General features: G+C 38.7%; 6 protein-coding genes across 11 annotated transcripts; 3 read left to right on the forward strand and 3 right to left on the reverse strand.

Moving 5' to 3' along the window:
• Positions 1–17,337: 17,337 nt before the first annotated feature.
• Positions 17,338–21,775, reverse strand: FGF20 (fibroblast growth factor 20). The gene is given in 5 exon segments (XM_074821398.1): positions 17,338–17,583; positions 18,897–19,000; positions 21,259–21,694; positions 21,697–21,748; positions 21,750–21,775. Coding segments are annotated over 5 exon segments (864 nt in total).
• Positions 21,776–28,194: 6,419 nt separating this feature from the next.
• Positions 28,195–85,074, forward strand: MICU3 (mitochondrial calcium uptake family member 3). Its single transcript, XM_074822642.1, has 15 exons — positions 28,195–28,476; positions 41,247–41,400; positions 45,324–45,355; positions 46,211–46,289; positions 51,199–51,246; positions 52,588–52,670; positions 57,788–57,859; positions 59,177–59,215; positions 62,477–62,572; positions 67,080–67,180; positions 68,989–69,160; positions 73,384–73,492; positions 74,456–74,613; positions 77,586–77,660; positions 82,683–85,074. The coding sequence occupies exons 1-14, from the start codon at positions 28,195–28,197 to the stop codon at positions 77,652–77,654; spliced, it is 1,494 nt and encodes a 497-aa protein (XP_074678743.1). The 3' UTR covers positions 77,655–77,660; positions 82,683–85,074.
• An 8,613-nt stretch (positions 85,075–93,687) lies between these two features.
• Positions 93,688–131,979, forward strand: ZDHHC2 (zDHHC palmitoyltransferase 2). The gene is made up of 13 exons (XM_074822656.1): positions 93,688–93,951; positions 105,510–105,536; positions 108,701–108,795; positions 111,934–112,054; positions 112,974–113,043; positions 114,616–114,648; positions 119,482–119,602; positions 120,320–120,452; positions 122,866–122,992; positions 123,167–123,259; positions 124,401–124,510; positions 124,964–125,041; positions 128,393–131,979. The coding sequence occupies exons 1-12, from the start codon at positions 93,780–93,782 to the stop codon at positions 125,002–125,004; spliced, it is 1,143 nt and encodes a 380-aa protein (XP_074678757.1). The 5' UTR covers positions 93,688–93,779; the 3' UTR covers positions 125,005–125,041; positions 128,393–131,979.
• Positions 131,980–138,798: 6,819 nt separating this feature from the next.
• On the reverse strand, positions 138,799–159,260 carry CNOT7 (CCR4-NOT transcription complex subunit 7). 3 transcript variants are annotated; one of them, XM_074822662.1, is made up of 8 exons: positions 159,013–159,153; positions 158,401–158,461; positions 157,927–158,133; positions 157,415–157,608; positions 154,175–154,336; positions 147,947–148,091; positions 143,198–143,308; positions 138,799–140,511 (listed from the first exon to the last, which is right to left on the reverse strand). In XM_074822662.1, exons 3-8 carry the CDS (start codon positions 158,041–158,043, stop codon positions 140,383–140,385), a joined length of 858 nt encoding a protein of 285 aa, XP_074678763.1. In that variant the 5' UTR covers positions 158,044–158,133; positions 158,401–158,461; positions 159,013–159,153; the 3' UTR covers positions 138,799–140,382. The 3 variants fall into 3 exon arrangements, with proteins under 3 accessions (XP_074678763.1, XP_074678764.1, XP_074678762.1); XM_074822663.1 differs by lacking the exons at positions 158,401–158,461; positions 159,013–159,153 and adding an exon at positions 159,179–159,260; XM_074822661.1 differs by lacking the exon at positions 158,401–158,461 and having other exon boundaries at positions 159,013–159,161.
• Positions 159,261–159,443: 183 nt separating this feature from the next.
• VPS37A (VPS37A subunit of ESCRT-I) lies at positions 159,444–181,453 on the forward strand. Of its 4 annotated transcripts, XR_012623085.1 has the most exons (13): positions 159,444–159,676; positions 163,738–163,812; positions 164,675–164,789; positions 165,707–165,807; positions 166,296–166,512; positions 167,554–167,624; positions 169,542–169,669; positions 169,756–169,814; positions 169,904–169,972; positions 171,961–172,104; positions 172,837–172,917; positions 173,138–174,828; positions 175,195–177,015. XR_012623085.1 is itself a non-coding variant. In XM_074822645.1 (12 exons), exons 1-11 carry the CDS (start codon positions 159,549–159,551, stop codon positions 172,915–172,917), a joined length of 1,188 nt encoding a protein of 395 aa, XP_074678746.1. In that variant the 5' UTR covers positions 159,444–159,548; the 3' UTR covers positions 181,233–181,453. The 4 variants fall into 4 exon arrangements, 3 of the variants coding, with proteins under 3 accessions (XP_074678746.1, XP_074678745.1, XP_074678747.1); XM_074822645.1 differs by lacking the exons at positions 173,138–174,828; positions 175,195–177,015 and adding an exon at positions 181,233–181,453; XM_074822644.1 differs by having other exon boundaries at positions 173,138–177,015.
• Positions 178,925–228,004, reverse strand: MTMR7 (myotubularin related protein 7). Its single transcript, XM_074822643.1, has 14 exons — positions 227,753–228,004; positions 210,857–210,979; positions 209,657–209,819; positions 207,515–207,672; positions 205,800–205,928; positions 200,872–201,006; positions 195,695–195,827; positions 190,802–190,911; positions 188,599–188,724; positions 187,772–187,821; positions 185,897–186,097; positions 184,572–184,712; positions 182,160–182,286; positions 178,925–181,689 (listed from the first exon to the last, which is right to left on the reverse strand). Exons 1-14 carry the CDS (start codon positions 227,774–227,776, stop codon positions 181,330–181,332), a joined length of 1,980 nt encoding a protein of 659 aa, XP_074678744.1. The 5' UTR covers positions 227,777–228,004; the 3' UTR covers positions 178,925–181,329.
• Positions 228,005–288,358: the final 60,354 nt, after the last annotated feature.

Raw genomic sequence — 288,358 nt, forward strand, 5'->3', positions numbered from 1 at the left:
TGACAGATTTTTAATAATACTGGAATGATTATTTATGACTACAAAATTATGAGAAAAAATTATACAGGCTGTGTGGAACTGTTTTCTGTGCCTACCAAAATGTTTGTGCCATCACATTGTTATATCTGACCAGGCATATGCTGCTAAAAAACGAGTGATCTAATCTTTCTCCCTGCTTTTCAGAGGCTGCAATGATGTGATTAAACGCCATCGAGCCAAAGCTGAGCCCAGGTATCTACTGGGTCTGCTTTTGCAGTCCATATCACTGAGTCTTCATGGTGAAGTGCAGAGGGTTTATGTGTAATGTCACAATCACATGAACAGGGGCCCATGTTGCAGCAGTTCTTACACTCTATCATTCTTCAGTCCTTCAAAAAGAATAATATTTGACAGTTTTTCTTCTTTCATAATTAGTACTAAAAATGAGGGTTACATTATTAGGTCCTCAGTCACTTTTAGCATAATCTACACAGGCTAATTGCCATTGAAGATAAAAGCAGTTTGCCTGTGAAAACTTGTGCAACTGGCAACTAATATGTAATTTTAAGTTGATGTTGCTTTCTACTTCCTTCACCATTCCACATAGAAAATATCTTCTAGTGTCTTCCACTATTGCTTGGAAAGTGCTAAATACATTCAAAACCCATAATTGTATACCGGAATAACATGAGATATTACATATGGGAGATAGTTCTGCTTCTTACAACAGAAAGCAGGGTCAAGGTAGAAAGGGTGGACTCAATTCAGTACAGCTATAGCTGTGCAAACTATGCATTTTCCCCACATCTCACCTATACCAGGATATGATCACACCAATGAAGCAGCAGCAGGAGTTGTGATTTTGTTGGAAAGATTAGCAGAATAGGTGATCCCATCTAATACCAGGAACTCCACTTGGTTTGAATGTGAGGCTTATTTGCATTTTTTTCATCTTTGCCTCCATATGAGGAAAAAAAATCTACATAACTATTCAGCAAGAGCTCTTAAACTTTTATTCATTCATATGACACTTCAGTTAGATGAAGAGCTGGCTATCATTTAAGGTCTTTTTCAAGCCTGAACCCCAGAGGGGAATAAATTAAGCAATGAATAGCCTGACGATCAATTGTCATCACTTGATATGGCTCAGGAAGCAATTCACACAAAGTTTTAAATACAGAGAGTTTCTTAATAGCAATTTGAGAAAGGCTGACTGTTCCAGAAAAGAAGCCATATGAATGAAGGGTAAAGGATGATGGGATTCATTAGGATCTCTAAATAGGACTTTAAGAGTTTTCAAAACTGATAAGGAAACTGCATCTGGACACCCATGTGTTGTTATTGCATAATCTAGATTTGTATATTCTTGTGCTAGTTACAATAAAATGGGGAGGATTTTTAGACACTTTGCAAAATCATTCTTAGCCAACTTCAACCTTGTGCCTCTTCTCCATAAAATCAGAGTGTGCACAATGTTGGGGAATCTGGAAAAGGGTCCCCTTAGGTTATATTACCTAAAGGAGCTACAATACAAGATCTTACTCCTTTGAAAGGGTATCAAAGCAAAATCATCTACTTACTTATAAGACCTGCCAGTGTGGTCAAGGAACTAAACATTCAGAGTTAAAACCCACTCAAGAATAACTCCAGAGCGGAGAGCCTGGCACACTGGGATTCAAAGCAGGAATCCTAGTTAGATTCCCCCCAAAAGGAATGAGTTTACCAGGGCACTAGAAGACAAACTACTATCAAGCAAAACATGGGCAAATGTGGGAGTTTAAGAAATCTGGGGAGACTGCTATTGAGACTGTGAGTTCACCGCTACTTTCTTCCTGAGTGTATTTGGCTTATTTGATAGAAACTCCTGAAATGTTTTCAACAGTGATAAAGCAAAAAGTGTTTATCATGCTCCAAGATCTCAGGGACAAGGACATGTGCAGTTTTAATGTTTATTACCTGACCAAAGATGTTTCATGTTTTGGTATGCTTCAGAAGAATATTCATTTCTCCCTTGGAAAACAAAATCGCATCCAAAAGTTCAACAATATCTGTGTGGAAACAAAGAAAAGGCAAAATAAATTTTCTTTTGACTTGCCACCTCCTTTAGCCCATCCTTTTAACCTCCATTTGAACTTTTGCAGTAGTTAAATTGTAGATTGATGCTTTAAACAGAGCTAAAAAGTGATGACAGTGCTGGAATAAAGGTTTGAACACACTAATAGGTTTTAGTGTCTGAAACTTTTGATAATCTGGCCCTGCGTGTCATGGGTCTTTCTGAGTGGATTCCATCTGTCCCATAAAGTTATGTACTGAAACGTAACACAGCCCTTTGATCTTCCCTGTGTGAAGATCCTTGTGTTCCATAAAATCAACAAGATGCTCTCATTCACTGAAAAGCCAGATCTCTGACTTGGTGATTGGTGAGACTATACTACTTGTTAGTGTATGTGCCTTTTCCCCTTTTGTTCATGTCAAGTTTTGGTTGCAGGATGGCTCCAACAACACTGGTGAAAAAACAAAGTCTTTATTATTACAACATAGCCAACTAGCATTTGGCCATGTTAGCATAATATCAACAGAGACTGTAAAATAAATATAAATCGCTACACTCTCCACTAAAATACACTGTAGTGAATTAATAGACATATCAGCAATGTTGTTTGTTTGTCTTTAGTGAAGTGTTTTAACATCTATAGGTGTTCTTCATGATGGAGTTTGTTACACAAGCATGACAACTAATAGGGTTACTTCAGATTAGCATTGCCATAGTAGGAAGTGGACCGAGAGTAGGGTTTTTTTCACCTGAGTGCATAATTAGAAATAAAACTCAGACTGAAAGCCCATTTGCCACTTGTGTGGTTACACAAAATACCTGTGCTCAGACCTTCAGCTACTCCTGATAGACCTGAAAAGTAGCCCAGAGGCACAGGCTCTCTTCATGCCAAGCACACATCCACAGTAAGTCCACAGCACAGTGCAGAGCAGACTCGTGCACCATCTTTTCTTGCTGAGACACTCAGCCCTACACCCAGAACTGTCACCAAGCTACTTCAGAGCTCTGTAAGACCCCCAGAATCACCAGTACAGGGGAAATCCAAACAGGGCTGAATCCCAGCTGGCCGCCAACAGTCCCAGAAAATGAAGCACTATGAGCCCTCAGGGGATCCCCTCATCCTGCCTCAGCATCCATATAGAAGCACTGCTGTGTCTGAATACTTTTATGCAGACAGATGTAGGGCAGGATTTTCCCTTAGTGACTTATCAAGTTCATTCAAGAACTACACTGCATATCTGTGAACAGAGCCCAGGTGCTTATACTCCCTATACCTTCATTCCCAAAACTCATTTAGGTCCTTATGTGCACTGGTTGGTGAAAACAACTTCTGGCATTGTAAACACTGTGTTTAGGATTGTCTGACGTCCAGAAAAGAAATGTCTTACGATGTGTGAAATGAAAGGTAATTAATTTATTTTTTTCTTCATGTCTTCAGAGAAAACCTTATTCACTGTACTCATTTAGTTCACAGTTCTACTTAAATATGATGTGCAAGATGAGCTTTTTTCCAGCTGCTTGCCATATCACCAGTTAATTATAATTATATTCATTAATAAAGGTCCTATTTTCCCATTATTATAAATGCTTTTAATATTGAAGTTGTATCCTGTATTATACCATCTACTTCCAAAAACAGATGACAAAACCAATAAATGTTTTCATGTAATTTACAGTTATCTCATTAGATGGCACTGTAACATTCAAAACAAATGTTTTATTCTTTTAGGCATAAGTATTTCATATTCACCAGGAAAAGCAGTTGATTTTATGTTAGGTGATAAACTTTTCTAGAGACAAATTTACTTTTACATTTTGGAATGTTCGAATCTAACATCTGGAAGTGTATCTTAAAATTAAATGTTAAGTGTTGATAACTGAATCAAGATATTCTTCTTGCCAAAAAGTTACAACTTTTAATAAATAAGATATTATTTACTGTCACCTTTAACTCCTGGGATCTAGACAAGAAATTTGTGTTGCAGAAATCAATGTGTTGAGAGAAATGATAGTTTTAAACAACCTTTATATCCTTTTGATCCTTAGGCCAGCTGAGAATCAAGTCAGTTCCAGATAAAAGTTTGGAACTACTTTAATATGTTGTCCCCCATAGAAAGAGCTCTTACCATGCCAAGAATCATTAGAGGATTATTCCTTTTGTATCATAGATACCTATGTTGCTCATTTCCTACAGTAAAATCTGATTTGTGATGCTCCATAGTAGAAAGATTTGCTATCTTACTTTTCTGAAAATCTTATTTTTCTAGAACTGAAAGCATATCTGAGGACTTTTTTTCTTTCCTAATTCCTTTATGATCCTTTCCTCCTTTGATATATCTATCGAGGAGGAAGAAGAAATATTAAAATAGAAAAAAGAACTTCTGCATTAAGGGACACCAAATCTAAGGAAGATTACATTAAAGTATTTGGTATGACTGGTAGTAAAGTAAATCAAATATGTTCAAAATATCTAGTTAAGCTGTATAGTCTTCTGTATTTACAATTTTAAGTTTAAAAATGCAGTCAGTCCTGGAATGAGCTTGCAGAACTGTCCAATGGTAACTTGCTGGTTCTGAAGAAGAATCTTGTCTTGAAATTCAATGAATAGATCTTGCACTAATAAAAAGCACAAGACCTCTGCCCTAGACTACCACTTATAATTTATAACTTATTCCCAGCATGCTATGATGCATTCCTTAGACCTTGAAAGCTTCATACATGACAATTCATAGTACTGAAGAAGACCCAAAAAGCCTCTCTTAAACACATTGTTTTATTTTGAATTCGTGAAAAAGGTATTATCCTGATACGATGAAAGCCAGACCTCCATTATAGTCAACTGAGTAACATTGTTTTGTATGGAAAAAAATTATTAAATATAAAACCAATTTGCAAAGAGGTGCAGAAGAGTGGGTTTTTTTACCTAGTGACCAGGTAATTGAAATGACATATGAAATTCAGTCTAAAAATAACACATGGAAAAAACTATCTTACACAGTACTGGACTCTGAACAAGCTATTAAGGCTCAGAAAAAAAGATACTAATGTTAGAATAGATGGCTCTATGAAAATGGATTTCAGCTCAGTTCTCAGGAGCAGTCCAGAAAAAACAGCCAAGGAAAATGATAGGGCCTATTTTACATTAATTCCTTCTTAGCACACAAAACATAAAACACCCCAATACTACTGCATACCCATGATATACATGTATCTTGAATTTAGTAGGCAGTTCCATCATCAATGACAAAAAGAACAAGAAATTAGAAACTGGCAGTAAGGATGTTCAAAGGCATCCATATGAGGTATGAGTCAAATAGAGAGGGAAAAAGAGAGACAAAAGAAGAGAGAAAGAAAGAGAGAAGGGAAGAAAGATTTCCTCACTGAATGGGTAATTACATTGTGGAACTCATTGGCACAGGCAGTTTTAGGTGTTAAAAGTCTACATGAGCTCAGAGAAGTTTAGACAAATTTGTGGGAGACAAAGCATGTAAACACAAACATTTAAACACAAAGGCATTACCTCTGATTCAGGAAATCCCTGAGCTGCAAGGAGTTGCAGGCTGAAAGAATTGTGCTGGGGAAATATCCCTATGTGCTTGTCCTGGTCCTATCTTCTGCCCTTCACACCTGGCATTGGCCTTTAGATAGGACACTGAGATTGACTGACAGACTCTCTGGTCTGACCTGGTACTAACTGTTCACAGGGAAATTAACTAATCAAAATTATTCATGCTATGTATATGCTTCTCTTTGTTCTCAAGTGCCACATGCTCCACATGACATTTGTTTTGTTGGGGTTTTTTTTTCTGGGAATGAATTCTGCCACTGAAACATACAAACCCAATTTCCACCTACAAACTGTTTTCAGCATTTTGAGTCATTCCATCCATGCAGATCTATACTTTTATACTTTTTTATAAATTGATAGGGTTTCAGTCTTGCTGGAGGAAAATTCTAGTAAAGAACTACACTAGTTCTTCTTCAGCATTTCTTTATCATCAGTTGTTCTGATAACAGCAGAACTTTTACTGGGAAAAAATAATTCCCAGTTAAAAAATGGGGTTTACATTTCTCCCTCTTTACAATATACATGCTGCCAACAAGGTTACTGATGGACTGTTCTTTTGATTGTACTTTTCAAGGTTACAGAACTAGTACTGCAGGTGCCTGATAAGAGACAGCACCCTCCTTATTGTTGTCCTGTCCTTCAATGTACAGAAGTCTCAGGCAGTGTGCTAAAATGGACTGGTTTTGTCTCACAATATTCCTTGAGGGATTTCTATTTTTCAAATAATGTCTGATGTGACAAGCCTTTCAAGAATCTCTGGTTCTTTAAAATTCCACCTATTCTTCTGGAAAGGCATGCTATCAAAATGCCATGTCCTTTACTGGTATTTACCCTGAAGGCTAGGAAAGCATTTGTATGAAAGGTGGAGTTCTGAGGGTGTTACAGCGGATGTGTTGCAAAGCCCCACTTTAGGCTAGTTATTATTTTTGCACCCTATCAGAGCTGAACGGATTTTCCCATCTGTGTGAAATTAGCATCTTTTCCTTTTTTTTTTTTAATTCCCAGTGTTGTACACCAGCATAAGTATATCACAGATTTGGCCACAAGTTTGTGTCTCTGATAGAAATGTCTCTTTGGTGCCCTGTCTTGGGTTTTGCTATATTTTAAAGTGCCTGATTATTTGCCCCCTCCTTTTCTTTTCAAAATTCATTAAGAATATAGGATTCTCTTAATTTATTTTTCTGCTTCACTTTTTATCAGCAAGTTACTCAGTTCCAGGAAATTGGAAAGCAGCAAATTGACATTATCATTGGGCCCTTGGGAGCAGGAAGACTACACATAATGTGATGAGATGACATAGGTCTACTAAAAACAGAAGGAAAGAACACAGGCAAAAGAAGAAAATACTTATCTTAGCAATGATAATATATGAGAAAAATATTGTTTTCCAATCTTTTCCTGTTTTTTCCCCATCTACATGGCTAGGAATTGGGGTTTTTTTCCATGATAGCTTTAATCTAGCAAGCAGAAATGTAACTTCTAAACTGAGGTCTTTAAAAATGAAATCCAGGATGATGATGATGATTATAGTAAAAAGATATTTCAGATCACTTTTTATGAGTTTGTTATTATGCATCATAGGTTAAGAGTTCCTAGTGAAGCTGAAGCACTCACTAATGGCTCTGCAGTATATGTCCTATCACACCTTCATGTTTAAATACATTCTGGCAAAATTTGTCTTCTCATTGGACACAATCAGATATTAACTCAGATTTGAAACATAATAGTCTCACATTCATGTTTTCTAATATATCAATGTTTCAAATTTTAAAAATAATTTCTTGGAACATAATCTTTTTTTCAAATACTAGAAAAACATTATTGTGCTACAGAGCCATCAAAGGGATTTAGGAAATTTTAAGTTTGTAGACATGAAAATCTACAGAGGTGAATATGAGCATGTAACTAATAGTACATTTTATCTATAAGTGAATGTGTCAGACCAGGACAAAATAGATAGTTCAAAGCCTTTAGATTTTTGTATCATCAGTCATTGGTGACAAAAAAAATGTTACTATAAAATTATAGTTTGATCAGCATTCCTTATCAAATAAATTAATGCTCCCCATACAGTTTGTGAAGCATGAGAAAAACACTATGTTCGCCAGTAATCACTCTTGTTTGACTATTTAGCTGGCAAATAAAATACAGAATGCTTAGGGATATGAAAACCAGTACCACAAGAAGCCTCAGGTGCCATAGTTCAGAGAAAATAGAAAGTGGTGTGTAATTCTACTGAATGTTTTTAAAAGAAAAAGGCTCATCTGCCTTTTAAGGATAGACAGCCAATGAGATTTGTGTCAGACCAGAGAGTTTCTGATCCTACTTCCCAGCTATATAACCAAGGGCTAAATGCTAGCAAAGCAGTTTGATCTCAGACTGCCGTTGCCTCCCCTCCCTGCACCCACACCTTTGCTGCTACTCACGTCCCTCAGTGCACTGCTGGTACTCAGGCACTCATCTGCACTTCCTAGCCTTGCTCCTTCATCAGTCTCAGCTGCATCTCTTTGCACAGAAACACACCGGTGTTAGTGCTGCAGGCTAAGGTAGCCACGCTGGGTGACGGACTTGGCATGTCTCGGAAGGCAAGGCAATGCTTTCCATGGGAGCAGGGGCAGCTGTTCAAAATCCAGAGTTGCCTCTGACCATAAACACTAAACAATACAAGCATCTATGGCATAGCCTTCATCAGAAAAGTCCAGCTCTCTCCAATGAAATAGGAGATACCAGTTGATCAAGGAGTTCAGGCTGTAGTTTCTAAAAATGTGAGGATAATTAGGAAGATTTCCTCATGAATCTGAATGTGCCTTGCGAAGGGAAAATAGGAGGCTAGGTATATAAAAGAAGAATTGATGACTGACAAACTTTTGGCAGCAATCAACCGCAGGGAGAGCATAGTTTGTGCAAATAGTCAGGGACATGGGACTGGGAATTGATCATAATATGTTAACCCCATCATCCTATTCTCAGTGCTTTGGACTGCTGTCTAATTCTGTCTTAGGAAAAGAGAAGCAGAAATGTTAGCCAGTTATATTCCCATATATATTCAACAGACTTAAAAGAGATTAATTTCCTGCTAAACTGTATATATCTACTTTCTGGTAGCATGAAAAGTAAATGTTATACCTCATAAGACAGTAGCAAAATACATTAATTTTAATATCATTACACAGTTATGAATCTTATATAGAAAATCAGAACACCAGCCAATTTTCTTCTCTTTTTTTCAGCTATGTGAAGGAAAACCTGAACAAAAAAATGAAGTTCAAATAAGCCCAAAGATCAAAAATATATATCTTTTGATTATTTTTCCTTTACTATCAGATCTCTTCTGCTGATTTGAATAGGTTACCTAGGAGAAACAATGTATAAAAGTCTGTCTTCAGATCTCTGATAGGAAATCCCCACTGCAGCAATAAATATTGTATCTATGGCAGGCAATTGGCAAGCTACCTTGATCATGATAGTCCCTGGCTGACAATCACACAAAAGTGAGACCAGAAAGTATATCTTAAATGTTTCAGCACTTGGATTTTCCTAACGACTCCTTTCAAGTTCTTTATGAACAACTTGTATATAGATCAAAACATGCTAATTTCATCATTGCTGGCCAGCATCATAAAAGAATCATATGAAAACCTATGGGCACACTCACCAACTTTTTAAGCAACCAAATCTTTCATGGAACTATTGAAGTTTCTTCATGAGATAAAAGTTTTGCTGTTTTGAAACAATAGTACCTCTTTTTTTAATACGAAAACATATGAGAGAGCTATGTGTCATTTATCATCTGTCACCTTTTCATTTAAACACTGTCAAGGGCCTGCCTAAATATGTAAAAGTAAAAAGGGCTAGTACACTGCACAGCCAAGATAGGCTTGGGTTTTGACCCTGAACACACTGCCTAATTCCCCAAAGCAATAAGAACAAAATATCAAAAGAAAATATACGCAATATCTGGTTATGAGAGGTACCTTATTTTTGCTCTCTCGCAACAGTGCTTGAAGGAGCATTGAAGAGCTGCAAGTGAGCTGCATCCTAAAGAGTGCCCTAAAGAAGGTGAGAGGGGGTAAAAGCATCAAGAAAATACAGACTCACCATATGAAACACTGTCAACAGAGCAGATAGAAAGCAAACTTGGCCAATAACCTAGAATTAGATTAACTGAGCTTTTCAAGGTGTATATGCCATGAAGAAAACCTACAGAAACATACACACATTCTTTACCTCAGTTGTTTGCCGAGCACCATCATCAGAATGGAGAACCCTTTACGTTGTTAAGATTAGCAGACACATTCCTAGATAAAAGAATTTACCTCCTCATTATGGTAAACTTGAGGAGTTATCTGAGGTTATAAGCCACAAAACCACAACCACTACACAAATGCAGGTATCTTGGACCCAATTTTTAGTAATAAATCAAATGCAATGTGGTACTTGCAATGGTACTTGAATACAGCCATGAGACATTTCTAGTCGCATGAGACAATTTCATACTGCACCTTACAGCGTTCAGCAATCACAAAGCACAAAACTCACCTCAGGAGACTTTATGATTTTGGAATAGATAACCATGGCACCATGACCTAAAAGAGAAAGTGTGAGTGACTAGGTACTATGCCACACAAGGTTTAGGGTTTAGTGTTCAGCAATTTCTTGTTTATACATAAAGATAATAGCATAGAATTAAGAGCATTTGGTGACTGTTAAGTACTGGATTGTAGCTCACTAAGGAATGTTTGGACAAAGCAATCTTCTCACAGCAAAAATCTACTGACTGTTTATTCAAAGAAGAATAAGACTGTAGCAAAAATATCCAATTTTTTGGGTTAGCTGGAAAAAGATCAGTAAGAAAAAAACAGGTATCCATATCCCTAACTAAATCATAGAGGGTAGCTAAAGTGTTTTTTGTAAAAAAAAAAAAAAAAAAAAAAAAAAAAAGAAAGCCTCTGATATATCTGTTAAGAACTACGGTTCTGAAAGTTTGACTGGAGGGCCAGCAACACAGCATAGCTTTGTAGAACCATCACAAGGGATTTCCTGAACAGGAAAAGCTACCATCTGACATTTTAAAAATCAAACCCCACTCTAAATCATATCTGGAATATAGTAGGCTACAAGTATGCATTCCTATTTTCATGTTAAAAGTTACCAGAGGTATAGACCATTTTAATAGGCCCATTCTGCAGCAGGTTAAATTTCTTGACAAATTTACACAGTTATATGTTTTATAAGGCTTTTCTGCATTTGTTTAGCTTCATGATTAATTAGAGATATTGTCCCCTTATAGGTAGTGGAATTGAAATAGAAAGACTTTAATAGATAGTCCCAAGGTTGAATAGATAGAGTAAAAGGCAGAACAAAAAACAGAATGCAGCTTTCACTTTCCATGCTGTCATTGGTTTATGCTTCTTTTCAGAAAGAGTAGATGGCCAAGGTGGTGCTAAATCTAAGAGATGAAGACACACTTTTTGCCCAGCTTAAAAGAAAAATAGTTTCTGGCTGGAGTTCAAAACCTGATCAGCAGGCTCTCTAGTGAGGAAGATTTACTAATTGTGAAAATCATCTCGGAGTTTGCAAAACATCCTGAGAATACTCCCCTTCCTATCATTTTACCTCCATCATGTTCATGCCAAGATCCAGCCAGCTGGCTTCCATCCATACCTCTACTAGAAAAGGAAATTATATTTTCTGACTCCAGCAAAATAGGAGACACAGAATTAGCATTATCAGGATATTGATGACTTGGTAGCTAATATAACTTCATGCTCCTACCCAGAAGCTTCAGCACAATAGGGATCAACTGCTAAAAACTCTTAGGTGTAAGCATAGTTGCCTGTCACCACCTCCTATTATCTCAACCACATACAGATGAAACCACCCTAAGGCAAATCTACCCACCTTAAGACCATGTTCATGTCTATGGCACCTTATAGCCACTGGAATTAGAGATGGATGAAAGATCTTGCATGAATAATAGACAAATATGTTCCCTGAAACAGTCATCCACTGAGACTGTTATTGCCAGGAACAAACAAAACACTAGTAACTAATTTGAAAAGCATCTTTCATAAATATATGCTAGTGGAGATATGTATATATAAAAGAACACATTTGGGAGATAAATGTGACTTAACTTGGGCTCTATTCATAAATCAGGTAACACGCATGACTTGAAGATATCCATTAAAGTAATATTATGTGGTTTGTGATACTTTAAGTGTGAACAAAGCATGATTCAATTTTCCTACAATTGGACAAAATTGATAAACCAAGACTTCATCACAGAAAGATTTTTATTAAGCTCACTTTCAAAAGACTGCCTTTGAACACTCTTACTCCTTTCCCTATGAATTGCACTTACTAGAGATTTGCTATAATAAGAGAACAATACCAATAACATTTTGGGTATGTTTGAAATACAGAGAGCTACTGTCACTGCTGCTTTAATTCAGTATTTTCTCTTTTTCCTGACCTTCCAGAATGGTTCTAGTGTCTGATCATGTTGCAGATGAAATAGTTATTTTGGCAAGCTGCCAACCAATTTCTGTTTGAAACTTAATATCTCTCCAACTGGCAATAGAAGTAACTGTTTGACCTCTTCCCTGTTTGTTTTTTTCTCTTCCTATTTGAACACAACTTATTCATAAAGATGTCATGGTTAAGTATGTTCCACCTGAGCAGCTTTTACACCTTTCTGATTTTCTGCCCATGAATCTCTGACTGTTAAGAACCCATACAGCATTGTCAAATGTGCTGCAAAACTTTGTATCAAAATCTTAGTTAAAACTAATGCCATAAACAAAACTTCCCTGATTAACATTTTGATGGTATATAACAACTTCAGAATGTTCTCTTTCTAGCAATATATTTATTACCTTGTACTGAGACAAGCACATACACATACAGATGTACACTGACACCAAGTACACTAACAGCAAGGATTTCATCACAACAGCAGAATATACTACTGCAAAGGAAACTGCTTTAAGAGAAATGTCTGATAGAATGTAGATTGCTGCAGACAGCTGGGAAGTGCAGAATTCCACCATCGTGTTCTTCAATGTTGTGAAATGTTTACTTCACTTTTCTGCCTCATAAAAGGAAATGACTCAGAGGAGAACTGACTTCAGGTCCTAATCCTAGTCAGGGTTCTACATGAATGTCCAGAATATATGCCTATCTTATTCTTACTCTCTTCCCCATGCAGTGGGGATGCGGTACTGTCTGATCTCATGCAGCCATTGTTATGTTCATATAACTTCAGTCTTCAAATGGCTGCACTACTAAAAAACCCCCAAAAATAATTACAGAGAATTTAACAGCAGTGAAGTCATAGTTTTTCTCACACGAAAAGCAAAAGGAGCAAATGCGGAGATTTCCAAAAGGCCTCCTTACTAACAGTATCTCCATGCAGTATAGAGGAGCAAGATGAGCAAAACTTAAGCATCTTACCACAGTGATCTCAGTACTCATGACACAGGTTCAGTCCAGTACATTAAGGCAATAGTGAAGATGCATTTATGGCATATAAAACTGCCTTACCTCTATTTAGTTCTTTGCTGTACAGAAAAAGGAGTAAGGCAAACTTAATGGTTTGTAACGGTATAACTAGAGCCATGGTATGGTGGTACTAGCATGATTACATAAACTGGAAAAAAAAAAAATCACACCCATAGTTTATATAGCTGGTGGTAAAGACCTATGTTTAAGTAAAACTTCACAAAGTTACTGAAGCAAGATTGGATGGCTATGAAAAAAAAAAAAGAAGAGTTAAAAACCCACATCAAGAAATGAAAATAGCTGGAAATTAACGTCATTATGAAAATGTACTTCTTAAATGACTCTCACATGTCAGAAAGTAGATTCTGCACAACCCTGGCATGCTACCAGAGTGCATGGCCATATCAGTGATTTGAACTTTCAGATGGAATCAGTGAAGCTGGATGTCACATCGGAGCATGAAAGATAACATCGATAAGCTTACGACAGAAAACAGGAACATACAGACAGGACCAAACTGCTCCATGCAAACATGAATGGTTCATACCAATGAAAGGACTGTGTGCCTTTTAGACTAGCTGTCCGCTTTTTCTGATTATATCAGCTAATCTAATAAAAAATCCCATTTCCAGAGGCACTTGGGTTGTCCTATATCCTGTAACTATTACAGCTAGAAGACTTCCACAGAAGACTCTTAAAAATTCTACTTCTGCATTCTGACCAAGAGCACAAGGATTAACAAAAGCAACAATTTCACTTCAACTACGCTCAGAAGTCAAGGTTACTCCTGGATTTCAGAAAATCTCCAGTATGGCAAGTATATTATTTCCGACACAACTTGGAAAAGGGAGCAGCAGAAAACAAAATATGTGAAGAAATACAGAACTGGCATGGAGCACTCAAACTTCAGCCAGCTCTGAGATCAAAGGGCCAAGTTTTACAGCTACTAGGAGAACCAGTAGGAAGCAAACAGTGAAGCTGCACCTGCTATACGCACTGCATAACTACCTTGAATCATTCTCCTTCCCTGGAAAAAAGGAAAGGCAGAAATAGGGCAGCCAATCATGCAGGGATTTATTTCAAGATGTTACATTTCCTCCATATTCAGAGATTTCCTCTGAACCTTGAACAATGTCAACTCATTCAGATTACCCTCTTCATTATATTAGTGCAGTCCACAGATTTCAGACTGATAGGGTTATGCAAAATGTAATGAGTGGTAAACTAGATCATTAATTCTTCTGGTTAATCAGAATCAACCTCTCCCTCTCTATCCAGTTGGGCTTTCTGAAGTGGGAGTAAAAACCACACAAAAAGACCAAAACCTGACAACTAAAGTTATCGGTCTAATGACATATGAAAATAGCTGTTCCAAGGTGCTGCTTTTGCATCAGCCATTTTCAAACTAGAAAAACATTAACTGCATCTGAAGATCATACTGAACAGAATGTAACAGAGAGCAAATTAACAAGCAAAGCAAGCAAAATGAAATGGGAAAATGCAGTATCTTTCTTCAACAACAATACATCAGAACTAAACAAGGAGGCTATGACAGCTTTCCAGTGCTCTGGAGGTGTTGTAGTCATTCATCACCACCATACCTGCTCCATTACATTCTGTTCAAGGATTATTGTCATATATCTAAAATGGGAATGGGGCAAGAAAATGACGAGCATATATCACTCTTCTTCTTCATCTATATGTTGGCTAGGCGTTTGGATCCAGAAGTTTCAGCTGATTATTCACAACTTAAAGCTATTCTCAGTTACTGTTCTGGACTGTATTGTATCTGTGAAAAAGGATGCATAACAATAATAACAAGGATTATTACAGCCCTTGCCATCTTCAAAGTTCTTTTGAGTAGTTGGATTAACAGTGAACTGCTAATCCAAAGAGAGATAACCCTTTGAATGGTATGATTTAAACACTGAGCATGGTTGCCAGAACTGCATGTGAATAATGTCCTGAGCAGCAGAAACTGTTTTTTACACAACTTACATGGAATAAATTACTTTTTAACATGCATAAAATTTTTCCTTTTAAAGCATATACTTCTGTCTTCAGTTATTGATCTATTACTAATAGGACTCAGTATCACCCATAAAATCATTATTTTATGCTATGTTAAAGTGCATTGCAACATTATTTTACTAAACTGTATTCAGTGCAGTGTAGATCTTCCACTGCCTGTTTTTCAGAAAAGTTTAATGGAGCCTTTAACCTTAGTAAGTTACATATTGCTAGCCACAAAGTGCTGAAACACCTTTTTGTGTATCTAAATTCAATTCCTATTTGGCAGAAAGTAAAATTATTTTGTCCACAATCCATCAGTAACCTATGCTCATCCACTTCTCATTATAGATTGGAAGAAGTTCTGGTACAGTAATGACTCTAGCAAGTGTGTTATATACTGGAAAATGCTTTTCGCTAATACCTTGATTTGATATAAATGATGCACGTGCGGTACTTGAACCGTATACGCTTCCACAAAACTAAACTCAAATGAGTTATCTTGACCTGGAGCCCACTGGGAGCACTGGCACCTGAAACACGAGACCATCTCTGGTACAGTATACATATTGCTGCCCTCTCCTGGACTGCCTTTCCTGCACTCCTTTTCCTGGACCGACCTTTCCCGTGGAGGTGGCAATCATCTGACAGCAAGATTCAGCAGGTTTAAGTCTAGATCATATAGAGTCTGCCATTAACACTTAGTATTCTTACAGAGGGCAGAGACTTCCACATTAGTCAATATGCAGATGAGTTTGTGCTTCATAACTGACAGTCCTGAATTAAATTAGTGTAAATTAGTGCAATCTACCTATTCTAAAGCTGTAACTAGCATAGAGACAAGGTCATCTTTGTCCTGACAGTCTTCACACAAAAACTTATACTGAGTGTCACGTGTCACAAGTGACTCATCTGAGCAGGACGTGACATTAAAATTGTTCCCTAAAGGAGAAATTTTAAGATAATAAAGTAGTCTCCTTAGGCTCCTCTCTACTCAGTGGAGAAACAACCTTCTCTTGCTGAAGATTTTCATTCAGAGTTGTCAGAAACTTCTTACTCTGGTACTATTTCCCCTTAAACATATTGAATATAATTAAAATATCTTATATAGAGATGAGAATCCTACATGAAAATTTTAAATAATACAGAGAATAGTTATTTGTGTGTTAGCAAAGACAATAGGAACTATTTGACAAAAAAAGCATCAAGCATGCTGTGATTTGAATCAAGATTTCAAGAGCTAATAGTACTTTTTCTTTCAAGGTAACTGCAATATACTCTTCACAATTGTTGCAGGTTTGAAACGTTACACACAGTGTGCTAAGAGGCTCTCAATTTAAAAATGACAGTAAACCAAATAAAGTGAAATTATTTTTAATTCCCTTTTTAAATGTGCATTTGAATTCAATACAGATCTGTAAGGCACTCTCATAGGTAAAAAAAAAAAAATAAACATTCTCTCCAAAATAAGGATAGTTACAAGGCAATGGTATGTGCATAAAATATAACCTTATCTGTAACTGATAAGCAATGAAATATGAATGTTCAGGTTTTGGATGCATTGCAATGTAATGTCATTTCTGTATCATGACACTACTCAGAGTAAATATTGGCACTGGAAATGTTTTCTCATTGGGGTTAGGGGCTTGTATTCTCTTCATATCCCAGTAAAAAATAAACTCTTTAATAAATAAATATATAAAATAAATATATGCTATCTGGAGATGTATAAATAGGTCCATCCTGAAGAAAAGTTCCAGCTCTGACTATGATGCATCGACATCTAAGGTCCATCACTAAAGTGGAGCCACTAAAACTTCATATACAGTTCTCAGGATTTATTACTGTTTTACAGTCCATTTATTTATATTTCTTCTAGCTCTTGTCTCATCCACATGATGTAGGTAGTTCTTTGCTAATTTATGTACCATAGGTAATCCAGACAAAATTGCCAAGAGTTTGTTATTTTTAAAAAAGTCACACTCCAACTTCCCTCTGGTTACTGGCTACCAAACAGTTCAACGAGTTTGAAGGAGGCTGGCCGACTCTCAGCTTTAAGGCTTTGTCTCCTAAATCCAAAGGTTAGAAAACAGAGGCCTGCCTATCACAACGTAGATTCTTCCAATCCAGCATCCTAGACCTCTGCAGGTTCCTCATGCTGGTATTGCTATGAAAGCAGTGGCAACAGCTCCAGTATGGGGCTTTTCCAAAGTCATCTCCTTCCTCAGCTGTATCCTAACACATCTTTGTACAGTTCTGGAACTCTTTCAGGATCCACAGGCCGGGGCAAGAAATGTGTGAATTTCTGATGTCTTTTGGACCTTGCCCCATCTCTGGGAGTACCATCTTTGTTAAGTGCTACGAAGTATCGCCGCCCCGAATCTCCATGTTTGTACACGTTGGATGAGTAAGTGTTGTACCAGTTTTCCTCAAACTGTTCCCTGAAGATGCATTCAGAAGTTAGTTTCTCCTACAGAAAGAAACAGTGAAGAAAAATAAGTCAAGTTGTTGCTATATATCTGAACACACGTGAAAAAAAATATGATAAAAATAAATGAAATGTTTTAGGCTTTGTGCAGGCTTACTGTTCATATAACTGTCAACAAATCAAACCCAGGAAGAGTATGTGGAGCTGACACTGAGTTTGGGAGCCTACTTTAATCTTTATTCTTCTGAAAAATGGACCTGTACATGTACAATTTTGGATTTAAACATGAAATTGATAACTCTCTCTCTAAGAAGGCATTACTTATTTATGATTTAACTAAAATTCACCTGACCTACAGGAACTATATTATATAGATCTCTGTCTTGGGGTATCTACAGTTCCAGAAATGAGATTTAGTGGAGAGACTCAGGTGCAATGTAACACATCAGGAATATATTTTCATGTGTTCTTTGTGGTGTGCATCACTTCTCACATTTTAAACAGGACTAACAATGACCAAAAGAACTGAGGGACAGAATATTTTATCTGAAGATGTCTTAAGATTTGAAAGGAGAAGAGTCTAAGACTGTTATTACCCTGACAGTATTGGAAAAAACAAAGATTCTATTTTTACGGTCATATGCTGAAGTTATTCAATAGATACAAATCAAGTGTAATGAGTACAAGCTTATTTTCATTCTTAAACACAAATATTCCAGTCAGGATCTACAACTACTGCCAGTACTCTTGCACCATTCAGATTTTTCAAGTAACAGTGATACCCATCTGTGACATACGGTATTATCCTTTTTCCCATCATTTAAAAGAATGCTTTTATGTTAAAAAGGTGGTACCTGGAAGTACCACCTGTTGATTTGTAAAGGAGCATTACGCTACACATAAAGTAAGTCAGGGTACTATATTAATTGTTGTTTATTTGTTCCATAACTATCCTTTTAACTTTTTTCCAGTTGCATTCAATGTTTTTGATGATAGAGTACACACTATGATAAATTTGCAGTATTGATAAAAAGAAAATTAGATAGCAGGCAACTTAAATGCTTGAATAGCTGGTTTAATTCAGCTATTTATTTACGATGATTTCAGTTTATAATTTAAGAGGAATATTTCTTTTCTGTTCTCTTCATCTAGGACAGAGAAACTTTTCCCATCAAATCTTTAGTATCCAAGGCTATACTGTATGCTTTACAAATATATTACACATTTCAACAGGAAAAGATGTTAGTGTTTTGAAAGCTAAGATGACATCAGCTAGCTACTCAAGGGGCTTGCATAGTGCTAAGAAGTGAATCAAAACCTCAGCATGTATGAGCTGATATGAAAGTGGTACTTACAGAGCCATAGAGTTCTCCCTTCTCATTCATTCCTAGGTAAAGGCCACTGTCCACGCCTCTAATACTGACCAGTCCCACTGCCACACTGATGAATTCAAGGATACCTGGAAAAAAAGAGATTGCTTTAATTCAACTTGTAAGTATACAATACATAGCATCCACAATGCGGCTGAAAGCAAGTAGAAAATGTACATATTATAATACATGTGGCCTAGTTTCTCTGAAATTCCAAATACTATATGGAAATGTATACCACATTCACAGGAAAGCAGTCTGAGAAGCCTCATCTAGAAAGAAGAATCCTATACCATTTAAGAAACTTTTTTTTAATGTTGAGTATGAAAGGATTTTATTCAGCACTGAGTCTAAAGCCTTCGGTACTCTGCAGTTGGAATCTAGAATGATTATACACTATTTGCTAAACTGCCTACTCAAACATTGGAAGATAGGTTTGAATTATCTGAAAATATACTTTACTTTCTCTGTAGCATTATCTCAAAAAACCACATCCATTATTAGATTATTTGAATGGAAATCAAAGTACAGATGGGAATTTTATATAACAGAATCTACCCATGGGAAAATAGAAAGTATTTGCCAGACATCTTATCTAGCATATGGGCCCACACCTCTTGACACAACTTGCTGACTTCAGTGCTGGCTTTTTATGTGCATGAAATATGCTGCTTATTTGCTAATGTTTGGATTATAGCATTATTTATATTACATTTGCCCCAAAATGTAATATATATTAATAATATAAAGTATTCGGGACATGAGGCACTATTTGAAGCCCGAATTTGGCAAGGGTATGCCAACATGTTTAACCAATTGATATGCACAGATTACAGTACATACAAAACATGAAAGAAAGGGAATGTGTGAACTGGCTTTTTGGAAGTTGTTAACAATGTAAACAAAGCCTCAAAAAGAAGTTGTTCTAGAATGATACATTAAGATTTTGCTGTGCAGCAGCAAAACCACAAAACATTAAAAAACTGAATCTAAGATAAGTGGTTTTAAATAGTGCATTTGATTTTGATTGTGACTTTTTGCCTACTTGCTGTATTTATGATTACTCTTTTTCATTCAGGACCATTTTTCACTCTCAGACAGATGGACTGTCTGGACTATACAATAATTTAAAATGTTTTGAATTTTAATTGAGCTTTGGCAGGTTTCTTATTTATATTACCAAGCAGCAAAGAAAATAAATCCTTCACAAAGAGTGAGCATTAAAAACTCTGTTGCATGTAAATCATCCTAGTTTTCCAGTTCCTAAAGCACAAAGTCCCATAGAAAGAGGTGGAGGTATTTTGTCTTTCTGGTATCATTTTCAAAGCCACCCTTTTTCAAAACTATAATAAGCAGGTGATTCAACCCACAAAGCAACCACATCAGACAAACCTGCCGAGAGTAGTGGTAAAGGCAGAACATTTCTAAAAAGCCCAGTAAATGTTTGATGTGGGGCTAACTTTTTTTTCTTTTAAAGCAAAGATTTATTTCATGTTTACATGCTGTAGGAAATCTTCCTTCTGAGAACTGTCTGACTACTGCTCTTTTACTTCTGAAAGCATCCATGTGTTATAAAAGCAATTAAGAGCCATTCCAGCAGATTGTTTTGGCTATGGGGAGGATGATAGGAAACTCTTTAATCACCTTTTTACAACTGCTAAATCAACGCACACAAAAACTCACATGTAGTTGACAATGGCAGGTTTGTTCAGATGTCCAGTTCCTACAACTACTATTTCGGATTTACTCTTATATCACAGGAAACGTTTACATTTGGGGATTGTCTTCACCTCCTTTTGGTTTATTGACAGAGAAAGTTGACCGGGAAGCATTTTAAGTATTTGAGCAAAGAGGCATTTTAGGCCCCCCCCTGCTTCAACTTTCTGCCCTGCAAAACAAAGCAGCCTAACGCAGCCCACGGGTCAGCCTGCCCGAGTCCGGGAGCTGTACTGTTCTACGAGGACCCGAGAAGTTCCCACACAGTGAAGACAAAAAGGAGCGGTCTGACTTTCGGCCCTTCCCGCGAAGCCTGCGGGCCGGCCCGCAGACCTCCCGCCCAGCTGAGCGAGGCGCACACGCGTGACCTCCCGGCTCCCACCGGCTGCACCGCCCTCGCTCGCTACCTCGCCCCGCAGCGGCCCCCGCGGTTTAACGGCGACGGGTGAGGCCAGGACCGAGCTCACCCGCCTGCCCCAGCAGCACCGGCACCCCACCTCCCTCCCGCCGCCCGGCCGCTCACGGCCCGGTACACACGCTTGCGCCGAGCTACACCCGTGCCCGTTACACGCGCACGCACCCACGCGTGGGAGCGCAGAGCGCGGCCGGGGGCCGTGCCGCAGCCGCCTACCGAAGAGGCTGTGGTCCTGGCGGGTGCCGCGCACGCTGCCGTCGGGCAGGATCTGCAGGTGGAAGCCGGTGCGGCAGTACAGCTGCCGTCGCCGCAGGATGCCCTGCAAGTGCGCCAGGTCCGCCGCTGCCGCCGCCGCTGCCGCCGCCGCGCCGCCGCCGCGGGCCGCCCGCTCCCGGCGGTCCCCGAGCAGCGCCGGGCGCTCCCCGGCGGGCGGCAGCAGGAAGTGGGCGCCCACCGGCTGCCCCAGGCCGTCCAGGCCGCCCAGGAAGCCCCCCACCTCGGCCAGCGGAGCCATGGGGGCGCGGGGCGAGCGGGCTAGGGCGCGGCGGCGGAGAGCGGCTGCCGGCCTCTGCCGGCGGGCATGTGGCGGGGCGCGGCGGGGCCCCAAGCATGGGGAGCCGGCAGGGCCGAGACGTGCTGAGCCGAGCCGAGCCGAGCCGGTGAGAGCCAGGCGGCGGGGTGGTGTTTATACGCCCCGCGTGTGTATATATATATACGGCGGTCCCCCTGACATATGCTAATGAAGCCCTCCGCGGGGAGGCTGCGTTTGAAATTGTAAACCGGCTCCCCCTCTCCTCGCACCTTCCTCTGATCTGAGCTGACGGCGGGGAGGGAGCTCTGGCGCACCTCCCGCGCGCAGACACGCACCCACGGCCGCGCGGGGGGGGCAGCCCCGGAGCGGGCAGCGGGCGGCGGGCGGCGGGCAGCGGGCAGCGGGCAGCGGGGCCGGGCGGGAGCTGCCGGGGCACTAGGTGGACAGGTGCAAGGGGAGGCAGGAGGCAAGAAGGAGAAAGGGCGTTACCTGAGGGTTAGACCTGCCCAGACACACATGAAAGAGAAAAACCAAAGATCTGACAGTTTTACTCCCTGTTTCTAAAACGCTAATAAAATGTACATGCATTACCCTTTCCTTTTATCACTTCAGCTACAAGGAGGGGAATTTCTAAAGAAATTGGCATAGTCAGGGAGGTGTTTTCCCCTCTGCAAATTCTCCCTCACATTTAATTTATCATTAATGTGACATGAAACTGATCTATAGCATTTGGGTATCGACACACCACCTTGAAAACATAAATGGGCAGGCCCGTGGTTTGGGATAAATATTTTCAAAACCTGCAGAGAAGAAGAAAGAAAGATTGAGAGGTGCCTCATCTAATCCATCTTCTTTGGAGTTTTGCATTGGGCCCGTAACCAAAGTCTGTAAGCATCACAAATTAGCAACAATACCATCTACTGAAAGATCTCTCCCATCTTTCTACAGTGTTTTGAATCAATTTAGGACTTCGCTGTCCTGTTCCAGATGAGCATAGGCCTTTTTTTCATGCCCAGAGTAGAATGGTTCATGCATGCAAACGTAGTGGTGGAACACACGTTCATTATTAGTGATGGTAAAACAGCGGTATATTAAAACTAAGAGCTTGGCTTTTGTCTTTTTTGCTGCTTTTTCTGTAACATCTAAAGAATTTTAGGGCTCAAACTACATGACCCATCTTAGAGTTCAAGATACGCAATGCAGTTCCTTGCCGATGTTAAAACACGGTATTAAACGCAAAGATCTTTCATAGTCAGTTCTTTCAAAAGTTCGAGAGAATCGCTTGGTGGTTTAAGGTTTCATTTAAACAAAAAAGTTGCAGAGAATCGTGAAAGATTAGTTCCCCCGTCTTGCTCCGTGGTCTTTTCAGTCACAGTCTAAATCTGAGAGATCAAATGGATTTGACTGCTTAGCTTTATTTGCTATGGAGAGTATAGGGCTAATTAATTGGCAGGTGCTTTAAAGCAGGTAATGCTATACCTTTTCATCATTGCAGTCCTAAGTACTGCCCCTGTATGCACCTGAATTATAAAAAGGCTGCTTTAAAGCAAGTGATTTACTGTGGAGGGATTTAAAACTGAAAAAATTAATGCTAAATACAATGATCAGATAAATCACCTCAGAAGAGAGTACAGGCAGACCTGCTCTGAAGGCAGTTACAGATAGATGTTATATTATTTTACCTTTCAGATAACAGGAGCCTGTCATGTGGTGGGACCCAAAAATCCACCATAATTGAGATTTCAAAGCACATCTGTGTAAACATTATCACATCAGTGTAAAACATCAACCAATGAGCTTTCTCTTTGAACCAAATCTACTTAATTGCAGTGCTAAATCAAAGAAATAGATCAAAGTTGAATAATCTATATGGCACCTATTTCTCAAGTAGCCTGTACACTGATTACTCAAATATACCTAAAACGTTTGAAACACTCATCAAGTATTTTTATTGACATGACTGGCAGGTTAAGATCAAACTGTTCATCACAGCTGCTAAGTTGCAGGGCATGCACTAGGATGGTACAGCTAAATGGAGGAGGCATATTCTTCTAAGTCTAAACATGCTTCAGTACAGATAATGTTGCCAGGCCCAAGCAGTGCTCTCTGAGTCCTACAAACAGCAGAGGCTTCTTCTGGTTAGATGGCACTACTGTCCCCAGTAAGGAAGTCTTTTTTTAAAAAAAAAAATCCTCAGCCATCGCACACTGGAAGACCCTTATGGCTAAATCTTTCCTGGTATATAATGGAAACATTTAAAGTAGAGTGGAATATATAACGTCGATCTTTTCCGAGTGGAGTCTTTAATGTCTGGGCACTAAACCGGTTATGCTGTTTTATAAAGTACCAGAAAAGAAACAAAAAGATAAGAATTTTTTTGGTGTTTGCACTAGTCATGTGACAGGAAAAGATAACACTAAAGTTTTTTTTTTTGCACCTTCTGAGACTATACCATGGGAAGTTAAATAATTCTGAAGAGTGTTTTTACAAGAGTACATAATTCAACTTAAAGTATACAGTATAATCTAATCAACTCGACGTATACTTCCTAGAGACCGCACTTTCGGTGTCATTGAACAAATACATATGTGGTCAAGTTTTTATTTCCATAGCAAGCAGTTAAGGCTTCTATAGACAATATAATTTCTGTATATTTCCTAATAGCACATTGTCATAGGCAAAACCCAGTGACTACCAAGGCAGGAGAGAAAGCAATGGACCGAAATATCTCATAGATAGTCTCTCTCTCTATATAAATATATATATACATACAGAGACGGATCTATCTATCTATCTATCTATCTATCTATCTATCTATCTATCTATCTATCAGGTTGGTTAAAATAAAGCTTTTAGATGTAAAACTTTAGGTCCTGAAATTTATTGCACCTTTACTAATTTTAGAACTCCCTTACAACAGTGCTGTGCCAGCTATAAAATTTTAATGATATAATAAAATATTGGCTAGGAGAATGAAGGGGGGTGTTCATGAATACATGAGAAAGCAAACACAGGGTGGAACAAAAACTACTGAGTAGAACATAAAGGAATATGTCCAGCTGGGGATACCTGTGTATCATAGTCAGTTCCAGATTCTTCCTAGATTTGGACAAGAACACATGGTTGGCTGCTTTCAGCAAGACAAGCAGAACATACAGAAGTTACAGTGACAGCCATTCAGAGCACTGCATGTCTGAGTAAAATACGATGTATTCTTGTGCAGGATTTACTAGGAAGAAGAGAACAGAATCATTTTCAAGGTTGCATGTACAAATCAGATCACAATCTGATGATCTAAAGCCTTTTAAATCCAATACATGCAGACTTTAAAAGCATTCAGAACTTTTTCTTCTGAATTGATACAGGTATGTATGCATGTATATATACATGTATATATAAATATATCTACCTGTTTACAAAAACTCAGATGAGGGAAAAGTAATGCTGAAAAAATTATTTTCCTATGGAAAGGAAGTTCTACGTTTCTTTTATTTCTTTAAATGAAGACAGAAATTCATAGGGCTTTTTAAGATTCATGATTTTATTGTCCATCTTTTTGTGGATACACGTGAATAACTCCTGTATAAACAGAATGAGACAGAGAAGCTAAGTAGTGAGCACACATTCACATCCAGTTACATACAGTGAGAATGGACCTCTTTCACATATATCAACATTCAAATGTCTCATTTGGCAGGTTTTATATTAGTTCTGTAAGTGGATCATTGGATAAAAAACACCTTGATTTACTTAATTATATGGTTTCCAAATCTGCACACACACAATGTGCAGACAGCTTACGGTTTTTGACTTGCTGCACAAATAAATTGCGCTCTTGTTCCTAAGCAAACACCTCATCAGGGAAGTTCTGACTAACATACCCAGGTGTAAGTAGTTACAGGTGTCAATTGGATTTTTTGAAGTAAAAAAAAAGATTAGCCTAAAGGTGTTATTGAAAAGTCATTAAAATGTGGCTAACCAATTTCAGGGAAACAATGTGAACAGGGAGATAACTCATGCTTCATGTCTACAGTATGGGTGACTGATGAGTCATCCAGCAAACAGGTTTACTTTGGGACAGTACATTGACCAAAAGCGGTTTCTTTTCCAATCAAATGGAAAAACTAGACTATTTTAAAAAGGTAATTGTGTTGGTGAATGATGTCTCCTAATGAGGCAGCTGGAACTGAAAAGATCCAAGAGCCATGTTTTACAAAATTTTCCAGACTGGATGCTCAGTCATGTAATGCAGGAGAAATACTTGAGTTTCAGTCATGCTAAGCATCTGACATCTAAATATTGGCCTTTATATTGGCATTTAGTACAGAGGTGTACCTCAGATTTGGAGACAAGACTTTCGCTTGGGAAATGTACATATAACATACTTACACATACTTACATATACATATAGTTACACATAAAGCAGTAGACATCAAAAAAAATGAACAAAAATGACAGTTTTTAACAGATGGGAATAATGAAGTCAAGGGAATTACTTGAAGGATGAATTGGCTTATGGTATTCTAAAATATTGAAAGAAATGCAGTAACTCTATCATTCATTCCAGACACCTGCCTTTCCAGGCATAGCTCTGAGGTAACTCATACACTAGTATGATCTGTCAGATTGATGGTTGATAAACATGGCCACAGTCCTCCCTTGACACAATATCATAACCACTGAAATGTTTCTTAGACATTGAAAATGCATGAGAGTGTCTTAAACCTATTAAAATGAGTTACAGTCTCTGTATTTTCTGAAATCTTGTTTCATAATAATATACAAAGCCATCAAAGATTTAGGAAAAAAAAACCCAAACTGACTGAAAATTGGGAAGAACCTATATACAAAGAAAAAGACTGAGGCTGCACCTGACCATTGCAAAAAATGCCATAAGGTCTGCTGTGACTTGAAACGTTTGTGTGCAGTTTATGAAGTTTCAAGGTAACGTAGGTGGCAACGTGAGTTGTACCATGGAGAATGCCCTAACATGAAATCCCTGACATGGCCTATGCCCCCTCAGCACCAGGTAAGGACAAAAGAACATGTTCATCTTTAGCAACTGGTATTAAACTAGTGCTTGGTTATGCTGAGGAGGCTGCCTGCAGCCAAGAATATTTATCAGAGGAGAGGCTGCTGACATGGCAAGTGTCTGTGGTTTCCTCATGACAAGGCTTCATAACACAAGAGTATAAAAGGGTAAGAGATACTGTAGTCTGGGGTCATTCTGAAAGGAACAGCAAATATGCTTGAAATAGTTCTGGGAACCTGAGGTGTAGAGAGAGGTATTGGAGGGAGAGGTCAGAAGGACCTGGGGAAGGCACAAGTTGCCAGCCTACGGTATTTAGGGAATGAAGTATTTAAACTGGGTCCCAATGCAACAATGCAGTAGGCAACCAAACAGAATGAAGGTTACCTAGATCAGTCTAAGAACAGTAAAGGACAGCATTATTCTCTGTTGGTAAGTTATTTAGCTCCATTTCACATTTCATTTCTAAAAACTCTTCCTCATGGGACTAAGTGCGACCTATGGACACTTTACTGCACAGTTCAAAAAATTATGGAATAGTCCCGCAGGCTGTCAGCTTTCAATAAATTTTAAAATCAAAAATTTAATATGCCAAATGTTAGTATCAGAGACAACACGTTTAATTTCAGTTTATCTGAAACAACCTTCATCAATCTAGTGGAAGGTGTCCCTACCCACGGCAGAGGGGTTGGAACTAGATGATCTTTAAAGTCCTTTCTAACCCAAACCATTCTATGATTCTATGATTTAAGTTTCAGCTGTATATAGGGTATGCGCCAAGAGTTTTCAAGGCTTTGGAAACAGGCTGGGACATTACTAGGCTTGACAGGGTCAATGAAGTCGCAGCAATCTTCATTCTAATAAGGATAACTAGGATCACGTTTAACAAAGCCTTGGCAGTAAAACAGTGAACGCTCTTCATGCTGCAGTCACCTCCAGCCTTCAGGGTTACGAGGCTGGAAGCTCTTCCTTTTCCGAAGCTGGTGCTCCCAGGTTCCGCAGGGATACATGGCTGGGTCGTGCGGGCACACACTCCCTTGGCAGCAAGGCTACCCCCACACCCGGGGTTGGGCTCTGGCGCCCGTTACCGAGCAGACGCGGACACGGGCTGCGCGCCAGCCTGCGGCGAGGCCCAGGCACGGCCTCAGTCCCCAGTCACGGCAGTTCCCGCGCATCGCCCTTCCTAGGCGCTTCGGCGTACGCTGCCGGGATTCAGGTCCGCGCCCGTTCTCTGTCTGTGCTCTAACCACCTCGCATCCCCGCCGACCCGGCTGCTGCCCGCCGCAAGCACAAAACGGCCGCGCTGCCTGCGGCTGCCTGCCCCGAGCGCCGGGCGCGCCGCCTGCCGCAACCACGGCGGCGGCCGGTGCCTCTGGCCTGGCCGGCTGGCTGCGAGGGCCGGCGGAGCGGGGGGGGGGGGCGGCCGGGCGGGGGCTGCAGGAGGCCGGCGGCGGCGGCGCGGCAGGGCAGGTGGCGCGGGGCGGGGACTGGAGGGGGCCTCTCGCTTCCCCACCCCTTCCCCGCTTCTCGCGAGGCTTCTGCCGGCACCCCCGGGGGTCCGTCCGCCTGTCGCCGGGGCGGAGCGGCGGCCATGGCCGCCCTGCGCACCCTCCTCCGGTGGCGCCGCCGCTTGGGCCCCGCGCCCGGCGCGCAGGCGGCGCGGCGGCTGTGGGCCGGCGGCGGGGCCGGGGCGGCGGGGCTGAGGCGGTGGCGGCGGGAGCTGGGCTGGGCGGCGGGGGGGGCTCTCGCCGGGTACGTGGGGTACCGGCTGACCGAGCGGCGGCGGGACCCCTCCCGGGAGCCGGCAGCCGCCGAGCCGGGCGGGGCCCGGGCGCTGCTCCCCATCCCCGTGGCGGCCGCTGCCAAGGAGACGGTAGGTGTGCGCGCGCCGCGCCCCTCCCGCCTAACGGCCCGGCGGCCGCTCGCCTGCTCAGCGCGGCCTCGCTCCGCGCCCGGCCTGGCCCGGCCCGGCTCGCGGGGGCGCCCCGGGGGCTGCCCCGGAGCCGGCCGGAGCCGGCGGCGGGAGAGGAACGTCGCTCCCCGCCCTTTCGCGGTGGAAACGTCTCTGCGAGGCGGCAGCGGAGCCGCTCCCCGGGCTGCGGCGCAGAGGCGGCCCTGCGTGGAGCCGGCCCCTGGCAGGGGTCGAGGCAGCTTGCGCGGGCAGGGCCCGCGGGGGCGAGGGCAGAGGCCGGAGCTTGTCGCCCGTCCTCCGTCGGGGAAGAAGGGCTGTCACTGAAGCATCGTGGCAGACAGCGGGCGCTGACACGACTTCGCTGCACCTCAAAGTGCAAACCGTGCGCGTCCCACTCTGCTTTTCCTCTCTGGAGCTGTCCTAATCAAACCTTGCTTCAATAGAAGATATTATTTTGCAAATGGAACCGCTACTGATGGTGCAAAACCTTTGTGCGTCTTCTTTATATTTAGGACAGTTATCTCTGATACACAATTTTCTGTAGAGTCAAAGGTTTATGCAGAGGGTCATAAGAAGTGATACTTGGTGCAAGTAAGTAACGCTTCAGTTGGACTAATTCTGCGAAAACACTGGTTGACTAGCTATGGGTAACAAAAAACACTTGATGTGAACCTGGAAAATGAAGTTTCCTGTGATGGGGAGAAACTATTGCACTGCCGTATGTAACATAGGGTAACGATAGGGTTTTTTCATTAAGAAATTAGGTATTTTTACAAATGTCAATAGCCGTGACTAGGCGGTTTGTCAGTATGATATCTGTTAAGACTGGAAATCAGTGGTGCAAATGTCCTGCTTTCTGTAGATAAAGTTTATGTTATGTTTGGGAAGAGGTACTACATTTTTGCAATGGAGGCCTTGGGCTTAAGTGTGAGTGTCGTTTGCCCTTTTGCACTGCATTGGTAGCCAAAAGGCAGATTCTGTTGGCAGCATCCTTTATGAAAGGAAGTTGCACCAGGTATTTTTGATTATGCATGTACTTGTTGTCTTTAAGTGTGTTACTATGGTGCAGAGGACCAAAGACAAACTCTTTCAACCTTTCATACTGTTTTGATGTGACAGAACTTTACATTGTTGTACTTAGCCAGTCTTAATTCTGCATCGTCTTTCAAGGGATATATGGCCACTGCACCCTTGAGAAGTCCATAAATTTGGTGTAATGTGTAGTTACAAATTTTCACAGACATCACTATAAAAACATTGAGGTTACAAAGTCAGAATTAAGGTTATATTTGAATCACTGTAAAATAAAAAGATGTATAAAATACATCTTCTATGTAGACACAGACTACTTTTCAAAGACAACCATGCTCCTATGTGCGAAAGAGTTCTAATTAATTTGGTTTTCCATTTGCATAGCAGAAAACTTGAAAGATTAACTTGAAATATGCTCACTCTGTTTGTGTGGCCAGACTAAATGCACAGACAGACATCACAGAATACTAGCTTTACGTTGCAGTTTTTAATTTTTTGAATGAGTGATCTCATTGATTTCAAGTCGCAGATCTGAATGCTCAGCATTCCTGAAAAAATATCCTTTCAACTGAAGCCCCCCCAAAATGAGGATCAAATAGCTGTGGAATTTTTGGTCTGAGGTGGTGGGTTCCTGTGTTTTTTAATATTGACTGTCGTGCTGCAGAAGGGCTTGTATGGCAATGGGGAAAGGCCATAGTCTGATACTGGATCTAGCTAATGAACTACCAGTAGTTTGACCATGATCTCTATCTGCAATCTGTACTCCATTTATGGTTGTCCACTAGACCTGTGATGAGCACTAACTCTTTCATTACAGGTTTCTAAAACACCTCCAGAGGTGTCTTCCAGGGGAAAAAAATGATGCAAATACTGTGTTCAAATTGCAGTGAATGGTATTCATGGTATTCTGCAATGGTAGTGTATTGTAGCATACTTTATTAGAAGGCTGAATTAATGTTGCCTGAGTGACAATAACTTTTTTATTTCCTAATTTTAAGTGCTGAGCTTACAACCTTAAAAGTGTTTAACAAATATAATAACATTTGAAGTAGAAAATTCTGTCATGAAAAGTCATATAAGTGTCAGTGTTATTAAGATCAAGGTTGGAGCTCTTGGATCTACTGCAGAGTGTGTTTAGAGCGGTGGCTGGAGAATGATAACCTGCAGTTTCTGGATAAATGAGTTCGATGGACATGTGATACACGTTTTGCTAGGAGGTTTTTATGATTCTATCATGTACTGACCAACAAAGAATGATGAGGCTCAAGTATCTTGAGATCCTCTTCAGCTGCTTTTGGAAGATCAAGGAGTCAAAGACGTTTCTCCTTTATTCCTGATGCACAAAGTCTGACACCATTTTTGGGGCTTTCTAGGTTTGTTTTTCTACCACTTCCCTATTTCCCTAGCTCCCCATTTCATTTCTGAATTTTTCATTCTTTCTGCTTTTCATTCTACCAAAGCAAATCATCCAGCATCTGTTTTTTCTCCTTCCATCCAAGCCAAACTTTTCTACTTCATGCTAATATTTCCATTTGCATGCTTCTTCCTTAATCTTTCCCCCAGCAGGATGCTTTTCCCAGTTGCTTTTTACTTGGATTATTGGAAGCAAGTAGCAGGTGATGTCTGTGCTCTCAGCATCTTGCTATAGAGGTTGACAGCAGCTGGTAGAAGCAGTTACACTGAATGTTTCTTGCATCACCCCTGGGACTCTGATCTAGAACGGCCATATAACAGGTTGAAATTTTGGGGGACTTAGCGAACCAAAACGAGTATTTTTAGGTGAGAGTTTGCATAGGATCATAACTAACTTACTTCTTAACAGAACAACCACTAAAAAAAACCCAGACCTGACACTAAAGTGACCAGCCCTTGCAAAACCTGAAATCCCTTCCTTTAAAATGTGGAATTGGTGGAGATTATTAAAAAGTTTAAAAATATTCTAATGTGGGCAAAACAAATATCTCCACCCATAGTTTTTGGTTCCATTCAAAAAAATCCTTTCTGAAATATTAATTGATGATGCATGATTTAATTTTTAATGCTTAATATGTAGTAAGTTTATAACTGAAAACAGTATCACAATGTAAAGTATTCGGGTATTTGAAGCGTTCAAGAGTATTCAAGACAGCTATGGCTGTCTCATCCATATTGGGGTTTATGCCTGGCCAGCAGCCACCACACAGCCCCCAGAGCCACTCCCTCACCCCCTAGCAGCGGAATGGAGGAGAGAATTGGAAGGGTAAAAGTGAGAAAACTCATGGGTTGAGATAAAATTAGTTTCACAGGTAAAGCAAAAGCTGCATGAGCAAGCAAAGCAAAACAAGGAATTCATTCACCACTTCCCACTGGCAGGCAGGTGTTCAGCCATCTCCAGGAAAGCAGGGCTCCATCACGTGTAATGGTGACTTGGGAAGACAAATGTCATAACTCCAAATGTCCCCGCTGCCCCCTTCCTCCTTCTTTCCCAAAGCTTTTATTGCTGAACATGGTATCATATGTTATGGGATATCCCTTTGGTCAACTGCAGTCTGATGTCCCACCTGTGTCCCCTCCCAACTTCTTGTACACCCCTGGCCTACTTGCTGGTGCAACAATGTGAGAAACAGAGCAAGCCTTGACACTGCAAGCACTGCTCAGCAATAGCTGAAACATCCCTGTGTCATCAACACTGTTTTGGTCACAAAGCCAAAACTTAGCACCATACCAGCTACTTTGAAGGAAGTTAGCTATCCCAGCCAAAACCAGTGCGCATATCTGTTTGTGAATTCCCACATGTCTGTCTTACTTCTTGAGGTGAATTTTTGTAAAAGTGTAATAAGTGGAATCACCTTCTTGTTTCATGTAGGCAGCTCCAGCAGACGGCAGAATAGGTTTCTGATCCCCCTAAATGCTAAAAAAGAGTGGTTAACCTAGTTTAAGTCTTGACTTTCGAAGAACAGCTTCCTTATTGCAGGTCACCTGCTTCCAGATAATGCTCACTTGTGAAAGTATCTTGAGAGTTGTGCTGGGCCCAGTTATTATCCCTACAGGCTACTTCTCTTCCTATTCTATCACTGAGTCCCAAATAATGGGACTTGTCAGTAGTGATGGAATATTTAAGAATATAAGGTTACCATGTATACCTTGATAATTAGTTGCTTTGTACTGCTGTCATCTAGCATTTACTGATGCTGTAGTATTTGTGGAACCAATAAATTTTAAAAGGACTTTTAGATTCCAGGACTAACACTGATGATTACACAGATACTGATGGGACACTTTCCCATTCCAGTCAGTTCAGAAATGAAGTACATCATTTGAGAGGAACTGAAAAAAACTGTTTGAGTCTCCTAGAGAAACAGAGTGTCAGAATGGTCTGCAGATCTCTCTGTTCTATGAAACTCTTACAGTCTAAAACCTGATGAGCAAAAGATTTGTGAATTTATGTACAAGTGAGTAAGAAGATGCTGTTTGCTAGAAGTCAAGTAAGCTGTGAGATGTGTCATCAACATGGGGTCAGTGGTGTGGCAAACTTTTTGAACAGACAAATCTCATGTGCTCAGTACAAAAAAATTCTTGCTTGACCAAGCATATCGTTGGAGGTGTTCTGGTAGAGAGTAAGATTTGTCACAGAAGCAGCGTGAAGCTAAGCTCCCTACAGGATTCCTTTTTCCCAGGTGCTTTCTGAGAGTAATTCCAGTCCTGAGGACCAGGGGTTTATATGCGATTACCCGGAGCTAAATCTTGGACACTGTAATAAAACAACAGTTTTAATTCCAGGGTTGCTGCCACATAACATTTCAGAACCAAAGTAAAATTCTGCGCTAAGAGCTGCTGGTTTTGTGTCTGAAGGTTTTGGTGAAGACTGGGAGAGCTCTACTAACAGATAGCTCCTTTAGAGTCCAGGAGATATTTACGCAGAGCAAGGAACTCTTCAAAAGAACTGTTATTTTGACACAGATTCTCTGTACTGACAACTGAGAACAGTATTGACCCAAGAAAAGCCCTGATCCAACATACTACTTATGAAGTATTTACCGTGTCAGAAGAGCTGTGTATGATGTTTTTTTCAGAGAAATATAACAATTTTAGAAAAATACAATCCAGTGTCAGAATTCCTCAGGGGAATTAATATTTGGCCTCTAGTTCATTGCTTCCGTGTTCCTTACTTCCAAAATTCTTGTGTCAATTGTAAAGCTTATTAAAATAGTCTTGGAAATACCAATAATGCCTCTTTGCACTCCAAAGAGATCTTTACTGTAATCATGTTGTCATTTTGTAAAGGTAGTGAACTCCAGGTCTCTATTTATGAAATATTCTCTGAGAATCACTTCCTTCAGAGGAGATTTAGGAATTAAAAGGAGGGCAGGGAGAGACAGACATATATGTACTTTATCACATTTCTTGAAGACACACTCATTTCCAGGAGAAGGAAGCTGCATACTTTAGATGTTTCCAGAGCTTTTTTTTCCTAGTGCCTCAGCAGTACTGTCAAACTCTCTCTTTGTGAAAATATTCAGAAGGTCAAGTTTATTTGTAGCAGCACATTTCTAAGTGGATTACTTCATGTATTTCCATCTCTGTGAAATGAAGAACAAGACTTTAACTCCCAAAAGTAAGGCAAATCCTTAGGGAGGAGACTATCCTGCCTTCTCAAAGAGGATGCTATTCCAAAAGATGCGTAAAGCATAATTTTTACGAGAACCGCTTGTAGTTAACCTTTTTTACACAAGCATTGTACATTTCATGTCATAGGTCAATTGCCAAATGTAGGAAGATGGTTTGTGCTTTGGCTGATGACATCTGAAGCTACTCACTGTCATCAGTCTGAGAAGGATATTGCTTGCCAGCCAGCTATAGTGAGAGCCATGCTAAAGGAAAAGGAAGGTTTACCTCTCAGCATTAATTCTGTGTTCCTCAAGATGTTAAAAAAGGATGATACATGTTTGGGACAGACCCAGCTACTGGCATGTTTTAGTCTTGCATGGAGTGAAGCATATGGACATGTATTGCAGCACTGACTAAACTTCTTGAAGACGTGCTAGAGATTAAGTAACTTCCCTGTGGAACTAAAGTAAGAAGGACTGTTGGAGAATATTTTACTGTAATACTTACTTTGGAGGTTTTCTGGAATAACTGTGCTTACAGATAAACATTGTTACCCCATGGCTTTCTTGTAACAGAATTGTATTTGAACAGGGCACTTTCTACAGCATTTTAAACGCATTCCAGCTTCCTATGCTTGTAAATATTTTAATATAATGATGTCCTTATCTCAGTGAAGCGGGATCAACAAACAGAATTGTCGGCTGTACTACATCTAAGTAGTCTGCTAGAAATACAGCTTCAGTAAGCATCAAAACAGTTTTGTCTACTTTGGGATTTTCCCACACTGGGAACTTGACGTTTAACCTTTTGGCCACCCAGCATGAAAACAGAATTGTGCTACTTTTATCTACATGGGAGCATATTAAATAAGCCTGAAGACAAATATAAACGAAGGAAGTAAGGAACAGCATTGCTTTGAAAACCTTTTTATTTTAATAATTTGCACAGATTCTCATTGATGGAAGACAGATTACTTTGCAAGCAAAAATTCAAAGAAACTCATGCACTTGAAATAAATTAGTTAAAGATTAAACTACTGTAACAGAACATATTTTGGACTGCAAGCAAAAGGCAGTTTTAGTAGTAAAAGTTGGCTGCTTTAGCTAAAATAGTCTCACCTTTATCTCAGTTGGAAAAAGAAAGAGAACACTCATTTGACTTGGAACATAGCAGATTTGTGGTTTTTTATGTGATACGGTTGGAGCTTTTTGTCTCATGCATGCACACACAGCATGTATATTTTTACCTATTTAGTAAAATATTTTTCATTATTTGTAGATATTCTGAGAATCTGGGAGTTGAAGTATTGTTCTGGGTTTTGATAATGGATTCCTGCAGATTACTTCAGAGCTTTATGAGCTTGTAGGCATCAGTTTTTCTAATTTTCAAGTGAAAAATCCTGTATCTGGTGTTTAAGCTTGTCTCTATGGGAAAACTAGATCTTTTGCCACAGAATAAAACTTCTGAATTACTGACAGTGTAATATGAGACTGACACTTGTCTGAGAACGTTTCTTTTGTGTTTTTTAATAGAAAGGGTAATGATGTCATGTTTTATCTTCTGCACTTTACTTATACTGAACCTGAGCCATATTATTCCCATTTATTGATATTTTCAGATAGTTTGAGGTCATAACTACTGCAAAATTTTAGCTACTCTGTTAGCTTGTGTCCCATGTTAGGCCATCTCATGGCAATGTAGAGTTATTGCATGGAAGGCCATACAGGTTAATTCATGTTATACCAAATTCAGACAGATCATATCCCTGAGGTTTGAGAGCCAGTAAGACAAACATGGGACCAGAAATGGAGACTAGCCTATGCTTTGAGGACATTCAGGTAATATGTGGAAACCTTTGGTGAGAGCACCAGACTTTCAGGGCATTTTGACTTGTCTCCATCGATAGACGTAGTGCATGAAAGATGAACCCAAAATGGGAACGGGTTTTGAACACTAATTTTGCTTAATAGAAAGCCTAGATTTTCTTCACTCAAGCTTTTCCTGTGAATAGAGGGAGAAAACAGAGAGAGGTATCACTCTAAAAGAGGTTCTGCAAGGAATGCTTTCAAAGTTGATTGACTCAAAAATGTTGAGTGTCCATAACAAAGACCTTCATCTAAAGGGCTACTACTCTGTGAGACACGTGGTGGCGTTACTGTAGCGTTAGATGGCCCTCTCTAAATACAGTACTTCTAGAAAACAGTTTTTAGGAATTATATTAAGTCTTTGAAATATGTTAGTGAGAGAGCATTATCATCATATTTTCCATTGCATAATAAATTTGAAACTTTTGAGGCCTTTTCCAGATATTTTAATCTGTTTGTAATATGTTTGTAGATAGATTTACAATGGAAACACATGCAACTGAAGAGTGATATTCTCCGTTCAGAGAAGTACCCTGACAAATTACTATTTGGTCTTCAATTTATTTTTTACCTACCTTGTTTTGATAAGCTGATGTTAAAAGGGGCTTTCTTATGGGAAATGTTTGTTTTGTTTGCCTGGTGGCCATTTGCATGTAAGTGCTGAATCCAGTTAATCCATTTTAGAAAGTGCTTTGAAATGTCTCCTCTGTGTGAGAATTAGGTACGTGTATATACATTTCTGTGTTAGGGAACAGCAAGAAAATAGTCTAGGATCATTTTTTTCTCCTCAGCTGATTTAAACTGAGGTTATAAGAGCCACACAATCTCTGTTCTTGGTTTTGCAGAAGGTAGATGGAAGCCAAGACCATGCATAGCAGCACCCCAAAAAAGTGCTGTGTTCCCTCTGCAGTCCTTCTCCAGGGGTATGGCACAGGAGCACAGCAGGTGGGAGGTGAAATATGGAGCAACAATGTACCAGAGTTTGAGGGAGGAAGGGCAGAAGGATGATAACCATGAGCTGTTTGGTTAGAACTACTAACGCTTAGATTTTTTTGAGAAAAGGGAAAAGATAATATATTGTTCATGACTGCTGATGAGCTTCAGTCTTGCCTCTTTTTATTTACCTCATGAATTGTGAGGTTGGAAGGATGGAAATTCTGGCTACCAGTTAGATTCTTGGTTTCAGTTGTGGGGCTTTTTTTTCCCCTAAAAGTTCTAATAACAAAGTACGTTGGTGTACATGTTCAGGTAAACCAGAGCTAACCTGCTACACCTAAAATTAAGGTAATACTGATATTGGGAAATTCGTGACATTCTGCTTGAAGGAAATGGCTGTGTCCAGTTTTTAAAAGGCAGAGAACCATAATATGATACAAGATCATAGTAATTAGTAGGCAGGATTGCCAAGAGGATTAGTAAACAGAAGCATAAAAAAATCTCCCCTCTTTTGTTTGTCAAAGAGATGTACTTTCATGAAAGTTTTTGAAGATTGTTGATAATTACAGAGATTTAGTCTGGATAAGCTCTTGAAACTTCAAATAGAAATTGGAATCTTACTGAATCCTGTTCACTCCTTCACCAACAGTACCTTCCCTGAGGTATTCAACATCTGCTTTCTGTGTTTTGTTCATGTGTCCACTGGATTTGATACTAATGCTGCTACAATAAGATTGTGTAACCTGGGCATAAATATGAAATAAATCAATGGAGAGTAGTTGGTATCACTAAGATTCTCATACTTGCCTTACTGGATTATGATCTGCTAATGCTGGGGAAAACGGGAGATGTGTCATTGTTACGTGTTGAGAGGAATTTCTTAAATGAATGCCTGAAGAGATGCGAATTGAGGTCATACTTTAGAATGGCTTGGCTTTTAATTAGCATATTGATTAGTTCCTAATAATTACAGCTTTTATGCAAAAGACTTAAAGTTGCTATATGTTACATAAATTGATAAGCAGTAATAGAAGAAGGAAAGCTCTGAACAACAAATTTGCATAAAAATAATATTATTCCCAAAGATGGTTTTATTTGTCAGTTTGCTACGACATGTGCCTGGAGTCTTCTGCAGCCAAACCTTGTTTTTATTTGGACATTTAGTGTATGGACCGGTGATTTAATATGTGTTAAGCCCTGTGTACGTTTGTTTGAATTCATGTTGGGTCAATAGCAGAAACAACTTGTTTTGGTTCTTTCAGATAAAACCACAAAGTTCAAAATAAAGTGATATTTTTATTCCTTGGAATAAATTGAATCTTAAGCTTCTAGTTTTCCCTTGCTTTAACTTGAAGTAGGTGGAGCTTGCTGCTGGAACACGTGATATCTTCTTTTCCGTAAGCTGGAAGTTCCTGTGGCCTAGGTTTTGAAATAAGTAACTCTTCTTGTGGGGTAGATCCAGGCATTTATCTGGCTGAAAAATAACACCACCATAACAAAAGTTCTCAGTCAGACCAGCTCCCTTATCCAGTTTGACTCTTGGAAAAATGGACATAAAGTGCCAGAGCAAGGGCATGCAGGGTATGGAGCCTTTAGGGAGGTACTGCTTTTTTTGGTGGCAGGCTATATTCAAATCAGGTTACACTGACTTTGAGCCAGAGCATGAAATATTGGCGTTGTTATATAGTCAAACTGTAGATTGGCTAAAATGAGGCAGAAATTAAGGTTTTGCAGACCTGAATACTGACATGAGTTAAGTTTAAGCATGTCTTGAAAATTCTATGTTTGCAGTATGTTATTTTGTACTTAGAGTAGCATAGAGTACTTAAGGTAGTGTTGAAATACGTGTCTGAGAACTTAGCAAATGCTTTTCTAAGTGTCTCAAGCAAAATATTAAGCAATAGTAACTGAGATAGTGTGAATTTCTTGAGAGCAAAGAATCTCAACATGCTCCAAATACTAACAGTGATCAAAACTAAGGTGATATTTCTTGAATGATGCATAATCTACAGATTCTCCTGATTATGTATGATTGATTATGACTGATTACAATTGTTTGTACGTACTGCATGTTTATTATGGCGTTGAAGCAGTTTCTTTTCAGTTTGCAGAAATACTGCTTTATTATTAATGCTTACAACCTGCATGTATTCAAAATCACGTTTTTAACAGTGATAAAATAACACATATCAAAAATAAAATAGATTATTAAACTTCAAATACAGGGATAATCAGTTATGTCACTACAAGCTCTACTGAAACAATCGTGTCGTGTAAATCCCACTTGAATGCCACTGGACTGCTGAAGGATCAGTAAGACCATAATATTGGTCACCAAGTGACATAGGACAGAAATATTTTGGCTTGCATGTGAGTATGTCAGAAGATAATTCAGGTTTTTTCTGTCATTCTAATGTGAGTTTGTAGATCTGGCTGTTAGATTTATTTTTCTTTCTCACCATATTTAATTTGGTGATCATTTGAAAATTATAAAAAACAGAGACCTGCTCCTCACGAAGTGCAGAATATTTGCATGTAGAGCAGTCTACTGAAAATTAAGTGATTGTATAAGCATTTCTGTTACTCTTACTTTCTGTGACAGTTTTTTCCATTGAAGTGAAACATTTTCACACACACGCATACAATAGAAGCAATAATTTCAAAAAGGCTAGAGACAGTCCAGAAAGAGAACTACGCAGTCAGTAGTCTTTTTTCCTTCTAGAAGGCTGGTTAAAATGTCCTAGATAAAGTACTGAAGTACTAAGACTCCCGTATGTAAAATTAAGAAATAGCGAGTCTTCTGTTACATTGTAATTATACATGTGATTTTTTTCTTTTTTTCCAAATAGAAAGTGTTGACCTCTTCTAGACACAATCGATGTGTCTGTTTTACAAACATAATTTAATCTTCTAGTTACAACTGAGGCCATAAAATTTTGTTTCACTGCAGTAGTCTTACTAATGTTTTATTTCTAAGGACGTTGTTTGGAAAGCAAAAGGGAAGTAAACCCAGATTTTTGACTGCCCAGGATAAATGTGCCTTTGGAAAGTTTTTGGAAAACCAATTTCCATTTGTAGTTGAGGACTGTTATCTCTTAGCAGACAGCAACTGCAGACATCTCTAAACTTCTCTTCGTGTTTAGATGCCTCTCTGAAAAGCAAAATATGTTTGGCTATTTTCTTAGTTGTTAAAAGACAACAGAAACATTAGTTAACTAAACTAGGTGCTACTTGTTGCCTTTCCTTAGTTTGACACCTGGAGAATTTTAGGGATACTGTATGAAATGACAAGAATAGTGAGGACAGTGGCGGCTTAGGATATTTCATTGATAAGATGCTGCATTCCTGTTTTAACGTACTGGGAGAAGTTAGCTATATCATTGCTCTTCCTTTTATGAAACAGTTTGGGTTTGTTTTTTTCATGTCTGAAAATAAGTCCAAGATACTTGCATTTTCTTCAAGATACTGATTCTGCAGAGAAGCTCGCCTTGTTATGGGCAAGTGTAAGTGCATATATGGGCAAGTTATAGCAGTAGCATATTTTCTGTTAAAAGCTTTGACAGTGTAACACAAAGATGTAGTAATTTAGAACACTTACAGTTTTGTACTACTAAGTTTACATGTAAATCAACTGGAATGTAAATATACCAGAAACTCCTGACATCTGTAAGCTCTCATGAGATGTGAACTTAATGCCATATAGTACTTCTATAACTCTGGAGGAATAATTATGCTTTTCTCTTCTTCTGTTTCCCCAAGTATGGTAGCTTTAATTGCATTGGACACTTGAAATAGCAGTATCTGTAGATTTACACTGGAGTATATTATGGAGCTGTCTTGCCTATTATTGTCAACAGATGCGCTGTACACTAAGAAGCAATATAAAAAAATGTTATTGCATTCTCTGCTGAAAATATCAGACTAAAATAATTTTAGCAGAACTGTTTAAAGTCTGACTACTGAAGTTACATGGACTTCCTTGAGTTAAAGTTGCCCCTTTGTCTATGATTCAAGAGCCCAAGTTCTTTCTTTTTCCCCTTTTTTTTCCTTTTTTTCCTCATTTTCTTTTTTTCTGAGCTTGGGTAGTGTCAACAATTTCAATGCATAAATATTTATCACTAGAATTGCAGAAGACTGAAAATGATAGCAGTGAAATCCTGATTGTAGTTTCAGCTCTTACCATACAAAAAAATCTGGATGCATTTGACTTTATCAGCTTTACATTTACAGTTTCTATATGGTGAATGGCAGTGGCAATTGTAAACCAAAACTTTTTTCATACATTAAAATTGTTTCCTTCTGTCTTTGAAGGTTACAGAAAACAGATCAGACCTTGAAGATTTACACCATTATGCAACTCCTCGGGAGCAACGGTTTCGTAGGTTTGCCAGTTTAGAATTTGAAGGACAGCTATATATGACTCCATATGACTTCATTCAGGCTGTCACAAATGATGAACCCAAACGTAAGCAGGAGTTTTATATTGATAAAATTGCTAGGGAAAATGCCAGTGGTGTACATTATTTTTCCATTTGCTTTTGATTACTACTTCTGTTTGATTGTCGTAAAAAGGTAGTGCATCTTCCAGAATTTGATTTTTAATGGTATCCAAGTGTCCTGATTGTTATTAGATTGTAAACATCTGTATACTAGTCACTAGTTATGGTCTTAGAGGTCACAGACAGCTCAACAGACATGAAAGACAAGAAGTTCATTTGTACCATTTGCATTGAAACAGTTACAGGTACGGTTTCTTTCTGAGCAGGCCAGTATTGCTGTGAAACTCTTGCCTCCTCCTCTGTAATTTCTGTGTAAATAGGCAGGCAAGATAGGAGTTCTCTAAGTAATTTAGAATAACATTGTTTTGGTATTTTTGCCATCTTAAATTGTCATCTGTTATCATGTTGGGGTTTTTTTGCCCTACAGAGATTTTATAACCATATCACGGCTTTCTAAATAACATGCTTTGAGTACGAATTCAGTCCCCCAGGGGATCCACTTTCTACATTTAAAAGTTGCCAGAGTTAGTGCTATGTGTTAATTAAATTAATGAAAAATAAACTATCAGCTTTAGTTCACTTACTGTAAAATTTTTGCTTTAAGTATCAAAGAGTGACTACATAGTAAGGTGATCCATTTCAGATCTAGTTTGATTTCCTGGCCCTCAGGCTTGCAGTGCATTGGTAGCAGCACACAACTTCTGGGGAAAAGTGAGTATCTTTGCTCAGGTGTGACATGTATAATAACTCACCTTGGGTCTTTCTTCCTAAAGTCTATACCACAAAACTAGTGTAGAGAACAGTCAAAAGCAGCTGAAACAGTCAGAGGAGAGCTTAAAGCTCTGTGCAGATGTTTGTTAGATTTTTTTCCCCTTTGTTCTCATTAAGAGTAATGAAACAAGAGGAAAGAATTCAGCCATGGCACATCAGTGATCAAAACTTCTACAACTTTTGAATAAAGATATAATCTCATTGTAACAGTGAAGACAGAAGATAGAGCTGAGATGGTGGAAACTTGTAAAACCTTGAAACTCTTACCAGAAAGCAAATATTCATTCTCTTTTTTTTGCTCTGCAGTTAAAAGAGAGGAAGCAGATTCCTCCTTATCACAGAAGTTAATACAAATACACATCAGCACTTTATGTCTTCTTCCTCTGCCCAGATCTCCCAGAATTGGGTTTCACCATGTATGGTCATGAAGCATTTGTGCTGCTATATACTGGACATCAGTTAAACATTTCATTTTAACTCCATTTTATGACACTTTGACTGGTTTGACCACACTGTTTATATGGTTTGCTGTTTTTTTCTATGCTAATGAAATTTATGATTCCTCCGCAAACCAAAAAGTGTTAAGCTCACAAGGATGTTCTGTTCATCTCATGCCAAAGGAGAAGAGATGTGAACAGTAAGGCACCCTTCTGAGTTCAGTGTAGCAAACCTTGTTTGTATCAAAATCCTTCCTGTGCATCCAGTTCATCTCTGAGACTGAAAGAAAAACTAACCTGGATGTCCTTTAGTTTTATAGACTAGTATCAGAGGTCACATGACTGAGATGATTATTTTAAGGGATAGTGTAAGAGAATGTAACTAAGTAGAAGTGGATGACTTCATTATAGTGGAAGTCATATTGTCTGGGACATTTGGACAGAAGGCTGACAAGTAGGAAGTCATAGGTGAAGTAGATGATCTGCAGATTACCACTTCTAGCTTCTTATCTCTGACTATGTTAATTTTCACCTTTGTACTGCAGCTTTGTCAAAAGTACCGCTTTGTCTGTTTGGGCAAGTCTTAATTTTCTGTCTTGCTCTATTTGAGGTAGTAAGTTTAAGGAAGGTATTTTTTTGAATAAAATAATACATTCTAAACATCTTATTTTGTTTTTTGGATCATTTTGTAACTAAGTTGCAAGTTGTAAATAATTGGGTCCACCCAGGCTGACATACTAGAGCATATATATTTTGCAGGAAAAAAAAAAAAAAGAGCATATACCTGTTGGGTTTTTTTTATGGATGAAGACTAGAAAGGTCGTGAGTTTTGTCAAAAAGCAAAAATGCCCTTTGAAGAGTAATAATAGTAGCTCTTTATGTCTGCTTTATAGAAAAGCTAATAATACTAGACCTGAGATTTGTGATGGAGTGAATGCATCTATTGTGATTGATTTACTTTGGAAATCTTGTAAACCCTACAAAAGTCAAGAGGGTGTTCACTTCCTTTTTTGATTAAACACTAACTAATATGGTAAGAGTATATTTTCTTTTATGAAATGTAACTTTTGACTCCAGGCAGTTATTATAAAAAATGTGAAATAAATGCTATAATTAACTTGTTGCTGCTGCCTTTGGTGCAGGCTTTCATTTGGGAAAATGTAATATTTTTAACAGTCATGCTTGATACATTTTTATCATCTGAATATATGTTTATATATTTAGAAAGCCAATTAAGAGAAGAGGAAGTATATTTTGTTCTCTTCAGCTCTAGCTATAGTAATTTTAGCCTAATACTGAGCTGTAAGAAGTATGTATATACACATAAATCTTCACTTGCTTGTCTAGAAAGAAAATCTATATATAATGTATGAGACTGGGAAATTATCTGATTGAAAAGTTAGATATATTTATTCCCCAAGTTTTTTATGGTAGGTATAAACATTTATCAATTTGTATGGCAAATGAGGTTGTTTTGTTGGGTTTTATTTAGTATTTTGAGACAAGACTTTAATTGACATTAAAATATTAAACTAAAAAGTATGTGAAAATATGTTAGCTCGTGTTAGATGTTGCTTGATATAATTCCATCATAGAGTGAGATTTGCAGACAGTCTTGGTGCTAACCTTTAACAAGATGTAAAACTAAAATTTCGGTGAGTCTCTAACCATGAACTAAAGACAGACCATAGCGAGTAGCTTTTGTATTGTGATAATTATTTAATGGAGCATGGAGTTCATCAGGAGGAAGGGATTTCTAATACCACGGATTGTTTTGCTCGATAAAAATGAACCTTTACCAGCCAAAAAGTTATGGATTTGACCCCATACTCTGATACTTTTTGTACCTTTGTGAATTCTGATATTCCCAGTGCTTTATCTTAGTATTGAATCTGTGCAAATGTTTGCCTTGAGAGAGTGGCGATGAACCTCAGGTTTTGAATTCTTGGATGGCTGTGGACAACTGTTGTCAAATGCAATTATCTTTCTCTGCTCCTGGAGTCTGTCATGTAAGGCATTAGGAAGAAAGTATCTGCTCAGTCTTACTCATTAGTTTTCAGTGTTAATGAACAGTTCCAGTTCTGAACTGGAGGCCCTCTTCAGCTCCTCTGTTAAAACTGCTTACAAAAAATTGAGCCTAACAGAGGCTGTAAAAGGGAGTATAAATCTGAGTTACGAGGAATGGCTGAAGGGAGTCTTAGCACCTGGTGTAGTTTCAAGGATTTTTTTCTGTATTTGCTTTAAAAGCATGAGTAGTCCCTGAAGCAAGGGCCAGAATCCAGGTCTCCCTACAATCTGCATTGTAATACTACTGCTGCTAAATAATCATTTCAGAATATTGATACTACAGGTTAACATGAATGCCCTCTGTTTCCCGTTTAATGTTTTAACGGTGTATTTTGGAGGTAGAAAGTCTTTTCTCCCACTGAAGCAGAGTTGGATTTAAAACTATATATCTGAATTGGTTCTTTAAAGTTAGGAGTTTAGGTATGTATTAAGCTAATTATCCTTTTAATAACATAAAGAGAATTTTTCGCAACGAGGTTGAAGATTAGCCTCATGAAGTAGGGACAATACCTCTTCTTTGGCTAGAAAACACAGTATAGATGCAGTCTAATTTTTATGGCACCACATAGGCATAACTAAATTCTGTGCGTTTGTAACTTTGTCTTTTGTTGCAGGTGCTAAAAAGTGGCGATCCCTTTCAAAGCAGGTGGGTAATAATTCCTGTGCTGTCCTACAGCCATAGATTTTGATACATTAATTTTCTTTCATGATGTAAACTTAGAGTCACAGGAGAAATAATGGAGTTTTTAAATCTTTATTTAAAAAAAAAGGAGGACAGACTTTAATTTCTTTGGTTTTATCACTTCAGACTCAACTGAGTCCAGAATCTCAAAGATACATGAGCAGCTGTGCCTGTTATGTTGGATTTACTGATTTTCTCAAGCCTCTATCAGTTCCTTCCTCAGCCCATATCTGACTGAGTTTCATTAGTTTCTAAGGTAGCAGGTGTATCCAAAGCTGCCTGAAATACTTATGCCACTCTCTACCTTTTGTCATGTTTAAGTACCTCTTTTTTTTTTTTTTTTTTCCGTTTATACAACTGCAAAAAGACTCTCTCTGTATCCCTGTATTTTAAGTAAAGTACGTTCATATTCATGGGTGAAGTTTGCTTTAGTTCAGGTTGAGTGTTTTTAAAAGAACAGTTGCTTGGAGCTTCTATGAAAACCTTACTGAAATCCAGGGGGATTTATCCTTGGCTTCAGTGAATATGAGTAGTGGTGAGTAATTTCAGCAACAAATACGTTACATGTCTCTCTCCAACTCTGGAAACAGTATTTGTGCAGATGAGCAATTCTTAAAATAATCTTGTGTGCAAAATTGATATATGGGCTTGAGTTACTTTCAAAGTCATTGGTGAAAACTGAAGTTAAATTAACTGGTAGATTTGCATGCAGTTCCTTGTCTTTTATATTGATTTCCTAGCATTTACTCGTAATCTGTTAATGACTTCATTAAATATTTAAATACATATTTTTATCTTTTTTTAAATCTTATTTTTTAGGAACTGAATCAGATCCTTATGGAGACACCACCAGTTTGGAAAGGATCATCCAAACTTTTCCGTAATCTTAATGAGAAAGGTGAGGGTTAAGAATTTATTTTCCTGAATCAAATTATCACTTGTATTAATTTATTGTGGCTAAAGTGATGTTGTTTGAGTCACATATTCAGAAAGATAAAAAGTGTTTGTTGCTTTTACGTTTTACATCATGAAAAAGTTCCCTTTAGTCTCTACAGTGTTTTAATCATGCCATCTTACTAGCCTCTTCAAGTGAATTGGTATCTTAGAGTCTGTTAAAGTGATCTTTGAATGTTTCAAGTTCTGCCTGTTGTAATGAAAAGTGATGTGTAGACCATAGACAGAGTATTCTAATAAAGACACAATATCTCTTTACTTTCTTTAATAGGTTCAGTGATGTGATTATTTTTAAAGACAGTAATGGTGTCTTATATCACTGAATAAGCATTTTCTTAATAACACAAAGAGATGCTTTCAGAAATGCTATGTATCCCTTTAAATTCTGCAGGTGAGGGCTTTGATAGCTTTTAAAACTCACACTATTAGTTAAGAGCCACTCCTGGTCTCCTCTTTCTTTTTTTTTTTTCTTAATAAGCTCTATCACTTCAAAAACAAAAAACCCAGAAAAAAAGAAACCTATGATGGCTTGTATACAGACATTTAAAAGCTATTTGCGATAAATAATCCACATATTCCTTTCCTTATATTCAGAATGGCAAAGGTTTGGTGGAGCGCTTTAAGTATTTTCAAAAGCAGCCACAAGTACTTGCTATAATTTTAAACATTCTTAAAACTTTATGAATGTTTAAAATAAGCATGCTAGCAACAAAATTCCAATCAAACATGTGCAAGTAGCTGATGAATCTAATTCATATGCAGCTCAAATTTATTAAAGGAGTAAGTATGCACCTACAGTCAGAAGAGAGTCCCAGGCTTGAATCACTTTTTTCTGAGTGTGCAGCCAGAACTCCAGAGGGGCAGAAACTGGCACATCTTTGCACTGTGTTTCCTTGCTCTAGGCTGCTCTCTATATAGTCAGAACAGCTGATGTTTGAAATATTAATTGCATAAAAATTCAGAACCTATTAATACGTTATCAGTTCAAAAGAAATGTATCTGGATGTTGCTTATGAAATCTGTAATAAAATGTCTGTAACGTGCAGTCTTGATTCACCAATATCTTACTCCAGTTTTCTACCAGTGAAATTCTACCAAAGTTGATAGAATTAAGAGGACTCAAAACTGTCGTAGTAAGCTGGTAAAATAGCAATAAACTTTAGCACTTACGTAGCTTTTCAGCATGCTTTATGAAAAAGTGAGTTCCATTATCCCATTTTATAGATAATATAAGAAAAGATGATGGGTCTTATGACTGATAAGGTCATTCAGTAAGCCAGTGAAAGGAACAGGAATAGAATTCAGGTCTCCTTAATTCTAATTTAGTGTTTATTTAGTACATAACATGAAAACTCCAAGATTAATTTACTAATTTTCTTTAAAACATGCACATTTTAATGTGAAGCAAGTAGCAAAAGCCTGTGTCCATTCATTTTGCCATAGATTCATTTAAATCAGATGAGCCACACAGATTTATGCCAGTTGTCCTTAAGTTTTATTTTTACATTTTACCCTTGAGCAACCTCCTTCTCTTCTTTCTAATCTTAGTGTAAGCTTTTCTTTCTGTTCAATCGTCATTACAGAGCCTCTCTCCCATAACACTCAGAGCAATGAACCAGAACTGTCTGTCTACAGCTACAATATACCAGTACAGACAAAAGGAGAGAACACTTTCAAGGCATTTTATATTGCTCTCTTCATACCTGTGATGGACTGCTTGACAATTGCGCTTTCTTCCTCTGTTTTACAACAAAGAAGGTGTCATCAAACAAACAAAAATACATATTTACATTTATTGACTGGCTATTAAAGAACGTTTTACATCACTGAATGAGAACCTTTGAGGTATCTGATTTCTTGATAGCTGCTTGTCCAAACAGATTCAAGCAGGCCTTTGAAAACTAATGTCTGCAAACTGATGTATAAAATCAAGAAGATACAGAATAGAGCATGCGTTACTTAAATGCCTACCTTTAATCTTTGCTAGTCTTCAGTGTAGAGCTATGTGTATATTGAAGAAAAGAGTAGGTGGTATTAAAAATACTTAGTAGCCCTCGTAACTAGATCTACTAGCAGTAGTAAAATCTTGGTTCTGAAGACTTAAATTTGCTCTTGGATCAAAAGGTGGGAAAATACCTTCCCCCCCCCCCCCATGAATGGATTGGAAGTTGGGACGGCAACGTTTCAGCTGGTAAAGGTTGAGGGTTTTACTGGTTCTTTGTAGTGTGTGATTTGGTTCCAAAGACAATTTACTTAACTGTCTGTCTTTTGTATTGCCTTTATATTCCAGTATGTGGTATCTGTGGAAATCTCTGTGGTTGGTTATTTTTTCTTTTCTGTGTGAGGATAGGAGACCCGATTGTCTTGAATGTGCTCCTCTTTCAGGACAACTGGCTTTTAGGGAGGAGTATCGTATGATCAAAGGTTTGGGGAGGCATTTGGACATTTGGACAGATCCAAGAGAAATATAGCTGGGATTTCATATCTCATCTATTCAAGAGGACAGAAAGTCCCTCCTGAGTGTTATTTCAGGGCAGAATTAATTTAGAACTTTTTGTGCTGTAAATATTAGTAGAAGATGCTAGTTTCTTACTTTGGCTGTGTTGGAAGTGCTGATGTTAAATGTGTTCACTCATTATAATCACATGAATGATACAGTGTTTTGAGTTTTAATTGTACAGGTTTTTCAGTAAAAAAAATTCAGATGACTATTTACATAGTTTGTCACATATTCAGTTAAGTCAGATTTTAAAAGATATTTGAACATCCAAAGATGTGGCTGTTTTTAGAAAAACTTTTGCACCTGACTTGGACTGAAATCAATGAGACAGCCCACAACTTTTGAAAATCCCAGCTGATAGACATCTTTACTCTCAGGCATCTAAATACTTTTTTTTTTTTACTCTTTTGAAATAGTCTGATATTGTGGACTGCCTTAACACTTTTGTTTTTGGAGGACAGACAAAATCAATTGGTTAGAAATCAGGAACCAGTTTTGCTAGTTCAGCCTTGAAGATCATTAGAGCTAAGGACTTTTGGGAGAGCTGCAAGTCATTGTTTTCAGTTCTCACTGAACTGTAAAATGCTTCTCTTTGTTGATACTATGGTCATTCTGCAAGGTTATCTCTTTACCCAAGAGCTAGAAAAGCAGAAGTACAGCTTATGGTACCAGACATGGATACTGAATGATTTGGATATTGAATTCAGCTCTAATTTAAGTTTTGCCTTAATCACTTCTGAAGCGAAAAGGAAGTGCCATTCCACACTGTGATTAACTTGTGACATGTAACGAAAGATGAAAAGCTTGGAATGTATTCCTTAGAGATATTCTGAATGTAGAAGAAGAGATAGTACAAATGTCTCTAACAGGCTTTAAAAATATTTAACAAAATTTACACATTCATTTATTAAAGAGTTTTAATATAAATTTCAGGTGATGATTATGAAAATTTGCATGTAAAGACAACTGAAAAACCAAAATCTATGCTTTCTTAAGTAACACAAGGCCAAGTTTTCAATTAATATAGGACATGCACTTACAAAGCACATATTAAAGTCAAGAACTGTATTCAAAAGGTATATATCAGGAGGGAGCACTACAAATGTTCTCAGAGTAAATGTTCTCATACTGTTAGAGTGTGTTGTCATGAGTTACTGGTGGGGTTTTCGGAAAGAAAATCAAGTAAATCATTTGTATTAGCTTCTAAGAATCTAGCCAGCTTCTGTTTAATGATCTATTCTCCACTGACTGTAGTTGTTGTCACGACCCAGACTGGAAGTTCAGAGAATTGCAACGGTTCTGTGATCCCCTTGGGTTAAATTAAGGTGAAACAACACCAAACAACAGGTTAAAATGTTTTACTTGTGCTAGAGAACAATGTAAACTTGCAAAAGGATAATAAACAATGTGGTCTCTTATAAATCTATAAGAAAGAAAAGAAAGGAAAGAAAAAGAAAGGAGAGAAGGAGAGTCAAAGAAATCCAGATCACCACCCCTGGATCCAGCATTGTCTCAAGTCCGGTAATTCTGGGTGGTGGGTGCACGCACAGCAAAGTTTCTGTTGCACTTTTAAGTTCATCTTACCAGCTAATTAGCATACTAGACGAGGAGGGGCAGGTATTCCACAAATTCATTTCCATGAGAGATGAGGAAAAAGGTGGAGCATGGGTTCCAGTTGAGTTGGTGGTCATTGCCCAGCTTTGGTTTTTCCTCTGTTCCCAGAGATCTTAACAGTCATCCCAGAAATGATCACCTCTTATCAGTTCTTGTTACCACTTCAATGGCGTAGGCCTATTAGTTATTACCAAGTCATTAGGCAAGGCAAGCATGGTGTCTGGTTTGCACAATTGAGTAACAAAGTATCGGGTGGTACTTTTGCTTGAGGGAAACGACCTGGTTTCATTCAGTCCACGTCTCCCCCTTTGAGGCTTGTCTAAGGAGTTTGTCAATGCAACTGCAAGGGAGTGGGGGATGCATCCTTCGATACACTCCTGGTTCGTTGGGTGACATTCCTTAGACTAATCCAAAGGCCACTGCTTGTCTTTGAGGTTTTCTGTGTCGATGAATGTTTGAGGCATTTTTTCCTTCAGTTCCTTACAGTTATTTGCCATACTTAATGTATTCCTGCTCTAGGATAATCAAAACCAAACCCAAACAAAAAACCCAACCCCATAGATCAGTATTTTAGACAAATAACTCACTGACCAGGTTGAATACAGTCACATGAACACAAGTATGAATATGCATGTGCACATGTACAAAAATTCTCCTTATACATAGATTTAATATTTTCAAGTTTAGAACGTGAAGACAAGGTGAAACTAATATAGCATAACTTTTTTTTTGTCTTCAGGTGTGATATCTTACACAGAATATTTATTCCTCTTATGTATTTTAACAAGTAAGTATTTTTGGAAAAATGTCAAAACTTACAAATTTCTATGTTCTGAATATATTGCTGTACATTACAATACTCTTTTTTTTTTTTTTTTTCTTTTCTGCCCTCTCCTGTATATTCCAATATGGAAAAAAATTGTATTATGCATTTCTATATCCATTTCAACCTCTCTTGTCCTACTGGAATCTTTATCGTCTTTGAAATTCCTACAAAGTTTCTAGCTAAATTTACTGAAGTTCATAAAGGACACTGAGTACAGGGAGAAGAGAAAGATACACGTTATTATTGGCTTGTTTCACCTATTAGTGCATAATGGGTGACATCAATGACACAATGATAAAATATGAAATCTGTCAAACTAAAGTAAATGTTTATTTATGTTAGAAAACACTAACCAAACTGAATACTTATTCTTCTACCACCCATAAAACCAAAGTAGAAGAACTTAGAGTAAACTAAGACTGATACAGACTTTGTTTTGGTATTTTAAGAGGTGCTTTTTGGGAAGAAGCAAAGTATTTTACTTGTCTTTCATTTGTATGTTAATAAAACATTTCTGTTGGATTCATTAGGGTTTTTTTTTTCAGACATGATTTGAGTTCTTATTATGAATCAAAGTAGGAACTTGACCCAGAACCCTTACAATCCCTAACTGCTAGATCAGTGGATATTCTTCCATCATTTTGTTATCTGCACTAACTTTTGACCATAATTCATCCATATTGCAGATCATTGAATATCACCAAAATGTTGCCTAAAGGCTTCACTGACAGTTACCTTCAAAGTCCCCATGTTCTGGAAATCATTTAAAATTCTAACCTGATTTCAAAGTTCAATGACTAAGCATGTAAACAAGAAAATTCTGTGTCATTTTCAACACATCATTTGTTTTGACCAGAAGTTGCATCCCGTACCTTTTCTGAAAAACTTTTAAAAGTGTCTTTTAGAACAGTGTTTTCATAGAAAATTTATTTTCTACTAATTTGTGTTTTGTGACATAAAATGGACTCTAGTTATAAAGTAACACTCAACAACCCAACCAGCCATTACTGTGAGATATTTTTCTTGGATATTTCACATTCTATTTCTGCTGTCTGTTTCCCCTAATCTATGAATTTGTGAGTACACCTTCTGTTTTCATAACATGGATTTTGTTTTACAGATGTTTTACAGATTACATTGTTTTACAGATGTTGTGATTTGCATTTACTGTGTCCACAAATGTACTAATTTAAATTAGTTGAGGATATGGCTTTTATAAACAGACTCTAAATAATTTCTTAGAGTTTTATATTTGCTTTCTTTCAAAGCAAATAAATAATTGAATGGGGTTTTTTTTGGCAGAGCCACATGCAGGTTTTAGAATTGCTTTCAACATGTTTGATACTGATGGCAATGAGATGGTGGACAAAAAGGAATTCTTAGTGGTATGTATATTTTCAGTCTGAATATTTTGATGTAGTTTTGAAATTCATTTTTTTGTCTGGTTTGAGACTCATAATGATGTCAGTAATCATGAGAACATGAGCTATTCTTCACTGAACGTGATTGTTTTTTTGCCTTATTGAATATAAATAATGTAAGTTGTAAATAGTAGCTCCCTGTTACAGTGCGTGTTGTATATAATGATTTTCGAAGCTTAATTCCAGGTTTTTTTCTGGATCTTTTTAATTGCTACTATATTCACAGATAGTTAGGTTAATAAAGTAATATTGCTGTACCAACGGTCAGCAGAATTATTTAATTGCCATAATGATGGAGGGACTTGCGAAAGAATCTTTTCCTGGGAGACCTCTTCACTTTGTTGTTCATTCTGTTTATAATCCCAGGTGACCTGAAAATACTGACTGACATAATGTGATGCTATCATCTGTTTTAGACAAGATTTGTAGTGAAATAAAGCATACTGTACATATATCTGTACATATCATACATATATCTGGTTCAGTCCATGAAATCCATATGCTGAAGCAATTTCCTAAGCTGGGGTTCAGTGATTTCTTTTTAAGGACAATATTCCTGATAGCAAAATTGAGCTGAATAATTTTCATGTGCTTTGGAACAGTTGGCAGGACATCTAGAACTTGGCAGTAGTTTTGTTGCGTCCAAGGTTTTGTTACATTACAAGTCTGAATTACAGTATTTTTCAAACCAGAGCTTGACTCAGTTTATTGCTTGGAAAAGCAGTTCTGTAAATTATTCTTACAAATTATTTAAGCAGAGAGTTGAGTTGTCTTCTGGTTAAAAATTTAAACAGTTCTAAAAGGCCCAGACTTTAGAAGAAAAATTAGCTTATTTCACTTGTCATTGAGATTTGTGCATTAAGAAGAATTTGGCACTTGAAAGAAAATCTTCAAAAAATCTTAATCATCTACTGTATTTTGATTTTTATCATGATAAATCTGATAATTGCATCTTAAAATTCGAATACTTCATAAGTTTTCATGTGATAGGATCCACTTAGTACAGGAGAATAATGTTTGCACTGACTATAAAATTAAAAAGCCTTGGAACAAGAGGGCTATGTCAGATTTATGTTTCATTTATTTTCTGATTTTAAAAGAAATGGGAGGAATAATTAATGCTATTCTGAATGAATGTCAGTGATGAAGTAAAAAATTGATCATTTTTTAAAAAATCATGAAATCCAGCAGATTGCCCACTCAGCATTAGGGCTTCTGATTTTACAATGACTACATGGCTTTACATTAACAAACTGAACAATACAGTATAAATCAGAGTTTTCTAAATTGGTAATGTCCATACACAGCAGATGTCTGGGATTACACTGAAACACTATTATGGAACATAGTTTTTGACATTTCTTTAGAAATTAACATCTAAAATTTTGTGGTTAGTGGTTTAGACAAGCTTTCTGAAGACAAGGCCATTAATTTCTACTGAACAAGTACAGGCAATTAATAGAATAAGAAATATAAGAAATTAATCAGGTGTTTGTAAAAAAAAAAAAAAAAAAGACATTTGCAGAAGACATCAATTCTTATCTTTGTACATTTTTTGTGTGGTTGAGTTTATAAATAAATACAGTAAATACATATGAGAAAAAGCCCACTGCCTTACTGAAGAAGAAGATGGAACAAAATATAAAGAATGAAACAGACATATGGAATGGATTTAAGTGTAAGACCACAAGTTATTTAAAAAGAAGACACCCTAATTTCCTGTGTGTTGTTTCTTAATTGTTTTCAAGTCAAGTTATAAGGCTTGATTCAGATAAGCTATGCTAACCTAAAGAAAATGGAAACGTGAAAAAATCTGTCCTCAACACACTGAACTTCCCTCAGTTCTCCTGTTCAAGGAAGTGAGATCTGAGATGTGGGGGCTTGTTTTCTGGTGGCATAGCTTAAGCAGAACAGGTCTCATTTATTTTGGAAGCTGTTGCCACTTGCAAATTGTGGCATGCTGATAATTTTTTATATTCTAATATTAAATGTACACATCCTTATTTTTGCTAATTCCTAATGACCATCTCCTCCAGTCAGGGGAAGAAGCCGGCTGACATTGGATTAATTGGCCAAAGGAAAAATAGAGGAAGAAGGGGGGGGGGGGCGGGGGGGGGGGGGGGGGGGGAAGAGAAGAAAAAAAAAGAGTCTTTCGTGATTCAGTAAAACAGAATGTGGTAGAATAGACGGACAACTCTTTTTTTAAAAAAAAAGTCTTCCATTACAACAGCTAAGTGGGAGGAAATTGAAGCAGGAGGCTTTGTCTTTCAGCAAGATGCTAAAAATGAAATCAAGTAAGTATATAAGGCAGGAAGCAAGTTCAACATTTAACTATGAATATTGCATCTTTCTTTTTAACTATGCTTTTATAGTCCTCTTCATATCCTGCTTTTTATTTGTTCTCTGTCATGGTCCTTGATAAAAATTTCTCCTTCTTATTCTTTTTCTGTTACCAGACTTGGTGGATAGAAGAAAGAAAGGAGAATTTTTAAATATTAGATATACTGTCCTCCACCTATTATAGATTAAACCTTACCCTAACTCTGTGTGATTAGTGTGTCAGTGACCCTTCAAAAATTATATCAAAACCCATACGTCAGAATGTTAGCTCTGAAGTGAGAAGGACTAAAATAGGTAGGTAGATGCATAATGTCTGTGTAAATAAAAGTAAATATGAAAATAAAAGTTGATTCAGTGATGCTGCAGCTGTGGTAGACCTGGCCCCAGAACATATATTTTGCATCTGTACTCACCTTGCTTGGGTATGCATCATCTCCTGTGTGCCTGGAAGAGGAGACTTTAAACACTGCCATTTGAACTATAGCCAGCATTTGCAAAATACTCCTCCACTGATTACAGTCAGCTATCATAAAATTGGGTTTATAGTTAATGCTATTCAATTTTGCAAATAAAGAGACTTTGAAGAGATTGGTGTAGGGATCACATGTTATGTGATTCTTGAAGAGAAGAGTGTGTGTAGTGAAGAGTTGAAAAATACTTAATTTTTCTGATAACAGCTTTAGTGTTTTTGTAAACTAATTCCATGGTGTTTGTGCTTTCCTCTTTGCTTATGTCATAGGGGTGAGGTCAAGGAACAGAAGGATTGTGTTGCCTTGTTACAGGAGATCTTGTTTTTGCTGCTTTCAGCAGTCAGTCTCATTATCCTGTTTCAAACAAGGTTCCTATGAAAGTGCTCCTAGATCCTTTTTGCATTCACTGTTCTACTCGCTGGTATCCTATAGCACTCCTTCTGAACAAAAGATCCATTTCTACAAGTTTAGCAAGTGCTTTAATGATGAATGCAACAGAATCCTCTCCCTTTGCCTCTGTGGCAGGGGAAACACATCGAAGGATGCATTGCTTTTTACTGATCTTTTTTGGTTTTTCAATTACTGCCACTCTTCTCTCCTACTTCATGGCTTGTCACTTCACTTTTCACAAGGTATTTTCCTTCTACTTCTCTCTCTTCATTTACCTTTCTTCTTTCCACATTTTTGGGTTGCAAACTGTGTAATACTCTAGGCCATCCAGCTAAATGGCCTATCATGACACTTTTCTTGTCAGCATAGGTTACAGTAATTTGTGCCTGTAGGTTTGCAAAAAATCAGAAAAAACATTCCAAGGTCTGTAAATTGATCCCATAGTCAACAATCGATAAAGTGACACACACAATATTCTGGTCTGTATTTGCCTTAAAAACAATTCCAGAACACAGTAGTCAATTCTGGAAATTCATAGAATGTTACTGATAAATGTATTTGCTATTTAATCGCTAAACACTGTATTAATTTATTTCAGTGTTGTCATACCCCTGTAGTAGAACTTGCTGATCCCTTTGTCTTAGTCATCTGCCTTCTCTGAAATACAGTATTCTGAAATTAAATTTGGAAAATTTGCTTGCAAATTTGTCACACACACTTTATCTTTCACATTCCAAACCCTGGGGAGCTCTGTGTGCATGTCTTTACAATATCAGGTTTTTATCAGACTTCTGGTAGGTAAAATTGGGTCTTTGAAACAACTTCCACAATTGTGTCTGTATGCCATGATGTTCAGTTCTGAAAATACCATATTCTAGATAGGACAAATTAATCAGCCACAGTGTTTATTCTTTTTCCAGCCCACTTTGAGATTAGCAAATGCTACAAGTGGCAGTACAGTGTTTTCATGTGCAGTTTTTGAGAAGCTGAAGTTTACTAGTAGAGATATAGATGGCATCATAGTTAACGCTGCTCTTTCTTACTGTGAAGAGTAAACACTCTGTCACTTTTTTCTAATGGTTTGGGAATATTAATAAGTACTATAAATAAAAATATCTAAATAAAACATACTTACAAAGAAAGATAAGTACAGACTAGTTCTTAGTCTAAAGACTTTATAATTTCAAAAAACAAATATGCTCAAGAATCTGTATGTTTTAAATCTTGTATTTGAGGTTTTCTCAGAAGTCATGTTTAAAGCTCTTAATGTAGAGAAGGTTGTGAAAGGGGTATTTTACAAGACCTGAAGGTATTCTTTGAACAGACTTGAAAAAAAAGGGTACTTGATAAATTACTCTTGAGTAGTAGTTTGTTGCTGCTGAAGGGGAATGTTTCACCCCCACCAGGTGTTTCCACTCCTCCCTTGTGCCAGCAGGAGTAAGAACTGATCTGGTTGAAAATTAACAATATGAAAAAAAGCTTGATCCAGGTGACTACATAGCCACACAAATACTAATTAGTACCCGACAAGAAAGGATGTGCCTAGAGGTGGTGAAAAAGGCTGGAACTCCCCCTTTTTGTATAGGCTGGATTAGCTAAAATGTAGAGCCGAATAGGATGTTCTTAGTATTGTGCTCCCAAATAGAATTACTAGCTTTACTTTGTGGGAAAAAATGTATCCTTCTTCCTTTCTGTGTGATGGTTAAGGTCACAGAAGGTCCTTGAAAGCATGAATATGAACAGTAAAGCATCATTGAAACACTGCTATTTTAGTAAAGAACTACATTTTAATACTGTTTTCAGTGTTCCTCATGATGAATTATTGTTATGCATGTGAAATAGCCTGAAAACTAAATAAGAACAAAATGGTTTGTATTTTAGCTACAAGAGATTTTCAGGAAAAAAAATGAGAAGAGAGAAAGAAAAGGAGATGAAGAAAAACGTGCAATGCTGGTAAGTAAAATTAGAACAGTTGCAGCTGGTAGTTAGTTTGTTTTCTTCAATGTGGGACAAAATTGTGTGTGTATATATTTCACTAATCACTTTTAGGGTTTTTTTTAAACAATAAATTCATATAATTAAGAGAATATGCATAACTGTTATATATAGAAAAAAAGCAATATTTAGCCTAAACTGCAGTTATGGAAAAAAAATGTATTTAATAGTCTGTAGAAAGGAAAAATTAGTGTTTAAATACTGTATTACATATTAGCATTGATTCCATTTGGAGTCTGTAAATCTAGGAAAAAGTCAATGGCAATGACCCAGTGTTACTGTCTGTAAGAGTGAGAGATCTCAGTGGCAAGACCAAACTATACTCCTGCTCTCACAACTAACTGTTCATATACAGATCCTGATGCTTGTTATTAATGTAGTAGTTTTAAAATAGTTTATGAAATGTTACAAGTGAACTTGGATTTTATATTCAAATTTATTTTTTTATTAAATACTGCTTATGACCACTGCAAAATGCTTTTAGTTGTTTATATTATCTGAATGGATTTTTGCTGAATATTGAATACTCATATAATGTCAAATTTGCGTTTCTTATGTGCATAAGAAAGGTAAGTCAGACAAGTCTGTGGTGGTTTGTCTGGAGGATGGCAGCAGTAGCAGGAATTTATTTTACTGTTGGACAAGTAAAAATCAGGGAGGAGTCTCTGTCAAGCCCACAGCGGAAAAAGCATGTTCATTTGCAATTTGCATATTTATGGCAAAAATTCCTTGTTATAAAAAATGTTTTGACGTATATGCAAAGCTTTTCATTGTGCCCATTATACTTTTGGGACCATAGATGCTTGATCTTTGTACCTGAAACTATAGGAAGTATGAATTTCAAGAATTAATACTTTTTAAACCTTCCCTGAGCATAAAAAGGTATCTTTTCTTCCCACCCAGAGACACCTATCCTTCCCAACTTTTCAAAACTGTAGGTCAATTGTTGAATGTCTCATACACTGTTTATTCTGAACAAAGGAAACTTACACCCAAAGAAAGAGCTTTTGGAAAAAGTAAAGTTTGCAAAATGGAACTTTTCTGCTGAGAGTAATCTCTGCAACTCTGTACTTCTCTTTTGAAAATTTGAAGAATGAGATTGAAGAGAAACCATTTTTTCTTCCCTGTCATTTAAAAAAAACCAGACAAAAAGATCTACTATATAAAATAAAAATTTGCTTGTCTTAACCTATTCTGTTGTACTTTTTTTTTTCCTCCTTTTGGCTTCGTTCTGACATGTGATACTTGGCTTGGCCTGTTTTTGCTGTATGTCAGCGTCTTCAACTTTATGGATATCATACTTCTACTAACAGTGTATGTACTCTTAAATTATTTTCAATTTATGGAGTCTTCACCAGAAGAAATAGTATGCTATAGGAAAATTTACTATATTTATCTTTTTCATCAAGTACATTACTTCTGCTAATCAGTAAAAATGTGATGGATCTTACTTGCATAAAAGATTGTGCATGGTTGTTGCATGCATTCTGAAACAGGCAAGCCTATCAGGAGGAAAGGATGCTCTCTCTATTTATATAAAATGAAATAATATTTTTAAGGGAAAGGACAAAATATATCTTAAGAAATTATAGACTTGTTTTTTATGTGTGTAAATTAAATCACCCTGCATGAGTCATTTGATTCAGGTCTGTCTTGTCTCTGTGTATAATGTGAAGTAATAATTAGTCAAATGAATCCTCCACCTCTTTCTTCCCTGCTTCCCCCCCCCCCCCCCCCCAAAAAAAAAAAAAAAAAAACCAAAAAACAACAAACCTTTCAGTGCTGAACTAGAATAGGGGTTTAGGGAAATAGTCCCTGTGTTATGTAGGTGACAGTAAACTTATTTTCAATCATTTTTGAGAAGGAGAGAGAATCAGCAAGAGAGATCTTCTGGGTTTTTTAATGTCTTCATCATGACCTGATTAATTTTTGGATCACAGCAGAAGTAAAACTGTTGTAAAAAAAGTCTGATGTTAAAATAGAAGAATTAAACTTGTTTTGGCATGATTATTGTGATACTCAAAGTGAGGTGAGGGAACCTATGAGATTAGATACTAATGAAATTCCAGTTTAAAATCTGTTTCTTTATATAATCATTCTCAGGAATGCACAGATTTATTTCCTGTGAAGTTAGCACATATAATTTGAGCAATCTGCAGGAAGGAAGTCTGTTGAATGAAAGGATGTGGTGACATGATGTAGATGCCACAATGTTGTGAAGATAATATAGTAGGAAATGTGAGGCCTTATGATTCAATGGATTTTAGATCAGGCTTTACTGCAGTGAAAGATGCTGTACAATGGTTGTCATATTCCTATGCTGCCTCCTATTTTAAATCAGATTAGTTAGGCTTTCCCACTCATATAATAATTTCCAGCTTTAGTAAAAAAATCTCCTTCTAGACTCCAGCCACGTCCAAACTCTTTATCAAGATGATGCCCAGGTATGCACCATCCTTTTCTGCCCTCCTACTACCTGAATGGAGATCTCCATGCAAAGGAGACTCAGAGGTATAGGAATTCACAGTATCTGACAAATCCCTCACCCCAGAAAATTGGTATTTCGGGTTTCTATTTCTCCTCCTGAAACAAGAAGTGTTAGCAGCCTTTTCAGTTTTCCTTGATGTCCTGGGGAGCTGAAGATACTCAAAACCAAGGAGATGCAGCCCTAAAATGTCTGGGATAGTCCAAAGTGCTGTGTTGGGCACTTCTCCGCACTTCATCCTTCAAAACAGCTCTAATTTTTTGAGAAGTGTCAAGGTTTATAAGCCACAGAGTGCATACAGTGATGTTTTAAATGGCGTAAATATTTTCGTATTTTCATTTGTACAGGTTAATTCTTTCAAGTCATATTCTGGTGCATGCTGCATTGTGTGTTAAGGCTACTTCAGCATGTATTGCATGAGTGCTTTCACTAGCCAAATGCCAACTGGAACATGATAACTATGATGAGATGCATGTAAGGAAAATAAGATGTGCGTGCCCTGAAGTACTAATTCCGTTGGCTAAAGTAAATCTCCAGTAAGAGAACAAATTCAGTGAATACTTAAAATAGGTAATTGCAGAATCGGATGCATAAAAGAATGAGGTATTGTTCATTCACGTGACCCAGTAAACGTCAAAGGGATAAGTAAATCTAAGAGAGGAACTTTAAGGACCTAATCCTGTGCACACTGAGGTAAACAAATTTAAGGACCTAATCCTGTGCACACTGAGGTAAACAAATTTATCTGAGATGAGCAATTTAGGACTGAATAGAGTTTTATATGAGAATACTGTGGCCACAACAAAGGAACTGTTACTCCATAATGAGAAAGATAAACCCAGAATTTTTCAAAAAGGAAATATAAGTATAATATACGTTAAGCATGGGTATAATTCCTAATAGTTTGTCATGTTTCTTTGATGACAATTTACAGAAAGAGTTGGGTTGCATTGGTTAGTGGAGGAAGTACATAATAAAGCTTGTAGAAGCAGTACGGATAATGTGTTGACATAATGCAGAATACATAGAGATAATAAACCTTCAACTCTGTACTGTATTCTTTATGATAACAGTGTGGTTTTAAACATTGGACAGCAGCATAAATCTAAGAGAACAGTATGCACTGAGTAAAAAGAATGGTTTTCATTTGGAGTTAGAAGATTAAACTTATTCTGTCTTTCTCTTGCCTGCCGAGATGGATGTGAGTGGGGAGCAGTGAAAGTAGGAGACCTAGTTTAGATTAAGTTGTAGAGAGAAAGGGGAAGATTCATTCAGTTGCAATAACCCTAGCCAAGTTCAAATAGCCTTCTGTTGTCTTTAGGATCACCTCCCCTAGATTCTTTGGGCAAAAAACCCACCTGAAATGTATTATGTAGATCTTCCAAGACTAATTGCAAGATAAAGGAAGGCCTGTTTTAATAAGGGAGGATTTTTTAGGCTTCCAAAATTGAAACATTTCACAGCAAAAAGGTAGGCATATTTTCCTTGGAGAGATTAAATGCTTATTTTCTGTTTAAACAAGGTAAGTTTGGTCATCAGATGTGCATAGTGTTTTCTTGATAAGTATGTTACAGTTGAAGCTAGACTTGTTAGGCTTGTTTTTTGCATTTCTTTATTGGTGCAAGGATGTCGTTCTGGTTATTGGATAAAATTAATTTTATATAAGTAGTTGTATGGTGATATCTATGTTTTGACCAATGAGAAAAAAAATTTCATAAGTGTATAAATTAATATTTTTTTCAGCAAAACAGAATTGTTAGAAAAAACAGCAAAATACTGAGTTTAGATGGACGTTTTCACACATACTTTTAATAAATATTTTCACTTTACACTTTCTCTAATTTATTTTGTTGGGGAAAGTGGAGTCTGGTGATACTTTTGGCACAGCCAAGTTATGAGTAATAAGCAAATGCTATAATAAACCAGTGTTCCTTTCATTTACCGTCATGTAACTGGGTAGAACTTTGTGTAGAAGCAAAAGAATCAAGCCATGCTTTTGAAGATGAGTCAGAAAAGATTTTAAAGTCTGTAAGTGGTTGTTTTATTGTTCTTTGGTTTTCAAACAATTGTGCTTCTTGAAACTTCTGCAGGTTCTTAAAACAGAAGGAGAGGACCTTGTTCCCAGAAGCTATTGGGATACTTTGAGACGTAGCACAAGCCAAGCACTCTTTTCGGACCTTGCGGAGGTATAGGACAACCTCTGTGTCTGGTCCATGAACAGACTGCTATTTTATTTATTTCTGTTCTGATTATTTTCCTATTTTATGCACTTTGTTTCTTCTCTTCCTTTTAATTACTTTTAAACCTGAAAGTTCTCAGATTAAATGGATTTGGTTCTGTGAAGTTTGATAATTGAAAGTTGTCATTTCCAAGTAAAAGCAAAGTTACTTCGCTTTGGAAGAGTGGGAAGATAAGTCCACTTCAGTCCTTACTATAAGAAGCATTTTCTAACACTTAATAGTGACAGTATTTCACAGATATTACACAGAGAAGTAATTCAGGAAACCTTTGTTATTTAGGCTTGGTCCAGTCATATGACAACTTTAATGAGAGTTGCAGTCCTTTAAGCTTTTACTCTTGATGTTCTTAATGTGCTTTTTATGTATGTTATCAGAGTTTATCTTCACAAAAAGTGTCACAAAAAGATTGTTTTAATTGTTGGATCAAACCAGGAATGTTTTAAGGTAACCAAAACATCAATCTTTTTTAATATTACATGATCATTATGGAGGACGAGCAATATCGCAGAGCTGTCGAATTAATTTCCATTGTGATTTAAATACTAATAAGATTCTTGTTTAATGATCAGCTTTCAGATAATTAAGACATTTGTTTGTATTGATCATTTAAGAGGATGAGAAAACTAGATCATTTAGGCTTTTCTGTGCCCCATACAGTGAGGGTGATTGCTCTGCTGGTTGTGGCATTAAAGGACATACAGCAACTCCCCACTGACCCTGGTCTCAAGTCCCATGCTTCATAAGCAGGATGATAATGAGAAAAGAACTGAAACGCACCTCCAGGGTAAAATAATCTTTTTTGTTGCTTCATAAGCAATGTGTGCTCCATATTAAAAGTAATTAGTGTTCTGTCCCTGCTGTTCCTTTGCAGAAGCTATTGAATAACCTGAGAACTCGGATGGACTTTTTCTAATTTCCAGGCTAAATTTACTCATAGTCCCTTTATACCAGTCTGTTGTCTCTTCATTTTCGTAGGGCTTTTTCTTCTTTAGTGGTAATCTTCTTACTCGTGGTTGTGTTTATAAATGCAGTCATAGCCCTCAGTTTTAATTATCATAGACCAAACACAACAAGGTCTTCGATTTTTCTCTTAAGGTAGAACCTACATTTCCTGGGTATCAAATAGGCCTTCTCTGTACCTCTCTCAACTTGGGTTCATTTGCCTTTGAACAAAACAAAATGTAGTGTTACAGAATTTAGTTTTATACCAATATTCGTAACAATATTCATAGTAATAATACATTCATAGTAATCTTGCGATAAAGCAGTATACCCAACCTTTCTTTCCTTGGTTTTAAATTGATGAGCTCCTGAACTATTAGTCCAGTTATTAGTCCTTATTTATTCCACCAGATTTTAAAACCCAGAATATCAGCTAAGAGAGACATAGAGGGGAGAGAGGGCCACTCTTTTCATTGACCATTTAAGGAGCTTGGGGCACGGATTTTTCTGAATTAACTGTCATCTTAATCTACAGTTAGCTGGCATGAATTCAGTCCCAAGTATAGATGGACTTAAATTTGGCAATATCTACACACCTTTAATTTGAAGAGAGATAGGTTTTTTTATATCTGATGCCTCAGACTAATATCTGTAACTACAATGTAATTGAAGCTTAACAGCAGTTATACTAAACATTGATTTAAATTGTCTTTATAATGTATAAAAAGTCTCTCTGCTCACTTGTAAATCATTTTATGAAGAAAAATCATGCCCTGCATTTGGTCCACTGACAATTTCCTACTGCTCACCATAACCATCTTTTATCTTGCTTGGGTTAAGTTTGAGCCATCTGGCTTTCATCCATATTCTTATCTCTCCCAGGTACTCTCACATCTGAATATTATAGCCATCTCTACTAAGAAAGTGGTATAAAGCTAGGTGACACTGGAGTCTGTGTTGTTTCATAGCCTTTTGAGAAGGCCTTGTGTAAGTTGAAAGGGAGAGTAAATAAGGTTCATTGTTGTGGGAATCAACTTACAAGGGCTCTATGGGGGGAAAAGAAGTTATTAGTCACATCCGGTTTCTTTCTAGGACAGTTTACAGTAGTTTCTTCTATTCCTAATTTAGCAACTACAGCATCCTGTTGAAATATATCAGTTACTACTGAATTCAGTTTGTGGGTTTATTCTTAAATTACTGGAAATCAGTACATTTATTATCACTGTTGAAAAATCAAGGACTTGCAGTAAGAAAGCTCTTAATTCAAAGCATAATATGCATACTTCATTCTCAGAATATGTTGCTACAAGTGGACCATTGCTTACGAGTATAACTTACTTTTAGTCAACTCTCTTTAATCAAAAGCTTGAACGTAATTTTGCAGAATATAAAGAAAATAGATTTACTCCTCATCAGGTTATGAAATTGAGAGGAGAAGATGTTGCCATTATCCAGCAAGCTAATAATGTGACTGAAACACTTGTCTCTCCTCTTTGTCTCTGTACCTGTATTTGTATTACAGTTAGTATAAAGGTAAAGGGAAGTGAGGCAAGGTTTTATTCTCATTTAAATGACTGCAAAATATATTAGATCAAAATAGAGGCTCATATTTATATATATGGAAACAGGTGTGGTCATTTCATTTTCACTGATCTAAAATACAAAATTAATTTTATTATGAACAATAAATAATCAAGTTGGGGGTTTTTTTATCCTTACCCCTTAAGAGAGAGAATTTATTTAATGTTATCAATGCAGAAGGAGCACAGGAATAGTTTTCAGTTGTCTGCAATTCTGCAGAGAAGCACACTGGTTTGAGTTTCTGCGTTGAGGTTTTTGTTTGGGGTTTTTTCATTTACTGAGGCTGACCAAATGGGAATTGTGAAAAGACTTACCGATTGTATTTTTTTTAAATGGTTCTTTAGATATGGGTGAATGCAACCTAAGTCTAAGGTTTTGAAATGTTTTTGCAAGATGAAAGGCTGTAATTTAACATTTGATATCTTTTCAGTGTACTTGAGGGAAATTGTTTGAATGTGCTTGGGGATTTAATTGCTTAAAAGACATAAGAATTCAGGGTATCTGCATTTCAGTATATTGTGTCTTGTAGTGGAGACTAACAATATTAAAAGACAAATAGTGATTACTTTTCTGAATTAGTTTGCTCACTTGAAGAGCAGAGCTGTCTTAATTGAAGGACATGAAATATCTCTCTACCTATATATACACTATGTCATCTTATTTCTCCCTGGAGAAGAATATGAGAATAAAGAGGAAGCTAGAGTACATGAAATACAACCTTGAGAATCCTAAACTGATTATACTGAAGTACAGAAAAGTCTCTCTCATTTCTTTAGTTCTTGATGTTGAAAGGAAAGGATTTGTGTTGTTACTGCCTCATGTTTTTCCTTGTTGATACATAAATACTCTTAATGGATATTGCATTTTACATTTTCTACAAATCAGTATATAAATTTGAAATTAATATAGTATATATCAGAGAAAGTAGATATGAAATAGTTTTTCGTGGTACATGATGTTGAACTACTGCATACTGTTCAAAATGACTTCCTAGTTTCTTCATTTAGAGTTTCTCTATCTGTTATAAATTTGTAGCCTCTTCAGTTATGAAATAAAGTCAGACTTAAAGGACTCTGTGTGCAGCTTACAGATTTGTATAGACAGATCTTTATAGATCTGTATAAACAGTTTTCTATACTTCTAGTAAATCCCATACGTTTATAATCTATCATTATGGTGATAAATTAGTACTGTTGCATCTCTCAAATACTTACTAGGTTTGTGTACTGTGTATTCTGTTTTGTACTTGTCATGGTACAGCCCACCTTCATCTACACACTGAGCCTGATGTTGTATGATATAGAATATTCCACTGGCCAATTTGGGTCTGTTGCTCTGGCTATGCTTCCTCCCAGCTTCGTGTGTACTGTGCACTAGCAGGACATGGGAAGTTGAAAAGTCCTTGATTTCTTAGCAACAACTAAAAACATCAGTGTATTATCAACATTCTTCTCTCATCAAATCCCATACTGAATCCAAAACACAGCACTGTTCTAGCTGCTAAGAAGAATACATTCTCTCTATCCCAGCCAAAACCAGGACAGTACTTTTGACAGTAGAGTCGGCAGGCACACTTCCACAAAAATAGTGTTGCTAATAGGTGGTAGCTTGCCTAGGGGGAGCAGAGACTACTGGCTCCCACTCAGGAGTTTCTGGGGTCTTTTTTCATGCTTTTTTCCCCTTCACTGCAGCTTCCATTATATTATATTGTTGTTTTAAGTGTTTTCTACTAAATGCAATTAACAGCCTAATGCTATTTTGTGTGAAAATTGCATGACTAAATTAATTTAATGGATTTTAATATTAAAGTCTTTTTTAAGACTGAACATAAAACATGAACTCTTTTAATAGAAAGGTCTATTGTGGTGATAGGTATTCTCAGATTATACTCCAGTCATGGCCTTTAATTTTTTTTATTTTAATATTTAAGCGTGCTGATGATATTTCAAGTTCACTGTCAGATACTACACTGCTTGTGCACTTTTTTGGCAAGAAAGGAAAAGCTGAACTGAACTTTGAGGATTTTTATAGGTGAGTCTCAACTTTATTCTTTGTAAAAAAAATACATACTTGTTCTAATTAACGTGTATTATATTACTATACACATAGTTTATGCAGACATGTATAGAAAGTTCGTGTTCCCTTTGTGTGATATATATATATATATATCTATATAGATATAGATATATATATATATATAGAAAGAGGAAAATAAAACCATAAGTGGACCAGCAGTAAAAGGTTCTGTACTAATGCTGCTGCATTTGCAAATTTTGTTAGCGCTTGTGTGCATAGTTGCTTTGTGGTGGAGAGGTTATACCCCAACCCTGTCCTTATTGGTATGTGGGAACTTTTTTCTCAGTTTTGAATGATTTTTATTTTTTTCCCCTGTTTTTCAGTGCTTTAAAAAAACCTTTGTATCTCTGCTCTTAGGGACATATTTAAATGTAAATATTTTTAGGCACTTAGAACAAGCTTCTTTGGGAAAAAGTGAAAACACAGTGGAAGGTATTGATTTAATTATTATGCCAATTAAAATAGAATTTAAAAATATAGGGAGAGTACCATAAAAACAGAGCCATAAAACTGTATGTTCTGTGTGATTGAAAGAGATCCAGTGTTTGGTTATTGTTTCCTCAATAAAGACTCACAATACCTATTGTCTTTATAGTTTATAATCACTTAATTGTGTGTTCTAATCAATCAGATGTTTGCAAAATATTTTGTCTTAAAATTATGTACGTCATGAAAAGTACTTAGTATTTCACATGATATAAAAACTGTATCATCAAGTGAAATCATGATGTGAGTTCAAGAATCAGAAAATAAGGTACTTTTTCAAAAGATATCTAGTTAAAATGTCCATCTATTGCTGTAAGATGTTGTGAATTCTAAAGAGGTCAAAATCTAGTAGACATATTCATGAAAGAAGGACCCATCAAGTTTTAGTCAAAACTACTTTACCAGCTCAAAAAATCATTGAACTATGGACTGGTGAGGGAAATACTATTGTATGTTTACTTTGCACTTATACTTTTGCCTGGACATCCTTTTGATTTGAGCTCCTCATAGTTCTTAGAAGTCAAGTTATATATTAGGAAGGAGTGTTGTAGACAATGTCTACAGAACCTGTAACAGGGAGGTGTTACAGGTTGTGGTTGACAATCAGATGAACATAAGCTCCCAGTGCAGTACTGTGACCAGAGAGCTAATTTCATCCTTGGTTGTATAACTAGGACATCAAGCAGAATCAAGGAAGTTATATTTCCTTTTTATATGTAGTTGTTTTTATACTATATCCAATTTTGGTGTCCAGAATATACTAAATATGTTGTCGAGGAGAGTTTATAGAAATTTAATACAAATATTAAAGTATTAAAAAAAAAAGTTTCGATTAAAATGCTACAAGAGCTCATCATACTTTGTTAAAAAGAGAAAGGTAAGGTTTAATTGCAATCTGTAAGTAACTACATGGGGAATAAATTTTGGGAATTCATTTAGTAGCATCATGGAATTTTCAGTCTAGCATGTAAAAATAAGGATCAGTGACCCACTGAAGAAGGAAATTAAGCAAATACAAACTAGAAGTAAATTAGAAATGTAAGTGTTAAGTCATTTTAATCCTTAGTAAAGCACTTAATCTTTGAGTTAATATTGTTGTATTGATTAGAATATATGTCAACATAGATAAGGGATTTACCAAATTTACCATCAGTGCTACAAAAAGGAAACTAATCTGTGTAATGCTATTTGGCTTTATATCCTACGTGTCTTTTAAGGACATGAATAGTAGAAATACAGAGTATTACTATTTCTTCATATTTATGTTTGTGCTTTAGATTTATGGATAACCTACAAACTGAGGTTCTAGAGATAGAATTCCTTTCCTACTCTAATGGGATGAACACCATCAGTGAGGAAGACTTTGCCCATATTCTTTTGAGGTATACAAATGTGGAAAATACATCAAGTTACCTGGAAAACATGCGCTGCAGGATTCCTGAAGAAAAGGTAATTGTTTAGCGAAGATAGCAGTGGGCAACAGCATCCGGTCCCAGTGTCATCAAGATTAAAACATAGCCTTGTTGGACTGAATGAGGTTCTGTCACTGAATTAATTAGCACCAGGATTTTATTCTGATCACAAGATGTGTGTGTGTTACATTTTTCAAATTACTTGCTGAATAAAATGTAGAAGAGTAAATAGCATAGAATTATGTTCCATAGGACTTAGCTACTAGTATTTTTGAAGCTTAGATAACAAAGCTTTATATTACATGAAAATTCAGTTTAAACAGCAAAAAACGTAAGATGTGAAAAAGAGCAATTTTCTAGCAATAAGGCATTAAAAAACCTTTTTTTCTTACTTCTCTTTTGCACTGCCACTGGAATAGCACCTCTTCAGAAATAACATTGACACCCTTTGTCTAGTTGTTTTATAGTCTTAATGATGGATCACTTGTATATAATTATTGATGGGTATGTGGTTCTTATTAATGGCTGAAGAGATAGAAAAGAAAATAAAAACAATAAAGGTCATGAGGTGGATAGTCCTTTCATTCGTTTAACAAATGTGTTGTCAGAAGTGTATCTGAGAGAAATGTAGTAGTAATGCATCAATGGTAATTGGTAGGATAACATTAGAAGTAGCCCTTCAAATAAGGGATGTTTTGGATATGCTCCTTCTGTTTACAGAAGGAGATCAGATTAATCTGTCCTAGAAATCTAACTCTTCCGATAGCTATATATCTATTGCATTGACAGCAGAGCTTGTGAAGAAAAGTAATAAATTAGTTGAACAGTTTTGTGGGGTTTATTTGAGAAATTACATTGTATATTTCAGTCTACAGAGTAAGATCGGTCAGCTGACCTGATAGAAACACACTCCAAAAATCAAGAGTTTTCTGTTCAGATATCTGGATTATCTGATTCTTCTGTGGTTGTACAGCAATTAGGTCCACTGAGAGATAAATACAGCTGGGGGGTGGAAGGGGAAAGCAGGGCTGTCTCTTTTGTACCAGATTAGGTGTAAGAAGAAGTGGTAAGATTGGGCTCAAGAGTTCCTGCTCACCAACCCTTTCTGAGTTCCCGGTCTAGCCACTGAGGCGCTCTGTTCTAACCACTCTAGGTCGGTGCAACTTTACACTTTCTTTTAAACACAAGGAAGTATTCTTTGAAGTTCATCTCTAAATCTTCCAGTGCCACTGTTCAGATAGCAAGTCTTTCCTCTTCTTGATCTCTGGTCGGACTAAGGAAAACTTCCATGTAGAAAGCAGTGTCACTCAGTTACACAGTGGTTTGCTTATGCTGCGTTCTGGGAATATCCTGGCACTTGACCAGTGCCACGTAGCTCTATGCTATACCTCTATTAAGTAAAACAAGACGTTGCCATTTTCCATAGCTCCATATCACTGGCTTGGTAAGTGTGCTGTCAGTACAGTGGAAAAGTTAAATCCCTGTGACATCTCTTGTGCTGGCCACAGGCTTTTGAGAATGGGACTTCGCACGTTATTGCCACTTGCAATAGCATTTTAATTCTAAAATTATAAATGTACTTTCTATTTAATTACAGTGATATGCTGCAATACTAATATAAACCAGAGAATTCCATTTAGAAGAAACAATAGTCTAGCCTGTAAAGTAATAGGCTACTCTCACAGTTAGCAATGTTAATCTTCCATGGCACTGTATGGAGAAGCCTCTAAAGCAACATGGTGATCATTTGGCATACTGTAGTCATGTTAAAATGTTCAGCTGGCATGCTGCCTGCTCACAGGATGTTTTCCTCCTTTTACTAACTAGATGCCAAGCAGTGATTCATTTAAGCCGGCATCTTGAATTACTGCAAATATCAGCTCCTTAAGAAAGTCTGTGCATTTTTAACAGCATTGGTGCATTAATGTAACAGTTTTCTTTGCTATAGTAAAATACAATACATCTAAATAAATAAAAAAGTTAGTTTCCTTTTACATAGAAATAAAGCTTCCAGTAGGAAACTTCTAGGATATCTACATGTAGATAACTTCCTGTGTCAGAACGCAAAACATATGGCAAATATGAAATGTTATTACAATTACCAGCTGAACAAAATATGGTTATAGGAGAGAAGAGAGACAGTAGAATGCTGTATGCCCAACTCTCTTTGAGTGTCATTTTGTTTGTCCTTTTGCCTCTTCTGTGTGCATTGCTGTTTTTCCTTGTGAGAAAGTAAGCATGTATGATTACGTGTGATTTCAGCAGAAATTGTAGAACTCTTTTAAATGAAGCCAGATATTTTTCTTATTGCTAAAATGTTGTGGAGTATATACAGTTTAGCTATGGACTGTAGGTGTGGCTTCTTTATCTCCCTGCTTCATCTCCAGTGTCAAGTTATGGCAGCAGTTTTCATCACTACTGGAAACACAGAAGCTGCAAAAAAGACTTGTTGCTAGACCAGTGGTTCTCAGACTTACCTGTGCAAGGGCTGCTTTCCATCTAGACTGATCATCTGCTCTCTAGTTACATGGAAAGAGACAGGATTTTTGCAGTAGCCTGACCTCTTACAGTATCTCCCACATTCAGAATCTTTACAAACAGATTGGTGCAAATTAAGGATTTTTAAAAATCATTGTGAACCAGAAAATGTCAGCTCAAGAATTGGATGGTCATTTTCTATTAGTGCGATTTTGCCCTAGTACCTGAGGGTCCTAGTTGGGGACTGAAGTTTCACCGATCTAGGTATTTCACAAATATGTGACAAAACTATTCTAGTTTTCAGTCTAAACAGAGTGCAAGAAACAGAACTTGAATGTAACTATTAGATGTCAAATGCAATGAAACAAGAAGACAGTATTGGTTAGTATTAGTAAATTAAGCTTTTAAGATAAAAATTTAAAGGAGAATAAGGAGGTGGTTCTGCTTGTGTCTGTGAGAGTTTCTTCCCAATTGCAAAGGATGAAACAGAGAACAAATATGCTTGTTGAGAAAAGCAATTTGTGATGGAGATGGGTCAAACTCTCCAATCAAGCAGTTTATAAATCTTAGCTAGAGGTTAGGTAGAATCACTTAAGCAGTGGTTTACATCTCAAGTGGGTGGAGACCTATTAAAGTCTTTTATTCTAACAATATTATGTTGCTGTCCACATTTACCACAGCACTTGCTGCCTCATATGGGTTTACACCCAATCTCTGCCATTTTCTCCTCTGCAATAAACCTACTTCAGCATGTTTTCTGTGTTCCACCATACCATAATGACTATGTATATCTTTGAGGAGAGACATAGGTCAAGATTTTAGTTTGAACAGAAGGGCTTACAGGTCTTTCTGTTGTCTTTCTGTCATTTTCCAGAAAGAAGTAGTTAAATAGGATAAAAGGATAAAAGCAGACAGAAGAATAGCCAGTAATGATAGTTAAAGGAGGCCACAGGGATCAAGGTTTGACGACGAATGCCATCCCATGTCCAGAATGGCTGACAGACCATGGAAGATGGGATATAGGGAATGGTCCTGGCATAATTCAAAGTCTCTGTTTTTCTCAAAATTGATTTAGAGATAGTTTATCAGGTTTTGTAGCTAAGAGGAGAGAAAACCAGAATAAATATAAGAAAAGAAGAGAAAATAAGCTCTTCTAAAAACAGCACTTTCAGAGAAACTTTCACAGAAAATATTCTGGTCTGGTCAAAATGCAAAAGATTTTTTAAAAAAGCTGGACAAACCCTGCAGTACTTGATACCTGGAGTATCAGCTGAAGAGACTTGGGTGTCTAAAACTGGTTATGTAAAACTTCACCTTCAAATACAGAGCTTAAGTCAGATCGTAAGATGTATTTATGAATTCATTCAGTGTATTTATGTGACCACACACACTCACATACATATAATAGTGGTTAGCAGGTTTTCAGTAGTAACCATATTCTAATAGTCATATAAACCTAGACTCTTATTCTCAATATTAACTACTGTATTTTAATAATCCTGGAATTCTTAAAGATTGCCTTAAACAATAGAACAATATTTTTGACTGCTTTTTGGGTGAGAATTGCTATCTGTTGCAGTGGCAAAGATGGAAGACATCTTGCATTCCTCAGGAGACTCCGGTTCTTTACTGACTTTCAGTACAAATCTCTATTATTTTTTTTTCAATGGGTTTAGTATCTATTCTTAAATGAAATGGACATAGGTAACTGCAAGGTTTATTTATTCAGTTGTCATCACTACTGATAATTCTTATGGTGCATATTGTTGTTGTGTTTTTTAGGGTATCACATTTGATGAGTTTAGATCGTTTTTCCAATTCTTGAACAACCTGGAAGACTTTACAATTGCAATGCAAATGTATAATTTTGCAAGTCGTTCCATAGGTCAAGGTAAGTATATTTTTATAAAAATCAGTTGATAAATATACGGAACTGTTGACAAAAATACAAAAATGTTTTGTAATTCCTGGTTTGTAGTTTTAAAGTCTCAGGTAAAAGGCTAGGACTCCAGCTTTGAGAGGAGAAAGCTGGGTCATATCATAAGCGATATGATAAAGCTTTACAGCGTCATGTAAGTGGTGGATAAGCTGAATGAAGAATAGCTGGTCACCAAATCCTACAATACAGGAGTTAAGAGGCACTTGATGACACCAATGAGAGATCAGTTTAAAGCAAACAAAAGCATTTCTTTACACAGTGGGCGTCTGGAATCTGGCCTTCTACGAGGTTGTAGAAGGAAACAGTGTCAGAAGGGCCAAAGAGAGCTTAGACAGATTTTTGAACAAATCAGTAAATGGGTGCTGAAAGAACTAGGCAGGTATGTACTGACTAAAATCCTTAATACAACAGTTGAGTTGCTTGGGGAGTGCAAGGTAAAGAATATGTGAACTGGTCAGACTTGTGTGCTCTCCTCAAGTAGCATCTTTTATGGGTCTGACACAATAACACCAGCATAGTCCTACCTTGTGTGGTCTTACTAAAGGAGTATACTGTTCCCTCTGTGCTCTATTTCTTAGGTTCTGGTTTGTGTCAATTAAGTAGATGCCATCAGTATATATGTAACATAGGTTTAATTATAATACGATTTCCTAGTTGTGTTATTACACACAGTATTGTATATAGACGTACCTTTTGTGTAAAATAATTGATACCAGTTAAGCAGTATCTTTTTATATCAGTTGAGAACTACTTGGCTTAGAACTGTGAAATTCAATCCTAATTTTCACATTTTCTTATTTTTTGAGTGTTTAAATGTGAAAACTCAGTTAAAAGTTTACTTGTATTTCATAATATGTTGTCCACAAAGTAGGATTAACGTATTTTATTTTTTCTTCTGATGTTCTTTTTATGCAGATGAATTCAAACGTGCTGTGTATGTAGCCACAGGTGTGAAGCTTTCACCACATTTGGTGAACACAGTGTTCAAGATTTTTGATGTTGACAGAGATGACCAGTTGAGTTATAAAGAATTTATCGGCATTATGAAAGACAGACTCAATCGGGGGTTTAGGGTAAGGATTCTGATTTTTATCGTTATCTTAGTTGACTTTACTACTTACCACTACTTATTTTAGCACCTGTAGCACCTGTAGGATGCAACAGTGCATCTGTTTAATAGAAATCCTGAAGCAGTCTGTCAGATAAATTCCTTCTTAAATTCTTGATTTTTTTTTTTTTATCAGAAAGCAATACATAGAGGACATAATGTACCTTTATAGTATACAAACCAAATTGGAGATGAGAAATCCTCTGTATTCTGTCATTTCTTCTGTATTGTGAGATTGATATGGGCATTAAGAATTTTAACAAGGCTAGCAATTATGTCTGGGTTATTTGCAAGGAAAAGAGCATTTGTCTGTCTCAGACTCGGGCAGTTTAGTTAAAGGTCAACCACTAGCTCTTCTAAAACATTATTTAAAATACCAAGTGTTGATAATGACTGTTGGAAAGTTGCAGCAGAAAGTAGTTTTCATTTTCAAATAAAGAATTAGTGAAGTGGTGCTGAGCAATGCTATATTCTAGTTGAAAGTTACTTTTGATAATTTAACCCTGTATCTAATATATAAAATTACAAGAAGCTAGAGGGCAGGAAATTACTTCCAGAAAATTTTCATAGGGAACAAGCTTGTAAATCATGCTTTGCCTTTTAGGTGAATATATAGGCCTTACTGCCCTCTTCAGGTTCTGTGTCGCAAAAGGGGAATTTTATAGTAGCAGAAAATTTTTTTTAGAGTATGATCAATAAAAGTTACATTTTTTTTCTTCATATGGCAGGTGTTAACATTTTTTTTACTAAATGTAAAATGGTGTTCTTACTGACAACCTAATCGCTTAGACATAAATCTTAAATTGTATTATGAGTCCTAAATTCACATTTCAGTATATTATTTCTGTAATGTTATTTTAGTCATTTTTAGTTAGCTTCCTAAATATAATTTTAGAACTTTCTGTGAAGTGGTGTTGAGTCTAGTAGTTTACTTGTTAATTTTGTAATATTATGATTGAACATAAAATGTGGATAACAACCACTGCATTTGTAGCAAACTTATTTCCTTGTTGGTCCTCAATTCCTTTGTGGAAATGTGGAAATGATGATTGTTTCATAACTGTTTCAAGATGTTCAGTTATATGTTTTAACTGTTTACTAATTGTAAGTGTGCAGTGTATGTTAATTTAACCAGAAAAAACAGTCTGCTTACTAAGTAATTCTTGTAAATGCATTACATGTTTCTATTTCACAAAATGCATGACAGAAATCACATATAATCCTTAAGATCTGTATCATCCAGCACTATTCAGTGTTATGCATGTATGTTTCTTTTGCCTAGGCCACTATAAAATATTCCAGTGGACTGTAAAAGAACTATAAGGAATAGCCAAGGGCGTTCAGAAGAATAGCACCGTCTTTCATGAATGTCTAATAATTTTAATTAGATAGGAGATTTCTCTGGGACTGCACAGGAGATGATCATGACTTGGTCCTATAATTCAGTTATATTCAGATATGCCTACATGCAGACTTGTTAGATTACTCTTCACTAATCAGTAGTATTCCAAGACAATTACAGTACCAAATTTAGGAATTACAATTTCCAGTAAGTTTCTGTAAGTGTCACACAAACCTGATTTTTTCCAAGAGTGGGTAGTAGTAAAAACTCTGCAAAAATGTGCCTTTTCAGTTTAATAAACACCTCCCACCCACCCCAATCTTGGTTTAGAATGAAAAGAAAACACATAAGAACAGCTTGCCCAGAACAGATTGGTGGAAGGTGTCATTAATTGCTTCCTATTGTTTGTACTTTAAAAGCTACACAGTATTTAGTGTGGCCAGAACAAGTAAAAGTTGCTCCTACAGTGAAGGGCTTAATTGTTGTCTTGTGCTAAATCCAAAGTAACAAATCACTAATCTTTTCTTTGTTAGTAACTGTGTTTTGAATCGATACTAAGATTTGGTAAGTTCCAGATAAAAGAACGTTACAGCTTCTGCTTATGCAGTATTTTGTAGCAACATGGAAATTTTTGCCATGAGAAATTTGAACCTGTTTATAAAGTGTAAATGCCTGATTTTAATGTTAAGTATACTACAATTAATGTCTGCCCAAATCAGTGTAGTCTCTGATTATCACTCTAAAAAATCTCAAAACAACAGTTTAAAGTAGGCCTATGATTTGAAGTATGATTTTACAATTAACATCTTATACTTGAAGTAATTCAACTTTTTCAAAAGTTGTTTTACTAAAATGTGTGCTCAGAAGAATCTTGAGGGTTTCACAAAGCTTGGTACTAGGACCATGTATTTTAGAAAAGGGCATTTTATAGTTATATAGTCTGACTAAAACAAACATTTAACATCAGAGAGTTACACAAGTCCAATAAACTAGAGTTCTGAAAGGTCAGTCAGTACCTACCAGCTTTGTCCTATTTAAAAGCTTAGCCATAAACTTGAGGAAGTTCGGGTACGACCCCTTATAGGAACATAACAAATACTCATTTTAACATGTATTTTAGATATGTTTTTTGAAAAGTAAATGTCTCAAAGAGTTTATCAAATGAAATTTCTCTCTTTCTGGAATAAAGTATTGTAATCTGAAACCTTTCTTGGTTTTAGTAGTTTGAAACAAACTAGTATATTAAGCTGCCATCAAGTGGTCGGTCGGAGTATTGCCATAAACTCATTAAAATGTGCAGACACGAAAAAGCTTTATTTTTTCTTGCTGTTTGGTTTAAAATAGTTATTTCCTTTTTTTTAATTGAAAAATATATAAGAAGATTCCCTTTCCTTTATAAATTCCATTTTTAAACAGAAAGATTTGGAACTTAATGACTAAAAATTTTACCTAGCACAGTCTATATTGTATCTTGTAGCTATTTGTCACTTAAAGCCATTTTTTTGTATTTTCATGATACCGTTGTCTTATGCTTACCTCTGGCTGCCTTCACATGTTGTCTGCATCTGTGCACTTCTCCATCTTCTGCTCCACAGGGCTACAAACCTATACAGAGGTATACTACTTTCAAATCCTGCGTGAGGAAGGAACTCTATAGCAGATAAATGACGGTATGTGTTAGCCGCCCAGTCTGAGTGTGCTGGCATGCTTGCAGGAATGGCTGAATGTTAAACTGTCACTGCTGTGTTTCCTGTTCCAAAACTCAGGCAGAGGTTATCTGGGTGTAAGCAATGTATTAGCTCAAAGTGTCACGTTGTGTTTTTGACTGAAGCAATAAAATTTTATTCTGGAGTTGGCAATGACTGACTCATGCTGTCACTGTTTTGTAAGCCAGCTGCAATTTTGTACTATGTTTGGAACAGGGAAAAGTATTCCTTCATAGTTTCTGTTGTTGTTTTCTGTCTGTCCTGTGACCACTTTCCAGTAATTTTTCAGATACTTATAGCTAATAAGTATTTACCAATGAAGACTGTAAAGATGGATTTTTCTTTCTGAGAGACTGTTAGTAAGTTGATTCTACGTTGATTTATAGTTAAGCTTTTGAAAACAGTAATGTGTTTTTGGCACTATCAATGCTATACCAGCAATTTTCAAAAATAAGCACTGTGCCCACACATGACCACCATGCCTGTTTGTGTGTATCCGCTACATGAATATTCGTTCTTACAATTAGATTGTACTGTGGGTTTCAGTGTAAAAACTGATGTGGATATTCTGGAGCCATATTGTGAAACTTGTTTGTCACATGGTGGACACAACAGAAATGTTTTAGTAGACATTTCTCTTCTTACATAAAGCAAGAGTTTGCTCCTTTGCAATTTAAGGTTTTGGAGCCAGCACTTTTTTCCTGTTTATAGACTTTGCAGTAGTTGCTATGAAGACTGTTAATGGCTAATGTAGATCCCGGATGTATTATTTTTGCAGTGGGGAGGAACGAACAGATGCACACCATGACAAACAAGGCCTAGTAGCCAGTGGTCTGGTGTGAGTGCTCCTGAGCCAGGAGGGTTTGACTGTCATTCCTCCACTGTTTTTAATTCTGAGGCACAATATTAAGCTGAGATTTCTTGTAGAATAACCATCTTCATATGCCTCTCTGAGCACTTGTATGCCACTGAGTGTGCTGGGCGTCTGGTTTAAATCTGATCTCTGCAAAGTGGGAATGTGTACTGGGAAGTGTAAATGACAAATAGTTAAACCAAATTTTAGTAATGCAACTCACCAGTCACATGAGAGAAAATTCATGGCTTTATATTAATTTTATGTAACTTCATCGCTTTGAAACTTTTGACTCTCAAAACTTGCTTTCTTTTTTTCCCAGGTCTTTTTAAAAATCATTTTTAGGAGTACTTTGTCTTTTTATCCCCACTATTTCTGCCACAACCTACATTGTAGTTGCCTATCAAGTATTGTTTAAACTGTAAACTTTTCAAGATACGGAACAGCTCTTACAGGAAAGCAGCAAAGTGATATACAGTTATGATGCTTTCCTAATAATTTTAGTGAAGAGTATGTGACCAAGTGAAACAAAATGCAGTGACACAAAAGAATCCCATATCTAATCATCAAGCCTAATAAAATTACCTTGGTGACTAGAAGAGAGACTGTGACAAAAGGATCGGGTTTACATACATCGACACCTTGACAGAGATCTGAATACTGGGAGAAAAATATGCAGTGGAGATTTATAAAGGGAGATATTGTTCACTCTGTATAAAGTCATTCTCAAGGAAAAAAAAATAAAAGTTAAATAATAGTATGTCTACACTACATGCTGGGAGACAGAGAAACCAGGTTAGTTCTCAATGCACTGACCTGGCCCCAGGCAGTCTCACTGATAGGTAGAGGTTGCTGGTTATTTACCCTGCTCTTCTTCCCACCTGGAGCTCCCGGATGCTCTAACAAGAATGCTTCTGGTACCTAAGCTTGCCTGTAGAGGTCTGTATTGGGTATCTGTTTCCTGTGCACTCAGAAATGCAGTGTAAACCTCAAAATATGTGTCTGCAGGAAAGAGATTTTATATTAGTCAGCTACTGCCCTTCACTTGAGCAATGGCTCCTTGTCTCTTATGATGAATTACAGTAACATAATCAGTTGTTATCTATTCTGAGTTCCTTTGTGCAGAGTGTTACTTAACTTACACTACTTCTTCCAATTTGTTGTAAATATTTATTAAAGTTTGTTGGAAATGGGAACTTTAGCCAAAACACATATGAAGTGATTTGGAGTTAGTTACTGTGGAGGAGAACAGAACTAATTCTGTCTTTGCTGTACAGTGTGGAGTGAAAGTGAATTTACATAATTCTAAAAATAATTATTTTCTATTTAGTTTCTAAATTGAAAAGATAATAAAGATGGAATCACTGAAGATTTGAAATTGAGCAATTTCAAGTGGGTAATGAAATTTCAGTCTGATGTACAAAAAAACCCACATAAATGCATGTGAAATACAAAAATCTGCTGCAGTTACATCCCAAAGTTAGGTGCAATACAATAACTCTTAATTTTACTTTGTTCCAAATATAAATGTACAGATCATTTTCTGTGCTTTGATATACTTTCTGTGGTAAACATAGAACTCTGATGAAAGAGATTAAGATACTTGGCATACATACCATAGATTATACCATACTTTGAATCTGCACCCTGAAAAGTGATAAACAGCACACTGTGTTGTACATTATGTATCTCTGAATTGTACTAATGCAATTTACTTAACAGCATAAAGAATGTTATACCCTTAAATAATAAAAATCTCTCCTTGGGGAACAACTGTACAACCTCTGTGTGGTCCAAACAGCTGGCAGTGTTCTTGGAGAGCTTGTCTTTCTGCACTGCTCTCCCTGCAGGGCACACACCCTGACGGCATCAGCAGGTAGACCTTTGCATATACTGTAGGGAGAACAGAAAAGACATGTTAGTAGGGAACTGCCAAACAGCCAGGAGGAGAGCTCTGCTTTGAATGCCTTATGAAGGGCTATCTAGGAAATTTCGAACAACATGCTTTCAGAGTTAATTTCTGAAGAAGGATGCTAGAGGGCAACTTCAGGAGGGATTCAGGTCCGTCTGAAAGTACTGTTTGCTAAACCATTTGGTGCTCAGTAACTGTAACAGATATTTAAGCTGTAATTCCAATTTTGTTCACTTCTAAAGTATTGAAAGGAAATACTATATGCCACAATTGTAAATCTAGAAATTAAGTTGTATGTCCCAGTAATTTCTTGAAAATCTTAAGATTTTTCATTAAAAGAACTGTTTCCTAGATGTTCAGAATTTTATGGGGTTTCTAAATTTCTGACTGAAGGTTTTTAGGAAGTAATAGTTAACAGCTAAAACCAGTGTCTTGGGACTGATTGAGGAAGGAAATTTCATTTTGAGAAAGACACAAAAGGCTGAAGCATGGATTCAGAACCTCATTTCCAGACAAGTTTCAACAATAAATTGCTGTTTCTGAATGAAGTATTTACAGTCAAGTGAGATTAAGGTTTGTCATGTAGTTAGTATTTTGAAAACTTTTAATTTCCATACTTTCCTAATATGCAGCAGTTGAACACATCTATTGTAAGAGACAGCTTTCAAAAAACCCCAAAAACTAAAGAGGCTGTTGCTTACTAGTTGAGACTGTTGCTTACCTCTTCTTTAAAGCAGATAAAGTGCGAAGTGTGTGATAGGCATGCCTTCCTTACTCATCTTACAAAAGTAACTGGAAGTTACATACCCCAAACTTTGATCCTAAACCTGACTAGAACCTTAAAAACACACCTGGATACAGTTGGAGGGAAATGTGCAAGTGAAATGTGAAAGCATTGCAGAGTATGCGGACAAAATGTTCTATGAATTTGGTACACTGAGAGTAGACACAACAACAGTGCATACATTAGAAATAAGTAGATGAACAGTTACTCACTTCAGTGTTTCTTTTACTGATTTTCATGAACAATTTCTCTGAATCTGTTTCATAAAATAAAATAAATGCATATCTTAAAGCACTGGTTAATCAACTGAATGTGCTTTTGTTAATGAAATGCATTTTGCAAGTAATGCATTTTTTCCATAAGACTGACTAAATCTCAACTAAATTATGCATTCATGTAAGTATTGTTTCTAATATTTCATTTAAAGTCTGGATTATATACTGCTGTGGATTAGATTGCTTTCTGAATATTTACAACTTACGTGTTCTATGCTCTTTAATTATACAAGACGACTAATAAGAATAAATGGAAAGTAGGCTTTACTCTCTAATGGTTAGTTTTAATATAATGCAATGTCGCAGTATTTTTAACTTCTTCACTCAATTCAACCAAAACAAGCTATCAGACAATCTCTCATATTGACACTGTAACCATTTACCTCCAGATACTGGACCTAATTTCTGAAATGAATTACAGTTTAAAATTACATGTAAATGCTTCTATCTACAATTTCTGTTCCTTACTTACCCTCTTTCCCCAGCTGATGTAATATTTAGCCCCTCTCTATCTTTCTGTACTTACTATCAAAATAGGCTTGTGGACTCAGGAACAGCGGAAGAAATAATGAGATATAGTGATAACAGCATAGAGTCTAGTGACTCTCCCAGGCCAGCCTTTCGCCAATGTTCCTCTCCATTCAGTGAGCACTTATTAATGTCAGTGAACTATGGCGCAGTTTAGGATTAAGGTAACCTAGCATAAAGAAGCTTTCATATCATCTGCCTATTTTGTATTTGGTTTTTGCTAATGCCTCAGTCTCATGAACATCAGTTTTCTATACTTTTTATTTGGTGTTAGAGCTGAATTTTTTAGTACAGTGTCAACATGAAGAAGCCAGAAACAAAACTAGAGAGAGAGCAGGACGTACATGAATAAAGAGGAAATCCTTTCTTACAGCTTTTAATATACATCGGCTATTTGTTGAAAGCTAACTGTGTGCTGTGAGGTGAGGATGCATTCTGAATACTTAACCTATGTATGGATTTATAACCTTCATTTTACAGAAGTAGTTCTGAGCCATAGAATTATTTGATCTTTCATGATTTTAATATTAAAACATATATCTAGTTTGTATGAATCTGAGTCAAATTTAATATAATATTAAGGAATTTAGTGAACAATATCTCTTTCCAATTGTATGGTTTTCATTTTTCACAGGAGACTCCAAAATATGGTTGGAAGGAATATTACTCTTGTGTGATGACTGTAACCAGTGAACATCTCAGAGATCTATGGAAGCAATTTCGGAGACGAGATATGCTGAGATAAAGGAAGAAAGAAGGAATACCTGCACTGGTTAGAACTATTTATTCCTATGAATTCTTAATGAAGAACAAACTAACCCAGCTGAATTATGAATCTTCCAGCTGCAGTAGAAAACACAGGACTCCTTTTCCACTTAATGTGGTGATCATCATCTCTTACAACTGCTATTTTATTTAAGCAATGAACTATCACCTGATTGGCAGAAGTTTTTTTTTTTAAGAACACATTTTGAATATTATTTTTTATTATTTTGAGATATGTTTGTCATTTAAAAGAAAACAAATATAAATTTTATACCTGGGTAGGAAAACGTTTTGGCAATGAAGAGAAACTGCCCGCATCAGCTTAGACTGTGAATTTGCTTTCAGAAGAGCACTATTAAAAATTTGTGCTAAATTGATAATGAGAATACATTAAGTAGCATAACAATTACATATGAGTTGAATGTAAAAATTAAACTCTTAGAAGCTAACAAAGATGTTACTTTAAAAAAGTAAAGCTATTATGGTTATAATGTGAATGATAGGTATTTACTTAGGAATGGTACTGTATGGACTATAATGTTCAGATTTTCCAAGTCTTACTATTATGTTTATTAATTTATCCTTTAAAAAAATAGTGCCGATTTTAAGATGTCTTACAAGTAGTATGTTGAAGAAAAGTCAAAATGCTCAAATTTACATTAAGTAACACACACTTTGTAGTATTTAATATAAATTTTATTGCCATACGTTTAACTTCACTGGTATATTTATGGTAGAGTAAAACTTCATGTGTTTCTTGTGAATAGTGCACTTTATATAAAATAAGATGTGGCACTGAACAGAAATTATAGTTGTCTCATTTGCTACTCTGGAATGCAGTATCTGAAAAATAGATAACTTGTGTTTGTGTCGAAAATGAAAAACTAAACATGAATGCATGCAGCAGTACAGAGCAACACGCACTAAGTAATATTATTTTAATATTACACATCATAAATTAGGCCTTACAAAGGTTATGGAGACTACAGGCAATCAGTAGCCACCATGACCTTTCATGCCCTGTAGGTTCTAGATGTTACTGAAACATTAGTAAGGACACTATTACATTTGGTTTTTATATTCTCTTAACTTTTTTCTTTGCTATTCAGCAGCAGCATTTTTCCTTACTCCCTTACTCCCTTTCAAGGTGATTGTTAGGCAGTGTGAATTAAACCCAAACAAACACATATTTCTCTTATCTTTCTTGAAAAGGTTCACTGGACATTAAATATTAGGAACAATCTGTGCCTTGAAATATTTCTAGCTGAATACACACACACTAAAACTCGTGTTAATAAATTGTTATCAGAAAGGCAAATATTTGGTGGAGTCTAACAATTAAAATACAACCAAAATAATGGTTTTAAATCTTTTATTACTCCAAATAACTGTAAGCAAACTTTTCAAAATTGTATTTAGTGCACATGTTGCTCAAATACCATCTTATATCACATGTCAATAGAAAAGATGTATAGCATCTGTGTAAGTACACTGAAGTTCAGAAATGTTTACTTTATAATAAGATTTATCTATGCTAAAAAATCAAAACAAAATGGAAGATTTTTTTTTTAAGAAATTCCACTGGGAATCTTAGGAAAAAAGAAAAGTGCTAGCTGTGGCTTTTATTTTAGTTTAGAAAGCTTTTAAAGAATGCTACTTTAGTTAATATTTCATGATAAATACTTACTAAATTTCCACCTTGGCGTCCTTAAACTACCAACAACAGGAAAAATCGAATAAATTGGGATAAAGACACAATAGAACACGGATAATCTGAAATCCCTGTGTGATCATTTAGGGAATTAATTTTATTAAATGTATCATCTTGGTACGTGGAACTGTCTCACTGCTTCTTGTCAGTGTATGCAAAACCCAATATGCTACTTCAGTGATGAAGGACAAAAAATGGGAAGAAAGTATAGGGAGTTATTGAAGGGGGTTCCCGTCCTTCCTCTTCATTCACTACTGCTCACTCACAGTGCTCCTCCCCTTGGAGGAAGCAGCAGCACCATCATCATTTTGCTCCTCCACTGCCCTAGGCCAATAGTGCACTTTGCTTTTATGGCTGGCTTGAGACAATTTTACAATTTTATCGTATTTCTATATATTTCCTAACTATAGTCACTTAATATAAAATAGAATGTGAAAGTGTCAGATTAGTTTTTAAGAGTATTTTTTTCTCATGTTTAATAATGTTATTTAATATGAATATATGCATATAATAATCTTGTTTATTTCAAAATAAATGCACTTGAAACTAATTTTCTTTGCAGTGTATATCATTCAAATTCTTTTGTCAGAAATAAAATCTTTTTTTGTGTAGCATGAATGTACAAGTGCTTTGAACTAGAGCAGCTCACCATCACAAAATGTAAGACTTTGTTCCTTCTTTTGGTCATTTCGTTAGATAGCTTTGCCTTTCTGCCACAGAATTCTCTATAAAGAGCTGGCAGTGTAAGGACAGACAGGTGAAAACAAGGCAGGGTAGTAGGACACGCCATCTGCTATAGAGGCACCCCTTGGATAGACAGTAGTCAGTGTGCTCAATAAAACCGTGCTCAAAATCTGCCAGATTCCTGGCAGCAGAGAAGGTGTGTATGCTGCAACTAAATTATGTGATAGTTGCCTACATGAAGGCTTTTTGTAAAACCATCTCTTGTTCTCTTCTGTAAATTAAGAAAACTCTAATAATCTAAGAAAATATTCAGTGGATGCTTAGGAACTGCCAACTGATGCCCAGACCAGCTGTAAATTGTGATAAAATGGTAACTGTTAAACCTGCAGCTTTGGGTAGCTTTACGATACTAACTTTTGTCTGAGCTCTGATGAATTCCTAGCTGCCAGCAGAATATCCCGTACTGCAAGCTGCTCCCTGCTAATCCTCTGACGTTTAAAATCACACTGGCAGTTTCCCTCCTTGCACATTTTGACAGTAAGTCGATAAAAATTATTCTATGTCATAAAGTTACTTCATAAAGAAAAAAAAGAAATACTATTTAACGGTGACTTGCAGCATACTGTTGGTTGTACTGCCTGATTTTCTATAGTTATTTGATCTTCTCTTTTCCACCTAAATATCAGTATAAAGGTGCTTTGAAACAAAATGAGAAAAAAAAATTATAGAGGAATTTTAATTTTTCACTTTGCTTCAATTCAACATTGCATATATTCTTTACATAATGATGTCTTTTGCTGTCTTGTCCCACTGAGGGCACTTTCAAGCAAAAGAACTCCAGACTAATACTTGGAGAAGGAAAAGAATCAGACCAAAAGCTCGTTACTCAAAAAATGAATCTCAAACAAAACTAATTTGTAGCAATACCAAGTCTGAACTCCTCTTAAAATCAAACCAAAACTAAAACGAGTATTTTCTAATATATCTGAGGTCTGAATGTACAGTATTTTTCCATATATCTCAAAATCCATGAAAGCATTTGGCACCCTGAACCTGTCAGCAGATGGTGCCCTTGGATATATTATGTTCTTTTTCTTACACACACAATTAAATACATGGGGGTGTGTTTAATCCTGAATGGGTAATGTCAATTTTCACCACTAGTTTCACTTATAAATTCCTCCCACAGAGGAACATTATTATTAGTTAGAGTTCCATAAAAATACTGCTACCCACTTGAAAATCTTAATATAAAATACCTAAATATATATATTTTTTTTAAAAGTACACAGAGCTGAGTTACCTATTTATATGTCCACCTTAATTTAAAAATAAATGGAATTAAATGAATATCATTGTGCAGGAACTTTTCCAGTTTCTGTTTCATAGCTATCCAATGCATAACTGTTCATTTACAGTTTTCTCCTGACAATAAATTTACAATCCTTCTCCTTTTTAAGCAGCCATACCTATACACCATGGTTTTTTAGTAAGTGGTTTTACCGTTAAGTGGGTTTAGGTAATTTGCCTGAGGTGGTAAGTTCTGGTTTGAAACAATGAACTTTAACTCACTCCAACCCTGATTCAGAAGCTACAACCTAGATTCAAAAGAGTTGTAGTGCTGTAAAAATAAACTTTCAGGTATTAAATCTCTGCAGTGAAATACCGAGTCTGAAGTTAGTCACCTAGGCTCTCCAAAAATTGCATGCAGAGAATTGCACGAGATCCAGAAACATCACAAACTTTTAAATTGGCAAACTAGCCAAACCAGTTAACAGGCAGTACTTAGTACAGGGACATCGTAAGATACTGTTCCTGGGAGCTGTGCGTTCTCCTGGGTTTGCTTTCATGGCCAGTAGCACGTGAGTGATGGTGAGATGGCTCAGTTAGAAATTTAACACAGTCAAAAAAACCACACACATATGCACAGATGCGATTCAATGAAAACAGCTCCCTGTTACAAAAGTGCTGGGGACAGCGTATCAGAGGGGGTGGAAATACATTGCCTGAAGCAGAGATGAAGAGCAGGATAATGGCAGTCTGGATTCAGAGAGACTTGAGCTGCTGTGGTAGTTGCTATCAAATTATGTTTCTTGTCAGAGATAACTTAGCTTCTAAAAAGAATATGTCCCTGTACTTGGAAACTGCTTGACAAAACCCAGTACAAGGAGCAGGGACTGGAATCCAGAAGTCCCTGTTTTGGGCAGATGCCCTGCGAGGCTGCTGAAGCATTTACTTTCTCCGGTCCCGTGATTCTTGCATCCTTTTCTATATCACTTTATAAAGACAGTGGACAAATTGCCAAAACTAGCCAACATACTGGCAATTAAAACACTTCCATGGGAAGTGGAAAGAAAGAAATTGTGGCTGTCACTGCATTTTGTGCAGAGGCATATTCTCAGGATCCTCAGGAATAGAAAGCATGAACATGAGAAGGTATCTCATCCCTGGACAATGATCAAACCGGGATGTGTGACCAAGGCACTGAGTGACTCAGCGCTGTCAAGGCATTTCAGGGCATTAGCTGAGCAAAAGTGGGTTTAAAATTGCCTGATCTAAAACAAAAAAGAGGCTATCAGACTGGCAGTTTTACATTTAGATGCCTACTTTTGGAGTCAACTATTAAGCCACAAAACTACTCCAAAGGGCAGAAACCACTGGATCAGTGTGCAAAGCAGGGGATGTCACTAGATGAGATAAGGTTTCTTACATACAGATATCTAGGGCCTTTCCACTCTAGGGGTTGTGATTTTTGCCTCAGTAGAGACATGTACAATAGAACTGGTTTAAATTTTTCCCACCTTAAGGGGCAAAAGGGGAAGCAGCAGGGGAGTGAAAACTCCAAGATGAGTATGTCTGGAAAAAAACAATGCAATAAAAAAAATTACTGCTGAAAATGACAGAAGAGTGGGTGGATAATGAATCCAAATACAAGTTTAAACAACTTCCCTGAAAGCAGACTCTGACAAATACAGTGTTTTATTAATCTGGGGTACCAATCAAGAAATTCCAGGAAGGACTTAATTACTTGAAAAGGAGATAATGAGCCTCTCCTGTGGAGAACCAGGCAAATTTCCACATTGTGAAAAAGTAAAGAAAAAAAATTTAAAAATCATATGACAACAATTAGGTTTGGGTATCCAACAGTTGCAAATAATAAAGTAGCTAGCTAGAATGAAGGGAGAGCAAGAGGATGAATACATCTGGGACAGCCCTCCAATTAAAATACATCTGACAGCTAGACTGAGACTGGAGAGGCTACTAAGCTGCTTGTTTTCATGTATGTGGGAGCCATGAACTATACATAGATGGTACTTGACTCCAGATGGGATGCAACATACATTTTCTAAGTGATATCTTGCACCAGAGACATTGCAGACATTTATTTTTCTATATGTAGTAAGTGTGGTCCAACACCCAAGCATTCTGGAGAGAAGCAAGTGGCACAGCACTGTCATAAAGGTTGGAGAGCATCCCTGCAGAGCCACTAGTTTGCCTGCCTTGTGCCGTGTGCCCGCATGACTGTGTCTATCTGTATTCCTGCTTCTAGCTGCTGGTCCATGTATTACACTTGTGTGAAGGCAAGTATTTATACTCCTGTCCTACTGTCCCTCCTCCTCTTGCTGCTCCACTGAATATGTGGGACATGTGGTGGGAGAGAAAGTACTCCACCATATCAGATTGCTTACATAGAGGAGATGATGTTCAGAGTCTGTAAACTCTAAATTCCCAGTCCGATTCTCTGAAAAATACTTCTTAAATTAAGAGCATTTTGCTTGTGTGCTTATTTATCATTCACTGTATTCTGCATACACTTAGTTTCAGATTTTTTTAATTGACCAAATAATGAAAGAAATACTGTGCTTAAAATCATCAGAAAATTATTATGAGATTATAAAATGAATCATGCTTTATCATTTTCAAACTTCTAGCACAGTAAATCTGTGACACCTTAAAAACAAAGTCTTGTTTTTCCACACTCAGTTGTTGTAATGGCAGTCTTAAGAATTCAGTGTAATTTAATAACTGAAATGTATTGAGCTAGATACACATGGTATTTCCAGCTACTCATCATAACCTATGAATGGACTGGAAATGTGAACATCTATGACCACTCTTGGATATTAAATCCACAGGAGCCTAAACCTAAAGTAACTCCTTGACAAATGCTCTCTTACTGCAGTACTGTCGTATTCAAATCATGTATACATTAACAACACTGTTAATTTGCATAATCACTTTTCTTTGTGGCTCATTTTACTGTTTTATTCTTGTTTTGAAAATTTTATGGCCCTTCAAACTAGTACAAAACTGAGCTTTGAAGAGACTCTATGCTAAACTATCAATAACAGATAATTTTTCTCTGCCATGTATTAAACATCCTCCCCTGCTTGAGATTTCCTTCTATTTTGCTGCCATTACTTTATAGATTATCAGAAACTGTTTATCACACCTTAATAAAATACATTCAAGCCATCTGTGTAACTTCATTAGATGTGTACAAACCTTCTACTACTGTTTGCTCTAGATGGGCAACTTATTAAGACCAGAATTCCTAGAACAGTTTCTTCTTTCTTAAATGCACCAAAATGCTCTTAGCAGCTATCCACGTACAGTGAGCATTGTAAATATGCAGCATGATCTGACTATAATTTAAGTATCAAAGAACTTTAATGTCAGCAATTAGAACCACAATGTCATTCTTTATATAAAAGTTGGTTCAACAAAGCAGAGCCTCCTAGACTTGCACAGGAGTAGTTTTTAATTAAGACTGGATGCTAGGGTACCAAGATGACTTCCTTTGGAAAGAGGCACTGTTTGCACTCTCCACTTCTGTATCTGAACCCAGCTGGAATCTACCTGTCAGTGCATGTGGAAGGAGAGAGCGCCTGCTTTGTTATCGACCTCTGACACAGGACCTGGTCAAGTGGGATGACAAGGAGAAGGGGAGAAGCCAAGCATACAGAGGCACAAACCCGACTGAACAATGCTCACAGAGACAACAACAAGAAACAGCCCTGGTCGGCCAGATGGATTGGTACAGGTATGTGGAGTGGTAGGATGCTTGTTTCAGCAAGATGAGCTTGTCAAAATGCAGTGAGCACCAAGCTGGACCAGCTGGCAAGTCAGGGACCATGGAGCAGGTAAGAGGGCCTGGGATCTGGGCAGGGGTGTCAGACAGCCAGGGAGACCGTGCCTGTACTCGGGGATCTGCAACTGCGCGTGTGCTTGTGAGCATAAAGAGTGTGTGTGGGGGGGATGCTTTCCCTGTGGAACCTCAGCCCTGACAGCTGAAGAGGAGAAGGGAACCTGGCTGTCAGTACTTCTGTGAGTCCTACACATAGGTGCTGTTGAAGCTGCCACTAGCTGAGCAGGAAAGCAGCAACCATGTCCACTGGCCTGGGACACAGATGCCAGGTCCCCGGGCTGGGCTCCAGCAGCTGGGCAGGAGGACGCCCAGCCCCAGAGCTGTGGAAGGCATTCCTTTATGCTACCTAGGTCGCACAACCTGATATAGAGAGTAGTCAGACATGGTAATTTTAGAAATGTATTCCAGATGAGACACTTTTTTTAAAAATCCACCAGCAACACCTTACGTTTACCTTGCCAGAGGGGAAAACCTGAGTGGTACCACCTATGACAAGAACATATTGTTTCGATTTGCCAAACACTTAGGAGCTCTCCTCAAACCCCAGCTGCCTTCAAACCAGCTCCTGACAGGAAGAAAAATCAGTAAATTACCTCTGCTTCCTCTTTTTCCTGTGAATATTCATACAAGCATCAATAAACTGTGCCCCAAGTGACCTCCCTCTGTAGAGAGAGGCTGCCCGAGTACAGTCATTTGGGAAATCTGTCCATGAATACCTAACGGTTTAGATTATCCCAGGATTTACTTTTGCCATAATGCAATGCTCCCTTGAATATGCTCGCTATTGAGTTGTTCTGCTGCTACCTAAAATTTCTGCAGGTCATACCACAGAGGGAGGAGGAGGAGGAAAGGCACAGAAGAAAAGGTCTCTCATGACCCATCTGGAGAGTGGTAAGAGTCGTGGAGGGAATAGAAAGGAATAGGGGGCATGGACGGGAGTAAAAGAGCCCACATCCATGGGGAGAAGCCACGAGCACAAGGGCAAATGAGAGGGATTTACAGTTTTCTGACCAAAGGATGCTCCAGGGTAATTGGGAATATCAATCAAGGCAGACTTTTTTGCCCCAGCTAAATTAAAGTAAGGTTTGCCTGTTTACTTCATTAGACAGGCTAGCTTTGAACCAGAATGACCATGATATTGGAGCTCTAATAAAGAGTATGCTGTAATAATAATTATCAATATAATTACTAGCATACTAAATAACAAAATTCTGATTATTGTGGAATCTGAGGAGGTTGGCACTGGCCATGGAAAAGTTAGAAAGCTGGACTACAGAAGCCCATTTCCATGAAGGAGTAATAAAAACCCTCTGACCAGAAACTGCATGATGTAATTTGAGGTCTTTGTAACACATCATCTTCTTATTCCCACATCTCTGGCAAACTGCCACCTCTCTATATACATAGTTTTGTATAATAACTATTATTTCAAGGAATTAATTACTATGTTAAAAAGTCTTCTCTACTGTTTACCACGTTTCTCTGGCATGTGTTGTTGTTAATAAGCCCCGTATCACATGCAGTATTTTAAAATGGTTTATAGGCTTTTCATAGCCCCCAAGTACGGTGCAAAAACTAATTCATCCTTATGCATACAGTTTCCAGCTGCTAATTTCTCACGGTACAGCAACATGTCCCTGGAAACACGCAACACATTAGATGTGTTATCCTTTGTACCTGGGAGAAGTCACTGTCAGGTATTTCCATCAAATGAATTAAACTGTCTTCCTTTCTTTTAACTTTTGCCAGTAAAGCATGGGGTATGCCTTCAAGCGGGAGTAATTTGGTTCCTTATACTTCTGAAATCTGTTTTGAATAACCATAGATGTTTTCATTAAACATACTAAAGTCAAATCCTTTAAATGTTCTATTAAGATGTTGACCTCAGTGATGATTTGCATAATTAACCACAGGTAAAATAAAATGGCTTTATTGTCTATGTCACATTGGTTTTGGTCCCTTTCCTCCTGTTTTGTGAGATACGGTGTGTAGGAATATCAAATCTTGTTTTTCCATACCATTCACTATGTCTCTACCTTTTTTATATATAATACATAATTCCCCATCATGCAGAATCTTTTCTTATTATATTCCAATCTCTCAATGGCATAATATTTTGTTAATTTCTCTTCTATGATGACTATACATTGCACAGATGGTTTTGCTGAGCCATTCACAACGATGTATGAGTCTTTTTCTTGAATAGGTAAAGAATTTACTACCATGGGATATGTAATACTCCTCTCAGTACATCATTCTGTATTGCTCATTCACCCGCTTCACCGTGGCTAACTGAAATTCCTCAGCCTATTCTGATAATAATGAGGGGTGCATGACTTTGCATTACATAAAAACACCGCAGCCATATGGTCAACTTCTTTCTCTGTCTTTCCAGTAAACATGCTAACAACTCCGTTTCATAGTCTGGAACCTGGCAGCACACCTACTATTGTTTTTGTCTTACTTTCTCTTATTTTTTTCCTCTCTCGCAGCCTGTTTTTAATCAATGGCAGCCATATGCCTTCCAGGGTGTGATTACTTGGCTTCACGCATAGTCTCCTGTGTGTGACATTACACAAGCCTTTCTTCCAAGTCCAAACACATTTTAATCAACCAGCTCTTTCCTACCCACCGCGCCGCCGATGCTCTGAGAGACTCCAGCAGATTGCAGAAATACTACGGGCTGTGCGCGGCATTTCTAATTCTGGAACGATAGTTCAGCAACAATTTGGGCGCGCGTACCGCAACGCAGTCTGGGTTTACTCTGACACTTCACAAGCGCTTCACCCCGATGGCCATCACTTGGAGCCTTTTCGGGAAAGGGTGCGCCAGCACACCCCTGCACCGCCTTCCCCTGCCGAGCCCCTGCCAAGAGCGGGGCCTCTCGCCCGCTGCGGGGCGGCCGCCCCCAACTCTTGTCCACTCTATGAAACGGTGTTTGCAAAGGAGGCGGCACTTTTCTTAACCAAGTGCTCCGAAGTCTCTCCGAGGGCGGTTCAGTGCCACCGCCCCTGGCGCGGCGGCGGAAAAGCCGGAGGCAGCTGCGCCGGGCCTGCCCCGGGGCACACGTCACCGGCGGCTCCGGCCACGGAACGCCCGGCCGCTGCTGCACGTGCCGGCCGCCCGAGGCGCGTCACTCCCGCTGTAACGAGCGGAGCTCCTCCGGCCACCTGCCCCCGGCTCGAGCGGCGAGTCCCCGGCCCGGCCCGGCCCGGCCCGGCCCGGGGCGCCCCGACCCCGCGGCACGCTGCGGCCCGTCGAGCAGGCGGCCCTTCCCCCGGCCCTGCCCGGGGGGGAGCGACGGGCGGGCGGTGGGAGGAGCGGCCCTGCCGGAGAGCCCTGTCAGCGCGGGAGGGAGGGGCCGAGGCGGGCTCCGGCGGGGTGCGCGGCCGGGGCCCGGGCCCCCGGAGCGAGCGGCCGGGATGAGGTGCGGGAAGATGGCGGCACCGCCGCCGCCGCCGCCAGCCGGGGCGGCGGGCGCTTGGGGCGGCGTGCGGCGGCGCTGCCAGCGGCTGCTCTACTGGGTGCCGGTGCTCTTCATCTCCAGCATCCTCTGCTGGTCCTACTACGCCTATGTCACCCAGCTCTGCCTGCGTGAGTGCCGCCGCGGCGGGCCGGGGGCGCCGACGGGCTCCCGCGGGACGGGGACGGGGGTGGGCGCCGCCGCCGGCCCTGCCCCTACGGGGAGAGCGCGGCCGCCCGCGCCCGCCGGGCCGGGGGCCGGGGGCGGCGGCATTGTCTGTTGTTCGGCGCCGGGGCCGCCCCTGGCAGCTGCCGCCACGCCCGCGGGCCGGGCCGGGGACGCGCCGCAGCATCGGGCTGGGCGGGCTGGAGGCTGGCGGAGCCGCCCCCCGCGGCCCGGACCCCCCCAGCCGGCCGGGGTCGTGCTGGCCTCCCCGCTCTGCCTTGTGTCCGTCGCACCCCCCCCCCCCCCTCCCTGTGCGACCTGGTCGCGCGTGGTTTCCCCTTCCACGCGAGGAGGGAGCCGATCGCACGGGGCTTTTCACGGGCGTGAGCTTTCCTCCGTGGCGTGCACAGCGTGGGACACCCCAACCCTGAACGTGGGACACGGAGAGTCCCTGTGCAGGCGGCCTGAGCAAAGTTAGCGGTCCCTTTGTTCTCCTCCCACTGCGTGACAGCACGCATACACATACATATATCTGTAAAAACAGGGTCTCCTGTCAGCTAACACGGAAGCGGGGACAGAAGATCCCCGAGTCTCCCCACGCCACTCTTCGGTCACCTAGAAAATGCCGGGCTGTCACAACTTCTTGGTCGGCCTCTGGCATGGGCAGCCAGCAGTTCATTCCGGAGTCATCCTGGCCGCGCGTCCTGGCTCTTGCCTAGCGTTAGGCAAATAATTAATCGCATACTGGAGGTTGGGTGTGACCTGAGCATTTGTATGAATTTGAGTAGTCGAGCCAGAAGGATTTATTAAATGACCAGCTTGCTAGGCTCGCCTGATTTATTTTCAGTTTCTGTTGCAGTATATCTTGTAGAAAACAACGTAATGCGTGGTCTACTGGTGTTTCATGAACAGTATTATAATAATGGCACAAAGGAATATAAATTAGCTGTTGTATCCCCTTCCCCCTCTACTGTAGGTCAGGTTCATAGTGACCGTTGGTCATTCAGCATCTGTTTAAGGAACAGTGGCTTGGGGAAAATACCCAACTCAAGCTGAGTGTGTTTATATATCTGTATAACTTTGCTAGACTTCAGCTGTTCATGTTGAAAATCTCAGCAGTCTGGTACCTAATTTTGGATTTTTTTTTTTTTGTTAACAGAAGACTGTGATAAAATTTTTGTCCTACAGCTACTTGGCTGAGCTGTTGAAACATTAAGCAAAAAATGATTGCCAGGCCTAGCACCTCTGTTTTGGAGGGAGGTATCAGGACTTGGTGTGGTTCCTATATTGGAGGTGGGCTTTTTATGTCTTTTTTACACTAACATCTGTTAGTTTTAAATGTTGCATTTCAATGAGAAATTGAGACTTGAGTTGCTGTGCCCTCCCAAGAGGAGGACTGAAGTGTCTACCTCCTGTGCAAGGAAGCAAGTTGTGTGGAAGGGTGTGGGAGAAGTTGACTGGGCGAGCCTGGAAAAGGAGAGCTGTAAGCTGACATGAGGAGGGCAAGGATGTTTCAGGGGAAGGTGACCCTATAGTTAACATCTGTCCTGACGTACACGGCCCCATGATGCTTACACAGTACAGTAGGCTTGATGTGGGCACTACTGTTTCATCTACTGTACTTTTTCTTCTGTGTAATTCTGTATAACAGAGGAGGATTGGGTTTTAGCCTACCTGAAAGCAGCTACTTCTTAAGGAAATGGCATGCTTGCAACTTGCTTCAAACTATAAGCTATAGTACCATAGTTCCTTGAGAACCACTTGAAGCAAAAGGCCTGTGATGGGAGGGGAGGAAGATGGAATCCTGGGCTCTGCTAAAACATCTCTTACTGAATTCCTTTCTATGGACAAAGGTGATTTTTTTTTTTTTCTTGGTTACCCCACCACCACCCCCCTTCCCCATTCTGCCTGTCTCACCAGTTTTTGAATTCAGCATAATAGTTGTCCATGACTTCCGCTAATTCCATCTTTTATCTATATCTGGATGATTCCCCTCATTTTTGGCATATTAAGATAAAATAAACTTATGTCTTGTCTTACTAATGAATATTTAGTGTAAACAACAGAAGGAATAGCTAACAACTCTGAGAACGAAAGCCAACAGCAGAAATAGACTGTAAGCATTTCAGCGCTTTGAAGCCAGCCTGTCTACTCAGTGCATCTTTTATTCCTGCAGCACTGACTGCTGAAGAGGACATACATAGCTGCTTATTTTACTGCAGCTTACTGTCATTGATGCTACCGACAACGTACAGGGAACAGCATTAACCATTGTGCAATAGGACTTAGCAAGGACTTTGCACAGTTGTAACTGGTTTATTTGAGCTTTTGGTAATGAGAAAGTGTTTCAAATGTAGTATTTTGAATGTTTTTTGCAATTTCAACTGTTGTAGGAGGGACATTATATTTTTAAAAAAAAAGAAAAAGTCTACTAAGATGATCCCTTTCATCCTTAAAGCTGAGTAGCTATATTATTCTATATTATTAAATAGCATTTTAGAAACAAAAAAAGGTTTTAGAAACAGATAAAGGAATCCACAACTTTTAACTTAGTATTACCATGTCTAGAGTTCTGTCTCTTTTATTAGTGGATTCAGTTAAGTGCTTGTGCTGCTTTAAACTTTAAGGAAAAGGAGAAAGGTATTGAACACTAACAAATGGTTATATTATTCCTGCTGGTTATAGAATACAAGAGATAAATGTGTAAAAGAATGGGTTTTAAAACAAAACACCTGACTAAAAATTGCTTCTCTCTAATCCAGTTCCATTCTCTTGATTTTGCCAGTATTGTCATCTCACAACCCCTGTCTGGCAATAGTAGTTGTCATCTTCCCCCAAATAACTTCCTCTGTGTTTAAAATTAATGGGCTTTTAAGTATTCCTTCCCTTAAAAAAATTTGAGTGTCTTTATGAAAACCTGAGGGTTACAGATTTATTGTTCTTCTTCTAAAAAAGATGAGGAGATACATGCGATGTACAATGAGTACACTGAACTTTGATAGCTGAAGCTACTGAAATTATAACCTAGGTTGTATGGAACAACAGTAACATGAAGTGCAAACAGAATGCTTTCCCCCAGCTTCTGCATCCATGTGTCTGTACTCAGAAAATGCATACTGGATTCAGTAAACTATATGCAAAGAAAATAATTATTCTTATGTCTTCTTTCTTAGGTGTATCTCTAATGTGGGTTAGTAGAACTATAAGGGACTTAGAGTAGTCATCCACACCATGCTTTGGGTAAGGCAGAACCAGTAGTTACTTGCAGTTTCTGACAGTTGTTTGTCAGAAATGTTCTTTACAAACTCAGAGGTTGAGATCCTTTCTGTTTTTCTGTTTTGTTTTGTTTTCCTGGCAGTTCATGATTTGGAGTTGCTTATAAGAAGGAGAATGTGAAAATTTGACAGTGCTGTGACATGTTTTTAGTGAAAATATCAACTGTGCTGTTGAAAGGGTTATCCAATAAATAGAAATTGGTTGTGTATATTCAGTTTTAATCCATTTTTACGTATCACTGATGTTAATTCTAAGGATAATGCTCTTGCTCAGGTAATCTTGTCCAAAAATGCAGCTTGAATTTGTACTTTTGAAGAATGAAAACAGATTTACTGTGGCACATAGAAACAAGCAGTAAGCATTTCCTGACTACTTCATTGAAAGGAAAGGGAGGAAATATTGCCACCTGGTGAATGATTTGCCTGATTTGGAAAAGAACAAGTAACTTCAGTGTAGTTGAAGAGGGGGACAACAAGACATTCATTAACAATACAGTCAGGAGAGCTCATAAGCCACGTCTATGTTTTTGGAGTAGAATATGTGACTGGGATCTGCCTGCAGCTATCTTCAGTATGGAACAGAAAAACGTGCAATGACATCCAGTTGCTAAAGATGTTAACGATCATGAAAGATTTTTGCTGGAGGATCAGATTGATTAGTGCTGAATTGAGGTTTTTCACTCTGTAACATCAGTGGAATGGAATTATAGCAGGATAAAAAGCTGCTTAATTCATCACAGTTTAGAGGCAGAATTAATGTGTGCCCTGTAGGCATGGCACAGTGTCATTAGGGAATCAGAAGCAGCAGAAAATATGGAAATAGAAGCTGATGCAGGGAAAAAAAAGGGGGGAGAGGAAGAAAAGGTGAGGCCCAAGATTTGGTCAGCTGGATGTGAGCTCTTTGCTTAGTATGTTCTCCAAGTGGATCAAAAGGATTTATGGTACTTGCTGCTCATGTCTTGTAATCATCTACAGCTTACATTTGGCTATAGAAATACAAGTACATTGAACATTGCAGTTGGCTGCTGTAAAATACCAGTCAAATACCCTGTCTGTACATTGACTGCTAAGGTAGCAAACGACTTTGGTCAAAGCAAATTCGTATTTTTATACCATATTTTGCAAACACCACATTTTTTCCTCGTCTGAGATCCCTGCTTACTTTGAGAAAAGTTTCAAAACTGGCAGCTGAAGTAAAATTGGCTTCTGAATTTTAGTCAGCAGTGCTCCTCTGCGTTTCTCAAATTTAATCTGATTCCTTTCTCAGACTTTCAGAGGCAGCTGCCATTCTCCACTTATGAAACAGAATTGAAGTCTGTGTTAAGTATGACTGGTTATATCTCCATGTAGTGCCTAGTGTACTACCTATAGGTTTTGTGCCTTGAAATTTAAGCCATGGCTTAAGACATAAGGTATGTGGTGAAGGAATAACTATTAGATAGGATTGTGTCTTCAGTTAAAGATTTAACACTGCTTGATATAAAATAGCTTGAATAGGATGTATTTGTCAGGATGTACTCTTTGTTTGCTAAATGGGATCTGAATATATAACTTCTCTAAAAGAAGTTACATGATCAAATAGTCTCTTCAGATAGTCCTTGGGACTTGGAAGGTAAATGGGAAGTTTGCAAAGATGAAAGTTAGAACAGTTCTTGGGCATACTCAATTCAAAAGCAATGGTCTTGTGACCTTATCTAAAAAGGTATCAAATAGCAGCTTGCTGCTGGGTAGGTGGACGGTGATGTAGTTTGATGGGCACAGGGTTAAAATGAATTTATCAAAACATTCACAAATACTGTCAAATCCAAATGGATGGGTTATTGATGACTATTTATGCAAACCTTAGATCTCCCAGAAGTATTTCTGTTACTTTTGTAATGCGAATCATTGCTCTGCCTGGCAAAGAGGTAGATTTTATTTCAAGCACTGATTTTTTTTCTAAAGGGACTACTGCAGACAAGGATAGAACTCGTCACAACTATAAAACACTTTTATGAGTACAGAGAGGTGAGTTAAACTGCATCTGTAGATCAGTGTTTTGCAGCTTCAAATATGCTATAAAGATAAAATACATACTTAGTTTTGTGCATCAAATCCAATATGTTAAACTGTTTGAGGGAAACAGCTATTTATAGATGTGGCTGCAGAGTCTCTGAATCAGATATGTATTTTCCCATTTCAAAGTTTTAAATATTTAAAAAATGTACATAAAATACGGAAGCAAGATTTTGTATATCCACTTCCATCAAAGCTTTAAAAAATTAATTGCTTTCTCCAGTCTTTTTTTTTTTCCCCCTAATCTAACCATTACATCTCCTGTTCAGGAACTTTGATTTAGGGTTTAGAAGTCGAGAAAAATTTAATGTTAGAAAACCAGTGCAATTTTTTACATAAATTTTACCTTCCAGAATCTTGGGGTTTGTGGTAGCCATGTGTCTTGCCATGTCTCTAGCTATATGGAGATGGATGCCTACTTAATTTTTTCCATGGGTGAGTGAGAATAAAGATTTCTAGAGAAAATGAGCCATAGTTCAAGAAATGGGAAATTTCTGTCACTGGATTAAGGTCAGACCCAGTGCAAAGTGCCTAGCAATGTGGCTTCTCTTCTTAGCAAACTGATTTGGTGATGGAGTTGTAGCAGGCAGTTTTGAGATACTGTGGTGCCTCTTTGCTTGTCAAGGCAGCATTCCTAATCCTGCATGGCTTCCTCCCAGCAACTACCAGCAACTGTGAGATGAATTTCTCAGGCTTCTCTGGGTGTCCTTTCCATGCTGGACTTTTTCCTATCTTTTGTAACACAACTTTCTGTCCTCGGTCACTGTGTTTTTCGCAAGCACAGGCTGTTTAGCAGCATTGACTACTGAATGTGCTGTTGCTGTTTCTGGCTGCCTGTGGCTCAGGGCAAGCAGGGAACGATGTTTCTGGCTCAGGAAATTGGCATCTACATTGGCCAAAGTCCTGCATATGTCCCAACCTGATCCCTAATTCTGATGAGCACTGTCTGCAAGCTGTGTAATGAAACAGAGAGGCTCTAATTATGTGATAGTCTGCTAGTGCTGAACTGTAAATGGCATCCTGACGCTTCAGCAGTGTAAGGCTGATTTTTAATGAAATTGGCCCCTGCGGTATCTCAGGCGAGCAGAGCTGTAACTTTTTAATGACTTCTTGAAGGCAGGTCATGGTTTTATAATTGTCTCTGAATATATGGGAGTATCATTCCATTCCTCTCTCAAAGGGTTTTACTATGTTTTCCCCCAGATTGTAGAAGTGGCTTAACGGCCGGGATTGGTGTGTCCTTGGTGTTTATTTTAGTCATTGTAGGCATAAATGCTTTTTACCCTTACTATTTGTATGCTATTTGACTACCAGGAAGTGAATTTGCCGCATTTAAGCTGATATTTATTAATGATGGGATGCACAGTCTGACCTACTTTTCTGTGTATTACCAGCAGTGAATATAACCCCTTGTAAGAGAAATGAGAAAACTGCTAGAAAAACTGGTATGAATGATTCACAGAAGACTACATGGTCAAATATTATTGAATAATATATCAAAGTTGTATCACCGAATCTACTGAAAAATATAAAATCTGGTTTAAATAAATATATTGTGTGCTGTTCAGAAGGTAGAGAAGATAACACACGTTTCTTTGATCAAATCCAGAATTATAAGGGTTTTTTCATGTTAGAAAATAATTTTCCATGCACTTAAATGGTGTGATTTTAAAATTATAAGCATCTTGTGGTTACCCTAAGAAGTCTTTTATCGTGGTCATCCTACAAATAGAGAAAGTTTAATTTTTAAGAGAAATTTAAGAGAGAGTTTCATTTGTAAGGGTGTGGGTTTTTTTAATTTCCCCTCTGCTGGTCAATTCTGCCACATTTGTGCAAAAAAAAAAAAAACCAACCAAACCAAACAAACCCCCTCTTTCCTCCCTGGTCCTGTGGTATTGCAGATGCTTGTCCATTACTTCCCCACACATAATACTTCCTTCAGGGAGTCTTTGTCAAAGGTGATTTAAAAAGGCATAAGCAGAAGGACTAGTACTGCACTTTGTGAAAAGCTGCAGGTTATTGGATATCTTGTCTATTCCTCTGTGTCACCATCAGAGGGGATGTTTTTAAGCAGCACAGCCAGTCTCCTTGTGTTGTGGTTTGAACTCAGAGGGCAACTTAGCACCACGCAGTCGCTCACTCCCCCCTTCCCCCTCAGCGCTGAGAAGAAGGAAAGCAAGAGACCCAGGAACTTGAGATAAGGACAAGCAGGTATGATCTCATCCTTTAAGGCACAGGCAAAAGACAGACTCATTAGGGGAAGAAAAAAAGAACATAAATTTAATACACTAAATTTAGACACTAACAGCAACAACACTTGACAGAGTACGACCGTGAGAAGCATTACCACATCTTGAAAACACCTTCCCCCATCCCTCCCTTATTACCGGGCTCAGCTTTGCTCCCAATATCTCTACCTGCCCCTCGCAGAGGTGCAGGGGGCAGGGACTGGGGGGTGCAGTCAGTCCTGCTGCTTCTTCCGCCTTGGGGTGGGGGGAACTCCTGGCATTCCTCCCCTGTTCCAGCGTGGTCCCCCTCTCACAGGAGACAGTCCTCCACAAACTCTCTCCAACATGAGTCACTCCCATGGGTGTGTGGGTCACCCTAACCTGTTGCAGTCATTCTCGTGCCAAACTACAACAGCGGGGGCTTCTTCCCACAGGGTCCCGGCCACTTTCGGGCGCAGGCACCTGTCCCGGTGTGGGGCCTCCACAGGCCACAAATCGGCATCTGCTCCACCATAGACCTCCATGGGTGGCAGAGGGGGCGGCCCTGCCATCTCACCATGGGGTACAGGAGAGTCTCTGCTCTGGCACACCTACCCCCCTTCTTGTCTGTTCTTCCACTGACCTCGGTGTTCACACAGATGTTCTCCTCGTAACTTCTCCTCACAACTTCCACAACTTCTCCCAGGTTCCCCTTCTTAAATACGTTATCGCAGAGGCGCAGCTGCCATTATTAACTGTCTCAGTCTTGGTGGAAAGGCGGGTCTGACTTCAAGCCAAGGGAGCTTCAAGAGGCTTCTCACAGGGGGCCACCGCTGTAGCCCCCTCCCCTGCTACCAAAAACCCCGGCAGTCACTCAAACCAGGACACCACCTAAACACCAGTTGCAGTAAGTGAGGAAAAAAAGCATGGTAAGATGGAAGATACTGGAATCTCTCTTCAGCCTTCCCTCTTCTAATTCAGTCTCTTACAGCTGCTGCAACTCAGGAGCGTATGAAATAACTCTGAGTTATACTTGGGTGGTAAAAGAGATTAAAATGACAAGATGTATCAGAAAAAAAGAATGGTTCTCACTCTGCTTGGATTAACTGGAAATCTTTGGGCACTTACGTTTTAGCCTTCATGGTCTGCAGCTCCTGACTGTCAGGAACATCTGGCTTCCAAGCTAGATACCATAAAAACTGAAAAGATGATCCACTAAGCAGGTGCAGACTCTGAAGAGTGCTTTTCATCCCAGAGGTGGACAGAAATTTTGAAAAGCTGTAGGCTTGCAGTCAGGTAGAAATTACTAAATTTGGATTTATTAGTTGTATTGGTCCTTTACTTAAAGACGTGTGGAAAAGTTAAAAGTCTCAAACATTTTATCCAAGGGGGGGAAAAAGATGACAGCTGCTTTCACACAGTATTTTATGCCATTCCCTTGTTAGGAGAGAAAAATACTACAAATCATTGTGAAAGGTTGGTTAAGGAGATCTTAGTTTGAAATGGTGATTCTGCAATGTATGCTTGGCTGTGGTTTTTTAATTAGCAGAGAGTAGTTATTCCAAAAAGACTGACAAAATTTCTGCATACCTTGCTGACCATACCAAGGTGGAGAAAGAAAATTGGAATTTGAGTAATGGTTAGTTTGTCCTAATCTGAGAGCTCCAGCACTTTGAAATTACACATCAGCTCTAAAGATGTCTTGTCTTTTTTTCCTGGTGGATGGCTGTTTACTTACAATTTTACAGTTCCTGTGCATTATTGTACTGCAGCATCTCTGTTCCTCAGAGTCAAGGGTGTATACATGTTCGCTCAGCTTCTCTCCAGCAGTTGTCTAGACGGATATTTAGCTTGTCAAGCGCTAAACATTTCTCTTAGCTGAACTAGCAAACTGAGAGGCAGAACAGAGTTTTCTGTATAGTGGCTTATGCAACTTCTGTGGTGTCCTTCTGTTTTTGTGAAGAACTTTATAAACATGATTAGCTACTGTTTTCCCTCAGGTAAGGTAGATGCTCGTTTTGCTAGAGTTATAGTCAAATCTTCATTTTAATAGACCTATTTTATAATTATAAACTTGTGGAATAATTCATGTTTGAGAGGACCTAAGCTCATCTAGTCCAACCTCCTAATCAAAACAGGGTTAGTTGTGAGGTCAAGTCAGGTTGTTCAGAGTTCTATCTGGTTGAGTCTTCAAAAGCTCCAGAGGTGGAGACTGTACAACATGTCTGGGCAACTTGCTCCACTGGTCGACTGTTCTGTTGATAGAAAAGTTTTTTTCCTTGTAGCAAATCTGATCCTCTCATTTCAACTTATACCTACTGGCTCTTGTCCTCCCACCCTGCACCATTATGAAGAGTCCAGCTCCACCTCCTCAGTGCCTCCCTGGAGGTCCTGTTAGGTCCTCCCAAAGCCATGTCTTCTCCGGGCTGAACAAGCCCTGGGCATGCAGCCTCTGCTCAGAGGATGAGTGATCTGGTCCCTATCAGTCTAGTCACTCTCCCCTGGACTTGTGTCTTTGTTGGACTGAGGGGCCCAAAGCCCCACAGTGTTCTCAATGTGGTCTGTTGAGCGCTGTGTAGAGGGGGATAATCGCTTCCTTTGACTTGACTGGCTGTGCCCCTGCTATTGCAGCCCACGAGGCTGGTGGCCCTCTCTGCTGCCCCGGTGCTGCTGGCTCATGTTCAGCTCCCTGCCCACCAGCACCCTCATGGCCTCTTCCACAGAGCAGCTCCAGCCTGGCAGTCCCCGGGCTGTATCATTGCAGGGGGTTGTTTCTTTACAGGTGCAGGACTCTGCCTTTGCCCTCACTGAATTTTGTAAGGGTCTTGTTGGCCCATTCCTTCAGCCTGTCTGGGTCCTGCTGGGTGGCAGTCCTGCACACGAGCACATCAGCTGGTGTTCCCAGAGTGGTGTCATCTGTATACTTAAGTGTTCACTCTTCCAGAGCATTAGTTAAGGTGTTGAGCAGCACTGGTCCCATGGTACATCCTTGCATTGTGCAAAATATATTTAAATAGTGACTTTCACTGTATTGACAAGCCTAAGTTTAATACTTCAAAGTGGGATGGCATGGCTGCTTGGCCTTTCAGTAGGAGTTGCCTTGTGCCTGCTGGTTGAAGACCAGCCTTGTGCAGCCATTTTTATAGGGAAAACAAGAGCAGATGAGAGATCTGTATAGCTAGTGTCTTCTCGCTTGCAATCGTAGGTGCTGATAATATTACAGTTTGTAGACTGCTTAATTGGAATGGATAAACATGTGATGGAGTGGTTTGGGGAAAGGGAAGAGCACCATGAGGCTTTAATCACTTGGGAGTTTCTGTTCTCGCTATCTGTTGTTGGGTGGTTATTTTTTTAAAATAATGTGACCAAGAGTGGAATAGAGGTGTAAGAAAAAGATTTATTCTCTTTCATAAATGTGGTGACTGGTACATAATATCTGTGTACTCCACTCCATGCCTGACATACTTGCAGCTTTCTCACTCTCTTACTATCCTCACATCATGTAATCATCACGCTAAGTTTCTTAAAGGAAATGCAACTTTTGTCTGCTTTTGATTTTTATGCCTTGGAGATCTAAGGTATCACTGAGTATTGCTGGCAAAACCAGTTCTGGAGTCTGACACTCCACCTCAAGAACAGAACATATGTAAACAGTAAAGCCTGTACAACCACAGTTAAAGAAATTACTGTTCTTCAGAGGTGGCTTTTCTTGGGTTAAACTTGGGCAGCTTGAGATAGATGGAAGTGCTGCTAGTTCTCAGGAACTGAGCCTGGGAATGGGAGCCAAAAAAACCTTATAAGCAATTGGCATTGTCTGCCTATTCTTGTAATGAATGTACACAGCATAAATGCTTGATAGTGTGTGGCTTTAAGCTTGTATGGTTTGATGATTACTTGTCCTTCTTAGGTTGATAAACAAAAGTTTAAAGTATTCAATTACATCATTTAAACATCATTTTTACTCTTTCCTTTTTTCTCATTTTTCAGTGACAATGACAAATATTGGAGAAAAAGGTAAGATTTTTATTAGCTGTTTATAAGTAGAATTCATATATCATGGTAGTATAGTAGTTTATTAGTAGAATTGAGATACGGATCTAACCTGTTTAAAATAAGTGCATTTTTTTTGTGTTCCTCAGCTCATTTTACCATCCTGCTGTTCCTGAATATTGCTTTAGCCATTCCAAATAGAGATGAGAAAAATTAGAACTTTTTACTCTTCTTACTGGCTTTCTGAAGTGTCAATTTTCCTTATATTCTGGTTTTAAAGATTTTTATTCGTAACAGGGAAAGCTTTTGTAAAACCAGAACTTCTAAAGATGATTGTGCAGAGTGCAACATACTTAAACGGGAGGTGAATTTTTTCTGCAGTTTCTTTTTATCCAGTTTCTTTGAAGAAACAGAGTCCTCCAGATATGTAACCTTTTCAGAAGATAATAAAGCTGCCTGATTAATTGGAGTTCCTACCCCGGGGCTGTAAAATGTTTAGATTGTTTTTCCAGATGCTATTTTAATACCACAGCACAACATGGAAGTGTAAAGTGTGGAGCTGCAGAGCTTTTGGAGGAAGGGGTTGGGGGTTAGAAGACGAACTGTGTGCTTTTTACATTTGTGTAACTCCAGCAGGTTTTATTAAGTCATTGGCTACACCCTCACTTAGAAAAGGTGTTTACCAATTAAGAAACATTTGCTTGAAAAATTTTTTCAGTTTAGTGATCTCTTCCCCCATATGAGTGCATAAGCATATCTGCAAACTTCAGCACCTCAGACTTTGCAATAATTCCAGTTTCTTGCTGCTCCATTGTGTGTGGGGGGGAGACAAGTGTGGTGTTAGTAATTCCTTACAAAGCACATCACAATTATCAGTAAAATACATTGGGGAACATTAAATGTCCTTTTTTTTTTTTTAGCTGCCCAAAGCCTTGGTGAGCTTCAGCCAGTCAGGAGAAATTTACCCTGGCTGTACTTCTGCCCTAAGTGTTGTCAGGAGTGAAAACTGGGCAAAAGGGGCTCACCCCTACTACAGGTTGCTGCAGATTTCCAGGCAGCTCTAGCTATCCTAACTGTTTGTAAATGGGTTGCCTTCAAGCAAGGGATACGCCATTTGGGTTTTTTTCAGAAAGAGTGTAAAATAGAAGGATTTCTGCCCAGGGAGCTGCAATCAGCTCTTCTTTTTCTGTCTGGAGGGAGTTGAGTTTCTTGTGCTGGATTCTGAACACCCCCAGACCCAGTGGAGCAACTGGGTAGCCCAGGGTCTCCACTGCGGTGCGTGGAAACTGGTGAGTAGGTCACCTGGGAGAAGCGACCGGTTGGGACCTGGACCGGGTTGGAGAACTGAGGTGCAAGAGCAAACAAGGGCTGAAGTCTTGTGCAGACTTTAAAGGGGAAACATGGGATAATGTCTTTAGGCTAAAATTTGGTCTTCCTCCAGTAGTATTTTTTTTAACTGTATGAAAAAGGAATTTTCTTATCAACCACAGTTACCATTATTCTCACAAGAATAAAATACAGATGCAGACTAGTAAATGCATAGAGTACAGAACTGATGTAACTTGCCCTACCTTGCCCTCATTTTATGCCATGAATATACTGTTGTTTAAGAAAATACTGGTTTTGTTTGAGTAAATCAGGGTTTTTTTAGAGTTGATTAATAGAAATGTTCTGATGAAAATGTGGGCTGTTTCTACCAGATGCTTGTGCAATAACAAGATGGTCATTTAGTGTATTGTGCTTGACGTGGAGTCCAGTTCTATCACTTACTGATGAGACTTTTTAGTTTATAGACATGGCATATGGCTCTTTTTCCCTGTCATCCCAAAAGCTTTGTACAGTGTTGCTCCTCAGATTTTGTTAGCTTTTGTTTATTATTTTTTAACTACCTAGTGGATAAGAATAAATGTTTACTGTGTTGCTGCCTTTTTGAGTAAACAATCTTCAACACCAGAAACACTTATTCAGTGTTACTTTTGAGGCAAAATTACAAGAACATGCTGGGCTACTGTTCCTTTATTTATACACACCGTCATGCATGTGTTATGGAAAATGCTCTAGCACTGAATAGCATTACATATATAAAAACATGGGCTAACCATATGAGGGCAATATTTCAGATTGTGTAGTGAAAGTAAACAAGTCTTCCTTTATGAAGTTTTTTGACAACCTTATGAATTTATAGAAGTTGTATAAAGACTGTTTGACTGTGTCGCTTCTGTATAACCTTGACCTCTCTATGATATGAGTTCATCCGTACAACAGGAAAATAATATTTTTCACTGTTGCTGTCCTAGTTGTCCTTTATTTCCTGCTTTCTCTGCCCAAGGAAGAAAAATCCAAGAAAATACTTTTCTGTGCATTAGAGCGAGTTAATCAGGGGATACAAGTTTTGGATTTACTATTTGCTGTAGTGAATTGCTTAGTGCAGCGAGAGCTTTTAAATGGGAAACACCTATCCGTCCATGGCAGGCTCTTTGGAAAAGTTAGTGTTACCTTCTGTATTCTAGTAAAACCAACTCAGCATGGTAAATGTTGACTAGCATCTGTTAAAAAAATCTAAGCATAAATCACAGTCTGTGAAGAATATAAAGCAATGAATGAACATGTGAATTTAAAGAACCCGCAGGTTTTTAAAAACCACCCTACTGTCCTCCCTCTTAAAAATCTAGCAGCACAAATTAACTGGTTATGGTTCCTGCTCAGGTATTGTATGCATATCCACTCAAAGACTCCTCTCACTCTAGTCATTGTTTAGGTAGCTATATTTCCTTTGGGACTGAGGAGAAGTGTGTGTGTTGGTTTTTTTGTTTGGTTTTTTTTTGCACAGCTCCCTACATGGAAAGTCTCCCTACATGGTTTATAAAGCTAAAAAGCAGAGATTGATCAGTTAAACAGGATTTAACAGATGCATAGAGAGTGCCTGACAAATAATTATGGGACTCTTAATAGGCTATTAACCATTCCCCTCAAACTTTTGTAGTACGTGTAGCCTGTATCATGACTTTCCCCACGCAGTCTGTATTTGTCTCATGTAAAGTTGCAGCGCAGTATTTTTGTTGCAAAGTTTTTTGCAGAGGCTCTGTATTTACATCTGTTAGAGTAACTATCTGTGATACATACAGCATCTGTTTGTAAGTACTATAATATCACTGTTCTGTATTAATTCTGTTCCTTTTTGATTTTAGTTGTGTGCCTGGTTGCTTACCACATATTTTTCATGCTGTTCGTCTGGTCATATTGGAAAACAATCTTTACGCTACCAATGAATCCTTCAAAAGAAGTAAGATAAACTTAACTTTTGTTTCTGAAATAGCCTAGTCAAATGCCTGATTTCGTAGTATTTGAATAACTCAGACTCTGATCTCATGTAGTTTTACACTGTGTGGAAAAACACAGATGGTAGTTACAGCTTCTTAATAGGAGTAAGTCAGATTGCAAACAGTGTAATGACCAAGACAAAACACCTTCTCAAAGTTTTAAAGATTTTTTAATAGATTTTTTTAAACTAGATAATATTTATGCTATGAAGAAGAAAAAAGCCTCTCTGCTTGAAAAATATTATTTGAACTAGCAGCGTAAATCTCTGCATGGAAGTATACTTTTATGTGGTCAAAAAAATTATTTCCCACTGTTTAAGAGTTATATTGCCTGTCAGCATCTGTCTGTTGTCCTCTGAATTAAAGCTTCTGCCCCATCTGTTTTGGTATGAGGAAACTTGGGGGTTGTGACGTGAGCACACAACAGGTGAGCTGATGCTGGGAAGCCACGGCTGGCTAAGCAGGAAGGGAGCTAGTATAGGACAGCTCCATGGAAAAGAAGTCTGAGTAAATATATACCCCAAGTCTAAGTCCAGCTAGTACAGAAGTGTTAAAGAAGGATCCAGTTGTCTTGGAGAATATTAAGATACAAAACCATGTCCAGCATGATGTAGCCTCAAGATAATTGCTTTTAGTACAGTATTGGGGTTTTAATTTCACATTCTTTCTAACATTTAAAAAAGAGAAAACTGTCAATAGCCTTGATGAAAATCCTCCCCATGCAGCTTAGTACAACCAGTGCAGCTATTTGGCCTCTTCCATCTTGTCTTTGTACAGAAACCCCACAGTCCTCAGTAGGTGCTATGTCACACAACCTCTGAGGTCAAGAGGAATCACGCTGTGGCTGCTCTGGAGTTTGAAATATCCACAAAGCCAATACTTGTTTCGGCACGGACTCATAACTCTAGCTCCTATAACTACCAAGCCAACACAAAATAAATAGCTTGTGATTTCTACTGTCTGTTGTGTGGAGGTTCTCAATAGTTTTTGTTCACTAATAAGATATGTAATTGTGAAAACAAGTAAATAATTCAGAGTGATTGGCATCTTGAATTTCACACTGCAGGCAGAGAGGAGTGAAACAAATTACAAAGCTATTTCATTTAATAATTACATAGCAAAATATATGCATATATATGGTGACTGTAGCGATAATTAGAAGGGTTTTTGAAATCACTGGGCTGATGCCAATAAAAGACTTCCAAAACATTTTGACAAGCCCTTAGTAATTACAGTGCGATTCCAAAGCCATCATACAATGCTACTGGAGAACTTCAAATGGGATATTAAAAGTATTGAAGTTGGGTAATAGAAAGCAGCGTGTGGTGTTTCTGTGTTTGAATTTACACAGCGTTGCTGACAGTAAGTGACGCCTTTGTTGTTCCATGTCTTTTTCCTAATCTGCTAGAGCAGTATTCTTAAAATTTAATCAGGGTATTTTGTAATGTTAAGCTACTGCTTGGCTTCCAGTTTCTAGGATGAAGTCTGTAAATGTAAAATAATGTATTTTCAGTTCGACTGAACTGACGTACCAACTATAGCAAATACTCATTTGAAGTCTGAAAAACAGATGAAGCTTTTGTATTTTGCTTTCATTAATACTGCAGCTGGTGCAAACCACACAGGCTGTATTTTTCTTTTTAAGATTATTTCATTTTATGTGTATAAAAAGCACTAAAGTTCCAGCTGCAGTTTCTCTTTAAGATATTTTGAGGAACTTCACTTTAGTGTGTGCCATTCTGTACCTGCGTATATTGGCTATATACAAGTGTTGGATGAAGGTGGGAGAGAAGATGGTTTCCAGGCAGGAAGGTTTTGTAGACTTAGGGCTAGTCTGAGAACCAATAGAAAATGATGGAGCAATAGCTCTGTGTACATCAAACAGGAAGCATTAAAAAAAAAAAAGTATTCCAAAACAGGTTTCTGCAGTGAGAGATCCTATGTATCCTGATAGAAATCAGTTTGGGTGTTGGCAAGAGTGTATTCTTGCTAGGGAAGAAAATGAAAGGTGACCCGAGAAACTCATGCTGAACAGTGAACCTCCAGCTTCTGGTGGAAAACTGTGAGCTTTGTCTGGAAGGTAGAGTGGTGCCTTCTCTACGGAGGTGAGAATAGGCTCCTAACTGTATGTTTCTGTCTTGCTTTCTTAGTTTTGCATGCATCACTTTCATTTAGGAAAAAATTTAGTATTATTGTAATGACTAGCCTTTCTCTAGACTTAAATGCTATGCAGAGGGCTTCTGTTTCTAGCAGAGGTTAGAGACAGCCACTTTTTCTGCCAAATACAGACTTTTCAGAGGTGATTTTGTATCCTGTTTCTCAAATAGAGATACCAAAGACTTCAGCATCTGCCCATTTCAAGGAGCTACAGTGACAAAGCTGACTATGTTGCTGTGTTGCAGAGGACTTTAGAGTATAAGAAATTTGGACTACGTCATGTATACCATGCGTCTCAGTAATTTTTTACCCTCTTAGCTCTCAACTAGAGCAATGTTTGTTATTGACATTTTGGGCAGTGACAGAAGTTGCCTTTATGCAGCAAGATGTTACGAAGTGGTTATTCTGTCATACAGGTCACCCGTCTCTTCCTTCTCTCAGTCAATCTCTGAAGTAAAAACACATCCTAACACCTACATGAAGAGAACAGCAGCTCTGCAACGGCAAAGAACAAAAGGGAAAATGCCAGACACCAGTAGAGAAATAAAGCTATCTTTTCTGCTATTACTAGTAGCATATTTTCTTGCAGTTAAAAACTGACATCCCTAGCTTATATTCACTAGCTAATATTTAGTATTACAGAAGTAAATTAACTGACCTTTCAAGGGAATGGTAAGTTCTTGATCCTTCTCTTGAAGTGTGTCGCTTATTACTTCTGGAAGCATTCAGCATTGCATCAATACCAAATCAGAAGTAATATAAATTTTGTCTTCAGTTGCCATGAAATAAATTAGTCGTCTTAGGAACACTGAGTTATTTGCTGTAATACCTTGTATGTGCTGCTCATCCATCTTTATATAATGAATATTTATTTCTCTTTACATCTCCACAGGTATTTAACTTGAAATTTGCTAACATATCTTTGATTTTAAAAATTATTCCAGTTTCATCTATCATATTCAGACAAAGAATCCCTAGAGAGGGAGCCTAGAGGTGAATCCCAGCAAGAAGTCTTAAGACGGGCAGCCAAGGATCTTCCTATCTATACACGGACAATGTCTGGAGGTAAATAGGTGTTCAGGAGACCACTGAAGGCAGGTGTCTTGATGTACTACCTAAACTAATTAAAAAAAAGTTACAAGGGTTTGGTTTGTAGGGAAGAACTGGTTTTCATGCTTCATAAAATAACAAAGTGACCCAAGAACTTTAATGTAGCTTTATGCAGTTACATCTATTCAGTGGAAAGATTGTTGGAAAGTAGATTGCTGCATATTATTTAGGATTTTAAAGTGGATTGACAATGCCTTGCTAAATGTTTGCAAACTGACGTTAACAAATAGCATGTAATACTAACAAACTGAAGAAGAGGCTGTAGCAGTCTTTAACTGGGTAGATTTCTTCTTTCATGGGTTTTAAAAAAAAATCACTATCTGCATGTCAGGTATAGCTAGATAAATCACCGTAAGAAACTTACTGGTTTACTTTCTGGTTGTTCAGTTGCAAGGACAAAAGTTCTTCCACACTAAGAGTTAATCTTAACCCACTGATATTGTAAGTTTGTGAAAGATGGCTATCTAAGCAAGTCTAAGAGATAATCTCATATAGTAAATTAAAGCTGTTAGAATAATAGCTTCAAATAGCTATATTGTTGTACAGTCTTTAAAGGTTTTTCTGTCTAGTGAGGGTTTTGTGGGTTTTATTGGTTTGTTGGTTGTTTTGCAGAGCTGAGGGGTTTGGAAGAAAAAACCCTGATTAACATGATTAGCAGAGATTGCAAAAACTGAGCTTTTGGGGTTCACTCTGCTAGATTCAGCATTGCAAGTACTTAAAGGATGCTTCAGTATTTGCAGCTGCTTCTGATCATGCTGAAATGCTTTCCTGTGGGTTCTGCTGGGCTGAGCTGCTAGTATTTACTTTTGCGCGGACTTCAGGAATCAAAATGTGTAACTACATTGAGATCTAACCTTGGAACTTTTTTCTTTAGCAATCAGATACTGTGACAGATGCCATCTTGTAAAACCAGATCGTTGCCATCACTGTTCTGTATGCGACAAGTAAGAAACTATTTTGAATAAGTGGTTTTCTGAATTAATGGATTTTTTTCTTGACACAGAAGCTTTTTTTTATGTGTAGATTTTTCAGGTTTAATGTTTTGGCAGATAAGATTTTTTTTTTTTCCTTAGATTTCTTCAGATGTAGTTTTTATTTACTTATTTCTAAGGAAGTCTGTAACTTACTCTAATTCATTTGATGGCTTTCTTGACGCCAACATGGATTACATGGTCTTACACGTTCTTTACATAATGGTTAAAAATTATGAATATTAATAAAGAACTTTCCTTAACAATATAACCAAAAATACCTGATAAACAAAAATTTGCTTCTTTTATTAGAATCTGAATAAAGATCACTACCCATCTCAATCTAATCATGATGTCACTTACATCTTATCCGAGGTAATAAACTTAATATCCTATTTTTCATTGGATAACTTGCAGGTTATTTTTGTTTAAGGAAAGAAACAACCAAGCATCCCCCGTTTCTAACTGAAGCTGTAAAATAAAGTTTTTGTCTAACACAAAAGGAAGTTCACCTCCATATTCCCCAGAAGTCTAATTACTTTGTAATTTAATCTTTCTTTCGGCCGTTCTTTCTCTCTGATCTTTCTCCAGTTAGCTTGGATGTCCCTGTGTTTCTCCACTCTTGCCCCCAGTGATTTAAATTTCTAACATTAAGAGAAGGGGCTTCTTCAGAGGTTCATTTATTCTTAGCTTTAAGGCTGTTCCAAATACTCTTCAGCTGATAATGCATCGAACCTTCCAACATGGTTGTGAGGCAGAGAAGACTTCTTATTTTGTGCAGCAAAACAGCAGAGGCACTGAAAGAGTAACTGAGTTGAGGCAGAGGATCTTGGTTGTGTTGTATGGGATAGTTGTTGCAATGTAAGATAGGAACATTCTCATGTCTGAGCAGGGTGGAGAAAAAGGGTGGCCTGTGTTATCCTACGAAATACGAGAGAAATTTACAGAATGCCATTAGTTAATATATTTTGCAGAATACCTCAATTTTGTCCTTGTCAAAATTCACCTGCTTCAATTATATCTGATTTTCTTGTGCATGTTTTATTAATGGAGAGTGATTAATTGCAAAAATGTTTGGGATTTTTCATACAAGGTAAGTTCTTAAAAACCTCGTGTGCATCTGTATATATTTCTATAAATGCAAATCATGTACTTGGAAATAGATTTAGTTGTATCACTAAGTATATAATAATTGAATTAACCCAGTTTCTAAAGCTCTGTCAGAGAATAAAAAATAGTTGAAAAACTTACTCGGAATGAGACCAAATCCTAAAGTTGGAGTTATAGATTGCATTTTCTGAAATCACTAAGCTCTTGACAGAGCAAGTGTTTTGTGTTTGGGTTACCTACAGTTTACTTCTGGGTAAACTGTATTACCTGAAGTCGAATAGCCATATTTGTTAAATAGATTACATAACCAGTAGTACATATGGCTAATTCTTAATCTGTATGTGAGTAATTTAAATCTGACATGTAACTGTGCTGCTGACTTTGTTTTTTCTTTTGCCTTTTGCGGTTATTGGAATTCTGTTGGGTTTTTTTAAGATGCATTTTGAAAATGGATCATCATTGCCCTTGGTAAGTGTACTATTTGCTTTCTTTTCTTATTTTCTGATTTGGTAGAATAAATTCTTGAGGGGCCTGTTATGAAGGTGATGCTTCACTATTCCTAGAGTTAGATGTTTATGTGAAGTTACTAGTCTTGCAGGACCATTGAAGTTATTTACTGTATGTCCTCTTTTCCTAGTTGTGGGATGTGGAAAGACGTTCATATATCATTTTTCTTAGACCTTTGAGTTAGGTAACTCCATGTTTTTACAGTTAGGATGAGGTAGACTTCTGGTCAGTAAAAAAACTTCTAAGATTTGCATCTTTTCTTCATGAACTTTGAGTATTACTGGGCCTTAGTTGCATTGAATGATGAAATACTACCTTAGGTTAAAACTCAAAGGGAAGGACTGTGCCTTGTTCCCCTTACTGAAGCACCCAGGACAGCTTGAGTGGGCTTGCTGGAAACAGCAAGTTAGCTCTTCTAATTTTATGGGTTGTTTTCTTTCATTTTTTCTCACCTCTCCCTCCCACTCTCCCTCCTTTTGCTGCCGTGACAGCCTGCACAGTGGTTTTGTTTTCCTGTCTTTTCTCAGCAGCCCTTGGAACCAGTGGGTAGACAGGATGTGCAATTAATTTTATGTCAGTTTGGCAATTATCTCACAGAAATAATTAAAGGTAATTGTTTAGTAAGGTCCAAGTTAAGAGGATTGAGTGGTAGATGGCAGTTCTTCACCACATGAAACCAATCAGAAAAGAAGAATCTCCTGCGTGGGACAGACTGATTGGTAGATGGTTCTAAGCAGCTGCTTTGACCTTCTTAAATCAAATTCTTGGGCAGAGGAGACTCTGTCCTAGGGGAGAAAGGGGTGCTGGGCTCCTCCTGTTTGTCTTGGTCCTGACTACAGCCTCTGACATATACAAAATGATTTAAGAATCTCTTCTTATTTTGCAGCTGCATGTTAGATATAATTGAAAGAAATATTTAATGATACAGGGTAGAGTTATTTCCTACATACTTTTTTGCTGTATAGATATCAGCATATGAAACTTGATGATGCTTAGTGTTAGTAGTGTGCTTCTTAATAAAAAATAAAACCACAAAACACAGATAAAACCATTGAATGTGGAACAAATTTCTTATTAAAAAAAAAAAAGGCTGTTTCCTTTTGTTTCCTTTTTTCAGCCTTCTTACAGCTGTCTTGTAGAAAGCTGTAAGAAAAACAGCTGTCAGGCTATTCCTGACAAAGTATCAGTGAAAAGTCTCAATATTACTCTTATTACTCAGTATTATACACACTTTTCATAAGCTTTATGGTCTATTTGGGATTTTTTGAATTGTCCTGCCTTAAGATAGTACATAAAAATGTCCTTTATGTAAACTTCAATTTCAGAATAAAAATCCATTGTATCAAATTACAAATCAAACTGAGCACTTGTGTAAAGTGCCAGTGAAGTGGTATTTCTACTAGGGCATAGACTTCTAGAAAAATAAATTCCATTTTTCTCTCAGTAGCATTTGCTTGTTTTACCTGTTTGCAGACTCTTTGTATCCAACTTAAATACGCCCAGTTTGAGAGAGTATTTGCTCATTGTTTTTAATCTAATAAGCAATAGGTGCAAAAAGAAAAAATAGAAATGGAGAAGGTACTTGAAAGACATGTAACACTTCTTGATGGAGAATTGATCCAAGTAACAGAAATGAACTAGAAAAAGAGGTATTGTCTTGCTTTATTTTTCCTGATCTAAGAGGATGTCCACAGTTCCTTTCTCACCCTGAAAAAAATAACTATGTGGAAGTAACAAGAGAATTTTGAAATACTGCACAGATGCTGATCAAACTTTATAGTTTCCTTTAAAGAGCCGTGTTCAAGGGTTCTTTGGGAAATGTCATACGGGTATTTTGCCAACAAAAGTAAGGTGAAAATCAGTATAATGGGTGGGGTTTAGCCCCCCTGAAAATATCATTAGGTGCTGCTTTGCTTTTTTGTGTTGGGATTTTTTGGCAGGAGTAAGTTCGGTGGGAAAGAAGGGAGAAGGAACCCATGTGATACTTAGGGAGAACAGGGAAACAGTAATGGGAATTACTACTATTTTAATATTTGGCTAGGAGAAGGATTTCTGTAGGGAGAACAGGTAAAAATAACCTAGGGAAAGTAAGATGAAGCATTTGGAAGGCAGAGGCAGTAAGATGGTAGTCATGTCCTAGCCTCAGGTCAGCTGTCTTCTGCTTCTTGGGAGGCTTTATTTTGGCTATCACTCCTGCGCTAATCGAAGTACTGCGATAAATGGAAATATTTAATGCTAATTGCCCTCTAACTACTCTAAAAGGTTTAAGTGAAGCAGAAATAAAAGCAAATTGATGCAGAAATAAAAGCATTAGTGATTTCTATGCTAGTGCTGCTGCTACTCATACTATATATAGATGGAACTGCAGGCAGGAATGTGATGGCTCGAGGCATCACCAAAAATATAATTTGTGTATAGCAACTCTAATACTAACAAGGTGCATTAGGAACACCTTACGAATCATTTGAAAGATCTCTCCTTTATCTTTGGAGAATCTCATTTAGCATCTTTGTAATTCTGTGATGCTTTTTGTTAACTGAGTTGTATCACCTTCGGTGCCTTTTAAGTTATTTCTTTGCCTGGCATCTTCAGTAAACTAACTCTTGAGACAGAAGGGATAGGTCTTCTTTTTGTGCTTCAGAATTGTTTTAAATGTTACCTGTAATCCAAATTGTTAACCTGGACTGTTCTTCTGTATGAATGTTTCACTGCAATAGCACACCATTATTTATCCAGTTGTTGGCACATTCATCAGTTCTACTCTTCCTCAAAAATGTTAAGACTTCAAATCTAACCACCATTCTTGGGTTTTATGATTTGATACTGCATGTTCAAATAGTAGAATTACAAAACCTTGGTGTTTACTTTGTCTTCAATCTTCTGATGAACTTACTCTCTTGCAGTAAAAACTCCGCAATCCGGGGCTTTATCAAAATTGAAGGGAGTGGAATAATTTATGAAAGTTTATTTTAATGTGTGTACCATATGCAGTAGTGCAAAAGAACAGCAAGAAAGAAATCTATCTTTGGGGAATAACATTTCATATGATATTTCTTTTCTCACACTAAACAGTGTCATAAAGTAAAAACTGTCCTAAAATAAATACCAGGAAAGGAAAATAGGGTTATTATAAAAACCTTAAATTTGAATTGCTTGCAGTTTATCCTGGAATTGCTTAATTTGACATATTTAATGAAAAACACTTCACTGTGGAGAATTGTAAATTTACTTTCCAGTAAAAATCATAATTAGCTTAGAAACATACCTTCTGGGTTTTTTAATTAGAACAATCTGTTGTGAGCCCTTCTTAACTGTAGTTAATATAGATTCTTAGCTATTGCTGCATGTTTAAATGGCGGTGCTAAATTTAATGTTTAGCCAAGGTGGCATGTTTTGCAAAAACAAAACCACTACAAAACAGGCAACCCCCCTACCCACCCTGAGGATGGATAACAGTAGTGTACAGTGGAAGTTTATTTGGTATTTGAAGATTTTACCCTATTCTGATTACCATATATCCTGCCATTACCATCACTGTCTCCCTAAAGAAGAGAATAGTTGAATAACTTGTTCTGTACTTGTAGAAGCGGAAGTTGAGACAAGCCATGCATTCTTATTTTTTGAGAATTATTTTTCAATGTACAAGTGCTTTCATGGATGTAGTCATCTCTTTAATTAGCTGATCTTTCTGACAGCGATATCAATTAGTTAAAGAAGGTATATGGAATTATTTTTTTCTTAACTTGTATAGAGAGTTACGTCAAAGTTAGCGGTGCGGTGATAACTTTCAGAGCTGCTTAATGTAACCAAATAAAAGAAAGAGGAAGCTGTTTACTAATAAACTGTCCATGGGCAAGTCTCCAATATTTTTCATTTGGTGAATATAATATCATTACATGTTTAATAGAGCTCTGAAATTAATAATACTTAATATATTGCCTCTAATGGGAAGCTGCTGTGATACTAAACATACCCTCATCATGTGTCTCTGATGATAGTGTATACTAGTTGCTCACATATAAATTCTTTAAAAATGGGAAACAGATGAACTTGAAGCCCATAATTACAAATGATAAAATGAGGTTTATTTTAATACTTGGATGTATATTTACATGTTCCTGATCTCTCTTATTTGCTGTCATGTTGTCACTGATATGGAACATTTTATGTTTATTCAGTGGTAGTATTTCTTTCATTATTTTACACAAATGTAAATATTTTTAGGAATCTCCTATGAATACTCTTAAGTTTGAGACTCTTAGTAAGAAGTTTTAGTATGTAGGATGGTTAATGAAGGAGGATGTGGATTAAACGAGACTGCTTTTATTGTCACAAAATTCAGTCGAGATTCAAACTCTTGGCTTGTAACTGTCCCAGTTATTATGTGCAGTATGCCTAATGGTAAAGCATGGATACTTAATCTTACCTACAAACTGTAAAAGTAACTTGCACTGTAGTCACATTTACATCAGATGTGCTGGGACCAGATTTCATACCATAAATGAAAATTCAGTTTCAGTTAGCTGTTGACAGTGGTAGTACCTGGTAAAGTTCTTTGGGTTTTTTGTGGTGGAGGGTGATGTTTTGATTTTGGTTAGAATTACTACACTAATTTGGGAGTTGAAACTAAATACGTTTCAGTAGCTTGAGGCACCAGAGATAGGAAGCAAAATTTGGTTTACATGCTGATATTAACTTTTTTGGAGTGAGTAAGTTTAATTTTAAATTGGATGAAAGCGAAGGAAATAACTTTCATTACATTCCATTTTTACTTTTACCTTTTTTTGTTATCAGGGTGAACAACTGTGTAGGATTCTCCAATTACAAATTTTTTCTTCTCTTCTTGGCTTACTCGCTACTGTATTGCCTTTTCATTGCTGCAACGGATTTACAGTACTTCATCAAGTTTTGGACAGTACGTACCCTAACCTACATACTGTCTTTAAGCATGTGGAGGTACCACTGTGCAAGAAGTTGTAAGATTCTGAGGCATTACATTGTAATCTAGTATCTCCTAATATGACGTACAAAAGTTTATCTAATAATCATAGCCCTCTATTTTTTTCTGTTTATCATAGTTTATGAAATGTCACTTATTTCTTTATTATTTTGAAGCTGTGTAGAACAAGTATACAATTATTTAGAAAACATTTTACAAGGGCATTTATATTATAGATAGGTTTTGTTAACTTCCGTTAATGCTATGCTATGAAAAATCTTCAGAGACATTTTCTAGTATTTTAATTGTGATTATCTGGGTTCACAACTTAGGATATTACATTCTTAGATTTGCAATTTTTATGCTATAAGTATTCAGAAAAGGCCACTTAACACAATTTTTGTAAAGATAAATTATTATTCACTAAAAGACACTTCAAAGTTCAGAACCAGATTTCAGATCCTTGTTGTCAGTATTCTCAAGAAAGGGCCCGTTTCTTTAACTTCGATGCTGTCAGCAACCTAATTGCATGGCTGGCTGTACATAGAAGGTGTATAATTCATTTATTCAGACTCTTGTGTGGTATGTTTGTGTCTGCACTGAATTTGATTTGGCTGAATAGGGGATTATTAATAATCAAATTAAACAGCTATTTCCCCAATTCTAAAGGCATATTTTTTTTTTTATTTTCAGAATGGCCTTCCTGATACTCAAGCCAAGTTCCACATCATGTTTTTATTCTTTGCTGCAGCTATGTTTTCTGTCAGTCTGTCTTCTCTCTTTGGTTATCACTGTTGGCTTGTCAGCAAGAATAAATCTACATTAGGTAAGTAGATTTAATGTTTCTGTGTTTGACATAAATAATAAATGTATATCATATGATTGGGGGTAATGGAAAAGGTGGGCAGTCCTGTACAGGTTGCATGGACCCTAGTTAGAAGTGCTCAGATCTGGCAATGTCCAGTACTGACTTCCCAGATCTGCTGCTCCCCAGAAATTCTGACTCTTTTCCTCTTGCCCCGAGGGGACAAGCTGTTAATGAACTTATCCTCTTCTTCCCACTTCCTTCCATCCACAGCTTGTTAACAGAAACTGAATAACTTAAAAAAAAAAATAAAATTGAGATCACTTTGTAATGTTAGATACACTAATGCATGTTGACCCAGATGCTTCTTGTTTGGCATTCCCAGCCCCCAGGTCAGAGTCCTCTGATGTGGCATCTCAATCAGGGCTGCAGCACTTCGTTCCCACCCTTGCCCTGGGCAGAGCCAAAGTTACTCTGTTCAGTTCAGCTACAATTCTGTTTAAAAACTCTGAAAGACAGTTATTAATTCCAGATCTGCCTGTACTGGAGGCAAGGAGAGGAGAAAAAAATCTGGAAGGCAAGCTGTTTGTGGTCATAGTGCTATTAGTTTTGATCAACATGAATGAGCACAAAGAGCCAATGTCAGAGAATGATCTGATATGGGAGCGCTTCTATATTTAGTAGTAAATGAACACAGAGATCTGAAAGGCAGTTTCACAGTTGTGAGTCCTGTCTACCACATAATCGTAGATGCATAGAAAGGACTCTGTGTTATGAGTTAATTTTAAAAACCTCAGAGGGTTGTGGGGCAGTATATATAACTGCATATCAGTTGAATATCAGTATTTCCCACCACTTGGATGCATGTTTGTCTGGTTACAAATCTAAATAAATAAATAAATAGATAGATAAATAAATGGAGGTGCAGAAGATTTGAGTGCCTGTTCTATACTATATCCTGGCCTGTAATAATAGCAATTTGCAATATATTCATTAAAGTTTCTAAATCTCTAAATGCTTTTCTGTTGATATAAGATGAATTCAAGTAAGCCAATGAATTAATCTGTTTTTTCCAGTTCTCTTGGGATTTACTAATATGTAGATGATTAATGGAAAACTTTGAATATATATAATTGGAAGAAACCTTGTTTACTTCAAGATTTCTGTAGGGTTTGTGGGTTTCTTTGGTATTCTGAAAAATTATCTACTTAGAAATTAGTACTGGAAAAAATATGCTCGATCTAGTTATAAGTGGAGAAAAGTTTTACTAATGATGATTAAATGAAATAATTACATATTCTGTTTATAAGCTGTTCTTATCATTTTAGTGAAAAAAAAAAAAATTGTTCAAAGGTAACCATAATGCAGTACACTTCTAATTCAACATTTCATGTTTTTAAAACAAATTTATTTCCATGCAGGTATACCATGTATTCTGTACCCTTAAGCTACTCAAAGAGATCTGTTTGTCTCGTCTTTCCATTTTACTTTGGCAAATTGTTCAATATGTGAAACCCTTGAACATGCAGTAGTTTGGTAATGAAGCCATGACAGCTTTAAGTGTGACTGTGCTTAAATCATCCTGGGAGCTGTTTTCTTAGCCTAACATGGGCATCTAAAAGGGTATTTCTATTTTCGCTTCCCACTTCTTTAAAATACCTTGTAACTAATGCATACTACATGTTGAAGGTCATTTCCAGCAGTTCATAGCTAAGGATTTACTGCAGAAGGACGATTTCTGCATAGTTCCAGCATGGTTTGTGTGAGCTGTACTGTCAGGACGTGGTTTGCCTACTATATATAGCCAGTTAAGGGAATTAAATGGCTATCAGTCACTTGGTGAAAAGTGAATGAGTTTTCTGCTCCAGGCACTTTGCAACACTTGAAGCTGTATTTAGCTCTCTTCTCGAGAAATTTAGGTTGGACATCCATGGGGAATAACCTGGGTCTATGAGTAAAGTGCTTTCTTTATGCAGCTGTAAAAACATAATTTTTCATACCACAGGGTGTGAAAAGCTAGTCTTACTACTAAAGTAGGTTAAGCTTTCCTTCTTTTCCGTTACTCTTTCTGTAGTAAACCCTTTGTTTAGGTTTTTCTTCCCTGAACACTCTGTAGTATATAGTCACGTGCTGAAATCTTCTTATAACGTACCACGCCTTCTTAAAAAGTGAATTCCTCACTCTTCCTTGCCTTGATTAGGGAGGAGGGTGAAGGAGACTTCCACCCTTCCTCACCCACAGGACTTCCTCTGCACACACAATGGCTGTGTAGCACTGACTTTGGCCCTTGTGAGTGGAGTAACTTTCTCAGTCATTTGGGCAGTACAGCCTTCCCTCTTGGGTGATGATATCATCAGTGCAATTGCCTAAATACCGGTGTGAAACTTAAACGTGCTATCTTGCAAAGAGATACAATTATTTTTTTTCTTTTAAGAGGTATTCAGAGCTCCCATATTTCGTCATAGAACAGACAAGAATGGCTTTAGCTTGGGCTTCAGCAAAAACCTAAGGCAGGTGTTTGGTGATGAGAAGAAATACTGGTTGCTGCCTGTGTTTTCAAGGTATGCTCAGTTTTTAATGCTTCTTTTGTTGAAACTGTTGAATAATCAAGATCCACAGGGTTTGGGGGGGTGGTTAGTTTTTTGAAATAAGAAACAGTAATAACCACTTTAGAAAAAATAGTTCTTCGAAGTGGGTTTTTTTTGTATATATGACACTAATTCTGAATTTTTCAGTCTAGGGGATGGTTGCTCCTTCCCAACTTGCCTTGTTAATCAGGATCCTGAGCAAGCTTCCACACCTGGTGGTCTTAACTCAACATCCAAAAAGTAATCTGCTTTTTGTTACTCATTTCAGATAGTTGATACTCCATTTTTTCCTGTGCACATATAAATAGTACCATGTGTAAGATACTTAAAAGTGTTAAGCAAATAAAGAGTATCCTATTAATAAATACAAGTCAGATTTAAACAGCTGAGCTGTTATTCAGCTAATCCTCAGACTTACATTTAAATTTATGGAAATAAGGTGGAGTTTTCTTTCCCCCGATGTGCTTTGTCTCAGTTCAGTGGCATCCAAGGACCTGAGTTTTCCACACCTACCTAACATTGTCTATCAGCGACATTCTGTTCTGCATACATATGAGACGGTTAGTCGGTCTGCCTGTGATACGGATGCATTATCTTGCAAGGCTTTTGGGGGAGGCCTGCTTCTTCATATCTGGTGAAAGGTGCTTCACATAAGGGAATCCCAGGCCTCAGCACTTGTGCCAAAGGACAGGAAGCTGCATATTAAATGCACATGTTTTGTTTCTGCTGATAATAGGACATATTTTTTTAATTCTTATCCTTCATGGACATGACATCTTTAAAATGTGAAAAGTATGCAGATGCTCCTTAAACTAAATAAATATAACTTGGTATTTCATATTGTAACTTTTCTGCAACATTTATTTAATGAAGAGTGTAATGAGTACAGTAGACTTGAATATGTGACTAAGAAATGATAATAGAATCATATTGGCAATCTTCTATTCATAAAAGAAATACATTACGTTTCAACTAGCTGTTTATTGACATTTTAATTCTTACTGCAGTGATCCATAGCTTATATTAGACAAGAGATTTTGGAGATGATCTCTCCACTATTTATCATGTCAGATTTGTTGTAGTGGGACAGAATATGGCTAGGGTGCATTTGGAACTGAAGTACATATATTAATATATAGTAGCTGTCAAAGAAAAAAACAGAATGTTTCCCTGTTCTGTGCTAGGGTGTTGCTTTTTACATGGAACTTGCACCTGTGACAACTACAGTGTAATGTATGTAATGATAAAAGTGTAGTGATTCATCAGAAAAGAAGCAAGATAAGGTAGGGAAAATATTGTATATGACAAACTGTTTGTAATATGTGGTAAGATAATGAAAAATTACTGCGCTTTACTAACGTTCTCTTTATTGGCATTACAGTGAGAGCCACCTGTTTCCTGCAAAGCCGTTGCGTGATTCCCAGAGCCACCTTCTTACAGATACACCGTCTTGGTCAGAAACTAGTGCAAAGGCTGAAAAGGGCAAAGTTGGTAAGGAATTGATTTATGCTGCAATGATTCGTTTTGTAATAAACTCATTTTGGAGGATATAGTGTAAAAATTACCAAGGTCACTTGGTTTGTATTCATGAACCAAAGTTCATGAAGCTTATTTTAAATGCATGTTTGGAGGAAGTTCCATGTATCAAGCTGCTGTGCCCTTCCCAGTTAAACCTGACCAAGAGATACTGAAAACACTAACACCAGGAGGTGCTAATAAGCTTTCAGGCTGAGCCTGATAAGCAATTTGCTGTCAAAAGTATTATACCAGAATATGATGACACCTTGTTGCAACTAGTGAAAAGCTGTGTAATGGACACAGGACAGGAAGAGACATGGTAATAGTGGAATGACATTAAGATGGATTGTTAGTTAAAGATTGTATTATTTGCTGAAATAGACAGGAGACCTTTTCCTGTGGAAATAACATTTTTTGTCTTTAAAGGTATGAGCAATCCTGCATTAACCATGGAAAATGAAACCTAATTTTCCTTAAAAGAAACATCTGAATATCTAAGGAAAGGTATGTTAATATTCTCTGTACTTAATATGTTATTCCATGATTTCTTACCACTTGAAAAATGCACAAAAGAAAATTACTAAAGCAATTTCTATCTGTTTTCTTTTCTTCAATTTAATTTTTTTTACCATGAGTAGTATCACGTGAATTAATAGTTTTAAATTAACCTGCTATTTCTTGATGTGTCATGTTTGCAAAACAGTTTAACCTTTATACCTATTGCTTTTAGGTAATATTTGAAAATACTAAAATTACTCTCTTTCTTTAGAAAGATAATAAAATTGTGACTATTCAAGCTGTCCAGCAACTATTTGTCAAGCTCTTAACACTGAACACAAAGATCATAGCTCTGTCTGCTAAAGCAGTGTCATGGTTTAACCCCAGCTGGCAACAAAGCCCCACACAGCCGCTCACTCACTCCCCTCCACGGTGGGATGAGGGAGAGAGTTGGAATGGTAAAAGTGAGAAAACTCGTGGGTTGAGATAAAGGCAGTTTAACAGGTAAACCAAAAGCCCCACATGCCAGCAAAGAAAAACAAGGAATTCATTCCCTGCTTCCCAGGGGCAGGCAGGTGTTCAGCCATCTCCAGGAAGGCAGGGCTCCATCACACATAACGGACACTTGGGAAGACAAACGTTGTAACTCTGGATGTCCCCCTCCTTCCTCCTTCTTCCCCCAGCTTTTGTTGCTGAAAAGGCCCCGACTCTGTGTAAGCACTGCTCAGCAATAACAAAAACATCTCTGTATTATCAACAGTTTTATCAACAGTTTTCAGCACATATCCAAAACATGGCCCCATACTAGCTACTGTGAAGAAAATAACTCTATCCCAGCCAAAACCAGCACAAGCAGGTAAAGGTCTGTCAGGTGATGAAGGAAAAAGAATTTCTTCTAATATATAAGCTATCAGCAGCTTGTTCTTCTATGCCAGGTACTGAGCTGCATCCTATTTAATAATAAAAAAGTGCTGCTTACTGAAGACAAAAGGTGTGCATATGACTTCCTGAGAATTTAGTCACCTATTGTCAAAAACAGCCAAGGTTTTGGTTTTTTTTTTTATTTCTTGCATGCATGTCTTGCAACGTAGACTTCTCAGAAGGCAGGTTTGAGAATCAGATAGTAAATTCTGTTATGTACATAAAAGGAGGACACCTTAATAATTGCATTGTGGGGAATGAACACAATTGATCATCATATTCACTCTAGTATTTGAAGATTTCTAACTCCACCAAAGCTTATGGAAATCAACTATTTCATATTTAAAGCTGGATAAAAAATTTTACTCCAACCCTAAGACTTTCAGCATACCAAATAATTTACAATTTTCCAGCAACATTGGAGGAGTCATTCCAGCAAGGTCATGTCCTATGTTATTGGAAGCACCCTTTCAGTCATCCTGAAAAACTGTCTCAAGTGGATGTCCTTCATTTATGCGTGACATGACTCCTGGACATGCTGTCACAGCTGTCAAGTTGCTCTCGGTCACTTCTGGAGAAAGTGGAAGGCATGGAAAGCCATCAGAGAACTGCAGTGATTGTTACTAGACCCATCAGACATGGTACTGCACTGTCAGGCAGATTATGAAAACAAGTAGGTGTGCAGATACCAACAGGTGACCTTTAGCCTGTACCAAAAATGTCCTGACAGTTCAGTTGGATTCATCAGAGAAACTAAAAATTTCTTGACCCTTATATTCTGATTTTGTGTTAAGTGTGAAGGACGACACAGACGGTTCCAGATATAGGTATATCTACAAACTTGATCATGGTGTGAAGTGTTAAAGTGTTGAAAATGTGGGTGTCATGAACAGAGTTAGAGACAAGCGAATGAAACTCAGCCAGTGTCTGCAATTTTGACTGCTCTGTGTAGGGCTTTTTTTAATAGAATCTAAAAATCTCAATTCTAACATTTTGTTCAAAATGTAAATGCCGTGCTTCTGCCCTATTTAATCCATTGGTTGTTTCAACAACACAACAGCTTCTGGAAAAAAATAAATTATTCAACTTCAGTTAATTTAATGTCTTACATGTCATCACTACTCAAGAGTAAAGATTGGAGACAGGCTTTAAAGAAACAGATTTTTGGATTATGTTACAGAAATACCATTAATTGCAACTAGTTTTGTCAGGTTTGAGTTCCACTTTCTGAAGTCCTAACACTTTATTTACTTAAGTAGTAACTTTTAAACCTTAATCTTTCTTTGAAGAGTGTGAACATTTTATTGGAACTTTGTCATTCACATTATTCTGAATATCAAACATGGCTTATGATTTTTCCCAAGATGCTGAAAGTGGGTTTTTTTCAAGCTGTTTAGCTTGATAAACATCTCGTGCTCTTTTTCATTTTTTTCTTTTAGTCCAGTCTGAGAAAGTAACAATTAGATTCGTGTTTGCAGTCTGATTACCCCACCCCCTGGGTTTTGTTGCATTCATTTGTTTTGAGATTTTTTTGTTTCTTCTTTTTGTGAACATGCATTTGAAGTGCAGCTTTTTAAAGAGAGACCACCTATGTTGCAAAGAGTATGTGTAAACCCACAGAAAGGGACTCCTGGAAGTTAGTTTTGCCTCAGAGTGACACATGCACATCTCAAAAGGGCAGTAGCTAAGGTCTGATAATTTCTCTGGCATGAATGTAAGCGCCAGTTTGGTTGTACGCTTAGCTCTGAGATATTTCTGGGTGGCACTTAAAAGACTTTCTGGAGAGGTAACATCTATTTGACATAGAGTTGTTAGAATAAGAGCCCTTATATAAAAATATTTTTACATTTTTTTTTTAACTACTGTGCATTTAACTTCATTACTTTATTGTCAATATTTGAATTATATTTGTTCCTAGGAAGTGAATAGAATGCTTTATTAAAGGTGCTGAAGTCACAACAACAAAATCAAGTAATTTGATCTTTGACATGAAAAATATAGCCCACAGCCCCTGCCAGTATGTTAGTAATGTGAGTTTCTGTCCCAACTAGGGATGTGTTCAATATCCTGTATCCTGTAATCCTTTATAGTTAATCAGAAGATGAATTATTGAGAGTGCCAGATGTGGTTTACACTAATGTAATAGAGAATTGGTTTTTAATGATGCTGGTACCTGGAAGTACTGTAAAAATAGCTCACTTCATTTTATAAACTGGTGGCCTGCTTGCTATGTAGTCAGTTTTTAATCACTGTCATCCTGAAGTGGATTAATAACTGTGAACAGTCTTACTGTGTTCCTCTTCAGGGTGGGATTTTCGTTCAGCTGTGGTTTGCTTTCCCCTTTGAGTTGATGAGACTTGTTGCAATAACGTAATTTTTAAGTATTCTTCAGTTCTACTAATGTCTTTTGTGTTTAATGTTCTGTTCCAATTCAAGAAAAGCTGTCGTTGGAAGGAATATGCATTCTTCCAAGTATCAGCCCTGTTGGCCAGCTGCTCCTGTCTGCTCCTGTGTGGATGTGCTCAGAAAACAAACTGACAGACAATTAGCTGTCTCCATGTCACTGCTTGAAACATGAAACTAAACATACTACTTCTGAACCATATAAAGAATGTTTCAACTTAAAATTACTGGTTTTGAATGGTGAAGGATGATTCTGAGTATTAGGAAATGGAAAAAAAGGAGTCTGAGTTTGCAATTGTAAAAATTCAATGGCTGGTTTTACTTTGATATTCAGCACAAGAAAAATGTGACCTCCTTACATACAAGTCCGTGTTCTTGCCTTGGTTTTGAAGATTCACCCGTTAATTCAAATTGCTGTAAGTAGTTGACTTTAAAATCAAATTTTCGCACTACTGGCTTTACAAATTGGGAGAACAGCCATTGTTGATTACAAATAATTTAGTGGCTTCGTGGACTGTATTTTCTTTTGAGAGCTTGATAAGCAATTTTTGAAGATAAGGAGACCCAAGTGAATTGTCTTGACTATTTTTGGAACATTTTTGGAAAACATTATTGCAAAAGGTCCGTTTTTCCCTCAGATTGGTGTTACCAATAGTTTGAAAAGTTGTGGAGGGGGAAAAAAACTCCTTTGTTAATTGAATGCCACAGTGGGTCAGTGGTGAGTGGAGTGATAAAAAGCCTGCGTTCAGATGGATAATACATGAATGAAGCTGGCCAGCTGGGGATTTGATGGGAGCTGCACAGGACAGTGCAGTGAAATGGGGATTTTATTGTCCCATTTGGAGCTGTTAACCCCTTCAGGAAACAAATGTTGGCACTTAACTTTGCTCCAAAAGGCTTTTTACCAACCTGTGTTCCCAAAGGCCACTGTCTTTCAAAACCCTAGTTTCTTACTAATCAATAGTTGTCTCAGATTTCTTTTTTCACTTGTTCTTTAAGACACTGCCTTTCTTACTGCATAACTTAACGAATACGATGTACAATCAACAAGACTTACTGTTACAACTTCTGATATCTGCATTTACAGGACAACAGATGTTTGATTGCAATACCAAAAAGCCAAGCTGCTGCACATAGGAAACCCCCCTCAATTAAGTTAGGAGCTAGCAGCTTGCTTAGAATCAGAGTTTACCAGACAGATAATAAATGATGTGTTACCAGCTTTCAAAGGCAAGGAAATTTCAGCAACACAAATCTAATTGTCTTGTGCCTTTTGTATACACTACATTTATGGTATCAGTGTTTACATTTAAATGCAAATTGTTATTCTGAAAACAACTTTAGGAGGAACTTAGCTATGCGTTCTAGGTGGCTAGATAAAAAGACTAGTCCAAAAAAAAAAAAAAGTTAAAATCTGTCAGACTAAGCTCAGTTCAGTTGAAGCAGAAAAGTACTTCTGTTATCAAACCTGAGTCACTTAGCAGGTTGGTTCACAGTGTAAAGATGCCAGTTGCTTGTTTAGAAAACTGGCAGCAGGACTAAGTGACAGATTTTGGAAAGCAGATATCTTTATCATGAACTCTTCTACAGGCAGGTAACTTTAAAATTTGTCTTTCCTGGGTTTGCAACTTAAAAGTGATAGCTGTTGGAGCACAAATGTGGCTTTTTTTCTAGTGAGGGAAAATGTATTTCTTTTACCTTTTTTTTTTTTTTTTAAATCTTAAAATTTTACCAGCCTGAAAACATCTGTTTCTTGCCAGAAGTGCCAGTGTGGATTCCTTGATGTAGAACACCTTTTTTAAACTAGCATGAAGGTAGCATACAGTTTACATGATGCCTGCAGACATCTAGCAACCAAAAGTTTTTTGCAGCTGTTTATTCAGTGTTGTTCTGTCAGCTTACCTCGTATTAGTGTTTAAAGGCTAACTTGTCAAGGGATGAGGGGGAGAGGGAAAATATATTTTTTAACACTTCAGGTTCTCTATCTGTATAGTCTTGTTTTTTATGCAGTTAGTCACAGGGTGGTTTGTCATGGAGCATGGCATTTGAAAATACTGAGTGAAAAGTTGAACTTCAGCTTCAGTGTAACTTGCTCCATATTTTTACATAAAGACAAAGTACGGGTTTCTTCCCTGGCAAAACTCATAATGGAAAGTAGATCTCTCTAATACAGATATTGGCCTCCCTGACTATGGCCAGGGCTCTGAGAGCGCTCAGTAAGGCTGGTGATCAGTGTAGAGAAAGGACAGGGGTAAGGGCTCAAGAAATGCCTGGCTTCTCCATGTCTCAGAAGTCACAGTTGGAAAGCACAATAGCCCTAAATAATCTGCAGCTTTGACGTAGCCAGAGGCTGTCCCTCTAGCAGAAAACTGATGGAGGCGTGGGAAACATATGCTGATGAAGGGAGGAGGGGAAGGAGACGTGACAGCTCAGAGGTAAATGTTCAGCAGATCTGAGCCAGAGGGCTGTAGCTACACCTGCTCCCAGGGTGGGTGTGAGCTCTGCCTCATGCAGAGCACTGTTAGCAGGCTGGTGAGGGTTCCTGGCGGTTCTCCCTGCATAGAGTATGGACAAAAGTGAGCTAATCATGCTCCAAAGTATAATTTCTGATATGACTATATTCTTGGCTTTAAGCTCTCTAATACTTTATATAGCAAAGTGGAAATGGTCTTTTTGACATTGTCATTGAGCATTGATGCTGTTACAATGCACGTGGGAGAATTTGTGAAGAGGTGAGGGGAGCAAGGATTCAGTGTTGTTTGTCTGATTAGACTGATTCTCCTGTTCTTTATAATCTTGCTAGGCACTTTACTACAGCCTTTTGTGTAATTTCTGTATTTTTTTTAAAGACTGCTTTTTACCTACTGTACAGTTACTAATCTACTTTTTTGCTAAAAAGAAAATGGTAGCCCTGATATTTGTCTAGCAGTATGACTGCATTTCAAGCTTCAGTGGAAGTTGAATGAGTTCTACAGACTCCTCAGATGGGCCTGAGTCCCTAATGACAACAGAGTTAAATTTATTTTGTATATATGTAAACACGTCATATGAATCATAGGCTCCCACATGGGTAAGAAGCTTCCTTAATTTGTAACCCAATCCAACAAATCCAATACATGTCTGCACCAAAAGTGGGACACACTTATGTTAGTTGATGTACTGGTGATGGAATGCTCAAAGTCTTCACAGATAACTATTTTTATTAAGAAAACAGAACACCTAGATGTTGGTGAGCTCCTCCCACTGAGCAATTAAAGACAGCTGCTGCTATGCACTTTAACTTGAGAGAAAAAACACTGTCCAGTTTAACTTGCAGAGTGAAAGTTCCTGTGGGCAGGTAATTAATGAAACACTATTAATTATTTGTAACTGTTTGTGTACCTAAAATCAGGGTCTTCAAGCAAGACTTCAGAGAGTTTGCAAGAAGCAAGTTTTGTTTAGTGCATGGTATGCTGTAGCTGCTGTTAATCATTATTTGGACTGAGAGTTCTTGCCCTGATTCAATTGACTGGTGTGCTGGAGTGGGGGGGAATATATTTCTACATAAATTTAGTGTATAACTTTGCCACTTATTAATGTATTGCTCACATAAATAAATGCTTCATGTTCAGCAAGTTAAATATGTAGTAGTTATTGACACACTACCTTCAGTTTTACTGGCAGCACACCTGATCAGCAGAATGTCATCTTCACTACGGCTTCATTAACAACATAGCTGCTGTAAACATCCCCCCTCACCAGCAATCTTTGACATTTATAGGTAGGTTCTCCCTCCCCAGTTTGTTAGATCTCTAGCACCTCACAAAGCATGTACACCATGAAACAGGTTAAAACGGAAACATCCTTTTTGGTCTTTCATGGGTGAAACACTCCATATCTTCATGCTGGCAGAGCAGACACAGCTGCACTCCTTTGGATACTGGTGAAGGTAAAAAAGGTACACTTTTGTCCCAAAAAAGAGGGGGTTCTTAAACCCACATTACTTTATAGAACTGAGGAGGTGCAAGGAAGGGAAGTGGGTTGTCACCCACAGCAGCTTTGCTTCATGAGGGCTCTGCAGTGCCTCCCATGCCAGATTCTTCTGCTCTGCCCACCTTGCCACTCTTTGTACTTTGCCAAGCCTCCCCTAGGAAAGAAAGCATTGGATCCACCTCTGGATCTGGATCCGCAGAGCAGAATGAGACTTGTCTTCTTAGGGGCCTCTAAAAATGCAGGAACAGTTACATAAAGATGAAAGCAGCTTTCACCTGTTCCAGTCCAGACATTAACCTGCAGCTTTTCCCATCTTTTATTTAAAACCCTTCCATAAATACTTGTATTGAACCACATACAAACATTCTCATCCAAAACAAGATTAAAAAAGAACATGCTGCTACACTGTATGGGTGGTGGGGTGTCTTTGTTGCCACTTCACTTGCAGCTATCACTTGTTCATCAGTGACCTGGTAAGAGGACTGGAAAAGCAGCAAGCAGCCTTCTGGGTGAAATTCTTAGGTTATCCTGAGGAAAGCCTTGCCTACTTTCCCTTTGCAGTTTAATTTTCCTTTTTAAATTTTTGATCATCATTCTCGCTCTTCCCCTTCCCTTCCACAGAAATCCAGATTGAAAAGTCTTTCAATTTGAAATGTACAATCAATATCTACATCCTCCTTATTCCTCCCAAGGTTTATTCTAGGTAGATAATTCCTTAATCTCTCCGAGTTTTCCTAATGGCCCCCATCACTGAAATACAGTAACTCAGGCATCCCCCAACGTGGCTGTGTAGTTCCTGGTATTTGGGGCAATGAATACATGCTCCATCCTAGATCACTGTGATCCTCTCAGGCAGATGGGCCCAACAGTTTGACTGCAGCAGTTGGAAGAGTGAGCCATGTCCCCTTTCCCACCTCCTGCATGCTCACAGTTTAACTGATTGGCATAACTGGAACAGACCCAGCACTTCCTGACAGTCATCATTTTATGAAGTCATTTTCCTTTTTTTCTTCTGAAAATGAAAAAATTCTCAGTTCACCTAAGAAGGAGCCCCAGTTATAAAGACAAAATACGTAACATATACAAACTGTTTCACAGCCTGAACAACAGGAACCTATTTCCAGATATTTTCTGTCATATTAAACTGGCCAGTAGTTCAAACAGATACAACAGAAAATCAGTAGCTTAGTAATGATATAAGCACACTAACAATTAACCTTCATACAAAACACTACCACAGATACTAGAGATACACACAGAGCACAGATACACTGCAGAGGGACAAGAATGAAGGAAAATGGGGAGCTTGCAAAGCTTGGCTCTTACATGATGAAAGGTAAATAAAAGATACTGCCAACTGCAACCATAGCTCTGATTTGCTACCCCATAAAAGATAAAGCATGTTCTCTGTAATGCAGCTCAAAAAGTTCAGCTCTTGCCAATTGCTACCTGAGGTACAGGTATCTATGATGATCTCTTTCCCTCCCATGACCCAACACAGTTAATTGGGGCAAGCATCTCATGAGTGCAGGAAAGACAACTCGCCCACTTCAGCAGAGGCCAAAAAAAAAATCTGTGCTGGCAGAAAAAGGACAAGACAAGCCTCTGCAGAAATCAGATCTTCACAGTTGGCATCAATGAGCACATTTCATTCCCAACCCAAGACTGCTAAAATAATGCAGGAGAACCCTGCTCGTTTCTCTACCATACCTAGTCAGGCAGGAGGGAAGAAAACACCAAAACAATCTCCTATAAACCAACCCAGGTACACTAAAGTTCAGATATACCAGAAAAAGGACTTCATGGTATGAATAGGAAAGTACACTGAGACAACCGATGTGTTTTACTCTATCTAAAAATCAGGTTTTATTATTTGTGAGATTTTGTTCAAACTCTACAATTTGTGGTAGTCAAAAAAATACCAACAGTTCTACTGGAGGCTTTTGGCTCTCTTTCTCATCACTTGGTGTTGTTAAATAAAAATCTCAAGAAGTCTATTTTATTTAAAAATTCATTTCTTAGAATAATTATTTTACAAGTCAATAAATTGCAATGAACCCACACTATCCTAAAGCCATTAACATCTCATGAATATTAAGCTTCCAGGGAAGCTCTAAAAACTGATTCACTACAGAAGCAATTTCTTCCTTTCCATGCACTCAACTAATTTAGGTGAGTTATTAGCTAATTCAAGGTTGAGAAACCAACTGGGAGTTTAAAACAGAAGACAAAGAAACACATATTCTCAAATAAAAATCACACTTCAAAAAAATGAGGAAAAAGCAACCAAAAAACATGTCGGTAAAACAAAAACAAACAGCATTGGGAAGGCGAAGTGAAGATGCAGGGCCTTAAGTTTGTGGGTTTTTTCCTTTCTTTGACTGGCATTTGTTAATGTGTAGCACATTTAAAATAAATAAAACTCACAACATTTGGCCTTATAAAGCCACTTTCATCCTGTGACTCGTCAATGAACCCCTTCAATGGGCTCAGAGAAGCTAGGCAAGCATGGTGTGCTCATGAAGCTCAGAAAAGAGTATAGGCAGTGACCACACCTGTCACCAAAGCAGCTGAACTAATCCCAACACCAAGGGGACCAGAGATGGCCTTTGCCGTAAACAATCAAATGTATCAAGTTGAGTGGGTCAACTGGTTATGTAAATGGCCTTCCCTAAAATAATCTACAGGAAGTATTACCTTCCTGAGTCAGTCACACCCACATGGGGATGTGTGTATTCGGCTCAGTCCAACAGAGAGTATAAAATCTGAACACCCTGAAAAAACAACTCTGAGGAGAGCAACAGGCTTGAGCTGGCTTCAACCCACGTGTTCCTTCAACCCATGTGTTCCTTCCTGGCAACTGGGAACATGCAGCACCGTGACAGTGAGCATGCTGTAGAGATTAGTAAAGGGAATGATGTTCGACTGTATATACAACTGCTGTATTGTGTTGTGATTTCTGTATATTGCTGCATCACTTTTCTAAATCAAAATCCCACATAGCAACAAGTATCTTCAACTAAGTTCAGTACTAAAGCATGAAGCCCTCCTTGTGGAATATCTAGAAGAACTTGGTCAGAGAGTATTGGACTAACGCACTCACTTTGCCAGCTGATTTTGTTAACCCTTCACCTATTTTTCTAAGCAACTGCAAAAGCAGGACTACACAAAAGAGTTTTCTAGAGCTGAACAAGTACTACTGCTCAAGAACATTCAGCCAACATGATTAAATGCAACACTTTTAAGCACTACTACTTATAAGCTAGGAAAATTTACTTGGACCTATTAAACGAAAATACTGTAAAATCATACTATCTGCCATGTGGGTTTCTATGACAAGGATGCCTCAGAAGATAGGTTTGATTCTGTAACTTTGGTTCTGAAGTGCTCTGCTACTTAAGGCAGTGTTAAGGTTACTTACTACTTAAGGTTACTCCCTCCACATGAAAATTAATACCATCAGTGCAGTAATTAACAGAAACACAACTTGTAACCCAGCAGAAATAGTTCTCAACTGGATTTATGTACAGCTAAACATACTTTTTACCAACCAGCTTGACTAATCATCCTCCTCAGATGTTGCTCAGACCCAGTGTTTGCTCTCTGCAATTGTTTAGGTTCCCTCATTTCAAGCACTACTAGCAGAATTATCTTTGATATGGTAATTTTAAACTAAAGAAAACCGGACCCCAAGGCACACTGTCTCCTTTTGCTTCAAGAGCTTAACATGCCCCCTTACCTGAAAGTAGAACCAACCACGTCTCTCTTCTTTCAGCAAAACACAACATTGCAAGAGCAAAAGCCTACATGAGGAGGCAAAACATGGACCTTACACAAAACTGTCTGTCTGCCCGAGTTATGTCTTCCAGTTATGCTATACAACATGAAGTAACCTCTCAGTCTCCCCTGTGTGGACAGTCCTCTGGATGACCAATAAGCGTATATGCCTTGTGGGTGCAGAACACCCATACTCCTGCCTCATCTACTTCAGACACAGGGATCCAGTGCAGTCTACATCAGTGTGCACTAGTATCATAGAAGAGTTAGCACTGGAAGGGACCAGTCGTGATCGTCTAGTCCAGTATACCTCAAAGGAGGGTAAAATACAGCAAGCTGGTCAGGAATTATCTCTCCTTCATAAATCCAGGCTGACTACTTCCAATCACCTTGATATCCGCATGTTTGGAAATGGGTTTCTAGGATTATCTGCTCCATCACCTTTCCAAGGATCAAGGTGAGGCTGACTGGCCTGCAGCTCCCTGCATCCTCCTTGCTCTTCTTGAGTGACACCTATTCTCTTCCACTCCTCAGGAAACTACCCTTATCACCACGACCTTTCAAAGATGATGAGAACAGCCTCACAATGACATCAGTCAGGTCCTTCAGCACTTGTGAGTGCATCCTATCAAGTCCTCTGAAATTCTTTATGTCCTATTTGTTTATATGCTCCTGACCTGATCTTCCTCCACCAAGGATAAGTCTTCCTTGTGCCAGACCCTCCTTGGCATCTCAGGGACCTGGGATTGCTAGAGGCAAGTCTTAATAGTAAAAACCAAAGCAAAGAAGGCCTGAGTACCTTGGCCTTTTCCATGTTCTTTGTCACTAGGTCTCCTGCCCCCATTCAGCAGTGGTCTCATTTTCTCTGATCTTTCTTTGCGCCTGATATCCCTGTATAAGCTTTTCTTGTCCCTCTCCAGATTCAACTCTAGATAAACTTTGGCTTTCTTAACCCAAACCCTACACACTTAAGACAGCATGACCTGTCCCTTGTTCACAGATGCAGGCTTCCTGCAACTTTAATGTGATTTCCTGCATGAGGGAATTGAACCATTCTTGAGCTTGGAGGAACCAGTCAGGTATGATTAGACAAAGTTCTTGGATGTAAGAGGTTATAGGTCATCCCCAAATTCATATGGGGAAAAAGCCCAAAATTCTCTGAATATGTTCCAGACCTATTTTCTTCCATCTCAAAAATCCTTCTTGCCTAGTTTCAATAAGCAAAGGGAATAAATGCTTAAAAAAATTAAATAGAAGTGACAGAGAACATAGTGTCCCTGGAACACCCATCTGACTCCAGAAGCCAAAAATACAAGTTAATAAAAAAAAGATCAAATATAACAGTTTTTGATATTGCATTTCTTTTGACAAACCTACGCAAACAACATTATATTTTAAATGGATTGGGAAGAGCAGAGGACTGGAGAGAAAATTCTTGTCTCTAAACAAAAAGGTGCATGTCTAGACACCTGGAACTGTGCCTGCACATTTAGTTTTGCAAAAGCAATTAAAGCTCTCCACTTTGGAAAGAGATTCAGATTTCAGGCTCTGCAGTTTACAAGTCCTACACATAAGAAATTACTTTTTCTATAATATCTACAACTGACCATTTAAATCATTCCTTAATGGAAACTAAATCTAATTTTGTCACGGAAACTGAATGATGCACAGATGTCTCCCCAGCTGTAATCAGCTCTGGACAGATCACACAGATGACCAAGAGTTCTCACACAGAATAAAGCATAACCTTAGTTTCATGCTGATTGGTGGTGGTTTCTGAGAAAAGCTTTTCTTACCGGAAGAAAACAGAAGAGTACAATTGCTAAAAGCAAGTGCCCCATGAGAATATTTTAGGCTAGGGTTTAAGTAAACTCAGCTTGGTCCTGCAGACTGCATGCTCATTAGCAGCTGGGACACAAGACACACATGTGTTATGCATTTTTGGGTTTAGCTTCTTCCAAAAGGAGTCCAAGCTCTGACAGCTTCATGGCAGGAAGCAAAGCATGTGGGATGCTCAGCAGTCGCTTCGTAAGTGCATCCCGATCTGAACTAAAACTAAATCTGTGCCTACAGTAAAAGAAGCCTCTAAAAATTTCTTTTGATCCGCAACTAAGAAGTTACTTCAAACCAAAACCCCAAAGTTCTTCAAAGTCATTCCCTTCAACAGTTAACCACAGATAGCTGTATCAGTGCACTTTAGGCAAAGCTACTACACTTTAAGGCAAATGCATCAAACTTCAGGGGTTCTTCATTCCATGTGTATACAAATATTCCACATAAGCCTATCGTTCAAATGTGAAAAGACACAGATTGATGCCACAGTAAGAATCCATCCTATCTTCTTGTCAGATAGTCCCTATCTTATTAAAGCCAAAGACAACCAGAGTTAAAACAAGTCACCACCATCTAATACATAATGGTATTAAAAGTAAATTACTAATGGGATTTGAACGTCTCAGTAGTAAATTGTAATCACCACTCTTGCAACTCGGGTGAGTAGGAACAAAGTGATTGGAAACCCGTGAACAAAATTCTGCTCTGAAAGTGGAATCAGTCAAGGAGCAGTGAGTTAGATCATTTTATAAGCTAGTGGAAGTGAACTATCACACCTAAACAAAACAATACAGAATTGAACTGACTAAATACACACACTCCAGGAAAAATTCTGCAACAAAATCACCAGTCTGTGGTTATGTAAGAAAACATTTCTTAGGCCTTTATTTACAAAAGCTTTAAAAACAAATACCCTCTGTTATGCAAATTATTTGTTGTTTAAAAAGGACCACCCAGTTACATCATTGTAACTCAATGAAAAAAAGGTGTTTGACTTTTTGTTTTTAAGTACAAGGTAAAACAGAGTAATTTGGTGAACATTTGGAGATTTTTCTACTATTGATTTCCGTGTCGAACATGCACACACTTACGCGCGCGCATGCACACACAGGCACACGATGTCACACATTCCATCATTTCAGGCTAGTATTTAGCTATTCAATACCAAAAATCCTTCCTGCACAACTGCTCTGTACACATGCTATGCAGAGTTAAGAACATACTTTAGGGTCCTTTAAAACAATATATCTAAAATATATTGCTAAGATATACTCAAAAATAAACTAGCATTACACTCCTCAGGTAACTTTATTAGCTATAAGTTATTTATATTTTGTTGTTTTACAACAAATATCTGTAACATCTGTCTTTGTAGCAACTACAAAAAAGCACGATTTAATTGTTCTTCTAATTCAATAATTCAATTAAATAGTATTTTTTCAGATCTTTGGGTTTTATCTTCAACTAAACTGACTTTCAAAAATTATCAAATCAAGTACATAATAAATATGACTTCATAAAAAATGTGAGGTGTACATTACTAGAATAAAAGCTAGGAACTTAATCAACGGAAGTGTGCCATTACAAAACTCCTACTATTCCAATAGCCTTCAACTCTCAGCTTAATGGCAAAAATGCTAAATTCATAAGCTGTTCTTTTCCTGAAGGGTGTAAAGCTGTTTTTTCAAGCTTCTTTTTCCCGTCACAGAGCGGTTCAAAAGCAGCAGGCCAACCAGCAGTTGACATGTGCAGGATGTGTTTGAAGATGGCTGAACACTAGTAAAATAACAGCAGTTACTATGATTTCAGTAGTTTGGTTTGCTTGAACAGACAGAGGTTATGCAGCAAATAAGTCACTTTCTGTGGGTTGAGATACCAAGGAAATACAGCGTGAAGCTGCTGAACTTGGCAGATGATTGTTTTCTAGCTGAGGGCAAAAGAAAAAATAAAACTTCAAATAAAACAGAGGATCTGAGTCAGAGTCGCTCTCTAAAGTGCAAATTTGATGGTCCACAATCTTGAATAGCTAAAACGCCTGCGTACTGGAAGGAACAGACATGAATGGGGAAGTTAGTTACAATCAGTGCCAGTTGATTTGGAGAAGGGAGGGGAAGAGACAAAAAACTAGAAGATCAGTATAGGTAGGTTTACCAGACTATTCATTATGATTTAACTTTCCCTTCTCTCTGCCACACTGATCCTATACATGCTGCTTCACAAATGGGCTAGGTATGAGGCCAAAATGTAACCCAGAAAATTTTACATATCAATAGTAAGATCAAAATCTGTGATAGGAACAGTCAAGTTTAGTACATAGAAAGGCAGGAAAGAAAGTGTGCTGAGAAAGGGGAGAAAAAAGCCTTATTGTCCAAGGGGTTCAACCAGAGATAAAACCTATATACAAGCATGTGGAGGTCAAAAAGATGGCCTTTCATTTCATGTCATGACTGTTTGTTGGCTTCTTCTTCATATGCATTTCCTGTGCCATTTTGTACATAAGATGACCCCGAACCAAGGCCGTATAAGTGGCCACAGTATTTGGCATCATCAATGTGATCTTCAAAGAACATCTAAAGAGTTAAAAGAGAGACACAAATTATTGCCAAAGAAAAGGCTCAGTTTAAACAGAACTATAGGAAGGCTTTAAAATGTTACTTTCTTTTTAGCATATCAAATCCCAAGGTGCAAAAGATGATATAATTAACATAATAACACACTTAATCTCAACATATTATCAAAATGTGCTATATGACACGATTCTTTTAAGTAAATTTGTCAAGGAATACAATGAGTCTTCCTGTGCACCCTTCCTGATGAAATGGCCAAATAAAATGTTTTGATAATTTTGTATTATCAGTTATCACTCACTTTTCTAAAAGTGCAATGAAGATGTTTGTCCAACTGATTTCTGTGGAGTTTCTCACAACAGGCATATGCTTAACATCTCCTACCAGTGCCCATACTCTACCTACTCCTCAGCGTGGGGTTTTCATCACACTGTCTTGAAATGGACATATGTCCTAATTTAAGTTATAAATCATTTCATAAGGAACAGCAAATTTTGTACTAAGTAAATTTTGTACTAAGACTGCATTTACACCTTGTAAGTCTTAACCATAAACAGAACCTTTCAGTGGAAGACACATGAAACCCCGTGATATTCCGATTCTACATTTTAGACCCAGGTTTTCAAGCAAAGCCATGAATTACCCTGCAAAAATAAAAGACATACGCATACACAAAAATTTTTCACCCTAAAAACTTCACGGCAACCCTGGACGTCCCAGTGGTTGACATTCTGAGTCATCATCAACATCAGAAATCTAAGACAGCCAGAATGATGCAGGAGCAGGGCAGATGCAATACACAATCTAAGTGCAGAGGACTGAATATACCACACAGGCTGAAAACTTCTCCCTTCAAGGTTTGCCTTTAGCAGCACAGTCTGGAAGGAAAGTTCTGTACTGCAGGAATTGGAAACCTCAATTAAAAGTTTTAAATCCCCCAGCAGTACTTAAAGACATAAACAGGTAGAAAAACCCCAAAACAACAGTTCTACTGTTGTAGTATCAGTATTTAAGCATTTCTGATGGGAAGAAAAAGATCAGTAACTTTTTCGGCTGGCACTCCAAAACCCAGCAAGCAAGTTGCAATTCCTTCATGGCAATCAGGAAGAAAATTTTGTAGCTCTGAAAGCATTGTAAAATGAAGTTTTTTCACTCAGAAATACATTGTTAAACAGTGAACTCTACTGAAAAGGCTTTAAAAATGCACATTAAATGTATTTCTCTCTGCTGACTACTGTGTCCTTACTTAGAAATGCTGTATTTGCAAAGAATCTCTGAAAGTACTGAAAAAAACACGGTAAACAACCCATCTTTATTGGCCTAATTAAGGAAGTGTTTTGCACTAAAACAAACCTCAAAAATTTCTACTTTACCCAATAAGAGCTTTTGGTAAACAAATTCAAGAAGCTAATTTGCCAAACACAAACTGTATCTCATTAGAGAAACGATCGTGAGTTTGAACCTCTCCCTCTAGAAAACTAACTTGAAAGGCAGTATCTTAGGCATGGTTACCATGTATTTCCCCTTTCCCTTTATTTGCTTTGGATTTTGTTTCAAATTCAAGGGTGAAAAATTAACAATAACCGGGCAGACAGTAGTTAGCCACACTGGGCTCAGATCATAGCAGAAACACAATCTTCTCCATCATATTTGTAGCCCATGACCTGCTTGACAACTGCAACAGTTCCAGTGGATGCAGAACAGTGTTAGGATGCTTAAATCACAGCATTTATTTTTCACTGCTGTCTCACCAGTAGTTGTCAGAAACTCATGGTCATCTTCTCCTTTATACAAAAAGCTGGATTACAGAAGGTAGACACCTCAGCACACAGTAGTAAACCTTATTAAAAGATGAGGTTTGCTATTGCCCTCCGTTTTGACATGGTGACACTGAATTGCTGGCAGAATGCCATGTTCAGATGCACGAGCATTTGTCCAGTACACTGCTTTCCAGAAGAGGCCTGTTCAACATGTTTGTTCTGCTAATGCAAAATATCCTAATATCTTCCCGTTGTACATGGACAAGTAGCAAGGAAACGTGAAGCTTGTAAGACCCTATTTCCCTTGAATTAATTGACCAGTGTACAGTCTTTTAGAACCTGAGTTAATCTGTGCTTTACTCTATGGTAAGGAACAAATGCATGGACATTCCCCACAGCAGCATGAAGGTCATTATTTAATATGCCTACAGCCTGCAAGTTTAGCCAGAAGTGGCTAACCAACACTTTCCCCCCCTCTGGGCCTATCACAAGCAGCAGCGCACATCAGCTGGGTATATTACACTGAGCAGAAGCTCCAGAAAAATTGGCTTGAGTATCATCACCCAGAAGAGAATCTGGCTCCAGCAGCTCATAATTCACTGCAGCAGCCACCTAAAAAAAGGCACTTTGCAGAACAGGGAAGGGAAGAAAAACAAAAACCCACAAAAAAAAAATCCAAAAGCCAGGCACAGGCTGGAAACAGGAAGCAATACTCACTCACAGCAACTAAGCAGGGAATCAGTAGGGCTGGTTCACACTTACTCTGAAGAAAATATAGATGGTCTTATTTTTGTTAAGAAAGCAGCAACCCCTGCAGCCCTTCAAAGGCCTCCTTAAAATACAGCAGACTTATTAGAATCAGCAATTCCATCCATCTGACTATTACAGCACGTTACTATCATGGAGATAAAGCCAATACATCCACCTACTTCTCTCATTTTGAAAAAGGCCATTCCTGTGAGTAAAGAATCAGATCCTGCCTGATGCTGTGGTCCTATCCTTTCCAGCTCTAACTGCTCAGCCACTTCTTGTAATCCACCCTGAAAAAGAAAAAATTTTTGTTAACTGCTGAAAAAAATTGTATCAGAAAACTGAACAGCTATATTTAGGAAAAACTGTTACACAAGTCATACAACCTCAGGTATATTTTAACATTCGCACAGTAGTTCTGTGTCAGGATTGATTAAATAAAGCAGTATCTGTGACCAACAAAACTACTACTCCTTCATGTTACAGCTCCTCCACTAACCAGATGCCATTATTTAACAAAACAATTCCTTCAAGATGTTGAAAGGAATGGCAATGCTGAAGAACAAAACCAGGTGTTCCTGTACTCCTATCTGAATGAAAGTTTAAAAGGTAAAAGTTGTTCTACAAACACAAGAATTCAAGTGCTTACAAATGAGATGCCCATATGCCTCCATGTGTTAAAGTATCTAGGCTTTGAAACAGACCTTTTCCTTTTACACTTACCTTTAAACAATTGAGGGTTTTTCCACTTCCCTTCACAAAAACTGAGAGCATCCTTAAGTATCTAGAATACTACAGGGAGTCCAGGAAAATGTGGCACAGCAGGCATTTAGAAACCAGGTGCTAAAGTCAAAAAAGGACGTAAGGGCTCACTCCATCTCTACAAGACATTCTACCGTTCTTTAAAGTTTGTTTCATTAGCTGCCATAAGGGGGTGGGGGGGGGGAAATCCATCATTTTGCACCTAGTTTTCTAAGATACTAAAAACCAATGGTACAGCTGGTTTTTCTGTTAAGAGATGTATATTTAATAGTCACATGTGTAATGAAACCTACTTCTTAAAAAAAGTATATAAGCTTCTCGCATACAAAAGGGAACAATTTAAAACAGTAATTTTCTGCTTTGAATGCTGATACATGGTTTAAAAAGGACAGACTGCAAAGCTGTAGACATCACTCCAAAGCTGCATATCTATCTGCTCTTAAAGGTAAAACTTCTCCAGTTTTGAAGCAAATTTTCTTCCCATTAAGCTTATGTGAAAAAATATTCCCTTAACTGCAGAGCGATTAAATAAACCTCTTTTTAGTGCCCCTCAAAATGGTAATAACCACTATATGTGGAAACAAATCCGTGAGAAGTCAGTTTTGTTTTACAGATATCACAGATCAGTTGAAAGATAGACACGTCATACTGTAACTGCAATCTTTTAATGCTGTAAGCTACACACTGTGAGCATATAATTTTGTACATCAATTCTTCTTTTCAATCATTAAGTCATAAAGCTACTAGAAATAGACTAAAGCACATGCACAATCTTTAAGGCCTAGAAAGATCAAAAAACCAAAAGACAAAATCCTTAGTGCTGTCATAACCTTTGCAAAGTACAGGAAGGGAAGCAGTAAGAGGCAAAGGTGTAACAGTCACCTTTGCAGGTTAAAAGTCACAGAGCAATAAAGTCTGACCTGAAAATCAGATCAAACATTACGAAAATTCCTGTGAATCTTATAGCAACAGGTTTGTGTCTAGGTTTTTGTTTTGTTTAAAGAGATGGAAGCTTCAGTAGTAACATTCTCAAGTAACATCTACAAATCAAGATGAAAAACGAGTACTGGTATGGCTAGTTTTATTGTAGCTTGAGTAGCAGAAATATAGTTTATAGATGTTTAAGATAAGAGTAAGTCTACACACTGTACAGTTAAGCACTGAAGCTAACTTGTTTTCTTTATGTGCCTGGATACAACATTTGAACACTGCAAACAGGCTCAGTTATTTAATTTACACTCTCAAAAGCATACTGAAAGTTGGTGGGCAGCGGAAAAAAGTGCATCTCAGATAAAAGCATGTTCTCCGCTAACTCCAATAATGAGCTGTTAGAATTAGCAACAGCAGTTAGGCCCACACCCTTCTCAAGGCACTGTTTTCTGCTTCAAAACCCTCTACTTCCTCAAACTGCGAATCAGCAATGCCTCATCATCAGGTTCTGCTAGCTCTAAGACCATCTACTCTAGCTTCAAATAACTGAAGAAAAAACATTTCAGAATAAAAATCAATATTTACACAGCAGCTGCAAGCTCTGGAATGTAGACTTAGTAATTCAAAATTTACAGTAACAGCAGCCTACAGAAGAATGCTTTGAAATTAGTGGTTTAATGGTATATATCTATTTGTAAATATATCACACACCACCTGTGTGGCACTTCTTGGTCTACAACTGCAATAATTATGGAATAAAATGTGGCTGTCTCTGAAAATTAATAGGTTATTGATATTCTCTTTCAGGCGAGACTTTTGCACTCCAGATAAATTACTCCTGGAGGAGAGACAAATTCTTCCCAAGTTTTCAGAGCATCAGTCTTTCAAGGAAAGGGCCACTGAATGATTTATATAATCACACAATCATAGTCAATCCAGTTCAAATTTTCATCTCATGGCATTTGTACCAGAGTTCACTGTTCTGTACAAACCCCCATATTAAAAGCAAGTTTCCAACAAGGTCTACAGATCTACATTACCTAAAAGTCGCCATTACTATCAAAAGGTTTGGAATTGTCTACATAGAAAAATTCTAGAGAACAAGCAAGAGTTTAACCTATACTACATTAATGTCTCAAGTTAACTCCCAATCTGCATGCCAGTAAAGTACATTTATGTCCATTTAAGTTGGAGTAACATACTGTAAATTCACAGACTACTTAATTCCAGAAAAAGAGCATCAAACAGTTTCCCCAATCATGACGCATATTTCTCCTCTTAATGCCAAGAATTCTTTTTTGGGTGTGTGGGGGCACGGAGTGGGGTATCTACAGCAAGTCAGTGACGTTCATACGAAAAATAACTTAGACAAGTCAATAAAGGACAACTGCACAGCAGTTCAATTCACTGCAATTTAATATTGAAAGTGACACACATAAGGAGACAGTGCATGCATTTTTAGAGTCACAACACTGATTGATTAGCAATTTGTTTCAGACAGCTGCTCTCAGCACAGCATAAGCCCACCATCATTTCATCACTGCTAAATTTGGAGGGGTAGGGTAGTCCACATCCCTTCCCCTGCTGTCATCACCACTCTGCAGGTTAGGTGACAGGATCAAGATTTACTGCAGGAAAGCTGACCTCCATATTCAGCTCTGAAAAAAACATCCTTGTTCTTAGGTTTACTGAAATAAGACCTGCAAAGTTTTTTCACGTATTCCAAAAAACATTAGTGTCTCAAAACAATGCAGGTTACACACAACTATGTCTTAATGAAATGACAAGAAATACAATTTCCTTCTCCCCAAACTCACTGGGAACGCGACCTCTGGAATGGTGACACTGAACCTCATTCTGTCACCTTTCCTACATCACTAAAGTTGGATTATACATTCTGTTCTTGGTAAGCGTGTTGCCACCATAAAGACACCAGATGCTGTACTTTACTTCACCAGGAGTGAGAAAGTAAGGGCGTTTTTTGTTTGGGGTTCCACCCCTGCCCCTCTCCTTTAAGACTCCTGAAGTTCACGAACATTTCATTTTTACTTCCAGCCTCTGTGGAAGAAAACTGTTTCTAACATGTTCTCTAATAGTCAGCTATTTGCCCAGCTGATTATAGCAATAACAACTCTAGATGAACACAGATAGGTATTTTTCTTACTAACTCAGAGAGAGGTCTCCCATTTTCAACATTGATTAACAAAAGGATTTACACAATTTACTTCCCACACAAGCAGGCTACTACTTAAAAGTGACACATTGTATTAGTTTATCTCAGAAAGAAACAGAGGACTATAAACCCCACACTAGTTCAGCACGATGAAGTGGCAAGCCATCCCTTAGGATTTGGTTGTACTACAGGCAGTGTTCTCTTTTTCCTTGCAGGTTCTCATTAAGAAAGCCTAGAGAATTAAGTTAGTTTCCACAAAAGCAGCGAGCCATTAATTGCCTCAGATGAGCGATGCACCTCATTCCAGCAGCAGTCCAGACTCTTACAGTTCTTTGGCAAGTAAGCGGTTAACAATCCCTGTAGCATCTTTCTTTCGCTTGCTGTCTTCCCCTTCACATACTTAGTTCCAGCTTCCATTCATTCTCCAGTCCAATAAAGTATCCAAATTTTATGCCTGATAGAGTAAGCCAATTAGTAGCCCCACTGGCCTGACATGAGAGATTAGTTTCTAGTACTGTATTTTTTTCCTAGAAGTCGAATGTTGTCCCTGAACATATGTTGTTGTTTATCTTTCCTTATGGGGTTGTTTATCTTTTCTTATGGGGCCATCTGAAACATTCTTCGCTCCATTCCTCTTCCCAAGACACTTCCACAGCATCACCGTCGCTATTACCTTTGCCAAGACGACCGCAGTCCTTTAGTGGACTGCACAATAAGGAAATAAGAGTATATGAAACCCATCAATTCTTACGGCTCAAAAAGTGAAGGATTAATTCCAAACATGGGTTTATCATCTGTCAAAACACTGGCCACTGTAATTACAGTATCAACATGCTATTTTTAACTGATAAGCAGTTATAAAAATTAATGTGTGCTCCTGCCTACTTCTATCAATAGCCTTTAATATTAAATATATAAAGCTTGAGACAACAATATCACAAGTTTAATAGGTACTATCAAAGCAAAACCAGAAAACAAAAATATTGAAAATAAGTATTTTTAAGCAGAAAATACTCTGTCTCCAAACCCAAAACTTGTTCTGAGCCATTAATAGATTACTTACCTTCAGATTTTTGCAACTCTTCATCAGATATTTTACATCATAGATGACAGGGAAAAACAATCGCAGTATCTCAAAGAAGTCCAGCTCTTCTTCAGGTAAATTAGAGTTTGTCAGGATTTTGATTAGATAGCCGAAGTCATATCCACTGCAAATTAGTAACAAAAACAATATAAGCAAACACCTTAGAAGCATCCTTCTCACTTCCAACTTCAAGACTTTCTTACACATTAACAGGACATTTTGCTATTTTCAATGGACCAAGACTGACTCTTGCAGAAGTATAAGCCTCAGTGTAAATGGCCACATTGCAGTTTCCAGAGAAAACATTTTAATTTAGTCTGAATGAGGCCAAGTGAAGAAGCAAAAAGATCTGTCTAGAGGAGTTTCTCTAAATCCTGAAACAAGGTAGTGATGCTGGGGCTTCATCTGATAACAAGAACTTACACCAGAAAGACTCCTAGCTGGTTCCTTTTACACAAACTGGACTTTCTCACTACAAACTGAGACACAGACACTTCTACAGTTCCTGAAATCCAAAAGATTCATGAGTTTCTAGAGCCAACACATGTTTGTGCCTGGAGACAAGCTTCACCCTCAGCAACAAAGAGCGTATTGTCTTTCAACTTTCCCAATTAAATCAGCACACAGACAACCAAAAAATTTAATAGCTTGTAGACTATTACTTTATCCTCGACTCCAAAAAGAGTAAGTTAGAAAAATTTTCATGTGTACATGTAAGTCAGCAGAAGGCAGTAAGATAACTGAGCCGTACAGGTTTGGTAGAAGAAACTGAGTATAGAGTATGTGTGTGGTGGAGAGAAGAGTTTGGAAAGACTTCCTTCTCAATAGCTTGACAGAAGAAAGAGGACATAGGAATGAGGTGTGGCAGTAAAAGGGGAAACCATGTACTTTTATAAAGGGTTAGGAAACAGAGGGTTTAAACCATAGAAAAGACATATGTCAGGTATTAAGCAGGACTGAACACCAGAACAAAAAGCAGCAATGACTCATTATCCTTTTCCCTAGGATGGCAGAGATTACAAACCACATTATTCATGATATGATCATGAATCCAATCCATTCTGATCCCCTGTACTTGCAGGACTGCTCATACACATATGCACTGAACTAGACGGGGGACTGACACGTTCTCATCTTTGTTACTAGGTTTGCATTGAACCAAATCAGTTCCTAGCTTTTATGGACATGCAATTTTAAAAATGCCTCTACTAACAAAGATGATGAAAACACACAGCAGGGCTGCCTCTACTGAAGGCTGCGCCAGTTTTGCTGCTTACGGAACCTTAGCATCTAGGTGAGACACAGCTCAAGTGAGCGGGTGGCCACCACAGACTCCAAATTCCCAGTTTAAGACTTCGTGTTTGTTCTTGGTTACATGAGAATCAGACTCAAACCCAAGAATTTTACAACTTGGTAAACACTGACTGAGATCTTTAACTGTGAGGTGAGCAATACAGAAGACAAATCAGTGAAGAGCACTGTACTACTGATCCTGCAGATATTTAGCACCCACAAAGACTGGTGACTTCTGATGTAGGCTTAAGGTTTTAGCTTGTGTACTCAATGTAAAAGGGATTGCTTTTTGTACCTTTTGTATAAGATGGGGTTCTCTACATCATCTTTATCTTATGAATTTCTAGACAGAGGGTAGAAAATCTTGAACGTACTGTGAATGAATGAATTGTCTGCTAAAAGTCCATTAATACAAGAGACACAAAAGGTAGAGACTATTGCAGCTCTCCCATGGGGGTTTCCAGTGCTCTGAACAGGAATTTCATGTTGAATGAATCCTGCACTGCATCTGGTGCTTTGAAGCTGTGCTGGCAGCACTCCAAACTCCACAGCAGCAGCTACTGGCCAAGAAGCAAAGGAGCCAAAGATAAAGGAGGACTTCATCCGAGTCTTACAAAGTAAAAACCTGTAGTATTCTCGGCAAAACAGTAGCTTGGAAGCTTAATTTTATTAGATTCCTGGGGCCAGGGGGGTGGGGGGAAGCAGTGGGGAAGCCTGTATCAGCATAAAGTCTTCTACAGAAAAAGAAAAGAAACAAGCCACATTAGCAAAAAAGGGCTGTTCAGAAAGCTGCAAAAAAGACTGTTCAGGATTAAGGAGACTTACTCCTCTACAGATCAGAGAGCTTATTAACTCACTGAATTCCTGACATCAGTCATCCTTGTGGCTCAAATGTAACAGCCGTATTAAAACTTTTAAAGGGAAGAAAACAGTATTTGTGCTCCTCCTCTTCCAAAAACAAAAGTGTTTTTGACTCCCATCATCTTCCAAAACAAATTATGTACATGACTGAATTACTAGAAAACAGATGCTATCAAACACTTCCAATTTCTATTAAGAAGGAAGTACTGTAAGAAAAGTCAAGATTCATTTACTATTTGTACTGAGAGGGAACAAGCTATCATAAATCTGCAATTTCAATTAAGAATTATCTGGGGGTTTTTTTCCCCCCCTTGAGGATTGTAGTAGATTCATTCTGGGATCCTCATGCAGAAGAAGGGAACAGGGTATCTGAACAGGCATGATTACCCTTCCATTGCATGACAGTATTCAGTCAGCTATCTGTTCTTGAATTCTAAACATGGGTTAGTTTTAGTCAGCTCAACCAAATGATGCTTCACATTCCTTAAATTCCAGCTGCTTACACTTAGTCCCACTGTGCTCATAACAATCATCACAAACCACATTTTACTAATCACAATGCAGTATCAAGGCATTTACATAATCTTTTTCGTATACTTTTCACGGGTAATATGCTCCAGTCATCCAAGCTTACAGACGTAAGAACTGTCACTCCAATTCAAGACTAAGATAATCTAGTTCAAAAATTTGAGTGGCCACTGCTAAATGCTAACAGAAAGGTAAGTAAGTCCACAGTGAGCAATTATATTATTACCAGCTTATTAAAGAAGTTTTCTTCTAATCCTCTAACAGGCAATTAGTGGCTGGTTTATACCATGAAGCACATAGGCTTCCTTTCCTTAAAAGGCTTTCACCATTTCTAATACAATCACCTGAAGTTACTTAGTGCAACTAGCCACAATCCCTGGAGCTATACAGCAATATAAGCATTCTTACAGCTACTTTTTTTTTTTTCTTTTTTACCAAACATGGACGGCTGTAAGCAACAAAACCATCAAAAAAGTCAAACATGCCTGTGTTTCTTTCCCTTACTATCCAGAAAGAATTCAGGTAGCCAATTAACAATGAATTCTACTCAAGCACCAACAGTCTCTGAAATAAATCGAAACCTGACAGAACTGAGAAAGCTTTACTTCATTTTATAACTGGCTAGTAGAAATGAGTCAACAGATTAAATTTTACTAAAATCAGCTAGACACAATTATTGAAATACAACAGCTTGGAAATTTCCAGCTTCCCAAAAACATCTGGGTTAAGAGGCATGTTTGCACAGAGCCTCCAAAGGTAGATTGAGGAGGGTGCACACAGGTGGACACTCAAAAGCTTCAGCAGATCAGTCAGTTGAACACACACAAAAACATTGTTTGAGCTGTTTTGTTTTATAACTTGTTAGACTGACAAGCACTCAGCTCTCTTGACTGTGACAAGAATCAGAAATTCAGGGCTTTCCCCTCCTCTCTGATCGACTCAAAAACATTTTAAACACACACAAAAGATTTGATGGAGTTGCTTATGAAGTTGCAGTATACAAGAATTGGTGACAGTGCAAACATTTCTTCGCTCATGACTGGCAGAACTGCAGGTCCACACAGATTTGCCAATAGGTCAGGATGCCAAGGCAGCAACATCAAATGCAGAGATAAAAAGAACACAAAGAAAACTATTTGAGAAGCTAAGAGCCTAGAAATAAACTACATAAGAGTTCAAGGAAATCAAAGACTGGGAAATGAAACAAAACCAGAACATAACCTCACACTCTGAGAAAGGAGTAATTCCCCTCTGCCCACTTCCTAAGAGACTCATAAATTTTGAGGGTTAGTAGTAATTAAAGCATTTTAAGGAAACAGAAGCAATGGCAGTCAGCAACTATCAAGCACAGCTTTTTCTGTAGTCAAAGAACTACTGCATGAAGCGCCTACATGAAACAAATTGTCAACTGAGCTGTCCCACTGTTTAAGTTTCCACTGACAGAATATAATCACAATCAACCTAAAATACATTTAGAAACAGCTGTTTACTATTCTTTGTGGCACATTTTATGTGACCCATGCTCATTTATAGCTTTGTGCAATCTTAGCTTCCTCAGAACTTAACCCACTACTCCACAGTTTTGTGCTCAATATCAACATGTTCTGCCAAGCACAAAAGCCTTTAAACATGTTCCGACTTCAGTTGTGGATAATCAGTGTTTGACAAATATTTGCTGAAATAGCTGTCTTATGAGGATTTCTAAAGACGTTTTCAGTGAAGTCCACCACAGAAACTCATTTTAGCACAGATGAAACTGGACTTTAATAAAACTATTTCCAAAAACCCGTCATAAGCTGCTCTATTGCATTATTGCACATAGTTTGCACTGTACTTTAACCAGCTATTAGTCAGGAATCACACAATCAATATAATTATGCTTTAAAAAGAATCCCTAGTGTAGAAATGGCTCAGGTATTCTTTTGCTAGCATAGCTTACACTGGACCCTTAAAGTTATTAGACAATATTGGAAAAACATTGTTTTGTAGCTGTAGCTGCTTCTACATGGCAGTGTCTGTTGATGTACCAGTTACATGCATAACATGCCTCCCCCTCCTTCTCCTGAGCCATACAAGTTATTTTACTGTAGTCAAGTGTAAATCACAAATATGCATGTAAGAGCCCATAATAATGGGTTTAAGAAGCTGAAAAACTTAATTCACTAATTCAGCTTTTGTAGTTATTTTGACACAGTTTATGGCATTCTTGTTCCACTATTTTTCCCCAAGGTGCTATCCTAGTAGCAAGATAGCAAGAGTAAGATTATTTTGGAGTTACATTGCGAGTCGAGAGAGCTGCAAGTGGAACATGTAGGCAGATTCGGTGACAAGCATATTCAAAGAGGATCCTCCTTTTTTTTTTTTGTTAACTGTCTTTACTTTTTCCCCCCTTCTCCTTTTTGAAAGTCAGTCTAACACTTGCTTTCTACAAAGCAAGTCAAAACGATGACTTCTGCAACAGGCTGTTATATGCACCCTTCTACTCCTGTCATACATTCCTTGCTGAAGCAATCCTTATTTTTCAGTTGGTTAATAATGTAAATACTTCTCTAATTCCATGAGACTTTCTCTCCTCCAACCTCCCCTCCAAGATTTAACACTTAAGGATGAAGAATTTGAGTTTTTTTTGTTATTTTGTCATATACATACTACCACCCATCAATGTAGCATGTATGATAAACAAGAGTAAGGCTGTAAGGGTAGTACTAGTCTCAGCTAAAACATTTGCTCTACCTTTGTTGACTTGCTTACCAGACAGCATTTAAAATGTCAACTTGTGGGTATTACATAGCAATAAGCCTTTAAAACCACTGTTGCTTGCAAAAAGTGCAAATTATCTCTGGCACGTAGTTGCCTATACAATGACTACTGCATAAGCTTTAAAGTGTTAAACTTTATTAGCACCCAAAGATCTTTTGTAGCTTGACAGATTCATAGAGATTTAGCAATTGCATTTCTATTTCTACTTGGATGATGAGTTCCTGTGGTGGAATAAATAGTAAAATATACTCATTACTGCAGCTCAAATTAAGGCTATCGGCGCTCTCCTCCTAAACTGAGTAATTTTAAACTGCCCAGATTACCAGGAGATTTAAAACAAATTTAAAAGCGCTTTATAAAACTATTCACTGATAATTCTGTGGTCTCTCCCATGAGACAAACATATTTGTTCAAGAATTGTTTAGGAATAGTTTGCTTTTATCATTGTTACTATCATTACTTCAGTGTGTGACATTAAAAGATACAATGCCACCTGCTGGCTCAGGAGTTTCATGTTTTTCTGGTTTACAGTTTTCTGGTTATAGTGTAAACACCAAAACACCACTACCATCCTGTACACTCTACTCTTCCAATACAGAACAGTGCTACAGGTATCACAGCAGAAATATTTTCTAAGTCTTAGCAACCAAGATACGTGCTAGATACACTGTCGGATGTGTACCATTTAAGTCGAGATGTGAAATGCAAGCTCTAGAATTCAATAATTAATACTGAAAACTCAAATACTTAACATGCAGAATTTACCTATGAAAGGAAAGCCACTTGACTCCTTCACACAGTACAACTCCTGATGTCATAAGCAGCTCTGCAAAGTACTGCGTCTCAATTCCTTCTTCTTCATGCTTTTTAAACTGGATACCGGATGTCGTCAACAGTTCAATAGAGTCCTGGGCATACATATCTTCTCTAAAAAAAAGAGAGGAAAAGCAAATTTTAAAAATCTACAAGCATCAGTGATTATAAACCTGGTAGCATCTCATTTTGCTATTCATTCCACAGACTTCACTAGCATAAAGCAGGAGCAACTTGACTTTGTTCCATGTTAATGACAAAACCAACCATTTTTCATAGATTTTGTTAATCTTCAGTAGCATTTCACCATTCCCAGCACCTCCATTCTCACCTCCTTCATAAAAATCTACTTCCTGCTCCTCTTCCGGTTACCTAGAACTCCCCTTTTTCAGATCTACAGACAAAAGTGAATGTATGAATACAGGTGTTTTACTGAATGAGACCTATTACCTGAACTGTGACAAATTAAACATAACAGTTGGAGCACTAACATGTTACGTTATAGAACTAGGAAGAGTATCCTCCAGATCCCAGTGCTGTATTAGTTCTGTGAATAATATTTCCCAAACATTTCTTGTGATTTAAGCTTAAGTAAATGTTTAGACATGTGTTCATCAAAACCTCCTTCTCACTACAACTGGAAAGTACTTGCTCCATTTAGTAAATCCTTAAAATTCAGGTAGTCTAACATTTTCCTTCTAAACAACCAACTTCAAAAGCCATATTTTGGACCTAAAATTTAACCTATCTTTAGGATAGAAAAAAATTCCTCTATGCCTTGTTTGATCTCCTCTTATACCTGTATTTCTTCCCTTTACCACTAACATTTTCGTACAGTCTTAAGGACTTTGTGATGAAGTGGATGGCTTCTTTTTCCTTAAAGTTGAATCTATATCATCATAACAAAGACATAGAATGGTTAACTGAAAAAACCCAAACATGGCTCTACTTAGAAGATGATATTCATATTACTGTCCACAATATACTAGTCTGCAAAGTCTCTTCAGTATATAGTTTTCAATTTTAATAAAAACCAAAACACAAAAACCAGACAAAACAACCAATATATCAAACTTGACTATTAGATTCAGTCATAGACTTCTATTCCTTATTCCTAATAGCAAGTCATCATTCATCAGAACATCGAGATACATTCTCAAGATGTGTTGCATCTTTTTTCCTCCCTCCCACACAGCTGCTCATTAGTTCTCCAGCTTTAAGGCATCAGCTTCCCAACACCTGTCCTTATCCATAACATATTAAAGAACTCATCCAAAACAAACATGCCTATTTTACAAAAAGAACTTTTACTTCTATTTTGTTGCTCTGCACTAATCAGGTGGATAGTTATTTTAGAGAAATATTTATGCTTTTTAGAAGCACACTATAACAAGACCTGGCTGGAACCACACACAAAAGAACTACCTTCTAGGAACAGCCAACAGCTGTTTTGCTTTAGGAGCAGAACACCTGGCACAGTGCCACTTCCCAAAAGGAAGCTTAGAAACAGACAAAAATAAGTAATTTGTCCATCCATGTAAAAAAAAAAATATTCACTTTTCACACAGCACTTACCTAGCTTACCTTTTTGTATGAAATCCCCTCAGTGAACTAGTAACAAGTTCGTTATGTGACTACCTATATCTTGCCTTACTAAGCTGTCTTCTCTATGCAGTATCTTGCACAAATGGATGGAAAACTACTTTTGTTTTTAGTTGCTTGACATTAAATAGACCTTTGAAGCTGAAAAAATAAACATACATAACACAGGCTCTTCTTCCCAGATCACAGTTTGGAAGTTATTAATTCATTCCTCCTCTTTCTCCCGTACTTAGCAGGATTAGTCTATTCTTCTGTTAAGACAATGGATAACTTTTATCCAGCATTTGTATGGCCAGGTAAGTTTAGCTACCAAAATATCAAATCCACGCTTCCTTTTCTTTCAAGAGGCGCTTCAAACAACACTAAAAAGAGCATGTCATTCCTCTGACCAAACTGATCTGTGACAAGCCACAGCACTGCTTATTTAGAGAAGCAGAAAGATCAAGCGAGACAGCAGCAGTTTTTTCCTTTGTAAGAACCTCAATTACTTTGAAAACAAGTCTTTTTATCTACAGAAGAAAAGGTCTGTTCTCTAAACCCGCTTTGTAGGCAGCAGTTTTGACTCACGTATATCAAGCTGTCCAGTGATCAGCTTGTAACACAACTGCCAAAAAAAACCAAGCTTTCAACACTTTTAAGTTCGAGGACTGTTTGCACTGATACAGGCCATACGAAAACCTATCAGACCAATTATGTTTACTTCAGGAGAAAATTCAAGATACTAGCAACCTTGTCGACTACCTGCTAAAGATATAACTAGAACTCCAGAGCACTGTCTCATCCCACTGGAAAAGTTAGGTTTACACTTAAAGGTTTATCACTGATAAAAATCACTTTCTGAAATAAAGTTCACAATACTATTCCAACAGATAGTAAAAATCAGCTTGCCTTTTAACCAACACTTTACATAAAATGATCCAGAACAAAAGTCTCCACAGGAGTTATGCTATACAATCAATAATCCCTTTCAACCTATTATAGAAGATAATTAAAATACAGCAGCTTAATAGTCGCTCTGAAAACACAAGAAAAGCTGTGCAGTATTAAAAAGTTGACAGTATTTTACTGAGAATATTGTCTAGAACTTATGAGTATTTTAACAATAACAACATTATTTTGAAGAGCACAGAGCACACTTGCTTTAGAACTTGCTGGTAATATTTGTCATGCTTCTTTTTTAGTCACTTTGGTAACTTTACTTTTTTTCTTCAAGTGTTGGTATTTTCCATTTAAAAATATGCAAAGGAAAAACATGTGACTTCTATAACAGCTAGTAAGAGTTAAACTAAGTTAAGATAGAAGCACTCTGAAATGCTAAATATGAAAATGCAGACCTAACTCTTGCACTAAGTGTAAATGCCTCTTTTCAAAACTTGTTGAAATTGCTTAACATTTATGACCAATTTACCAACAGTATGACATACTGCATAGAAATGAGGAAAGAAAGCATGTATTTGGCTGACAAACAAAAAAGTATCTACGGTATTCCAATCATATAGATAAAAAGAGTTGCTATAGCTTTCACAACCTGTAATACATTTTCAGTAAGTCAGAAACATACATTCAACAGCACAGACGTTTAACACTTACGTTAAATTAAATTTAAAATTAAATTGCCAAGTTGAAGTTCCCGGAGGGTATTCTCCTTGCTCATTCATAAATGTCAGTCCTAGTTGAATTATTTTTAGCAAGTCTACGTTGCAGCGTAATAATTGGTACTGATAGTCTGCGTTGCTTCTGAATTCTCCAATAGGCCTTGCAACTACTCCTGGAAATTCTGTATCCTGTAGGAACACAATTAAAGCTTCCAATTAAAACTTCAACAAAAGCAACCCATAAAAATTTATGTTCCTCATTTTTAATAAAACATATTTCAAGCCTCTAACAGTTTCACTGCTGAGACACACTGTGTGTAAATTTAGCTTTTAAAAAGTAATAGATTAGGATCCTAATGTTCGTTCAGCATTAATTCAATATTAAGACTCCATTATTTTTTCAATAAGTGTGGATGAACAAGTTTATAGTTTTAATTTACTAACAGCAAATGAAGTAATCACGGTTTTTGTGGTAATTTGCTTATTAAACATCAAGTGCACACTTACCATAGCTACATAGTTATACTTCCGTATAACTTGACGAATTTTCTTCATCTCTTCATCCAAGTTACAAGCCCAAACCTCACAGATTCTTTGGCTATGGTCTACGGTAGCTGCTGGCATAGTGGGGGGCTTTAGAGACCATACATCAAAACTTACACTTGACTGAGGATCAGTTTCATAGAAAGGACTTAAATTATTTGGTTTTTTAACCTAAGAGACAAAGAAAGTGAAGTACCAAAGTGTAAGGTTTTATTCTTCATTTATCTGAAAAAATGCTTAAACACCAGAAACAAGCTTTATTCTTCAGAATTTCAGAAAAGAAGCACGACAGAGCCACCAAAGCCATGTGAATTTCAGCTATGAGTTCAGATTACTATCTGAAACGAAAACCTTACGATTTTATTAGTAACTTTATTTCTTGCACAAAGCCAGGCAAACCGGCAAGGCGCGCTATAGTTCAACAGATAAAAGAGATACCTGAACCCGCAAGCGTTATTCCCCCACGGGTTAGAAGAGCACATTCCTGTGGATCCCACGGCTGCGTGCAACATGAAACGAAGCGGCAAAGTAACTATTAGCGTTACACCAAATTCGGGGTCGCTGCGGACGGCAGGCGGCCTCCCTGGGCAGAGCTGCTCTTCCAGCTCGTACGGGCCGCGCTAAACCAGAGAGCGGCGCTGGGGCCCCGAAACTCGCCCCGACAGACCGGGCTCACGCCCCGGCTAGGTTCCCGGCCGCCTCCCGATGCCTACAAGGCCCTTCAGACCGCCCCGAGGAGCCGCGGCGCCCGCCCTGCGCGGCTCGATGAAGCGCAACATGGAAGAGGCCGCCCCGGCTTACCCCCCCGCCCCGACCCAGCGCAGGGAGAGGCTCCGCTCCCAAGCCCGCCTCCGGCAGCAGCCGCGCGGTCCCCGGAAACGCCCCCCGCCCCAGCGGGCCGTCACCACCGCCGGTGAGGGCGCAACGCCTCGGTGGGGCTGCCCCCGGCCCGAGCAGGGCACGGGGGGCACCGGACCGCTCTCGGCTCCCTCTCTGCCCCCGCCCGGCTCCCCGCGGCCGCCACCGCGCCCCCACCCCTCGCTCACTCACGCTCTCGGGCGGGCCGGGCCGGGCCGGGCCGCGGCGGGTCTGGCGAGGCCCCGCAGCGGCCCCCGACGCCCCAGAGCCGCCAGTCGCCGCGCGAGACGCAGGAAGCGCTACCCCCTCCGCACAAAGCCATTACATCATCGCCGCGCCACGGCCTTTCACCCCTCACCTCTGACCGACGGCGGGGGCGCCAATGGCCGGCCGCACCGCCCTGCCTTCGCCCCGCCCCGCCCCGCCTCCTCCCGCCCGGGCGCGCGCCACTCCTTCCTCTCCGCGCCACGGCCCAGGTCACGGGCGCGCGGCGGTGACGCAGGCTGCGTGCTGCCGCGGGGGCGGGGCGGTGCCGCGCGGCTCCGGGGCGGGGCGGGACAGGACAGGACAGGGACCGGGCCGGGCCGGGCCGGGCTGGGCCGGGCGGGAGGGAGGGAGGGAGGGAGGTGGAGGCGCCGCCGCCGCGGCCGTGCGCATGCGCGAGGGAGTGAGGCCGGGCCGCGGAGCCGCCGGTGCCCCCGCGCCCGCCGGGGGCTGCCGCGGGCAGGATGAACTGGCTGTTCCCCCTCGCAAAGGGCGGCGGCTCCTCCTCGCCCGCCGCGCCGCTGCCCGCCCTCACCAGCCTGCAGCAGCAGAAGCAGCGGCAGATTGAGTCCCTGCGCGGCGCCCACGCCTCGTGAGTGGCCGCGGCCGGGCGGGGGGGGGTCGGGGCCGGCTGGCCGGCCGGCCTGTGTCGCCTGACCCAGGCCCGGCGCCGCTGGTGGCCGCGGTTGGGACCGCGCCTCGGGCGGGTGTCGTGTGTCCCCGCACGCACACCCAGGGACGGGACTTCGGCCCGTCCCCTCCCGGTGAGGCCCGGCTGGGTCCCGCCGGCCCTGGGCCGTGTGCGGCGCCGGCCGCCGCCGGGGCGGGTAAGCAGGAAACCGAGCCGCCGCTGCAGCCCGGGCCGGGCGAACCCCGCCGTGCTCCGGGGGCGAAGGGTCCCGCCGGGCGGGGGCGGCCGGGGGCAGCGTGCCGCGGGGTCCCGGCGCGGCCCCGGGCAGGGCCGCGGGTGGGCGGCCGGAGGAGAGCGGGCAGCAGGTCCACGGCGGGGAGAAACCTCCGTGGGCGGTGGGGCGGGAGGTTGCGCTTAGAAATCGAAAGCAAGATTCGGCGGTGGCGGGTCTGCCCCCGCCGGCTGCGGGTTTGCCGGCATGGCTCGACCGGGGCATCAGGCGCGGGTCGTCGTACCCGGTCACACTGGCCGCTGGGCCGGGAAGTCAGCAAAATTATTTAATGGCTTTTAAAGACTACAAAGTGCAGATTGCGCCTGTCGGAATAAAGCTCTCTCTCTGGAAACTGGTTATAGGAGCGTAGTTCTTTAAAAGTTAAGAATAAGACATACGGTGTAAAGGCGCTGTGCATCGCAGTGGTCTTACCTGCAGTGGCACAGGAGCCCTGCTGGCCCCACAAACCTTTTCTGGTGTACAGTGCTAACTTGATAATAACCGACTGTTCCGGAGTAACCTGTTTTATTTAGGCGCTCACCAGAGGCAGATGTGGTTTTTGCTGTTCAGCAGCCACACTTTTTTGCAGTGAAACATCATCCTTTATCCTTGAGAAACTCTAGTTTGTCAGAATGCTGATCAGGTTCGCCTAAATTTTAGTCATCTTTTGTGTTTAGTGTTCATATTTTAAAAGGAGATCCAGGCTTCATGTATTCCAAGTTATATTTTCAGTGAATGTGGAAGTGTTCATTGTGCTTCCTGGGGTGTCTCTTGAAGTTGAACGATAGATGCTTCCAAAACAATCCAGAAAAAGGAAGGAGAATGTTTTCTGTTATGGCAGACTGAGTCCAGGAGTGGAAGCGATACTTCTTATGTTTCCAAGTTTAGTAATTGCAGATTGCTCACTACCCTAATATTTTAAATTATCCCACAGGAAACATGACAGTATTGCTAAGTGTTATTGCTTGCTTAAACTTAAATCTGTTCAGAGACAATTTTGCAAATAGTTTTGAAAGACAGTTCACTTTTCTGAGGAGCTGTGTCTGTGGGTACGCAGCAGCTTACGTAACTAGACGTTTTCGTTGGACTGGCCTTACTTAGCCTTTTGTTTCTACCTTTTTTCTCTATCAGGGAGATGAGCTCGTCCCAAGCTAAGTCCTCAAAAGTGATCAGTTTTTGTCAAAGTCAGCTTGCTGAACTGGTTTACTACCTGTTTGTGCAGGCACCAGTTCAAGCATAGGCAGACAGGGAATGGACCCTGCAGCCAGGAATGGAGAGATGAGGGCTAGGGAGGTGGTAGCTGCTCACATGTAACTTTACAGCCATGTAAACTAGTCTGCCCGATTTCCCTTGACGATAGGCGTAAAAAACCAAAAATTAGGCAAGCAAAGGAGTAAATTCTGGCAAAGTGTGCAGTTTTCATAAGAGATACTTATTACTGAAAAAATCTGAGTAACAGTGCCTCAAATTCTGTGCTTTTTTGAAAAGGTATGTATACTGGTGCAAGTTTTCAAAAGTGCAAAGGTTTTTTTGAGCGGGACTGATGTGGTTGCTTATGGATTCCATAGCAGCACAGATCTATAGGACAGGAATATGCATTAAGCAGTGCAACAGCATTGTTTCGTAAGCAGTGATTATAAATAAATGTCATTCTAGTGTTTGTTTTGTCCAAGAAGTATATTTTGCCATTAATTTATGTGTATCCCAGCTGTTCCTCACTGAAATGCTCAAAATAAAATTCTTGGCATCTGGTGTAGTTACCTAAGTTAGGTTTGTCTTAGGTCATAAAAGCCCAGGTATATGTGATCTTAATTTCATTAAAGTAGCTAGTCTTCCTTTTCAGGATCCCTCACAGGTTAGGAGCTTGAAATCAAGTTTTTGTGTTTAAAAAACAATTTTCTACATTTGCTGTTGTTCTAGCCAAAGTTAAGAATATGCCATTTTTCCAGTGTACTCATTCCCACTTGGGGAAGGGAAAACTAAGTTTAACAGTTCAAGGTTTTGCTTGAAGGAGGTTATAACAGTTTGAACAGCTCAATGAGATTCTGAATTTCTCATTTCTCTCTCCCTCTTCTCTGCTTCCTCCCCAGTTCCTATAGATTGTGCACGTGAGTGGTGCATAATTATATACCCTGCTCAAAAGGATTTCATAGCAGGCTATTAAAATGCATGACAAATGATTACAGGGCAGGAAGGTGCGTGAGGGATTCCAGGGAGGATTCTTCAGTTAAGAATGAGATGGTGATTTTGGTGTGTGGTGTATCACAGTAGAGCCCTAAAGTGATTTGAGTTCTCCTGTGCTGGAGATATCTGATAGTTTCTTCAAACAGCATGTGATTTCACAGTGAAAGAGCAGATACTGGATTGTCTGTGAGAGGAATAAAGTCGGGCTGCAGAAAGTAAGGTGCATAGCTAGGTTTGTGTCTTACTCCATTTATTCCTGAAACTCTGAAAACTAGTTTTAAATTCTGTGTGCAAATAATGCTTTGGAGGGATACAAAACACTCCTAGCATTACACTTAACACACATTTACAGGTAGTGTGTTTCAAGGTTTTTGAGGAAGTGATTGTATGGAGTGTACTTGTTGGCAGTGGATGGATGGGCATTTCTGAAGTTGGATGCAAAGAGGCTTTCTGGGAACACCTGGCTGCCATTATTCCCAACCAGAGCTGTTTTCCTCCCTTTATGAGGGAGGTGAGGGAGAATAATAATATTATCCAGGTGCAGGCAGGAAAAATAGATGTAAGAGGAATCAATCTGCTTTTTAAATTTGTTTTGATTGAGACATTATAAGATGAAGCTAATTGTCTGCCCTCCTTTCTCTCCCAGTCCCAGTTTAGGAATGTTCGTATTAGATGGAAATTCTGCTTCTGAGCCGTCTTCTACTCCTCCTCCACATTCTTTGAGATGCCCTCTTTCAAAACAGTCTTGTGCATAAAAATTGTAGAGTGCTTTGAGTATTGAAACTAACTTCCTATTAATGCAGCTGATTTAAAGATTTTTCTTAGTAACTTACCTGTTACAGGAGAAGCAAATTTGGATTCAGTCTTACCAGATTTCATAAGATAATGTTTCTTCACACGTGCTTTCATGGCAGGACTGTGTCTTGAGCTGGATTACAGAGCTTTACATTCTTGGAAGTAACTCTTCATATAATTCTTGAAAATACCTGTGCAAGTAGCTCTTCTCCACATAATTCTTGAAAATATCTGTGCAAGTGCATAGAACTTGGTGCATGTGGGAAAAAACTACTATTGAATAGTAATCTAATCTATTAAGGAAGAAGGCCTAGTGTAATGTATGTTCTACATACTGACCTGTAGGCAGTGTTGCAGAGCAGTACTTAGTCATGAACCAAGTGTAATGCCTTGGCAAAGTAAATGTTTATCAGATAAAATTCAGTACATACAAAAAATCACTGATGTGATGTCTTAAATTAAGCCACTAAGTGGAGAAAAAGAACTTGAGATTGTTGTCAAGATCAGTGAGTAACACAGTTTCTCCTGCTGTATTTCCATTGCTTGTGATCACATATGAGGTTTAAAAGTTGAATCTACCATTTTTTGTTTTAATCTTAACATTCAATACAGCATTCTGAAGTATATTAACTTATTGCAGCATTTTCATTTTTATTCTTAAAAGGCTTTTCAAAACTAAACTAAATACAAAGGTCTGAGGTCGTGCCTTTTTTTAGACTTTAAGCTGTTATATTGACCATGAATTGGATGCTAACAATTTCTTCTTTGACAGCATTGCAGAAATTCAGAAAGATGTGGAATATCGACTGCCATTCACTGTAAACAATTTGACAATTAATATTAACATGTAAGTACAGTGAGATATCTCTATGCACATCTTGAAAATTAAAATTGTTCTCCAAAAAAAAAGTGGTAATAGAACATAAATGACTCCCATCTCATAACTAATTTCAGGAACTATTACCTGGATTTGAATTAGTAGTTGTAGTGATATCAGTGAAACTAGTTCTATACAAGATGCAGATGCTTAGCTGAAAGCAAAACTGTATTTTGCTGTCCTCAGCTTCTAAGATACCTGTGTGGTTTTAGTTGAAGATAAGTAGGAGAAAACGCTTGAGGCTTTCTGATGACTTTGAATACCCTACAACTGAAAATAAACTTAATTAGTAATTTACTGATCTACTGTAACTCCTAACTCTTACTCCAGTTAAGCTTCTGGATCGTAACTTAAGTGATTTATTGTAACATTTCCTGTGAATTTACTTTGGGGGATGACTTTGCTCTGGCAAATATTGATGGTATACTATTCACAAGTTTTTTATTACTTTAGCCCGATAACTTCCCTGGTATTCTTGCAGGTTACACTGCATTGTTTTTATAGTAATAACATTTATATTAGAAAATATTCTCGTTATGATAAAGCTTTTTCTTTGCCCATGGACATAATTGCTTCATTGTTTTGCTACAGTTTTGCTCAGTAAATGCTCTCTTCAGTTCGTGGAAGTCTGGTATTCTAATCTGTCTGACTTCTAATTTTGTAACTGAATAATGCTTTTGTGTGCTTCATTCACTCTGTATTTCACTGTAACTCTTCTCATAGAAAAGTAAGTTTATGTAATTAATACTACTTTTTCTTTGCATAAGAAGCCTTCTTATGCAAACTTTATCATAGGATCTAGCTGTAGTAATGATTATGCTTGTGTTTGCAGCTTGCTTCCACCTCAGTTTCCTCAGGAAAAACCAGTCATCAGTGTTTTCCCACCTGTGAGACATCATTTAATGGACAAACAGGGGGTATATGTGACCGGACCATTAATAAGTAATGTATGTATAATTTGTAGCTTCACATGTATCTACTGTTAATAGCAATTTTAATACATCTCACACTATGTTATTGCTAATACTTCTGGTAAAAAAAGACTATTACAGATCCTAATCCCTCTCAAACTGTATTTTGAGGGATCTGAAAACAAAAATTCAGTAGCTTTCACTATTTGTTCTGTATTATCAGTATTATTCTTTTACTGCTACAGTTACTGAGTTGCGTATTTCATATATCTAAAACTATTTTAAGTTATGATGGCTTAGAAAGTTCCTATCACTTTTCTTGTTAGTACCAATAGCACAGTTTTTGTTTCTCTACAGTGTATTCTAAATAAGGGAGAAGGATGCTTTAAGACTGTTTTGTAACATAGTTCTTTGTACCGTAATCCTGTTGGAAAGATGTCAAGGTTTTAAAGGTTTTAGCTCTAATATTCAAGATTTTAATATGCTGCTGCTGTGTGGTTTTGTTGGTTTGTTTTTTTTTTTTTTCTCTGCCAACAAGGATGTGGTAGTTTTATGGGGTGGGTGTTGGGGGGGGAAGGCTACGAGTATTTCAGAGTGCAATTAATGCTTTTTGTCTCAAATCTTTTTTGTTTGCTTTTGTTTTGTTTTCCCAAATGTAACTTGGTAACTAACGTGGGTTTTTTTGGTTGTTCATCAGAAATGTTGTACTTGATTGATTCTCCATTGATAATGGAATCCACAAAAGACTTTTAGTTTCTCTTCAGTTCTGGGTGGCTTTATCACTTTATTTGGAACTTACGTATACAGAGTTTACATTAGCTGATATGTCTCTGAAATAGCTTCTAGCACTGCTGTGTGGGTATAATAAATGTCAAGTTCAGCACATTTTGGAACTGTTGGATTCCAGACGTAATTTTTCTTTTGCATTGGGTTTTGGTTTTTGTTTTTACCAGTTTACAATGCACTCAGATCTTGGAAAAATTATTCAAAGTTTACTGGATGAATTTTGGAAGAATCCTCCAGTTCTGGCTCCTAGCTCAACATCATTTCCATAGTAAGTATCTATAAACATGACGAATGGAACTATGTGTATTAACTTACATTTTTAAAAAAGAGATGAAGCCAAGTATTAGGAGGGCAGGAAAAGGAATATTGTAGTGGATGTCTGGGGAGGCATAGATTCTCTGCCCTTGCACAATTTCATGTGCATGCTTGATGTCATGATTGTTTTGAGAAGAAACACTAGATTTCATTGGAGTTACTGTATCAACATGCTGATGTAACTTTATGTGCATGTGTGAGTATGTATTTGGCTGCTGTACAAGAATGTAGTTTAATGGAGTTGTATGTTATGTTGCAGTATAGGACATAAAGTAGACTTACTACATTGGAAGTAACTGAGAACAGAAAATGCAGAATTTATGGTCATTTAAACATTCAATCTTACATCTTGTATGTGATCTAGTAATTACAATTCAAATTATAAGAAATGTGCTATAAGCAGTTGGTTGCTCATGGTTGTGGGTTTTTGTTTGGTTTTAGCCTTTTCAACAAACCAGCTGGAATGCCTCCATATGCTCCTCAGGGGTTTCCATTCCTTCCTCCATTTCCACCTCAAGAAACAAATCGAACAATGGCAGCTGTGCCTGTTGCTGAATCAGTTTCTTCAAGCTACACTACAGACAAGCCTGCTGCTCCCTCTTACGGCTTGATTGCTGATCTGCCACTACCCGTTCCGACAGCAGAAGCAGTGCTTCAGGTCTGTGTGCCGAGTTTTGCTGCTTAAGCTATCAGACACTGACTCTAAGTTCCCTCGAGGGCACACGGGGCATTGCTGCAAAACTCAAGGGAACAGTCTGAGTGACTGCACTTCATTGTTTTGCTGGTGCTAGAAAGATGAAACTGTCATTCTGGCTCTGATGAAAAGTTTTGAAGTCAGAGCAACAAGTTCGTCTTTCTGAGTTTCAGTGAGACCATGTTATGCTAAATATCTTTGAATATACTATTTTTTTGGAGCTGCACTCCCCCATAGCGCAGCTTGTGACTGTTTCTCCAGCCACAGACAATAAGATCCTTTTGTCTATATGGAATTTCCTGCCCAGAACCTATCAGGTGAGAACCATGTGCAGTCTCAAGCCTTTATGTGTAGAGTATTTCTCATTTTCATGCTTAAAATAGCTTCTCTTCATGGATCTTGTATGTGTGTTCTCAAAAACCTCCCTCTCACTGATGCACTCTGGAAGGACTTTTTTTGAATGTCCTCCAAAAACTTTATATCTAAATGTTTAGTCTTTCATCAAATCTTGTCTTTAGAACCAAAAGCTTTCTTAATCTTGGAAGACACTTCTGGCTTTGTAGAATTTAAAAATTCTACATTCTGTGAAGGCAGACTTTTTTTTTTCCTTGTCTAAAAAGTTGTTTCCTGAGGGATTATAGCTTTGAAAACCACATGAAAGAGATCAAAATGTAAATCTCTTTCTCTGTTCTCACATCGCTGAGTTATATTCCTCTGTGTTTCCTGGGTCATCCCACTGTTGTCAAATGGAGGACATAGCAAGACAGAATTACTTTCCTCCAAAACCAACTCTTCTCTTACAACATCCCAGACATCCCCAAGTACTTTGTTGCCATGATTGAATCAAGACGTCTTCTGTTTGGAGACTAGCGCTACTGCTTTTTACTGCTTTTCCTACTTTTATTGTTGCTGGCAAATATTCACCTCCAGTTTTGGGTTAATCAGGTTAAATATTAAGAAACTGGTCTTCAAAAATCTACTAAGCACTTCTAAATTTCTGTTCAGGTTGGCCAGAATGGATTTACTTACAAGATGCCTGATGTTCCTGATACATTTCCAGAACTCTCAGAACTAAGGTAAATTTTCAGAAGGTAGCAAAACTTTCCATAGTCATTAAAAGGCAGTTACTGCTGGTCTGTATCTGATTTTGGTCAAATGTCTGTATACATTACTGAAAGGTTTTTGTAGAAATTATAGATAGGAGAACTACCACTCACCAAAATTGTGGAGTCAGAAAGTAAGCAGCTTTGTATTCAAATGTGCTGCTTGTTTAGGGTTTCCTCAGCAGGAACAATACTTCAGGATTCAACAGCAGAAAAAGGAGCATTTATTTTTGTTTTTCGTAACTGTCAATGTTCTGCTGCCTTCTGGGGCCTTGCCAGGGACTTAATTTCTACTAATACAATAAGTGTAACTTTTTAAAGAGGAAAGGGGACTTGAGACTGGTTCACAAATCACATGCTCTTAAATTTGAAAGGACTGTAGCGCAGGGTAAACAGTGGACCACTTTCTGAGCAGCTCAGTGTATGCAGGGAGGTTGGGTTAGATAATTCAGGTGGCAAATGTGCCAACTGTCCCAGTGCAAATCACTTCCACAACTAAATACTTCATACACATACTACACAAATATTTTCATCGAAAGTGTATCTTGTCACAATTCAGAAAAATTGTATTCGTTATTATTCCCAGCAATTTGCTCAGATCTAATGAGACAACCCCCAAGATCAGTTATCTGGGATTGACTAGATTACAAATTAGCTATTACTTCTGAAAGGGTTTTAGGAGATTGGTTTCTTTCTGACCTCACATCTTTATAGTGGTGTTACAGTTTAGTGATTGAAAACTCTCCTTTCAAAATGGAAAAGACCTTTGGCAAGAAGGACTTCCGCGGTGGTTTTTCTTTTTGTATCCCTTGACACCTTCCTAAGAGCCTGTTTAATTTAGCTAAATCAGCTATAAATTCTAGCAGAAGGTTAGGGGGTTTGGGAGGAAGTGTAATTTGCTTGTTTAAACAAAACATTCTGATCAAGTTTGGTCCTTCCAAGAAGACCGTATTAAAATTCCATTATTCTTCTGGTGGTAGTTGAGTTAAATCACAAATGGTATTGCAGCTGTTCTGAGTAGCTGTATTGTGTGTAGGTGGCAAGGCTTTGGTAGCTGGGGGTCTGCATGGGTGGCCTTTATGAGATGGGGCCATGGGCTGCCCCTGTGTCAGGCGCAGCTGACTTGGCAGTAGACCCACTGCAGGACAGCTGAGTCAATCAGTGAGGTGGCTGGCGCCTCTATGAAAACACATTGTCGTGGTTTCAACCCGGCCGTCAGCCAAACACTACGCAGCCACTCACTCACCCTCCCCCACCCCTGGAGAATGGGGGAGAGAGCTGGAGGGGTAAGGACGCACCTGCAATTCCCCCTGTTCCCTGTGCTGCTTGGGACAGGGGGAGGTAGAGGAGTTGGGAATGAAAGAGTGAAGTTGAGCCTGGGGAAAAAGGGGATGAGGTGTTTTAGATTTTGTCTTTCTTTCTCACCATCCAACTTTCACTATAATTGGCAATAAATTAAATTAATTTTTCCCAAGTTGAGTGTGTTTTGCCTGTGATTGTAATTGGTAAGCGATCTCCCTGTCTTGATCTCAACCCACAAGGTTTTCCCCTATATTCTGTTGAGGATGGGGGACTGAGAGAGCAGTTGGGTGCGTGTCTGGTAGCTGGCCGAGGTCAAACCACTATAGTAGCATTAAAAAACACTTTCTAGGAAGTAAGGCTTGAAATGAGAGATACTTCTTAGCACACTGCTTTTTAAGCTCACTGCTGCAGTTAGTAGAGCCCACAATCCAGGAGAAAGGGGGAAATTAAGTTGTGGTCAAGTGTTGTGTATGTGTAGAGTCCCAATAAATGCCTCAAACTTTTTACTTTTGGCAGAAATGAGTAACTCTACATGTAATGTTTGCTGTTAGCTTCAAATCTGCTTTCTTTCTTTCTGTTTGAATATAGTATATCTCAGCTGACCAATATGAATGAGCAAGAGGAAGTGTTACTGGAACAGTTTGTGACTCTACCACAGCTGAAGCAAGTCATTACTGATAGAGATGAGTTAGTGAAAAGCATTGAAGAGCTGGCAAGTAAGATGTCAAAACATTAACATCTGTGGCTGTGTTCTGCAAACTGAACCTTTAAAAAAAGTAGTAATAGTGACTTTATTTCACAGAAAAAAACTTGTTGCTGGAGCCTAGTCTCGAGGCAAAAAGACAGATGGTGTTGGATAAAGTAAGTGAAGAGTAAAATCTTTTTCAGAAATAGTAGTTGTAATATTCTGTTTTCTTCAGGGGGAAAACATCTTTTTTTCTTCCTTCCAGTATGAGCAACTCACACAGATGAAAGCAACCTTTGAAAAAAAGATGCAAAGACAGCATGAACTTAGTGAGGTATCTCTATATCATATTATCCTTTAAGAATATTTCTGAACAAAGTGAAGTTTTTAATTGTATCATTCTCCATAAAGAATATTATTCTGGTTAAACTTTAATTTTATATGAAATAGATTCACATCAAGTATGAGAAAAAATGGGATGAAGTACCAAACAGTTTGAAGGCAAAACAGTGTTATGATTGCGCTACTGTGGTTTTGGGTTAGATTTTTTTTTTTTAATGTTACAAGAACATTGGAAGAAGGAGGCATGATGAGCATTTAGAGCTGTTCTTAAGTACAATCCTGGGTCAAACCAGTTTTAAGAACAGAATGATTTTTAAAGGCTTGTTTAATTAATGGTACCCATTTAACATAATGAGCTTGTAAAACTGTACCAGATGAAAATGATAAAAAACATTGCTTTAGAAACTTAAATTCTGTGATTCACTGGGTATGCTTACTTTAGGCAACATGTTACATGTGCTGTCAAACTTTGCACATTCTAAGGCACAAATAGGCTGAAGTCATTACTTCAGAAAGCAATTTGGAGAAGGAGAATATCTTAGTAAGTTTACCAGGATGTGCATTGAAGATGTAACTTCTCATAAGCCAGTTTCTGCACTGAAATCTTCATTATTTGCAAGACTTGTCACCTGAGAATACAACAGTCCATAAAAATAGCCCGCGTAGTACCTGAATTTCAAAATGCCTCAAAAGTAACAAAATGTGAAATAACAAGCAAAAATTTACATGACAGCAAACTGAACGATTTCATAGGTGATTTAAATTAATTAAATGTTTCCTCCCTTGAAAATTAGAACAGTCTGACTCCTAATGCCTCTTTTCTGTGTGATGTAAGTTGGCTTTAAAGTGGGCAGAGGTAGTTGTCATTGAGAAACTTTCTACTTCTGTAAGAAACCACTTAAGAACAGGACATAATACCCCACTGCTCTATTACCTTTTCTTTTTTCTAAGTTAGATTTGCTGGTTCAATTTAAAAGATGGCTAGGAGGCTGAGAGCTGGGGAGTTGCAGCTGGATTTTTGTGCTGTTTTTCCACACATGCTGTATCTTCATGTATTGATGTTCACTGTGCACTACAGGGTATCTCCTGTTACCACTCCTTCAAAGTTCCATACAAGTCTTTTTTCTTGTACTGGAATTTTAGTCATCTTTTATTAGAGCAAACTCTTCTTATGTTGCACAAGATTAATTTAACAGGAAATTTCTGATTACATTGCAGTTTTACAGTATGTAAGTAAAATATTTTTCATGGGGTAGATGAAGGGTAGTCCAAGCATCTAAAAATCTGTAAGTATCTTAATTTTGTAGTTCTGGCTCTGAACAGAGTCCTACTGAAGACGTGAATCATGTTCTGATTAATTGCCCAAACATATTAGAGGAAAAATAATGAAATTATATGCAATAAACAGAAATAAGGCTTGAGGTCTGTAAAAACAGAAGAATGAGTATACTAGTTTAGATTAGCAGCCCATCTACTTCTTGAGTAGGTGCTTTTTCCTTTCCTGTCTTCCTCTCTGCAATCACTTCAGGGGTATTTAAAAGCTGAAGAGTAAGTGATTTTTTTTTTTTTTACCCTTTTATACTTCCCAGGTTCACTACTGAGTGTCAAAAGTAGACCCTGTTCACTGAAGACACTTGAAACGCTAGTTCTACTTGGAAATCATGCATTTGAGAACCTGTCAGATTTCCAAGTGGGATGCTTTCTACAGTGTAGGGTAAAAGTTGAAAAGCTTTATACATTTGTGAGAATGATTGTGAATCAAGACCTAACCTAGCAACACTTTTCTCACATTGAATCCTTTCTAATTTAACAAGCTGTGCCATTTCTTGGAGGTGAAGCTTCATCTGGTCACTTAGCCATTTATGTAATAATAATGCTCTATTCACATACTCTGTATTTATACAGTCATTTATCTGTCTTATTGGAAATGTAGGTCTTGATGAACAGTTTAATATTACATAGGAGGTTTTTTTTATTTAGAGTTGCAGTCCCAGTGCTCTGCAAGCCAGACTTAAAGTAGCTGCTCATGAAGCTGAAGAGGAATCTGACACTATTGCAGAAGACTTCTTGGAAGGCAAAACAGAAATAGATGACTTTCTTAGTAGTTTCATGGAAAAGAGGACGGTGTGTAATATACAAATCATTCTAATCTGAGACATACACAACACGAAGTGAATAAATCTAAGACTTCGAGTTTGAGCAGTCCTGTGATACAGAACAGTGCTTTAGTAAGCTCCAACAGAAAAACAATATATACCTAAGTGGCTTCAGTCTATTTAGAATATAATCTACATTCTGAAGGCACATATTTTTAAGGCCGGAGTGCAAAGGACTCCTGCATTAGACACAAGTCATATTGTTGCAGATATTTTTGTGCCACTTTCTTCTATATCCTGTATAGATAATAGGGAAGATAGCCCATGGACAATTTTAAATTCAGTATGTCAACATAGAATGACATGTTATATTAAGCAACCTTAATGTTTAATTTACTGAACTTCTTAAATTAATTATACAGTTGATGGCTATCACCAAATAAGCAACTGAGGTTCCAAAACTGCAGTTCTTGCTCATGCTGTGACAAGAGCTATTTACCAGGTAGTGTGCCTTTCTTTAAAGATGCCTAATAAATGCATTTCCTAACATAGGAAACAGTTCTCTTGTAAGCAGTTGTGGATGGAATAATGTTTTCAATACAGACAGTTGTTCAGCCTGAAGCTTGGAAGGGAGGTGGTTCACAGGCCTTTCCTTTTTTAAAGAGCCTGCAAAGTAGCTAATTCTCATTAAAGAGAAATGGTAGGATGCATTATAAAAAATTCCTTTCAGAATTCAGTCTTTCTACTTCTTGTTTTGTAGCTCTGCCACTGTAGACGAGCCAAAGAGGAAAAACTTCAACAGGCAATAGCAATGCACAGCCAATTTCATGCTCCGCTATAGGTAAACTGCTGTTTTAATATTGGTAGTGACCTTTTTTCACTATTTACCTCATTGTCACACACTTACAAATTGGTAACTGCAAATAGACATGTTAGAATGCTTAGTATTCTAATAGTGCTTTTGTGGAAATCAAGTATATACCGCATCTGTTGTTAGTTGTATTTAAAACATAACTTCTGGAGGGGTTAAAATTTCTAATTATGGAAATTTGTCTTTACAGACTTCCTGCAAACTACATCTGCCAAGAGAACGAGTGAAAAACCCAATAAAGCACACTTTTTAATAACTATTATTTGCAAATAAGCATTTCATCTTATATGGTTGTATTTATAGAAGAGATTGTATACAGAGTTGGGATGGTTTTTGTACAAATTAGAATGTCTCTTTATATTCTCATTGTATTCAAGAATCCTTCTATTGCAATCTTTGCACTAATTTCTTGTATTTATTGTTGATAGTTCCTATTATATTTAAGTTCCTGCTGCTATACTCCATTCTTCAGAGATTAAATATCTAAACATGTAATTTTGACTAGCTTTTTACATTTTTATAAAAACATAATTCATATCTTTTGTATTTTGAACTTTAAACATAGATTTGGCTTGATCTGTGGAAGAGTTTGGGATAAGTGTTGATAGGACTTTGGAAACTGAAGAAGTTCATAATTTGAGATTGTCAGTGGAATCACAAGCTGTCTTTTCTTGAAGCCAAAATGTTCAAGAAAAAGTTTTTTACTTTTAAGTAATAATACTAAACTGAGTATAGCCTGTATTGTGTTTTGGATAAGTTGATTTGGATTAAGCAAAGGATGTGTTGGAACAAATTATATTGGTATCAAAATAGAATAAATGTTCTCTGCGTAGATTTGGTATGTTGCTCAGTAGCACTGATGCACTTGATTTCAGGAGTGGCTTGGTACCTAGCACTGTAATTAAACACAATTTTCATCTAACAATTTCATTTTCATATTTGTTTTTACTTAAAGGAAAAATAATCAGTTCACCTCCCAGTTTGTTTTATGCAATAGGAGTATGTTCATGTGAGGACCTCAGAAGCACTGTACAAAAACCAGTTCTGAAGTTCTTTGTGAAGTAGCAGTTATTTTTTTCCTAATTTTAAGGAACAAAGAAACTAATTTGGCTGAAGTTGCACAGCGTGTTATGTTAAAGGCAGCGACAGAATTTGGAAGTGAGACTTAATTCCTCCTTTTAATCACTGAATCTTGCCTCTTGTGGGCTGACTTCTTTAGGGTGAGGGTATTTCTGGTGAGAATGGATAGGACCAAGTGCGGTATTCTACAGGAGAAAAATACATGCATGTGTGTTCTCTCTTGCTCTTGCAAAAAGACATACTCTTTTTCTTAACCTTGTCAGTGCATTAGATTTTCATGGAGGCAGTCAAGTTGCCCAAGAACTGAAGGAATTGTACAATTCTGAGTGATAAATAAGATAAAGCACTGATTAAGTAATGTATCAGGAATCCTGTTTGTTTCTTGTCAGGAAGCAATCTGGAGATAAACCTCTTAGCCAAGACACTGCCTCTGTGTTACCTAGTGTCACAGAACATCACAGATTCAAGTCTCAAACTAAAGCTTGTCAGTCCAAGCGAGTACTTGTCTGTATCACTAATCTTCAGTCAGTCCTAAACTCAGTGCTCTTCTAGCAAAATGTGATAAGGTATTCTGAGGTGAAGGAGAGTGAGTAAATTTGGAGTTACAAAAATCATGTAAGTGCAGGAAGTCCGTTCCACAGGCTAGTGAATCTTCAAATGGGGTTTTAGTCTCAGTCCTGTCATGCTTTATAGTACTGTGGTTGTCTGTCTTAAGCGACTGCCTTTCAGAGTGAGTAAACTATTCACTGGTATTTGAAGGGGTTTTTCTCTGTAAAGCTGGTCCAAATTCTGAGATTAGATGTCTCAGGAAAACAGAACTATGGTCCATATCAAAGAAAATACTTAGGTGCCTGAAAAACAGGTTGTAAGTGCCATGGTTAAGCAATAATTTTAGAGTATCTTCTTCCAAAAAGTATTTCTACTGACTGTGTATAATACTGCTTGTATATGGCCAGCACTTCTGCTAATGTGGTAACTAAAGCCCTAATTAAAAATGAGATTGTGTAGGTTTCCAGGTGGTTCTGGACTTGGGTCTCTGAGTAGAGTCATTTCTGCAGCTCTGGAGAAGAGTTAGATTTAAGTCATCAGTGTTACGTTCTTGGCAAACTCTATCTAGTTTTTGTGCTGAGTGTACAAGTCGTTTGGGATGTTTTTCTGAGTCTCTAGCTAACAATCTTGAAGACTACACACACAGTTCTATACAGGGCTGGTTTTTTGTTTTCTTCCTTGTAAGCAGAGAAAGGAACAGATGACCAAACATCTGGTGCTCTTGCTGAGATGCACATTTTGTAATGGCATGGAATGACAGACTTCCATCCTCATCTGCCTCTTCCTCTTGAACGTTATGTTGTGTATTATGGTGCTCTACTGTGACTGAACTCTCTAGCCACATCACCTTCAGGGGATTTGCTTCACAAACTAGTACCAGTTCTTTTCCGCTTACGTTACTTTTGTGAGCAAACTTACAAATTCAGGACTTCTCCATGGAGTCCTTCTGATGGTAGTGGAGAGAGTCTAGAAGAAAATTTCACTGTTCAATGCAAGTTCTTAGTACAGTGTTCTTGTTCAGGGATATGAAAGTTTAAGGTCTTCTCTTTTCTCCCTTTCTGTTCTCTCTCTCATATCGTTGTTCCTGTTCTTAGGATTATTTCCCCTATTTTTTAGCCCCTTCTGCAGTCACAAACCCATCCTCTAGAAAAGAAGCACAGAAGTGTATTCAACAAAGATGTACCGCATTAGCGACAGGTATCCTGTCACTTGCAGAAATGGCCAGCCTTGTTTCTGGCCTTTGCTGCTGCTTTGTTTTTTTCTTCTTTTAGTCCTATACTGGTTGTACCAATGGAAACATTTTTCCTTATAGGTAATCTTCATACTTTCACCAGAAGGTGTAGTAGAACACTGAAAACGCTGACATCAGAGTTAGGTTTTTTGGCCTCTAGCAGACTGGTAGTTCACTGTTAAGCACATTCCTTACCTTATTTTGCCAAAATGTGGTGTGTAGATATAAATCCAGCTTTAAACAATTCCCTGTGAAGTGTAAGAGAATGGCAGCTGCTCTTAGATACATATTCTAAAATCCTTTGAAATGTGTCAAGTGAACTCTTAAGGAATCTGGAATAATAGGCTACATACAGTAACTTGTTTCTGGAGAGCCTTGCACTGGGTCATGCTAATGGAAGTGTTCTGCCGAGTGGAAAAGTACAAGAAATGAGCAAGAAATACAAGAGTCAGGAGGTGGCTTGTATCTGGTGTTGTGGTAGTTTGGAGTGGCGTTGAGGGTACATTCTGTATTGTAACTGCTAATTGAGTCTGGGGTTTGCATAATTTTAATATCTGATCTTACTGCTAAATGTTTTCTATAGCTGAGTTTACTTAGGCCTATTTTTCTCCATGAGTCAACTGACTACTAAAATCCAGAACTGAATTCTCCATATAGCAATTGTAACTGATGCTATTGCAGACCAGAGAAATTTTAAATCTGAAATCAAGCAGGTTTCATTTTAGGGTAATCTTGTATACCACTGATGTTAATGGTACATTCTGCTGGGACGTACAGAAGAAAGTCTTCCTAGACTTCACAGTGTATTTGACATGTTAATCTTTCTGAAAGACAGAGATTATCAGGTATGTACAGCTATTCTAGCCACCACTACAAGCAAGAGACTATAATACAGTTAGTTCTAAGCAGTATCTAATGATCTACTATAGTTCTGTTGTTTGCTCTGTACATAATCCTGCAACTTTGCCACTTCGGACCTTGTCCAAATGTGGAAGTTAGAAATCTTAGTCTTGTTTCTGTCCAAGTTCTTACTACTCCCTTCAAAGATTAGGATAAACCTTTCTAAAAGAGACCTTCAGGTAAAGCTGAATTAAAACTCTGGCAACAAAATTAAGTCAGTTATCACAGCCTTATTGTGTACATTATTCTGAACAGTGAATACTGTAATGTGTTAAAACTTACAAATAAAGGCTTTGGGATTTTTAATATATCTTGTAATTGTCTAACTTATGGATAGAGTTGGGCATTGCAGGACTCTTTGGGTGGATACAGAGTTGTGTTGGAAACAGATGCAGTAAGCTACCCAAGGACAAACTTTTAATCTTTGCATGTGGTGATTTGAGCTTTTCCTCTTTAACCCTTTCAACAGCAGTAATTCTTGGAGCCACCTTCACTGCACCATCTTGCATCTCTGGCTACTGCTTTTGTAAATGCCCTGTTTTGGTCAGATACTTTTAGAGATCAAATTTATATGTAGTAATAAGCTACAAAGAAGGCTTGTGTATCAGTAATGGGAACACCTTAACATAAAGAACTGTGTTGTTTAGTTTTCAGAAACAGAATAAATTAATTTGACTAACCTTGGCAACCCCCAGACTTAAAAATTAGTCCTCATAACCTTGGCAAACAGCAGACTTAAAAATTAGTCCTCACCTGAATTCAGTCACAATGATTCTCATGGACCTATAACATTTCATTAGCTGCTTTCCAGCATGATTTCTATTAAAAGACCACTAAATTTTATTTTAAGATTTAACATGATTTGATTTGCAGGCTCCAGGTGCTTTACTGGCAATTTAAATAATGTAAGTTGAATGTTTATTTTACCTTTCCTTCTCATCACCCCACACTCTGGCAGTGTTTCTGGTCTCGAGTTCTGGGTTTGCTGTACACTTGGCCCTAGATTTTTGACATATTTTTCACTAGTCTTAGTACTGTCATAAGTTCACCTGCTTTTAACTTACACCACCACATGTTCCTCCCTTCCCAAATGAATTGTCAGTCACTTACCTGTCCTTGGAGGATTTTTCAGTCACTGCGGCGTTTACCTGTCTCTGCCCTGCAGAGTGTAAGGGTGACCAGCCAACCTAAAAGTTACACTCAGCCTTCAGCCTATGCGCAGAAGCAGCCCATTGCCTCGACTGTGATGTTTGTGATAAGGACTCTCTGCAGATACAGCAGCATCCACATAAAAAAGCATGGAAGTTAGCTGATCAGCAGTGACAAAATACTTATCTTCATTGCAAAGGCTACCTTTTTGTTGCTGCTGGCTTTTAACTGTTACTAGTTTGTGTCATCAGACATCTTTCATGCTATGTAAACTGGTGCTCTGGCTTGCCCCTGTCTTCGAAGGTGCTCCTCACCTTACTGCTAATTTTACAAAGAGCTTTCCTTCCCTGCCTCCCTCCCTTTTTTTTTTCCCCTCTACTTACTTTGAATGATATCCTTTGGCCTCAGTTGTGCCCTCCAACTTTTTAATTTCTCAGTTTTTCAGAATCCATTACCAGCTTACCACCTTTGTGTCTTGTATAAAGCTAGCAATAAAAGCAGCTAGCGAATACATTCTTTAGATGGTGATCTTTTTGTAGAGAAAACTTCAGCTGTTTGATCCCATTGCCTTCAGTGTCCTTTAGATGCACATTTTCATACTACGGACTGCCTGAGCCTAGTGAGGCTAAAATTACACCCCAGAAATCTATAATGCTCTTCTAATCCTTTTTTCCCAGCAGTTTAGTTACATTCATGTGTCCTGTTTCAAATTACAGTGGGCTTATGCCAAATTTGCAAGGATTTGCAGCAGAGGGGAGATCCCCTCAATGCTATAAGAAATCACTGTAGTTCATAGTATGGTTTTCTCATGCTTTTTGTTTTGCATTCCCTAAAAAAAAAAAAAATACAGGGGTGTAACATGCTCCCATATCATTAACTCAATCAACAGAATCCTCAGTTTTCTTAGTTAAGAGTTGTAGATTCTCCTACAGCTTAAACTACTAGATTCAAGTATCGAAGATACAAAATCCCTTGATCTCAGTGACAAAGTGACTTGAGTAAATGAAGAACTGTATTACAAAAATTGGGAAAGCAAACCTTTGTTTCATTCAGTGGTGTGAAATAACGTAACACTAAATGACCTGTTTATTTGAAAGTATTTCTCCGCAGGCTAATAATGCCACAAATACATACATTACAATGAAAACAGTAGTAGCTAATGCAAAACTCTAAGGACTGATAGACACATCAGAAGGCTGCTATGTAAAGGCTTAACATAAAATGTTAATATGTTAGTATTTTAGTTGTAAAGCTAGTTACAAGGAGTTGCATAAGCGACATGAAGACAGTGCTTTGAATTTGCATATATTGCTGTTCTGCGTTTATTTCTAGATATGTCTAATAGGACACAATACCATCATAAACAATTTTACATTTTAAAGATGTGCAATAATATTGCCCATTTTCAAATTCATTTTTAGGCAGAATATTTGTGTGGTTTATTTTCATTGCTGACTTCACAGCATGTTTCTTTTCGTTTGAGAAAACCCATTCAAAATTTCCTTTAATACCATAAATTTTACAGGCTAGGTTCAAAATATGAAACATTTTTAAAAGTGCAATTAAAATCAGGGCTTTCATTTATTAAAAATTCATAAAGATTAAAAACCAGAAGGCTAGATTCTCAACAGAGTATAAATTACAGCGGTATTGATTTCAAATAAGCTACACTGATTTATCAAATTGAGGATCTGGCCTTTCCAGTATAACATTAAGATAAATCTTGCTTTTAGGAATTGAATTATTTGTTCAAAGACAGCATCTCCCTTAAAAGGATATTAATAACACTGAAGTTTACCTACTCATTTTTAATAACATAGGTTCACAGAACAGGATGAAAAGCCATTCCATAAAAGCAGACTGGATAATAAAATCTAAAGCTTCTAAACTGAGGTATATTTATATAATTTAATTCTGCCTGTAAGCCTGTATTTGAAGGAGTAGTATGAAATGCAATGAAAGTAAACTTACTACCATTTTGCTTTACTAGTGTTCAGTACCACATTGTCTCCAAGCAGGTAAGAGCAGCCATATGAGTTATATTTTTAACTGCTTGCTTTAATTAAATAAATTTAAAAAAAAAAAAAAGAAACTTGGAAGAATTACATCCTGATATGGAAGCCTGTTTCGCAAGTTTCAAAACATTCCAAATTTTAAATATTTTTCAGTGGTTTACTTCTGTACCTATAACTATGAGAGCTATTACTCTTACTCTTAAAAACTATGAATATTCTTAAACCAAATGAGATTAAACTTTCTGTTGTGGTGAATCAGTCTTTTTCTTCAATTAGCATTGCCATGCTCTGTTTGGGTTGGCAAATACTAAAAGGGAAATTTAGTATGAGGATAAAAGAAAAACCCTTGGTTGTGGTTAGTTTATTTTGAACAATAAAATTCGGAAGAAGTATTCTTCATAACAGTTCTTTTATGGGTATAACCTTCCTTTAATTCTGAATTTGAAGTGATGCTTTCGTAAGTGATTGTTATAAGTGATTTTGGATTCCCTGTTCTCTCTACTGTATATGTACCTCACTCCCACTCAAAACATTTTCAAGTAGGAATCATAATAGGCTGGAGAATTTGAGATTTTATTACCTTTAAAATTTGACCTTTATATCTCACGTAGGCAGTTTCAAACAAGAGTAAGATATAAACAATCAGACTTGATAACAAAACATAAAGAGGCTAGAGTATACTGCCTAACACACCTTTCATTATAAAGGGATGCTTTACCACGAAGGCTGTGTAGTATTGTTCTATTCCTTGCAGTTTTGCTCACAGAAACTACTGAACTTTCAACACTGGTTGAGAGTTGAGTACAAATGGGATGCACTCATGTGCAGCAGCAGCAGCTGCTGCTTGCTAAAGGGTATTTTTGCAGGACCAAAGCTTCATATGTCCCCTAAGCAAGCATGTCCATTTGTTAGTTTTACTTGGCCATAAAGGATTCTAGTAGGAGAATATGCAAAATAATTGTTGGAATTCAAAATTTAACACCTATAAAAAAAAAAGTGAAGGATATACACAACATGTCTGAAGGCAAAAGAGCTCTACAAAAATAAGTTTTGACTGATTCACCAGTAAGGCTAGCGCTAATGAATCTTCAACCTTGTCCCTGTGTGTAAGAGAGTACTTTGGAATTTCACATCTTTGGAGAAGAACTATTATTTTGTACAACAAATTATTATGGAAATGTACAAAGTAAGGAATAATTATGTACAGCATTGATAAAACAAATACCACATGGCTTAACTAAATATAACAGCAGATACTACCTTTCTTTAGCATTATGTCTTAAAAACTAATAATGGTTTGTTCTGCTTAGATCTTTACTTACACAATTGCACAGTTCCCTTTCTTTGGATTATTTCTTTAGGCCACAGACCACTCCCATTCTTCATCTGATGAAAAGATGCTGTTCTAGACTGTGAAAGACTCAGCTTCATCTGGATCCTTGCTGTTGTGAAGGTATTTCAGACTGCCAGAAATACAGCCTCATCTGAATCCTTGCCACTGTCTTCACTAGGCAAGCAGCCACCCCCACTTGGGGACCTACAGCTTAAGTCCTCCACACCAGACTCCTGATCGCTGTTAGCTGAGAGGTCAGGATCAGAGCTTTTCAGGTTGTCCTGTGTCAAAATCAGGGCTGAATCTTCTTCATCCCCTTGTGAAGGGCTCCGGGATGGGAATGATTTCAGATCGTTGCTATACTCCTGGGGAGTGTTAGCTAAGCTGTTGTTGGAAGTAGAAAGCCTTAACTGTTTGCTTCGCTCTTGTTGCTTACTCTTGTCTTTATTGTCATTTAATTGTGATTTCTGAAGATTTGCCAATCTCTGAAATAAAGGAAACGGTATCTATTACATGGACACATTTAGGGCCCAGTAATCCTTTTATGTGTCTTTCCCTTTTCTTTTTTTAAAAAAAAAAAAAAAACTAAGTTCAGAGCCCAACCCAGTTGGCACCCTTTAAAACTGCCTATTTGTGTTTATGGAATGTGAGAAGTGCACAATTTATCACAAACCGACCTTGAATTACCACACCCTTCTGAGTTACAGAAGGATATAAAATTTCTTTCAGGTGTAGTACTTGTGCACCAACATGGGTGACGTTTTATCCCTGAAAAGTCCACTGTTGTGTCCTAAATGCAAAACATTCATAGTAATTTTTATGTGATAACAAAGATGACGGTTGAACATCCTTATGCCAGAAAAGGATGTTGTATGTAGGGGACTTGGCAGCATATGGAGCTGGGTTTCATTTACCATCGGTTAAGTCTGGGGCATTGAGATCAAGTGTTCGTTACCTCTCCTAAGACCTCCAGCTCTTCTTCCAGCTGCTGAGTTTCTTCCTTCACTGCCATCAGATAATCGGTAACTGACTGTCGAGGATGCAGCCCCTTTTCAAAGCGGTTGTACATACCACTCCAGAACCTGGAATTAACGGGAAGGTCAGCAATTTTCTCACTTGCTGAGGTGGCCTCAGAAGACACAAATACACACTTTTTTTTTTTTCCAGGCACATGTTGTCCTAAATGATTCATCCATGGATTATTCATCATTAGAGCGCATACACATAGGTTCACTGAATATTTGGTAAGATTTACGGTTCGTTTGCATTGGCTCTGCCCTGAAGATGCAACTCTGTGGACATACACAGATTCTGATACACAATAGAGAGGTGAATGTACCTTTAACTTAGATCACATGGCTGAAGGTGGATCACTGAACACAAACTTTTGCTGTATTATTTTCTTGTTCTACACTATGGGCTTTAGAGCAGTGGTACCTATAAAACAGCCAAGGTTAAAGACAGTTTTTCATAATCCTAGTTCTTAACCGTTGTCTAACTTCCCATGAAGTCAACTTTGAAATTGTGTAAGCTTGTTTTTGTCTCGGGCTGGGGCAGGGGGTAAGGTACAGCTAGTTAACAGGGTTTTTTCCCCCTGTAAAGAAGAGTTAAAAAGGAGTAAAAACCAGTATGACATCCTGTTCTCTTAAAATTTAAACTGGCATTTTAAACTGGCCTGTGGAAATGCATGAAGGATATATGCTGGCAAGATCTCTTCCTGTTCTATGGAATTATCTGACAAACCTTTAGTTAAAAAGCTGAGTTGATTTTTCATTTTCAGGAGAAAAGGACTTGAATTGTAAGTCTGTAGCTTACAGAATCACAGAATCATCTAGGCTGGAAAAGACCTTGAAGATCATCTAGTCCAACCATTAACCTAACACTGACAGTTCCCAACTACACCATATCCCTCAGCGCTATGTCAACCCGACTCTTAAACACCTCCAGGGATGGGGACTCCACCACCTCCCTGGGCAGCCCATTCCAACACCTAACAACCTGTTCTGTAAAGAAATGCTTCCTAATATCCAGTCTAAACCTTCCCTGGCACAACTTGAGGCCATTCCCTCTTGTCCTATCGCTTGTTACTTGGTTAAAGAGACTCATCTCCATCTCTCTGCAACCTCCTTTCAGACAGCTGTAGAGGGCGATGAGGTCTCCCCTCAGCCTCCTCTTCTCCAGACTAAACAACCCCAGTTCCCTCAGCCGCTCTTCATAAGACATTACTCTAGCAGTCCTCCTGTCCTCCTGCCAATACATGGCCACAGCCAGACTCTGAGTATGTAACTAATTCACCAGACAGCTTAAATAAGCGAGAGACCTGCCCGCAGCTGCAGCTGTCCAGCCAAGTAGCTGACAGATATTTTTGGAGCACCTGTGTGCTCCTTGGTGGTTTATTATTCCTGCTGCAACAGTCAAATTTATCATCTGATATCACCCCCCTTAAATTTATCATCTGATAGCTCATGCTTGGAAATCTTCACACACCCAAGTAATTCCATTAAAATCAACAGGATTACTCATCCAATGGAGGATCTGCAGTATCAGTACTTCTTTTATAAATCCCACTCTCCTAAAGAATATGATTCGTAACTATTTTTAAATTGTTTTAAAGTGGATGTAACCTGGAATAGTAGACGTGAATTCTGTCATTTAGGATATTTATTGACTTTTTAACAGGTGCTTTTTCTTGCAACTGGAAAACAAACTGATCAGTTTTACTTAAATCACAGTTTTAATGAATTTCTATTCAAGTTCTCCTTAAATTTGTTAAGATTAATGGCATAATTAATTACTCCAGTCAGAATGTCAATAGTAACATTTCTAAAATTATGATATTGTTACATTTTGAAAAAACTTTAAAGATCAAGTAAAACTTACCATATATATTTTGAGGTATAACAATATGGGGAAAGTCTTCTTTTTGTTTTACTAAATACTTGTTTTAGCAATGATATCAACCCTTTTCTTGAAATGCCCCTTGTTAATTTTGACGCCAATTGATCCAAATAAACATCACAAAATCTTGGAATGGAAGAAGTTGAAGCAAGTTTAAATTTAGAAACCACAGACAAGAACAGAACTGAAAGAGACATTTCTCAGTGGAAGAAGTGAGTAACCATGAAATTAGGACGCACAATTATCAATAGAGCTTTAATCTTAAGCTCCTTTTCAGATTAATACTCTGTTGTGGAATGGTGCAATAGTGTTGGCTGACTATGAGCACACCAGGAATGAACACATTGTGTCTGAGACTGAATTTACTCTCTGTAAGCTACCTTGTAGAATGAGAAATACTTAAATACAAAGGCACTCTGTTCTGTACTAACATGTCCTACAATTCTTAGTAACAAGTGATACTACCTACTTGTACAAGAAGTTGCATGGAGCCATCTGTGAGCGCAGGGTCCCCTGGGTTTGACTATGATCTGATCTGTACAAAGGATTCATGTAATCAGCACGATTTTTCCACAAGTGAGCCCACAATGAATATGTTCGTTCTTGGATTCTGAAAAAAATACATTAAATAAAAATATATTAAAGTCTCTACTACAGTTCAGGTATATCTAAAGCTTAGATGTGACATTCTGGTGCTCTGTACTACTCGTTTACAATCAGCTTTGTACTTCCTTAACAGAATTAGACTTAAGTTATAAATATAGACAAATAGAGACTCATATGCCTTTGTTGGTCACTAAAGGCAAAATCCAATCCATTTCCCCTAAAGCCAGAGCAGCTGGAGAGTGAAGGTGGAGAGGTGGGTTCCTTTGTGAGATGGAGAGGATCACTTCCATAAAATTAGCTTTCAGACTGATCTCTACACCAGAGGGATCCCCACATTTAAAAGCGCTCCTACACCACTGAGCTGCAATTTCTCATGCAGTTAGGTTTTGGGATATGATGACCCGTGAAGGTTTTGATTTTAAACAGACTCTGGCACTGAGGCTGCTCTGCCTTTGAGCAGTGAGAGGGACCAAATGGCAGCAGCAAGCAGTAACTCCCACCTTCCTGTCACTACTGCTGACACAATCAGGATGCGTGAGAAAAGTGGTGGGTATCATGATGTACCTGAGGAGCCAGGTCCCCAGGAAGCAAATAGGAACATCAGTATTGCCAGGAATGGTGATACTGTCTCTGTTTGGGCCTGAGGGCAAGTAGATTAATTGCTTTGGGGACAGACAGCAGAAGAATAGTTTGCTGACTCAGTCCTAGGGAGGGCTACCAGACAAAAAGGCTATTTATAAGAAAGGATCCGAGAGACCAGGACTAAAGTGTCCCGACATGAGACCCAAAGACAGGTTAAAACACAGAAGAGCAGTGGCTCATAAACTGAGAACTCAACTAGAGTTAATACTGTCTTGTATTAGAGCTACAGTGACAGCTTGCCTTGTATGTTGTTAATGCTGCAATGAAGGTAGGGCCACATGGCTGAAGGGCTAATGCTCTCGTCAGTTTTCATTAATCCCCGTCATGCACACTGTGGATTACACTCCCAGCAGAGCCACATTGCAGAGGATCAACTTTTCTTGGTATTAATCTGCGTTGCCAGAAGACGACAGCCAAGAAGTCTGCACTGCACCCCACGCCTTACGAAAGCACAAACGTGTAGACTGGCAAATGTCTGACTCCCCAATACACCACTACCACCAGACCCCACGTGTAAACATGCTACTACAGGAAAGACTTTCATACTTCAGCTCTCGTCTCTCCTTCTGGCTGTTACACAGGAAATTCCCAAACTGGCAAGAATAGATATGATGCTGTATGTGGATGAGGAATCGCTCATTGAATTCAAAGGCACAAGGAAACTGTTCCATTAATTGCCAAACACACTCGATGAACTGGTCAATAACAGGGGATATCTCCTTTGGATCACCATCTAAATTGCCATACCTGAAACAAGACAAGATACAGTCAATGATAACCTGAAATCCTCTAGGAAAACTGAATGAATGCTAATGAAAAGAAATGCCTCACTTTTAGTGTACATAGGTATACATTTCTAAATTCTCAACTACTAGTATATTTTTTTACTTCCCAAAAACGATGCAAGATTCATGGAGTAGAATGAAAGCAGAATTTATCAAATACAAACACAAAACTTTTATGGGTGTTATTGCCTTACAGCTACTAACAGCTGACTGCTGCATAGCCATGTTTTAATGCTATTAATAGAAAGTTATACCACAGTAACATAAGTCATCATAAGAATGACTGCAATGACTTAATGACAAAAATGTATCTTAGACAGTCACATAATGGCAGATCATTCCCAAAACCAGAAAACTGAGCAGGAAAGGAACAGAATAATCTTGGCAGAAAACAGTTTAAAGCTGCCCTCTCTTGGTGAAATTTTTAGAAGTCGGAAATGTTTACATGCTACTGTAACTGTCAAGTGAACATGAAACTTTCTGTCTATAAAAATGTCTGTTGGAACCACTTGCAGTGAAGAAAAGGAGCCTGAAAATACAAACCACACAGAAGTAAAAAATATTTTGTAAGACTACATAATAGGAAGAAGCATTTTCAGTCAATTATTCTGCTTGTCTAGTGCGTGTGTATATATATGTGCATATATATATGCCAACAGAGTGGAATTCCATAAACATCTATAATTGAAACTTCTAATTCTCTATTATTAGGCATCAAAGAAAATATAGCAATATTGTACTGCCAACCAAAGCTATCAGTGGTGATGACATTTCATAATATCTTTCACCACTGATAATAATAGACATCTGACAGTATCATATTAAATGCTGTAATTCTTGCTGTAATCCTACAAGTTGTATAGAGCTGCACAGATTTCCTGAAAGTTTTGGTGTGTTTTTTGAAACTAGAACAAATTTATATTCAAATCAAGCAATATAACGTAATTAAACTCCAACATAAAGATTGCTTTTTTTTATTTTTACAGAAACTAGAAGGAAATACAAGAAAGAAAGAAAATGTGGATATTTATCCATGTTTAAATATATAAAGTCTTCTAACATTTTCATTACGTTATAGTATTTGCATAAGGGATGTAGACAATAACTTGTCCAAATATATGTCTTTCTGCTTTGCTTTACCTGACGTTTCTGAACAAATACTACTGTTTTCCTTAGAAGTGTAATAGGAAGAGTATATTTTTACATAATAGATAACTTGCGGAGATGCCTAAGATGAAGTACTGTCCTGGAAGACGTAGACTTTGTTGAACAGGGACTTACATGGGGAGTCATGTCACTACTGAAAGATCTGCTGGAGTCCAAAGGGATTTTGCAAGCCACATACATACTACTTTTCTCTCATGTGGATCTCTCAGTGCTCTTAGAAACTGCAAGACCAGCACTCAGGATTCCCAATAGCAGTCTTCGAGTGCATATATGAGAAAAGACTGTTATGAAAACATTTCACTTTGATTTTTCCAGGCAGCTAAATCATATAGTAGGAGAAAAGGGTATGGCGGTTTCCTGTGGGCATTCTGTTGATACGCTTTGTAAGGCAACAAGGAAGTAAAACTGGAATGGCAGCGGTTACTGACTACATGAAAATAGACGTAGAAAAACCTTAGCACCACCTTACCTGTGGTTAAATTTGTGACCAAAGGAAACCCAGTCTTTTTCAATTAACACCTAAAATGAGAATATTGCATTCAGTATTGTGGAGCAGAGCTGACACATGTTGAAGCAGGCAGAAGAGTGGTGTAAACAAGCAGTATTGGAATCCCAGTTAATTCTTAGAATAAGCAGAAAAATGACAAGCAAGAGTGATGTAAGCAAGCAGAATTAGAATCCCAGATAATTTTTAGAATAAGCAGAAAGTTAATGTGATGAGCACTGCTGACAGCTCAAGAGAAAGTAGCACTCTTCATGGATACAGATAGGATGCCGATATTTCAGCACAACTTCAATTAGCTTGATTCATCATTTTCTAAAATAGAACCTAAAAAAATCTCAAACATCTTTTTAACGTGTGACCACTAACTTGATAAGCATTCCTAGATGCTTTACCAGTGCTCATTTGCTTGGGAAAGTAACAGATTTTCCAACGTAGCTGCTCATTGCAATCAAATGTCTAGGGAGCACACACTTCTGACACTCAAAACTTCTCTGATCCCTGAAAATTAATATAAATTCTTGCTTGCATGGAAGTTCCTTTGGCTGCAAGAAAGTTTCGAGGTCAAGGTTAGGAAAAAAAACCTAAATGGGTGCCCAACTGATCCCCATCTTTGATACCATTTCATACAGAAACTGGGAGAATGTAACTTGGAGAGATAAAAAACTTCCTTCCTATTTAAAAAAAAAAAAAAAAAGATATATTTAAGGAAAGTTTATTTTCCATTAAAACCAAAGATAATCTTAAATGATGCCATAATACTTTATTTACTCTGTGAAAGAGAACCTGCTTACCATGAATCCCTTCATAGTTCTGTAATATGGATCCAATAGAAGGCTTGCTACAGAGCAAACCTGGGCTGTCCTATCCCAGCCATCAGAGCAGTGAACAAGCACACTCACACCTTCCTCAGCCACAGCCTAAGGACACAGAAAAAGTCAGAAATTTCACAAGCAGGGAGAAAGGCACTGGTTAGAGAGGAACAGTGAGACAGCTCAACATAGAGAAAATTAATTTGGAAACTGGGAAACCTTGTTCATTTTTTATTCTGCCACAGAGTTCAATAGAATCATAAACGGTTTGGGTTGGAAGGGACCTTAAAGATCACCCCCCCTGCCATGGGCAGGGACACCTTCCGCTAGACCGTGTTGCTCAAAGTCCCGTCCAACCTGGCCTTGAACACTTCCAGGGAGGGGACAGTCCTTGAATTATGTTGAGTGTTATTCCTCTTATCTGAAAAGTCTTAAATCTCATCTCATCCCATCCCATGTAATATGGTGGTTGCAGCATCACCTGTTTATGCTCCACTACAGGAGGGTGTGGATCCATTTCAGTTAAAATTCTTCAATCTGTCAGAGCAGACAACTATCTAAAGCAGATTCAAATGCATTTAATGATCCAACTCACATATCAGCAACAGAACAGCCATACTTGTGATGCAGCTCTTAACTTCTCATTTTGTTGGTAATGTCAATGATGGCAATGTCTACTTCCAATGCTGGTGCTAGCGTGGATGTTATTACAGCAGACTGCATTGCACACTGATGACATGCTTCTAAAGGTTAGTGGGGAAGCCTGTGGTAGAGGTAAACTTCCACATCTAATGAGATTGTATCAATATCTTTAAACAACTGGGGAGAGAGGATCCCATTTTACACATAAACACATAAAGAAGAGATCATACTAAGTTCTTCAAAGTCTAGTGTTGCATTATTTTTGGAACTTGAGGGTTTTTTTTAAATTCTAAGGGGTTTGACCTTTGTCATTTCTAAAGAGAACTAAATTTAAAAAGTAGAGACATAAAATAGGTTAGGAAAGATACTGCTTAGAAAAACAAACATTTAAGTTAAGTTTGGGCTTAATAGGGAACATATAATAATAATAAATTATCTGTGTTTATCTCAAGAGACAAGTATATTCTACCAAAATAGAACCCCTGTGGGCAGGAGACCAACAGCTGAGAACTGGGAACTGTACAAATAAGAACGGATCAAAATGCACGTCTGAGGAGGCACAAGGCTAGCAAGCATACAGACAAAGAATAAAATCTTTTTGACAGTATTTTAAGACTAGCCACCAGAGAAAACTTGGCAAGAAGTAATGTAAATGACCTGATTTCTATAAGCTAATGAAAGCTAGTAGGGCTGGGAGAAATAGTAACATGCATTTATCCTGCCGCTGCTGTTGAGGTAAGAAACTACAGTTGCCTGCTGAGCTAGAAGAAGCAAAGCAAGAGAAACAAGCAGTTAGTGAAAAGGGAAGCCCATGAAGTTTTATCCATAGAGTCTTATGTAGCAGGTCATGTGAATAAAATGGCCTATAAGAAACTGTAATAGTAACCTCAAAAATAAGAATTGAAACAGTAAAAGGCAGAGCACAAGAGATGGGATAATAAAACTACTGTTGCTAGATGACAAATATCTGCATTACTTTGGGTGGAATCAGGAGAAATAATTTTTTATCAAAGCCAACAACTGTCTTTTGAAACAGTTCTCAAGTCTGTAAGAGCAGAAGCTGCTAGACCGTTTGGCCATGGTAATATACAGGAGTTGGTTTAGGAGGGAAATTTAGTTGGTCACTAAATAATTCAGAGGGGATAACACAGTAGCTAATATTCTTATATTACAACTACTGTGCAAAGAAGTAGTCCTCAGAAACCTTCAATAAAGAAAATGTCCAGAAATAGGGAAAGAATCAGTGAAAATCACTCCTGGGGAATAAAGTAAGGACATTCAAGCACTGGCATAACAAGATACAGGCTAGTAGAGGCTTTAGTACATTTGAATTCTTCAGTGAAAAGAACACAAACTTTTTTTTACCATATTATCAAAATGTCCACACGACTGCACCTATGAATCATCTCTCCTCATAGATGAAGCATTGCAAGATGGGTTTTTTCAGATACAACATCACTGAAGATACCCACAAGCAGAGAATTTGGTCCTCACCTTCTGTATCTGGTTAGTCCAAGTTTTGTTCTCATTTTACACACTTTACCTTTGCAATAAAAATTCCAGCATCCATAATGGCTTTGATATGCTTCAGCCACCCGGAATTTTCTAGGCCCCACAGAAAGTCACTCATTGAAGGCGATTTCAGCTCACAAACTGCAAAATAAGCTGCATCTTAAATGTACAGCAATTATAGTCCCTTCAGCTTTCACTGAGTGTTCAACCTAAGAGTTATCTCTTTGGATATCCCCCATGTAAAACATTCACTTTTGAAAAGAATGGCTACTTCAGAGTCAAAATTTACCATTGAAAAAAAAAGCACATATTTAAGAAACAGGGCTGAGTCAAATTTCACCCAGTATGTTGATTTAAGTTAAAAAGAGAAGCTGTTACAAAGCCTGTTGCAAACAGTTTACCAAATACATCCTTCTGTGCAGCCCAGATTTTCCAAAATTGTGTTGGGAGTGAAGTTTTCAAACCCCTGAGAGGGAATCGTGTATTTAATAATGTGGGCTTGGCAACACAAAGCATACAATTTCTGCTGTCGGACAGGCAGTCAGCCACCTAAATGGTGCCACAGCCTCCTATTCCCAGCCACGTTTGCTGATGAAGCTCTGTAAGAGCAGGCCCACCAAACCCAGCCTTCAGCATCACCACGGACGATGGTGTTTGAGTTAAAGCAATTCACTCAACAGTTCTTAATCCCTGAATGAAACCGTATTAAAACTTCACTTGTAATCAGAAAGTATTCTGATGGTGAGAAAAAAAAAACATAATTCACCAAGGAAAATATTTTCCTGAAAACTTTCCAAGCTTTATGCCATGTTTAAAGAAAAAAAAAATTCCAGTTTTTACAAGATTAAGTTTCTATCTTGCTGTATCCACGTGTCTATTTTTTTAATATTACAGAGTTTGTGACATCAGAAGAAAAAAAAGGGCAATCAGAATCTAATTCAGATACCTCAATCCAGCAGCAAACAAATAATAATATTTGGTGCAATTCTGTTTTCAAGAGTGAGATATTAAATTCACCCCATAAATAGACTACACATTTGTTTTGATCCATGTAGAATTATACTGTCTTTTAAGGAAAAAGATATTAACCAGTGAAACTCATTTAAGGAATACAGTGAAAAATGCCATTGTTTTTACTGAGTTAATGTATGATCTGTGAATTAATAATGTCTTAGTAGGTCTCTTGTCCTCTGGAAATGTTCTAAAAGACTCAATTAATTATGGCCATTATGACCACTAGCATAACTCTAGTTTCCTTCAATGTAATTGGAATTTAATTAAGTCAGAGTTTATACCACATCTGAACTGATTGTCTTAACTTCATTTAATTCAGAGGCAAAACAGCCTAATGTGTCCATACAAAGTCTTGCAATCTTTGCACATAGGGCCTCTTCCAGATGGTTATTTTAAAAGTAATTTTTGAAGGATATTTATAAAAATGCACAGATAGCAGCACCGAAAGCAAACAGCTTTTCTCATGATTAATGCTCCTGTGCAGATGGAAGCGTGACCAATTAGTAGCTGAATTCTGGCTGAAGCTGCTGTCTCTGTTTACAAAAGCCCAAGGTGAGGCTGAAATAGTGCTTTGCTCATTCCCAAACTAGAGTCAATATTTACTGACCACTTCACTGAGCAAAGTTCAGACTGTCCTAAAGCCATACACTGTGTATTTCACATGATTTTGGCTACCAATCTGGACTTTAATGCTGAGTTAAATTTTGAATTCAATTATGAGGCTTATCCTAAGGGGAGAAGGTGTTTCCATCTCATCATAAAAGGTACCAAAATCATGGAGAAATAAGACCTGCTGCACCCACTGTGTGGGCCCAAGAAAATCATGAGCCCCTGGGCAGAGCTCATAGCAATCCAGTAGTGCTCCCTTCCCCAGGAGAGAAGAAACAGGACACAGGGTGGAAAATGCCTCTTCCACCAACAAAAGTACCAGAGGAGGATGCTGGGCCAGTTCCCCCATTTCTGTCAGGATGGCCATAGGTAGAGGAAGCAGTAAGTGCTGTGGGCCAAACCCTCAGGCTCTCTTTCTGGCCGATCTGCCACTGAAGTCCAAGGATCAGAGGGCTGCTCTTACATCAGCAGCTAATGCTCCTGGTATGAGGGGTGGAGAAGTTCATATTTGCTGTTTAAATACAGAGAGGGAGCATGTGGGGTCATCATCTCAATGCACAGCAAATGGGGGTCAAGTCTTGGTTGGCTCCTGGACATACAGCAAAGCTCACCCCATCACAAATGCCAAACAGCAGCGTCAGTCAGCCCTTGGATCTTTACTGAGAAAAGTCCTTATGCAACATTTCCTTCTAATATTAAAAATTATTTCAAGGAGGTTGTGCACAGGATCAAAATTATCACAAGGATCTTCACATATATCTCTCTTTAAATGAAAAAATAAAAAAAGCAATACTATACTAAAGCAATATGACACACCAAAGACAAAAATAAAACTTTTTTTTTTTTTTCTGGAAGGAAATTCCAGCATGTTGAAATGCATTTTACTTCCAGAATACAGCCAAATCTCAACATTTTTTGCATATTCTGAAAAAATTCTTATTATCCTACAAATTTAATAACCTATAATGCTGATAAATTTTGTCAAAAATTAACACTATACAAGAGTAAATACATGTTAAAGTTAGGATAAATAAAACTGCTAGCATTAAAGTCAGCAAAATCACAAAGCTAAACCAAACTTTTTTCGCCTACTCAAATAAATCACTGACATTATAAGTATAAATTAATTTCTTCAGCTTTTTCCTAAAGAAACATCATTGAAATGAATACATTCATAATATAAGTGCATTTTCCAATGGAAAACTGAATGATCAATTTTTGTTCAAATTTCCTCATCACTGGAAGTTATTTAAAATTGTATATTGAAAATAATCTGCAGTCTCTCATGTGAAAAAGTTCCCCAACCTTCACTTCTGTTTAATTCCAGTAAGTTGAATAAAATTGCTCTTGCGCTCCTGCAACACATCAGACCCACTATGTGTTGATGTCCTCTTTTCCATGCTGTACACTTCCAAGCAATAATACAGCACATATTAAACTAAAATCAGTTTTCATCACCCTTACTTGTCTTTCCAAGGGTTTTTATGTACCTTATAATATCTCACAACAGATCACAAGCAGCACCCATATTTTTTAATGTTTGAAGTGTAATGTAGTGTTTTACCTTAGAGATTCACCTAGGTATATTTAAGTACTCCCTGATAAAATTGTAAAGCTATATTAACTGTATGTTATCATCACCCTTTACAGCCTTTTTGGTTCTGGTTCCCTTTGTATGTGCAAGTCAGGTAATAAATACCCTTTTAAAGGCCATGAGAGAAACAGATGAAGGGATACTGATACAAATGGAAAAAAGAAAAAACTACACAGCACCTTACATGAGAAAAGCCCTGCTCATACACTGAAAGTTGTAAGATTTAAAAAAAAAAAAAAAAAGTACTTGAAAGCCTCAAGTGCTTGAAATAGCAGATTTAACTTCTCTAATTTCTAACCTTATCAGATGGGTCGCTAAGTAAGAGATTTCAATATAGCAAATATAAAACCTATGGAAAAAGCAGATGTTTTGAGCATATGGCTCATTTAAAAGTAGATGCTAGGAAGTTACGCCCCCCAAGCAGCCTGAAGTGTTAAATGCATTAGCAATTACCTTGTTACATGTCAGTTTGGGCCATGGACCTGTCTCACAAACTTTTGGCTCAAAAATAATACACAGTACTGTCCCATGCAGCCAGGCTGGTTGTTTACTATTTTAACTTTGATGGTCTTTAGCTGAACAAATAACGGGACAGGTTTATTCACCCAGCCTGTCTCCTAGCCAAACAAGACTGTACTGAACTAAAAATCCTTCTGTTTTCCTTCCTGAGACCCTTACACCAAGGAATTAAGTAAAAATAAGTCATGAAGAGAGTGACTGTTTTACCTGCATCACACTTTACTGCTGGTTTTCATAAACTGCTCTTATTTGAAAACAGGGCACAGCTCTCCTGTCATTGAAAATTCTTAGATCTAAAATTCACATTTACATACAGATGATGGGAGACAGATAAGGAATAAAAGAGCAAAAGCAGAGCGCCAAGTCAAGAATAGCTAGATCAAGCTGATCCAGGAGGTGACAGAAGGTGCTGATGGTATACATGAAGTAAATACTGAGACTCTGTGGAATTGAGTGAGCACTATTTACTATTTGCTTGTTAAAAATCAACAAGCTGTTGAGGGTCAAGGATGGCTTATTTATTCTTATCTTTTTCCCAAAAGGCCTCTAAACAGCAATGTAACCCAAGTATCAAATGGCAGTACAGATGTGCTCATTTATACATTAATAAGTATTTATAAAGCAATTATTATTAATTTCCATGGGATTATGAAGGTGCTGAATGGTTACACCCAGTGACTCTGAGTTTTATAAATAAACCTGGTGTGACATGCTCTATACAGGCCACGAGTAAGTTTCTATTAACATTCACAGTCTAAAATGCATGACTACCTTACTAACCACTCAGAAAAATCAAACCATAGGCTTTCTGAGCTTAAAAAAAAAAAAAAAATCCTGTATTTTTCACTAGAATCAAAGTCAGGTATAAGTGATTTTTTTCATTATACCTTCCAAGTGTAAACTGCAAGAGAAGACATAGTAGAAGTAAGGTGTATTGAAGTCAAATGAATTTTGTCATTAAAGTAAATGATATCTGGATTTCACCCACAAAACAAGGTGTTTGCACAATTAGGAAATCACCACTAGTTGTGATGCATTGTGCAAGTCCCATTAGCCAGCAGGCAGATGCATGCAGCTGCAATAGGCAAAACTCTCTTTTCACTGTTGCTGATTTCAGAGTAGTTATCCTGATTTGTGTGGCAGAAGGATCAAATCTTTCCTCTAGATGTCAATAAAGAAGAGTATTACCTTCAAGCATTTTCTGCAGACTATTTCTCATGACATGGATGTTCTCAATGCCTATAAATTGAAACTTGATGTTGGAGTAGTTGTCTTCATTTTCATATCCCTTCCCTGCTGCTCTGTTTGCCATTGCATTGAGCTGAAAAAAAGTAGGGAAAATTGCATGAAAACCAGTAGCAAACAGATTCTTTTCAAAACAAAGCCTGTGGTCTACTGCAATAAATCAGAGTGATTTAAGTCAGGGATAAATAGGAAGCATTTATCACAGTGTCAACACAACGGGTTAGGAATCAGGGATCTGTTTACAGCCTATTGCAGGGCACTGGGCTGCTGAAGCTCTGACCTTTATTTCACACACTTTGAGTGAAACTTCATTAGTGAGGTTAGACACAAAAACCCCACAGCTTATGTAGGGCTCCTCTGCAAGAGTGTAAAGGTTTTCATTTGTTTTTAAAAGGCTATTCTGATTTTATTTTTTATCAGCATTGTTTACTAGCAGAATATACCCAGGAGGTGGCAGTGTCTCATCTGCCACGCCACTATTTCATAGCATATGTACGCTGTAATGTTGCCCAAGTTTTACCACTCAAATCATCCAAAAGTTGATACAGCTTACTTCTTTGAAGCTTGGAATAATGAAGAGACAGTTGGACTAGTTTTTCCTAAGTTTATAGTAACTTGGCTCTGGTTGTGTAAGACCGCAAAAGATTTGTATTGACAAAATTACCACAAATATTTTCATCTGCAATGCAGCGCTATCAAATATTTTGCTGTGCTTCAGCAAAAAATACATTCAACTGGAAGCTGGAGTTTTGTCTTTGAATCTGTTGCTTGCTTTCTGGCATGGGAAAGTCACTAAATGCTTCTTTAGTTCAGTTTTCCCAAGTGTAAAATTAAGGAGTTTATTGTTTACTTTCCCCCCTTTTCAGATTCTTGGGGGAGAACTATCTGTCAAGCCCCTTATGCCAAACTGATCTCTGGGATGAAAACTAGAGCTGATAGAAATGAATTAAGTACTTTTACTTTATTAGTCTATTTTTTTTATTTATTTCTTACAGCAAAATGTCAGTGTTCAACAGAAAGAAATTGTCTTTTTGCCTGAAGTCCCAGCTCTTCTATGAAATGCATGCTGTAAGGCTGGGGAGCCTTTGAACTTCCCAAGAAATATGAAGGCTCTAGGAGTAACAAAGCAACCCATGTGGCAGAACCTTCACACTTCCAAGCACAACTAACAGCTTCTGCTCAGGAAAGATTTAAGAATTAAATAACAATGGATATTGCACATCGGACTGGAGGGCACTAACAAAGCTTTAAGAGAGACTTTATGTGGCATCAATTGGTCAAAAAGTGTCTCACCTTCATTGCAGTGAGAGCCAATGCTCAAAAAAAAAAAAAATCAAAACAAAGTATCTCTTAGGCATTGTCTAGGGGACAAGAGTCTATGCAGATAACTCGGTTTCCAGTTTATTTCCCAACATCACAGACAGTACTATTGATTTGCTGCTTCTATGATCACTTCTGAAACTCACAGTAATGTACTTCAGCACTCGGCTAATGATATCATGGGATATACAAGAATGTGTCCCTTCCTGATGTCTTCCACCCCAAACACACATACTACCGACACTCAATTTTAATTTGGAGTTGAATGAATGCAACTGAGTAGGACAGATTATCTGCTGCCAATTTACCTCCAACTAGGATGAACAAGTCTAGCTTTTTTACATCATACATCAAAATAGGTTTCCATGGACCAAATTTGACCTCTTAACTTTCAAAGAAAACAGCTAAAGACTAGAAGCTTTTATATGTCATTACAATTTCATTTTAGATGCATAAGAAAACAAATGGATGAGGCCACTTTTCAATTCTTTTATTCTGTCCAAGTTATTATGTGAAGATAGGGGATTTTTTCCCATCTTCACACTTGCTAGCACATCCATTTCCATGAACAAAACCTGGCAACAGAAATACATAGTTACATTTGTGGACCATCATTAGGAATTGAAACACTGCATGAATTTCATGATACAACAGAAGGAACCATACTCTAAGATTGGAATCTAGGCAAAAGCCCAGCATTTTTCATTTATTCAAGTCTTGTGTAAAACTTCTTTTAACTTGTAGTATGCAATTCAGAAAAAAGTGCAGGTGAAAAAAAATTCTTGTCTATCAACCAGCAGTCTGCTGGTGTTTTGACTATCAATGAACAATAAAAGAAAGATACAGTCTGTGAACAGCATGTCCTTTAAGGACAGAGTCCTCCGTGTGACTTACTACAAAGATATAAATTATCTGCTGAATCCCAATCTTTCTCTTTTGAAGTAGACATCAGTGTTCTAGTATAAACAAAATTGAGCAGTCTCTCTCTGCAATAGCATATAGCTTCAGGAAGAAAGATCTGTATGCATGAGTCGAAGCCACCACAAACCCCTGAAACCCCAAATGAAAAAATCTAGCCCCTAATTGACCTAATCCTCAGTACAATAAATGCTATTGTCTCTGCAGCAGAGCAATTTTATCACAGAAATCCTTTCTTAAAAGACAATCTGAAATAGCTATCTTTAAAAGTAAATAAATATAAGGTTAACTTTGCAAGACTTTCTGACACTCATTTTAAATATTGTCAGTTGCCAAACTTTGCAGCTGCCACAATATTTACTAACAAGTTTTCCACATCACCTACCAAAATTCCATCTGTTGCTCTTAAAGTAGTTGTTGTAAAGCTCTCTAAATTGTGCCTGTCCTCGCTTAATCTCAGTGAATATGAGGATACAACCTCTAAAGAGAACAGATCTCCCTTGCCAGACTTCCTGGCATCTTTTTTAATGTGGAGGATAACAGAGTCCTGCCTTGTTATAAAGAGTTATAAAACTAATTTGTTTTACTCGTAAATAGTAAGTTTATATTAGCCTCTTCTGTAAACACATAGAGGAAAGAGAAAAATGAAGAAAGACAGTAGCCTAAGCAAAGCTCTGCATATGGTCATCCTGGTATATTTAAATGAAGTGAAAACAAAGCTTTCTTCTGCAGCCAAATCTTTTGTTTTGAAGATTATCAAACACAACAAGGGACAGCATATGAAGAGCACTTGGGAATGCTGAATTGAAGGTTCCATCAATATTCATAATCTTTGCGAGGATTCTGGCAAATCCTTGATGAGAGAAGAGGCAGGTAGTTTTTTAGCTTCCTAGAGCAATGGGAAACCTTGCACCAGACTCGATATCTTACCTTCACATTTGTTAAAGGTTCCCTGAGGAATGCCAGGAACAGCTTGCACTGATACCTATCACTTCCTACATGCTCTAGATTTATATATGCATTAGGAGATGCAGAACTGTAACAAGGCTGTATTTAGCACTTGGGATCACAGGAGCTTTAGTAAATCAGTCCATTGTTGCAGCGCAGAGAGAGAAGTAGGAATCTGTGTATACAAAATTCTTGACATCAAAACCTTTTTTTCCAGAGAAGTTCAATGAAAACTGTCTTTGTCTCCTAATTGGCTCCTGAAGAAGCCAGTGTTGCTGGAAATATGCTGTCATTCATGGCTGAGTGAGCCAATTTCACTCCCTTCACTTAAAGTACAGGCTTTTTTCACTGCACACAGGTGTCTCACCAAAGTCATTTACCAGAAAAGTTTACAGGATGTGACATTCCTCTTAATACCTTGTAAAACATTATTAACAGCCAAGTCAGTAGGTCGTTAGTAACAAATTTCATTGGTGAGCAACCTCTTTAATTAGGGAAGAGTACCAATATCATCAGCCAGGAAACATTATGCTATAACTATTATTACATATAAAAAACTGATAAACAAACATTATTTAGGCAGCTATGTCTGTACTTCCTATCTAAAGCCTGTTCTGAACACAGTGGTACCAATCCTTTCCTAGTACTCATCACGATTCACTTGCTTCAGGACCACAAGTAAGGTGGTACCATCCCAATCAAAAAAGGGTGAACTGAAGGTCAAAGTAGTCACCAAAATACAAAGTGCAATGAGACATGCTATAGCCCTAATTTTCTGGCTGCTGCCTCCCATTACAGCTGTGAGTGCTCAGCACTTTCCCACCTGCCCCCAGGTCTTCAGTCAATCATCAGTCAGACAGGCTCCTTGTTTCTGCCCCAGCTCTGTCAGGTTTGACCTTCCTCGCTCCATCCTCATGTTTCTCAGGTTTACCGATCTTGCTTTTTCAGGGTCTGGCTCCTGATCTCAGGATACTGCAACAGCTTCCTTGTTCCTTTTCCTCAAGCCTTTGTTCTTGTTTTTCCTTCTCCCGCACTATAGCTCATCCTATACCTACTTGGGATTTTGTGGAGATTTGCCCCTTTGGTTTCTTTCCTTCAGATGCTTTGGTAACTTTGACAGGGAAGCTACCAATAGTCAAGAAAGAACATATCCCTGCTCCCACCTCCATACACTGAAGTCTGTCTAGTCCTTATCACCTTTGCAAGCATGTTTGCTAGCATGCCAATTTGGACACAAGGGTTTTTTAGCTTCCAGCCTCTTCTAGATCATTACTGAGTTTCTGTGTTTCTGCACAGCATAATTTTTTCTAAAGCTTTTATCTTGGACAAAAGTTTTGGTCAGTTATAGAGCTATAGCATCTGAGATCACTATTTACCATACTCCAGATTCTTTCTCAAAAGCACAAAAGTGCTGCAGATATTCAAAGAAGGTCTCCTCAATTCTTGTAACCTCAGTAAATGGTCTTTCCTTAGCCTTATGCAGAGGTTGTTGAAATTTTCCCACTTGCAGGAGAAATCTTGTATGGAAAATTTTAGTATAAGCAGGCAGAGGTTTACAACATTACAAACAACTGTAGATAGAGTTTTATAATGGGAACTATTTTTCACTAGTCTCATCAGTAATATAGTTACTGATAGCTCCTCTGTGTGTGGATACAGTTACTATTACAAGTTATTTACTTTGCTGTAGCTTAACATTTTGCTAAGAAAAAAAAAAAAATAAAAGCTCAGTGTAAAGAAAAAAATTCTCTAAGAGATAAAAATGTCTGCAAGGTTCCTAGTTAAGATTCCCCTGATAAATCCTGCCTTACCTGTGGAGTTACACAGGTGCAACTAAGATCGGACGTATGGTCAGTCACTTGGGCTGTGCATCTTCCCTAATGTATGCAGGCCAGATTCAGTCTTGCCATGTGCAAGAAATTTAATGTACTTACTTTGGGCCGAGTGTCAACAACGTATATGAAATCACTTCCTGGATTTGCCTTTCTAATGGCCTGGAGCATCTGTTCGTCCTCAAGGCATCGAGCACTAAAGCCAGATAAAGGCTGGCTGCTTCTACATATGGAGGCCTACAGAAAAACGGACAAACAAAAAAAATCAACATAGTTATTAAGCAGAAATAATTTAGCATCCAGAAGCATTTACAAAAACAGCTCATTAGATGTTTGCATAGGTTTACAGTTGTGTGGGAAGGACAGAATAGTAAAATTAATTACATGTTAATAAAGACCTTATTTTTAAAAAGGCAAGGAAATATTAAAACAATACTTCAACCAGCCCAATACCTGTTGGAGGGACAACACAGCAGGGCACAAGCAATCCTGGAGGTTCCTGGAATGTGTGGATGATAATGTCCTTCTCCAAGTGATAGGGGAGCCAACAAGGAGAGGTGCTATGATGGACCTTGTTCTCACCAACAAGGAGGAGCTGGTGGGGAGTGTGAAGCTCAAGGGCAGCCTTGGCTGCAGTGACCATGAAATGGTGGAGTTCAAGATCCTTAGGGCAGTGAGGAGGGCGCACAGCAAGCTCGCTGCTCTGGACTTCAGGGGAGCAGACTTTGGCCTGTTCAGGGATCTGCTTGGCAGAGTAGCATGGGATAAGGCCCTGGAGGGAAGAGGGGCCCAAGAAAACTGGTTAATATTCAAGGATCACCTCCTCCAAGCTCAGGAGCAATGCATCCCAACGAAGAGGAAGCCAGGCAAAAATTCCAGGAGGCCTGCATGGATGAACAAGGAGCTCCTGGACAAACGCAAATGCAGAAAGGAAGCCTACAGATGGTGGAAGCAAGGACAGGTAATCTGGGAGACATACAGAGAAATTGTCTGAGTAGCCAGGGATCAGGTCAGGAAGGCCAAAGCCTTGATAGAATTAAATCTGGCCAGGGACATCAAGGGCAACAGGAAAAGCTTCTATAGGTACATTGGTGATAAAAGGAAGATTATGGAAAATATGGGCCCTCTCCAGAAGGAAATGGGAGACCTGGTTACCTGGGACATGGAGAAGGCTGAGGTACTCAACAGCTTTTTTGCTCAGACTTCACTGGCAAGTGTTCCAGCTACACTGCCCGGGTTGCAGAAGGCAAAGGCAGGGACTGGGAGAATGAAGAACCAGCCACTGTAGGAGAAGATCAGGTTCGAGACCATCTAAGGAACAAGTCCATGGGACTCGATGAGATGCATCTGCAGGTCCTGAGGAAACCGGCAGATGAAGTGATTAAGCCAATGTCCACCATATTTGAGAAGTCATGGCAGTCCAATGAAGTTCCCATGGACCAGGAAAGGGGAAACATAACCTCCATTTTTAAAAAGGGGAAAAAGGAAGACCCGGGGAACTACAGGCCTGTTAGTCTCACCTCTGTGCCCGGTAAGATCATGGAGCAGATCCTCCTGGAAACTGTGCTAAGGCACATGGAAAATAAAGAGGTGATTTGTGACGGCCAGCATTGCGTCACTAAGGGCAAATTGTGCCTGACAAATCTGGTGGCCTTCTACAATGGGTTACAGTGCTGGTGGATAAGGGAAGAGCAACTGACATCACCTACCTGATTTGACACTGTCCCTGCATGACATCCTTGTCTCTAAATTGGAGAGACATGGATTTGATGGATGGACCACTCAGTGGATAAGGAATTGGCTGGATAGTCACACTCAAAGAGTTGAAGTCAATGGCTTGATGTCCAAGTGGAGAGCAGTGACAAGTGATGTTCCTCAGAGGTCGGTGTTGGGACCAGGGCTGTTTAACATCTTTGTTGGTGACATGGACAGTGGGATGGAGTGCACCCTCAGCAAGTTTGCCAGCGACACCAAGCTGTGTGATGCGGTCGACACGCTGGAGGGAAGGGATCTGGACAGGCTTGAGAGGTGGGACCATGCAAACCAAAGGCAATCCCAAGCACAAATAAAGGCTGGGTGATGAGTGGATTGAGAGCAGCCCTGAGGAGAAGGACTTGGGGGTATTAGTGGATGGAAACCTGACTATGAGCCAGCAATGTGCACTCGCAGCTCAGAAAGCCAACTGTATCCTGGGCTGCATCAGGATAAGTGTGGCCAGCAGGTCGAGGGAGGTGATTCTCCCCCTCTACTCTGCTCTTGTGAGACCCCACCTGGAGTACTGAGTTCAGCTCTGGGGACCCCCAACATAAGAAGGACATGGACCTGCTTGAGCGGGTCCAGAGGAAGCCACAAAGATGATCAGGGGGCTGGAGCATCTCCCTTGTGAGGACAGGCCGAGAGAGTTGGGGTTGTTCAGCCTGGAGAAGAGAAGGCTCTGGGGAGACGTTATAGAGGCCTTCCAGGACTTAAAGGGGGCTACAGAAAAGATGGGGAGGGACTCTTTATCAGGGAGTGTAGGGATAGGATGAGGGGTAATGGTTTTAAATTGAAAGAGGGTAGATTTAGATTAGCTATGAAGAAGAAATTCTTTACTGTGATGGTTGTGAGACACTGGAACAGGTTGCCCAGAGAAGTTGTGGGTGCCCCCTCCCTGGAAGTGTTCAAGGCCAGGTTGGACAGGGCTTTGAGCAACCTGACCTAGTGTAAGGTGTCCCTGCTCATGGCGGAGAGGGTGGAACTAGATGATCTTTAAGGTCCCTTCCAATTCTAACCATTCTATGATTTAACGTGCACAACCTAGAAGGAACACATTGCTCTCTCATCCATAGCATACCGTACACAAGGCAGATATAGACCTCAAGATTAAGGTTTAAGTTAGGGTTGTGGAGGAAGGTTAGGATTCAGGAAAGTATGGACTAGAGCCCATTATGTTATATCATCCTCTGGGCCCAAAGGCCTATGGTATATGCTGGCACCAATATGAGAGAATGGCTTGTCTGTCAAGTTAGGCTTGGGGTTAAGATCATGTTTAGCCCCATCTGAAGAAACAGCTGCACTGCCAGTACTGCAAAACTAGGAAGATAAGCTGACCTACTGACCATAGACATCATGATGCATGATATCCATGAAGAAATCACCTCCTGCTGACCCAGGCCAATTGTTTAGGATGAGCACATATATCTATAAAATTTCTTGGGCTATGTTTAAGAGTAGGTCAAGAGATGAGGTCATGTTTTGCTATTGCACAGGCTGAACAGATAGTTCTGGAGTTTGATCTTATCATATTCACATAGATCCTGGAAGGTGCAGAGTAAGGTGTCACATCATCATTGAATTTGTCAGTACCAAAGAGCTATGGGAAAGCTCTGAGCATGAAAGACTGAATGAGTGGCACCCATCTCCCCTGCATGAAGCAGACTTCTTCCCAACCTTCTGTTACCATAGCTGTTCAATGTCCACCATCACGAACCTTATCCCACTCCTGTCCATCACCCTATTAGCTGGCAACTCATGCCAGCCTCCAAACTCACCAGGAGATATTTCCTCCAACATTCCCAACTGTTTTCCTAGCCTTTTGAACTGTGAAGACTCCAGGAGTAAACACAATTCTTCAGATTCTGGTGGTCTGAACCTTAACCTGAACTCCAACCACAACAGGGAAAACATTCAGGCTGAATCCATGAAACTCATCCAAACAGAATCACTATATATTGGAACCTAGCAGATGCCCAAGATCTTTTCTTTCACTGAGATTTGGAAATGTCCTAGTGTTTTGAATCCAAGATATCTAAATTTGGACTTAGGTGATTATGCAAAGTGGTTAACTTTGAAAATTTTGGTCCTAATGAAACACTAAAGATAAAATGCAATTTATGCAGAGACTGTATTTACTATTTAAATCTTTCTACCCTCTTGTTTTGTTGTCACATTCATAGATCTTTATGGAAGCAGAATTCTGATGAAATAAAGGGTAAAGAAGTCAAAATAATGTCTCCTTCCTTCCTTCTGAAACTTAAACCTACCATAGGGGCCACTGTAAAGATAAGATTTCCATGGAGACTGTAACTTATGATTTCTGCTTGTGACATCCTATGGAAATATCTCCTACCCTGTGTGGCAAACTCCAGAGAAGCCCTGTAATCCCGCACTAGCACTGTCTCTTGGGAAATCCTGGTCATCTCCCAGCACTAGGGAAGATCTCTCAATGCAGTTGCCAGCCTGTGACTGAAACAGGAGGAGATAATAGACAAACAGATCCTTTAAAAGTACAAAGGGGACACCATCCTCCTAACTGGTAATGACTGCTGAGCTAAGCCAGTCTCAGAGGGCCTGGGACACAAATGTAAAAATACCAGTCCATGGGATCCTTCAGTCCAAGGGTCTCCTTTACCTCAGCTGCCAGAAACAGAAATGCCAATAACTTAGGTACAGGGTTTTTTTAAATGGTTACAGAGAGGTGAGTCAGTTCCTGAGAATATCTGTCATGGAGAGGAGAACATGATACTCCTCAATCTTACAGACAAGGAGAGTCTCTTCAGCAAAGCCACAACACATTGCTCAGCCAGAATTTGGTAGCTCTTTCACCCATCCTTTTCGGGTCTATTCACAGATCTTTTCTTGAAAGGCTACTCCTGATTGTCTAATTGCTGCAAGTAAGGTTTTTCTTCTCCTCAACTTGCTCTCAGGCTGTGGCTCTGTTCTCTTCCAGTCACCTGCTAACTGCCTGCTACTGGCCTTCACTCTTCCGCCACTCATGTTTCAGGACCTCTGCTATTCTCCCACTTCCTTGTGATACAGGGATCACATTTTTTAGTGTTAGCTGGATGATGAAGCTGCCTTTAAATGACTGCATTAAATGCCTATTAATGAACTAATCATAATTCTAGTGTGTGTCCACATGCACAAACCACACTAATCAGAGTTGTATTTTATTTGTACAATAACCACTGATTTCTTCTTATGAAAGCTTATGAATTATGAAAGCAAGGCCAAAATAAGCAAACACTTCAAAGCTACAAATTCACACTTACATTGTTATCCTTGCAGTAGTAGGAAAGAGCTGGGAAACGCCTTCGGCTCCGAAATTTTGAGCTCCCCACTATGATGTGTGCAGTTGCAGACTTTGGTACATACACTTCCGTAGGATAGGAGTCACAGACCTGTGAAAGGAAACTCTACTTATTTCTTCTACAAAATACAAGTAGCATTAGCCATCTCCACAGCAAAAACAAAATACCAAGGAACTCTAATCTCAAGGAATATTCCATCATTATTGTACACACATCACTGACATTTCTCAAAAGTCTTTTGAAGCTGGAAAGTATTAGTTCTAACTCACAGATGGCAAAACTGAAGCAGAATGGTTTAAGGGCTGTATTTGCAAATGTTAATTCATACCTTGTTGAGAACAGACAGGTATAACATACATTCATACCAGAAAAGATTCATCATTATGTACAGCAAGGTGGAATTTACAACTATGGATTCCTTTGTAGCAGAATTTGGAAGTAAGGATGGGAGTGGGTGAAAGTCTCAAACACCCCTCTGTTATAATGGGAGGGGACTATAGAGCCAAATCCTCCAGCAAATCTGATAATAAAATGAATGACAAAAAAAGAGACTTGGAGAAAATAAATTAATCCATATGAAATGAGGATACCAAAAGGCAAGCAGGCCTGACAATGTGCACCACTTCTGAAAGCAACCCAATGAGCCTGCAAAAAAGCCCAGAAGTTCCTCTGGAGGCAAGTGGGACCACAAATGGGGTCCTGGTCTAATTTTCTTTTCCTGATACTGCCTGTGGCATTCTGGCTGGAGTCAAAAGAATATCCAATATCTCCCTGGGACTTTCTGAGATGACTAAAGGAATTAGGATGCCCAGGAAGAAATTAGGGTCTGAGGGATTCAGAGATATGTAATGAAGGAGAAAGAGAAGGAAGGGCTTGTGGTTACAGATGCTGCTGTGGCGAACTGGATTTTGTTCATGATGCCATTTTTCCTACACTTTATCTTAAAAGAGGTCAAACATTTTTTCCGATTGTTTTAACAAAAAGAAAACAAACCCAGACAGCACATTCAGTCTTCTCTGAGAACTTCACAAACCTTCCTTAACATGGATATGCTCCAGCAACAGAGCCAATGGAGTGCATGAACAAACTTCCTTCAAAAATAGTTTGGTTATTATTTCTCACAATTAATTAACATTCAAGGGACATCAATTGTACAAGACTGAACGAGGCAGGAGAGCATGCAGCTAGGAAGACATATGATCTGTCAGATGACTCTGAAAAACACTAATAGTCAATCACAGAGGCTTCAAAAGGATTGTGAGGATAGCCAGTGAAAAAAAATATTGCCAAATTCACTATTTCAAGTAATTTTTTTCTTAAAATGACTGTGTAGTAATTTTATATAAGCCTACATATCAGGAAAACGCTCATTCAGACATGTAACATTAATTAGGTATGATTTAAACTTCTCCCCAGGCAGCCAAGCACTAATGTTTAAAACACTGTGGACATGTTTTCTGTGCTTCATTTCCACATGTGTTAAATGAAGACACATGCTTTCTCCCACTTTCTGTGTGCCTTTTTATGTGAATGAGTGTAAGAAATGCACCTTACTACATGTGTGTACAGCACTGAGCACAAAGGGATACTGCATCTAAGCACTACAGTAGTCCACAGTCAGACTGCTGATTCGCTTTACAGACAGCCTCTACAACAGAAAAAACACAACAACTCACTCCGTAGTCTCTGTTTACATCGCTAATCTGCCAATAGTTGTTTGGAATACCCATCCGATTATATTCTTCATTGAGGTCCACAAGCTTCCAGCCTTGTTCTCGTTCTTCTTTATCTAATTTTGGATTGAATGAGAAACAATACAGCTCTTCGTATTTCACTGGAAAAAAATAAACAAACAAACAAACACAGTAAACCCAGTTCAGATTTCTCATCCTGAAATCACACTTCAAAAACAGAATTAGTATTGTCCTTTATGTAGTTTCTTTTAAAATAGTATGCTTTGCTATACAAAAGCACATATCCTGGTTTATAACTATTTTCAAGTATACTTTGAAAGTACTGTGCTCTTTTATTATTTGTATGTGTTGCAATATATGTGCCTTATTAGTAGTGCTACTTAAAATACATTGTTTTTCTGGACCACTTCTCTACTGCATTGTAAAAGCCTCCCCCAGCACAAAGACAAAATGTCAGTGATCATACACTTTCATCCAAAGAAAACTGAAGTCAGTGCCAGAATAAGCACTTGTTCTGCAAAAGAATTTGCTGGCCAGAAGTAGCTTAGAAGTCTTTCTATTAATGTAACATCTGTCCTGTGGCAAAGACAAAAGATCTGAACAATGGACTATGCAGCACAATCTTCCAAAAATGAACTAACTCAGAAGTCTTTGTCCCTAAATAGCGAAGTTTCCAATAAATTCAATCAAATGTTAGGTTAGAGGACTAAACTTAAGTAAGCAAGATTTTATCCTGCCTCACATGAAGACTGGATAATTTTCTGGAGAAGGAAAACTACTGTACAGCTGAACTATGCAAAGAGCTAATTCTGCCACGCTCTTATTGCATCTTCTTCTTCATTCGAACCTTCTTGTCCACTGCAGTCTGATGCTGAACTTGTATTCAGGGTCCACAGCTATTCTTCCCTTCATCATTCTGTATGCCTGTGTCCTGTTCTGGTGCACAGCAGTGTGCAGTCTTCCTCCTGGCTCCCAGGGAAAGAGCATTACAGAACTGCATTCCTTCCAGCATACATGAACACATATGTGCAGCTCAGGTCTGTGGAATTAATCCAGATTTACATCAGTAGAACCGCTGACTGAATTGGTCTCATTGTTTTTAAATTTCTCTGATTACTTTCACCTTGCATCACCTAGCATATTGTTACATATGCTGCAGATGCATGTTACTACTACTACTACTACTATCCTAATTACAGAAGGTACTTTATAAATTTCAGTAGCTGTGCTGGCTGACTGTGCAATTTTTTCCCCCTCTACAGAGTAGATAAAATTGGTGTTCTCCTAGCAAGATAATCATTAAAGCCAATGTTGTCATTTTTGTACAGACTGTGTTAGACATTTTATTTGCATGCTGTTAAAATAATAGTAAAGGACAGAGGTTGGTGTTATATTTCTACAGTTATCATGTAAAATAAACAATCCAGAAGCCTCGTCAACTGGTTCTTAGTAGAGCAGCTATAATGCAGAGGATCAGATGTTGGACTTCGATGCAATATTTGGATTTTCATTGAAAAGAGGAAAGGTTTCAAAAGGATCTTGATCTGAATTCAGAAATTCAAAAAGGGCACTTTCAAAACATAGATAATAATAGGCTGAAACACAGGCAGTCCAGTGGAATAAATCAACTACTTGCTGTAAAACCTTTCACTGATTTTCAGAAATTTATGCACGGCACAGAAAGGGAAAATTCAAATCTTGTCATGACCACTAAATATATCATGAGATTTCTGTCACAGCAGGAACATGAAAGTTCCCTGGATTTAGAGACTTGTCAGTATTTTCCTAAATTCACACACAAGGCATCCAGTAAACAACAGCTACACATAAAATAGCATTATAATATGTTTTATGGCCTGTGATACTCTAGAGTATTATTTTAAACAAAAGTTCATGTCATACTTTATGGAACTAAGTACTTGTTATAATGTGCTTTCTTCATTGCTCCATAAGTGATTATTTTAATATGCTTGTCTGCTCAGAGAGCTTTTCTCTCATAACACATCTCTAATGAAGCCTTTTTTCTTAACCTGCAAAGGACAAAGATGCACAGCTACATTTCTTCCATTATATTCTGCCTCTTCAAGGTAAGGATTGGCTTTTGTGCCAGTTTCCTTCCCATACCCGGTCGTGCCAGACGTATTAAAGATATGTAAACATCATGGCAGTCTCGTTCCTGAGGGATGACCAGCTGGATCACTTGGAAGTTCTTGCAGCGGATCAGCAATGGACAACCAGTGGCAGTGGTGGCCTGCTTCTCAATAGAGGAAATTTGGCTGTGAAGAACCTGCAAGGGAATTTAAAATGGTTATGCCAAGTGATTCAAATCTTTAGGAAGAAAAATAATTATTTATAATGATGTGCCAGGCTAAGCACAGTAGCTTCCGCTACTGTTTCAGAAAATCCCCACACCTTCCTCTTGTAGTTTTGTTCCTATCTCCAGCTTCAGGCTCTAGCAGCGCCTGATACATCACCTACAGACAAAGAAGCGCTTCTGGAGTGTTTCAGCTGCTCAAACATTAGCCTGGTCATGCTATCCAAAGCTTTTTGTTTGTTTGATTTAGTGTAAGCTAGCAGTTGTCAGAAAAAGAGCTCTTTTCATCTATCTGGACAGTGAAAAGATCAACTGGCATGTTAGATAAGGCTAAAATGTTGGGCCTCCTCATTGGCAGAATGGTAGTCTTGATATAATTTTAAATACTGCATCAGATGAGATATTACAATAAAAATCAGGAGGGGAATAGTGGGACCAAAAGAGGATGGAGTTAGTAGTACAAAAATGGACAAAGGATTCATAATCAAGCTACATAAAAGACTCTCAAATGGTATGACACCGGAGCTGTATCTGTACCTATATATATACATGCAACATATGTTATTGATCCATCAAAATAGATAACTCAAAACACTACATTAAGCAAAAACAAAAAAAGTTTAAAACGGCAAAATCACTGATTCAGCACAAGCAGTCAGGGAGAGAGGCAAGAGCTGAGTGAGCCAAGGTAGTAATTCACATTCAAAGTATTTCTCCTCAGTTCTTCCTAGACAATAGGAGGAACACTGTAGTTTACAGCAGCTGTTCCTCAGTTAATAACATCTGGTATTCGTACGGTGAAGGTCCTTATACTCCTCTCACTGTGTTGCAATATCCAAAATCCACTGAAAATTTTCAGAAATTACCAGGCTGGAATTTCACATGCTCTGAAGTTATAAAAGCATCCATATTAACTAATTTACTATGTTTAAACTGTTTTGCAATTTATATTTAAATTGCCATCAATCAAGTGCCACACACAGCTAACTGAAAAAAACAAAAATTCATACCCAGGTTTCTTTACGAGTTTCAGAACCATTCTCCACAAATATGACATGGGTAGCTGTTAAATACAAGGTTCCCAGTGCAGCTTTTCTTGAAGATAAACGATCAAGTAACCGAACATTTTCCACCTATACAAAGAAATGACAGAGAAAAAAAGGAAATAATTAGGCTATGACATAGCCTGGCCACAGTGAGATCTCAACATCCACATTTTGTCCATTACAAACAATGTTATTTTCAGTACCATATGAAATGACTATCAGAAGAGTATAACTATATGAGAAAATATGATTACATTATGTGATCTATGTCCAGATCTACCTTAATGTTCCTTTTTCCCCCTCTTGTGGTACCTATGTATCCAAAACTCTGTTAGCAAAGACTTCCAAAGACAATTTCCCACTTCAGCTCTTTCCTGTTACCTCACCTTACCAAAACCCTCTGATTGCAAGGCAGGGCCTGGCCTTCAGCTAAACTCTAGCTTCATGTTGTCCATTCAAGCCATTCCAAAATTATCAGTGATACATAAGAAGTTAAATTAAAGAACATAATAATAAGAAGGAGGTGATAGTGGTAGAAGAGTGTCTTTCTTCAGCAGGCCTCACTCCAGCTTCCAGGCAAGTCTCCGTTGATGGTTCAAAAAAAAAAATGTTTCAGTGTTTGTCCCTACGCTCCTATTGGGACTGACAGCAGTGGTCACACCAGATAACTATTGAAGAGATATGCCCCCATTAAAATCAAAAGGGACTAGTCTTGCATTTGAAGTACAGAAGCTGACTTAAATATTGCTCTAAGAAAATGAAAGAGGGGGTGAAAAAAAAAAAAAAAAAAAGAACAAAGTTAAAGAAGACCTTATCACTTTTGCATTGAAAGAAATGTAATTTTGCACCAATTTCCTGAAAGCAGAATTGAGTGCAACAAATACAAAGAAAAAAGAATAAGAGAGGATCAGCAAAATCAATTTGATTTTTAATAATTCAGAGATTCCAGATCAGATTGACAGAAACTTCCTAAAATACTCTCAGAGATGGGATGTAGCCACGTATTCTCAAAATTTTGCAGAAATAATTGCACTGAAATCATACCAGAAACAGAATGATGCCAGCCCCTAAGAATTACATGTTTACAATGTGTATCCCAAATGCATTGCACTATTTTAAAAATAGGAATAAAGAAATCCTTAAAACCAAAATATGCCAGTTTGGTAGCAAAATGCTTAAAATTAAACAATTAGTAAAACCAAGTCTTCTCCCTCAAGGCCAGTTATAATCTGCTTTAAACAAAAATAAAACAGCTAGAAAGCATGGATAGTCTTTTCCCAGGACCATCTACTTCAGAGGTCACGTATTGGGCTAAGGAGGAATGGAAGAAACACAGCATTAACCCAGTAAGCATTTCAGTAGTAAGCAAAAAAAAGGAGATATAAAAGACCAGGGATGGTACAAAAGAAATATGTAGGCAGTGCGCCTCTAAAAGGAACCCACAAATGACAACAATAACAGTGAGGTTTGTCAACAAGGACTCTGCTGTACAGGCCCTGATCTTGCACAAGGCAGTCATCATGCCCACCCTACAAACTGAGGTAGTTTGGGCCATGAAACACAAGGAAAGCAGCATCCACACAGCAGGGCAGTGGCTGAGGGATGAATTTCCAGGCCTCCTAGTCACATCCTCTCCCCCCACTCATCAATCAGAGCCCCATGACTCAATACGCTAACAAAGTTCTTGTTTGGTTGGTTTTTTAATACAGAGCTTTTTTTTTAAACACAGAGCTACAAATAAAATAAAGGTTGGATCTGAATAAACAGGAACAGTTGCAGTTACTGTGCAGTAAATTTCATTAAAGTGCATTAAAGTGCAGTAAGTTTCACTAAAGCAAATATAATGGCTGCACCAGGTGAGATCAGAGATCCACCTAGCCCTGCAGTTTCTCTCTGAGTGGACAATTTCATTTGCTGAGGGAAAAGTATAAGAGGTGAGCGTGTACTGATGCTCCCTCAGGATGTTATCCCAGCTTCTAAAAAGCAGCAGCTCTGGTGGTTTCCTAAGCTGAGGTCATAGTTTTTAATAGCCATAGCTTTAAAGCGCATTTTAATTCCACGAGTTTTGTTAAATAACATTTTGAATCTCTGTAACCTATGGGCACCCACAACACCCTCTTAGAGTGAACTTCACATTTCAGCTATGCATTGTACTAAAAAATCCCTTCCTCTTGCTTGTTTTGAACCTGTCACCAATAGCAGGTGCACCATGCATTTGGTGAACAATTTGGTAAACTGGGAATATTGTTCCTCATTTACTTTCTCTGTGCTGCACATGCTCTTACAGATTCTTCCCCCCATCCTTGCGTTCCCAGGCTGAAGAGCCCAACTTTATGTAGTTGTGACCTTTACGGAAGCTATTCCAGACAAGCTCTTCCACACTTCTGATTATCCTACAAAAGATCTTTTCTTGAGAAGAGGCCAAAAGTGCAAGCAGAATTCAAGCTTTGGGTGTACAATGGGTTTGTGTAGATGTTTGCTATTTTGTTCTCTATTCCATTTTTAAGTTTTCAAAGAAATCTTCTGATATGTTCTTGACAGAGGAATATGCCGGAATGGGCATATCCCTAAATACCATTCCTACTTTGATCATTTACTAGTTCTGTAGATTTTCTGTCAGGATTTTACCTACTTAAAGACAGCTTGAAAGTGGCTTTACTAGTAATCTTTGTCAAGATGTTCTTTAAAATCTCTTTTGGCCTGCCTTATTTTGTTCAAATATTTAACTTGTTTATTCTTTATTTTCCTCATTTAGGCACAACTTCAATTTGAAGAAAGCCCTTTTACTTCTAATAAAAGAAGTCCTTTTAATAAGAGACATCTTTTTACTCCTTTACCCTGCTGTTTAGCTATGCAAACCTTTTTTTGGTCTTTTAAAACCTTTTTCTGGAAGTCGGTTTGCAGTGAGCTCCCATATTTAAACAATCTTCATGACTCCTATAAACATTTTAAAATTTGGCTCTCTTTCTTTTTAAACAGTTTTCACATTTTTATGTAGTTTCCTCTTTGAAGTTAAACATTGCCATGGGAGATTTTTTTCCCCTCTTTTTCTGCTATTTCAAGAATACTGCATCTAAGTACATTAGTTGCTGTCACACAGAGGTTCTAGCTGTATTTTCAACCAGGTCTTTCTGTCGCTGTCTAAGACCAGGTTCTAGAATTATTTAGAATTACTTAGAATTACTTTATTTTTTTTTTCAAGATAAACAAATAGCCTCCATATAAGCAATCATTTTAAAAAAAACTAAACTTTTACTCAGAATCACTCCCCATCCCCAGCCCATTTACCCAATCTCAATTTGATAAATGATGTCTCCCACTGTTATTGCATTTTCCTGCCATCATGTCCCATTTGATCTTGTTTAGGTTGTCACAGGCAATGCCACTATTTAGGTAGGACAGTCGGTACTACAGTCCTAATACTGTACTGCAGTCCTGTGGTGCTACAGTTCTGCTTTTCCTGTTTAATCTTCTAATTTCAATCTGTAGGGACTCTTCACTTCTGTGATTTAGTTAATGTGTTGTGCTGGGTTTGTGTGTGTGGCGGGGGATTTTGGTAGAGGGGAAGGGGGCTACAGTGGTGGCTCCCTGTGAGAAGCTTCTTGAAGTTCCACCTGCTCCAAGTCAGTCCTGCCTCTGGCCAAGGCAAGACAATTAGCAATGGTGGCTGCGTCTCTGCAATAATGTATTTAAGAAGGGTAACTGGGGAAGAGGAGTAGAAGTTGTGAGGAGGAGTTATGAGGAGGACACCGATGCAAACACTGAGGTCAGTGGAAGAAAGGAGGAGGAAGGGGGAGAGGTGCGCCAGTGCAGAGACTCCCCTGTATCCCAGGGTGAGAGGGCAGGCTGACCCCCTGCCACCCATGAAGGTCCACAGTGGAGCAGCCTGTGGAGGACCCCATGCCAGAGCAGGTGTCTGCACCCAAAGAAGGCTGGGACTCTGTGGGAAGAAGTCCCTGCTGTTGTAGTTCTGCGCCAGGAGGATTGCCAACACATGGTGGGGACCCACACTGGAGCAGCACGGGAATGGCTGCGGCCCTTGGGAAGGACTCATGATGGAGAAAGTTCGTGGATGACTGTCTCCTGTGAGAGGGACTCCACACAGGAGCAGGGGAGAATGCGAGCAGTCCTACCTCTAAGGAGGAAGAAGCAGCAGGACTGACTGTAACCCCCCCATTCCTTGCCCCCTGCACCACTCTGGGGGAGGAGGTAGAGAAATGGGAGCAAAGCTGAGCCTGGGAAGAGGGAGGGGTGGAGGGAAGGTGGTTTTAAGATGTGGTAATGCTTCTCACTATCCTACTCTGTCTGTTAGGTGCTGTTGTTGTTGTTAGTGTCTGAATTAAAGTGATGTTCTTTTTCTTCCCCTAACGAGTTTGTCTTTTGCCCATGACTATAACAGGTGAGTCATCCCTCCTTGTCCTTATCTCAATTCCTGATCCTTTTCCTTTATTTTCTCCTTTCCATTCCTGAGGAGGAAAGGGTGAGTGAGCAGCTGCGTGGTGCTCAGTTGTCCTCTGAGCTCAAACCAGAAGATCTATGAGATTTGACTCTGTTTACTTCAATACAAAAAGATCTGGTCTTCGACAGGCAGAACTTTACTTGTCTTTTCCATGTAATTTGTCACTGATGTGCCTGACACATTGATAATTTTTCTTCCACTAAATTTCTAACGTGCCTGCTACATCAACATTCTCATTTATCACCAGTAGCTTTAGTTTCAACCTTTTTTTTTCCAGACTTTTAATATTTGTACTGAAAGACACACATATTTGGTCCAGTTGTCCATGTTTCTTTGCTCTGGTTAAGTGGAACTCCTGGCAATTTCTACTTACTTGAGAATATAGAATTTTTTATACTGACAATTTTTTGTGACACAGCACATCATCCACAAGAGCACTGCATTATAACAAGAGCTTCTCAGTTTTTCAGTACTTCAGCGTGGATAAGTACAACTCAGACTGAGCTCTCCTACCAGGCTCAACAAGGAAAAAGTAGTTTATGAGATGATGCAGCAAACTGAATTTTTAGCTAGCCCTTATTTCTGCTGACCTCAAAGAGTACAATAAGAGTCAGTTAAAATTAGTGAGAACCTAAAATTTGGCTCAGTAAAAATTAGCATGATTCATTGATTAACCTTGCCTATTTCTCATGTGATATATGTCAATCTGTGGTTGTAGTATGAGAAAAATAAAGCGGGTTTATTAATAACTTGCCTCATGAACCACCTTAACGTATCTAAATCATTTCCAAAGGGAAAGGGAACTGCTAAAGTCTAAACTCTACCTGGATTCAAATTCACAGTTCTGCTTTATAGGAGTAAGTGGAATGAAGTGCCTTCAGGAGCAATAAGGGTCTCTAAGTTCTCAGGAGCCTGTTCTAAAAGCTTTCTGCATAACCTCCTGCATGGATTTACATGGTTTTCATCTGAGATCTGTCTGTGTTTCTTCTGCCTAGTTTCCAGGTACTCAAACTTTGTGAAAAAGCACATTTCACCCATGGACAGGAAAAAGAAAGTAAAACAGAGCTAGATTTCATTCTGCTGATCAAAAGATTCAGAGAATGAGCCTTCTTTCTTCTTCTCCACCCTCCTAATCATGAAAAGAAAGCCAAGTCAAACAGTGTCTTTAAATGGTCTAGAGGGAATGGAAATACATTCTTTTCACAAGAGAGGAACACGTAGCAATAGTGCTTTGGAAGAAATTGAATTTTTCTGTCTAAAAAGTAGCAGCATGCTGAGAAATCAGCAATAGCAAAAAAAAAAATTGAATTTAATATCAGAAAGAGACACTGTAGTAATTCGTCTCCTACTTTTTCTCCAAGAAGTGCTCCATTTCTTCACCAAAACTACTATAGACTTTATTGGAGAACCTGAGAAATCATGTATGTACTAACATACATCAAGAAAAAGCATACACACCACACATATGTGCTTTGGCTGAAATGAACACCTGGTGGGAGACACCAGATCAGAAAATGCCAGGTAAAGAATATAAAAGAGCAAAACCAGCCCGTAAAGCTGAGAACTGGAAGAGCTCAAGGAGCAAAAACGAAAACATTAGCCAAGCCAGTCTGGAGAGTGGCATCTAAGTAAAAGCTTCAATAATTTATTTGAAGCTGTTGTCCCCGTCATTTATTTTTGCCTGATGACTGTGGTTGTCTAGGCTTAAAGAAAAGACTGCCAAGAGATTTATTTCAATGATTACAACCCCTTACATGGGGATGAATAAAGTTGGCCAGAAATTCTATTTTCAATGCAACACAGATGACAGAAAAAAGGAGGCAAAAATAGAAGGTAAAGGGAATGCAGATTAGGAACAGATGGAAGGCACTTTTTAGTCAGAGAATAAACATGACAAATGACTTACAAACAAGGTTGCCAGGAGGTCATTCAAGAAAAAAATGTCGTATTAGGGAAAAGCATGGGTCAAATCTTTATTCAGGCACAACTCCTACCACTTTCAATGGGACTCCCACCTGAGGAAAAATGGCAAAGATATGACTCCGAAAGTGTTCAGAAAAGTTGGTGTGCCAAAATGTTATTCCTAAAAATATCCATGTACCCTAATTTGTTTTCATTTTTAGTATAGGTTACTTCTTGAATAAGGTCTGACTGCATGGCCTGTTTTTAAATGCTTTTTGAATATGCTAGCTTCATTCTCACTTCTTTAATATGTTTCAGTATCTCCAAACACAGGGCACCATCGTAAAAAAATGCAGACGTTCTTGCTACTTTTTCATGCTGTTCATAACTCCAGATGGGAAAGCTCTTTCAGATAGATGTAAGATCAGTTCTGAGTGTGGATTCAGACTCAAGTAGGGAAAGGAGAGTTCAGAAGCAAAGCTGTACAGCAGATTGGTCAGACTGGACAAAACCATGCCTTGGAGCAAAACCTTGGTCCCACTGCTTGCTGACACAACACCACTCACGGAGATGCTATCTGACACAAAACAGTCTGTACTGTAGGATTTTCAAACAAAATGAAATTCTGAATTAGGAAAAAACATCTCAAAGAGTTATATTCTCACTACATAGGTCTGTGTGTTTGCTTCCCATATATTAGCTAACCTGAAGTAGAAGACACTGCCAGTTCTGTCCATTACCATTATCACTGTGCATCTGGAAGGAGAACACAAGTGGAAGAACAAAATAACTCTGCTCCCATGTATCACCAAGTGCTCCCCACTTCTTTAGGAGGAACTGTTACTAAATTCTCTAATTCCTTATCACAAAAAAGGAAGAAAGGCCAGAAAACCCTCCCAGACAGGAGAAAGCTGCTAATTAAAGCTAAGCAGGGAATGTCCTAGCTCAGGCCACATCTTCAGGAGCTTCTCTGTTATTCAGCCAGTTAAAATTCATTGGTCTACAACAAAAGTCTTTCAAAGCAAGATCCAGATAAAAGCTGATCAAGTACATTGACCTTTGACTGTATGAAGGAGTTTCAATGATTCTTCAAGGGCAATAAAAGACTGCTTTCACAACGGTCTGTGCTGCTGAAAAGGCTGACCCAAAGCCAAGGAACAGGGCTGGGCCCCTGTTAGGTTAGTGGCACCCCCTTAGCCCTAGAAAGGCTTCTTGTTGTCTGTCCAGGACTTCGATTTCCCTTGGGCTCCTAGACCTCCTGGGGATTTCAGCTGCCTCTCCCTACTCACCTTGTGATGTTATACATGGAAATAAAAGCACGAAGAAACCGAATCCTGGGAATTAGTGACAGGACTCTGACCAGCTTCAGCACTGCAGGCACGCAAAAGCTAAGGGAAGAGCTTGTGCAAGCCAAAAGCCTGAGTCTAATGAGAAAAAAGGAGCACAGCTGGTATGGTATGAGGCCAAGTGGAATATTTGAGCTTTCTTCACCCTGGTTGACCCCAGCTATCCATGTGTTTAGCATAATTCCTGAGGGTGAAAAAATACAACATGCAGAAGACCAAATGCTATTACAACTTTTTTTCACACAAAGATATAGTGTTGTACTCATTTAACAAAATATACAGTAAGTGACCTTTTTGCATAATCTTGGAACAAGAATAAAGGAAAACTGAATTGCCAATTGATGTTGCCGTTTAATGTGGTTTCTATTCTATTTCATAAGAATCATGAAAACTGTAGTTGATCCATGTAACTTTTTTGTATTTCCATCTCTGAAAAGATTTCCCAAGTGCAGTAAAATACTGCACAATCAATCTGTAACGCAGAGTCGGATGGTTGCAGATGTCAAAAGAATCAACCAAAGCCAAAAATACCAAAATCATTAAATTTAAGTAAAGACACCTTAAGCTCTGCATTGTAAAAAGTTTCCTCAGGGCAAACCTGACAGGATGGGGGAAAATATTCAAGAAAAATCTAAGCAAGTCAAATTTACTAAAGGACTAAAGTGAAACGGGAATACTGGAAAAGAGCTGAAAAAATATAAGGAATGACTCATAATGTTAGCAAGACAGTGAACAAATTACCTAACAATTTGGCTTAAAACCCCCTATTGTCTGCTAAGATCTATAAAAAGTGGGAGGTCAGTACCATATTATCAGATATAGCTGAGTAGCAGTTGTATAATGGATGCAGTGAACCTATTAAGTGTATATAGCATTGCAATATGGTGTCAACATTTTAACACAAAGCTCATCCATGTTTTCTCTTTCAGTCTATATTAGATCTCATTTATCTAGAAAAGAAGAGAGCAACTGAGGAATTTCTTAATTTTTCTGTGTGTTCTATTAAAAAACATAGATATTAAAAAAATATCTAACAGCTTTAATTTAGGGAAAAATGTGCTTCCTCAAGTCAGTAAATTTTACTACATTTGCCAAAATTGTTTAGATATAGTTCTGAAAAAATATACAGAAAATTATTGTTTTGCTCACACCAGTAAGTTGGAGTAGGGTGAAGAAATTCTGCATGCAGCCAAGGGACACTGAAAAGAAATGTCCGTTTAAGTTCCTCCATTTGATACAGTCTTTTCTGTTGCATGTTCAGAATTATGCCCTGTTCAGCAGCCTATTTCAGAGCAGCAGTACCAGGCCATTTCAGCTGTGCAGGCCACAAAAAATTTGCATTAAACATGCTTTGTAGGACTCCCTTTTCTCATGGTAGTGATCTGTCTTTCTCAGCAGAATACACCTGCACACCAGGAAATATCAGTGTGTATTTTCTGTTGCAAATAGATCATGCTTTTAGCTTACAGACACTGATAGATCGAATACCACCCACTTGAGTTCATTAACAGCAGGCTTAGGGATTCCAGCCTTGACCACTCCAAAGCCAAACTTCCCAAATCCTCCACTCCAACCTCAGTCTCCTACTATGCATAAACAGAAATCAAAGAGTACCCTGCAGACATGCTGTCTAAATGATTTTCAGTACCATTTTTAAGTGCAATAAGTTTTAGAGTTACTGGTTTAGACACGGATACCAAGACAGCAAATTAAAGTATGTGGTTTTCCATGGTTTTTAGAGCTTGTTTTATGACTTTATCCAGCTGCCTCTTTATTGACGGTCACATTATTGAAATATGAAAGTCTGGCATAGAAAATCAAAAGGACAACTGCCAATTCCAGGATTAGGAAAATATTATATTATTATGGACTTAACAGAGCAATCTAAATCTAGAAGGAATAGACACAAAACTAGAAATCTAAAGAAAAACTACCTTTCCAATTAATACAATGAGTCGGTATACAGATCCCACAAAAGACAAATGCCTTCCCACTCACATAACGTGGGAAAAACAAGGTATTTAGAGAAAGACTTGGTTTGAGGTTTTTTTTAAACAACACTACAAGGAAAATAGAAATAAAGTGCATATTGGGAACAGGCATACGTATGAAAACCAAGTTTCAAAAAAGAAAAAGCATTCGGAATAGAAGGGCCCTAATTCTAAGGTTAATGTACAATAAAGAAAACCAAGTGAAAACAGAACCAAAACCATAAAAGCCAAAATGCTAGATCCTGAGTCTTTTCAAGCCAGAGGAATTCTTTCATTGCCTTAAATGACCTTTGGATTAGGACCACTGGCTGCATCAGTGTTCGTGCTTCAGCACATAAATTTGGAAGCATCTTCCCAGATGGATCATGCTTTTCCCAGTTTTCTTTACATTCCCTGTTAGTCAGTATTCTGAATCAAATGTTTGGTTACAAAATTAGAAGCACCACTAGTCTGATCTAGTAGATAAAAAAGAAAGGCTTCAGCTCTACCACATGAAAACCAAATTAGCATCCTAACAGTGAACAAGCCTGAATTACCCAAGTTCTCAGGTTCCTGGTCTTACAGGGTGAATCACAGTTCTCAAATCCACAGCCAAATGCAAGTCTTCCAGATCTTTAAGATGTGTTGGCTTTGTGTGGGCTGTGAGACCTGCAGGACATTGACTGTGGACCCAGGAACCAAGAGCTATCTACTGTTAGGTCTCCAGATTGAAGACCTGACATAGGACTGTGGAGCTCGGAAACCCCAAAGTCTCCAATTTCTCTGCTGACTTGAAGGAAGGACAGTTCTCAGATCCCCAGTAATCTCCTGGGTAGACAGCCAGGAAAACAAGCAAATTTTCACCAGAACCCTGCTGATGCTTTTACAGAACTTCAGCAACAATAGCCTTCTGTGACTCATTTTAGTCTGGTAAATAGAAACATGTCAATTTAAAATTATTTAATTGAAAAGTTCCTGGTAAGGAAAAATAGAATTAAGAATGGAAAGGTGGAGTCCAACAGAAACACTCCAAAATAAGGGAAATAGAAACACTACAACCTGACAAGCCTGGGAGAAAGAAAAAAAAATCCAAATCACTGAACAAGGAAAAGGAAATACTGCCAGCGAATAAAACAGCAGCCAAAATCTTCCCATATAACAAGACAAAGTCTCGTATTCACATATATACAATGGGAATGAGCCAAACTAAACCCGTGATGTGGAGGAAGAGGACGTCCAAGACCCAAAGAGCAATTCTGGCTATGTGATTCACTGAAATTACACCGCAATAGTTATTTTTAGCAGGAGTTAGTTTAATTTCACTAATAATGAAATCATCTTGAAACCCACCCAAATCAAAGACAGCTCTAGATCTCCTCCAGTTGCAAAAAGACATATTAAGTGACTTAAATGATAAAGATGATGAGAAAATTGAGGCTGAGATGGGCAATTCCCAGCTGGATTGCAGGTCAGACAGGTTAGCTATGAAAATATGATCTATGGGTGAGGTAAACTGTAAATATAATTTGTATCAAGTTTGTGGTCCATACTGTAATCAGGCTGTGGTTCTGACATCCAGTCAAATGTAGCTAAAGTTTAAAAGTCTGCAATTCTCTGAGGTGGGTTAGGAAAAAAAAGCAAACCCTTGAGTTGGAATTTAATTAAACTGGTATCATGACTGCACAATAACCATGATTTGCATGACCTTTTGACCATTTTCTGACTAAATTTTTTGAGAATAATGGCTGTTACAAGATTCTGTTTAAATCTAAACTGACACTAATAAACTGGTCCCTTGATGACTCTAATGCAAAACAAATATTTTAGGAGCAAATTCCAAACTGAGATTTTAAATCCAATCCCACATCACCTAGATATCCTCTGCAGTTCCTGTTTTAATTTTATCCACCTCCACTCTTGAATGCCAAACCACAGAACACTTTTCAGCATAGTATGTTACAAAGCTCATTTGCATTAAAGTTATCATTTGTGCTCAAATTTCCACAGCACAAAGATGAAATAAATGGAACCCAAAGAAAACTATATCACATTTTAAATAGGAAAAAATTATTAACAAGAAAAAATCTATAATGCACAAAATCAGAGTCCAAAATGTCCAGAATTAGTGTAGATGTTTTAATGCATCACTTTGAGTATAAGCAGTCAAGTAGAATGACATGTTTGAAGTCATTAAATGTGTCTGGCCTCATAACAGGTTAAACATTTCCTAACCATGATGTAAAGTTAGAAAACAGTTATGGAATCAGAAAGCACCAGCTGAGATGTAAGGTACATTGCTCTAAGCTGTATACTTAGAACAGAAAAGTGAATACTGTCCACCTTTACACAACACTTGAAAAGCAGAAAATCAACTTGGCACTCAAAAGAGGATGCAGTAGAGTGTCTACCATAAGCTGATGACCCCAAACACCAATAAAAGGCAAGGGCCATGTCAGCCTCACCTTCTCTGCATTTCCTAAATAGCAAACTAAAGAAAAGTTTAGCGAAGAGCTAGGACAGCTATGGCGAAGTACCTGTGGTACTCCATTCCCTGACTTGTTGGGGAAACAACCAGCCCACATCCCCAGGTGGTTCCTGATAGTGCCTCAGGACTGCTGCTACTTTCCTACATCACTGAAGTGAAAGCAAACTTTTCCAGGAAGAATGGTAACCTGAATATGGAGAACTTAACTAGTATCACCTCCTATCTCAACAGAAGGCACAGAGAGAGCTTAGCTTAAAAGTAGATGAAGATCCAGCAAACCAGCAGATGTAGTTGGAGAGTAAAGATTAGGCTTGCTGGGTTTAGTTTTGCTATTTGACCTAGATGAGCACCTGGACAAATTTTTTGCCATTTACATGTGTCATATATAAAGTGGATGTAAATGATACAGGGTTCCTGATGGAGACAGTGGGAAAGTTGACTTGTGTTATAAAGCTTTTTGAATGAAGAGGAAGAACTATGGAAAGGAAAATAGACTGAAAACAAAAGGAAACAACACTCATTTACACACGCTGGAAATTTGTTTTGGAAAATAATACATCTGGTAAAAAGATCTGTCATTATCATGAGAAGTGGCAGCGTATCTTAAATTCTGCCTGAGAAAGGGATCATTGAAAGGAAATACCTTACCATAACATCACAAAAATTAAAGCACTCAAGCAACTGAAGTCATCCCAAGTATTGTGTTAACAAGACATACTGAGCCAAATTAATTTCTGGGCTAACTCCACTGAAGACAGCTGTTACACCAGGGATAAATCTGATGTATTCTTTATTGTAAGAAGGGCATTCAGAAGGACTGCTGCCAATATACAAAGACAAATGATACGGAACACCGGTAAATAAAATAAAGTAACTGATTAGCAACAATGCATAAAGTTCCCCTATGAAGTAAACATATCTTCAGAGCTCTTTATCTGTCAATCTCTCCATGGCCAGGCATATCTCTACACGTTAACAAGATGTGCTTCTAGTCTGTGAGACGTATTGCTTATTAGTTTTTTATAACTGTTATGAGCAATTTGTCACATTTTGGGTTTTGGCAGTTATCCTAAACTATCTCGCTGCTCAATCCGTACTCATGGCAGACAGTGGTTTTACTAATTTTTAATTTTTAAAATATATATAATATACAATTATATAACATATAATTCTATTTAGCAATGAGTGACTGTTAGCAACTCTTAAATGTTGCATACATAGGATGATGTTAACATTGTGAAAACATCGTTACTGCACATGTATGTATGTATAAGCACGCATCATACAGGCACTCTGTTCTACCAGTAGTATAATGATAGAACAATAGCGTTCGGTACATAAAATAGTGTGTTTGGGACTTGGATATTCAGAAAGTCCAGGGAAGGTCCGAAAGGTCTAGGGAATATAATTTCAAAAATAATGAAGAAAAGTCATTTTGTCTAATAGACAACTGTCAAGAGACCTGATTTCTATTTCTGCTGTTGACTTCCTACTTTAACTTGCTAAGGAAAGACAGCCATTAAATTCTTCAGAACTAGACTTAAAGGCATCACGTCTTTTGGTGAAATATTAGACAATGTATCATTAGCAAAATTACATAGTTATGTCGACAACATGTGAAAGAACAGGATTGTTGAGCAGGTGGATACACACAAGCTGCTGAGAAAGAACCTGAATGACTTTTGCAGAGAGAAATTCTGCCAAAGTCCGGTGATGCTGCCACAAAGCACAAGGCTAAAGGTGATCCAGAGGACATAATACATTTAGAGTTCCAGAAAAGCTTCTGACAATCAGAGGTTATTAGAGAAACTAAGTTCCCATGCTACTTATGAAGGAAAGGTCCATTTACAAAGTTGGTTAAAGGACAGGAAGCAAAGACTAAGGCTTAATGCTCTCTCTTCAGGATGGAGAAGAGTCAACAGTGAAGTCCTACAGAGTCTGGTGCTGGGACTGGTTTTATTCAACTTTCTCAGTGACCTGAAGAAAAGAATAAACAGTGAAATCTTCAAGTCTGGATGATCATAAATTGTCTTAGGTAGCCAAATGCTAAATCTGTGGCACAATAACTCAAGAAGAACCTTGCAAAACAGAGTGTGTGGTCAAAAGAGACACAGAAAACCTTCAGCAAAGACAGCCATAAATTAGTGTACCTATAGGAAAAACAACCTAAACCACACCTACACAACCACAGACTCAGAATTGAGTTACCACACAGGAAAGAGGTCTCGGGGTCATTGTTGACATTTCTCTGAAATTATCAGAATCTGGTGGGTTGTGATCAAGATTTACGGTGAAGGCACGGATAAAATGAACACGGAACTGTTATTCCCCAAATTCTTGAAGCCTGGAGTATTGAATGAAATTACTATGAACTTTTTAGCAGATACAAGAAAGTAATTCTTTTGTACAGCCATGCTCTTCTGGAACTTGCTTCCATGCAGGCTGTGGAGGCAGAGGGTGTCAGCATGTCTAGAAGGAGCTTTGGCAAACTCACACAGAGAGGCCCATAAATGGACACTATTTGAACTAAGAAGGGTTGGACACTAATACGACTCTGGATGCTGAAAGGGTGCAGAATGTGGCCAGGTTTACATGCTCTCCTTCCGTCACTGTCAGACACAGAGTAGTGACCTAAATGAACTACTGGTCCAACTGCCATGGAATTTAAATGACAGTTATGTTTTACAAGATTTATTTTAATATTTATGAACCATCACTCACTACAGTTGTATTTCAATTAAAATAAAAAGCAATTGCCAAGTCCTAATGGACATCATGTGATACAGATGGTTTTTACTGCCTTTTGAAAGAAAAGAGTTTACTTGGGGTAGGAATTTTGTTTTCAGATATTATTAAGTTTATTAATGTTCTAAGTATGGGATTTATATTGATTTTCCATTTTGCTGGGTTTGCAAATCAAGGAAAGTGTCATTCTAAGATTAATACCTTTAAAGAGTAGGGTAGTTGCTTGTCAAATTTCTCTCAGGACAAAATTGGATGGAGTCAGGAAATGTGATACCAGAGACTGCCACATGATACAGTGAGACTATCCCTAGATCCACACAGCTTTCCCTTACCTATTTTTACATTGCTGGCGCTGGAAATCATTTAACATTAAATTCCAAATTATCAAAATCAAATACAGTAAAAACAAAAACGAAACAACCCAACACTGTTCTGGTGGTTGATTTTAAGCTGGGTTTTTTTGACAAAGATACCAATTCTGCTAGGTGACTGTAGATACAGCCTTGCCACTGAATTTAGGAGTAACTGGAGAGAACTGACTCATGCTGAATGTCCTGGATTTTCTACATTTATGTAAGAAATTTTAAAGGATTTTTGTATCACTTGTACCTTTAAATCATGTCTTCTAAACTGCTTTATTATATTAGAGAGAACTTTTAGCATAGCTATAAGAGAATATATATGAACTATGTATATGAATGAATGAACTATAATATAAGAGAATGCCAGGAACCAAGACTGCAGAATCACCTCACACTGAGTAAGATTTTCAATGTTTTGAGTCATCAGTACAGTGCCTTCTCACAGCTGTCAGATACAGAAATGGGTTTACATGTGCATAGCAACATTGTAAGGACTTGCTTGTAGAAAAGCTAACAGATAAGCTTCCATTGCCTGCAACAAGGACTTGCCAGAGCCTTCCATTCACAGCAAACATAACCGTTTCTTTTTAGGATTTTTTCTACCCTTAATAATTTGTTTTCACTATTTTCCTCATTCACGCTTCCAACATTCAGCTAATGGTCAGAAACATCTGTTCAGACAACTTTCACTGATTGTTTCTTACCTGCAGTAGGATACATTCTTACTATTCTGATACTCTTCCTTCCCACAAAGGCAGGTAATAGATCATGAAATGAGAGGAAAGGCAGTTGTTATAAATGCCTATCTTCTTAATATATTTGCAGCTTAACACCTGAAGGCCCAAAAATCTAAATAAACTAAGAGGAGGCCCTCACCTCAAATTCATGTCATCATGCTAAATATTGATAATAAACAAATAGGCACAAATCAAAACAGTTAATCACAGGGGTTTGGGTTAATAAACAAATACAAAAAGATATTCCACCCCCGCTTCAAATTAACATATTGCTCTGGTTCATTTTTTATTATTTTTAATCTAAAATTTGTATGTGTCAAAACTGTATCTTCTTTTTTAGAGCAAGATGGCAATTTTGTTAACAAACACAGGCCTCATGCTTAGAAAGCTGTATAAAAAGAATGATTAAACTAGCCAAATGTCGGTATACAAACACCAAACACATTCATCACCAGGTCTGAAATACCGGGGTAAAATAAAGGCGTCTGAAACGCAGATCACACGCCTCTCATTTTGGATACCTGCAACTCAGGGACACTCTGCGCTAACAGGAGGGACTGAAGAAAACGCAGCTAAAATGCCCGACAAATCCTCAGCCCACAGGGCAGAACAGCGCGTCCACCTCTCGGCGTAGTTGGGCGGATTTAACCGCAAACTGCCCCCAGACCGAACCCCGCAGCAGCGACCAAGCGCGCCCAGGATGGCCGGGCCGGGCCGGGCCGAGCTCCACGCCCGCCGGGCCGCTGCTAACGCCGCCTGTCAGGGCCGGGCCCGGCGGTGCTGCCGTGGCCGGGCCCCGCCGCCGCTCCCCGCCGGCCCCGGCCCGGCCCCGCTGCCCGCCCGCCGGGACCCACCTTGGGCATCCGGATGTGCTCCATGGCGGCGGCGCCCCGCCGAGCTCCTCATGCACCTCCCGCCGCCGGCAGAGAGGCAGCGCTACCCACCTGGCCGCCCTCCTGCTTTCTCCTGCCAGCCCTGCTTTTAAATGTATATATATATTATTTTTTTTTCATAATCTTTGATTTGATTTTTCCTCCGGCGCAGGTAGGAAGGGAAAAGGGAGGATTTATTCAAAGCAGATAACGTGCCCGTGTTTCGATGCTGGCAGGTCAGTGGCTGGCTCCACCTCCCCGGCAGCTGCCATGCTGCCCCGGCGGCGGGGATGCTCCGCGCCTGCCCGCGCCGGCCCCGGCCCCGGCCCCGGCCCCCCGGCCCGCCGGGACCCTGCCCCGCGGCGGCGGCGGTGGGGGTTTGCTTCCCAGGGCACCGAAAGGCACAGCCTGGCTCTTCAGCGGTTTGCTGTCTTAGCTGAAATTACATCGCTCTGTCCTTTCTTTCAGGAAAGACAAGATCAGAAACATAAAAGGCAGCTCTGTCTGACATCGCCTCCCCCTATTTGTATTTTTTTTTTTGTTCCCTGGACCAGCATGTCCAATATCTCAAAGACAAAAGCTGCACTTACTCAAGCTAAAGCACTGAATTTCATTTCTCTCAAGCTCTGCATGTCTGTTTTTCTATAATTTACGATTTTGTTGCATCCTCAGATTTGCTCAAGGAGTGATTTTTTGTGACACACAATTTTCAGTCTTATGCCTGAAATTCCTTGTCCCATCTGTTGCCTTGCTTGGTCCAAGAGATGTGTTGCCTCTTGGAGCAAAAAGAAATGCTACAGAGCTAGTTTCCCCAGCTTACCTGCACGAAGATGAAGAACAGGTATCTCCAACCATTTCTGAATTGCTGCCATATTCTGAGCAAAAAGAGAAACTTTTCAATGTTTATGCCAATGTGCAAATAACTAGAGGTGATAATATGTTGTTTCAGGTCAACCATAGCCTTTGAGGCTTATAAAATGCCCAGGTGTTCTATATTGATCAACATATTCCAGCAATTCTTCACAAACAGGGACTAGTTTCATGAAGGGATACAAACAAATCATGGAGTGGTTTGGGTTGGAAAGGACCTTAAACATCATTTAGTTTCACCCACCATAAGCAGGGACACCTTCCACTAGACCAGGTTACTCAAAGCCCTGTCCAACCTGACCTTGAACACTTCCAGGGAGGGGGCACCCACAACTTCTCTGGGCAACCTGTGCCAGTGTCTCACCACCTTCACAGTAAAGAATTTCTTCCTCATATTTAATCTAAATCTACCCTCTTTCAATTTAAACACATTACCCCTCATCCTATCCCTACACTCCCTGATAAAGAGTCCCTCCCCATCTTCTCTGTAGCCCCCTTTAAGTCCTGGAAGGCCTCTATAACGTCTCCCCAGAGCCTTCTCTTCTCCAGGCTGAACAACCCCAACTCTCTCAGCCTGTCCTCACAAGGGAGATGCTCCAGCCCCCTGATCATCTTTGTGGCCTCCTCTGGACCCGCTTGAGCAGGTCCATGTCCTTCTTATGTTGGGGGTCCCCAGAGCTGAACTCAGTACTGCAGGTGGGGTCTCACAAGAGCAGAGTAGAGGGGGAGAATCACCTCCCTCGACCTGCTGGCCACACTTATCCTGATGCAGCCCAGGATGCAGTTGGCTTTCTGGGCTGCGAGTGCACATTGCTGGCTCATAGTCAGGTTTCCATCCACTAATACCCTGAAGTCCTTCTCTGCAGGGCTGCTCTCAATCCACTCATCACCCAGCCTTTATTTGTGCTTGGGATTGCCTTGACCTATGTACAGGACCTTGCACTTGGCCTTGTTGAACTTCATGAGGTTTGCACGGTCCCACCTCTCAAGCCTGTCCAGGTCCCTTCCCTCCAGCGTGTTGACCGCACCACACAGCTTGGTGTCGCTGGCAAACTTGCTGAGGGTGCACTCCATCCCACTGTCCATGTCACCAACAAAGATGTTAAACAGCCCTGGTCCCAACACCGACCCCTGAGGAATGCCACTCGTCACTGCTCTCCACTTGGACATCGAGCCATTGACCATAATTCTTTCAGTGTGACTGTCCAGCCAATTCCTTAGCCACTGAGTGGTCCATTCGTCAGATCCATGTCTCTCCAATTTAGAGACAAGGATGTCGTGCGGGACAGTGTCAAATGCTTTGCACAAGTCCAGGTAGATGATGTCAGTTGCTCTTTTCTTATCCACCAGCACTGTAACCCCATCATAGACAGCCACCAAATTCATCAGGCATGATTCGCACTCATTGAAGCCATATTGGCTGTCACCAATTACCTCCTTATTTTCCATGTACCCTAGCATGTTTTCCAGGAGAATCTGCTCCATGATCTTACCAGACACAGAGAGACCTGTCAAACCACACAAAGACCACACAAAGAGTGCTCTGCTCCCTACATATCCTCCTTCATGCAGAGAACAGAGCAAGCTTGATTTTTTTGTGAAAGGTAAAATATGGGCTGAAATTAACATGGGATTATCAAAGAATGTGAATGCATTTTACCCCAAGGGAAAAGGAACAATGGATATAGCTGCACTGGCTCCAGTCCTGCCAACGTTTCTCCAATCCTGCCACTTTCTTGGTAAGGAATGTCTAGCTCATTCAGCATCATGAGGTTTTGTATGGTCATACATAATCTGAGACACCATCATCTGGATGAAAACTCTTCTCTTCTTGGAGTTTTTAGTCATTCCATTCCATTCTGTTCACTCAGATCTGAAATAAGGGTTGGAAATACCATTTGCTGTTTGAAAATTCACTGGTTAGCATCCATAAAAGTGCATGAATTGCATACAGTGTGGACTTCACAAGACTCTCGATCAGTGGCATATTTCGTTCTCTATTTTAGGCCAGAGCTATCAGAATAAATTAAGAATTAACCAACCATGAAATATGTTTCCTTTGTAGTTATGGCTGATGTGATTCACTGCATACATTATCATCTTTTGGCATTTGCTGCCACCAGTGAGTAAGTAAAGTTGGAAAAAAGCACAGTTATCCTTTCAGTCCCCAGAGATAGTTCCTTTTTCTCTGGTACATCTTGTGATTCATTACAGACAAGTTCAAGTCCTACTGTTGACGGCAAGAAGACTTTCAGGCTTAAGTGAGAATGCATTTTATCATTGCTCAGAGGAGACTGTTTATGTAGCAATCAGTTACTCAACATCCTTCCAGAGTTTTTGACCTGTCTTGGGCTGGTAAAATAATTAATAGGCAAGTGCAGCTATGAACAGAACTTGGGTTTAGATAAAAGTTATGCCTACTGCAACTGTCATGGAAAGCTGCAGTAAGCACAACCTTCTAAAAATAACATTTTTCATTTGCATTTCACACTCATGGAAGCTGTTGTCTTAACAATCCTGGAAATGAAATCCTCTGTCCACAGTAGAGGTAGAGTGAGGGTAACAACAAAAAATAACACTTCATAGTCTACTTCTCTGACTCAACTAAGATGTAGAAGCAGAAAAATTAACTTGCCATGCCTACATACGTTTTGGCCTATCTGCTGCAACTGCCAACATAGTTATTGATTAATGTCACATGAAGAAGGCCAGCCACTGAGGGGGCTAGAATGATACCAGTGTATTTATTTCTATATCCATAAGCAGTAGAGTCAGCTTTCAGCCCTGTCCAGTAAAACCTGAAAGCACCTGTTTCACTTCCAATAGGCAAAAATTTTGATTGTAGTCAATGGAGTCACCTGAATGCTCAGACATTTTTGTATCTCTTACTACTAGATCTGGAGGGCTTTATAGATTTATTTGTGTTTTACAATCATATTTTACTAGTTTAAAGGTGGTTTCCTGTAGGCTGCATTTTAATATAATACAAATTCAAAGAATAAAATTATGTACTTGTATTAATACTTATTTTGAAGTGTAGTCTATGGATGATCATTCAGCTTTATAGACATATTAAATACTATAATGTAGGGAAGAAATTGGTGATATAACAGCTTTGTTGCTGGGACAGCTATAGCCAGTGTGACAGAATCTTCCACCTACAGTCTGGTGTGTGGGATGAAGACAAGGAGGTTGAGGTCAGCCCATGTTACTGGGGGCTAGAGGCAGACAGTACTGGTTTGAATGCAGCCCTGGGTTTGTGGATAAGGAATGAAGCAAAAAAATCTGTCTGGCATCTCACCAAGGAAATGCTTCTGGACTCAGTGCTGGCAAGAAGTGATTTGTGAGCAGCAACACTTTCTGCTGCAATTCAGCATACAGTTCTTCATCCATCATTTGCTGAAAACAACAAACCAAATAGGATCAAAGTCAACTGACTTTTTTATCAGTCTTCTTCTAATGGTAATATTCAGTAAGATCCATGGCAAAATAGACTTTTTATATTAAAAAAAGGGGAAACAATACTGTTTTTTACCATAAAGTATAATACATTAATACATTTTTGAAAATAATATGTCTACACCAGTAATACACTAAAGAATCGTGTGACTTGTAGATTGGTAATTATGGATTAACAATACCAGCACTTCATAATAATATACATTTTAGGCATATCTACTTTGTAGTTTGGAAATTCTTTTCTTCCACCATTTTCACAGTGCTGCTCTACTGTTTTAACTCCTTCATAAGGTAACAAAACTGTAATTTCTTGTTTCCTTTTGTCAAGGATTTTCACGCCACTTGTCAAATGGTAAAGATTAATTATTCAGGAACATGCTAGTGGAGGATATTATCACAGCCTTTTGAAATACAAATGCCAAAACCCCATAAATTCATGTTTGTTTATTTAAGGACCTTGGACACTGATGTCAATGGGAGTGGCAGAACCTCCTAGCAGAAGTCTGTTACAGGAGCTGCATGACCTAATACAGACCAGGTTCTCACCTTTTTTAATATCCCAATGCATGAGAATCCTAGTGAGACCCACAGTACAAGGATGTTGCTGAAGAAACAAGAAGCCTTTTGAAAAAGATTTTTAGCCATCCTCTTTCCAACACAAAACCACGTTAAGAGCACATGCCTTTAGCAGGCACTGTAGCTTTGCAGTGCTACAGCTTCTTTCCAGGTGAGTTTTCTTTGGTGTCAAGATCCCAGAGAAGAGATGCCTCAGCCCCACACCACTGTATGGATCTGTAACAGGCTCACAGTATGGCTGAGCTGAACTAGCTATTGCCAGTGAAACAAGGCAGAGCACTGGCTTGTTTATTCTTCTTGTTGCCTCTGCTTCCAGCCCTGCAGCTCTCTCTGCCTGTGCTCTGACTTGGTGTTTATCTGGCTTTGGTGTCTGTAAGCGAAGTGAACTTGCTGCACTGTTTGCTTTGTTGTTGCTGTCTAGTTTTCAGGTATTTTTGTGTGATGAACTGGCTTCCTGTATGATACAGAGGCAAGGGTGCCAGCTGAAGGTGAGCAGTGACAGTGAACCAGGTGAGTTAAAGAGTAAAAGGGGGAAATGAAAAACATGAGAAAACAAGCCCAGAAGAGTTGGGCTGGGGGCTGGTGAGGCAGGGTAATTCCACTCACTCAGGAGGCATGGCAGGCATTCATACACTAGCATCTAAACTCCTGTTTGCCTGTTACCTATTGCCTATCGCCACTACCAATAGCAGCCAAACGTGCAAATGCACACATGCAGTTTGTAGGTGTCTTAATAGTGTTTACACCCGGGATAATCAGTACCATGGATTCAGAAACAGTGTGTCTGTTTATATTTGTTTCATAACTTTTGAACTTTTCCAGGGAACATGCAAGTTTTTCGGGGCAAATGCACTTGGACACACAAACTTCTCCCCCAGTTAATCTAGCAGGAGCTGCATGTGACAAGGTAAAGGATGCAGGGAGCAACTTTCACTTTATTGTTTAACTCAGCTAACTGTTACTAGGTTTGACCTTTTAACATTTCCTTCAAGAATTACTCAAAGCAATCTTTGATTTTGCCTTGTTATAAAACATCATTGCATTCTTATGAAAGCAAATTCATGTAGGAAAAAATACCAGCAGATCTCTGGAAATTGGAATGGTTTTGATCTTATTCTGCAGATAGATGAACTGATATATGATATATGATACACGATATATGATACACGATACGTGATATCTGGCCAGATATATGATAACTGGCCTGAAATGCATAGTAGAAGAATAAACCAGATAAAATTCTGCAATGACTCAGGATATGTGTCCAGCTACTCACATGAGGATTCCCCTAACTGAGGAAACTGGTAAGATTTTGGCAAAGTGATAACTGTCTGTTACATGAGACCATTTCAACAAGATTAGAATAGTTAATCCGGCTACTCTGAGAATACTGCATTTTTCATAACAAAGCATGTTAGGACAACCAACTGGAGAGAACAGTGTTGGAAGGTCAGCTGTGATATACTTGAGCTGGGATATGTCATACCATACATAGCTCTTAAAGAAAAGTATATAAGTTAAAGGAAGGGGTCGGTTATTACAACAAGGAACGTAGAGGCAAAATGGAGAGAAGTGCTTCTTAATACAGCCAGCAGAGAAACAGACTCTTCCACAAGATGTTTCAAAGCTCCTAATCTCTTGAAGTAGTGTAAATACTGCTTAGAGATTTACCTCATTCTGTAAATCCATGTATATATATTTCTACCTACAGTCTTTTGCCACTTAGATAGTCCAGTGAAAAGCAATTGCTTCATCTTGCCCTTTACTGCTTCTCAGCAGGACATTGCTGTAATGGATCACTATACTGGGAACAGAAAATCTGTAAGAAAGGCCCCCACCTCCCTCATATATTAGCTGTGCTTGCATATATCTGAGCAGGTCTGCTCCTAAGTTAAATCTCCAGCTATGTAGAAAAATTTAGAAGAAAAACTGATTTATTAATTTTTAAAGAACTTATTTTTCATTAAAATCTAGCAGAAAAATGTGTTTCTTCCACTTAAAAATGGGAATTGGATATTTTGCAAGGGGCTTTACTACAGAGTCAGGTATCAGCCATGCGTGACAGTGAGTAATTGAATTCTCTTTGAGAAGCGTTAGGAAGCTATCCCAGCTCCTAGAGTCATGTAGGGATTCTCCAAATTGTAGCACCTATGATACTCTGACTACCTTTACAATATCTCATCCAGAATCTTAGGCAGGAAATATTCCCGTAACTGATATTAAAAAATTTTTTTAAAAAAAAGAATGCATTTTTATCTTCTCAGACCCTTTCCATTGAAACATTCAGTCACAGGCTCAGCAACAACTTAGGCGAATAAAATAAGACTACTGAGTTCAAAGCAGACCACAACTGTCTGTAATCTGAAGCAGTATTGTTCAATGAAAAATAAAATCATGATAGCAAGGCAGCTTCCAACATTTTCACAAAGAAAATTTTCTGAACTTATGGGACTATATTAATGGCCTGCCTAGAGCATTTTTCCCAACATGAAGAAAAAGAAATGGACATGGTATATTTGAGTTAGGGAAAAAAGAACAGAGAAGAAAGAAAAAGTGGATAACAGAGTTGTATCCCATGGTCTTTGTATAAGAATTAGCTAAAGCTGTGTTCAAAATACTGAAGAGTTAGTTTATCTTGAAACTCCCCATTGACCTACGATGACCATAATTCAGTGAAGCAAATGTGGCCTTTTCAGTTATGAGATTTATGCATGAGTTTGTGATGGCAGTAAATTATTTTTGATTACTCTCCAAATTTTACAGAAGCTCCAATGCCAAATGTAGGGAAACAAAAAGATGGCATTTGTTTCCCAAAAATACATAAGAAAAACTTCACTGAAATGCTGCATCATCACCCAAGTTCACACCATATGAAAGCACATTTCTGAGATAAAAAATTTGTTTCTCTCTGCACTTCAAAAGGAAACCTTAAGATTAGGATTTTGGGTCTTTTTTAAATAAGGTGCTAAAGTGAAATACGATTCTTTCAATGTCTATGCAGAAGAACTGAACTGATGTGATTCCTACCATCTTGCTGACAAGCAGCCATCACAGTAAGTGGCCAGAATCAGTTTTGGCTGACTTGTGCCTCTTGAAATCCTTCTGAATTTCAATTGATTGCCTAGGCCCCTTATCTACCGTAGTATTAAGGCGATAAGCTGACACTGTGAAAGTTGTCAGTGAAGTCTCGCTTACTAACCTTCTGTGAAAAGGAGGTTCAGATTACATGATAATCTTTAAACTACTGACAAGCAATTTAGTTTTTGAGAAATAGCTGATTAAGTAAGGGTCATAGAGACCTCAGTGTTCAGACTGAAAGGGTGTTATAATTGAATTCACATGTGCTTTTCCAAATTTTGTTCAGTTTTATGCTTGAATTCACTTTGTTTCACTTCCACCCAGTTGGTGTTTTTCAGGTTCCATTACTGCTTCTTGGGTTTAGGAAAAAAATTAAATTTTGGGGTGGGTTTGAAGAAAGTTTGGACTGCTTCTGGTGTTCCCAGGCTGAAAGCTCTGAGACTCAGGAAATGTCTTTTCTCTAACTCCTGAAATTTTCTCACCCTGTGTAGTATTAGATTTGTATTCTTGATGTCTGTCAATTATTTTCATGGGTTATGCATGAGAAGACAGTGTTTGACGTGATCTGTTCTCAGAGTGGAATGTCCAGAGTATTGTTCCAACGTACTTTTGCTCACTGGTCATAGGCAGTGTGCATGAATTTTCATGTTTGGAAGGTCCTCATCTGAGTGGAAAGGATGCAATCTCTAGAAAAAAATACGTGTGAGATGAGATGTATCATTAACTGCAGAGAGCTACAGATACAGTTGTACATAACTGTTCACTCTGAGGTTAACGGTTAACTAACTTAATGATTATAGTCAACACATAAAGCATATGTCTACACTGTACTTTTGTTGCATGCCACAACATGAACCACTGAACTGAGCAAACTGTTACTTGCCAGCTTACATCTCTGATGCTGGTCTACATCTGTACAAGTCTCAAGAGAAGCATTCACATCCTGCTGGCTCAATAGCTATTCCATGGTCTTGGTGCTCGCACAGGGCAAATCTCTCTTTGTCTATGTTTGCCAGCCATCTGCCTCGTACACATTATACATCACTAAGTTACATAAGAGCAATGCTCCAGAGTCTTGTCCTTTCTAGTCCTTCCCTCTGCCTCAGAGATGCTACTGCCCACTGCTGCTGTATTGCAAGTCAGGCTATGGCAACTGGCCCAATGCTGTTGGACCATGCCAAAGGGGACCCCAACACATATCCAGATTTGATCATCATGCAGAAACTGCTGCTAGTGCAGCTGGAAGAATCTGCTGAGGAAGTACTCCTTAAAGAGCAGAATGTTGAGTCCTGGTCTGGGCTTTGGTTGGAGTCCACTGTGGTCTCCTCAGAGTTAGTAAAGTTTTTGCCTCTATAAAGCTAGGAATGGGATTGTATCATTGTAGCCAAAGCTGACTATCGGGGGAACAGAACTTTCAGATATGAAGGTTCACATCTGAAAGCCTCTATTTCTGGTTACTGCCTGCCCTTCAGCACCAATATACTCCCTTCTCATCTTTTATCTCTGTGGAAAAGAGGGTGAACATCAGTTTGTAGACCTTCACTACTGCCCAGTCATGCTTGTTGCTGGCCAGTCAGTTTCCACAATAGTGTGGTCGTTGTCGGTGTGATCATCATGGACAGCTCCTACTATCATTTGGTCAGAATTGGCAGCATTCCCAAGAACACATCAACTTTCAGTCACTGCCAAAATTCACAGTGGGAACATGAGCAGTATTTGCATTCTCACCCATGTTGTTCCCACCTAACTGATGCATTTATAGGCTTGTGATAGCAAGTCTTCTGAAGTTTTAATTTTTCAGAGACAAGAAGCTGGCACTCTCTTCCCTCTGGGCTACATCAGCATCTAATGAGCTAGCCACTCTTGCAGCAGAGGTATTTAGACAGCCTGAAAGCTTATGGCCAACTTCCTCTGGAGCCAAAAGGGAGCATTTATTCCAGCACTGCACTTTATGCTGGAGGACTCTGAAGGATAAACTAGGTGCTGGTAGTCCAATGCCAGCAAAATTATATCTGCCTACTGCGCTTTATCTGTTGCTGCTTATCGGCCTCAGACATCCCTTCCCAAGGGGCTGTCCACAGCTGAATCTTAGGGCAGGAGCAAGCCTAAGCAGAGTCAACGTCCTTATACATATAAGACTGCAGAACTTAGTCACAAAATAAAACTTTATAATGTTTGGTACTTGCATAACAATACCTTGACCAACATGGCCAATAAGTGCTGTCAGGAATGTAATACCATATTAAATATTAGTCCAGTCAGCAGAATTAAAGAAAGATGCTACCAAACTGGCCAAGTAAAATAAACAAAGGCCTATGTGTCCAATGAACAGAAAAAGGAAAACAGAAACTTTCTTCTCGAAAGGATTTAACTAAGTGTTGTGTCCTAGGTGACTTCCAAACAGCTGTTCTTCACTCCATTTGGGCTGTGGAGTGGATGGTCTGGCATTGCCTCCTCCTCAGCTGGTGTGGGGTTAGGTGCTTGTAGCAAAGCTGTCTCTAGACTCTTGAGGGCCTGAAGGATCTGGTGGCTGCCCCAAGAGGAAGGTTAACATAAACCCAGATTAGGAAACTGAACCTGATGTGCCTTAACCTGCAGAGTCATGAAACTCATGTGTCTTTTCCACAATGGCCTTGATCTCTTACCTTGTCTCCTCTTTGGCTCCTTTGAGAATCTTCACCATGAGTCGCCACACTTAAATTTTTATCCCATCGAGTGTACACACTGGTAGAGATAGAGATGGGCCACTTCCCTAAGGAAGATGGTCTGCTTCCGTAGGGCCTGCTCCTTCTTTCATTCCAGGTCCTTCCTTCTGTAAATCTATACAGGGTGTTGTCTGGACAATGCCATTCCCGCCATGACAAACAAGCAACTGAACATCAGTCATGTAGCCGCTAGAAGCTATGCAAAACGCTCAACTTTTTTTCTGCTGAACTATCAATGATGCAAGGACTCTGACAATCTTTGAGTGACCCAGTTTTGGATTGAGGAGCTTGTCAATGTGATTGAACTGCAGGCAGATGTTTCCCTTCTTGTAGGACTATGGGGAAAGATACCCCTGACTTAAGCCCCCAGCGTGATCAGGAAATGTTAGTGAAAACATTGCTGAAAAGGAAAGATGTTGCAAATGCTACTTCACCATGTTTTTACTCATAAGCAGAACACATGGCATTCCTTCCAGTTGTAACTGGTGCGGGTTTTTTCCATTTATGCAAAGCCATTTTCCATAATCCCAAGGTACAGTGTCACTTTGGCAGAGGGAAGCACATTATCAGGTCAGGGAGGACACATGCATGCCTATATGGACCATTTTTCATGAGGAAATTACCAGTGTGACTATAGACTTCATTCATAGTTGCCACAAAGCCAAGCTCCTGCTCTTCTATGTCAACATGTTGTATATAGAAGAGCTAGTCCTGGAGGCTGCTTGGGGTATTCATGCCCTGCCCAGCAAAGGGTGCCTGTCTCTTCCTCTTTCTGTCCTCTGATGTTTCAGGGACAGTGTTTGGGATTGATTCAGCTGCTGTGATAGCCTCTCAAAGTTGAAGACATCCCAGATGGGCCAGAGTTGTCAGCCTGGACTCTTATATAAAGATCATCAACCCTCTGATGTAGTGTCTTCCTTATTGCAGATATGGTATCACAGCTTCTTGTGCTGTGAATGTTTGGCAAGCTGCCCCAGGACACCTGCTATGATTTCTGACATGCCTTTATCTTCTTCAGTGTGAATCTGAACCCCTTGGTGACCCTGACATGCCCAAAAATATAAAGCTATTTGACTATCTCCTGTCAACATCTTCAACCTTTTCCTAACACAACTGAGTAACTATGTGAGTTTTTGTCTAGTCCCCAGGTCACTCTTCTGTGTCCCATAGGCACCTTCTTTCTTGCTGAGAATGAACAGCACAGTAAGGATAAGGGCCAAACCCTGAACTGGCTGCTTTCTGGCATGCAGAACTTAAGTTTTATAGCATACTGTTTGGTGGTTCTCAAGAGGAATGAGGGCATCGCAGGGATTTCCTGAGAACAGAATGCTCTGGGAAAATTTTGGGATTGTTTCAGAGAGGAAGAGAATAGCACTTGGCAATACATGTTTCTCCACTGTCCAGGAGTGCTCCACTACAGAAATTTCCTCCCTGCAGTCCCACAGTAAGTCTGAGGGTGGATCTAGCTCTACTGTCTCTGACTACATCTGATGGGCAGGGGAAGAGGGAGGAAGAAAGAGCAAAACAAATTGCCAAACTGACAAGGTAGAAGTGCTTTCACAGACTGGTGTTGAGGGAACAGATTCCCTGCCTTGTTGTTTCACATATGTTGAACTTCAGAAATGTCTGTTTGTAGTGTTCATTACATATTGTTACATGGAAAATAAATTTCAGAGAACAATTTCTCTAAATCTCCAAGTGTACAAGCATAGCTTCTGTATTACAATCTTCATGATCTTAGAAAATATTTATGTTTAATTGAATTATTTGCAGTCTTAATCTTACTGTTGTATTTTGCAAGAGGGAAAGTTCAGCAAGTGTTTGCAGAATCATGCAAGAAAATACTGGGATTCAAGATAACTTTGTCTCTCTTAGAAGTTTTGGCTTTTGGTGTTCTTTTTTCTTGGCAAGGTATCTACTTTTTGTTGGACAAGACCTTTATTGGTATATTTCCCAAAGCAAAGGAGCTAATTCATTTCTTTCATATTCCAATGACTTAAAATTTTCATCCTTAATTCTGTAATTGCTGAAAAGTATAGTTATATTGTTGTTTGGCTTTTGTTTTTCTTCTCAGTGTAATCAGAAATGGACAAAAGAAAGGTGAACTAGATGAGCGAAACACAGAGACAATAAGAAATATTCCTAGTACATGGAATTTACAAGAGCCACAAACCTCTGAAAACATACTCGTAGAAAAAAAACTCCAGATATCTTATGGTTAAACTTTTATTTGAAGTGAAACTTGAAAGATCCCAAAGATCTCTCTTCAGAAGTGAACTTTTTTAGCATGACAGTAAAAAATCTGTTAAATTTATAAAGCTAAGGGGGCCCTCCTTTGATTTGTCTGAGAATTAACTGAGTTGATTAAACAGTGCAGAAATGCACTTTTGGGGAAGACATGATGTTTTTGCTACATTGTCACTTATTAACACCCAAGTTTATTTTTAGTGTGAAGGATAATATGTTATTGTGACTTTTTTGTGACCATTTTAATGTGACTATCAAAACATAAGTTTTGTTAACTGATAGGAAAGGTAAATGGAAAATATGATCAGCAGATGCCTAAATGAAACTACATAGAGTCTTAATTTCTATTGTCTGAATCTCTTTCCATATTTAATATTGGCAAATATATTACAACAGTATGTTAAAAAACAACCAGTCAAACAAGCCCTTGAAGGTTTATTTAAATAGAAATATGTGATGTGGATTTAGTAGAGTAGCAATCCAAGGTTGTGTAATTTTGAACCTTGTGTAATTTTCCAGTTGTTAAATCACATGTGGTTCTCCCTCACAACAGTGACCTTGGTTAGATTTTGATATGGCAATAACTATAGGCATAAAACATAATAAACTCTGTGCCCCATCATTTCTAGAAAATAAAATATTCACAGCCTACACTGACTTCCATCATAAACTCATTTTTCCAGCATTCATAGCATTAATAATTCATCAATCAATTCTATTTGCCATATGATCCAATGCTACTATTAACATGAGAAAGTAAATTACAAAGTAAATTAAGAGTAGAAGGTTGGAATTTTTTCACACCTTTGAGAAGTCCACTTGTGAGTGCCAAATTCTTCTTTGTTTTATGTTCTTTGTTGAGGTATATTGAAGGGATTAGGAATTCTGTCTGTCATCTGGAGATCTTAACAGGTACTCAGAAGTTGTGCAGTCAGATTCTTCTTTTCCTAAATGGCTTTTGTATTATTAACTAGAAACAAATTACAGGATTAACTGATTTCTGAGCCAGTAACCTTCTGCACTTGAAAAGTGTGATAATTCCCTCTTTACCGAATGGATACAGGAGTCAAGTTTCAAAAACTAGTAAGATGCACGGCTAGCAGGGCTAGCACGGTGCAAGTGCTAGAAGTCTTCAGAAAAAGGTACGCTGAAGTAGCATTGTCCAGAAAAAAAATTTCCACATAGGTATATGTAAACCATACTGCCTGAGACCAAGCTCTGCTCCAAAAATTACTGCAGAAACTCAGCCTACCAAACCTTGTTATTCCACAGGTTTGAGCAAAAGTAAGCAAGGAGACATACAGCTTTTCTGCTCCAGGGTGTAACCAGGTTATAGCAGAGATTGCTTCTCATAATTTTGTCCATAGTTCTCTTCTTCTTACTAAGGTTCTACATCACCTTGGTAACTGTAGATCTTGGAGCAGGTATTTTAAATACTGTAAAAATGATGGAAGTATGCCCTCCCCCTGTGAAACTCCCACTGAGTTGAACAGGACCAGGATTCCACCCAAGAAGCTGATTTCATAACATTGAATTAAATCCAGATTTCTACTTAACAGGTTTTTCTACAAATTTCAATGCTAGATATTTGTTGGAGTTTGGTACACATTATGATTTTTTTTCCCCTGAGAGTTTATAGCTGTCATATCACTCAAAGGATGGAAAATGCAGTAGTCAGAGATAACCAGTTAGTATACCCATTTTTGGGGTAGAGTTTGTTTACCCATTTTGTAAAATGCATTATCTAGTACTCTGACTACTATGAGGTTTGGGGTTTTTTAAAATTTGCATTTAACAAGGCAGTTTAAGGCACAGGAGTTTTCACGTGCTTGTTCTTACTGGCAGTGGTGTGTGAAGTAGTTGCTTTTTCTCTGTGTTTCTGATCTGTACAACTGAGACATTTCTAGTTTTTAAAAAGAGAAAGCTGGTAAAAAAATAGCTGTTTTCCAGATGTTTTCTGCCACCCTTTCTTCTCTTAAATGTAACCTCTGGCATAGAACTAAATAGTGGCAAGTCTGAGACCTCTTTTTAAAAGCATCTTGCTAAAATTAGCCTTATTTGGAGGGTGCAAATGAGAACAGGATGAAAGCTCCTATTCAGCAGAAGGAGTCATAACAAATGCATCAGAGTATTGTTGGGAGTACACCATAGTCTCTTCCAAGCTGTATTAAAAAAAAAAAAAAAAAAAAAAAAAAAAGACGTATGTTAAGTAGTGCTAAGAATAGGAAATATGTTTCTGTTATTGTTGCTGGATGATACACTGTATAAGGTAGCTTCAAGTCTTCGCCTCTCAGAAAAATCCCACACTCTCCTTCATCCTAAACTACTCTTTCCCTTTTAATGGAAGATACTATTCTTGATAAAAAATATAATTCTACAATACACTGATCTCACCCTGACTCAAGAGGCTTTAAATGGGAGGATTAAGTGTATCAGCACTTTCTAGGGGACATGCAGCACCTCACAGAATTGAAACGTAACTAAAAGGCATTTTTTCTCCTCTGAATACATTTGCAGTTAGTAAATCTCTTCAATGAATGACGATTTCTGAGTTGGCAGCTTCAGTATTATGATATGTACAATCTTTGACACGTTTTTACCAGCAGGTTTCATCTAATAGCTCTTACAAGTGCTCAGTGACCAAACCTCAATCTTTAGTCTTTGCATGTTACATCTTTAGTCTTTGCATGAACAACAGTGAACTTCTTTTTGTATCTTTATGACGTGGGGGTGGAAGGGTCAGCAGGCAAAACTCTTTCGCTCTTGTTGTCAGTCCAACAATCTCTCCTTTCCAAAAAGAAAAGAAAAACAACTAACTTGCAGCAAATCATTCCATGCCACACTTCACACAACCCCACTTTAGACCCAGGATTTAAGGGGCCAAGTTGGAAAGCTCCAGTGCAGGCGGGAGTGATCCATTCAGTGCATTTAAATTACACTGCTGCTCTGACTGATGCTCTGGATGAGCTGAGAGATGAAGACTAGCTAAATTAGAATCCTGTAGGATGTCCCATATACTGTCCCCTGTAGCTTAAAAGAGGAATAACATCCATCCATTTCCTGACATTGCTAAATCACACTTCTATGAAAGTATTCTGATAACAAGCTAGGCAAGACTTGGCATCAAATTCAGTGGGAAGCTACTCTTGCAAGCTGGAGTGACAGTGACAGTCTGAGCCACTTTTGGATGACCTTCACCACTTTCAGATTTCTCTCAGAGGAGCTGGCTCCCACATTGCACTGCCAGATCCACCCCCACCCCCATATGTGAGCATCAGTCCCTGCGGACAAGAAGACTGACACAGCTTGTAGAGGCTAACTATTAATGTGCAGTAACACTTCTGGCTTCTATACCGGGCATGGGAAAGTCCACACTGAATAGTCTGATGTGTTGGAAGAGTGCCTAGCAATACAGAAAGTCTTAAATTTTTGTTAGCTTTTTTATTCTATTCTATTTTTTAGCATTCTTGATTTTTTGGCAAATTTCTATGTACTCTGATGGTAGATTTTTCCCACAAAACTGAAGAATTATAAAAAGTGTAATGGACAGGAACTGTACCTGGTCTGATTTACAAAGGCAGTCAGTTTTCCTCACTAACATCTCAAGGTGGTGAATGTGGTAATGGGATTTCTTTTGGGGGAGTGGGAGGGTGGGTGTAAGAAAAACAAAACAGTAGAGCTCTGAGAGATCATTTGGTTCCCAGAAGTTTTGGCCGCTGCAATGCGAGCACAACTTCTACTAGAGACCAGAGAATCTGTACACAAGAGATGCTATAAATGTTTTCAAAGCAGAAAAAGCCACACTCCGTATTCACAGAGCAGGAACTTCTTACAGAAATACAATGATAGTTCACCAGCTACTGTGAACTTAAAGACTTACTGCAAATTTACACCCAGAATGTTGGCTGCTCTCCAGGTGTCACAAGAGAAGAAAGAGCTAGTGATGTGAGTAAACAGATGTCACTTGGCAAGGAAATTTTGCCAAATTCTTGGATGCAAATGTTTTTGGTGCTGACATAATGCCTTCTTTTCACTGACAGCGAACAGTCAAATTCAAATTTATACATTTCAGTGTTAGAAGTTATAGATAATTTGGTATGGGACAAGTTGTTGACTACCACTAAGAGTAAGTGTTTGGAATTTACCTGTTCAGCACATTCCTGAACCTGGGAGAGTTCAAAATCTAGCTTCACGCTACTTGGCAAGAGGTTACTAGAAGAAACATAGCCACAGAAATGTCTCCTCTACCACTGAACCTCCTGAAATCCTATCACTGTAGAATAACAGCAGGAATACAGAAGCATCACACTGGATGGCCAAGGTTATAAATTTACAGTGTGAAGCAGAATTATTCTTTGTGCTCTGAGAGGACCATGAAAAAATCCCAGTTTATGGCTTTTTAATACATGGCTATCAATGTTACTCTCCTGTAAAGTAGCACATTTGTGGCAATTTCTATGAACGTTAATAAACTTTTATAGCATCTTAGCTTATTTCTTAAACACTACTGGTTGATTGTCATACAACCCTGAGGGCATTTGGCTGGGTACTCATCATGTTTCTGCATCTAAGTCCCATTGACATTCACAGATTCTGGCTCAGTCAGATGCCTCATTATTTTCATTTTTTTCATTTGTTCCCTCCTCTCTCCACCCTCTCACACATTTCCTGGGTGTGGGGTCTTTTTCTTATAATCCATTTCTGAGAGTGTTAGTCCTCATAGGACCACTGACTTTTCAGATTCTCCAGTACCTGAGGTACACCTTTTCCCAGAGCTACAATCCTGGAGGATTCAGGATTTATAGTTCAACTGTAACAGTTAAAGTAGATAAACACAACCTTAAGGATTCCAAAAGTAACCAGTCCTTACTTCAGATAGCATCAGGGATGTGTAGATATAGATCACATCACTCTCTGTGTTTCCTGTCTCTCCTTCCTCACCACAGCTTGTCTCTAATAACATTCCTCGAAGCAATCCAAGGTCTCTCTTCCTGAACATAGTTAGGTTTCTAAACCAAACAATATACTTTCTCTTGCTTTCTCTCTACTGCAGCTAGTTTTCCTTTCACTTGGATGGTGCCAGAGCTAAAACTTAATGACTCTGCTGTGAAATCCTGTTTCTTTTTCACTTACCACTACTCAGGCTTTCTGTAATATTTTCCTACCAAATTTCTGAAGTTCTGTCATATTGAAGGTTCAGTATCAACAGTCTGAACTCTTTTTTCCATTATTTTAGCACAGACTCACAATTTCTCCCCTTAAATAATCTTGCCTGAAGCTAGGCTTCAATTATCCCCTTGTCTTAATGTCCTCATGCTTGAATAAAAGACAAAGGTTTAATCACCCTCCGTTTTTCACACTTCCATGAGCCAGCAGTCTATAGGAGAAACATTTTGCAAATCTGAAATTGCATATAAAATTATTAAATCAACTTCTTGAAACTGTGGTTCAGACTCAAAAAAGCCAACACAATCCTAGTTTGAATTCCATGTAAAAATACACAGTGTTAGTGCCCTGTACTAGGCCCTGGTGACGTCCTATATGAAACAGTCTACAATTTTGTTAATCCATGTTCAAGAAATAAGAACTAACCTTGAATGAGGGTAAGAAAAGGCTACTAGCTTGATCAGGGATACAAAGAACTTACCACTCAGGAGAAGACTGAAAGCTCTTTGCTTGTTAAGCCTGGCAAAATGAAAGTGGAGAGAGGATATGATTATTTTCTGCAAACGTATTTGAGGAGAAAAGGGAGGGGGAATGTTATTCAAACTAGAGAATAGTACTGGCACTCAAAAAAAAAAAAAAAGTATAAATTGTCTGTGGATTCACCTGAGGACGAAACAGGAATATCTCCAGACATCAGAGTAGTGAGGTTCTGAAATACACGTCCAGAGGGATAACTCAGAGCTTTTGTTCTCCAATGACAGAAAAGCTGCTTATATGAATCTGATTGTAGGGAGTTTTTGTGTTGCATCATGTAGCCTGAAGCATCTCTCTTGATCACAGTTTCTCAGTTTTGTGAAAGCTGCATAAATTCAGGATTTCTTAGTAAAAGTCATAAGTTACAGGGAGAGAGTTGTAGCTTTTCTGGCCTGTACATCTGCAGACACTATGGGTACCACAATAGCTGCATGACTACAAACTGCATCTCAACTACTGCCATTAGCTTTAGCCCTAGAAATCTGCCATTTTTAAGCAAACTGGATACACACAAAGCGTCAGACTGGAAGGCCTTCAATACCAGGATTAATAGGTCATGCTCTATATTAGTTCTGACAGTGAGCAGTGATGAATCAAATTACACTGCAAAGAATTGCTTTTAGACCAGAACAGCCATTGTCCAACAGTAACTTGCAAGGGTGCTAAATTCTAGGTCTTAAATAGTGTTTAGAGCCCAGCTGCTAATCCCAATAGTTATAGTGTTGTTATAACTAGTTTAGTTCTGTTCTGTGTTGGATGTCTTGCTTCTTTGGGTAGTACTAACACAACCCCTTTTTCTTGCGCTCTTTCTGTTGGGAAATAAATCCAATCCATGTGTGCTCATTCTTATAAAAAGCATACATAAAAAATAAAAATACGAATTGTCTCTAAATCCTTGTGCTCAGGCCTAATGTTTCCCAGGCAATGTTACAAACATAGACAGTGCTCTCCAAAAGTACTTTAGTAATTAAAAATATATTCACCCTTTCAGAAAGACAAAGGACTGAAGGGGACCTTCTGGATCATCATGTTTAGTCCCCAGCTATTGTGAAGTGCTCCATTATATGATCTCCTTCACAAATTCAGCTAGCTCCATTTTAAGACCAGTTATTTTATTTTCTCCCTACACACCACTCCTACAGAGATTTAGATACTGACTCATATGTCCCAGCTAAAATGTATTCATGGGTTCTTGTGCCAGCATCTTCTTTTGCCAATCTAAACAGTTCCTCTCTCTCCCCAAAACTTACCCTTTGAAATATATATTGCAATCATACCTTCCATCAGCCTTCCATTTGCAGGACAAAACTCTTTTGGGAGTATTTACACTGCAGATTGCAGTACAGTATATATACATCACAAGGCAGCATTTGATGAGGGCAATCTTCCTGTGACAGCTGGCAGCTCTCTGCAGTCTCTTTGACCAGATTCCTCTTTGCAGTTTCCATACATTTAGTATGCTTACTATGTTGTGTCTTGTGCATCAGCATTTTAACAAGTGTAAAGATCAGCCAAAGAATAAGAAATTATAATGCAAACTTAGATATACACAAATGTATAATGCAAATATTCATATATTTTTGCCTTTCTGTGCAAGTATAGTCCACTAACCAATTAAGGGGGCTAGAATAGTGATTGGATTACTATGTGCAAGAAGATTCATATAAAATATTACAACTCATTTATGTACTAAACCAAGCAAACTTAATTTGGAAGATTAAAAAGTCAGTGTTGAGAAAGTTAGCAATCTCAGCTTTTGTGACTGCAGTGCTGAGGAGGCTTTTCCATATTCACATTTAAAGCCAAGATTCAATGCTTTCTCCCCTATAGAGTGCTTATTCCTCCTGCATAAGTGGCTACATTTGTGAATCAGCTCTGAGGGAGACATTCTTCCCCTGAGTTCTACAGAGGTCCTTACGAATGTGAAAACGCATCATTAAAGAATGTGCATCTGTTTGTACCACTGTAGATAGGAAATGTTCCAAATTAAGCCTTTCCCTCTGCTATTTGAATCACTGGACACATTACTTTTAACATTAATACAGCATGAGTGACAAAACAAATCTTGTAACATTACCAGAATCACGTCCTCTACCTTTTCAGTGCCTGCAACTCTGAACTCAGATGAGGTTCTTTCACTCCCGATCACAGTTTGCTTTCAGCAAAACATTTTACTCAAATAAGCTTATTTGGTTAAAACAAGCAATCTAAGTTCTCCCTAGAGTTTCAGGTCTTATATTTGTTTCAGAGCCCAGTAGAAACTTAGGAGTTCACCAGAGTTACCAGATTTAAGCCTAGAAGAAGATACAGCTTATCCAGTTTCTCAGCAGTCTCTCATATTGATTAATGAATGTAATAAGTATTGATTAAAGACAGATTTCCCTCAGCATAAAGAATGACATTAGCTCCCCTCATCCTGAAGGACGATAGTTACACATGTGGATGGTCAAAGGGGATAAAGTACAAGTATTGATGCCATGAGAAAAATAAAGTCTTCCATCACTTGTTGCTCAGTTAAGCTCACCGCATTTTAGGTATCAAAAGAAGAAAAGAATAATAGTGTATGAATCACACTTGTTATTCATGAAAATGAATAGCAGTGTGAAGAAAGGTGGTGCATACAAATCCATCATATGAATAATACCCTAGATTTACTACCAGCTTTCCTCTGATAGGTTCAAAGAATTTTGCAGGATACATTTTCAATGATCATGTCATCTCTTAATGATGAATAGTAACCACAGGAATGGAACAATTCAACCATTTTGGTGATATTACATTGCTTAGAAGAGGAAGTGAACTAAAAGGTCAAAAGCAAAATCTAGTGAGTTGTAGGAAGTTATCTAGGTGATATTTTTCTTTGAAGAAACAACTTCAAAAGAGCAAATGATATAAAATATGAAGAGAAATTATGTGCAATATCTAGAACATGTTGCATTCTTCCTTACCCCTTAAAAATTTAGCTTTGTCTCATCAAAAAGTAGCTGCAAACATGTTGTCCTTTTCATCAGCTTCAGAGTACGTATATGTATAATGTATACTTATATATAAAGCATACACATGCAAACACAGATGAGCAAAGACATACACAATGTACCTAGTCATAGAATCTGTGGCATCTCTGTAGTCAATTACAAGCCCAAGTTGTAAACATTATTTTCCTCAGGGAATATTTCAGTAATTAATGAATGCTGTTGTTGTGCAGAGATGGAGCAGAGTGTGCTGACATTATGGTTTCCCCAGTGGTATAACCGTGACTGAATGATTCAGAAAACTTCCTTCCCACCACACTAGGCAGAGCTGAACTTAAAAATGTGTCAGTATATATTTATAATCCTTCTTTTCCAAGGGCAGAAGGGCTGTTTAAGTCTTCCACATCTGGCTGCTCTCTCCCACCCTTTTCCTGTGGGAAGCTCTTCTCTCACATCTTCGGCCACAGAGAATGGGAAGAATAGCTGCGTGGGGGACTACACAGCAACCCAAAGGTCAGTGGAATCTTCCTGGGAAAGCTGATTAAAAATATTGCTTTACTCTGAAAACTGATTTTGTAAAAATTTTGGTCAGTTCTCTGCATGACTGAAGCATACTGAATCACAGGAACTGATTTAGGAAAGCTGAAGGTTCTGGTAGGTAGGAACTCTAGAATACGGTAAAATTATGCAGAACTAAAATTAATACATATGGTGAAAGTCAAAGTAATAGACTATTTATTAATGAAGACCAATGCCTTTGATGTAGAATTTCCTTTGGCATTAAAACTATCTGACTGAAACATGTGGAGCAGCTTGTATTTCTCACAATGTGTCTACACTGCACAATTGGCATGTAGTGCAGAAGAGCCCGTCCAAACTTTAAGATATCCAAGTTTGCATGTCAGGAAAAATCTAACAGCAGTGACACAAAGTTCTACATGAATAGTTACCAGAATCCAGAATCAAAGACTTGTTTGTTAAAAGATAACCTGAATATCTTTACATAGAGCTTTGTTCTCAAGTGTGAACTTTTTTTTCAGGAATCCCGGAAGCTCAGTGAGACAGCATCTGTTTCTGGTTATCTGAGCTTTTTTTATAAATCACAGGCAAGATATTTTCCCCTCTTCTAAACTGAAAGTTCGGACTGTTCAAGACAGCTAAATGTCTGAAGACATTAAGTCATACAGTCTATGGGCTCTGTTGATGCCGGGAAAGAAGAAAAGTTTATGGCTCAGAAGCTATTCTGAGCTTGCAGAACTGATAACGATAATGGTACCCCACCGCATCGTTTTTGCAGGGCCATATTTAGAAAGAAGTTCCAGTTTAAACCTTAGCATTTCTCTTCTGCTGGAACACGTTATTGTTCTCTTTCTGCTGCTCCCAATGCCAGAAAAACTTCCCTTGGCAGATGCTACTTTTGTGCAGAACTCCATCAAGTAATAGATGTAATGCATATATGCATAAATAATGCATACAATTTCTGAACTCAACAAGCCCATCTACACAGATCAGACTGCAAAACTTGCACCTATTTCATGTCTTAGACTCAAAACACAGAATCACAACCCCATCCTAATTTAAGAGATTACCTCCTCCATTTCTTTCAGACAAATTAAGGTGTCAATTTGATGCACAGCTCATGTGGAAAAGTAGAAGAAATGAAAAGGAGCCAACCCTCACAATCCCATAAGGCACATTTCATTCTTTAAATGTGCCAAAACTCATGTTGTCTGGTTCGGCTTCAGCAAGTCACTTAATATATCTTACTGAGGCAAATCATGTGATTCATTATGGCTAATCAAACCTTAAGTACTTAGGCAAATTCTGACTCCAGAAGGGAGTATGTTGAGCCTGTGAACAGTGCCTGTGTACATGAGACTGTAAAGCAGTGGTTAATATGTAAGCAACCTGCTGATAACTGTAACAAAAAGTATGTTTTCTTTGCTGATGAGATTGGACAAGTTTCTTAGCATGCGTGCCTTCTACTTTTAGAAGTTTCGTTGACATGGCCTCAGTTGCTCAACAGCTGAGACTTGCCATAGCTTGCTGGAGGTACTTGTTGGTTACCTCAACGTTGTTCACTGGAAAACAGAAGATGATTGCAGCTCTCCTACCACTCCCCCTTACACGCCCCTTGGTACGCCCCCTTGAAGTCTCAAATGGCAGGCCTGCTTTATGCAACTCAAGATCAAGTCCTGCCAGAACTTTTTTCCTACTGTTATGGAAAAGCAATAATTCATTTCTGACTCTACATAGCCAAGACCTCTAAAGAAAATAAACCCCCAAACTGTTGGAAAGAATAAAAATCCAGTGTTCATGTAAATATACTTTTAAACCTTTATACCTTTTTTTTTTTTTTTTCCTGCAAATGGGTAATGAATTATTTACAGAGATACACTTTTCTGTGATTTATTTAAATGTTTTATTGTTGTTGTTCAGTCTAATATAAGACAGTGTTTTTTATTTATTAACACAGATTTAAAATACTTCTTGGCTTTTTTTTTCCTTTGCAAACTTTTTTCCCCTCTGTGTTTGTATTTGAAAAGTTTAAAGGACAATCTGTCCTGCATAATAAAACCCCTTATTTGTCCAGTGGCGCGATGTATTCCAGGCAGCCAAAACGTGAAGCTTCTGTTCTGCCAAATAATTCTGTCATGACCTGATGGGTATTAACCTGTTTGCAAGGAAGAATGCCTTCATTTTTACAGCATTTACATTCCTGACAGAATCACTGACTATGAATAACATTGCCATGAACTAGGTGGAGAAGTGGGAGGAGGCTAAAGCCTAGCCTTCTCCCCCCAAATCACTAGCCAGCACGTCTCACAAGGACATTAAAGGCACCACTAAGTACCTTTCTTCAGATAAACTTTCCCTGGAAACATTATTAATAGAATTAATGTACCTACTCCCATGGCAAAGTACCCATAAGGGAACCTTATTTTATAAGGTATGATACCTTCATTAGGAATATTGGCTTGGTCAGAGAAATGTATTCTTTCCCTCTCTTTTTCCTCTTTACCACCTTGCCTCTGCTTTTTTGAGCCTTTTTGTATAATGTATTATACAAATATAAATACAAATATACCTATAAGTCTGGGCTAATATCCTATATTCTGCTATACACATTAGTTACAATCAGTATCATGAATTGGAGATAAAAGCATGTCAGACTCCAAAAATTGCAGTAGTTATTTAAAAGTCATCAGGTTTTTCAGTGTTAACTTTTATGTTATTTATGCTCAGAGCCTTGTTTTCTGAGCCTCACTTGGATCAAGGTATATGTTTTCCCTGTTTTTCTTTACAATACAAGAGGAAATTTTCTCTCAAACTTAGACTCAAGGTGTTGAAGAAAGCATTTTAAGACTTATGATGAGATTGTAGAAATTGGTAGTACTGACACCTGTTAATATGGCACAGCTCTCAAAATTGCACAGAAATGTACAGAGCAGTCTGAAATTCAGAGAAAAAGAGGTGGATACCTCTATACATACTGCCTGCACAATATGATGGATTTCCAGGTTCATCTCCTGTATCACCATAGACATAGGTCTATTCATTCTCACTGGCTGGCCATTATTTTTTCAGACCTCTATCTAGTTATTCGATTTGGTGAAAACCACTTAATAGCAGACTGACCCAATAAGACTGAAAACTAGGAAAATAAGGCTACTTTAAGCCTTTAAAAGGAAAATTACATGCTTAAACTTCAAGACTTTAAGTTTACAACATGTGTTCATTATGTATATTAATATTTATCTATTCAACATTTCCTCCTGTCAATACACCCCACAGGACAATCAATACCGAGAACAGAAACAGTTTAAAAAACCCTCAACAACCTAGGGAAAAACAGAGAGGTGAAAGGACTATGTTAACAGGGGAAAGACTGTAATTTACAGAATGAGAACCCAATCCTACATTTCTATTGCATCACTCAATTAGAAGACTGAACAGTGGGGAAAAAAAGAGGATGAGCCATAAATTTTTTCCTTTATTTTGTACCTGTGATAAAAATCTCATTGCTATTATCAGCTAAAGAATGGGGTGGAAAATGATCATCTTGTATTTGTGCAGTAACAGCACATACAGTGCAGCAATAATAGGCAGGGTAACTGGAAATTTCACAAAGCTAATTTTGTATCAGAGATTTGGTGAGACTAACTTCTGTGCTTAATTATTTTAGCTTCTGACTTCTGACATGTAAAGTACTGTAATTACATAGAAGACAGTACAACTTTCGTATTTACAAATCCAGTTACTCTAAAAGTATCCTTCAATAGCATTCAGAAGATTTATGCATCTCACGTATCATTTATGAATATGTATTAGAACATTTAGCCAAAATTGTTGTTCTGCACACATGGCAAGGGCAAGAGCAGATAACTTTCTGATTGCCAATGTTTTGGTCGAATAGGCTTCCCATTAGTAACATAATTTCTCTGAATAATTGATGTGCATTGTGAAAAAAAATCTTCACTGTATTGTTTATGTTAATGATGTATCTATTTCTTAGTAGGCTTGATGACACTCCTGAAATCTCCAGAAAAGAGAAGATGAGAAATTCTAATGAGAATTTAAAAGTAAAAGTAGTCCAACAACATGGGAACACAACATGTGTTTAAGAGAATGGTCCATGTTTTATTCTTCTGTAGATGAACAGAAAATCGTTCATTCCTCTGAGCTGTAGGTTCACTTACGTAGTGTTAAGTCACTAAACAGTCACTCCCCAAATACGTTTCTGCTCTTCTTATTTCATCAGACTGGCCCTCTGCATGATCATATGAAGTAAGAGACACACAGTATGAGTGTTGAATCAGTGTTACAGATGCTTGGCAGTGTTATAGATGATTTGTAGTTCTGAGAGAGTTTCCCTGTAGAAGGAGAAAGGCAAAACCTAGCCCAGTTAAAGACGGAATTTGATCTACTTTTGAAAGGAGCTATACAATGTCCTAGTCTCAACAAGGACAACAAAGGTACTTTTGAGTATTTTCATATGGCAGTCCAGGCAGTATCTAACAGCGTAGTGATGCAGCAGGGATCCCATTCACCTGGACTAATTCTTGTCTGTTTACCTGTAGTCATGGAGATATGGAGCTCATTGCTGACTCCAAACATGCCCAGGAAGCTTTGGTAAGTTAACAATGTTAACTCCATGACTATACTAGTTTCTGATCTAGCTGGTTTAAAGCTGGACTGTGATTGTGTTTGTAAGCTGCAGTTGCAAGTTTGACTGTAGAATACATGCATTCCCTGTGAGGCTGCAAAGCCAGCAAACTGGAATAACTGATATTTGCTTTAATTACGTGATACATTAGTACGTACTAAACATCCGGATCAGAACTGATGCATTTACAACTGGCTAGCAATGAATTGAAGGCTGACAATTTGAGTTTGAGCCCCCCAAAATGGGAACTGTTCCAAAAGCAGGCACTTTACCTTGGCTGCAGTCAGTGGGAAAGGACTTTCCATTGAAGAAAAGGAAAGCTGTGGCTGTGCAGGACTACCAGGCCTCCCAGAAACATGCTTGCTGAGGTTTGTGACACTCTGCTGCTTTTTATAAAAACAGTTATGGATCTGTCAACATTTCAAAGCCACCACAGTGACTGAGAGAGCAGGGAAAGACACTTCAGTTGTTAACAGAACAATGTCGTATAGTCAGGGCTGAGATAATATCTGGCCATTTCTCCTGTTTTAGGTGGCAGCATTTCAAAACCCCATTAATACTGGAGGTAAATATTTAATTTCACACTTTACAGGCAGTATTGACAGAGGAAGACATGCACATACACATGACCACTTCAGATGCAATCTTCACAGAAGAAAAGTTCATTGATCTAATAGCTGAAACCTACACTATTAAGTATTAATTTTTTAGCTGCAATTAATATTATTATTTGTTGTGGAAATAACTATATTTAAGATGGACAACTCCTTGCCCAAAGAGCAAATGACATTTAGATCAAAAAAAAATTAAACAGAAGGGAATATATTCAATCTGTAAGTCCTCTATAGGAAAAAGATAGAGATCTAGGGGTGCTAGACCTTCATGGGCTTTTCCTGCATCCTTGACAGAACATGGCATTGGTCTCTTCAGGAAATCATATGGATGTGGCATGGGTAGAAGCACTGGAGGGCTGGTATAAAATCTTTATAGAAATATGTTAGCTTTATTTTTTGTGAAATGTAATCTAAGTAGCTAGCTTGAATCGAGAATAGTTGGTGATGATATGTGATTGCTGGTATTTTTCAGGTATTATCTGAAACAAATTTGAAGGCCTGTTCATAGAAATTTACATAAGATTTGCCACAGCAGTGAAAAGCTAGTTATGTGTGATCCCTGATAGCACAAGGTTTGGGTATCATGATAAAAAATTTGTTGGAAAGTTGTGATCTAAGCAAGAATTAGGTTTAAAGATGTCACATAAAAATGTCACACAAAAGACAATGAAGACTTTTTTTCACAAGTGAGTTGTATCATTAGTTCTGATGTTCATGGAACAACTTCTGTTTTCTTAAAGCCTACAGCAGGGATACCTGTATTTATGTCTATGTATATATAATGTATGTATGCATGTATATATGCACACACATACCATATATGGTGACGGAATATCACAGAAAAGAGATGAGCAGATCCACAAATAAAATTTTTAGAAGAATTCCCAATCATCTGATGTTTTCAGATTATAGTGTTGAAAGGAAAGGACTTATGTAAGTGGAATATATGCAGGGAGAAAGAGATGAAGATTGCAAGATTTATTCTGGCTATTCTTAACGTTAGTTATTCTTAGCATTAGCTATTCTTAGCCTAAGACTATTCTTAGCCTTAAAATGAGTTTTTTAAGATATCTGGCCCAGGGGAACGATTTTAATTATTTAGGCTGAAGGAGAGGGAGGCACAAAAACTCTCCAACCTGCGGACTGATAGAGCTGCCAGGTTCCAGGCATCTCAAACCAATATGCCAAGGCTTGTAGGAAGAGGTGGTTTATTAAGCTGATTGACAACACCGGAGTGAAAAGAACACGCACAGTACATGTGACAGGCTGGTGCTGTACCCCATCCTGTGGCACTTTTTTGCTGTTCTCAGCCAAATTTTTGCCGGTGATGTATCTCAAAAGCAACTTCCGAAGCATTATCTGGTAGGACAGCCACAGCGGCTCTTTCTCCTTTCTTTCCCACCGCTCCCTGGAGCTTTGCCACGAAACCCCACATGGAGGGGTGCGTGACGTGCCACCCCAGCCCTCGCTCCTGAAAACTACCCTGGAAAACTCAGCCGGCAAGTCTGGCAAAACACATCCAGCAAGTGGTAAAGGGCAGTTCGAAGGTGGCCGACTCAAGCAGCCGCCCTCCTCGCCTCCTAAAGCCAGGCCAGGGGAGGCATCCACCCACATGCTCGCCTGTGTAAAACTGTGGAAAATTGTTTCTGAGGGCGGGTCGTTGAACGCCCCGCGGGTGCTGTTCATCGGCAGAACTTCAGAGCACTCGGGGCTAAAACTAGGTTGGAAAACCCCGGTGATTGTTGGTAACGAGAAACGGGACAGAATCGCGAGTGGGACTTTCACGGCCGCTCCTCGACCGTCGGGAGGTGCGGGGGGGAGGGCTGTAACGGCCGGGGGGGTCTGTAACGGCTCCGAGGCGGGCACCGGCCCCAGCCGCGGGTCGGGGCTGCCCGGCCTCCCCTTCCCCGAGGGACACGGCGGGAAGCACGGCCCGAGCCCTCAGGGAAGACCCCCACGTCCCAGCCGCTCCACCGCGCCGCTCAGCTGAGGGGGGGTGGCCTGGCTCCCGAGAGGAGGAGAGGAGGGGAGGGGAGGGCGGGGCAGGGGTCGGCGGGACGGGGTGGGGTTTGCCGGCACCGCACGTGTGGGAAGGCCGGGCATGGGGGCTTCGTGAGGGGAGGAGCGCCCCGGCTTTTGCCGCGGAGGGAGACCCGCCGCTGCCTCCCGACCTCCGCGCAGCCCGACCCGCCGCCGCCGCAGGGAGCCGTGCCCGGGCCCCGTAAGTGGTGCCCTTCTCCCGCCTTGCCTTTCCTCGGGACCGGGTGGGCGAGGGCTTGAGGGAAGCGCCGCTGCCGGGGCCTTTCGCCTGGCTCGGACGTGAGGGCCAGGGGGAACCCTCGCCCCCACGCCCGAGCCAGTCGAGAGGCCCCGGTGTGCGGTTGGAGGGGCTCTGGCCCCCCGCCTCTGAGGGGACTTGCCAGGCGACTTGCGCGGGGAAGGGAGGCCAAGGGCTTTCCTGCTGCCTTTTAAAGTCCGCCGTGAGGGAAACGGCGCTGGCTCTTCCCTGCTGACCCTGGTCGCCGTCCCTGCAAGTGCTTGCCTGCTGCAGCTGGGAAGGGGGTGGCGGGGGTCTGGCACCCGCGGGCAGAGGCACGAGTGGGTGCCGGGCACAAGGGGAGAGACGCACCTGAAGGCTGGTGGGCGAGAGGTGTGGGAGCTTATTTGCTGGTCCTGGTTTGGAGACATGGATGGGTGAAACTGCCCACCCTGCATCTCCGACACGCTCGCTCAAGCGCTGGCTTTACCTGGAGGTGCTATCCCCACAGGTTTTTACTGAATCAAAGGATACAATCGCAATGCAACCTCAGTTCTTCAGTCCATTTTGAGAAGCTGGGGGAATCATGCTTCAGTGGAGAGCGTGAAGTGTGTAGGTCCCTAACTGTTCCCTTCTGCCAACTTTGCATGTTTAAATATAGAAATGTGTTTGAAGTATATGTCATCCAATGTGTAATGCTACTGGCAGCTGGAGAAAGCTCGTCCAATAAAATAATGTTTAAAATTTAACGTATCTGAAGCAGCAGAACAAAATCCTTCATTTTAAAATATTGGTTATCACTTGAGATTTATGATACCATTTGGATGATAGAGTGTTGTGGATCTCAGGCAAGTCTTGAATCTGGGTGAACTCCATTAATTTGGCTGAACTAAATGAGTTTGGGGGGATGAGGGATATCACACCACTTAGTTTCTGCTGATGTTATGCCGGTGCTTAACACATCATTCCAGCAAAAGTAACTTACCTGTGAAAGGGATAGAAGTTTCCTGAAGTTTGGCCCTGTGAAAGCAACTCCGTCAAGCTCACCCTCTGCTTCAAGTATATTAATACATGTATTTATTTTAAAAGCTTTCGAACACATTTCTCTTTGTATTCTTCCTAATTAAAACCAAAACAAATACATTGAGAGGCATTCGGATGTTTCAGAGATGGGCAATGTAAGACAAGGGATCATGGCATATAGAACTTCTATATATTGAAACAAGCTGATGGCAGTTTGTTTATGCTAGAAAGACAAAACAAATTCTATGAAAAGTTCATGTAGACACTGTGCAGATTCAGTGCACAGTGGAACTTGGATTAGAATTTGGATTACACAGTGTGGAAAATGTTTTGAGTTCTGGTTTGTGTTACCTAATGGCATTAAAACATTAAGATTGACACTAAAAATAGGCGTAAGGCCTATACAAAAACTAAACTTGTTTTCATTGACATCTATAATGTATTGTATAGTCAGACAGGAAAAGACATGGTGCCTGCCCAACTCCTGTAAGCAGGTGTCCATTGCTGCAGTTGATTCCCTTTGACACTCCTCCTGTCCACACAATTCTTCTAAACCCTGCTGGGCTCTGATACAAATTGTTTCATGAATAAAACAACCCCACAGAGACATAAGTAACCATAATGATATCTTTTGAAAGGTGCAGTGACTTTTTGTACGAATGACACGCACTTATTCTTTTGCCACGTTGCGATGAAGATGATGATTACTCCAAGCATGGAGTAATCTTCTATCTAACTGATGTTTCTAAAATACAACTTTTGATCCTTCAAACTTGGATGAAGACTGGCACTTTGTGATGTTTTAATGCAAATGAAGGTTTCATCATGAGGCTCAATGTGCTGGCTAGTGTGAACATGCATAAATGGTCTGGTCAAGGTTCTTGACCTCAGTAAAAATGTACCTGGTAAGATGCATTAATACGTAGCTGCTTCTAGCTTTGTACACACAGATTAAATCAAAATCAGTTTCAACTTTCTTAATAATTTCATGTATTTAGCATATTTTCATCCTGTCTGTATATAATTCTAACTTTTTTTTAAGCTTAAGGTTCTAGTTAACAAGGTAGTTAAGGATGTCAATGAATTCAGAGTCAATGTCTTAAGTTATTGATGCCATTTATTAGCTGTTTTATGGGGATATTTGCTTTATGAGTATGTTGGCATAATAAGTGGCAGTGAGTACAGAAAAAACAGGTAAGACAAAAGGAGAATAATAATTTAAAACTTTTTAAAAACTTACTTTTTCACTTTCTAAGTGTTCTGGCAACAATGTATTTTGAAGGAGGAGGCTTCTGTTTGTAAATCAGTGGTTTCAGATGGCTGTTACATGACTAAAATCAGACAGCACTCCTGGGTAAGTGTGTTGGATACAAGGATCCAGTGGTTTAGAATTCCTCTAGGTGGAGATAATTGCAAAAACCCCTGTATCTTAAGTGAGAAGATGTGAAACTTTATTTTTGCAAGTCTAGGGACCAGAAATGGGACAGAGATTATCTCTGCAGCTGTGAGGAAAAAACCACACATCAGCTTCAGTCAGTGCGGTCTTCAGCTTGCTTGAAAATGCACATTGCTTCTACCCTTCAACTTGCACACACTGCAAAGTATCTGAGAAAAGTTGTGACATGCATTCATTGCAAAATGAGATGTATTGAAAGGTGCTGTGAAGATTCAGTTCCTCCTTTCGTGCCTTGGCAGATTTTAGTTCATTTTGCAGTTAATTTTATGCTTAAAACAGAGGCGAACAAAGGGGAAAGACTGCAAATGATCAAAAAAGAGCTTAAGCTAATCTCATTCCCCAAGTTGTCACAGAGGTTATAAGATCATAAAGCTCTCTCAGTTTTACTCATATTCCTTTTGATCATTTTCACCTGTGTTCTATAAATATTTTGGCATCTGTCCATCATGATACAGATATACGTGACACAAACACTACACACACACACACACACACACACACACACACCCCCGCCCCTGCCCCCAACAAAACATGGCATGCTTTCCTGGTTTGCCTGCTGTACTGTTTTTAACCAGAATTCTCCCCAGCTCCTAGGATGACATTCGTCAGCGTAGAACCCTTTAGGGAATTTTTCTTTTACATAGGCATTATTGGGTAGGGCATTAACGTAAAATATAGCATGCATTGTAGGCTACCAGTCCCGTCTTTGACTTATTGTTCATTTTTTATACTAAAATGAGCAATCTTCTGCCATTTCTTTTCCTTTCTTCCCTCAGGTACTTTCCAGGCAGTTAGTGATCTATTAATGCTGTATAGCCAAAGATGTAGAAAACAGTTTGCAATGCCATTTGTATGCATATTTGTGACTTTAAAGCAGAACTTCATGTATTCACATTAGCTTTTTGCATACTAAGATATTAAAATTATTTTGTATGCTGCTGAAATCATTAAAAAGTATATAAAAATACTTGAAGTCATGTTTCTGTGTGTAAAAGTTTTCATGTATCTGAAAGCTCCCACCCTCATGACACCTTTGCTTGTTTATCACATCGCCTTTGATCCCTCAGTGTCACAATACAATTCTAATGCTCAGTCTTGTCAGTTCTTCAACCTTCTGTGCATCATCCAGTTGGAGTATGAATCATCCTCATTCCACTGGTTTAGTAGCTAACCAATTTAGTATTGGTAAGGCCAGTGACAGAGCGGTTGGAAGGAAACAGTCGAGCTTTCAGAAATGAAAAACGTGTCCTCCTCTCTGCTGGGAAAAGCATTTGTATAAGTGATCTGCCAGTACAACTCCAGTGAGAGTTATAAAGGTTACTAGTAGGAGTGGCTTCTGGGATTCCTACATTTAGTCATTGCTGACAGTCATCCAAGATCCGCAATATTATCTTGCCTGATCTCAAAATTGTAATTTATCTGAGTGGATGCACTCCAAGGGGAAGATCATTTAGAGGTGCACTGAATGTGGTCATTGTCTTCCTGGGTTCCTGCATGGGCTTGCATATGTGTGGAATGAGAGATTTCTGAATGTATATAGGATACTGCTGGGAAATGTATTGCATGTGCTTGACCATAGCATGAGCAGTTAGCTCGGGTCATCTTGTTCTACACAGCTGGGGAAGAAATGCACCATTACCTTGAATAAAGCATTCTGCTTGTGAGATGATTGTTGCAGATCTCTTAATGTCGAGATATGATCTGCAGCAACTTTGTAGATGGATATCCTTTAGTTCCATCAGTCTCACCTGACCATGAACCCCCGCAGAAATGAGGGTGGGCAGGCTGTGACAGTTTAAAAAGTTGATAGTCTGAGGGCTGGTGTTGGGTCTGTGTTTATTGAATGTAACTAGGGGAGAGGTGCTACGGGAATAGCACACGTAGACAGTTGTCATATCTACGCTTTCTTCACTGTGGCCATTACGATTCTGTCCTAGACTGCATAGACTCCCATGTATGTGTGATGGCTGTGTATATATGTACACACAGCCCCAACGTATGTTACGAAGAACTGAGCATTAAACTAGAGTAGAATATTAGTATGCTTAAACTCAATAACAGAGGCCCTCAGAAATAAAGTATATGTCCATTCACATATCATAAATTTAATAGAATCCCAAAGAAAGATCTAACCTCTCAAAGTGTAGCCCAGACTGCAGTGAACTTTTGAACAGTATGGAATAGCAATGGGAAGAACCCTGCAGCTCTGGTAACAGCTAGCTACTCTAGTTTGGGTTATGGCTTCGAGAAACAGCATGACATTATCTAGAACTAGTTTACATAAGAATCCAGGCCATAGGATGACTTCTCCAAAACTTATTTTGGAAGGGTAGAACCTCTCATTAGTGACTGAATGGCTGCACACATCTGACAAGTAGAAGCAAAACAGCCACACAGGAAAAAAATGGAGGAAACAATCATATATAAACCATCACATTATTGTTATGCTTGTTCACAGACTCCAGTTCTTCTTCCATCTCATTTTTTCAATTACCTTTTCCTATCATCCCCAGTAATTAATGTAGGTGACCCATAAAGACCTCCATGCAGTTGCTAGAGAAAGGTGATGTTTGGCGACCTCAGTTCCCTGTGACAACTCATCAGAAATGCAGCGGAGTGCAACAACAGCTGGTGTTTCTGATAAGAAATCAGAATGGGCAGAGTCAGTGTTGGTGATTCAGTTATGCTGTAGATTTTGTCAGATGTACCACCAGAAAGGGATGGTGCTTGATTAGATTCATCCAATTGTAGTGATTGCTGGAATTTTGATGAGCAGCAGTTTATCTGCTGTAGAAAGGTGACAAAATGTAGAAAGGTGTCAACTGTCAAAATCCAAATGAAATTTTCTTCATAGATCTTCTGCAGGGAACTTGACTAGGAATCATTTGTCAGTGGAGATTGGACTGAAGGAAAAGACAAACTGTACCAAATGATTTTGCCAAACTTTAGTACTGTCTTCTGTGTTTAATATACAGCTTATCTTCACCTGTGTTTTTTGCTTTCCATAATAAAGTGATTATTTTGTGAAATATATGGAATAAATTTATTTTTGTTTTAAAGAACATTCTTCTTTATGTGACTCTTTTCGGGGGGAGGGAGTTGGATTCAATGCAATCTAATCTTCATTTCCTCTACTGTGAAAACAGTGAATGATGTGGATAACCTGTTCTATAGCTGTGTGGGTTCATGTAGCTAATCCCTGGTCCTTGCCGATTTTGTCTGAGGTTAGTTCTTTGTCTGGAGTTTGATTGCAAACCATTTGACAAGATGGGAAAAGATTGTGTTTATTTTATTTTGTTTGTGCAGTACCATGTGCATTGTGGTTATGGAATAAATAATAATTGAAATGGAATTTGGAAGGGATTATTTATTGTCCTCTTCTCAGTTTCCTTAGATTGAGAAACATCTCCATATTAGCTAAGGAAAATGTAACATTTGGATATCGTGAAGATATCTGATTACTCCCATGAGGACTTAAATTAATTCCTCCGAATTCACTGTTTATGAGTGATTTTGATTTGGTGTAATATGGATTTTATTCTGCCCTTGAATGTTTTTGGACTATCATGCAGTTGAGAGAAAACAATGGGATGTGACTTGCCACGAAATACTTTCAGCGCTGTGAATTAGATGACAAAGCTTGTGGATATATAGAATTAGCATGAATGTGTGATTCTTTTCAAAGGTAAAGTGCTTCGGTGTGCTTTGTAGAAGCAGTAGTTTAGATGACTAGGCAGTATTTTTGATCCTTGTAATGATAGTCTAACTTGCTTTAAAGTTTAAAGCTAACAGTAAGTATTTGAGTGCAGTCAGTTGCAAAATTTAATTGCTCTGTTCTGCTGTAAGGATTCAAAGAGAGGGAGAACTTTTAAGGGTAGTGATGAAGAAGTATGATTCATGAAACATCAGGTTTATTGTGTGGATATCGTAAGCCAGCAAAAATTCTTGCATGTTTTTGCAATAATAGGTACATGGTAATTTATGTGTTCTGCAGTTGTTTTTTTAACTCAGCAATACATTTTTAGAAAATCTGGATGTGTTATACCTATGCACTGCTGACCAAACTGTGTCCACCTCTCTTTCTTTACATCGATTCAAGGGGGGGCCCTGGAAGTTTACTGCTAAGGAGCGGCCATTCTGCAGGTGTAAGGAGGTCTCCTCCTGTGTGAAGAGGGAAGTCCCGAGCTGGGGACTTCCTTCAGGCCTGTTTGTAGAAGGTGCCTCATACATCTATGAATTTGTTTTTCAGAGAAATTATTTTTCAATAAGGCATGAATATGCACTAGGTAAATTACCATGCTTACAAACTAGTAAGAGAAAAATTGCCATTATCTAGAACAAGACCAATAAAAAAATTCTATGTAAAATTCAGTGATATTAATTACCAAGAAGTACAGAGTGCTTGGTTAGAAATACTATAAAATTTGCATTTATAATATTCACTGTCAGATGGAAAAGTCCAGAGGAGTTGAAATTAGTACTTCTTAAAACAAGAAGTACTGCTTTGGGGTTTTCACTGTTTTAAGGTCACCTGTGTACCTGTCCTTGCCATCCCTTGAAGAGTATCTTATCCTTTCTGTTAGTTTAATTCTGCGCCCCATTCTGAATTGACCCACATAGTTACTATGAATAAAGATTAAAATATCTTTTCAAGTTAGTTCATAAAGTACTTTGACTCCTAAGGAAATCTCAAAGGTGAGTTGCTGTTCCTTGTATTCTCACAGTACTGTCTTTCTTATTTCCCAACTTATTTTTCAGTTCCATAGAGACTGCTACACTTCATGATTACATCACTTTGTGTGGAATAACTTGATGGTCTGTAGAGATTTGTGCTGGTGTAAACAAACTATGCCTACAGCCCCATACCCTGACCATGTTGGAGCTAAAAAAATGTTTGGAAATAGATTTACAGAGATGAAGTATTTTTCCTAAGGTCCATAACTGCCTTCTCCCAGTATTTGTATTTTTCTGCCTTCTTGTCCAGAGACAAATGGATGCTTGTCATTTGTTCATTTATGTGAAAGATCTAAATACCTGACAGAAAGTAAAGTCAACATCCTTCTTGTTTTTCAGTATCCAAATGCCTGAAACCAAACCTAGCACATCTAGTCGGACTCTTCTTGGCATCTAAACAACTGAGTGGAATTTAAGCACATTAATCATATTTAGTTGAGACAATATGCAGAGCTACCTATATCGCCAAGCTCTCTGTTTTCTGCTCAGAGAAATACGTGGTTGGTGCCAGACAACATCTAGGAAAAAACTGAGAGAGATCATTGTATATGAAAGACCTTTTGGGCCATATGGAGGCCGAACAGTGGCAAACTTATGCCACTTATGTGGCAAAAAAAATAATATTATGATGTTCTCTGTGGTAGTTTGTTTTCTGTAGCAGTGATGGCTGAAGATGAGATGGTGCATAGGGAAGCAAGGGTGATTCACATGGTGTTTGCTCCTGAGAGTTTGAACAGGTTTGTTTAAGGCATGTGGTAGATCCAAATCACCTGAGAGCTTCAATTTTTTAGTCAAATTTTGCATAAATTCTTGTGCTGCATAGAACTTAGGTTATGAACCGTATCAGATCTGCATTGTTCTCTGGCTTGCATGAAAACTAAACATGCGATGTAAATAAAACATTCAGTGCTGGCTTGTTTGCATACTCAGAACTTTAGGAAGAAGAGCATACTTTGTGGTCTTTGGTTTTACTCTTGCTGACTTGCTAGCAGAAATTTCCTTGACAATAAAACAAATAGCTTAGAACAATGCCACAGTGGACACCAAAATTATTCAAATGCAGCAGGAATGAGTTCATAAATATGTTTTCCCATACGGGAGGTGTGACTTCACAATTAATGTGTGCTCAGCTTCTTTCTTTGTCAAGTATATTTTATTATCTTTTTAAACTAAAAGCAATACAGTGTTAGAGTTAGATATTGCTTGCCTGTTTAGCAACAATAATAATAATAATTATTTTATTCTGCTGAAGTGCATGACAGTCACATTAGAGCTTGAGTTCATCAATGCTTTAGGCCAAGATCATCATGAAGACTAACCTGTGATTTTCCACACTCCCAAAAATCATACATTTGGATTTTAGGGCTTAGTTTTATTGTAGCTCTGCCAATTACAATATGATTTTCATATATGACTTTTCTACAGGTCTTGCTTTTTGTTCATTTCTCCACCTCTGCTTAGTTTCCCCTGCTTTCTTCTGAATGTCCAACCTCTGAAGTTGTACATTCTTTTTGTGGGAATCACATCAACCAACTATTGCCGAGACTCCTTTAGATTTTTAAGACAATTAGAAGAAGTTTTCAGGAGTTAAAAACTAGATGCTCATATGTAATTTGGAGAAATCTCATTTGTCCCATGAAAACGCAACTTTCATCATGGTTGTAGAGCCCAATACTGAAAAATACTATGTGGTACCAAGTTATCATTTGCTATGAGGTGTTCTGGTAGAATGACTATCTTACAGAAGCGAGGTGTTCACTGTCTGATTTTTGCATGGTAGAGAGAGAAGAAACTGTCTGAGAGGGAAAAATCAGCCCTGTAACATACTTTCCCTAAATGAAGGAAATCCTTTCTAATTGTTTCAACATTTATTCCTTAGTGGGACACTGCTTCTGGGTATCCAGTCCAGAATTGTTTGCAGTCTCCCATGCAATGTCCAACTATTAGAAATATTTTATTAGACCATCTTAATTTATTACACGCATGTGCCTTATTCTGAGGCAATTAGTTTCAACATCAGGCTTAATAACCCCATTTTGTATTTCTAATTGTCCCAGATATAAACTTTTATAAACCTTCCTGCAATTTTGTGGTACTCTGTAAAGCCTTCTATGGTGTCTAATTGCCTATATACTCCACTTCATTAGTTGTCTAAGCAAATAATTTTGGATTTGTATTAAATAAGAGAGTTTTTTCCTCTTTGACTGTTTTTCTGTCTTATGTGGTAACAGATGGGTTGCACTTAGTTCAATGAACCAGATGCAAAAAGAGCCAAATTTGCAGTAAAATACTGTTGATGTTGCATTTTTATCCACACACAATAAATTAAGTCAGCTTTCTGATTGTATAAAGTGAATGTTTACACTATTTCATTGTAACTAATTAAAATGTATCCACTCTGCTCTGTGAAACAACTAGCTTTCCCAGTCTGGATGGGCTCATTGGTATAGTTTGTGCATTTCTTACTGAAGCCATGTCAGCATGAGCAGCTCTTGTGTTGTGCTCCAGGCTGCTGTCTCTTGTTCCTGCTTCAGTAACCATCCCTCTGTGCCTGCACAGCTGTTTGTGGTACCATTCAGTGAACTGGGTTAGGAAACTAATTCATTTTTGTCCTTGGGATACTTTTGATTAAGGACCAGTTCCCTTTTCCAGTTTATCACATGGCCACACACATGGCTGCGCAGCCACAACTGGTGGATAGACACAGAGGAGAGAATAGACTAAGCTTAAATTGCACCACCATTGGGAGAAACTATCAAATATGCTCCACATAGCTGTGAAACATACAGTAATTTATCTTATCCTCTCTGATTTTTGTCCTTCCTTTTAGATAGTCATCTCTTTTTTTACCGGAGAAAGCATTAGTTGCAAAACTTTGGTCATAGGAGTATGTTATCCCTCAAACTTTTGAAATAAGTTTGGGCATTTAGAATCATACTCCTCCTGCAACATAGGAACTCCTGTAGAGTTGAGTTCCATAGTTTCATTCCTTTGGACTTTTATTACAAGAAAGTAATAAATTTTTAATCAAGAAGATATCACTTACCAAAAAGTGCATTTTTGCTCTTTTAGACTTGCTTGGTAAATGACTTGTATGTGAAACTGATTTTATATGAAGGATTTTGGATAGTTCCTACTTTCCATCTGTTACATCTTTATTATAACTGTAGTTCCATTACAGCGTATTTTACCTGATTCTGATCTCTGTTTGGCATTGTAAATAGGGAATATTTCCATAGGAACCAGTGAAATTACTGACATTGCAAAACATTGCTCTTCTTCCCCCCGCCCCCCAAATACTCTCTCAACTCTCATTTGCATTTATTAGTAGGCTATTATGAGTGATCAGAGTTCTTCAAAATTATTTTCTTGTGCCTGTTTATGAAAACATGAAATATTACAGTGTATTTGTCCAAACAACTTCATGATGATAGGTACAAATTACTCCTGTAGAAGATGGTGAGTGGGATAAGTATCTTCCTTTAATCTACATTAGGGAACAATGAAATACAGTATTGGATTTCCAATGCTAAAGCATGGCTGAAACATGGCTAATAAAAGTGTGGGTTTCCATGTTCCGTATGGTTTCTAAGGATTTGTTAACAAACATTTCTGGTAGCACACAGTCAAACGTTGAGTTGGCTTAATTGCAACTGTTTGCAAATGGCAGAAAGGCAGCAGAAACATGGAATGATGTGAATGGTGATGATAGTGTTCCCTGGAGGGACAGCTTGGGGTTGGAAGTGGTGGCTGGAAAGAAGCCTGGAACTGTAGGCAAAGATTTGTACTTTGACTCCTGCTATGTTCAGGGAAACAGGACTCTGGAAACACACAGCAGGGCATGTGAGATACGCGACACTGAATTTCTCCACCTCACTGGAGATTGCAAACCCTTGAAAACAGATCATCTGAGTCAAAAGGGAAAATTGTAGTAGTTGGTGGAGCATCTGCTTTCTAGGGAGCCAAGCTTACAAGTGCTGTACATAGAATCTTCCGTGATGGTAAACAAACCCCTTGAAAATTTCACCCAAAGGTTGGAGGAAGACCTGAAACAGTGGTATATAGCAATTTTATTCACAGTCCTACTTCTGTGAAGTGTCTTTCTCATAAACAGCTAGCATGGCCACTGGCTTGAAAGTGGAGAACTTTTGCATTTCTCTTAGCAAATTTAGCAAGCAGGATTTCAGGAACAACAACAAAAAAACCTCCACAAAACTCAACTTGGAAAATAAATCTGTGAATTGGACAGGCTATAGAAATTGCCTGCCTGGATGTGGAACTGGATCAGCCAGGGAACTTGCATAAGGCTGAATATTTTATCACAGATTTCTACCCCAGAAGTCCAGGAGGGGAAAGGTTGGATTGCCCCATCAGAAATACTGCAGTCCTTGACATTAGCATTTTTTTGTGACTGATACAGTTCTGCTGAAATTTATTTGTCTTGGTTCAGTATTGCTGGTAAATTGGGTAAATTACTGGGCAGAACAGAAAGATCACTTTTTGAGCACAGACTCTGAGGTAGAAGCCATTACAATAAACATGTTTTCTTGCCTGAAGAGGCAAAGCTTGATATTGTATCAGCCTTCGAGAAATAGAGAAGTGGGATATGCTTCAGACCAAGAAGAGCAAAATGCTAGTGTTAAAATCCCACTCAAGATTGCAAAATGTGAAGCAGTATATACCATGCGTTCAAATTGATGTTTCAGAAAACGATCCCACACCAGGCTGCAGAGTGAGGAGGAGCTGACCATCCTAATCAGTAAAGAATGGAAATTAAAAAAATGTTGCTTCCATCCTGTGTGGGTTGTTTTGCTGGCCTTTGGTATTGATTTGACTATTTAGAGAGGTTCTTTCGTTCCTTGTGTGTATCATTGAAGACCTGTATCAAGAAAGTATGTCTGAACCTTCAGCCACTTCTAGGATCTTGCTCGCTAGCAAGCATAATATGGCAGCATTGTGTTGTGTTATAGACCATGGGAATGTAGCAATGTAGTGTTGGAGAATTTGACAAATAAAAGAGATCCTGGCTGATACAGAATGGGTTTTTTTTGTTTTGTTTTCTGTAGTGAATCTTAAGTTGGCAAGAAAGTCAGCATGCAAAGAGCAAACTATCCAAAGAACAACCAAAGGACTGTTTTTGTACAAGGATGAGTGTGTGACTGTTTTATGTGTGACTTCAGGCTTGTTTGGTATACCAGTTTGCTTTTGGATGGTAGGAAGAAGATACTGCCTGGATGCCTGCCACAGCCCATTTGCTATGCTGAGACATATACTGTGTACTAAAAGGCATATACTAGGCCCTTTGAACTAGGTGGACAGTTATCAGTATGAAATTTATACCAAAAGGGAAGTGGGAGAAGTCTACTTAGTATTAAATGGATAAATGAGCCCTATAGTTCAACAGTACCTCCTATCTGGATTCTAATTTCATGTATTAAGATCATCTCAGCACATAGTGGGGATGAGCTTTCATAACAGTCTCCTCCAGAAACTGAGAACACAGCTGTGGAAACTGAACACTGAAATAAATAAGTAAATAAACCGCTCCTATACATATGCAGCCTCTGTAGGTTGCTGTTCTTGTCTTTCTCAGCTGCTTTTTCCTCCAGTTTGCACTGAAATAAGAGTATTCACACTGAAATAAAGGGATGCTGAAATAGAACTTGGGAAGTATTTTCTTAGAAGTAAAGCAGAACTATTAGTGTCTATATTATTTCTGTAGAAGCCTTATTATACTTCTTGAATTTCAGATTGAATAATTTGGAGTCAGAGGCTCATTTGGCATTCCCATCAGACAGTGAATGCCACATCAGGGTGCAGGGTGTGGTGTCAGTATTCAGTTCATTACACAGAACTTGGAATGGAATAAGACTTAAAAGTAACTTTTGTAACCGGTATTCTCTAAATATTTCTATTTCCCTAACATGTACCAGTAATGTTCCAAACAGAACAACTGACCTGTCCAAGTTTACTCAAAATGGATTTGTCTTTTGCAGGTGTTTCTGCCAGTGAAGGGATCAGATTTGACATGTTATTATGAGTCATCCACCATCAACACTGCTGTGGTGTTACATTCTAGACTTTAATCTTGCCATTCAGACTGTTGTGGCATTTACAGGTTCTTAGCTTGCCTGACAGCTCTGCATTGCTTGAGAATAAACTTGTCCTTACTCACTTATGGTTGCACCAAAAAGGAATTATATTTTAAGTCTGTCATTTCACAAAGGTTTCAGCTGGCATGGCCACTGAAAGAAGCAATGCCGCTTGCCTACAGCAGTTCTCCATATGTACCCTGCAGTAATGCTGGTACAAAAACTTGTGCAGCTCTGTAGTGCAGCTCTATCAGGAAACTAATCTGGGTCAAAATGGACTGTTTCTCTGTACCTGCTCAGTATTACTGTGGCTCCATTCCCCAGTTTAATTCAATTTGCAGCCACAGAAATGTTTATGTTGGCCCAAGGGAAGAAAGCAGGAGTGAGCATCCAGTCAGGGTACCCCACTTATTTTGGTGGAAATGCCATCTTGAGGTGTTAGTTCAAATTATGCCATAACTGCTGACGAAGCGGTGGCAGCACAGAGCATTCAGGTGGGTTGGCAGACCAGCCAGCAGCCTTTGCAGTTGAGGACTGACTGTTATCTGCGTGCAGTGGCAGTGTCTACTTCAGCAACTGGAGCAGCTCTGCAGGAATGAAGCTGCAGAGGAAAACTTCTGGTGCTGTGGATTCACTGACCGTACCACTTATGTTTTGGTATGTGTGGGAGAACTGGGAGGACTTCAGCTTAGCTTTTGTCTGGTCCTGCAGACTGAATTTCCATTGCCAGTTAGAGTGTATTAGATGCTGTCTGGAGCACATACTCAAATTTCCTTTAATCCAAAAGGATGGTTCCAGATTGCTCCATGGAGTGAACCAAAGCACAGTGAATGGTCAGGATGGCTGGGAGAATAGCTTTGAAAATATGCATCTGATCTGAACAAAAAAGCCAATGTAAACACACCAAGGGTGACTCAGCTCTGCCTATACATGCTGCAGTCAGATCATTGCACCGACTGTGCTATCGATGGGGTTTCACTTGTCATACATGACTCTCTCACTCTTTCAGATTCCATTTCAAAACTTGTTCCAGTGTCAGTTCTGCAGCTAGTCTTGAACAAATCATGTCCCGCTGTTGCTCCTCAAGCTCTGAGACTGATGCATTCACTCTGTGTTGGTGGTAATGGTCAGAAAGAGAGATAAGATTCTAGCACCATTTCATTACCTGTCTCTATCTACCTTGGCAGTAGTCCATGAAAATTGAGCTAAGTATGACACCATGAAGTCTAAGTCAAATAAAAACTCTTTTACTGGACTGTTCTTGGTGTGCATATGTGCTCTCATGAAATTTAATACCCAAAGGGGATTTTCTTATTCCAGACTGACTGTGGATCTTCAGCTGATGGAGCTTTGCCAAAAAGAGGGAAGTGTAAAGACAGTGCTTGAAAGAGTTGCATTGCTATGTAATGGAAAACATTGAATCTGCATAACCTAAGAAGCACCAAAGAAAGAAACCTGGATATAAGAATTTAGGCAGGAAACAATCCTATTGGATTCCACTTGGACAAACAGTTGATTACTAAAAAAGTAATTCTGCAGGAAGCAGCCAAGCTTGAATTGTGAGATGAAGAAAAACAATTTCTGGCCTGAATCAACTGAACTTTGTTTGAAAGATGAACTTTACAAACCATTTCCATTCTTATTTGAAGGTATTAGCAGCAATGGCTACACTGGAGCTTCTTGTGTTTTGGCAGTCAGGAAGATTGATTGCACATCAGTAGGAAGACAGATGAACCCACCATCCCACACACTTTACTTTTATTTGGTTGTTTGACCTCTACTTTTCTCATACTATTGATTAATCTTAGATTAAGCTCTTGGACAGGCCTTGATTCTGAGCTGGGTGTTACTGCAGTATGAATAATTGCAGGGATATTTTTTATCTTAGCACGGCTGAAAAGTTTTTTGTTTCACTAACTAAGACTCAAAGTGTATTTATGGAAAGAATTTTGCCATGTGGCTACAATCTGTAGTAAATTCAAGTGCTTTTATAACAAAGCCCTTAATTTTGAAGGGATTTCGGTCTTTTTGATTATACATAACTGTTTGAATTTCTGGATCAAGGATAAACAATTAAGTATTTTCTTTTTCTTTTTTAAAGAAATAAATGCTGACTCTTCCTTCCCCTCCTGTTCTGGAGCTAAAACAGCTTGGCAGCAGTGTTTGAACACAGTTCCAGTTAAACCAGTTTTGGAACATAGTTTGGCAGGCCAGAATGGAGTAAGGCCAAGGTATGTTAGAGCTAAGTTTTAAAACCTAATTCTAAGCTAAAATTGTAGCTGTAGTGAGAATGCTGTAAAAGTTGAATACAATGTCTCTTCCCTCGCCTCTCTTTTTCTTCTTTCTCCGGCTAGTCAGACTGTGCTAGACTGCTAGAAACTGTGCTCAAACTTCTCATGGATCTTACAGCTCTTCTGCCTGAGCCTCAGTCAGTGTGGATACAAAATTACATAGTTAACTAGCTCTTGAGAAGCGGCTTGCTTTTTAATCATATTATCATTAGGTAAAATTTCACTTACCTTAAAAATTAAGTTGCATGGAGCCTATAGCACTGCAGATAACCAATCTTCTTCTTTGTTGTATCATTTCTTGCAAAATAGTTGAATCAAAGGCTGTTTCCATTTCCCTTGATACCTTCCAGTGTTGTACAAACACAGATAATTTCAACTGCTAGTTTATCTGCTGTTGACTTTAGAAGTCCAGTTTGCAATATGAAAGGATGACTGCAGGATATTATTTTTAAAGTTTGTATAAAGTGATTGTGCATCTTTTTTCCCACAGTGAAAATGTCTAGACTTTTCTGAACCTTTGTAAAGCTGTTATCCAGACAAATTAGTTCCATGAATTTGAGCTACATCAACCTCAAGAATTATCCAAATAAATGGGGTCACCAAGTCATTTTACTCTTAGCTATAATACAAAACACTGCTCATAATCTGAAAAGCTGACAGATATGAAAAGAAAATTGCTCATCAGCTACAACCTTTTTTTTTTTTTTCCTTTAACAGGAAGATTTTCAGTTCATTTGAGTGTTAAAAATATTTCCCAGCAGAGTGGGCATTCTGTTGCATAATAATTTGGGCTGTCTCTGGGCATTGAGAAGTTGTATTAAAGCATAGATGTCATGAGGAATAATAATGCCAAGACTAGGAGTTAAGAGCCCATGTAATACCCAGTTATATTTTTAGGGAGATGTTCAATTCATTTGGGGGAGAGGGAGATGTCATACACCAAACTGTCAGTAGCTTCTCTTTGATCTTTTATACTGTTTCAGAATTCATACCAATGCTAAAAATTAACTCCTCCATATCCATGGCTTCTCATCTGGTTTTGATTGTGCTTTCCAAATAGCCTTTTATCCAGCATGCTCTTGTTATTTGTGCCTTCTTTGTGTGACATATCTTGGTTTGATAAACTCTGAATAAAGAAATCCTCTGAACACTACTCACATTCACTTAGAGCCCACCTTCTCTCTTTTACAAAAACTTCTCCAAATGTGCTTTTTTCAGTTCCAGGCAGTTAAGACTGTGATCATTATTTTGTTTAGTCTTTTGTGGAAGAAAGGGGATTAAAAAAAAAAAAAAAAAGTAGTATGAATAAATTGAGTTAAGCTAAGTTTAGGAAGAGCCAGACTCATAGTTTTAACAATTTCCCCAGCTGAATGATACTTTCATGCTCTGTTTATGTGTTTTCTTTGAAGAGAACTTTTTAGCAGAACACAACTTTAGTCACATGAAATAGCTTTCTGAGGGGTTTCTTTTTTTCAGAGTCTGCATTATAGAGCTTTAGGAACAGGTAGAATGAAAGACATCATGAAATTACTTTAACTCTTGAAGGAGTCATGACATTGTCAACACATCACTGATCCCACTGTGTATTTTGTGGTGATAGGCATGAAATGGTAGATTAGCTGTCTCTGCTTTCTCAGAGGCATTTTCTGCCTGTTTGGATGATTTATGTCTGGGTCATGACAAAATTTCTAATGTCACACACTCACAGAGCTATCACAGCAGAGAGCAAAGTTATACTTAAAAAATAAATAATGGGGTCTTTATTCTGAAGAAGTGTCTGTCTTTGATCTGTTTGATCAGATCTGTTTGATCTGTTCGGCTCAGTAGCTCTAGTTCATTTTTCTCCTTTCCTCATGTTTTGACTTAATAACTATGACCAGTTTCATATGAAACATTGCAGTCCAGTGCTGAGCCCACTGATGTCCTTCAAGAGTAAACCCATTTTTTCCACTCTGGACAATTCATCCATTTGCTGTTGCCTGCCCCAAACATCCTTTTTAGAAGTATTCCTGGCTGTTGCACAGTTGTCTGCAGTTTCTGATGGGTTTTGTAATTGCCATCAGAAGAACCCTCTTTTTAAGGTCAGTTTTGAAGATAATGAATCAGTTCTAATGCTTTGGAGATTTTTATTTTTGTTTCATTTCTCTTTACGATTGTAGGGAATTTTAGAGTAAGTGAAATACGTTCAACATATTTCTGTTATGTTCAATGTATATGTTCAATATAACATTCTGTTAGCCTTGTGAAGTCTTAGCCTTCCTGCTTAGAATGTTACCTAGCTATATTTCACATGTAGAATAAGTTGCCTTGAAAATTTTAGAAGAAATACCTATTTATGTTGCAGAAGAACATTACTTTTCTTTTTCAGACTTTTACTGTCAGGGTTTTCAGAGATTTCTCTCAACATCATGTCAGCAAGAAACTGTAGTCTGTCACCATCCAGTTTATCTTCAAGGATAATTAGAGTGAGTTAGGATGACTGTTAGCACTACTGGAGAGTTACACATGAGGAGGTAGAACCTCTACCATCGTTTGGAGGTAAAGTAAATGCAAATGTTTTTGTACACAACAGGCAGTCTTCTATGGCAGGTTTTCATAAGTATCTGCAGTGCTATAGCAGAGCATCAAGTTTCATTGACTTTGTCTTCTATTTTAAAGTTTTGTACCTGCAGAGTTTGGAAATAGAGAGGAGGTTAGCCTTTAGGGAAATCCCTGCCTAAATCGGAAGAAGATGCCAATTAATTTCAGGTGGGACATATGGGAGTCTGATTTTTATTTTTTGTTCTAGCAGGAAATTCTGCTGTGCATATAACAATAGATTTTTGAAACTGTATATGGCTAGCACCAAAAAACATGTCTAATTTGTGTACCACCTAAGCTTTGCTAGTAAATAGATTCACTCATTCCAGAAAGTCCTAAGGAGCAATTTGCCCTTCATATACTTTTATCAAGACCCAGACTTCCTGCCTTAGATTTCCAAACTTCCATGTATTTTGTTACTTTAATTAGAGCTTGCTATTTGTATTTTAAGTATACCAGATTGATAGCATTAGAGAAGGATATTTTTTCAAAGCTGTTTATCACCTCAGACCCAATAACCTGGAAAAAAAAAAAAAAAAGTAACTGGAAGTTATGGGAGTTTGAGCGCAGGGAATGTTTGGTTCTGCTTTAGCCTCTTCAGCTGCTGAAAACTGGAATTCTACATGAGAAATGCATGTGCATTGCTGGCTGCGTCTCTAGGGACAGAAATAAAGGAGCAGTAGTTTGGCAACTGTATGCCACAGTGACATTTTCTGAAGGCCAGTAAAGCAATGTGTAGGTGAAAAAGGATCTTAGCCAAGATATACTTGCTGACAAGTTGATTATCATTTAAACTAGCTAAGAATATTTTTAGTTTAGGCATTCAGGATTTTACACCATTTATCTTAATTTTATATAACAAAATTCATTATATGAGTATCTGCTGCTAGTGTAGAACAATTAAAGCTTCATGTTTTAATAGTGTTTCTATGAGGAATGTGAAATTACTCTTTGTGCCAAAAATTTCTTGCATTATGAAAATGTATATCATTTACAAATCATACTAACCTATTAATCAGATTCAATAACAAGCAGTAAGTTGATGAAATATTCCATCTAGTACTAGTAAGGGAAGTGGTGGCATTTTAGAATTAGAAGTCATTTCTATGGCATTTTGCCACTCAATATTTTACTCAAAGGGGTTGTGCTTGTTCTAGTTACTGTCTTAAACAAGAAGATCTCAGAAGCTTTTTTCAAACAGTTGGTAAAATGAGATGTCTTACCTGGCTGTAGTTTCCCACGAGGTTACCCTAGATCATTGCATTTCAACTAGCAACCTGTTTTCTGGGTTTGGCCCTTAGGACAGTGAATCTGTCCTGTCTACCTTTTTCTCCTGGGGCAAGTAAGGAATGGTTTGTGGCCAGATCCTGCCTCTGCGCAGACAGGCAGTTGGAACTCAAGTTGCTGTCATTGCCTCCAGAGCTCATGAGAAAGGGAGGGAGTAGGACAGTTTTATTCCAAAATTGTGATCCAGCCATAATAACAATGAAGGCTGGGCCACCCAGAAATAAGCTATCCTTTTGCATAGTAGGCACTGAGAAGCAATCCAAGAAATACTGTAGTTTGCATCATGCACACAAACAAACCCACATACACACAGAGTATGTGGAAGGATATCTTTTTGTTGATAACTAGTCTAGTTATTTGCAGTGTCTGGACTTTTGGGTACCTAGCTTGTGCATTTGGGTTGATTTTTTTAAGCAAATAGAATTGGCTGTATTAGGATCTAGTGTTTTATGGGATTTTCCCCACAATGTATTCACAGCATGGCTGGAGATGAGACTAATTTTTGTATAGATTTAGAAAAAAAACGTTGATTTAGGAACAAGGGAGAGAAATATGTTGTTTTGCTTAAATAAGTGGATGATAAAAAAGAAGAAAGATGTGAACATGCAGTTAAAGAACAAATATGAGATGGTCTGATAACTAAATGTGCTTGATGTTCTGTGTTGCCAATGTTAAATTCATATCAGTTAGGGGAGGATCTTTGAGGGAATGCATAATTACATGTGTTACACCCCCTGACCTTCTCAGTCAGAAGTCAGTCATGCCATTCAGGATCATTGGATGTGGCAAGGGAAGAAAGTGACTGCGGGGAGGAGGTGGTATAAAATGTTTGTCAAGATGTTCTGTGTTCATTGAAGATAGAATAAAAAGTTATAAATTTGTGGAGCTTTCTGTTGCCACAACAGAGTGAAATTAGAAAACTGGATTTCACCCAGTCTTCATGTGGGGGAAGAGATGGGCTGTCCCAACCACTTTCCAGTTGCTGTGTGATTCAAATTATCCTGAAAACACATTTGTGAGTAATTTATTATAACTAGTGTATCGGTTGGTACTGCAAGTATTTTACTGCAAGGAACATTTATGTGGTTTGTTCCCCTGCGCCATTTGGTAGCCAGTGAAGTAGCTTCATTGGTACAATAAGTGCAATTTAATGCTCAAATGACTTATGATTTTAATGGGCAGAACAGCCTCCTGGAAAAACTGCAGAACTGCTAAGCTGCTAGCTTTTCTAATACCCTCCAAACAGTTTATATTGAAGATAAAGTTGCAAGTAAAGAACCATCATGCTCTCTGGCTGGGAGTACAGATACACGTGCACATGCACAAGTTGGGCTTTATCTGGGATGTTTGTGTTATTCCATATGTCTTTTATTATTTTCAGAATATTAATCACTTTATGAACCTATGCTTGTGCCACCTTACATGTTTTTTTATGCTCTGCTGAAATGACTCTCCTGCTATTGCTAAACTTGTTCAGGATTATACCAAGAGAAGATCTGGTTTCTTCAGGCAGACTTGCCAATGTTTCAAGCTTTATGCATTAAGTCAGATCTGCATAGATCTGTGAAGCAGCAGCTTCATCATGGTTATGCAACTGTCTGTCATATATAGCTGTTATTTGATTAAGATACAAAAGAATATTTCTTTCTTAAGGGAAGTTCGGAAAGGGTTTTCTATGTATCTTCAGAAGATGCTGAACAGAGCCTTGCTGTCTGCAGTGCTCTGTTATGTGACAAAAAGAAGCACTTCAGCCTGTGCAAGTGTAAGCTCTCTGGAAAGCTGCAGCACATGGTTAGGCTAACATAGGGTCACTTCCCATAGCTGTTGCTCGGCCACTTGGAAATCTGTGATCAAGATCTCAGTGTGTGACTAGCAAGGTCAGTGTTGGGTTTTGCTGTTTTAAAGTCTTTGTCATGTTTTACCTGTGAGATGTTACTTGCAGTCAAGCTGTTTATTGACTTGCTTAAAAAATACCGAGAAATTTGAAAACCTTTTCACAAAACTACTCAGTTGAAGGTTATAATGTTCTTCAAGGTCTGTTTCTGATGCATTAAATGTAGTGGTGCTATTTAAAGCCAAGAATGAAAAGGGAACTCTCTGGCTTTAGTTGCCTCAGTTATAAATAATGTTAGATGTTAGGATTTATATGATCTTGACATGGACAGTGTATATTCAGAATGTCTGGCTGGAATGTCTACATTTAATGTCAAAGGGTAATGCTCTGTAACAGGGTTGCTATAGTGACTTGGCAGTGACTTATTATTTTGGGGATTTCATATTTGAAAGAGGTGGTGTTTGATTTTGCAGGGTGCAGAAAGTACCCCCAAGGAATGCAGGGTGGTCTTAACACCCCTAACTTCAGAACACAGAATGCTGTTTAACGCTTCTGAGATTAAGCCTTGCAGATGGAGCTTATTTATATTGTGTGAACTAACTATCCCTGTTTATGTTGTTTGTATTGTTCTGATATATAAGGCTAAAATAAATCACTTCGACCACTGGTTCTGTCTGGTGTGAGTGATGTCTGCCAGTGGTGTTGGGAACATCACAGTTCCATTTTCACACCGAATGGAAGCAAAATACTTCTCTGATTTAATATTTATAGTCCAGTACAGATCCAGTGGTGGATCCTACTTTAAATATTTCGCTGTTATTTCAGAGCAATATTTGGTTGCAAAGGACATTTGCCAAAACCTTTATGTAAGAATCTCTGAAAATAATTCTTACCACCTTCATAAATGAAATATGGAATATAAACAATATGTGAATCTAATTCTTGGATTTCTGTAAGCAAGAGAAAACAAACTTGGCTTTTAAAAAACTGTTATAATTGGCAGATAATTAATACGTACTTCATTTTAGAGGTCCCATTCTGATAAAGTTGTGACACCTTGATTAGGTGACCTAGTTATTTTTTTTGTAATCCCTTTACAATGGCATCTTTTCCATGTGCCATAAAAAGTCATACAGAAACAAGCAAGATGTGTAATAGGAATTCCTTCCCTTTCCTTGCTCCATGATACTTTTGTAAGTGAAGCTATTTCTGGTATCATCTGTGATTTCTGTTAGTCTTAAATTAGGTACATTCATCCTTTCTCTCTCCTCTGCTCTCTCTGTTCTTCCTTCCTTGGCCTCCATAGAAAAAAAGTGGAAAAGTCCACTTTTTTATGTAAAACTGAGTTATTTTAAACAAATGTCAATAAATCAATACAGAAAATTAACTGCACTGTTTTTTTAAACAAAAAGACCCAGTGGACCCCACTGGTCTATGGTGCACTGGTCAAATGGGCCGAAAGGTGCTGTGACCTAGGAATGGGACTGGGCAACCTCAGTGGAGCAGGAATCCCTGAAGATGATACCACTTCTGCCATCAAACCAACCAGCTGAGACTAGGAAGGGAGGAGAGAAATTAGGTGATTTGTTAGTTCTTTGCTTAATTTCCATTCTTGCACCATGAAATTAGGCTACGTTCTGAGCTGTTGAGCTGTTCCCTTTGTGGCTTCCTTGTGGAGGCGCGCAGGAGCACGCATCCAAAGCCATTCAAAAACTATGTAGACTTTATAGAAATTTTAGAAGCCACCTCAGGAGTTCAGGCATGTGAAAGGGCTCTCATGATTTCTACGTCAAAATTAGTGGCTAAGTCCCTTTCAGAGAATCACCAGCTTTTGTGCTAATCAATACAACTTTCAGAGGGGAAAGGGCTGGGGTTTAATTTTGGTCCTGAAGTCATTGCACATATCTTCCTATTAGCACAGAAAAAAATATTCCAGGATTGTATTTGTAAATACTTCTCTACTAGTTTGTCAGGGTTTTATTTTTTTATTTTGTCTGGTTTTGAAGCGGACAGAATAGATGGAATTGATCTGATGTTAGCTTGTAAGAGGCTTTTGCTTATGTCTTACACAAGAGGCTGTCATGGAAACTTAGTAACCATGGGGTGAAAGGTAAAGCCCTGTTACTGATTAAAGACAGCTTGAAAAAGAGTAAATAAAAACAGCAACCTTCATATCATTTTTGCAGACATTTTCCAGCATGGAAAATGATTGTTAATGACATACCTCAGAAATGAAGTAGAAATTAATAGAAATTTTCTGGACAAAACTGTTTTTTATAGGAAAACTGAATGTTCATTAAAGATAGCAACTGGAAAAGTTTCCCTTTTTTGATACAGGCAAATAATAACACTTTTAGCCTTTCCAATGGAAAGATTTTTAAAGAAAAACAAAAGAAAAAAACCCATCAAAAGTCCTTCAAAAATATTCCTGCAACAATAAAAAATCTAAGTAAACTGAGAAAAGAGATTATTTGGCTGGGAGGAAAAGGAGTAAGTGGAAGGATGACAGTCCTATATTATAGAAGGACTGGGAAATAAATTTTCTGTTGGTTAATTCAAGTAATGAAGAAAGTGATAACTAGAACAAGGCAACCTTAAAAAACTATAAAGGAAACACATTCAAAACAACTAAAAAAGTAATATATTTGTAAATAATGATATAACTTTTAGTAATAAATAACTCGGAGCCCAATCATTTGGGTAAAAAGCTTGGTAAGTTGTTTTTTTAAAAAAGTTTTAAGTACTATTTTAAAATGTCACTTGCATTTACATAGGCTTGGATAATTACTATGAAATATGCCTAATTACCTACCTAAGTTGCCATTACAAGAAAATATACATGGTCAGTGGTATGTTACCACACATTTGGCTCAAGCATGGACTGTTGTCAGAAATGGCATACTTTTTTTTTTTTAAGTTTGCTTCAGTTTGAGACGTTGTGAGTTCCATCAGCCTTATGGAAAAGCAGAATAAGATGTTATCCAATAGCTTACATCTCAAAAAATGCACAATGTCTTAACAGTTTGTTTTCTGGTAGATCTTTCTCCTTGCTCTTATTGAAAGACCATTTGTAACATCATGCCTGTGATGAAGTGCACTCATGCCTCAACTGGCCTGTGGTGCCTTCCTCATGCTCCTTCCCAAGAGCTGTGTCTGATGCTCCTTTCCCAGGTCTCTGGGGAGAGGCGAGACCACTTCATTTCAGTCTTGGCAAGACATGGCATTGCACTTTATTTTCAATTACAGATCAAAGGTTGTTTTTAACTTTGATTTTGTTATCTCTTCTTTGTATACATTACAAACTTTTCTATCTAGATTTCCTATTTATATTTATCATGTATTCAAGGTGTGTATCTGGGCAAAAAGAGTATGTGTGAATTTTCTTCTTCTAGAGAGTATGGCTTTAAATATTTCCTTTCCTTCTCCAAGGCTTCTTCAAATCTCTGATTTTAGACTTGGGGACAGCACTGTGAGTCAGCACTACAAACATTTTCTTTAGACCCTTGGGATTATTTGGAATTCAACAAATGATAGCTAGTAGCTGCTTGGGACATGCTTAATATTAGGTTAAATGATTCATTCCTGGGTCAAAATAACTAGTAGGAATTTGTGCCAGTGTCGCCTTCTTCTTGTTACTTATGAAATGCAGATTTGCAGATTTACTCTTCAAGCGTGTATTAGTCTAATAGTATATGATCATTTGTGCTGGATTTGTGTGGCGGGGATTTGGTAGCAGGGGAGGGAGCTACAGTGGTGGCCCCCTGTGAGAAGCCTCTCAAAGCTCCCCCAGCTCCAAGTCAGTCCCGCCTGTGCCCAAGGCCAAGCCAATGTGATGGTGGCCGCACCTCTGTGATAACGTATTTAAGAAGGGGAACCTGGAAGGAGGAGTTGGAGTGGTGAGGAGAAGTTGTGAGGACACCTGTGTGAACACCAAGGTCAGTGGAAGAAAGAAGGAGGAAGAAGGGGGAGTGCATCGAAGCAGAGAGGCCCCGTGTATCCTGTGGTGAGAGGGCAGGGCTGCCCCACTCTGCCACCCAAGGAGGTCACTGGAGGAGTAGAGATTGACCTGTGGCCTGTGGAGGACCCCTGGGACTCTATGGGAAGAAGAAGGCCCCACTGTTGCAGTTCAGCACTGGGAGGACTACAACACGTGGGGGTGACCCACACCGGAGCATCTCGAGAAGAATGAATCCTGTGGGGAGGATTCAAGGTGGAGAGAGTTTGTGGAGGACTGTCTGCTGTGAGAGGGACGCCAGGTGGAGCAGGGGGAAGAATGCAGAGGAGTGCTTCCCCCCCTTCTTGGAGGAAGAAGCAGTGGACTGACTGCACCCCCCATCCCCTGCCCCTGTGCCACTGGGGGAGGAGGCAGAGATATTGGGAACAAAACTGAGCCTGGGAAGAAGGGAGGGGTAGGGGGAGTTTTTCTAAGTGTTTTTAAGATATGGTAACGCTTCTCACTGTCCCGTTCTGTCTGTTAAGTGTCATTATCGTTAGTGTTTTGAATTAAAGTGACGTCCTTTTCCTTCTCCTAATGAGCCTGTCTTTTGCCTGTGATTGTTAATGGGTGAGGGACCGCTCTCTGTCCTTATCTCCATTCCTGAGCCTTTTGATTCATCTTTTTCCTTCCCAGCACTGGCGGTGAAGGGGTGAATGAACGGCTATGTGGTGCTCAGCTGCTCTCTGGGCTCAAACCACAACATTATTTTTGATAGGATGTATTACATTTCTCTTACAGAAGGTCAGGATTTGAGGTATTTTTCTTTCTAAGTACCAAGTGAAAGAGAATTATTAAAGAAAAGTTGAGAGAATTGGTAAGTGATAATTTTATAATCTGTACAACATTCTGTAGGAACTAGTTTTAGTAATCTGCTTAAACCATGAGAAGCAATATTTATATTTCAACAAATAGGAAGACCTTTATAAAGTGCTGAATTGTAATTTATTCTCTTCAGAAATTATCCTGTCATAACATTATAGAGATAGACTGAATTGCTGTTGAGCTTTATAAAGATCCTTTTTCTCTCTTACAGGTTTATGATCATCTTATGTAGATTAGCATATAGATTGCACTAATTTTATTTTTTTGTGGTAACCTGTTTTTTTTTTCTCAGAACCACTAAAATACTAATTACTTTATTTAGCTTGACATACAAAAGATTCTTGCTGGCACTTGATGAATACTTTTATGAATACTAGTATATCTTCTCAAATCCCATCAGAGCTGCACAAACTGTACAAACCATGTTGTGTTTTTTTTCCTGTGCGTGTCAGAAGTTATGTTTGTTACAGTCAGCTGCAAAGTCCTGACTTCCAAGGCAAAGCAGCACACACTGTGCAGAGCACCGTCGAGGGATTGCAATGGTTCACTAAGGCCCTGGTCCTGAAAGCACGTTTGTTCATGTTTAACTTCTGTGCAGTATGAGGAGTTACACGGACAAGCACATGGATATGCTTTTGCAAAGTTAGCACTTCTAGTTATGTAAAACTCCACAGCTTTTTGGCCCGTAGCTGTGAGGCTGTATCTGTGAGACAAATCAGAGTCAACAGCAGAGCTGCTTTTAATCAGTTTGTCATTTGGGCTTCTGCAGTATCGTGTTTCAGTCTGTGCAAGAGTTTCACAAATTAATGGGGATTTTTTTTTAATATAAAATTCCCTGAGCATGAATTTCCGCGTAACTCTAAAAATTATGTTCATCCCCTTTTGACGCTATAAGAGAAAATCTTAAAGGAGCCTTTCATAGGAAAATAAAATAAATAAAATAGTTTTCTCTTTTAGTTCATTCCCTCTAATGTGGTTAGCTGTTTCATGACAAGAAGAGAATTTCTGAACAACTTCTTTATGGAAAGAATGTGCTGTGAAAGTCCTTGGGGTATGCAAGTCAGAGAACTGTTGGATGAGGCACTTTAGATTAATCCAAGTGTGATATAGTTGCTAAGGAGCAGAAAAGAAGTCTCTAAAGCCAGAACCTAAGCTGTAAAGTAATGTTGTTGGTCAAAACATAGTTGGATTTGTAACTGGAAACAAACTGGGAGCCAAAGTGCATGTACCACAACTCTTTTCTGGAGAGAAACGAGAATTTCCTCTGAGAGAGAAGCTGTGTATGCTATTGCAGGTAGCTGCCTCCAGACAGCACTCTTTATACTTAGTCTTGTCCAGAGTGCCTCAGATCTGTTGTCCTTCACTGGTACCCCACCAGACCCCATACCTTCATGAACACCTCTCCGAAGCTGCTGTGTCACGCACCCTGAGGCACACAAATACACCTTTCAGCTGAATCTGCAAAAACGCCACTCTGCTAGGTGGCAACTCAGTCTTGTAGTTTTGAGTATGCATGACTGAAAACACACGCAGAACTATGTCTGAGTGTCCACAGGACCTCTGAAACAAGCACTACGTAGTGTGGACATACTGATCTACCCCACAGTGCTCTAGATCTAGGTGGGACAGATGCAAGATATTTTATTTCACCAGCCAGTGTACTCCCTGCCTCTTGGCCAGGAGCCAGGGTCAGTTCTAGGTTTGAATGCCTTTAGCAGTGTAGCTGCTGTGTGCCTCTGTTCCCAGAATTAAGTTTTAGAAAGTCAACTGGACTGCAGCAGCGCAGCTCCTATCTGTCTTTGTAATGATCCGTAGGTTTACCAGTGTTACCAGGGATGAATTGTTATCACAGCCAGCTGATAGCTCCAAAGGAACCAGAAAGCGCACTTGCAAGTGACATTCTAGCCTCATGGATGTCAGTAGAGTTTCTACTGTTAATTTAATGAATGAGGATGAAATTTTGAACAGATTTATACAGTTCTGAAGGATTTGAACTTTTAATGTCTCTAACAAATCTGTACCATAATAAGGTCAAGAATAAAAATGGAGAGAGACAAAAATCAAGGAGGGATCTTGTTAATACTAAATCTGACTTACTATAATCTTGTTTCTGGCATTTTTCATAAAAGGAAGATCCACTTCTGAAGAGGCAATCCCAGAGGAGCTGGTACCTCAGAGTTAGAAATGGTACCAAAGAAAGTTTTGGAGACGCTGTGGTTACATGGATGAATAAATAACTGCTCATTTTCCGGTTTTCAGTGAGATGTACTGGAAGTGGATTTTTGCAAACTCTAGAAACTTTACGGCACATTCACTGGATTGTTTTGTGCTGTATAATAGATAAAATAGTTAAATATGCTGATTGCAATGTATGTTATGGCACTTGCAGACAAACTGAAACTAGAGAAATAGTTTGCATGGTTACATTTCTATTCTGTTTGGGGTGTAAATCCATATAAGATATAATGATGGTGCTCTACTGTGGAATAATAAGAATGGTGGGTTTTTTCCATCTTAATTGTACAGTGAATAAATTGAAAGAGAGCTAGAAGTTGCAGTGGGTAATGAAAAAATCCAGAAAAAAAGCTGACACCCCTAAAATATTTATTGTGGAAGTGTGAACAATCCTTGTGCTGTTGTGGTTGTGTATTGTTGGGAGAGGAAGGGTTAGTCCATTCTGTCATTACTGTCTACTCTTCCTGTTTCCTAATTCAAAGACCTTATTTTGAATCAAATCCTGACCCCAATGATATAATTTGGAATTTTGCTGTTGGCTTCATCTGACCAGGTTTGTGTATTCAATACCAAGAATTGTTTGTCTTGCTCTGTGAATATAACAACTTGTCCTGGATTGCTCTGTGTTAATTCTGCACAGTTCAAAACATTTTGAAATGTGTGGTCATACAAATGCAAACAATGCATGTATATAATATGTCCATAAAATATTTTAAAGCTGTTTTATAGATGCTATAGGAAGAACTATGACTATAGGGAATTAATATGTTTACAGGAATGCAAATTTTAAATTAAACTACTTCCTTAGGCTTGTTCTACCTTCTTGGAAAAACAGAATTCCAATTCCGCTGTTTAAATTTGGACCTATGTGCCTGTTATGACCACATCTATATGGCCTGCATAGTCTTCAGTTCTACGACCAGATTTAGAAAGGAGTTGACAGTAGTTGTCAAGGTTTGGGTTTTTGTTTGGTTTTTTTGGGGGGTGGTTGGTTTTGGTTTGTTGTTTTGGGTTTTTTTTAAATTTTGCTTTGACCTGCTGAACTGTCTTTTATTAATAATTAATAAAGCCACTTGGGAATTATTTACATATGGTGATACCCCAGACAGTGGTTCCAGGTCCAGGACTGACATAAATTCAGTCAGCCCATTAACCTGACAAGAGTCTACCAGAAAGCGATCGAAGCAGAACTCCAACGCCAGGCTAGCCTTACTCAGATTTTCTGTGGGGGTATCCTGCCCTGATACTGTGGGGAAGGCATTCCTGAGAAAGGCTGACTTTTAGATGTCAAGTGGAAATGGAGTCTCTGTATTCAACATCTTAGGAAGCAATTTCATCTTCTACTTTTTTTTTGAAGTGGAAGGGATGGCTTCCATGATTAAGCAATAAATCAGTTTGTGCATTGACAATTCCTAGTGGATCTACATGGTTGGAAATTATTCAGAACTGGTCTTAAGGCTGTTAACTAAAATCCACATGAGTAATTCTCATGTTATTCAGAGACTTGCTAGGGAGTGATGGTTTGGGAAAACAATGCCTAGATATTGTCATGGTTGAGAGTGATGCTCCTTAAAAGTAATTTCCGTATATTTCCACACAAGAAACCAAACTTGTTTAGCCGCTTGCACCTCTAGCATAGCTTCTTGTTCTGTCTTCTGACCAGGTATTAACTGCAAAAGAGATGAAGTTCATTCACATTTAACAAGGATGAGGTCAGCACAAGGGGAAGAATGAGTATTGTTATCATTAGAGCTTCAATGAACAAGACCTTTTCTCTTCACACCTTTTTGTACTTTAAGAAAAGAATGGCCTTGGATAATGTAAGAAATGATATCTGGACTCCTGGTATTGAAATACGGCCCATCCCCATTGAGCACACTTCTTGGAGGCATTTCTCCTTGGATCTGGGAGAGCTGAGGAAAGGTTGTCTTCATCCCTTGCGTGTGGCCACAGGAAGCAGGACTTTTCATGAGGGAAGGAAGAGGAGCCTTCTGTGCTCCTGCAGCACTGGCAGACTTTACACTCAGGGAAAACTAAAAGCTGAGAGCAAGTTGCAGGGGGCTGCCACACTACATGTGTTTTTCTCTGTATTTTCTTAAGAAAGACTTTTTAATTATGAGAAACATAGGGCTCTTCTCTGCAAGGCTCATATTTTCAGTGTTCTCTGAACAAAAAGAGAGATATTGAAACACAAGTGTTTTAAGGGAAACAATATTCTGTGAATAATGTTGCCTGGAAATGCTGCTACATGTTTGGGGTGGGGTTGTCTGCCATTGGAAGTAATAAAAATACATCTGTATATTATCCATTGGGGTTTGGTTTATTCTGGAAGTTAATTTTTAAGAAACTGAGGGTTATTTATTGGTTGTGTCACAGGAATATTTGGACTGTTCTAACGCCAGTCTTCAGCATTTTTATATTTCAAGCCATATAAAGGAGAACAAGATATATGGTGCATCTATCCCAGTTCAACAGAATGGCCTCTAACCAAACACTGTAAATATACTGTCTTCTGTGTTGCTTTTAGCCACAGAAATACTTTTCAAATTATTTATATTAGTCTAAAATTTACTCAGCAAAAGCAGTTTTCAT

The sequence above is a fragment of the Strix aluco genome, chromosome 4, assembly GCF_031877795.1.
Source record: "Strix aluco isolate bStrAlu1 chromosome 4, bStrAlu1.hap1, whole genome shotgun sequence".
NCBI classification, from domain to species: domain Eukaryota; kingdom Metazoa; phylum Chordata; class Aves; order Strigiformes; family Strigidae; genus Strix; species Strix aluco.

Coding starts and splice junctions, on each gene's coding strand:
- MICU3 (XM_074822642.1), top strand. CDS start 28,195: ATGGCCGCCCTGCGCACCCTCCTCCGGTGGCGCCGCCGCTTGGGCCCC. Junction 52,671..57,787: donor ACAAAAAGGAATTCTTAGTG/GTATGTATATTT, acceptor TTTGTATTTTAG/CTACAAGAGATTTTCAGGAA. Junction 69,161..73,383: donor GCAGGATTCCTGAAGAAAAG/GTAATTGTTTAG, acceptor TGTGTTTTTTAG/GGTATCACATTTGATGAGTT.
- ZDHHC2 (XM_074822656.1), top strand. CDS start 93,780: ATGAGGTGCGGGAAGATGGCGGCACCGCCGCCGCCGCCGCCAGCCGGG. Junction 105,537..108,700: donor GACAAATATTGGAGAAAAAG/GTAAGATTTTTA, acceptor TTTTGATTTTAG/TTGTGTGCCTGGTTGCTTAC. Junction 108,796..111,933: donor CAATGAATCCTTCAAAAGAA/GTAAGATAAACT, acceptor AAATTATTCCAG/TTTCATCTATCATATTCAGA.
- CNOT7 (XM_074822663.1), bottom strand. CDS start 158,043: ATGCCAGCAGCTACCGTAGACCATAGCCAAAGAATCTGTGAGGTTTGG. Junction 154,337..157,414: donor AATTTTAAATTTAATTTAAC/GTAAGTGTTAAA, acceptor TCTTTTTTTTAG/AGAAGATATGTATGCCCAGG. Junction 148,092..154,174: donor AAGTGGCTTTCCTTTCATAG/GTAAATTCTGCA, acceptor ACTAATTTGCAG/TGGATATGACTTCGGCTATC.
- VPS37A (XM_074822645.1), top strand. CDS start 159,549: ATGAACTGGCTGTTCCCCCTCGCAAAGGGCGGCGGCTCCTCCTCGCCC. Junction 169,973..171,960: donor GACAGCATGAACTTAGTGAG/GTATCTCTATAT, acceptor TTTTTTATTTAG/AGTTGCAGTCCCAGTGCTCT. Junction 172,105..172,836: donor GTTTCATGGAAAAGAGGACG/GTGTGTAATATA, acceptor CTTGTTTTGTAG/CTCTGCCACTGTAGACGAGC.
- MTMR7 (XM_074822643.1), bottom strand. CDS start 227,776: ATGGAGCACATCCGGATGCCCAAG. Junction 207,673..209,656: donor AATACGTCTGGCACGACCGG/GTATGGGAAGGA, acceptor ATTTTTTTCCAG/TGAAATACGAAGAGCTGTAT. Junction 181,690..182,159: donor AGCTGGAGGTCTTAGGAGAG/GTAACGAACACT, acceptor CCTTTATTTCAG/AGATTGGCAAATCTTCAGAA.